Consider the following 254,945-nt stretch of genomic DNA (forward strand, 5'->3'; position numbering starts at 1 on the left):
CCTTCTCAAGGCAATAATTCATGTTATGAGCAACTGCTGCATTTTCTACAGTTTGCTTAGATACTGAGCAAATATAACCCCAAAACATCACCTCTCCTGAACCTCTGTACCCCCTTTTGCAACCATTAAAGTTGGTCTTCCAGAAAGTGAAGTGGGATTCTGTGGCTGCATGGCATATCCTATTTGACATTAGATTAGATTAGATTGGATTAGTTTCAACTTTATTGTCATCGTCAGAGTGCAACACAGAGACAACGAAATGCAGTTTAGCATCTAACCAGAAGTGCAAATAGTCATAATATGCAAAAATATAAATACATGCAAGTAGTGCAAGTGGCATGAGGTAGTATGAGGTAGGTGCAGGCAGTGCAAGTAATTTCTATGAAACCATAAAACATGTGCAACACTGTATGTAAACAAGTGACTTGTGGAACAGGTAGTAAGTGGCAGTGCAGTAAAAAGTAAAAAAAAAAAAAAAAAAAAGTATAAGTGAACAGATGAGGCATACAGTGTATATAAAAAATAAAGTTATATGTGCAGTCTGTGTAGTATATGTGCAGTATGTGCAGTATGACATGGGCTGAGTTGTAATGTTCATCTTGTTGTAGTCTCTTGGGGTGGAGGAAGGAGTGACAATGTCAATGGGAGGGTGGTGGGGGGTTGGAGGGGGGACCACGAGGTGGTAACAGGGTGTGTCAGTGTCAAGACACCTTCAACCTCAGCCCCGTCGATGTGAACAGGGGTGTGACTGCAGCGTTTGGTTCTCCTGTAGTCCATGATGAGCTCCTTGGTCTTCTTGGTGTATCATCTGTCTGAAATCGGCGACATTCAAAGGGGCACAGGCGACAAAAAGAGCCAACTCTGAGGTTGACAGGTGTGAGAGGAGGTCCTTTATACAAATAATTGTATATGATATGATATGATATGAACAATTGTAATAAAATGTCAACAAACACGTCACAGCTCTTTAGCTTAGAGCTTTCAGAAGAGTTTCATTTCCAAAGTCGTTAATACCACAAGAGAGAAGCGCTCATATCGACTGAATGTGGTAAAAACGAGTCCATTTGAAGGTGTCAATTATCCCAGCATTGGAGATCCAATCCCCGGTCTGAAATGACATCACAATGAGGTATAACTGCCAAAGACTCCTCACATTCTTGAAGTTATTTTCATTATGTTAAATGAATGAATTGACCATTGTTTAAGAACACAGAGAGGGTGATTCCCGGTCATGCTATATTGACTGTGCTTTCCATTGAAGATGATTAAGTGGTTTTGGTTGGAAACCCAGCTGCCTATCTTGCCGTTGTTGTTGCAGCAGCAACTCCTAAGAGTTGGCTGGGATGCTTAGAGGATGTATGACCTGACGGGTAGGGCATTACGCCTCCCCATGAAGCTCCTTGCTGATGGATGACAAGTAGCAGCTTGTGACTCCATGTGTCACAGAGGAAACTCACTGCTGTCTATACTTAGCAGTGCAGAGTTGACCATTCCCAATGACAAGACAAAATGAGGGGGAAAAAAATCTACAAAATTATTCAAAATGATTTAAAAGTTCTGCATTTTTTTGCAGCATAGACAATAAAAAATCACATCTGAATATTTTATGCCACTTTAAACAAACCAGGCTCATTATTGAAACTACTTGTGCTAAAAGTCAAGCCTTCAAAGTTTGCTAAGGTAAAACACTGCCTGACTTTGCTGCGTGGCAATGCAATAAATCTCACAAAACTGTTATAAACTTTTACAGTTCATCTAATAATCTAGGCTAAGAACAAATGCCAGGATTCAGTTTATCCACTACAGGAAGTAGTGTGTCCTTTATATAGTGAGGTGAAAGGTAAAGGTGTGGAGGCAGGGATGGTGGATGGGAGTGTAGCACATCAGAGTTTGATGCAGGAGTAAACATCCTGCATGTTTACGTCACCCTGATCTTTACCGAGGCTCGGTCAAGTGGTTTAGCTGCTGTTCCGAATGGCAGCCTGCACGCCATCTCCTCTGTGGTTGTGCACACTGTCACCACCCACTGTGCACATACTAAGCCCTCAGAAAGAGCGGTACACTGTTAAGGTATTTAACAAAGGGGCTGCATGGTGTATTGCAACTGGTGTCACACCCTGGTGGGAAAAGCACTTTCCCCATACACAATTACTCCAAAAGGAGTGGCTATGAAATGATGAATACATTTTCTTGAACATCACAAACATGTATTCATCAATATTTGATGAATCTGTGCACCAGCCACAGCTATAGAATCACCACAGTTTGTGGGCACATGTGGGTTTGCAGAGTGTGGTATGAGAACCTGCTGTCAGTCATGTGCAGATATTGTAAAAACTAATTTGATTTAAAAAAAAAAAAAAAAAAATGTAGTCTGTAGCCCTATTTGTGGGGGCTGGTATTACCAGGCAACCTCATGTGTTGCTGACTTTATCCCCCGGATATGATGTCAAGGCTTTGTGTATCATCAGTGTTTCAGAAGCCGAGCGCCTGTTCTTCAGCAGCCACATTAATAATGTAGTTGAGAGTTATCTTGCCCACTTTCTGCGTGTGTTACAATCATGAATGGGGCAGCTGTGGCTCAGGAGGAAGAGCGGTCATCCACCAATAAGGAGTTGGGTGGTTCGATCCCCGGCCTCGGCAGTCCACATGCAGAAGTGTGCTTGGGCAAGATACTGAACCCCAAAACTGCCCCCGATGCTGTGCCATCAGTGTGTGAATTCATATGTTCATCGCTTTGGATAAAAGCATCTGCCAAATGACTAATTGTAATAAATGCACATTTTCAGTTCATTTAGATCAAGTAACAGATGCTTTGTGTCCACACTTGAGAACCTTTTGTTTTCTGTCATTTTAAACTCATTGCAAAGGACACTGCACAGCTGTTAACCGCTCTTCAAAGTATTATGAGTACAATTTTAGTTGCTCAGTTGTTTGACAACAGAAAAAACAGCTGTAAATCTCTAATATGCCAATTTGAATGGGAATAATATTACTTCTGTGTTTGGCGAAATGTGGAAGGTCATAAAATTACATACATGGCTGATTCACACAGGATTAGGATCACAGATGATCTCTGAAGTTATTACAAATTACTAGAAGAAGAATCGAAGAAGAATCGGGGGGAGACATTCCCCTTTATTGTCACACACACACATGCAGCACGGCACACGGAGGTGAAATTTGATTTCCGCCTTTGACCCATCCTGGTCGTCCCTCCTCCGCGGCAGACCAGGAGCGGTGGGCAGCCAGACCGGCGCCCGGGGACCCATTCTTCTACGTCACCATTGGTCAGGTGGTGATCTTCTTGCATGTTTTTAGTGGGGGTATATTTTAGTGGGGGTATATTTTTTACGGAGGATACCCCAGGTGAACACGGGGAGAACATGCAAACTCCACACAGAAAGGCCCTCCTCGAGCAGCAGGCACCGAAGCATGGTGGAGGACACACCCGGTGCCCGCAGCGAGATTCGAACCTGGGACCTTCTTGCTGTGAGGCGACAGTGTTGCCACTGTGCCACCGTGCCACTCTAGAGGTCCCAAGTAATACTGATCCCATGAGAAGAGGGATAATGAGCAGAAACGTCTATCTTGTATCACACATCCTCATGTAATGCTCTTGTGTGATGTTATGGTGGTACCTACCACTGAGAAAACGTGTTGATATGTTGAGGCATGGTTATGGAAATTTGCTCGACCTCCTGGTGAGCCACATTTATCACAGTGAAATGGTCTGCAGGAATATTTTCATTCCTAAACAGCACAGAAAGTTGACACAATTCATCAGTCAATGCCTCATTGATGTTAGTCATGTCTGACATGACCAAACAGTAATCTCCTTACAGAATCTTAAAGTCTTGATCGAGCTTTGGCCTTATGACCTGCAGGACTTACTGTACTATCTGCACACATCTACAGGGGTGCTTGTTAAACAATTATGCTGCCTTTGCAATATGTTTAAATATCCACAACAATTAACATGTTTTTACATCTCTCTGATAGTGCAGTATGTGACTATGATTGTGCCGTTAAGATAAGATAAAACTTTAATGATCAATGACAGCAGTAATAGCAAAAATAAATAGGGGATGTAGAACAAACAGACAATAAAAAGGGATGCAAAATAAAATCAACTATATATATGTACATTATATACAAAAGAGTAATAAAGCAAGAGTTAATGGTGTTATGTAGTTTTTCTGGTGGATCTTCACAGACCCAAACATTTCCTTCGTTTTGAATATGTGTCATTATTGCCAGCAAACAAAAACACTCAAAATCTATCTATCTATCTATCTATCTGTCTGCCTGTCTGTCTGTCTGTCTGTCTGTCTGTCTGTCTGTCTGTCTGTCTATTAACCAGCCCAGCTTTACCAGGTACACTCACATGCACTCTGAAATCCTATTAAGAAATTGTTAGTTGAACCCAAAGTAAATGGATACTGAGCTAATCAAATTATAGGTTTGAGTTAGAGGCTTCCTTTAATGGTGTTTAGGTCATAAACACATTTTGTTCAGTTAACAGTGCTTCATTCAATTTAAACTGTATACACACAGATTCTCTAAAGGGAATCTCTCAAGTATTTGTGTTGGACCTGGTCATGACAAGAAATGCTGTGCTGGTTCTTGAGTGCAGTGCAGGAAGGAAGGAAGGAAGGAAGGAAGGAAGGAAGGAAGGAAGGAAGGAAGGAAAATGTTGAAAAAAATTGTACAGTGACCTTTGGGAGTCATACACCCCTGTTCTGTCGGATAACAAGTGATTAAACTCCAACAGATAATGCGCTGAATTCTCATGCAGATCCTCTTTGCTCATCTTCTTGATCCACCCTGAGTCTGCCCCTGGGGGGCTATATAACTGTATCACATGCAACAGGTTAAAGAGCAGACCCTTGGCTGCACTGACAGTGATCTGACCTTATTCTACTCTGCCAATCCAAATCTTAATTTGCAAAGATGGAGAACGGCACAGAGGGAAGGAACTTCTACATCCCAATGAACAACAGGACCGGGCTTGTGAGGAGTCCTTTTGAATACACGCAGTATTATTTGGCAGATCCATGGATGTTCAAACTGCTGGCAGTCTACATGTTCTTCCTGATCTGCACTGGCTTCCCCATTAACTTTCTCACACTGTTGGTCACAGCTCAGAACAAGAAGCTCCGACAACCACTCAACTTCATCTTGGTCAACCTGGCTGTAGCTGGACTGATCATGGTCTGCTTTGGATTCACTGTCACCTTTTATACGTCCCTGATGGGCTATTTCTCCTTAGGACACTTGGGCTGTGCTATTGAAGGATTCATGGCTACCATTGGAGGTAACATTAAGGAAAATGGATGCTTACTTGAATTTATCACATATATTGGATGTTCTTCCATTTTATCATGACTGGTCCCATGAATATTGTTCTGTCTGTAAGATGGAGCTCTAAGCTGGTACAACAGATGGCAGGATTTGAAGGTTCTCATCACAACTTCTGTTGTTTTGTTTTAATCAACAGGTCAAGTGTCTCTGTGGTCTCTTGTGGTTCTGGCTATTGAGAGATACATTGTGGTCTGCAAACCCATGGGTAGTTTCAAATTTACAGCCACACACGCCGGAGCAGGTTGTGCGTTTACCTGGATCATGGCTTGCTCCTGTGCTGTCCCTCCTCTCGTTGGATGGTCAAGGTAAAAAGTCACTTCCCTAAAATGGATCAGATGACCCTGCCCTGTCCATCAGCAGTGGCACAATGTCCTTAATTGGAGCACCACACCACTCTTTCTTATCAACATGGCTGTTATTTTTGCCAACTTGTCCATTCTTCCTATTTGGTCTGCAAACATTTTATTCATCAAACCAATTACTCAGCTGTTGCTACGTGCTGAAGTTTATTGATTAGGTCCACTAAGGACACAGCAGAAGGAGGGTTAGGGTCACATGATGACACAGGCTATAAACAAACACACAGGTCAGCCTTATTTACTGCAAACACCAATTAGACATTGCAGAGCTGCTTCCTGCTTCAAATTTGGCCAAAAATACTCCTAAAGTTCTCTACAGTGCATGACTATAACACTGTTTGTGAGTGTTATCTCTCATTTTTTTAATCAAAAGGTTTAAGATGATCAATGTGAGCTCAAGGTCTGTCTGGTCATGTGACTGTCTCATGTTGTCCTGCTGGACTTTCTTCTAGTGAGGTAATTGAATCAAGAAAAGAAAAGAAAAGAAAAGAAAAGAAGTCTTTTTTTTTTTTTTTGTAAAGGAAGTCAGGACCTTGGCTTCACACTAGCACAGCTCCAAGAAACATCTAGTTTCACCCATTTAATCAAAAACATTGCAAATGTAAATTAAATCTTCTTCTTCTTCTGATTCTTCTTCTAAATATTCTTCTAATATATAATGTATTGGGGGAAAAGTGTTATAACTGTTGTTCAAAACACCGATTAAACGAACAATTTCTTAAAAGTTTGTATGTTCTGACAATGGGTGTGGTCATGTTAAGTTTGATTTTTCTTATATCCCTTTTAGCCATTCATGACCGCACTAATGAAGCCACCCACTGATGCCTGAAGTCATGTGAATAATCTTGAATGATCTTGACTTTTGTAGTTTCATATTTGACAAACAAATTCATCTTTTCTTGAGATGTGCTTCAAGTTCCATTGTACAGCTATACCCACACCAGAGGGAAAATTCTTCTGCATGCACTTCTGCATATCATAACATGTGACCATAATACATTAATATTTCTATGTAATCTTGCAGCATGCAGTTAGCTGAAAGTAGAATATAATGACATGTTATCATCTACACATACCTGACAGCAAGTAACCATTGCCTGGTAGCACACATAAGATGGTACGTGTCTCAGACAGCTGAGTCTCCAGGATGTGACTTGTGCCCTACTTTTGGTGCCTCTGCTATTATGCTTTAAATTATCTGATGCTCACATGACAATTCTTCACAAAATCTTAATATTTCCTCTCTACAATGGCCTTTGATATGACATGTTGTACAGCACCAGTCCCATTTTAAACTGATGTGTGTGATTGTCATAATCTTCTCTCAATGGTCATAATATATAATGTTAACGTTAATATTACACATTTTATGTCCTGTATTTCCAGGTACATTCCTGAGGGAATTCAGGTTTCCTGCGGACCCGACTACTACACTCTGGCTCCAGGCTACAACAACGAATCATTCGTCATGTACATGTTCAGCTGCCACTTCTGCGTTCCCGTGTTCACCATCTTTTTCACTTATGGAAACTTAGTGTGCACCGTGAAGGCGGTAAGAGACATTTGCTTTAATCCAATTAGACTGCTTTTTTCATATGTGATTGTGGATTTTCAAGCATATACATATAACACTGGAGAATATTTTCAACATATAGTACATTCAAGAACATCAGCTGTTGTTCGGTTCCTATAATGATACTGACAGTGGAGCTGTGTGTAATTGGGATGAGCAGTTAAGTTAAACACCAACCAGAGCTAATTGTGATCATCCCTTAGGACAAGCAGCTTCTAATCAACGTGGAAGTGTTCAACAAGATTATGACAAGAGGCCATTTGTCATCCTGTGCAGTGTCTCGTCTCAAGAAAGCTTTGTACTAGCAAAACGTAGTGTAGCCACAAGTGTCAGACAGTAACTGATGTTGAACTTATTTTTAGGCTGCAGCCCAGCAGCAGGACTCCGCGTCCACCCAAAAGGCTGAGAAAGAAGTGACACGTATGTGCATCTTGATGGTACTGGGCTTCCTCCTGGCCTGGACTCCATATGCCAGCTTTGCTGCATGGATTTTCTTTAACAAAGGAGCTGCATTCTCAGCCACGGCCATGGCTGTCCCTGCCTTCTTCTCAAAGAGCTCAGCCTTGTTCAACCCTATTATCTACGTATTGATGAACAAACAGGTATGGCACAACTGATCTGATAACACTTCAACGCTTTAAAGCCCATATTGTGTTTAGAAGCAGTAACTGTGTTTTAGCTCTAAGCGGTAGGGATATTTATATGTGTTTATTGGTATTATAACTTTTCCTAGAACAGCAAACCACATAGTGTAACATACAGTATAACACAGGCATGATCATATTTAATTAGAAACCTTAGCAGTGCATTACAAATATATTAATGCATAATATGCACAAATCATGACTCTTACTAGTTTTCTGAGACTCTCAGCCTTATCTTGTGTCCAGCTTAACAATAGTGCAAAGATGTATTTCTAAATAAATATGTATCCCATTATAAATCTAATTATAGCACTTTACAAACAAAGTCAATCCAATAAACATATTTCATATTCATATCAAGTGTGCAGGCATATTTTAAGGCATTACAGCTGTTTTAGGTTATAATGTGAATTATTCATTGTCTGTTTATACACATTGTTTGAAGGAGTGTTTTATAAGAGGAATTATTATTATATTTGTATTTTATATTTAAACATCAATAACCAAGAAGTGGTTTATCCACCATATGCAACTGTATTTCTTATATTTTTAAATGCTAAAGGAGCATTATTGTTAGAATGTGTTTTGTTTTTGTCCGATGTTTAATGATTCCTCACTTTCTAATCATACACTGTGCTGTGTTTTTAGTTCCGTAACTGCATGCTTACCACTGTTGGAATGGGCGGGATGGTGGAGGATGAAACCTCAGTATCAACCAGCAAGACAGAAGTGTCCTCTGTTTCCTAAACACAGAAGAATCTCAACAACTCTAATGGATTTTTCACATGGACTATCATTTGGTTTCATTCAGTAGAGTCTCTGAGAAATACTGCAGGTTCCAAGTCAACCAAAGATAAAAATCCTTCAAATACTGTAAGACCCACAGTATGTGGAGCTTGCACCACATGCAGAGCACCAGTTTTCCAGCTACCAGGGATCAGGAAGTCCTGCTGTTATGATAAAGGAAACATCATAACCACGAAACAGAATGTGCTTTGTTATTTCTAACATCATCATCTGTAAACAAACTGTACTTGCATTTAATGTTCTGCTCTATTAAAACTTTATTCATTTATTTATTTGAGGGCCAGAATTTATTTTCTTGGCCAATTGTAAATATTTTCTAAATACTTATGACATTGAAAATGTAGGTTAATAAATGAATGCATCCAAATGTGTCTGCTTATTTGTACTTGTTATAAATTGCAGTAACTTAAACTGTGACTGATAGCATCTTCAGTCCTTTTGGGTCCACACATGATTATGAATGGGCGGCAGATCCATGAACTGTATAAAACATGGACATCATCTCCATGATGTCACCCATGGGTTTCTGAAGAGCCATTGTGAAGCTCAGTGACAGTGGGCTGTTGCCATCTTGGCAGTGCTTGATTCTGCCAGCCAAATGATCTTCAAGCCTTAATATAATCTAACTGAGTGATTTATATGAAAATTCACCCCTGTGTGGTTGTCATGAATGGGGAAATTAGCTATGAATACCAAAACTGTTTAAATAGCAGGTTGTAAACATGTATATTTCTGCTGTAAAGTTGGGCATTTTAAAATGGGAGTCTAAGGGGGATTGACTCACTTTTGGAACCATCCTCAAGCAGCCGTTTGAAGAACTGAAGTTTTTCTGCGTTGGCTTCATTTTTCAGACCTGGAGGATCCCACAGTCCAAAGACATGCAGCTCAGGTTAACTGGTGACTAAGCTGCCCCATAGTGTGTGACCCTGGGCATACCTCCTGATGCCCAATGCGAGCTGAATTAGGCTTCAGCCTGATATCCTGAGGCATAGATGGACAGATGGATGAGTGCAATGTGCACTGACCAGTTAAATCATTGTAAGAATCTTTCATATATAAAGGGTTTGACAAAAGCAGAAGAAGGAAAGAGCAGACACACTATCAATGAATACATTTGCAAAGAGGATGGAAGCAAAACAGTCCAAACAAATAAAATAAGGTTAAAAGATATTCACTGCAATTTGTGTTTAGTTCAACTGTGTAACGTTCAAGGATTGTGTGATCTTCCTACATTTGAGTCAGTTTACTCTGGTTTTGCCCAGTAAGGTCACAGCATTGGTTTTGTTTATCAGTGCCTTCCGAAAAGACCCACACACCCACAGCTTAGCCGGCTTGGTTTATATTCAGGAATGATCATGGTTAAAGTTTCCATCGACAGTCCAAACATGCCACGGACAAACAAGTCAGATGGGCAGGGGAGGGTATTTGTATATATGCCAATGTCTGCACATCTACAAATACCTTGTAAAGCACAAGGACACAAGCGTTTCTCGCCACCCATCAAATGCAGATTTGAACAGACTCCAGTCCACTTGTACTCTGAATAAGAACAATCAGACAGAATATTAAAAAGTGAAAGAAGGAATAACACTCAACACACACACACAAACACACAAAAGCCTTAAATGCATTAAGACCCGCATTTGCTCAGCCACCATTTGGTGTTTTAAGCTGTGTGTGTACAAGTTGTGGTGATTAAGGTGAGAATATTCTGGAACTGAAAGGAAGTGGATGGGCTTACTGTCTGTCCCCTTGCTTAGCACTGACTGGTAATGGCAGCATCACATATAATTCATATTCATATTATTCACTTCAACCCAGCATTTTACTGTTTTTGATGACACAGAAGATAAAGTTTACAAAAAGGAGTGATTATGAGCTAGATTCATTGTACTGTAATGTTGTTTAAAACAAATAATATATTTCATGTGATGAAGAAATTCATCCACCTGGATAATTACAGTTCACACACCAGAGACACATTTTTAAAAGGGCGAATAAACTAATTTCAACAACAGTGCATACACAGTATAGTATTGTTTTATGTCCTTTAACAGTATATATTGTCTACCTGAATGTAAAGCATAAAACAAGCATGTAAAAAGAACAAAAAGATTTCATCTTCTCTCTTCAGTCATACAACTGATGACTGAAAAATGAAAGATGATGGGATAAAAAGAGAAAAGTATTAAAGCAATAGAGTAATGTAAAACAAAAAAAGAGAGAGAAATATATAAGCCAAAATACTGAATGTCTTACAGAAATAGGAGAGAAAACAAGCTGCTGTGAGAATTCAATGACAAGTTAAACTTTAAAATATATTCACAATATTAACAAACAACTCGAAACTTTCATACACCTTAATATGTTCCTGTGTTAAGATGAATTAGGCTTTTCAGGATTACAGGAAAGACTTATTTTCAATCCCCTTGTAATCCACCCATTGACCAGTATAAAACGACCTCTCATCAGCAGAGAGGTTGGGCAAAGTTGGTCATCTGATTCGAAGAAGACTTTTGGATTCTTCACAAGAAGACGCTCGACAGAAAAACAGACTGGTGAAGATGGCTTGGGAAGGAGGAATGGAACCCAATGGCACGGAGGGCAAGAACTTCTACATCCCCATGTCCAACAGGACTGGGATTGTGAGGAGTCCTTTTGAATATCCACAGTACTACCTGGGAGACCCAATCCAGTTCAAACTGCTGGCTTTCTACATGTTCTTCCTGATCTGCACCGGTTTCCCCATCAACTTTCTCACACTGGTGGTAACGGCTCAGAACAAGAAACTCCGGCAACCTCTCAACTACATCCTGGTCAACTTGGCTGTGGCTGGACTGATCATGGTCTGCTTTGGGTTCACCATTACCATCACATCTGCAATCAATGGTTACTTTGTTTTCGGACCGATGGGTTGTGCCATTGAGGGATTTATGGCTACTCTGGGAGGTATGATATAGGAACTTTTGTGACTTTGCTACTGCATATTTCTGCTTTTGTTTTCCATATTTTAAAACGCTGCCTGAAGTATCCACTGCAAGTATCTCTAATAACACAACTACAATCATAACCAGATGTTGCCGTTCCTTTCTTCTCTCACAGGTCAGGTTGCCCTCTGGTCATTGGTCGTCCTGGCTGTTGAGAGATACATTGTTGTCTGCAAACCCATGGGAAGCTTCAAGTTCACTGGAGCTCATGCAGGAGCTGGAGTTGTTTTTACCTGGATCATGGCTCTGGCTTGCGCTGCCCCTCCACTGGGTGGCTGGTCCAGGTAATTTGCATATCTAACATATTTAGCAACACTAAGACAGAAACATTCAGAGGAACTAAACATCAAAGGAAACTTCAGCCCCTGTGTTCAATGAATCTTTGTTCACTGTGATAGTTAAGCATGGACAGCGGGAACAATTAGAGCAACCAAAAGCTATTACAAGTAGTTACAGTGTTATTGAGATGTGAACCTATCCTTTAATTTGGGTCATATCTGAGGCAGCTTTATGCCACAAAAAGAACCAGAATGTCAAAATTATCAGAACTTTTGACATACAATTTCAACATCATAATTTAGGACCTGATATAGGACTGGAGGAAAACATGAATGTGACATCACCCTTTGGTCTCTGACAGATTGATTTAAAGCCTTTTTAATTGGGTCTGAGTGAACAGACAAGTAAGTTAAACACCCACCACAGCTAATTGTAATGATCCATTGGGGCAGCAGCCCCTAACCCCCATGGAGCTAAGACGTAACTCCCCAATAAGATTAAAACAAGAGGCCATTTGACACACTGTACAGTGTCTGAAGAAAGCTTTGCACTGGCAAGACTTAGTGTAGCCACAAACTAGTAACATTAAAAGTTAGAACACTGAAAGTAGCCATCAAAATAGCTGTTTAAATAACACTAAGTATCTACCCAGTGAAAAGACCACTTCAGAAATGAAGTCAAGAAACCAATCAGTCTTTTTGTATTTTCATTGGGAACATGGAGGGGGAGGCCTCCCTCAGTGCTAATCACCACAGTGCTGCAATAATTATTCTGATCCTTTATTTAAGTAAAAGTCTAAAAATACCCCATAGCATAGCAGGAGGCATATACAGTATTTCCCTCTGAAAGCTAGTTAAGCAGAAGTGTACAGTGTCCTAAAAAGTGCTGTAGCTCAAAACTGTACTTAAATACAGAACTTGCATGCAGAATATGTACTTAGTTAAGTTCTAGCACTGCACTGCCCTGTCTGTATGCAAATATACAGGTTACAGCTAACAGTGTGCACAGTACAGTAAGTACAGTGTTGTCTTAAGCAGTAAGTAAGCAGTAAGCCGTACAGCAGGATGACATGGTCATTAAAACAACAGCAGTCAACAACGATTTCAGCTGAAGCAGTCTGACACAAAGAAAGAAAAGCTGCTTGTGCGGTCTGAAAGGGATTTTCCTACAGAGAACAAAGAAGTGAGACCTCATCCAAACTGCCTGCAGTGGCTTCTTTCATTATACTACAGCTGATGAAATGGGCATACCAGCTATTGTGACTAAAACAGATCCAGTAAAAGTCAGAAAAGTGCAGCTTACTTTTACATGTATAAATCACGTTTTAAAAGCTGATTATGTGCAGTGGTGTTGAAAAATGATGCAGTTGCAACATGTTTCCCTCATTTTTTTAGCGACTTCCTCTGCTGTGTTCTCACACAGGTACATTCCTGAGGGTCTGCAGTGCTCTTGTGGCCCTGACTACTACACCCTGGCCCCAGGCTTCAACAATGAATCTTACGTCATGTACATGTTTATCTGCCACTTCTGTGTCCCAGTTTTCATCATCTTCTTCACCTATGGAAGCCTTGTGCTGACAGTCAAAGCTGTAAGTCTTATTTGTTGTACTGGACTGTTCTATAAACAGCACCATGTGGGTTTGACTGACTGAGTCGTCCCTCCCTCCACCATCCAGCATTTAAGTCACGTGTACTTTAATACCTACATCATTATCATTTTAATAGTTTTTTTTGGCCCTTTTTGTGTAGTACTGTCTTTGACTACACTGGAGAGCTCTATGTAAGACTCATTTAGTAATATTACTACTTTATAATATTACTGTCAGTGTTAGTTGTTAACACTGATGCAGGTCCCTTTGTCACAGAGTAAAACATGAAATATTCTAGTATTTGCAGAGCTTTAAAGTGCACTTTTCACATTACTAAAATGCCAAAAAGTAAATCCAAACTGAATAATTTCGTGCTAAAAAGAACTGATCTGCATTTTTCTGGGGACCAATATACTTTTTTTAACCCACTACGTTAAACCCATGATCTGTTTCACAGCTGCAACCAAAAATTTTGCCCTAAAAGAAGATCGCAAATCAAAAACTAGTAATAACATACGGTTCAAGATCCAAATAAATGTTCTGTTTATTGACTGACTGATCAATCCAGTGATTCATATCAAATGTGTTTTAAAGCAACACAACGTAGGAAGGACTTTGTGATTGACTGAACAGAACTGTGCTTCACATTGTACTGAGGCTTGTATGTCTAATCTGTTCAACACATTTCAGGCTGCAGCTCAGCAGCAGGAGTCAGAGTCCACCCAGAAAGCTGAAAGGGAAGTGACACGCATGTGCATCCTGATGGTGTTAGGATTCTTGGTGGCCTGGACTCCATATGCCAGCTTTGCTGCATGGATCTTCTTCAATAAGGGAGCTGCGTTCTCGGCCACAGCCATGGCCATCCCTGCCTTCTTCTCAAAGAGCTCATCCTTGTTCAATCCTATTATCTACGTATTGATGAACAAACAGGTCAGCTTAGTGTAACTCTGCCTCACAGCCACACCAAAGATAGACCCAACATACCCCATTATTGCTATGTTGAAACTAATGGCTTTACTAATGGTTATTAATAAAGCACACCTTGGACATTAATAAACCACTATACGCTAATATAATATAACATAATCATGTCATTATAGCTGCTTGCAACTATGTTATAGTGTAGTTATAAGCACCACTTGCTTTGTGCAATGTTTATAAATGCTAGATAGGCAAAGTGTTACCACAATAATTCGATATTGTTGATTTGCTCAATGAGATTTAAAGGGAAATGTTGTTATGCTGAAGTCCTGTTTAATTTATCAAGTATACCATGCTTTTTGGTCAGTTGTTTTTTATCACAACAGGACCAAATGAGGGTTTGCACAACCGTGTTTGATATCTTACCACTGTGTGTTTTCTCCTTTTCAGTTCCGTAACTGCATGCTCTCTACAGTTGGAATGGGCGGCATGGTTGAAGATGAGACCTCAGTATCCACCAGCAAGACAGAAGTCTCCTCTGTCTCTCAAGGATAATAACGGCACAACTCCGGACATCCTCTTCCCTGATGTCTTCCTGATTCTGAACAGCTGTCTTGAAATGAAAATAAGCAAATGGATATGGTTGTTTCTGCGGCAAGCTGACAGTAATGTCAGAATGCATGCCTTTGGCAGCATTTCACTGTGCACATTCTTCGTTTGTGTGCACCTGTGATAAAAACTGGACTCCAACATCACATGAACCACAGCTAGAAGAGAATCAAGCAAAACATCTCTGAAACACAGTGTGAAGTGTTTTCTTGCAATAACGATGATGCTCTGTTTGGATGTGCGAGTGAGTGAAAATCATCTGTGTATGCTTATGACGCGAGAGGTTAGCATATTTGTTGGCTTCTGTCATAATATTCTGTATATATTTTATAAACAAAAATGTAGAAAAAGTTATTAAATGCATGCATTAAAAGATGTCTTGGTTCTTTTCTTTTTTCTTAACATTTAAACAATTCAAGTATTTCTTGATTCTCATGTTCTTTTGATTCCACTTATCCTGTAGACTACAGAGCTGCATGTACCACTGATTTGTATTTGGTAATGAGTAACTGGTTACTTGTATTTTTAAATAGGTGACAAAGAAAAATCAACATTCTCTCTTGGATGTAATGAGTCCAACATCACATGTAACTGTGTAGCTTACATGTTCAAACCTGAGGGGAGACGTGCCGTATCGCACCATATTTCATAACAGGAACTTAACAAGTACAATAACTTCAATAAGCAGGAGCACTTTACAAAGCTGGATGTGCAGCACACACTTTATTCAGTGACATGACATTTCTGAAAAAATGTGTCTTCTTTTAAGAGTAAACTCTAGTAGTCCGGAAAGTCTGAAAATCCGAACCTTGATCCAGTTGCGGTCACCAAAATATTCCAAGTCAGTGCATGCATCTAATGTTACTCACCAGTGGAAGAGGTCCAGTCCGTCTGGAGAGCGATGGTCTTGCCAACACCTGGTAATGAGCCAAAAAGTCCATATTTCATAGTTCACTCGCTCTACAAATATTCACAGAGAATGACACAGCTTGTTTTTGTTAGCCAGCTGTTGAGTCTCAAACTGAGCAGTTTTTTTGCTTTCTGGGATCCTGATGGTGAGTTGTTTTTTTTTTAAGATAAGGACTCATTTATTAGTAGTTGAACTGTGGGTTTTGCATTGAAAAAAGTACATTATTCGTAGTTCACCCATTCTACAGAAACTGACAGTCGCGGAGAATCACTAAACTTGTCTATTAGACTCAAGCTTCACTTGGGTTTATTTTCATTGGCTGAGTGTTGCAGTAAGTCCCAGAAGGTGAAGACTCATTCATTGGTATTTAAACTGTGGGTTTTGTATAGAGCACTGAGGTCTTTTCTAGTTCAGTATCGAGTTATCATTATGGATTTTCCATGTTTTTTAGGAGTCTTTTCACACTGATATAGGCTCCTAATAATACTGTTAATTTTGCAAGAACGTGAAATTATTTGATTATTATTCGTTGAGGACCCTGCCACACTTTGTGTTATGAATAGGCTACAATACGTTTGGTGTAACACTTTCGATATTGAAATGAATTTACTATGGTGACAGTGAATATACAGTGTAGCACGAGATCATTCACAGCGGTCGCCAGATGAGTGTAGTTTTAACGTGGCTTATTTCCGTATGGTTGACATTGCTGTCATGGTGACATTAACTGCTCGAGAGAGTGTTGTGTGTTGTTGTTACGTCAGAGAATTTGCCATCAGTTCCTAAATTGCAGATACAGACTGTGTCTCCTTCTCTCTAGTACACAGGGCTGGACTGGGACCAAAAAATGTTCCTGGCATTTTTGGCCATGGCAGCCCACCATGATTATTTATACGATATGTGGAGGCACACGACATACCAGAGATATGTCAAAAATTAGAAAATTAATTAATTGTTTAATTGTTTCAAAAATTAAAATAAAGCACAGTAGCCTACATGGAAGAGACTAACCATGCTAAAAAAAAAAATTATATGTTCTTTCACTACTCACAAAGACTTTCATCGTGGGAGAGATACCACAAATCCCATCTTGAAGTGAAAGTGGTTGTCAAAGAAACGCTGTGATGTTTTTAGACTTGTGTTTAATGAAATTTACTGTTTACAAATACAAATAAGACAATTAGGCCTACAGTAAGATCATACATCCATGTAAAATAAAGAGCTCCTCAAAGCGGCACCTTTAAGTATGAAACACAGACACACACACACACACACACACACACACACACACACACACACACACACGCACACACACACACAAACAAACAGCCCTCCGCCCTCCCTACATGAAAAGTCCCTCTTCATTCTGCTTATATTTCAGCTACTTCTTACTGGGCATTTCTGACCTCCTCAATCTGTCCCTGCTGGGTTGTGTCTCTCTTCTCCTCCTCCTCCTCCTCCTCCTCCTCCTCCTCTTCCGAATCAACCTGAACAGCTATTTCTCCTTCCTCTGTTTTGTCACAAAATCCTACACACTGATCCTTTAAATCCTTCATCAATTAGTTATATAGTGGTATAGAAGAATAATTGTTAATGCATCTAAAAACCAGACAGAAATGTTTTTTAGGTAATTTAGTAAATCAAATATGTGACAAATAAAAGCACTGGAAAAACTGATGACAGTAGACAAATGTATAGCCCTTCACAGTATATATAATTATATCCCCTTATTCATGAGGTACAGGCCAGGAAAAGTGTATTATTTGGTGCTTTGTCCTCAGTAACAAACTCAAATTGACAGTGTCACAATGGCAGTGAATGCATGTGGTTCAGAAACCCGTACACTGGCAATTGTGAAAGTGGATGTCAAAAGATGAGTCACTACACAGCTGATGACTCAATAATTGTACAAGTGATACTGTCAAGCCAGGTTTTGGTCAACAACATAAGATCAAGATAATGAGCAGTTACAAAGTTGTTAATTAAAAATGATTTGTAGGCAACATTGAGTAGTGCAAGCTTCAGTACCTTCTTAGGAAGCTGTAACAGACTGTGAGTGACAGGAGATAAGAATCTGGTTAGATGGGTTAACAGAGCAAGCACAGTGGACTTTTCTCTCTCTCTCACTCAGTCCGCAGTCCTCTTGCCAATAAAAAAGATCCAGCACAGCAAAGTGGTTTGGCTTAATGATTATATTTCTCTGAGCACCGTTAGCTCCTGTCCCTATCCTGTCATATCCTGTTTTACTTGCCAATGTACTGAAGACCAACAAGACACTCTGGTGGTCTTATCGCAGGGATTTTACTTGTAAATTGGATTTACCCAGTCTAGCTTTGGCAAACTCCTTTTTTGTCTTGGTGCCTTCATGATCAAGTGCCTCCTGTTGGTGCTGACCCCCTCTAGAGGCAGGATATAGAGGCACATCTAAGGCCAGGTTAAGATTTTAAATAGGGAACATTTGCTCAGTTGGCTAAGCTGTGTATGGGGAAAAACACAAGCCTCCCTGTGAGTTCCATTGAACCTCATTAGGTCCTGATAAATACAACAGTTCAAAATATGTTGCATAGATTGAACTGTTGAGGTTCTGTTCATATAGTATTGTCAGCCAGTTATGGCCTGTTGCTTGAAATGAACTCAGTACGACAACACATTTTTTTATGCATGCATTTATTCATCTATGTTATTTTTTTTTTTTTATATATATATACAGTGTTTACAATTCATGATGACCAACTCAGAAAGTGACAAAAATAGAGTTTTACAATGTATATAGTTGCTCATTTTGAAAATAGAGGACAAAATGTGCTCCCACTGATGTAAGAGGAAAAAAAAGAAACTATAGTGGCATTTACACCACATGTTCTTTAAGGATGTTGTGTAGATTCAATGGCGCCAGCTGAAGCATTTCAGGGGCCACTGTGCCTCTGGCAGCAAGGGGAGTCAAAGTGAGCATCCATATACATATGTTCACAGATCTTATCATTATTTGCAATGATTTTGAATTCACATCGACATGACAAACAATTTCCAGCATTCTTTCAAAAAAAAGATGAGAAAATGCTCTTCATGAGTTTCTCCTGCAGCCGTTCATCACTGGTCAAGTAGTTCAGACGTCCCTGAACTTCGCTCAGTCCACATGAAGGATTATTCCAGATCAAAGAGATAAGAGAAAGGAAAATGTCCATGTGTAAGAAAATGTCTCTATATTTAAGAGACAGAAGACACTTCTGTCTTGCTGGTAGAAACTGAGGTCTCATCCTCCACCATGCCACCCATTCCAATAGTGCTCAGCATGCAGTTACGGAACTGAAAAAGACAGCGAAAAGGACATATGGAGCATGTTAACGTCTATAATGGTATATTTAAACACTCTTAAACAAAGGTAAGATCATTTTCATATAAACCTACCTGCTTGTTCATCAGCACATAGATGACAGGGTTATACAGAGCAGAGCTCTTTGCAAAGAAGGCAGGGAGAGCTGCTGTCAGAGCTGTGAAGGCAGCCCCCTTGTTCATGAAGATCCAACCAGCGAAAGAAGCATATGGTACCCAAGCCACCAGGAAGCCACAGACCATCAGGACGCACATACGTGTCACTTCCCTCTCAGCCTTCTGGGTGGACTCTGACTCCTGCTGTTGGGCTGCAGCCTAACAAGTTTGACAAAATAAAAGATAGTCACCATCTCGAAAGTTCTACCATGAACAGTGAGGCAAACTGTGGTGAGTTAGTTTATCTTAGCCTGAAAGCTTCACTTACTGCTTTGACTGTCAGCACAAGGCTTCCGTAAGTGAAGAAAATGATGAAGACGGGAACGAAGAAGTGGACAACAAACATGTAAATGACGTATGACTCATTGTTGAAGCCTGGAGCCAGAGTGTAGTAGTCGGGTCCACAGGAGCACTGCATTCCCTCAGGAATGTACCTGTGTGAGGTTTAAGAGGAGCAAATCATGCATTTAGTCTCTGGATCTGCATCTACGTGAAGAATGTTTGAGTGGTTCCTGTTTTAAACATTAATGTTAACATTAACATTTGCATTAAGCTCACATTTAAGATTTAAAAGAATGTATGAAGTACCTGGACCAGCCAAAAAGAGGGGGAGCAGCACAAGCCATAGCCATGATCCAGGTGAAAATGACTCCAGCTGCAGCATGAGTTCCAGTGAACTTGAAGCTTCCCATGGGTTTGCAGACGACAATGTATCTCTCAACAGCCAGGACGACCAGTGACCAGAGGGCAACTTCACCTGAAATGTAAGAGAAGCTATTAATTCACATTGTTCTTCTAAACACACTGACCTAAAGAAAGAGCTTCATGCTTCTCCTTTCTAACCTCCAAGTGTGGCCATGAATCCCTCAATAGCGCAGAAGGTGGGTCCGAGAATGAAGTAGCCATTCATTGCAGATGTGATGGTGATGGTGAATCCGAAGGCACACATGATCAGACCAGCCACAGCCAGGTTGACCAGGATGTAGTTGAGAGGTTGCCGGAGCTTCTTGTTCTGAGCCGTTACCACCAATGTCAGACCGTTGATGGGAGTTCCAGTGCAGATCAGGAAGAACATGTAGAAAGCTAGAAGCTTGTAAATCATGGGATCCACCATATAATACTGCGGGTATTCATAGGGACTTCTGACAATCCCAGTCCTGTTGGACATGGGGATGTAGAAGTTCTTGCCCTCTGTGCCATTGGGCTCGATTCCTCCTTCCCAAACCATCTTCAGTAGTTTGTTGTTCTGCACTGCTTCTTTCCTTCTTCGCTGAGAAAACTCAGTAGCACTGATGCACACTGGAGATGTGGAGTGTGGTTTTATACCTCACCACTAACCCTATCAGTAAAAGGACAAAATTGGATTACAGCACTCTTAGGTAGTACACATGTTAAAAGAGGTCAGTAATTAATCTTAACACCAGCTAGAGAGACTAGCACCAACAGTAAATTGCTCCAATTTCTGGGACCGGAGGAATTGTCTTAATCCTGATTAAATAGTAATTACGTTCAGTCAACAGCCTTTAGGACGTTATCAACTGTAAACTTATTTTAAACAAACAAACCTGGAATCTTGTGGATTATGCGGGTTATGTCTTTTTACGTTTGAAGTGTATCAGCCTATTTCTTGAGAACATTGATGTATGCACTTGATCTGTTTGTTTTCAATATGGAGAGAAGGTTACAGACAGAGCAGATAATGCAGTTCTGAATGGTATACTTCAAATAGAAGCAAGAACACATGCATGTGTGTTTGCACATGTCCTATGAGTGTCTCGAGACAAGGAGAAAACTCTTCTCTGTCACTATTCTCATGAACAGCTCTTTTCTGGCCACAATTTCAATATTATGCTACTGTCTGTCCATTTTCTTTCTTTGATTGCTCAAATCCACGGTGTTGCATGTTCTTGTGTTTATTTTCCTCAGATCCAGATCAGCAATCTTACATTTTAACAATTAGTAATGTCTCCATATGGAGGAACTGTAGGTGTCATTATCCTAATTGGATTAACCTGTGTCTCCCCTTGTGTGACCCAGCCTGAATGTAGCAAAAGCTTACTGCCACTGCTTGGAACCAAAATGTGTGCTAGACTTACCTAATTTGCTCTCTTCCTTAAGCCAGAACAACACTGTTTGTGGCCAGTTTCAAATTGTATCCTGTGTTTACTTAAAGAGAGCCCATTCTTAAATAGTTGAGGAAAGTCAAAGAAGGTCAACAGATAATGACTGAACCAACTGGCACATTTGGCCACATCGGTTGCAGAAGACTGTAGATGCAAAGAAAGTCCTCAGTCCACTTTTAACCATTGAACAGCAACTGCTGCTGTATATGCACTATAAACCATAAACAGTGTTTTTTGCTTATTTAACATGGTTCATCAGTGTTTAATGTCATTAAATGTTCCTTAAAATCTAATTCATTATGTTATTATATAAGTTAAAGAGAGACTCATATCTGGTACTTCTGAGTGACATAGATGCATGCTATGACGGACTGCAATATAAAACTAAGCACAATTTCCAATAAAGTACATTTAGTTTGAATTAGAAATGTACAGCACATCTGTATTACATGTATGTATATGTTAACATGACCACATACGAGGAATCCATTTACTTAGCTGATGATGAGCTACTTTGGATTCAAAATCTCTGTCAAGCCAACTAAACTTCCTGTGCAATTCAGGGATTCACAGCACCACACATGGAGGTAAGGAAGAGCTCGGAAATATTCTCTGCATATTTGCAGCTTCTTATGAATGTGTTTATCCCTTCTGCTGCCAGGAAGCAGATATGGTCACATAAATATCTTAAAAAGCAGCAGAAATAAACATGTTAAAAGTCAGGTACAGATGAAGTTTGGGGCTTCAAACCTAATTTCCATTTCCACTGCATGACTGCATATATAACTCGCTCCTTTAAATCACATTAAGGCCTGAGGCGATGTGCAGGTATGGGCATGACCACTTGGAGTGTCAGAGAGCCGCTAGTTTTCAGTAACCAGACATCGTTCGGCTCCCCTCTGCTGCACTCATGCTCTACTTCTTTGCCCAATCAGCCGCGAGTTTGGTGGAGTCTGGCAATGCCAAGATGGCGACGGAGCCACTGTCACTGAGCTCTGTCTCACTGACTCTTCAGAAACTTATGGGTGATGTCACAGAGACTACGTCTTGTTTTATACAGTCTGTGGATAAATTACATAAGTATCCTACAAATAATGTGAAACCTTCTATGCATACGTATAAACTAACTTTACAAGGTTGTTTCTTTTAAAAGTGACGTATTAGAAAACAGGAATAGAGCTTATCTTCTTCCATTTCTCTAACAATCTAAGTATACAAAACAGATCTCAGATATGGGTTGATATTCTCCTTTGCCCTCTATTCAAGATGAGAATCATTGTCAGTGCTGCCTGCTGTCAGATACTACAGTACATTGTTGTCTGCAAACTTGTTTAAGAAGCTTCAGGTTCACTTCAGACTATGCAGGAACTGGTGCAGTCATCACCTGTATTATGGCTCAAATTCATGTAACCTCCACCTTTTAGTGTAATGCAAGCATTAGACATGTTGTTCTGACTGTCAAATATAAGTTCATTTATTCAATTTGGATTTGGTATCAGATATATATATTGTGTATTTATGTAACCATTTATCACAAGCATGTTTCAAGAGTCTTTACAGTGAGCGTGGATCAGCTTCAACAGTCAGTTTCAGAAGTAAAACATTATTGCAAAAAGCAAAGGAAGTAAACTGAGGTACCTGTGAAGAGGCAGTGAGGAGGACCAAAGTGCAGTTAGAGGCAGGAGAGTGAATTCATTATCTTGGCAAAACAAAAACAACAGTGATTGGCGTCTATAAGGCACTTTGGCAGAGGCAGTTGTGAAATCTTAATTAAATCAGAACTACAGCCACTTCCAGCAAAAGTTACAGAGACAGTGTTAAGTTATATCTTATCACAAAGCGGTCTTCAAAATCACAGACTAATGTTTCAACTGCGATAGTATCGGTGGAGAGTACACATTGTCTAAGATAAATGGTAGACAAAAAGTACTTTAAAAGAGTGTTTGTATCTGTTTACCGTATGTTAAAGGAAACAATAGTGCAATATGGTCCTCAAACTACATTGTGATTGTGACAGTGATGAACTATGTTACTTATATTGTCATGTTATTGTGGATTTTATACATAGTATACAGTATATTAGTGTGGGGCTTATGTTCATGTACATCAGGTCCTTCTCAGGCTGCATACATTGCTCTGAACATCACTTTAAAACTCTTTCTTTCTAGTTGCCTGGACTCCATGACTCCTGCAGGTTGTATCGTGGAGTACAAGGGAGCTGCTTTCAGTGCCTCTACAGCAGCAATCATCTGTTTGCTTCTGTGCAACGTGCTGAGCTCCGTAGCATAATCCTGTTATTCATTAGGTGCTGTTGTACAAACAGGCTGCTTCCTGGCTTTACTGATTTTTAATCCATGAAGCTCCATCAAACCACAACTATTTGCTACATGTGCATATTTTCTGATGCTGTTAATGTTTAAATCAAATGTATATAATCCTTTTGTGATGCTTTGCAATAGGCTGAATTCAAATGAGGTGTGAGTCCTGTGTTGACCGTCCAGGCAGACTATCTTTGAAGGGATTGTCAGACTCCAGCCACGACCTTAACCCTCATGTTAAGCATCCGTAAAACCAGAGAATTAAGAAGAAGCCTGGGATTTATGGTCAGAAGGATTTAATCCAGAATATCATTCACTTATATCAGAGTGAGGGGAGACACTACAGGTGATAACATTGTTCTTTAATGCAGCGGTCAATTTGGACTAGTAACAAATCATTTAATTGAATTAATTTAATTTAATTTATTTAAACATGCACTTTCAGAAACAAGTTTTTCTCATACTCTGAGCCAGAAACCTCCATTTATTCCAGCACTTACATACATCAAACTTTTATTCCTCTCTATAATCTGAGTTTTTTACAGAGCTGTTTGTTCATGTATCATTCACAGCCTGATTTATGAAGGCAACATATTTTGTATACTGTATAATTATTTACAGTTTCCTCTGACCTTTGCAGACATTTATAATGGTGATCAGGACCAGGCAACAGATACATGACACACTTGTAGTTTCTATCATTGGACATCACTTTACTCTGCTGTTTGAGCTAAAAAGGTATAATTACACTGGTGCGCAAAGCTCATTTACTGAGTGCGTAACATGGTTACAGTATTACTGTAAGCCAGTGGTGGAAAGTAACTAAGTCCATTTACTCAATTACATATTTGAAGTACTTGTTCTTAACTTCAGTGTGTCTATTTTTAGCTTTTACTCCACTGCAACTTATGTGACAGCTTTAGTTACTTAGTAGGTTAATAGGTTAACAATAGCAATGCTTAAGATAAGATAGACTTTATTTATCCCACAACGGGGGGAAATTCACATTTTACAGCAGCATTAAAGATGAATGGAAAATGAAATAATAATAATAATAATATATACTTAACAATGTAATACCATGAAAAGGGACATTGAGTGATTTTATTTTCAGATTTTCAGCATTTCAGCTTTGGCTTCTCCAAGGGGTCACACGATAAATCTGATGGGTCGCAAGATTATTAATGTCAGAGGAAAGACAAAAAAGATCTGACACACAAATCTGTTTTCATATCTTTCTTTAATATTTGCTTTTTTGTAAAATAAATAAATCAAATTTTAAAAAAAGTGGGAAAAAATCTCATTGGTGGAACTGCTGACAGCTCTTACACATCTGAAACGTGCCAAGAGGCTCAAACTACACACTGATCTTAGTAAGGGCTCACAAGGAAAATAATTTGTATTTTACAAGATTTAATCTAAAATGGACAAACTAAAGATGTCAAATTATTGCAGGTAATAATTGAAGTACAGCATGTAGTAGAGGTATACTGTATTGTTAAAATGCAAACAGGCACCTCAAAATTGTAAGCCTATGCAAGTACAGTACTTGAGTAAATGTACCAAGTTACATCCAGGCACACACAGGAGAAGGTGCTCTCTGCTGCTGAAGGCGCGCACTGAGCGCTGTTCGCTGTGGAGCCGCTCGGCTCGATGCGGCAGAAAAACAAAACTAGGTCGTCCTCTGCACTTCAGAATGAAGTCGGCGTCACATCTGACCAACACTGAACCACCAACGAAGCGATCCATGATGTGAGCGTTAATCATGGCAGCGCGGGGAGCCGTACGCAGCCTGGAGCTAATCCACGAAATAAACTGTGCGCTTTGGTCTCACGGCTGAACCGCACTGCCACCAAAGCATCATCACATGCTCGGTTACAGTTCAGTGCTGCAGCTGAAATGACTCGAAGCTCTCTCACCTCAACACCTACTGAAATGATCTAAGTGTTGCCCAACAAGTGAGGAACTCTCTCTCTCTCTCTCTCTCTCTCTCTCTCTCTCTCTCTCTCACACACACACACACACACACACACACACACACATACTGAGGCGAGTTTCTCTAATTCATTTCCATTTGATAAGCCGTAATTACCCGATTTCTTACAATGTAATAAATTACCAGCATTTCACAATAATTAACAGTATTATTTTACAGTAACTTGTTGTAATTAAGGTCCCCTGTAATATCCCAATGAATACCTGTAAAGACTACAGTATCCTTGGATTTTACAGCATTAAACTGTTATTTTACACTAAAATCCTGCAATCAAAAAACCCCTGAATGGAGAAGGTGAGCTGCATGCATAACCTCTGTTTGCAGTACACCCATGTTATTTTAAATGATAATAATATTTACTTTGAAATGGTTTATTGCATGACACAGTTCATATTTTGTTAGCGATTGCCCGAAACTGTTGCTAATAGTGATGGCTAGCTTAGTTAGCTACTGGAGATGTGACAAGGCCTCAAGTATTGTATGTAGGAGTAATTGGTGAACAGTAGCTACCTAGCGAAAGGCTGCCAGTAACACCATTACCAAATATTAGCACTATTAGCTAACTAGCTAATGTTAGCTAGCTGTAGCGTTTGCCCATGTGGTCTGATACAGGCGTTTGCTATTTACCACAGCCTGGATCAGACAAACCTGGTTAAAAATGGCTAAAAATAATTTTATGGTGAGAGGAAGATCCAATTGTACAATGATTGTAAATTCACAGCAAATGGAAACTTCATCTGGCCAATTATTGCATGACTTCCACAGTATACATTGTAAATTCATTGCATTACTTTCACAGTACACACTGTGAATGTACAGGGCCTTGTTGTAATGATGTGCACCAAAAGGTTGTAATTCCCCAGTAATGCACTGTAATACCACAGTAATTGCTTTGTCATTGACGCTGTGAACTTACAGTATACAGTTGTGCTTTTACAACAATGCATTGTAATATCAAGATGTGAAATTACAGTAAATTGCTGTAAGCACATTTCACAGTATATAGCTGTAATCCTTACTGTGAAGGTCATGCAAAACTTATCCAATAATTTATTGTGAATTCACAGTGAAAAATTTTGCAGTGCAGCATCTGTGGTGGTCCATTCAGCAGACTATTCTGATCTCCAGAGCTAGACAAAATATACATTCTGACTCCCTGAACATAACAATGTAAAAGTGATAGCAGTACGATGAGCAGAAAAGCAGAAAACGTCCGCGAGATGTCAAGTTGCCAGCGGTCAAAAGCAGCGAGAGGCTTCCCAGCAGAGTGCGAGTGTGTCAGTGGTGGATGTAGACTGACGCAGCATACACCCGCTGCACGCACATACACAGCACTGCGTGTGTATCACTTTCAGTCATCATCATTCTTCAAGAAGAAAAAAATGAAATCCCGAACTCTTTCTTTCCTGTAGTACTCAAATAAATAGCAGCCTAGTTATTTATTCCTAGTTATTTCAAATCTTAGAGAGACATTCAGTTTTAAACATGCAAAAAGACCAATAATTTCTACCAAAATAACAAAAACTAAGGGCATTTTCTATATAACACTATGAGAATTGAAACACCTCGCCCCTCATATAAGAAAGTAGTATATATTGTAATGCAACATTTGACCCCTTTTCTCCCTAACATGTAGAAACTGTGACGATTTAAGCATGTGACCCAGGTCACAGCCCCTCGCCTCCTCAAAGTCAATTATCCATCTGACATTAGCTGTCCGTGTCCTCACAATCCTCTGATAATCTAATTTTGCCAGTTTGAGGATAATGTCAAGAAGGTATAAAACCGCACCCAGTTCAACAGAAGATGCCTGTGTGGGGTTAGTTAACACTGCAGGTGACTACTGGGTGATTTCACACACCATCAGCATTGTCCATCGATTGAAGCTTCAGCGAAGTCGGTAACAGAAGATGGTTTGGGACGGAGGAATCGAGCCCAATGGCACAGAGGGCAAGAACTTCTACATCCCCATGTCCAACAGGACTGGGATTGTCAGAAGTCCCTTTGAATATCCACAGTATTATATGGTGGATCCCATGATTTACAAGCTTCTAGCTTTCTACATGTTCTTCCTGATCTGCACTGGAACTCCCATCAACGGTCTGACATTGGTGGTAACGGCTCAGAACAAGAAGCTCCGGCAACCTCTCAACTACATCCTGGTCAACCTGGCTGTGGCTGGTCTGATCATGTGCGCCTTCGGATTCACCATCACCATCACATCTGCAATCAATGGCTACTTCATTCTCGGACCCAACTTCTGCGCTATGGAGGGATTCATGGCCACACTTGGAGGTTAGAAAGGAGAAGCATGAAGCTCTTTCTTCAGGTCAGTGTGTTTAGAAGAACAATGTGAATTAATAGCTTCTCTTACATTTCAGGTGAAGTTGCCCTCTGGTCACTGGTCGTCCTGGCTGTTGAGAGATACATTGTCGTCTGCAAACCCATGGGAAGCTTCAAGTTCACTGGAACTCATGCTGCAGCTGGAGTCATTTTCACCTGGATCATGGCTCTGGCTTGTGCTGCTCCCCCTCTTTTTGGCTGGTCCAGGTACTTCACACATTCTTTTAAATCTTAAATTTTAGCTTAATGCAAATTTATGTTTTAAACAGGTCTGATGAGATTTCTATATTTCTAAACCACTCAGACATTCTTCCAGTAGATGCAGATCCAGAGACTAAACCATGATTTGCTCCTCTTAAACCTCACACAGGTACCTTCCTGAGGGAATGCAGTGCTCCTGCGGACCCGACTACTACACTCTGGCTCCAGGCTACAACAATGAATCATACGTCATTTACATGTTTGTTGTCCACTTCTTCGTTCCCGTCTTCGTCATTTTCTTCACTTATGGAAGCCTTGTGCTGACAGTCAAAGCAGTAAGTGAAGCTTTATAAACTAACTCACCACAGTTTGCCTCACTGTTCATGGTAGAACTTCTGAGATGGTGACTATCTTTTATTTTATCAAACTTGTTAGGCTGCAGCCCAACAGCAGGAGTCAGAGTCCACCCAGAAGGCTGAGAAGGAAGTGACACGTATGTGCGTCCTGATGGTCGGTGGCTACCTGGTTGCTTGGGTACCATATGCTTCTTTCGCTGGTTGGATCTTTTTGAACAAGGGGGCTGCCTTCTCAGCTCTGACAGCAGCTCTCCCTGCCTTCTTTGCAAAGAGCTCTGCTCTGTATAACCCTGTCATCTATGTGCTGATGAACAAGCAGGTTGGTTTATATGTTTTTTTAGCTTCTGGTATTTGCCTTTTCTCAAATCAATTCGACTCTCAAACTGAACCATGCACTCGTTTCTGAATTTGCTGTCTTTGCCTTCTTTTTCAGTTCCGTAACTGCATGCTGAGCACTATTGGAATGGGTGGCATGGTGGAGGATGAGACCTCAGTTTCTACCAGCAAGACAGAAGTGTCTTCTGTGTCTTAATCAGGATAGCATCCTCAGATCTGTGGACATTTTCCCTCCTGATTGCTTCCAGATTTTAAAAAATATCCAGAGGAAAAAGAAAGTCTTGAACTTTTGCCAAATGGATTTATGGATTTGACGAACGGACCCTGGTCCAAACACAATGAGGAATTCTCTCTCACCTGTTAATATGTATATGTAATTGCATTTGCTGTGGAGATGATCTTGTGCAGCATTTGTGTGTTTGTGTGCTTGCAAGAGCATATGAGTGAGTGAGTGTGTGTGAATGAACTGTGACTCACTGTACAGCATCTGACAACGCGAAAAACACCTCAACTCTTAAGTCAGACTAGACCTGCTGAAATGTGACAACACTTTATGCTATGAAGTGTTATCATACATGGGGTATTTTCATGTAATTATGTGGGGGTGCATATGTTTTACTGGTCTACCACTGTTGTCATTTTCATGTATTTTATGAAAAAGAAAAAACAATATATGTTTGAGTAGATAATAAATGCATGCATGAAAACAAATGTACTGGTTTGTTGATTTCATTCTGCACTACACATGCTGGTATGATCACCAGCTGTCTCAACCAAAGTAGGCCTTGAAAATTCACAGATTTGCAATACACAACATTTTTAAGGTTAATTAGCAGCCTTCGTTTTTTTTGTTTGTTTGTTTGTTTTAAACCAAAAGATAAGAGATATTATACAAGTGTTTTTGTCAACCGGTTGAGCAGTCTTAATAATCAAGTCAAAGTCAAAACAAGTGAGTTTTAAATATGCTTGTCCTTGATCCTTGAACAAGAAAAGACTAAAACCAAAAACTCTTTCAAGGAGCAAAAAAGGAAGAACAACACCAGAGGGATCCCCTTTCTTCTGCTGTGGTCATATTACCTTTTGAATGAAAATACTGCATACTCAAAGTCGTTACTCACTACGCTCTCCTCAAGTCACCCTCAAGGTCCTCAGTGTGACTGTGTGAAAGTTGAAACGTGCTTGTCCACACATGGACATGTAATCCCATGTTATAATCCTGTGTGTGTCCCTTAAACTGCATAAGATCATTGGTCATTCTAGGAACGGTCGCTAAGCCAATTAGTTGTATTATATACACAGCAATTGCTTTACTGTAATTGGCACTTTACCACTGTAGTGATAAACAAAAGCTTAACATGACAGAGAATTCCTGAGATATGAAAATGAGCAAGACGGCTTCCTTACTCTGAATGTGAAACCTTAGTACTTGATCTAAAACTGAACTCAAGCAGAAAACAAAAACTAAATAAGGATGCATTTCTTAAGAGGTTGCAAATCAATCTCATTGTCATTTTAAAGAGCCACCAGACACTGAATTAGCTGTGAGTACAATAACTAATTTCAAGTACAGTATCTAAGTACATTACAGTTATTATAAAATCTTTTGTAAAGGTGTGGTTTTACATTTATAGGTTCCCAAAGTTCCCTTTGAAAACAGGACAAATTTCAGTCAGAGAGAGGTGTAGAAACTAACTCTGAAAACAAGTATCTCTCAGTTTAAGAACAAGTGAAGAAGGGAAACTCATGTGGTGACAGTTTAATGGAAAAACACTTGTGCTGTCCACATGCAGCACTATTTACCATGTTGCACCTGCTGAGGGAGCCCTGCAGACTATAGACACACTCGTGCATGCTGAATTTCTGATGTGATGCTCTACCTCCCCCTTGAGGCCGATGTTATTACAGTATATCCCCACTGCAGCATGCCGGACTATGAGGTTTCTGACAATTTAAGAAACATTTTGAAAGTCTAAAGCTACACATCATTTCTGCTCCCGTGGAATAAACTATGGCACATCTGTCAAGTGAAGAGCCCAAAAGCTGAACAAGATTAGACTTCTAAAGAGTTTTATTCAAGCTGGACCCTCAGGTGTCGAGCTTTCAGGTGATAAGACAGGCAAATGATGCCCCCTGCAGGTGTCTACGTGGCAGTGAAAAATGTCTTTGCGCCATTCAATTGCATAGTGCTCTATTTGCAAATAAAACTTCCTCATGTCGTGTAGGTGGAAAATAGAGACATGGCCAAAGAAAATGTTACACACCATTGTATAACATGCAACAGCTCACAGGGGATTAATTACATATAAATACACCCTTCTCCCATACCCGACAGGCCATCTATCTGATGATGTAGCCCTTTATTTCCTGCTGATAACCTGACCCTAATTGTCATGCCCGGGGCACATACGCTGTAATTTTCTTCAAAGAGCCTGCTCTGGACACCTGCATGTGCTTAGTGTCTCTGTCAGGGGGCCGGCAGAGACAAGCGTCGCCTCTCTTTGTTCTAATTGCTTGGATCAGATAGGAGGAGCTGCATACAGAGGTCTTAATAACAAACTTGGGGGTGCACTGCATATATTTCCAGGCTAATGTTACTGTTCAGGGGCCTGGAAGACGACATCAGCTCTGCTCGCTGAGGCAAGCAAAGATGAGCCTTACTGATGAGATAATGTGGACAAATATGGTTTAGATATTTAGTTATTATTGTCAGTGTTGTTGTTTTGATTGTTGGGGACACAATGGCTACAATCATTGGCTTTTGGGACATTTGTGAAAAACATCAGGCACCACAATGGATCCTTGACTTTTTCTTAGATGTGTGTCATTTGATCTCTTAAAATCAAATTAATGAATAAAATATTAAGAAACACAAATCGTAATAGTGCTAGGGATTACATTTGAAGCATCGCTGAAAAATAAACAAAGGAAGAGTAAAAAAGAAAACCAGTCTGATAATTATAGATAAAGAAAAATACCTAGTCTGTACCCTTTTTCTTCCATTTATTCCTTATTAAAGATTTTTTCCTTGTCCAAATCAAGGGTCTAAGGGTAGGGGGTATCATATACTGTACAGATTTTAAAGCCCCTAGAGGCACATTTGTGATACTGGGCTGTATAATTAAAACTGGCTTCACTTGACAGCACACCTGTCTGACATCTTCTTGCTACAGAGAGCTTCTAAACAGCAGGAGCTGCAGTCACATATAGTGAAAGAAGTGGCAAAGTTTGGCGAATTAGTCCAAACTTGGTGACAACTGTGTCCTTGTGTGTTGCTGTATTATTTTTGATCTATTTATTTATAGTTACTTGCATCATCAGGTTTATTCTAAAGTACTGTTTTTTGACAGGCTGTGCAGTCCTACACATGACCAGTAAATGCGCAAAACTGTTAGAGTTTCCCTTTAAATCAAAAGCAGACATTAAGTTTATTGATGATCTTCATAAGACAGTTTCTATTTGATGAAAGTGGTTGGCTTTGCTTGACTTGGTCCTTATTTCCCATGTAATAAATTATTGAATTTAAAATCAGTAAATGTCACTGAGTAAACAGCCCTGATTTCTCCAGTCAGCTGTTTTCCATTAACCGATTTCAGACTCTGCAGGTTGTGTGATGGCTGGAGTGGAAGTAAGTGGTTTGGGGTATTAGTCTTATGTTAACTGTCTTACGGAGGATAAAACCAACACCCTGAGGGATTATCGCTCAGGCCTTTGCAGTTGAGCTAATCCTGACACACAGTGTGAAACACACTTTCATGTCTACACTGGTCAATATTCATTACTGACTCCCTGTACTGGTTTTTCACATATCTTTCTCAGTATTTCCTCACTTTCTGTCTTCTCTGCTCCCTTTTGGAAATGCAAACAGCTCTCAAGAAAAACCATGGTAACAACAGCTCCGCAGTGGCTACGCTCACTGTGATAAGACTGAAAACCAGAGTATCACTGGAGACGTCTGCGGAGCAACACTTCAGACACACTTCAAGTGAAACAGCAAACTAAATTTAATACCCGGCATGAACTCAATATCACACAACGCACACAGTCACGCCACTGCGCACATTTTGAACTGTGTTTTATAAATTATATACAAGTTATCTTCCTTTGTGTGATTGTAGTTTTAATGACAGTGTCGTGCTGAGGACTGTGACAATAAAGGTAGAAGACTGAGATGAATCATACGCAACATGAACATTTCAGCATATTCCACATCTAAATTATGCATCTTAGTTTGCTCACTATATTCTTCTAAAAGAGAAATCTTCAGCTTTGACACAGATATAATACAATGTGGAAACATTTACACACAAAATAGTTTTAAAATAAAAACACATTCAAAGTTCCACTGAAACAAGATTAATTATCATTTTTCATTAAAAAAAAAAAAAAAAGAAAGGGCTAGCAGAGACACTGGAGTGCCACATTGACTATGATATCAGAAAATACATCAGTATTGATAAAGGGAATAAATTATACAATCAAACATTCAAAATTTATAGCAAGTACTCCAGCACATCGGTTATATACAGTATATTTCTGATCTGATACTACACGTTTTAAATCATACCCATATGCCAACATGCTGTACAGGGCAAGATGTGTACTGTAATGTATGCTGCACATTACAGTAACTTCAAAAATTGGTTTCAGTTTAGGTAAAAACATGATAAATCAGGAGAAATTAGTTCAATGAGGGGACCACAGATATTCCACCACCTTATTATTTTGTGTTATTTTTCAAGGTTTTAATTGAATTCATGACGCAGTTTGACTGTTGAGTGATTTTTGAGACAAAGCAAAGCAAAAAGTCCACAGCCATATCTCCATATCTATCAACTGCCAAAGGTCACGTCAGCTTGCAAAATAAATAAAACCAAGCAAAACAAAGTGCAGATTAATACAGTAACGACTTCAAATTTCTTCATTTCAAACTACAACAAGCGCACATCAGTTTATTCATGACCATCAGTGTTTTCATTTTATCTGAAGTTAATAATCATGTATTCATAGGGTGAAAATGTTTATCAAACAAGGGCAAAATCACATCTCATTGACAAAAATCATTGGCCCTTGAGAAGCCACTTTATTCTCCCTGTTGTAAGAGACCGGTTGGCCAAGATATGCGTGTGGTAAGCTCAAGCTTACTTGCGATTGGTTGAAGCTACTTTGCTTGTGGACCTGCTGACCAAAATCCCCTTTTGACTGATTGAAACTGTCCTGTCTGGAGGGCTGTGGACCAAAACTCTCCTCTGGCTGGTCAAAGCTGCTCTCACTGTAGAGCCGCTGTCGCATTTCACTGGCACGTTTCCCAGATACACTCCTGGTTGGATATCTCTGACCTGTCTTGTACCAGCCCGTCTCTTTGAAGACAAACCAGATATTTCCAACCCAGAGGACAACATTTACAAAACCAAAAACCTGGAGATAGAAGAAGAGGCAGGAGTAAATGGCTTGTATCATCCAGTTCTGTGTCTCTGTGCTTCATTTGCCGACTGGATACCTACCACAGACGTATTCAGACGTGACCAGAGAGTCTCTTGGGTGACTGTGCATTTGTTCTCCTGAGCTCTGCAGGCTGAGATCAGCAGAAGCACCTGCGTTGGGTTTGTAGCCGTCTTGATATCACAAAGAGTTTTAGCCCAACAACAACTGCTAACCAGCCACATGAGAGAGAAGATGATGGTAACAAGAAAATCCTGCTCAGGACAAAAGAGAAGGAAGGAAACATGAAGGAAGGAAGTGCCATATAAAATAGTTAAGTTGATGTGTCACACAAACATAATTCATGTTAAGACATGAGGAGGTGAAGGTATAAACTCACTGACCACAAGCGGGCCTCTGTTGTTCTTCAGGTACTTGTTCTGGTAGAAAACATAGACAATGGTTGCCAGCAGAGAGTACAAGAAGGCAAAAACACCCACAGTGAGGAAAAACTGAGCAGCTGTGGAAAAGTCGCCATCCAGGAAAATAACCTCTTCCCTCTTCGTGTCACACAAGGGAGCCTTGAAATGCACTTCTTGTAATCTACAAGACAGAAAGAGAAATTATTCACTGGCACTCTGAGAGCGCTTTCATTAGCTGGCTCAAAAAAAAAAAAGAAGGTTGAAGCTTCAAAAAACATACTGGATACACAGCTGAGAAACCTTGTGGTGCTTTATTGGAAATAAGTCTGTGTTTTCTTTCCCGTGAGACTTCTGTGAATGTGGTGTTGCGCACAGAGGGACAGATTCTACAAGATGAAGAAAGAAGCTGCCGATGAAAAAACTTGAGCAGATGTGCAACTTGGCTCGTCTATGTGACAAAAGAAGCAGCATCTGGAATTTGAAACAGTTTCTCATCTCACTCTCAGATTGTGACAAAGAGAGAAAATGTCACTATGAGGGAAGCAATGTCATTTTTTTCCTACACACGCCTTGAGGGTTAATCATGACCTTCAATGGCAGGGTTTTCCTGACCATTTTATCAACACTGTTTCATATGAATCACTAGCTCTGTGGGAACATGGTGCATGGGACCATATAAATATTTTGTTCCAGCCTTATATTTCCAACATGCTGTATGACCTGAGGCAGTACAATTACTGTGCCACTCTGACACTGACTTAATTATAGGTACGGGAAAGGTTTGGTCACCACATGTGACAGTGGGACACAGTTTTTATCTTATGGTATTTGCATGCTTACCAGCTAATTCAGTTGTCGAGCACACTGTGGGAAAGGATATTATTTTGCTGGGAGTTAAGCAACGATTTGAATATGCTTCTTTGATTTCAGTTATTAGTCATTGTCTCATTTTGTTATCAATCAATGTGCAAAATGCACACACACACACACACACACACACACACACACACACATACACACACACACACACACACAGAGTCCATCTGTTTCCATCCCTTTTACGGACATTACAAAGACTTACATTCACTTCCTGGAGACCCTAACCATAACCATAACCACTACCTAACCCCAACTCATAACCTGACCTTAACCCAAGTCTTAACCCAAAACAATGTCCCCACAATGTGACTGTGTAAAAAGACTTATGTCCCCACAATGTCATTAACATAGGTCCCCACACACAGATACACACATATACACGTACACAGTTGTGTTTCCGTCACTTCAGAGGACATTACTTAGATGGCTTACGTTCATTTGGAGATGTACCCTGACCTAGTCAAGTCTAAAAAAAAAAAAAAAAAAGCTAAAATTTAATGATTATTGGTACAAAGTGTCCCCATAAGGAAGGTGAGTCCCCACAACGTGACTGTGTAAACAGCATGAGTCCATACACACACACACACACACACACACACACACACCTTTGTTGTTGTTCATGTTTGACTCAAAACATGAAAGCTCCATTTAAAATGTCGATCATATTACTACATAATGTACAACATTTCAAAAGAACTGAAAAATACAAAAATTCTGTTGGGTTCATGTGCTATTTATACACGACTAGAGAGGGTCCCGCTGAACTAACACGCAGGCACACAGACAGTGTCAAGTCTGCTGAACTGTTAATTAGACACATCTTGGCCATCACTGACACTGACTCTGAAGCGAGTTTTGGGGTGCTCAGCCACACTGACACACTGCTGCACCACAACCACAGACACAGACACAGACACACACACACACACACACACACACAAACCATTCAGTATCCAGATGAAATGTAAATGGACACCAGTGAAACAAGAAAACTATTTAGTTTTGCATCATCTGTAAAAATACTCTTTTGTCTATTATAATCCATCCTAACATTCACCCTGAAATCTTAATGATGTTTTATTATAACTCTGCACACTTTCTTTCTTCACTCAAAATAGCAACAAGGCTGACAAACAGTCCCTCTTTTCTCATCCTCCAAATATCTCAGGACAAATCCTAGACAGTCCCAAATACATTGAGGTCTGCAGGAGTCAAAATCAAACAGGGGCAAAAAAAAAAAAAAAAAAAAGAAAGAAATACCATTTCCTGTTGCTCATCATCTCATCAGTTACATCAAGTTGCAGCAGGTACATGCTGCAAAGAAAAATGTTGCGATGAAGAGCTGTAACTTCACAAGACACCACCTGAGGTTAAGCCTGACTGGACTCGAGGTTCAGTTTTGTCTAATGATGCAGTGACTCTTACATTAGGCTGGCTTTCTTCTTCTTAGCTTCCTGTTCCTGAAAAGGAAAACGGCCTCTCTCTACTGAGCCTGACACCATGATGAAGCGGAGCTCTGCAGCTTTTGGATCTTTTTTTTTTTTTTTTTTTTTTTATGTCTGACCAGTTTCCTGAAATATGCAGAGACAGTCCCTATACACATGTCTGATTAGCCTGTTAAGTCTGATTTGAAAATTCCATAAATTGCAAAGATTATGTTACATGCCAAAGATTAAATCAAATGTCATAAAAAATGAAATTTTATAACAATTAAGATTTGTTCTTTAGGTATTCATATGATTACCTATTGAGATCAAGGGTCAAAAGTAAAAATGATATGGGGAATTAATATATATCACGCAACTTTTCAGTGAATTTCCTCTGTTTCCGATGTTTGGCATGTGAAACACATGGTGGATGCTTGCAAAAGGAAGCACAAATAACTACTTTACCTGAAAGGATAGCCAAAATTAATGCTGATGCTGAGGTTACTCTGCCTCCTGTCTGCACAGTCCACTTTAACCTGGAGATGACCATAGTATCCTCCACATGTTGCAAAAGCACAGATGGCAAAAATCTATGAAAACAACAAATAGTCATAAAAGGACCATAATACTGCATAATCTATACACATCAATAAATTACAGGACTGATTACCAGGACTTATAATTGGCTTGAAAACAAAACCTGAATAATTCAAAGGTAGGAAGACAACTAACAGAGCTGCTCACTGTGCGCTGGAGGTGGCCACAGCAGTGCAGGGAGATTCAATTTGAAGATGTAACACAAAGTAGGAAGTCTCTCGCGCATTTTGTCTTTATAGCTCAAATGCAGGATATTCGTACAAAGAATGAGAGATTCGCTCTGTGTTGCTACCTTGAATAGATTTGTCTTTACTTTGGCACAAACTGCTCTGACGCTCAACCAGCAGGCAGACATTTCATCAAGTCATTTTTCACTCAGCAGACCATAAATGGATCAAAAACAGCGAGATCACATGAGATACTGTAATTCATGTGATGCCTTATGTCCTAGAAGTGGAAAGAAGCAGAAATCATTGTATCCAAAATGAACGGATAATTGAAGACTGACAAGACAAGTGAAATTACACTTACCGGGGCGAATATAACCATACACATTTAAAAATCACGGATCTCAAGTCCAACTCCGCAAAGCGACGACAGCTTTTGTCATCAGGTTGAAATGCCACTGATGTCGACAGGAACAAGAGACAGACTCTCTCCAGCAGAGGGGAGGGCTGACAGGAGACATCTTCCCCAGGGAGGAGTCTGAGATTTCCTGTACCTCGTCATTTTTTCAACAAACTGTAAATACGTGCAATAATTGTGTGAATGTGTTCGAATAAGTTGTTGTAAGGCCATAAGGATGCTGCTCTCAAAAGATTTTTTTTCTACATGAGCTGCATCAGAAACACGCAACACATCACCATAATCGGAAACAGAAATTTTGACTTTTAAGATAAACTGGCGGATTAGATGTTCCTTTGCGGGGACTGGGAAATTCCTCATATTCAATAAGTTAGACAAACTGTTAAAAAATGCATTGGATTGTCTGAAAAATGCACAGACAGAAGGCTGAAAACAGGCCTGTTGTTGATATGATGTTTTGGAGAAACATGGCTTCCACTGGACGATTTCAGCATATTAACTGTTTTCCTGGATGTGGACTTCAGCAGTGGCTTAACAGAGTTGATCTTAACCTTTCAGCTTGTGGTACAGCGCCAGACTGTACAATTTAAAAGCGATGAGATTTTGTACATTTCGATTTTTCATCACAGTTCACATAAGTAATGGAAGTAATAAGAAAAACAAATGGTGTTCCTTATGACTGCAGTTTTTCAGCTTTCCTGAGTTGCTGATTTGTTATGGAAATGCAGAAAAGCCAGTGAGAAAGTAATAAAGGAAAATAATACAGAAAATAAACAATTTGATTCCCTGAGTTTCTTGTCATTCCTGAATTCTGTGTGATTTTGTGGGTAATTTGTTGACTTAAATACATCAGACCAACCTATTTCCAGCATTTACACGTGAGGGTAAATGCTAAAAACTTCAAGAAAATTAGAATAATACTGTAAAACTCATAACTATCTGGCAGCTCAAAGACGTGCTCTTATTCATCAGCTGCATCAAAAAAAACATGCTTGAGACATATTTATCATACTAAGGTTTGATGAATAATCAGACTAAAGTGTTTGAAGTGTTCCAAACTTTCCCCAGCTGACATTGGCCTCTAATCAGGGACATGGTTTTGGGATCAGACAACAGGATATCTCCAAAACCACATTTATTAGTGTCATTGAAATAGCAATTAATCAATGCTAAATGTGCATCTGCATTGTAATCATTGAGATACTTCAATTACATTTTATTTTCTAATGAGCCACTGACGATGAGGCTGTTTGCGTCACTATTAAAAGGATTCTGCTGACCTCTTTTGGTGACAAACCTGCACTGCAGATATATTTTTAACCAAGGATCAAAGTGACGCTCACACTCCTTTAAAATACTGTAATTACAGTACTTTCATAAACAGCGTAGAGAGACCGAGCAAAGCACGTGCTCATATCAAGACATAATGGGTGCAGTAATATAGAATAAAAGCAGCAATGAAAATACAGGATTTACAGTAAAATAACCAGAGAAATTGATGAATTAAAAAAGTAAAACAATATAGGTGAGAAAAAGAAAGTAAGTTAAAAATAGGCCAGGAATATATGGAGAGTATCACATCATATTATGCCTAAATAAATGTCTAAAACACTGGTTAATTGAACTTCTTTGTCTATACAATATAAGAACTGCTGGATGAAAACTCATTATTGCTGTTTGTCTTCTGGCCCTATTTCATGTACTCTCCTGAACTAAAAATAAAAACAATTTATCCATCCCGGTTAAAGCAGAGTGTGATGTCAAGCTGCTGTATGTTTAACACTCATGAAAGTTAGAAATATCTTAATTTACTTTCTGAATGATTTGAGTATAAATAGAAGTAAATGGGCCACTGGAAACTAGAAGCAGCCAATTTAAGATTAAAAACATGAAACTCAGTGGCTCAAAAAAAGTCATTAGAAGTGTGTCTTGGGAAGTTATTTTAAAAAAAAAAAAGAAAGTGACTTGGATTGATTCATTCCCCCCGGCAGGCTTTTTCATGGCAAAATGACTGATCACATTTTCGGTCTTCACTGGAAAACAAACAGAAGAACTCTGAGCCAAGAGGTCACTGGCTGCTTTTTGGCTGATATGAGGTGAAAGGATTTGAAAGGTAGCAAGATGCCAGACTCAACACAGCGTTTAGTAATCTCTTGACATCAGTTCTGGATGTGAGAAACCCGGTGCTGGAAAGGAGTCTGACAGGAACATTAAAAATAGAAGTTGATGCAGTCGTCTAGATGAGAACAGATGAGGACATGGAGGCCGTCTGTCCAATTTGGTCAACGATAAGAAAAGCTTGAATTTTTTTGTAATCCACAGCTGAAAGAAACGATAATCCTAAAGTAAGTTTTGAAGCACAAATCCAATTTCATTTTTTTGGATAAGGCTGGGGAGATGCATGTATGTTGACTTGTATGTAGACATTCAGTTACTGTTTTGTTGTATCATGATTAACAACAAAAAAAAGGGGGCAGGTCCTATTAAGAGGTGATTTTGTGGCCATGACTTGTAGAGCAGCCCCTTGTGCTCACGTAGTACATGCTACACAAGGTATTTCAGCAAACTGGTTCTATTGTTCATGTAATCACATGTTCAGACACATTAGTATTAAGAATTTCTTAGGATTGAGAACCCTAGAACACAGTGATTAACACACAAAAATAAAATAAAAATTGCCATATAACCATCAAGTAAGCCTTTCAAAATTAGGGGGAAAAAAAGTAATGTTTGAACTAAAAAATGCAGAATATGTAAGCTTGCAAGTTTTTCTCATCTGCTTCCAACTGACATTATAATATCACTGATGTAGTCAAATTCACGTAGTTTATAGTCTTTTTTTTTTAAGACAGCAGAAAAGATATCTTAAACTGGTCATTGATTATTCAGCCAGCAGGGTGCAGTACTGAGCTGTTCTGATGGAGAGGAAAATCTCTGAAGTAATGAGCTTTTCCTACTTTTTTCAGTGCATTTGATCGTTCTTCTTTCTCCAAAATCCAGTTGACGGTTGTGTCTCCTGTATGTGCGATAAACTCAACGCATCTTAACTCACTGACTGCTGTGTGCACTGGTTGGATAAATCGTATATTCCAGCTGATGAGAAGATTGTGCTGGTCCAACAGCCGTAGGGATTTTTTTTCGTCATGTTAAAGTGGTGAGGCTCCAGCCTCTCGCTGCATTATTAATGAATCTTTTTCTGGCATCATCTCCCCTCTCTACCCTGAAAACTGTGGGAGGAAGAGACAAGCATAAATCTGGTGGTTTTCATGAGGCCTCCTCTTATCCTGAGCAGAGACACTTTCAGTGCTCACTAAAGAAATGGACTGTCCAACGAGATGATGTAGTGTTTTTTTCTTGCAGAGGACCACCTTTGGCCTGGGGCAAATCTGGGCCCTGCAAAGATACGAGCCCCATAATCAAGGTTGAGTGTGTGCAATATATGTTTGTTGAGAAAAATCATTCCAGTGTAGCGTGAAACCATAAAAAGGAAGCTGAAAAATGTGCAAATAATCTATAAATCCTTCTATCCACTGTGTGCCCATCTGTATTTTGGCTGTTAAGTAAAGAAAAGGGAAAATATTATGTAAGTGAATATGAAACAATGTATTTCTACATAAAGGATGTCAAGAGAAATGAAAAACAAATGAAACAAAAGACTAAATTGGTTCTTCTGGACCTGCTGGGATCCCACATTAAGATTAATGTCAAAGAGGGAACATGAAAATGTCAGAATTTCATTTCCTATTTTTGTGCTTGGAAAAAAAAGCACACTAGAGACTGTGTTATATAAAAGGATTTGTACAAATTGGTAATTTCTTCAAAATGGGCTGCTCCTTACTCCTTAAAAGCCAATTATCTCCATTTTATACTGTCAAGCATTTCACTCCCCTGCAATCCATATATAGCCAGTCAATTTCACATATGAAAAAAAAAACATACGTTACAGTGCATACCTTCTTCAGGATGTCGACATGTTTCTGGTGGAAATGTTGAGCGTCATCATACAGTATTTGCTGGGTGTGAAGCCCTCTCTGAGACGGCTATAGTAGCTGCAGTGCTGACACTGACCTTATTCCATCAATCTCACATTAAAAACGCTCCCAGCATTTAAATATTTCAAAGAGCTCCTCAGCTAACACCAGAGAGGCTCAAAGCCTCAGTTTGTGTGTGTGTGTGTGTGTGTGTGTGTGTGTGTGTGTGTGTGTGTGTGTGTGTGCGTGCGCGCGCATTTACTGTTTTTAAAATGAACCTAGAGCTCATGATTGGTGACTAAACATCAAGATAATGCCTAAAACAAATACAGATGTGAATAATACAAACTTAATTGCACGAGACGAATCTGTTTCTGCATAAATAATCACATATTGCACAGCTCTCTCTCTGCCCGTCACTCTTTAACAACATAGACTGAACAAAATAAACAAGCTCTGTATATATGTAGAACTGCAGGAACGATAAAGAGAACTGAGGCAGAGATGTTGTGAATATATTATCATGCAGTTATTCTGTGATGTTTCAGCTGTGTGCTTTACATACTGCCTATGTCAACTCTCCAAAGGCACCCACATGGCAGAAGACGCAGGCAGGAAGACATTAAAGCACAAAGCTCCAGTGTGCTTTCATTGGTTCTATTTGTGTGGTTCCTATGATTTCACTTTTTCTATTAACCCTTGCATTCTTCAGCGTTTCAAAGAGCTTGGAGACAGATTTAATGGGCTAAGATGATGCTCAGACAGGCATCAGGTGAGATGATAAAGTGAGGCAGGTCCCTGTAGAGCATGGCTATGATTAATAATGAATTTCTAGGGTAGGGTCAAAAGAAGTTCAAAAGATTCATTTCATCTCTGCTGTCGAGTGCGTATGGTAGATCTCAGTGAGGAGTCATTTTATTTTCTCCATGTTGAACTGATTTAACAGGAAATTTGTGAAAGAGTAAAGTCAAGTAGTGCTCATATGGCTAAATATAATATGGCCTTTTATTATTTACCTTAAATTTGATTAACAGCAAAAGGAAAGAGGAAAAAAACACCTGATGCAAAACTAAAAGAATGAATGATGAAACTTTCAGTAGGTGTGAACATTCAGATGACACATTATATCAACTTAATAAGTCAGTGTTGTATCCATAACTTGTTTCTAGCAGGTGGAAACCTTTGGTGCTGAAAAATGAAGCCAACACCAAAGTGCAGTTCCTTGACTGGCCACTCGAGGCTGGCTCCAAAAGTGAGTCATTCCCCATGGACCCCCATATTAAAATGTCCAACTTTACAGCAGAATTAAACATGTTTACAGCCTGGAGCAAAAAACTGCTTTAGTTAACATCCAATCTGTAAATGCAGGTTCAAGGACCTCTCACCCGCATTCGCTTCACACCTAAGTACAAAGTTCATGCTTGGCCATCTTTTTAGCAGCTGTTCTGGAGCTTTTAAATATATCACATGGCCTTCTTCATCAGGACTGAACTTTGAACATCAACTGGGTGAAATCCATCTGCTGATGAAGATTGTGTGATACGATCAAAAGCTCTGGAACAGCTGTTCACTGGATGTTGTGAGTAGAGTGTTTTCTGTACCTCATCAACATTCATGTGACAATGGAAATTTACCACAAATGTAGGTATAGAAGTTCATCTTAAGACCAAAACAAACACAATTTCAGCTGCTGTTGCCGAACAAAACCTGTTTTTTTTTTTCCACACTGGCCTTTGAGGCCTGACGAACATCAACATTTAATGTGTACACACTCTGGTTGAAGTAGAGGAGCAGGGCAGAGAACATCAGTCAATTATTAATGTTTAAAAGGTTTGGAGAGTTGCATTGCTGAGGTTATTGCCAGACCAAAGGATCTGAAGAGTGTGCAGTCACAGAAAACTGAGGGGTGTCACTCTACTGACTGCCTCACCCATTAGGAACAGGCAGTGGTCTGTTACGAACCCAACAAGCTGAGCACAATGGGGAAAACCTCATGCAGGGACCCCACAAGGGCAAGCTGTGTGAGTCAAAACTACAGAGGGGCTATTAAATGCCAAATCAGGGCGACAGGAGACCCACTAGAGCAAAATTGGGGATGAGCAGTCCTTGAAAGCATGGTTACCTGCAGGGAATTTGCTGGTCAGATGCGTATGGAACATGTGGAGCAGCAGCTAGTCAGTCCAGCTGTCAGATTCAATTTCATCTAAGAGGTGAAGTAGGTAGGCCTGCTCATCCTCTGTGCATGCTGAGTTCACAGTATAAAGGCTGACATGGGTGTGCTGGCACTGTAAGCACCATGATGGTCGGGGAGGCGAACATAATGCAGGGGCAGGAGGGTGATGTGACCGATAAGAAAACATGAGTTTGGAGGGAAAATAATATAATAAATTATAATAAATCTGAAATGATTTCCACCAGAATGAATTGTAAAAGAAGATATTTTTAAAGGTGTTGGGCCCAATGTCTAGTTTTCAGACATGAATATTGTAGTTTAAATTGTGCTCACATGATGCGTATCCCTACATTAATCTATGTTTAATTAAATGACTTCGAGCTAATGTAAATGAAAGACATGGGGCAGGTTGTATGATTCTGGTTGGTCTCTGGGTTTATGCCTGTATGGTCTGCTGTGTGCATTGGATTTAACAGGAACTATCCCACCTATCACCCTATGTAATAGGTGTGTGTGTGTGGGAGGGCCCTATAACAGATTCAAATCCATCCATGCAATAAGCCATGACAGTGTGGTAGTGAAACCAAAGCAGCAAAATGGAAGTCATCCATCATTTATTTTATTATTTACTCATTTGCTTTTCCATCTTGGATCGTGTTACCATGTTGAGATGGACCACTGCCAGTTGGTGACTAATTGATCTCACTTGTGTGTATAATTGCAGGCAGGTCAGTAGGTAAAGTGACAATAAAGCAGTGGTTCCCAAACACAAGACACATCGTGAGATGATTGACAGGAGAGAAAATAAGTTACCTCTTTACCTCTCTTTTTTTTTTTTTTTTTTTTTTTTTTTTTTTTGTTGAGCAGCTCCCAGATAGCAGACATTCCCTATTTCCAACAGGTCATTAGCCAAAAGAAGAAGAAAAACCACAATAGAAGCAAATGGAAGGAGATACCAGAGTTAAGATTATCCTGTCAGGAGCACGCGGTCAGACTAGCTCCACAAGATCACAGTGCAAGAAATGTCATCAGCAGGGGGACGTTTAATTATCAGCTCAACCCCAATATGTTGAGTCTGCTTCATTTTTATAATGTGTTGTTATGTTGAGCATTTGGTTTTCAAGGTGATACAGTTAGTGACATTTTCTAACATGTATGGTCTTGTAATAATAATAAACATGTGCCCTTCAATCATGTGTTCTGCCTCACTGAGTTCATCAGTCAATTAGGTCTGTAGGGTCTCTGGTTAGGGGTCAGGGGGTAGATGTGACCCACAGCCACTGCTGTCCTATTGTGCCATACAATTTTTTTTTTTTTCTACATAGAGCTGCCATCTTTGACTCAACAAATCAAAGTCTTCTTTGCGTTTACATTTTCTCTTGAAGGCTGGTGAATACCTGCTTATAACCCCTGTAGCTTTATTTTGTTAAGGCCAAAGCAAATTATTGATGTAATCAGGAATATTTAATGATTGTTTTCAAGCTTTAAAGATTGTGTAATGTGATAAAAGCAGAGTCAAAAATGGTGCCAATGGTTGTCCCGACAAGCAAATACACAAAACGCGTATTGCAAACCACGTATCATGTATATGTGGTCCAGTTTGCACTTGTTAGTATTGCAGTGTTTGATTTTGAGGGACCTTTTATTTGTAGGCTGCAATAGAAGGATGTGAAAGGTCACGTGGCCTTGTGATTACACAGTGGAAAGCAAATCCTTAACACTGTCATTTAACATCATATTTTAATATGATATACCGTAATTCATATTAGTGTGTGTGTCAACATTTGCATTTGAACACCTGACTCTTTCTATTCAGACTGATTAATACATTTGTATTTAGTAGATGTAAAGCTTGTGTGGCTGCAGCACCGTGCAACTTCCCGACAGAGATACCAGCACATGGTGCAACAATCAATTTCCCGACCAGAAGCCAACAGACAGAGAGCGAGCAGCTGAGTGTTTATGGCTACCCCACCCTTCACCGACGCACGGCACGGGGCGGCTCAGGGGCCGCTCTTAAGACATGTTGCAGCGACAGATCTGCATCCTGTGCGCTGCCCATAGACTGAATAATGTTCCCCATTTCAGTGACAATATCAGAGAAATGCTGTGGCAGCCATCTTAGGTGTAGCACCGCAGAACGTTAGGATGGGAGACAGGACGAGTGAAGGCGCATCCTTCGCTCTTTGGTCTTATTCTCTGTTCAGGACCACGGCCAGCTCCGCGCGCCTGCGTCCCCCGCCTGGCAGGCAGGGAGAGGCCATCGCCCGATTTCACCGAGAGTGAGAGAAAAAAAAAGGAAAAGAAAGCCACTCTCCTTCCTCTCATCTGTACACTACACTCCCCCTGCCCCTCCCCTCTGCTCCCTTCTCACCTCCCCCTCTCACATCCGCAGCGGTGACTGGCCAATAAAATACAGAAAATACGTAGGCATCGACGAGCGCTCGGCGCAGGCGGAGAAAGCTCAGTGGGAAGCAGACTAAAACCTCCTCCAGCATCACTCGTACTGCTGACATCTCTCAGCGAGCGAGTACCAATCAGGGCCTATCCCTGTTTGACTTCGGGCATATTCTACATGAAATCAAGCCACGGATAAGACAACGGCGCAGCCATCATTGGGAGCTACATCAAAAACCTCCTTGAGTAGGTTAGGCTATCTGTAGGGACGCATCACCTCTAGAGCAAGATGTTAGACCCGTCGTCCAGCGAGGAAGAATCTGATGGGATAGTGGAGGAGGAGAGCAAAGAGGCGATGGCACCTCAGGCCGGATCCCGCATCTCTCCAAGCAGAACCAGCGAGAGCTCGGGTGGACTAGCGCCCAGCAGCAGCCGCAGCAGTGCCCGTCCGACCAGCCCGAGCCCGTCAGCCGCCAGCGAGGAGAAAGAGGACCTGGAGAAGCTGCAGAGGGACGAAGAAGAGCGCAAAAAGAAGCTGCAGTTGTATGTTTTTGTGATGCGATGCGTCGCTTACCCATTCAATGCAAAACAGCCCACAGATATGGCAAGGCGACAGCAGAAGGTAAGGGCCCTCGGTTGCAAAGGCATAATTAATAACCACGCGCTGACGAAATGCCTCCTTTCACATCGCAGATGTTGTCATTGATGACCTACATAAGGTAGCTAGAACACAGAGGGGTTTTGGCCACTAGGCCTATCCGATAGCGCACGGCTCCAGCACGGTCCCGGTGAAACCACTGTTTGTCTTTTTGACGCAAAATGTTGAAATCCTCGGAGCATGACAGTGAGCACATAAAAACGCTTCGAGCTCCGGATGGTGAGAGGACACATGGTACTGCAGAGCTGCAGACTGAGCGCAGCCCATGTTCCTCCGTACACACGCTCACAAGTGAGATCAATCCCGGCAAGCCCATTCCTTGAAAGGGCGTTCAAGCGATGGTGGATGGCGATTAAAAACGGGACGGCGTCGTTGTCCTTGTTGAGCTGCATCTCGCAGATGTCCCGCTTTCTGTCACACATGCAGCTGTATGTGGCTCCATGTCCTGGCGGATACCCAGTTCCAACCCGCTTGCGCCATCACTTATCCCGTCAATTTGGCCTCCCAAGGTGACTTTTAGGCACAGACCTCTTGAGGAGGGTTGCTTAATAGCCTTTCTCCTCTGCAGGCGAGCGCGGCTCCTCCCGACGGGTTACAGTAAATTAATTTCATTAGAATTTTTCAGTGTCCACACATTCAGATTGTTGCACTATTTGCTATAGGAGGTCCATATTATGAGATTTATGTCATTTACTGTAGGGACAAGGCCCTCATCCTGGTTTCACGTTGCTGCTGTGATGCTCCATTGATGTTGAAGCCAGTTTTGGGTCATGGTGTCCTTACTGTCAAAGTCACCATGCACAGGCCTTACTGTACTAATGGAAGGTTGAAATGATTGTTGCCCAGTTTATTGTCCTTTCGTGCATTTGACTGTCACACTAGAAATAGTTCATCTACAGTTTGTACTCCCAGGCTGTAACGTCACTTTTCTGTCATAGATGAAGAAATGCAGCTATAGATGCAATTGATCAACACATTTTGTGTAGGTTTACCTTTGTACTGTAACAAAACGATCACCAGCAAGACTGTTGGAGCAGTTTGTCGTGGCTCTCCTCACAAGGCATGAAGTTGCATTCAGTGTGCACCTGCTGAACGTTCATTCAGCTCAGTTAATCGACGGCCGATCATGTATCACTCAAGCGAGGAAACGCATAAACAACAATATGGATGTTGCTCTTGTGAGTGTTGTTTTTGTTTAACCTGCAGACAATTTGTATTCTGCTGGACACAGTTGAGGCCATATGGTCTGAATTTTCTGCTGACTCATGCACAAGTGCATGTGGGTGGCATAAACCACAGTGTTTCCATGTATTTGTTTGTTTGTAGTCCCGTTCAGCGTAGGTTACTGATTGTCTAATGCATGCTTACTAATGCAATTTCTTATCTGGTAGCTCAGGCAGCCACAATCCTCTGCTGTGGGTGAGTGAAAATCTGGACAAGCAATCCGATGCTTGCTGTCAGACCAGGAAATCAAAGTGTGTCTGCCTGCCTACAGTCTGCCGCTAGGCTTTGATTTGGTCCAAATTTGCATTCTTTGCCTTAAACCAGTCACTTCAGAGGACTTACACACCTTGTGCAAAATTTAATGACAACAATGTAGTGTTAAAATTTAACTGGTTTGATTTGAATGAAAGATGACAATCAATTACAGAGTAACATTTCACAAGACAGAGCACTTAAATGTAAGTTGATTACTTTCTGGCACTTATGTGCCATTAAAGTGTCATGACATTTCACTATCATTTAATCATATTTCTGTCCTTTGTGGTATTAAAGAAATTATTTACACTTAACTAAAGAGAGAATATTCATCACTGGTCCAGTGTTTTCTCTGTAGATTTCCCCTTTTAATGTGGGCTCCTCAGACATCCATAAACAATGATTTATTCCTCCCAGCGATGGCTACGCAATCTAATATGTAACCTATTAGAATTTTGGCTATTATAGATTAGTCACAGAAATATGAGGAAGCATTTTTTGTAATGAAAAGACTTAAAGGCCTCAGTGAAACATGTGTAGCAGCTCCATGATAATCCTTTATTAGAAGCTCTGGCACACAAACAGCAGTGATGGGCTATCACAGAGAAACAGGCAAGGCTGCAGAGTATGCAAGCTCCACTGCTGCTTCTTGAAAATGTATTGCTATAACCTTGTGAACGGGTAACACAATAAGGCAGTTCCTTCCTTCATTCAGGGGCGAGGGAAATGTTTACTCTTTCAGTGCGAAAGATGCCTTGACAAGCGGCGGTTTGGTTGGTTGAGTGTATGTTAATATTTAAATGGTGGCATGTGTGTTTGCATTCGAGGCTAATTGGCTGCCCCACCCCCTCTGTAAATGTGTTGTAAGTAAGTTATTGAGGCTATTGGCAGGTATAGATTTTATTGGGGTAATTTATGGAATTATCTTCTGGATGTTGTGGATTGTCCTAGAGGGCAAAATCATCCTGGATTTAATGGTAATAAGATGCCTAAACTGTGTGCACAGAGGAATTAAAAATAAAGGCAAGGACATGATGGCAATAAACTATTTTTTTTTTTTTTTTTTTTGGAGGGGGGGGGGATTTTTTATGGGTGCTTTTATGTGTCCTGTAATAATAAATTTATAAATTTAGAAAGACATTTTATGCTATTTTTCTATTGATGGCGATGTCAGTCAGATCACCACTTCAGCCCAGACTGAACTATCTCAACATATAGTTTGATGGATTGCCATGAAATTTTGTAGAAACATTCATGGTCCCCAGAGGATGAAGCCTTTTGACTTTGGTGAACCCCTGACTTCATCTAATGGCACCAATTCAAAGTTTTCTCTTATCAAGTGAAATATCTCAACATCTTGTTGATGGGTTGGCATAAAACTTTGCACAGACGTTTATAGTTCCCAGATGGATCCTAATGACTTTGGGGATCCTCTTGTTTTTCCTGTAGTGCTATTATGAGGTTCACATTTGTGGTTTTGAGTGAAATCTCTCAGCTACTATTTGATGGATTGTCATGCAATTTGGTAGAGACATTCATGGCTCCCTCAGGATGATTTCACTTCACTCTGACTTTTCATCTAGGGCATCATTAGATCCAAAGTTTAGTTTGTCAGATGGTTGCTAATACCTCAAAACTACAGCCTCAGCTGTAGCTTTTGTCTAGTGCTAATTTGCAAATGTTAGCATGCTAACATGCTAAACTAAGAAGGTGAACATTACACCTGCTAAACATCAGCATGTTAACATGGTCACTCAGAGTTAGCATGCTAATGTAAATATTAGCTCAGCCACAAGAAGTTTCACTATGGCTGTAGACTCTTAGTCTTATGAGGCAATAAGCACGACTGAAAAATGCTCTGTTGTACTTCCAATCATTAGCAGTCAGTCTGATAAAGATTAAATCTGATTAATCAAACTCAAATGCTTCTTGTCGCTCACAGTGAGTGTGTATTTCAGAACTGAATAATCTCCTGGGTTTAGTCTTTTTTCAATTAGAAACTGCGATCCCCCGAAGATAATCTGACCCAATCAACTCATCTGCCAGCAGGCTAACTTAATAGAGTGCCTCTTGGCTCAGCATTTTAATCCCATACAGTATGCTGTTGATACTGTGAGGGAGTGGAGCTGTGAATTGTGCAGCGAGGCTCTGCGATGTGAATGTGAAGTAGACTAAAATGCAAATCAGTGATACTTGAATGTAGTTTCTTACTTTGATGTTTCTTGCTGCTGAGCCTGGCAGAGGACTCTGGGTGTCCCATCGTGAACTGTTTTTTTCATGGACTGGGTTTCCTGTCATGTTCCAGATTTTAAACCGTAATAATTGTCTTGTAATGAATGCAAAAACTGTGGTGCCTAATGACGACTTGCTGTATTTGGAGCAGACCTGTCTATACCAAATGAGGGTAATGTTTGTGATGCCGTCTAGTGTCAGCTCTGCTAATTTGCCATTTGTGTTGGTAAAAGCAAGAAGAACGAAACAATGGCTTGCCAGAACAAATGGTGCTCAGAGTAGCAGACAAGCAAAATTTAAATGTGAATAAAAGTTAACAGTGAGGTTAAAGCTGTGGAGGAGGATTGTGCATCAATTTAAACACCAGGAAAAGAGATAAATGTTAAAAAAAAAAAAAAAAAAAAAAAAGCTCCCTGGTGGAGCTGAGCAGGATGTTTGCATAGACAATCACAGTATGGCACTATAGTCATGCATGGACATAATTATGTAATCTTTCAGGACCTGATGACTGACTATGCATTTATTCAGTGGATGAACATGATAATATAATACATGACAGTGATTTAAGTAACTGTGGCATTTGGGCTCATAGATAACACAGTGACATGAGGATGGAAACTAGAAGAAGGAGCTGAAGGAGAGAGGAAGAAGACATCAGTGGAGGAGACATGAGTAAAATTAGTAACGCTGAAAAATTAATAAGAATACACTATAACGGGTGTACATGCAGTGAGGATTTTCATTATCAGCTGACACTTTTCTGCACTGCATGGGCTTAAAAATAATGTCTATACACTCTGTCTCTTATGTCACTGGATTGTGTAATGTCATTGCCTCCTACTTCTCGTGTCTTCCTCGAACAAAATCAGAAGTCATTTAGCGAGATTATATGTGAGCATTGAACACGTAGATACACAGATAACTGAGGTAAAACTGCCCGAGCTCACTGTGTTCATGAAAAGAGAGCAGCAGTTAATGCAGAGTGCAAGTGTGACATTGAAATCATTTGCATTATTATGTAAGATCTTTAAATGGTGTTCTGCCTGAAAAGAGACATCCATGATAATAAAAGAAGCTCTGCAGTCAGAGTGAAAGTCAAGCTTTGAGTTGACTATAAAACATGTCAATCAGCATTTGAAAGCTGCTGCTGAGGAATGTTAGTCTGATGTTTTAGCATGTTTTAGCAACACTAGTGTTGAACATTAAAGGAGTTCATCAGCGGTATGGATATGAAAGTGGATTCCAAAGGGGCGGCAGCTGAAAAGCAGCAGGTGAAATACCCCCTCACCTACAATCTGTGCAGCCGCCTGTAACAAATCACAGCTTCGCAAATTAAATGTCCCCTCCGTCTGCCTATAACCAGGAGGGAAGGCGATGATCTGACGCGGTAGAATGAAAACGTCTTTTCCTAAAGGTTTGACTTCTTTGAAGGCAGCAATCAGAGTCAGGATCAAATTGACTCAGATTTTCCTTGTGCATTTAAACAACCCAGTCGTGTGAGCTGACATTTATACGCAGGGCAATCATGCACTGACAAAAACAGCTGCAGAAATGAATACTTTACACCACAGAGTGTTTATATGTGAATGTACTATATTCTGTGTTTCAAGGTGGCATCATTTGTGGGATTATTCCTCATACGAGGTGTATCTGGGCTCTGTCGTGAAAGCAATACCGCACATAGTGTTGTTTCTCTCCTCCGACTCTCTCTCAGAATACAGTATGTACTTGTTAATTATAGTAGGACCTATGTGTCCTCACAGAGCCCATGTAATCTTGTGTGCCAACCAAAGCCACATCTTACTGTGGGTAGACAAATGTTCTGTTTCTACTGTTAATATTTGCTCAACCTTAATCCTGGTGCTACACCAGAAAAATACCCATTTTCTGAAGGACACAATCCCTAGACATGAGGCTGAATTGCCTGTTTGAGGACAGTTAATGTGTCCTCATGCTGTATGCATGGATTGAGACAGATTAATCTGCAGGGTTCCTGTCATTTGTTTTTCTTTTTTTTTATTGCTGTATAAGATTTAATCCCTGCTCCCAATACTGCGCATGAGTCATACTCATAAAGAAAAGCAGAAAATGAAAGCTGGTTTGTTGAGAATGGACATTAGACATTAGCGCTGGTTGGCAGTGCAACTGGAAACCAGATTAGTGTGTTTACAACATATATTGAATCCTCCTCTAGCAAGCTAAATGTATGACTCATTCTTAAAGCAACAACAACGTATGCTCCATTTATTATCACTTTTATTAAAATTCTGATTAACCTTATAAAAAATGAATATTTTCTTAATCAAGCATTTAATTGTTGTCAGTAAAAAGCAGCAGAATGGGAAACATCAGCATGTTAAAGGCGACGTCTTCACATCCGAAATCCAAAAATATAGATTGTTTTGTAGTTTTTGCTTGAAAAATATTTTAAAAATGTTGGCAATTAATTTTCTATCAATCAAATAATTGATTAGTCATCGTAGCTTCACCTCTAATCGAAGGCTGTTGGTAATTACAGACCACTTTATCAGAATTGTGTTGGGATGAAATAGCTGGGGTCCACGTTTCCCTCCTACGTTAACACTGCAGCAGTGTGCTTTGTGTGTTTGTGCTCGAACAAGGCCAGCGCCCAAAGACGCCTGTGCATCTTGACATGCTAATCATAACGCCATTTACAGTACTCGGTCAGGACAATCCCTCTCCTTGTGTCAAACTAAGCGGAGAAAAACCAAAGCAGATCAGAAAGAAATCAGTTGTGTCATCATGTTTCTGTCCTCTCAAGCTGTTATAATCACATACTTTTTTTTCTTACACTGTAATTGTAATTTGTTTCTCATAATTATGAGATAGTTTTCTTGTAATTATGAGATTCTAAGTCATGATTAGGTGTGGAAGTTATAATCACTGTAGAAGAAAAGCTCAGAATTTTCTTTGATGAACACACTGTTCACCGTCACACTTTTAGAAATCTTTTTTGAGTCTTGCATCCAAATCAAGTTTAGGACACAATAATGTGTTGGTGCAGATGTGTGCGGTTATATTGAACCATATGAAGCACCGCTTTAAAGGGAAAATCACGAGGGCATGACTGGAATAAGACAAAGAGGAGAGAGAGAGAGACATTATTGGTGATTTTCCACATTAAAGAGAGAAGACGGAGGTAAGAGCCACAGCAGGATCATTACCGCGCTCCTCTGCTGAACCTCTCGTTCCCTCTCTCTCTGTCGACTCTCACAGATGCATAAAGAACACAAACAGAAGCCACTGTTTTGGTCCAAACATATGCAAATTGTCCCATTGATTTTATCCTCACATGACCACACCATTTATGTTATATTACATTGAGGGCTTATTTTCTGCTCAGTAACCAAATGAGCATAATGAGGAACCAGCTCAGCTGGACGGCTGCTGCCAGTGAGTTGGTGGTGTGATAATGGATGACTGTTACAAGAAGGGGCTTTGCTGGTTGTGAACACAGTGTTCTGCTGTATATATCAGCCATGTCACAGCTCCTGAATATGACAACAGTGTGGAGACTGGTTATACAGAGCCAGAGCTCCCTGTTTTATCCCTGTTTGCCATGCGTCAGCCTCTGTCTGCAGAGTATACACCTGGCTGTTTACTAACCCAGTGGAGTGGTATTTACTCGTACAACGCTGTGTGTGTGCCTTCAGAACAAATCTATGTGAGCAAGTCTGGTTAGGGATAATAGCGTCTGCATCTGTCTTTGTATAATTGTAGTTTTGTGACCACAGTCACTACATGATGCTGGTGTTTTGTGTTTGATGAGGCCCATTGCCGGCAGATTTTGTGCAGCTGTCATGCAGCGCTCGCTCCCGTTCTGGTGTTTGCTGTTTACTCAGATGTGAGCCGGTGGTGTCATCTGCAGCATGACTGAAATATGCTTTGTCTGGCGAGAGGATTTGACGATGCTCTGTTTGTTGAAGACCAACAGCAGCATTGGTGGGAGCTCTTTCCTGAGCAAACAGATCTATAAACAATAAGAACACTTAGTTTGCATGATATCCTCTCATCATTACTCTGCATATTTGATCTAATGCAAGTTTGCCCTTCTCTTTTGGTAATAATGTTTAGTCTCTACATTATATACAAAGTTGCACATTTTAGCCTAATTGCCCAATCAACTGTGAGTGTATATACCACTAAAAACTGCATATATACTGTATTTTGTAGCGATTTGATTGCAGAAAACACCGTAATTGAACTTTTCAATGTTACGCAACTTCTGCTGAAGTGTGAGTCAGCACAGCAGAGACTGAGCTACCCAAGCTACAGTATATACTGCATTCAATTAGCTAATTACTCCACTCATCACAGCACTGCAAGGACAGCTGATATGCTGTATACCTCACAAGCCAAGTTGATTAAAAACTTCAAAGAGAGATTATAACAAGTATGAATAGATTCTTAATCATTATATATGATTATTGTGTATTACAGGTGTTATGTAACCTGCTGTTGTTCAGGCTTGGTCTTTCTCTCTTTTCAAACACACAGAGATATACAACAAATGCATACTATTCATGCACACACAGAGAAAGCTGCTCTTCTAAAGCCTCTTTATGGCTTGCAGTATTTGAGCATGACCTGTATTCATCTTTCGCTCACTCCACTGGAAAGAGAGAAAGATGAGCAGACAAAGAAGACCAATGACCAACTGATGAGAAGATAAAATATTTCTAATTATTAGAATTTATAACTTAGAATTTAGATTAAAGATTATAAACTGTATGTATATTTTACAGCAGCTATAGACAATACATTCAGCTCTGTCACCCATGCTAGAGTTTTGATCCTGACAGTGTGTAAAGCTTTGAAGCAACCTTCATGTTGGACTCAGTGACCTCAGTATTGTTCACAATAGTGGCTATTCAGCCACTCTGAACAGTCTCCATAATTTACAGATACTTTATGTAACAATCCCCCTATTACACTGTAGGAAGTGAATGAGAGCTGGGAACAATTGAGCTTTCCTTCAAAATAGGAAGTCATTTCTCCTGTTTCTGATGCCGCAGATTTCATTTACACAGCATTTTTGTCCCGAATGTGAATGAGTTTCTCCTGCACTCCAGTGAAAAAAAAAAAATGTGACAAAAGTGCACCAAACACATATTGACAAAGCAGCATGTAGAAAGAATCTTTTTTGGTTCACTGAAGATTCACTAAAGGCAGCTTTCATTTTACAAGGCATGTGCCTGCGGGGGCTTTAAACCCTGAACCTGTGGTAGGGGCTCAATAGGCTTTAAGATGCAGAACATATATATTTTGAAGTGACGTTGAGTTGAAGCTAACAGACTCTTCCTCCATGTTAATTAAACGCTGTTTATTAGGCAGTAATAGATGGAAAATGGCCATTTCAAGTAGTTCTATGAAGTTTAAGGGACCTAAACTACAAAAAATATTTACAGTTCATCATAAAACCAGCTTTTTAATTAAAGATTCATAGGTCATTCATTGTTTCACAGTGACTCTAATATTGTATCAGCCACGTGGTGGAAACTAAACTCAAATCCATAATCATTTTGAACTGTAATGAAGTTACTGTAAATGAGGCCAATGCAATGTGCATATCCCCTCTATTGATATGTGAAGGGTGATTAATGTCACTGCCCACTTCATTGCAAGCCAATGAATCACCGTGTAACACTGCAATCTTGATAAGAGCCACAGAGAGAGAATCAATAAGACCAAAGCACGAAAGTATGTCTTGGGAGTCTGATGAAAATGGAGGCATTTTCTCTCATCCATCAACTTGGTTACTAATCAGCGCAGTTTTCCAATCAGCGATGAAATAAAGAGCATGCAGAACTGAAAGGCATAAATACTTTATGCAGCTGAACTCTTTTCCATCCTGTTCTTTGCCTGGTTTACTGCTGTGTGCTTCAGTGTCAGCTCTCCAAATAAACACACGCACAGAGTTAGCAGCTTGCTGTGTTGTCACATAAAGTCAGATCGGCCGAGAGAGACTGTCAGCAGAAGCAAAAGTATTATTAGCTTTGACCTTTGGTGGAAAAATCTTCAGGTTAAACATAAATGTGCTCTGCCAGTGTTTGGATGACTGCCAATACCTCATCTCCTAGAGTTTATTGTAATATCTTTGTGACTCTTCCACAGCTATATGTGAAGACAGAGTTAATATGTGAGGTTAATAGAGGCCACTCTGTCCTTGGCCACATGGATTACAGCCAGGAATGCAACTATTACGACTACGTTCATTGTGGATTAATCTGCCCATTATTTTCTCCATTTTGTCCATTTGTGTCAGAAAATTGTGAAAAAATTGGACGATATTTTCCCAGATCTCATGATGATGTCTTCAAAATGCTTGTTTTATTCATCAAAACCCAAACTTATTTAGTTTAATCCATGAAATCTTCACATTGGAGAGGTTGGAAGCTGATCAGAGCTCTGTTTTGCCTTGTTTCTTTGGACATTGAGCTGTAAAACCATTGCTGTGTACCAGTGGTAGGTTGTACTCAAGAAAGCTGCAGTATGTGTGACCTCAGGTCTAGTTGCTTAAGTGCTATCTTTGATCTAAAACATTTCAGTCAGCTTGGTTCAAGTCTGTTTGTGTACCTTTTCTCAAAAGCCCAACAGCCCTTCAGCAGAAAGCATCTCAGTCCATATCCTGCCTCAGTATATATTACGCATTACTCATACTGCTCTCTTGGTTTTGCTCTCCCTGTTGGTGAATTGATTGCGGCTCATCACTCAGCACGCCGACACTTCAGCCTGAGCATTTATTCCTTTTAATTAAAATGTTTACATAAGGCTCCTGCTTAGAAAACAGTACTTTCAGAATTTAATTAGAAACGTGTTCTCGTGAGAAAAAGGAATGAAGTCTCATAAATTAATGTTAGTCTGTGCATTATAACAGTACTACATTAATATTTACATAATGAGGAAAGACAAAGTGAAAACTGTGTGGCGTACTTAACCTCACCCTCTCACTTTCTGAAATGGACAAGAAAGCAAGGACAAGTATGCCGCCTTCAACCTCTGAGTGTCTCCATAGACGGGGCTGATTTGCATACTGGTGTTAATATTAACGTTTCTTGCCTCAGGATGTTCCTTGAACACCGTGGTCTATTAAAACATAGCAGGGGTGGTCCACATATCTCTTTACTCTCACATCTATGAAGCTATTGTAAAGATGAAAAACCTGAAACCTTGAAACAGAAACACAAGTATTGATTTTTGATGCTGTCGATGTGCTGTGCTCTGTCTTTTTTAGTAAGAGGATATTTCATGTTTTGACATGAAGTGGTGTATCATCTTCAGATTCACTCTTCTGCCACAGTCTTGAATTGGAGGAAGTAGGAGTGGCCTTTATGATGAAATTTGATTTATATTTAGATGCACCATTGTGAATCTGTCTTATCAGACCAAACTCCTGCATTTTGGCTATGATAAAGAAAGTTTATGTTACATGATCCTCATTTTCTGACCATTACTGACACTGGGTTGGAGTCGTATGATGGACATGCAGATGATGTTAAGATTGCCTCAAAGGCGCATGATATGTGGTACTTTTCCATCTCACATGATATGTGGTACTTTTCCATCTTACTCCTACACCAAAGTCTGTCACTTGTAATGTGGGGCTGAAGGCATGCAGACACACACGTTTCCAGCAGGTTCTTGTGCTTGTTTGATATACACAAGATCTTGAACTGTAGATTGAAAGCAGTTGTCACAGGGAGGATGTCAGTCTATTGACAGTTAGGTCATTGATTCAATCCAAGGACACCGAGACCAGAGTGACGATTGAAAGGGAAACAAAGGGAGAGATGGAGAGAATATCACAAATGTGCAGCCCCCGCTACTGGCTTAATCTTTTCATGAAAGACAGGTTGTTGGTTGCTAATGAAAAATATGCTAAACATTCAGATCCCTTTCAGGACTTCAAAAGCATAGAAAAAATTCCAAGAATTTCATTTGACAAGATTTTGCTGTGGCAGACCAATTACCAAAATCATGGCCGATCGTGAATGACAATCGGTCGTCTGTACTCTTGTAGTGTGTTGTTTTAAACGACCCGACGCAAAGACTAGCATGTCAGAATTTTTTTGTCTTGGTTGGTCTAGTATGACATCTCCCACAACCTGTTCCTGAGCATTGACCAATCAAGTGCTCTCTCCAGAGCGCAGCCAGGTAACCACGGTGAGAAGGAGGGATGCTGAGGTTGCTGCTGTCAGGTGGGACAATGAAGAGGAAAATGTTTGTTGAGCTGTGGCAGCAGTACCCCTGCCTGTTTGACGTTTCCTCAAGGGAGAAAGGCCAAGTCAAAAAAGACAGATGTTGGCAAGAAAGAGTGGAAGCACTTCATCAGTCCAGTGAGTAGCTGCTGTGCTGTCATAACATTATCCCCCATCCTAACTGTAGGAATATACTTATTATTATTGTTATTATTACTAATTACAGATCTAAGACAAGAAAATGGTGCAGTCTGAGCCAGGCCTTACTGTATATCAGAATCATTTTGTCTCTTGTATAACAGTGATACCCTGAACAACACTGAAAGTCTAAGAGTCTACAGCAATGCTAGCAGCTCTGTGAAGCTGCAAAATGCTAACATTGGCAGGCTAACACTCTTGCGATGTTTGGCAGATTTGATATCATGTCTACCATCTTGGTTTATGTGTTATTGTGCACTAAACAAAGTATAGCTGAAACAGCCAAAGCATTGGACAAATTGAAAAATTTGACCTGATGATGGCACTCGCTGAAAAGACAGGAGATCACAGAGTTTTTACTGTTGGCCTGAGGGAGACATTCATTGCAGTCCATCCAAATTGTCAAGACGTTTCAATTTAAACCACAAATTAGGGGCTCGTGGTGGCACCAGAGGAACAACCAGGAGATTATCAAAGCCAGTAGGATTCATCCTCCTGACACCATGAATGTTTGTATGAAATTTGGTGTCAATCCATCAATTAGATGTTGAGAAACTTTGCTGGACACTTTGAGCTGCTGGTGGTGCTAGGGGAAATGTTGGGATATCACTTAAGTAATTCAGATTCATCCTATGTCGACCATGAGACCATATCTGTCCATGTCATGTCAAGCCACCCAACAGTTGCTGAAATATATTGGTCTTGATGGACCCAACAGACCAATCAACAGACCAACATTGCCTTCCCTGGAGCCACATTTGTAGCATGGCTATAAAGAAGTGTGATGTTGAACATATTTACTCTCTAGTCTTTTCTGTCTTATGGCTGCTATAAAGCATTTTGTCCTTGTACACTCAAAGCATTACTGCGCATCTGGATGTTTATTTTTTGACACAGAAATTTGACAGGGGGGTGCCTCTGCTGTTTGTGATATTCATGCACAGAATATCAAAGCTCAGCTGAGGCCTGGAGTTTACCCTGTTGGGTGATATTAGGGTGCCATCTCTTCTATTTGCAGATGATGCTGTCCTTTAGCTTCATTTGACCATGACCCACAATGTCCACTGGAACAGTTTGCAGCTTCGTGTGATGCAGCCAGATTGGTGGATTGCTCAGTTCAGGTTAGGAGGAAAAGTATCCAAGTGGAAGAATTCAGGTACCTTGGGCTTTTATTCATGAACAGTGGGGAAAAGGACTGTAAGACTGACCGCGCATTAGGGCCACTGGTTGAAGTACTCCAGGCTTTGTGTCGGACTATAAGTAAAGACAGAGCCGAGCTATAAAGTGCAGCTCTCAATCTCAGTTCCCACTCTCACCTGCAGTCACAATCTCTGGGTAGTGACTGAAAGACTGAGTTTGTGAATAGAATCAACTGAGATTAGGTTCCTGGTTTTACTTGATGTGATAGTGTGGGGATCAGAGAAATCTGGCAGGTCCTTATTATTGAGCTGATGCTAGTTGATGTGGTTTGGGCACATATGCTTCCTGGCTGCCAACCTTTAGAGGTATTCAGAACATGACTGTCTAAAAGGGGATACAAGTGTAGACTTAGGAAACACTACAGGGATTACATCTCTCAACTGGCCAGGAAGTGCTTAGCCTTCCCCCAGAAGGAGCTTGAAGTATCTGGGGGAAATGTCTTTGGGCTGCTCTGCTCGCCCTGTGCCCAATAGGTGTATAGTATTGTTGTTTGAGCTAATATCTGCTTATTTTGACACATTTTGCAGTCCTGGCTTTAACACTGTTTGACCTTGTTTTCACAGATAACCAAGCAGCAGCTTCAGCAGACCAAGGATCGGTTCCAGGCTTTCCTCAATGGAGACACACAAATTGTGGCTGATGAGGCATTCATCAATGCTGTGCAGAGCTACAATGAGGTACCGACACATCATAACCATGGCAGCACAGTCGCAGTCAGAACCATTTTGTTATTCAAGCGCAGGGACTCAGATTTGCTTTTTTTTTTAATCAGACAAATTACTGAATGTGTTGTGCTATTGTTACATACTTCATTCATATCAGAAATGTAAAAATGTAGCAAAATATTCTTTATATGTTAATATCTGTAGTTTAGTGACATGTGATCTACAGTATTTGTTACTGTAAATGCACCGTATCTCTGGATCACCTTCGTAACAGATTTGAAACCAGAATGAGCACTGTTCAGTCTCCCAAGTCAAAAAAGCGCTACACAGTCCTCTTGTTAATTCCATGTCAAAATGCTTGTATTCAGATGGCTGAGTGGTAAAATGGTGGCTGAAGCTTTTCACTGCGCAGATTATGAGTCAGAGCATGTGGCTGACACAGCCATCTTTCCCAACCTCACTGTTCAATCCGCAGATTTTATGCATAGTAACAATGCATATATTACAAAAAGCTGGGTAGATAGTGGGACATGTTAAAGGCCAAATCCATGATGGACAAACAAGCATAGCCATCATGAAAAAAGAGGCTGGAACCATCCGGAAGTTAATTACGGATGACCTCTCCAGTACGTGATAGCAACTTTATTTGGTGGTATTTAATGTTAATGTGAAATCTACTTCAATTTGAAGTTGGGATGGTGATGGAAATGATAAGAACTATACCCCAAAGTCTTTTCAGGATTAACAGTTCAAAGTTTTAAAATAAGTATCCAGTCTTGTGTGATTCTCTCACACGTACTGCAAAGACAAATGTCTTATCCAACCATCATCAGTGTCTTTGTCTTTCTCTTCTCTCTATATGCATGGGTCATGTCACTTTCTACAAATAACAGTACAAATGGCAATAATTAGAATATAGTAGGTATTATGAAGTATAAAGTATAGATCTTTACAGATTTTTTAAAGATATGCTAGGATATAATAATATCTGTTTTGCAGTCCTACACTGTGTATTTGCAACTGTTGAGACAAGTATGTCTTGATGTATAGTTGTAATTATATTTATTATGGTACTTGTGACTAAGAGCTTGAGTATGATACCAGAGCACTACAGCATCCTGGAAAATGTTCTGAGTTACAACCTAATTGCAAAACACTTAAAATCAATATGGCTCCCACTTTGTTTTTAGAAGTGTCTTTGTTAGACTTTGGTCAGGCACTGATTGTGGATGATAGAAAGCTTTTCTCTGGCAAGTTTTAACTTCAACACTTTTGCACTATGTAAACATAATGTGTAACTGCAGTATAAAAGTACACGTTTTTTCCTCTTGGGTTATTCAGCACCTTGTCTGCAGTCTGTAGATCTGTTTTTTCACTTTATCGCAAAGAATAATAGTCAACAAAAAAGCGGCATGTTTATAGAAACAGTGAGGGCCGCTATTATTAGCTAAATAATGGATGATCACAGGTTGCTTTGTGTACTGCCTTTGGCGAAAATGTGCCCTAAATGGTGCAGTCTGCCGATCTCCAAATAAGAAACCAAAAATTGACTTAACGTCTTATTAATTTCACCCTGCAAACTTTTATTTTGCACTGACATCAAATGACAAAGGATATCGCAAAGTTAGAGTACAATAGTCACTGCTTTTCAGCCATAATGATTTTAAGAATAAAATGTGACAGCAGTCAGCTCTGGTGGTTGCTTTGCTTGATGCTGTGACAATAAAGCCTCACCTGTCCCTGCTCATCTTAGTCTGTCACTAGCAGGAGACAGAATGCAGCCTTAGCCGTGTTGAGTCACAGTCTTATATATAGTGTGCCTTGATTTTTCAATTCAAAATCAAAACAGAAACAGTTTAATGGTTTACTGTTTGAGACAGAATGTGACAGAAAAGCTTTCCATTCTCTTCTATGGATATGTGTCTGCTTGGAGGCCTTGAGCTACAAACTAATCATTTGAAATAAATGCTCCTTTTTTATGGATCTCTGTCTCTTACATAATTGCAACTGGTCTCTCACAATGTAGGTGTTCCTAAAGAGTGACCGCGTGGCTAAAATGGTCCAGAGTGGCGGCTTCTCGGCCAGTGATTTCAGGGAAGTGTTCAAGAGGCACATCGAAAAGCGCGTGCGCAGCCTTCCAGAGATCGACGGCCTGAGCAAGGAGACGGTGCTCAGCTCCTGGATGGCCAAGTTTGACACCATCTACCGCGGTGACGAGGATCCACGCAAGGCACAGCAACGCATGACTGCCAGCGCGGCCTCTGAGCTGATCCTCAGCAAGGACCAGCTGTACGAGATGTTCCAGAATATCCTCGGCATCAAAAAGTTTGAGCACCAGCTGCTCTATCAAGCCTGTCAGGTAAGATCTCAAGCCTACCCATGATGCGTCTCAGAAGGTTTTCACACTTGGCCCAAATACTTCAGTGCTGGTGCAGTATAGTACAGTTTTTATAACGTTTGGTTGATGGAGACACCATTATAAGCTTATTTTCACACATAAGATCACTGTAAACTACAGATCAATTACAGTAGTAATGAAAATCAAATTTTCTAAATATTGTGAATATTATTTTTATATAGTTACACTTTGTGTTGATTTTCTATTCACTTAGTTGTCCAACAGATTATTAAAAAGCCATAGTTTTGAAAATCTGTATCAGTATGTACAGTGAGTTGTTTAATCAAGCAAAAAAATGCTAAATATTGGCTGGTTCAAGCTCCTCTGGAGTGAGGATTTACTGTTTTTCTTGTTTTATATCATTGTAAAGTTGAATATTTTTGAGTTTTGGCTGTTGCTCAGGAAAAAGCAAGGCATTTGAAAGTGTCTCTGTGGGCTTTCAGTCTTGGCATTAGGCCAGACCAGTCTTTGAGGTGGACCTGATTTTTTCACCAGTTGCAGATTTGACAGCACCTTTCACAATTCACCAGATGTATTAGATCCTCTCAAAAAAGCTGGTAATGGTCTGGAAAAACACAATATTCTTGTCTATATGATAAGACAACTGTGTGACATTAGGATAATGTGACAACATGTCCAAATAATCCATGAAATATGATGTTTAATCAGACAAAGGCTAAAAAAATAAAAATCACCTTTTTATCATTTAATCTAGTTTAATCACTTTTGATACTTAATGATTGTTGTTTATGGCATTGAATAGACATATTTTAAGTAAATATCTCTCCTCAAGATATATCTCCTGATACCGGGGCTGCAATACTTCATCGTAGGGGAGATATGTTGAGATTGCAGCTGGATGATAGCGGAGGCCGGGGTGCTTGTGTCAGACATAACTCTCCTTCCCTTGCTGTCTTTACTGCTTTACTGCTCTCCGTGGGAATGCTGAAAGCAGCATTAATGTATTCTTTCTTCAGGAGCTTGATTAAAAGTCTTATCACGACAGGACTTGGAGGAGGGCTCCAACACATTTACACCGGCTCATCATTTAATGCATGAAAAACATCTTCATTTCATTCAGACACACCTCTTGGACGCCAATGAATTTTAAAATGCATGAATTTCTTTCCCCCCATGCCATCCTTCTTTCAACAGTTGTTAACATGTAACTCTGCACAGATGGCATGAGGTGCTGTTAAACAAATTAGATTGTTCAGTCTTGTTCTAATGTCTCAGGTGGCAAAGATCAATATAAGCTCTGTTCTGCAGATTGTTCATTTGTTGGGTGCTTCGAACGCTGAGGTGCAATACATCGCCATAGCCTCCAAATCCAGTGTTCATTTTTCCTCCAAAGCCTTTGAAGATCCTTAGCCTAGTCTTTTTTTTTAACATGCTGGCAGCCGGGCTGTTAGTATAGGGTCAGGAATTGGTATGCAGAACACAATACCATTTCCCTGAACAGATCCCACTCTGAGCAGTGCAGAGCTACAGAAGAACATTCAACAATACACCATCATAAAGGCACATTTGCTGCAGAAATGTGTGTGTACTGTGGTGTTATACTGATTTTTAACAATTATAGGTAGGTGCAAAGGGACAGATTTGTTTTAAGTTGATAATTTATAGACCTACAGGTGAGCGAATAATAAAAAATCTGCATAAGAGAATTCACATTTCTGTTTCCGTTTGCACTCCAGCTGCTTCTCGTGGAGTCCTCTCTCTCCCCCCTTGCCTTTGCTGTTATAATGAATGTATCAGCCTGCACTTATGTTGACTTTGAGCATCGCCCTCTACTAAATGATAAAATCCTTACTAAAAAGGAGACATGGCAATCCAGTCAGCATGGCTCAAGGCTGCTGGGATTTGATGAAAGGTTTTCATGGATTGGCTGGGATTCAGACACCATCATATTTTTTTTTTCTTTTACTCTTTGCACTGGGGATTTCCATTTTTTGCAGTTACATCCAAATAGTAGAAAGAAAGCATTGGTCTATTTCTGTCTCCTGCTGAACTAAGAGCAGCCCCTGGAAATGACTAACAGACTGATTAGACCGGTACGGCCAGCGGCTGCACCAGCCAGACTCCGAGCACACTCCACTTCCTGATGGCTGCGCGTCATTTAGCTGTGGTGACACCAAGCATGACAAAACAACTGTAAGAACATCTGTTTGGTGTCTACATTGCAAAGCAGCTTTTCTAAAACATAACTGCTGAACTATATTAATAGATCTCTGTCCACTTTTAATGTTGCCTATAAGAACATTGGATAAAAAAGGTTCAAGAGCACGGCTGTGGTTTGCATTTTATTTTTAGCTTAAGTAAAGCAGCTGCGACAGAAATCTGTCATATAGCTGCAGAGAGTAAAACAACCAGCACATGAAAAGACATTCTGCTCTCAAACAGCAATGACTTTGGTATTCACACACATTCTGAACAGTGCATGACATTTAACAGGTTCTTGTTAAACTTTGTCAAAGGATTTATGATCCTTATCATGATAATAGTTTCTAGCTAGGAAGAATCTCAAACAGCAACTCCAATATCTGTGTTTTCAAAATTATTTTGTTGATGTTTTCGGGGGAAAATATTTTTTATTATTATTATTTTGTAGAAGTTTCATTTGCATTTTAGATAAAATGGGTGCTTCACATCATGTCCTTGTTTTAATTAAGTCTGTTTTAGAGCACAGGAAGGAGACATTTACACAGACCTGCATTATTTCAGCATTAATTATAAAGAAATTTAAGTGTTTATACTTTCATATTATTTGACATCAACAACAATATGTTTACTGCACCGTTTGTAGTTTGGAGTACTACTGCTACACCCTCATTTCTGCATTAATCAGTGTTTGACCACTAGGGCTCAATAGAGCTCCAAAATAAGCTGATAGATATAAATCCATTACCATGTCATCGGCTTGTTAGGGGTGTTGTTAGCCCACTGTCACATCCAGCAACATTTACATTAATTTAGCGTCTTGCTCCTGGCTATCTGACGAATGTAAATCTATTAGTTACTCTGCTTTTGGCTCCATTTTGGTCTCCGCCTCTTTTGTGACATCACCGTACGTTACATAAGTTACGTCTTCTATCTGCCCACAATCATTAAATGTTTGCGGTCGGCGAAAACAACGTTTCGTCAAGGTGAGCCGCTTCGCTCTCCTCCTCCTCTTCGCTGGAAATGTTCGGGCTCAAACTTTGAACCAGGCAGACTGTGAGCATCTCTGATATCACAAAACTATTGCGACGACATCTTAAGGCGTTTTTATTTTTCCGTTGGGAACGTTCTGTACGTACGGAGTGACGGCGTAACAACTGCCGTTAGCTCCTTTGCAGTTCCAGTTCCATGTTAGCTAGCTGCTAACTTTGCTTGCCGGTTAGTGGTTTTATTAGCTTGTTGCTGTTGAGCTTCTCTCATGGTAACAACACAGTAAGCAGAACCAAACACCAGCTAGCCAAAAGACGTTCAAAAGCTGCGTAAAGATGCAGATATGTTGCTGTTTATCTGTTTTATTTTTCTAATTTGTGAGCTAGCTTTGAACTTTGCAGTTATTTGTTCAGTGTTAATGTCAAACATTGATTTATACAGGTTTTAAATGTAACTAACCTAACCTGACTAAAATAGAAGAGATTTGGTATAAAGTTATTGTGACAGCTATAATCAGTACTTCAATTAAATTATGTTAATGATCAAATAATTTGAATAATTTATGAGTTCTATTCTTGATTAGTATGAATGAATCATTTTTCTTATAAAATCTATTAAAAACAACGAAAATTTCCCACTGTCTAAGATGATGTGTTATTATATTGTATTCCCAAAACCAATTATATTTATCTCATTTTCAGACGTATCAAAGAAAAGCAGCAGATCATCACAAACCACCAAGGCATTCGACGCTTGTCTTGAAACTGATTATGAAAGTAGTTGACTAATCGCTTCAGCTGTGGTGTAGTTAACACTGCTGAACTGTTTTAATCATTAATATTTACTCACATCACTGGGCTCTCATTAGCAAAAAATTATGCCTAATCTCAAGTGGCTGATGAAATTACAGAAGCCTGGGAGTCAAAGTAAGACCCAGGCACATCAGAATGAGACTTTCCCCCCAACAGAGCCCCCCAAACTGACAGACCACACTCAAATCAGCTTTCCCTCTCACAGGCTCTGAAGGAGACCCCTCCTTTAATTTGTCTTGTCAGCAACTGTTAGTCGGGAAATGAGGCCTAAGCTCTTCCTGGTTTTAGCCTGTAGCTGATATAATTGCGTAATTGAGCCTCTTCAGTGCACACGGGATTGGGAGAGGATGAAAGCATTTGCTATGCCTGCCCAGCCACCTCTAAGCTGAAAAAGCAATGGTGCTGAAACGCAGGGTGAAGCTTGACTGCACCAGCGTGGTTTGAAGCCTAGTAAGACAGTGTAAAATAAAAAATGTAAAATAAAAAGGGCAAGTTTGTCCTTGATAGAAATGTCATAGCTTAACTTCACTACAAAATTTTTCCAAGTCCCTATGGTTCTGTTATATTGTTATTTTGAGCCTGTCTAATGTCTAACCTTAAAAATCAACGTAATCAAATCTTTCTTTAAGCCAGTAGTAATTGATATTTGGTCAGGTGGTGGCAGTGCTACAGGCTGTTAACATATACCACCTTATAAGCTAAACAATTGCCTGTTCGTATAGACAGCGCACACAGAGCAACATTAACATTTATAAGCAGTTGTTTTTTAGGGGAACTGGCAAGTTTCAGTCCAATATTCACCCTCCTTTCAGCTCTGTGTGGTTTCTGAAGGAAATATCTGGCTCTTTTGCTACTAAATGCTCTAATATGTTCACCAGCTAGTTGCTAACATTGTCTCTCTGTTGTGGTACCCTGCATGTAGCATACAGTGGGTTTATCAGAGCCTTCTCTCTGAAAACAGCTGCCTGCTGTGAAGCTGGTGAGGGTGAGTAAAAACAGTAAAGTTGTAGGGCTGTAAAACTCAAACCATGAACTGAAAGACACTTAAATGCTCTACAGAGCAGGAGTAAACTGTGGAGTCAGGTGATAATTTTCCCCTGAGTGACCCTGTTGCATTACACATAGTAACCCAATATAAAATAACTGATTAGGGCAGCGTTAAAGTAGATCAGAGGACAAAATAAACAAAATCTCCACACCAGACTAAAGAAACACTTTCCTTGTTTTACTGTGAGTTGATTAAGTCGTTAGAAGTTGAGATGTTTCTTTTGCCACAGACACTCATGAGCAGATTTCCCAATTAGCATCCCTTGCATGTTGCTACACTCACACGAGAGGCTTTCTCTCACAGTGTACACTTTTTTAACACACACAAATAAAACACACAGTCACACACACATCAAATCTAAATATAGACCAGCTGCTTCGACTCCTCCAGGTGCCATCCAGCTCCAATCTAACCCTGCCCGCCCAGTCTTTGTTCTCTACATGAAACTGCCGCTGGCCGGGTGTGCTGTCTGCTGCCAATGTCCCAGCATCCACCTGGGAATCTGTCATCAGCTGTGCTGTTAACTACCCGCCTACTTCTGCACCAGCACCTTTAACCTGCTGTCAGCTCGGCTAACACTGAGGCGTTGTCACCTTTGCTTAGCTGCAGAGCTGCTGTCAGCTTCAGTAACGTAGCCAGTATTATTTTATATGAGATTGCCTGTCCACCTATATCGCGCCTTGTGGGCCATTGACAACCGTGACCTTTCAGTGGTTTTCGGCCTGGTAAGATTGGGATGCTGTGGGGCTCAGTAGGGGGTGGCTCTTAGTTCACACAGACTCTGACCCCCAGCTTCTACCTCCGCCCACAGCCAGGACCGTCTTTTCATTTCTGCAAAGAGAGATGGAAGTAATAGAAGAAACTGGCCCCATCCCCCTTCACATTACATGCTTCAGAGTCTCTCCTCTCATGCTAGCCATTTTGCAGATGAGCTGCAATCTGCACATAGTCACAGTGACCAATATTATCTGCTGCTGCAGTGTTCAGTGCTGAAGTATTGCTGATGATTTTGCAGTCTTCAGAATTTGCCTTGGACGGATTTAGGTTGTTGTGTTTTGTGGAAGGGGGCGGCACTCAGACGAGACAGTAAAAATGCAGTGTCAGACACCGGCAGGCCAAGATGCTGGATTTCCAGGCATGGCAGTGACAGTTCTTTTGGGATTTCACGAGTCAGATGTCACTGGCACCGCAGTCCAATAGTGCCCAGAGTGAGTAGTTTTGACAGGCAGCACAGGATCGCCAGTAGCAGGGGGAAAGGAGTGGTTGAAGCACAGTTCAGGCAGGAGTGCAATCAGTAACAGGCACAGTTATGGTACTGCATGAATCTGGTTTTCTGCTATTGGACATGACAATGAAAAAAAAAAACCTCCTTGTGAGACTTCCTACCACAGGATGCTCACTACTGTTTAAGTGTCACTGTGTGGCAGAACAGTACTGAGTACTACTGTGCTGCAAGTGCAGACGTTCTGCTGCAGCTGGTGGCAAAGTCTGATTATGTGCTCTACTAAACAGGAACTCTGGGTTATGTAGCAGGGTGGCTGTTCAGTGGCCAGCGCTGGTAACGCACTAGACCCCCTCTATTTAAGATGCCATCTGGCTGACATCATTTCATAATGTGCACATCAGTGAACAGAGTGAATTACAGAAATAGGTAACGATGGGAAAATCCATATCAACAGAATATCTAGATTTAAGAAAGCAAAGATTCCAAAAGTAAAAATGATAATGCACTGCTTGCTTCACCAAAATGCCCATAATTCCTATAAGAATACTGATTTTAAGTGTATTTCAGTCAGGCCATGCTGTCAGGATCAATCTTTCCTTCATCCATGTCTTGTTACTTGATCCCAGTCCGAGTTGTGCAACGCCTCTTATTTGCGCCCCCCCCTCCCCTCCTGTGAAGGCCTGCACTGTGACTTCAGCTCATTGTCTCTTTAAAAGGATTGCTGGAAGGGCTAGAGAATCAATATAGTGAAGCCTGAAAGACAAGGCCTGTTAATGTAATAGGAGTGGGTGAAATACCATAAAGCAAAGAGAGGTCAGCTCTGGCAAGTGTCCCAGCAGCAGGAGACTGGAGGAGTTCAGAGCACTGTATCATGAAGAGATCCCAGTGCTCAGTCAGAGAGACCATGCAGCTGTGCAGAGATGACTCTCATGTTAGTGATAAGATCAGAGTTTAAACATGTTATGCTTTATTTAACAAACATGTTTGGCTGATATCTCAGGTTGTTTCTAGGTTCTTTGTCTACAATCATTTGATCAGTTGACTTACAGATCACCCTCGATACTAAAAAAAAAACAAAAAAAAAAAACATTACTGTCATTTTAAAAAAGTAGTTTTTGAACAATGTTTGTTCCCAGTGGATACAGAAATTTACTAGAGAAATATAAAAAAAATCATTAAAACCTAGTGTACACTACTGTGCCCAACCTTTTGCTGAAAAAAGAGGATTCAACTTTTTTGTTTAACCTCATTGCAGTGATTGCTTGAGATGAAAGATTGGAAGTCGCACTGGTCTTCACCTCGTCATGTGTGCAAAGTTAGTAAGTGTTAAAATCTAATCAGAAAAAACTCACAAATTATAAAAAGTGAGTGGCTTTCAGAAACTAAGTTGTAAAATAAAAAAAGGGTTTTACTGCCTCAGTCTTGTTGCCAACAAATTCCATGAAAAATATGGCATTGTATTGCCCTCAGTTTTAAAACACAGCACAGCGCGTGTTAAACTCACTTGGGTGAAACACGGGCAATTTGTTTTTTTCCCTTTTTTCACAACACAGCTATGTGGAAAGGTTAGTGACTCCCCAGGTACAACTGTAATGCAGATATGTCTCAATTAGTCTTCCGTCCTCATGGAGGAAATGGTGGTGACTGGTGACTCACAACATCACATTTGACAGAGAATGAGCCGTTTTGGCTGAGAGAACATCTGAAGAAGTGAAGCAGACAGCAAGAGACAGACATCAGCCCTCTCTTCTGTTTCCTTGCGTCAGCTAATATAAAACTCTCATTCATTATTGATGTGAGGCAGCCATGAATTTCTCTGCTTTTCATTACTCTGAGGCGAAAAATAGGCTAACAGATGTCAGGCATCTTTGCCCTGGAGCTGATACTGTCCTATGCAGGCAGTTTTCAAACATTTTAAAGAAATGACATTATTACTAGGGATGTGCCATATCATACTGTTCATGATAATACTCGCACATTTTTTTAACGTGATAAAAAAAGATTCCTGTCGTGATAATGGCAATGCTCTGTCCTGCTGACTTAATGACATCATTCTGTTATGCACAGCAACAACGAGTGGAGCGGCTTCAGTAGTGTGGAAGTGGTTTGGTTACAAAAGATCAGAGGTACAATAAACCACAGAAATATGTAATATTATACGCAATGCCACAAACTACATTGGCCCAGCAAGGCATTGCCAAACCTCTGGTGAGGCTAACTGTTACGCTTACAGTGACAAATAAATCCAGTGTCGCAGTGTTCCAAAGCCGTTTGGAACGGCTCCTTCAAGTTAAAGATTTTCTATATGACTGAATGTATTTCAGGGCCATAATCTGCGGATGTGAGCTTTATTTTTACTGCCCCCTTCTCGGAAAGCTGAATTTTCATTCTGCTGATTGAAACCAACAAGAAAAGGAAGAAATCCAAACACTCGACACTTTCAAAAAGACCTCTCCACAAAAAGTGGTCCATTCACGGTCTCTATGGTGATGGCAGCGTGGTTCCTATGAGGGAGTGATGAATTTCCTTTTGATTTTCATCTATTCATGTGTGCTGCCACACCATGCTGCTATGCCTGTTAAAACAAACTGGAGCACTAATTTGCCTTTTTTTGCCATTCGTCATCACTACCAATCTGCCTGGGCATCTTTGGATTGCATGCCACATTTGCTTACTAATGTGGTCTAGCTTGGATATCTGTCATGTAAGTCCTGATATACCTCACAGTTAGCATTAAAGGGAACCTTTAATTGTAAGTCTGTTCACAGGTCTAGGGTAGAGTACCACTGCATACTGTGTGTGGTAAAATCCAAAGTCTTTCGTGGCTCCAGAGGGAGCTGTGCAAACTCTGGTAAATTAGTGATGCCACTTGAGGCTGAAGTCTACAAGTTTGAAGAAGGAGAAAATAATGTTCTGCGTGTAGACGTGTGGAGTTAGAAATAATCAAGCTCTCAGTCCGCTGTTGCAAACTTCTCATATCTGTGTGAGGCTTATGGTTAGAAGCTGTGATAGCCACCGCTAGCATAGTACACCCAAATCCCACACTGAACTATTGGCAGTCGAGTAGCATTGTGGGTAATGTAGAAGAATACACAGAATTAACAATGTTATTGATCTTGCTTTTTTACTGTGTGTCCTTGAGGACTAACAAACATGTCAAATGCATTTTCATCCCCATTTCTTACAGCCATCGACACTTAATCAGTGGAATAGTGTGAAACTGAGAGCGGAGTGTGTATGGTGTCACCAGCATGCCTGTCGTCTGCAATACCAACAAAATGGACACTTATTCTTAAAAATCTAGCTCTATAGCACTACTACATTCAGAACCTTCACAGGATGCTTTTGAATTCACCAATGAACGCAGCACAGTGTTTTCAGACAAAACAAACAAATGTATCATAATGTGTCATCTATGTGCTATGAGAATGTGCTTGGATTTCTCATCTTGGTGAGGTAGATGATGCTGGGAGATTGAGTTGACCTTTGTTACTGACCCCTCATTGGGTTAAAGTATTGTTGGGCTCTTAATGTGACCTCATTGACCTGTTCCTCTGTTTTTATCAATAGCTGGACAACCTGGATGAGCAGGCTGCGCAGATCAGAAGAGAGCTGGATGGTCGTCTTCAGATGGCGGACCAGATTGCCAGAGTGAGTCAGACTCGGCAGGAGACTCAGATTGTTTTTAATATGCTTTGTTATATAGTTAATATGTCACTAATATGGTGTAACTTGTGTAAACATCATAGTAGGAGCTTCTACCCACAGTTGAAAAGATTTTACCATTTCAAAGTAGGTATTCATCATCTAAAGAGAGGCACCCACACTAATCTTGCTGTTCTGTTTATAGCCTCTTTGAAATGCTTTTGTCCTCAAGATTGTTTGCTGAGTCTTGAGTGTTTTGTCAACAGGGTGGCAAGTTCCCCAAATTTGTGTCTAAAGAGATGGAAGCCATGTACATCGAGGAGCTCAAGTCCTCAGTGAATCAGCTGATGGCCAATCTGGAGAGCATGCCCGTGTCCAAGGGAGGGGAGTTCAAACTCCAGAAGCTGAAACGGGGACACAACACCTCCATCATCGACATGGGCCAGGAGGACGAGAACACGCTGTCCAAGTCTGATGTGGTCCTGTCCTTCACTTTGGAGGTACGGCGCATTAGGAATGAAGCGGGATATGAATGTAAAATCAAATGCATGTGAAAACCGGTATGAAATTTGGATATTTTTGACAGATGGAGCGACTATTATGCCATTAGAATATCTAAACTCAATGCAAAAGTACATCTGCCTAAACCAGTCTGAGCTGTCAACTACTTGTCTGCTTGAGACTAAGTATAGAAACACACAGCAGACTCGTTCAGGGGGTTGAACAGACGCTATGTGAAGAACAGACTGATACACACACACGCACACATAAAACCCTTTTACCTGCTCCTTAATGGGGGAATGTGACTCATCTTGTTATCAGCTTGTCTGAGATGAGCTATCACCACTGAAGAGGGAGCAATCTCACCTCATTCCTTATGATGCAGTGCCATTTCAGAATCACAACGTACATAATGTGCAAAAGAATGTTTTTTCTGTTTGATCACACAGAAGTCGGCACGCCTTTATGGAATTTGTATGCTAAATTTATTTGCACAATAGCAGCAATTAGCTGTTTGTGTGAGGTGGTAATTCCAGAGTGTTTTGGTAAAGCCTCAGTTTTAAGTTGACTTTCCAAGCATTTGACTGCAACAGCTGCCAGGAATCCCTCAGCAACAAACCAGGAAAATCTCGCTGGAATCCGCTGGAATATGTAACAAGTCCTTTAGCATTTTTGATCCCTGTGGATAACAACATGGCGATATTAGCATGATGATGTTCAGAGGTACTTACAAGCCTACATGAGTTTTGTAGTCTGTAGTTTACAATCCTTTAGAAGGCAATTTTAGTGTTGTAATTGCAGCAGTTTATTGTAGCTATCAGCTATAAATGGATATTGATTATTTTGAATATTTAGAATCTCCTTTAAGGACAGGATGACAGGGCTGAGATAATGATATGTAAACAGTCAAATGAACTCTACTGGCACTGGGAAGACATCAGTGGATCTGGTGGATGCTTTCACTCAATGTTGATGCATTATCCTGACAGCACGTACTTCTGCCTGTGGTTGTGCCACAAGGAATTTACAGCTACAATATAATAGTTACCCCTGGCATACAGTACAAGCAGTTTCAATGATAGAGAGTTGTACTTTAGAGGAAAGATGGCTGTCATTTTTATGGGTTTTTCTAGTAGAAAATCAGCTAAAATCCACATTTTAATAACGCTCGGGCAGGGCCCATTCAAAGCGGGCCTGTTCAGAGTGGGCCGATAGCTTGGCCTACGGTGTTGCTGCTGGCAGCTTTCTTGAGAACCACTCATTCTAACAACTTCACACTCAACACTGCACTTCTTTGGGTCCTGAGCAATACAGTACAATACAACAATAGTTGCGCCCCCTAGCAATGCTAGTATACGCATCATTTGGTTGCCAAAGCTCACAGGAACATTTTATGGCCTCGGTGAATCCAAAGCCCCATTCATTGTTTATATATTTATAGATTGGCATTTGGCATGGTTTATGGATGGGTATTTCCAGCAAAAATAAAGCTTAACTTAATAGCGAACATGAGATAATTAGCTGTACCCAGCCTGCTGTTTGGCAATGCAACAGTTAGTAGGGGTCCCCTTCAGTTCATGACACAGTGTGTACTTCTGGTGGCACCAATGCACTACTAATAAATATGTCCCGTAGGTTTCAAGAACTCTACACTGCACTTCCTTTGGCTCCCAGCAATACACCCACCATGTGTGAAGTCGATTGCTTGTCTCAGAAAATAAGGACATGCATACATACATATACATAAATACAGGCAGAGACCTCTTCCATTTTACTTAGATGAGGGCAGTAGCTACAAGTGGAAAGAGTGACTGCGGCTGGCATAGTGTTTCTAAAATAACTATCAAACTGGAAGGATTTGCCGCCTGCGCAACTGCTCTCGACTTTTTGCTCTGTGACCTCTTTGAAGGGATGAATCACTCCTCGTCTCCAACAAATCACTGAGGTGTCTGTGCTTCCTAGGTGGTGATCATGGAAGTGCAGGGGTTGAAGTCTCTGGCTCCCAACAGGATTGTCTACTGCACCATGGAGGTGGAGGGAGGCGAGAAGCTCCAGACCGACCAAGCAGAAGCATCCAAGCCAACGTAAGAGTCTGAGAGCACACATTCATGCACATTTGTGTTTCACATGTGTTTATATGATTGTAAACTTTTGTCCACACCGTATTGTTAGGAGAATTCACAATCTACCACTGTTCAACTAAACCCAGCTTCAGTCTTTTCGTAAGACTAGAACAAAAACCTCTGGTGGAGGTTCAGGACATTAAACATGACTGTGCATGCATACGCAAAGCAGCAGAAAGTATGTAATTACTCATTTTAGCTATTTGTTTCTTATTTCTTACAAAACCATCAAAATCAGCCTACGAAAAAGTCCCCCTAAATTTATCCATTTTTGTTTGATGATGATAATGGCCACTTTGGCAGCCATGGCTAAACTCATTAGCCAGTTTTGAAAAGGCCTTCAGTTCAGGCTTCGTTGGTGATACAAATCTGACTTTTAAAACATTATTAGCAGGTATTACTAGCAGCCCCCACTTCAGCTTAGTATCTGGTATCAGGTGTGAGGTATTCAGAGATGTGTGAAGTGAATGTAAACTGGTTTGCACTCAGAGTTAAAAAAAAAAAAAAAAAGTCTTTAGAAGGTCACATCTGATGCATCTTTATTCTTTTGTAATGCGGAAGAGAAGCAAGTGCAAATGTTTTGGCTGATGCTTTCCTCCATGTTCAGGCAGGGCCTGTTTGACCTTGAGGGTGTCAGAATATATTTGAGACATTTTCTTACATCCTCTACATAATGTCATTTCATCCACAGTCAGTGATTCCACTACTTGCAGCAACCTCCGGGCTCTATAGACAGAGAAGATTTTTATAATCATTTTTCACTATCCACTAACACTTTATATTAAGGCACACATTTCACCTTAACTAGTTGCTTATTAGCGTGCCTATTGGCTTGTTATTAGTCATTATAAAGCACTTATTAATGGCTTTTTCCTCAAAACCATATTTTACAGCGACTAGACCATTTTCGCTCAATAATAATGACTAATAAAGAGCCAGTATGCTACTAATATGCATACTATTAACAACTAGTTAGTGGTCAGTGTTTGTGCCTTAATATACAGTGGGACCATCTTTCAAGTAATTCTGCACCGTTCATATTAAACTTGTACTGTTGAGATTCAAGCCCATACATTTATTGATCTTTAGTGCTTCCTGTGAATTGCTTCAGATGCACTGAGTAAAACCCACTTGCAGGAAAATACAGTAAACATACGTTCTCAAACCCTCCTGCCTCTCAGTGGGTTCCGGTGCTCTTGTTTCTGATGTATCGTCCTCTCTTGAAGACACTTTGCTTGCGAGGCACTGCATTCAAAAAGAAACAGGACGGTGCAGTTGAGCAAAAACTTCTTCTTTTCTTTGAAATGTCTTAGTGTTGTTGGTTATTTGAGCAGCAGAATCTGCTCTTGAAGTCAGAATACACCTTCACCTGAACCTGCACTTAATGAAATCTAGCTTTAATGAACATTTGGTGTTTGTATTGTGATGATCCTTAACAGCAAACGCCCCTAAACTAAAGCTGCTTGAGTCATTCATGATTCACAGCTGAACTCAAAAACCTTTTTGACTGGGTGATTTCTGACTCAGCCATTCAAGGTGTGAAAATTCATTTTGTAATCCCACAGTGTGTCAAGTCTGTAATGAAACGCTGCAGTTTGTAAATTTCCGTCCTTCCTTTGACGGTCCCAACAGTTTGCGCGTGTCCTATACTTTGCCTCCTTGCTGCTTGTTATGCTAGACCACGGTGGTGTCCTTGTGAAGGCAAATATATCTTCTACTAAATATATCCATGTTTATTTTCTTATCTGATTAACCAGTACTGCACAGCGCAAGCTACAAGAGAAAATGTCCATGAAACATTCATGCAAATATGAGCTATTTTAAGGCCCAAATGTCTTCCTCTGATCTCCTTAATTCAAGAGCCATTTTATGAAGAGAGTATGAGAGAGATGGAGGGACATGAATGAGAGACTGGATTAGAGGAGAACAAGGCGAGGGTAGTGTGTGTGTGTGTGTGTGTGTGTGTGTGTGTGTGTGTGTGTGTGTTTGGGGGGGGGGGGGTACATGTACACACAGAAAAAACACATAGAAACATATGGGAAATTCATGTTAATGCACATACTACAGCAGGCTATTTGCATTTGGTAATTGCATGTATTCAGTAACTATTGCCATTTTACACTTTGATAAATTGATTCAGGGGTTTATATATTAAACAAGAACTGTTTTCTGTTATCTTCTCATAATTCTGCTGTTTATTTTGTCATTTGACCCACGTGAGCACGCGCTGGGTTTCATATATTTCGCAGAAGAGCTGTCGGAGCACAGCACTGTCACATCCATTAATAGACCTTAGATTGATCCACAAGGTCACCTTCTTGCCAGCTCAATGCTTCCCCCCTGAAATCAACACAGCTCACCGCTCTCTCCTCACCGTCACTCAGCAGCCTCTCTGCTCTGCGCCTGGTGGAGCTGCAGCATCTTTGTGTACATTAAGTAGCAATTAATTATGAATGTTAGAGATGCTCACAAAGAGCACAGCTTTCCCAGGCTGGAAATCAACACCATGTCCTGCATACCTCACCACAGAGAGAGAAATTAAGGCATTTATATTTTGCCACACAAGGCAGCATAGCATGTTGGCAGCCCCAGATGGCAGCATGAAATGACAAAAGCCCATGTACGCTGTTTACCATGATTACAGTAAATTACATACTCCTGTGTTTCTTTAAATCCTTCAGGCTCGTGGAGGCGTAGCAGGTGATGAGGTTTAGTCAGTATTAGGTTAGGTTCACATTTTCTGGAGTCTATCTTAGAACAATACTCACATGCCCATATGTACAGAGAAAGCACCATTGGTGGCTGTAATCCTTCCTCCTGTCCATACTGGCCACAAAGTGATTCACTGGAAGAGATTGGGCACACAGTCAGTCCTATCTCTGAACACAAATTAAAGTTAATCTAAAGGTTATATAAGGCTTCAGCAACATGAGTTACACATCAAGCGTGTATCTTCCAAAGTTATGTTTTTTTTAGTGAAAGCCTAAAGTCTCATATTCGCCTTTGCTGACCTTGAGAAGTCATTTTTACTCTGAATGAAGACTTTGGATGTTGTCACCATCGCTTACATTGAAATCACTTGGTGTGTCAGTTGAAGCAGACTTGACAAAATGTGAGCATGTCCTTTAAGCTTTGACAGCCGCAGTCTCCTTTCTGCAGTGTAATAACAACTGTCAGCTACAGTTCAGGTCCCGCCATGTTTGTCTGTGTTTCCTCTGTGTGCTTCTGCCTCTGAGTGTGACTACGGGCTGGAATGCCTTCCCTGTTACACTAAATTTAATTTCTTTGTCTTTTAGTCTCTAATCTGTTCTTGTGTGTTATTACACTTTATTCTAAATTGATCAATTTTCAATGTTTTTATGCTCGAGCACTTTGACTCACCTCAGTGTTTGAAAGATGCTACAAATGATATGCCCTGTCAGTCGACAGCCGAGGCTAATTTTAGCCGCTCTGTAGCATTTCTCCACCGCTCTCTGTCGCAGACCCACCAAGTAATTTTGGCTGATAAGACGGATGTTTTGTTATATAAAGATCTTGCAGAGTGCAGCTTTAAAGATGTCTGGTATATAAATAGCAGGAGTGCATTTAGAACAAGTGACAGGGAGACAGAAGAATGAAGTGTGAGTATGTGTGTGTGTGCTTGAGAGAGAGATGTGGTTTTATTCTGTCTTTGACATCAGTGTGATTCTGCAGTGTTTCTTCTTTTATAAAAGACAGTCAGTCCCCCCATCTTCTTTCTTCTGTGATGAAACGACAAAGTGGGTGCGCGAGCGCGTGTGTGTGTGTGTGTGTGTGTGTGTGTGTGTGTGTGTGTGTGTGTGTGTGTGTGTACAAACAATGTATTTTCTCCCCTCCCCCTGCTGAAGACGTTAAGTATGTCAAAGCAGAGATTTTATTTATTTGATTGCTGTATAATTTGTCTGTTGGATGCTGTTTGCTGACTTTCTTCTCTGTGATTTCAGTGACAAAATGCTGAGAGGGAGGTGAAATCTCTCCTCCAGACTTCAGCGTGTCTTTTATTGACAAGCAAAAAGAGATGAAGTCGTTGTGCTGTGCTATCACGCTGTCGTGGAAGCTAACCTCCGGAGTGTCTTTTGTTGTGTCTTTCAGCTGGGGGACCCAGGGGGACTTCACCACCACACACCCTCTGCCTGCTGTCAAGGTGAAACTGTTTACAGAGAGCACAGGGGTGCTGGCACTGGAGGACAAAGAACTGGGCAGGGTAACACTTCTCTTTGTTTTATTTTTTCCAGCACAGAAATCCTCTCTTCTCATACACAGCCATGAGAAAACTGTCATCAGGACTCACGAGTCACATAAATGATAATAAAATGAACATAGAAATACACACAGTCAGTCTCACAAGCAATTGTTTTGTGTCTAAAAGACGCTGATTTTACCATCATGTGAATGTGATTGAGACTACATTTAGATTTTTTGCCGGTTAAACATCAGACAGAGGTTGTCAAAATGAGGAAATCTTTTGCACAGCCAAAAAAAAACGCAGCTCTTCTTCTGCTGAATTTTTAGTTTTATTTGAGAGATTTTGCAAGCACTGGAAGAGGGAAAAACACATTTTGTCTGCCCTTGTGCTTCCAGCAAACACTTTCCTTACACATTATGCTTGTGTTTGACCGGCAGCCGAATGAATTACCTTGCTGCTCGTAAGATAGTAGGCTGACAAATACATTTTTTAACTACGCATTTTTTCCAACATGAAGTAAATCTGGAGCCTCTCCAGCTCAAATATGGAGAAGCGCTGATCAGTTCTCCACCCTGCCCTCTCCTGAGGTGTAAGGTTACTGTGATAGATGGCTGAGGAAGGTGGTGTTGCTGGTTTGCGTTCGGGCAGCGGCGCCTCAGACGTCCCTGTAGTGGCAGTGACCTTGGCTTGTGACAAGGCTCTTTGATCTCCCACTGCAGCAGCGTTGGCAGGAAGGCAGGCTTCCTCAAAGCTCTTTAACTCAGCAAAGAGAGATTAGGCCTCCTCTTCGGGGAGGCAGAGCAAAGCACTGCTCTGTTTCTCTACCCTGACTCACTTTAGTCTTTCACTTTTGGAAAAAAAAAAAAAAAAAAAGCAAGACACAAACACACATAATCACCAGCCCTTGCAAACACACCGATTGGTGTTGCCGACTGTTGCACAGGATGAGATCAAAGACTCACCTCCTGGATATAAACACAGATAATTTATGGATTCTTGCTTGGCGCTGTCTTTTTTCTGTCGGAGTGCAGGTTGTTCTCCACCCGACTCCTAACAGCCCCAAGCAGTCAGAACTCCATAAGATGACTGTGACCAAGGCATGCCCCGACCAAGATCTGAAGATCAAACTGGCCATACGTATGGACAAACCACAGAACATGAAACACTGCGGGTAAGAGACGCGCTGCCAAGCAAGTCATGTTGTGACGTTCCTGTGTGCCTTTCATTTTCCATGTCTTTCTTATAGAACTCCAGCCCTCTCAGCTCCTTGGCCTCATTTCTAGTCACGTACCATGGAAAAATACTGTGAAGTGCACTACTCCCCCTGGTGGATGCCAGTGTGTACTTTAGTGTGTGTACTACTGAAATAAACATTGATCACTTTTCATTTATTTGACTTTCATTCTATTTGTCTAAACATTTTGCTTCAGCTTTTCTCATTTCTACAACAAAACCCGTTTTTATATCAAATATAATGAACTGTTTCTGTGCTGTAGGTACCAATCAGTGGTTGTTTCAGTTATGACATGTGCACTGGGTTTTTGTCTGTGTGTGTGTGTGTATGTGTGTGTGTGTGTGTGTGTGTGTGTGTGTGAAAACTGTTTTGACAGGTATCTTTGGGCTTTTGGGAAGAATGTTTGGAAGCGCTGGAAGAAGCGTTTCTTTGTCCTTGTGCAGGTGGGTCATCGTGAAAAAAGTAAAACAGCGTTCAGCCAAACTGAAGCAGGGATGACCCTCTTAGTTGAGGTTGTTTCTGAAGAGGTTTTTAGTCCATTAGTGATTTTAGAGTGAGTGAGTCACGACATTGAGAGCATCTCCAGGATAAAAGTAATATTTGTGTGTAATGGTGTTGTTGATATTACACCGATGTGCAGGAAGGGAGGCATTTGTTGATAAAGTGTTAAGTCTTTATTTTGCCATTTAAGTATCTTACTGTAAATTTCATTAATCAGACAGAATTCAAGAACTGAGCTTTTTCTGGCTGCTTGAAGTCATCGCCAATCCTTTGTATTGTAGGTGAGTCAGTATACGTTCGCCATGTGCAGCTACAGAGAGAAAAAGTCAGAACCGCAGGAGCTTCTCCAGCTGGACGGGTATACTGTGGACTACAGCGACCCCCAACCAGGTGAGAGGGCACACCTTTACATGGCAGAACTACAGGTACGCACACACTGCGATCACTGACTGTTCGCTCTTTAACATCCTGGTTCTCAGGCTTGGATGGTGGCAGGGCTTTCTTCAATGCAGTGAAGGAAGGCGACACTGTGATGTTCGCCAGCGACGATGAGCAGGACCGCATCCTGTGGGTCCAGGCTATGTATCGTGCCACTGGCCAGTCCCACAAGCCTGTCCCACCCACTCAGGTCCAGAAACTTAACTCCAAAGGGGGTGCCTCAGCCCAAATGGATGCTCCCATTTCTCAGTTCTGTAAGTAGCCAGGAACACAACACGGCCACTTAAGCAGAAAGCAGTTTTCATCCACAAAGCAGTGAAAGCTCTAACCCATAAATGTCTCACGCCATGCGCTCCACACTGCAGTCACAAAACGTGCTGGTAGAACTAACACACAAGCACGCACACACATGCCTTGATCTCTCACAGATCCCTCCAGCATCTGATGGACTTCCACTCATTGTCACCACTCCCACAGTGTTTAAAGGTGCAATTCCATGCTATTCCATCAGTGTGTTCACAAGGAACAACCAACCCGAAAAAGACTTTTATCATACAGCAGCAGGACATGGCGTGCAAACTTTGTAAGAAACTAAATAGGTCACCACACATAAGATTTGAACATTCAAGCCTGCTGGGGTTGAATTCAGACTGACAGTGCCAGGGTGTGCTGCTCCTGTCCTAACCATTAGGCCTGTTTAAATCCAGTCGTAGCTCTAGAGGGCAGCCGTGAAGGCAGCCGTGGTTCTGAGGCAGCTTCCCACATGGTTCCCTTGTCACCGAATGGTGGCCAAGCCAGACAACATGCCTAAAGTTTTAACCAATCTATCACTGTACTTGCACCTCTAAGCAGCCCACAGGTCAGGTAGCAAAGTGAAGGTAAGACTGTCTACAGTAGTGTGGCATCCGTACCAACTTCTGTTGTAACCGTCTCTTGTGTCTCCCCTCATTTAGGAAGGGAATAAAAGTATCACCATAAATTCTGCCAGCATTTTTTTCTTCACACAGTCTGTATATACTCAAGTTGGTTTTGATCCGTCGTTTTCTTATTTGAGAGAAATTAATACCTTTAGTATTAGTATCTTTGCCCATGACAACACTAACATAGACCTTCTGACCTACTGAACTTAACGTCACATACTTACCAATCCACAATAATAGATCCTGCTATTCAGAAAAAAACATGACTTTTTGTGTGCATCTTTTGACTCCATAGGATGATTTCTTTTCCGACTCTAACGAACAAGATCTTTATTTTTTGTCAGATGAATTGTATAGAAAAATAATTGGCATTATTTATTTATACTAAAACATGGACACCCAGGGTTACTGTAGTAATAATAGTAGCATGCTAATAATACCAATTTTAAAAAGCCCCAAGTTTATTTCACTCTCTGTTAATCATATCATTGGCGTAAAACTATAAAGACATGAATTGGATCAGTTACTCAGAATCCTATCACATAAATTCTATGTTGTTTCTCCATTGGTTTCTTTGTCCAGTATGTGATCGTTCTTGTGGTTAGTTGACTCCTCTGATGCCAGCTGTTGCCATTCAAAGCCTCCTCACAGTGGCACAGACTTCCTACCCCCTCCCTGAAACATTGTGGCACACCACGCGTACATGTTTCACCCCCTGGTGGTCTTGAATGGCACTGGGACCATAACATACACAGCCCTCCTGACTCTGCTGCAGTGGACTGAACAAGAGTCCTATGAAGGTTCTGAGCGATCGGCACACATTTTAAATTGCTTCTTCTTGGCCAGTCTACCAGTTTCCTACTCAAGAGTGATTTAGTGCACATCACATATGCAAGTGTTCTACCACCCAGGTTTGTTGTGTTGGAATTTCTGTATAACAGACAGAAAATAAAACAAATTAACATGATATGTGAGGATATCTTAAGGATCAACATCTTCAAAGACAGCTGAAAGGGGTACTCCAGCTGTTCACTGTTGCCTTCTTTAAAGTTAGGGCACTTTTGAGAGAGAGGTTAAAGAAAAAAAGTCCTCAGTACTTAAGGTAAGATATCCAGACCTTTAGTCCAGAGTGTGGGTCCAAAATGAAAACACTGCATCCTGCATGTCCCATAATGCAACTCAGTAGTGGCTCTTCATTAAAACACCTGGTAAACACCTACATATTTAAACTCCACACCTCCAGCTAATAATGCAGTTAGAATTATGATAACAGGAGCAGGTGGGAAATAAAATATTCATTGTGTGCCTCTGTAATTTAAATGATTGTTCCTGCATTTTTAACCAACTGCAATTTCCAGGATATGCTCTGTAGAAGGCATGCACCGTCTGCAGGACAAAGCCAAAAGCCTCCTCAAGGGGCTGCAGAGGAATCAAAGAGGAGGTGAGGAGGGAGAGATGTGAGGCAAAAACGCTGCGTGAGGTGAATTTGAATCAAAAATCGTGCTCATATCTCTGTGGAATCTTAACACACATAAAACACATATTGATACCATTCAGCTCGAGTTGCGCTGCATCGTTATCTCCAATGTTCATCACGAAGACGCGTCCGTTGAGAAAACAGACACAGCAGAAGTTAGCTGAGAATCATCACAATTAAGCTTTTCCATCTGTACTTTTCAAACAAGAACTTCTTGTGGCTAATTCAGCATATTTTTAATGATGCCAACAAATACAGGCTGAAAAAGCAAACTCAAAAGAGAATGCCAGCATCTACCCGGAGCTGACGTTACAACTTTTTCTGTCATCACACTGGCTCCCAAATAGGGCTATTAATTGGTGTTTTCATCATTGTTTTCACTCAAAATTCAAATTTCACACTGAACTGATTAAAGAAAAGAAGGTGGAGGAACAAGCAGCTCTTCACATAGAGTAAACTCAGAGATCCACGTAAAAATAAAAGAGCGTTGCTTCCTTATGGGATTTAAATCACAGGAGGACGAGCGAGTTGGCTGAACAACAGTCGGTCATTGAGGCTGTAATTATTCCCGGGGTCACGAGTGGAAAAAATACGACATGTGATCTCTGGACGGGACTTAAATCACTGACCAGCACGTTAAAATCAATAAAATGAAATTTGACTTGTAGAGTGATCCTAAGAATAGTCAGCGGAGTACTCCTTTAAAGCCTGTTTAAATGAAACACAGCCGTTAGCGCCACTTGATTTCTTGCAACCTTTCCAGGACCTTCATAGTCTCTTTCCTTTTAAAAAAGACACAGGCATCTTTTACACATAAAACTGACTGGGAGGGTTTGCTTCATCGGGTAGGTGTATGTGTTTGCCAATGTCCCTTTTAAAAGCAAGCCTTCTGTTTGATCTGCAGTCATACGGTGACAGTACTTAACGTGTAGCTCTCGACTCCTTAAGTACTTGTCCAGAATCCAGAATAAATAAACTGCAGTGGAGTGATGAGGATCGTAAATTCTCTCTTCCTCCCTCTGTCTCTGTCTCTCTCTCTCTCTTTTCCCGTCTCCCTCTTTTTCTCTCTAATATGCCTCAACATCTGTTGTCAAGTTCACATATCCTCACATGTACTCACACACCACCGCCCACAAACTCTCATGTTGGTATAGGTTGTTGTTTTTGAGTTGTGTTTTCTTCTTCATGCTTTGCCTGTACCCTTCTTGAGTAATGCAGCTGCTAGGTCAGGGTCTCTCGTGATTGCTCTCCTCCAGCCTTGTTGCTAGTCTTTATGTTATTCTGGTTTGTCCCTTCTTACCCTGCTGTCTTCTAGCTGGACTCAAGGGTAAGTGCTTCCCTGTAGCCGGCACAGCTCAGATAATCCCCGCTGATTATCTGACAAATGCAACGTTCTTTCTCTCTTCTTTCCCTCTTCTCCTTTTTCACGTCTCGCCTCATGTCTTAGATATTAGTTGATAACTTTTTTTGTTTCTGATGACCTCAACTTGGGGATCTAAGTATAAGCATCCATTCGTGCCAGTATAGGATGCATGTATTTTATTCTAAGAACTTATTATTTGACTCAGTAATGGTTAAAGTTGATATTATAGTTGTTACTGCATAATTGCCTTCTCTCTTTATTCATATTGGTGACTGGATCCCTCAGAGTAAAGCAATATGATGATAAAATGGGACTATTAGAAAAGCAAGTGCAAATTTCTCAGGAAGAAGATTTAACGTTCATGTAAATTTCCAGAGCTGAAAACAAAGTGATGCTTATTTTAAAGCGGTTAGACGAAACCCAGGAAATATCCGATGTTTACATTAATTTATTCCAAGACAAAAGTGTCGATGAAGTGTGAATGATGGTGGCAGCCTGTGAAAGCTATTTGTGAAAACATACTTCCTGTATGAGTGAAATTTTATTTTGACACTTCCCAAGTGTTGATCATGCTTTACTTCAGAGGGCTCAAACGCTTTTAGTTCTTTTTCTTTGAGCTTTTCTTGACGAGAGTTGGCAAATATGTATGCGGAGTATTCTGAATGCCAAAGACAAGGAGTAGCTAATGCCGCCCCTTCTTACGATAAAATACTCCGGACCCTCCCCCCCTCCCCCTCCCTCTTACAATAGATGGGCCTGTAGATAGAGGCTAGACCGGTGTTACACCTCCAGCAAGGAGAGATCTCATTTTGATTTCTTTTGACTGCCCTTTGTTTGCCTGAATAGGAGAACACCTGTGTCATGTGTCCATACTTTTGTACAAATACAGGAGTTTTCATTCATTTCCCCCATCTCCCAGAGAATGATACAGTTTTGCCTCTGTCGGCTTCATGCTATTTACCCATGTACTTGCACCAAATTGTATTGCTACCCTATTAGAGTTCTCCGGTAGTGGTATGCCTGTTAGTGTGCTCTGTAGAGATCATGAATACACTGCAACATATTCAAGTATTGTCAACTTGCAAATGCGTAGAGAAAAAAACAATAATAAAGGGAATGCAAAAAATAAAAAATAAAACTAAAAAAAATGCAAATTTGAAAATGGGTCTGCAGATGTGCATGACATTTAAAAGCTCAATGAAAAGTCACACTGTTTTCCAGCATGTGATCATTTATATATGGATGCAGAAGTACTCGCCTACTCACTTTGGGAATTTGCTAATTTTATTTATGGTTGAAGTCATTATCATTATTGTAAGTTCTGATAATGTTACTGTTGAATTGAGTGTATACTGGACTTGAACTCCATTTCCTCATTTAATCCAATCAAAGGAGATGTAGCCCACTCACTATGTGTCATAGCCCAACCCCAGGCACTCTCTGTTCACTCTATGGATGTTTTCTCACTATCTCAACACTGATCCGACAATATCACTTCCTCTGTAACTTGGTCCTGAGCGACTCTTCCTCTCGTGGTCATCACTTTCGCCCGGCACTCGTCTGACCACTCTCTTATCGTCCCATACAAAGGTTCTCTTTTACCACCAAATCCTCTTTCATCCTGCCACTGTCTTCTCATCCAGCACTGGGTTCACCTCTGATGCCACTGACTGTCTTCTCTCGGTGTTTCTAGACCTCAGGTGTTAACTGTCCTCCTCTTTTCCATTATGACTTCTTTTACCTGTCTTGTCCCTCCTCGAACAATCTCTTATTTTGATCGTCCACATTTTACTTGTCGTCTCACAGGTTTTCCTTCTCAGATTGGAGTAAAACTAAGCTAATTTTCTGAGGTTAAATCCTCTGTAGGTTCCCTTTTTTTGAGCACATTTCAGTGAATGTTTAGCACCAGTATTGCACCTCTTTCCCCTTCCCTCTCACTGACCTGGAGGTTGACAGATGTCAGTTGTGCTCTATTCGGTACCCCGGCTTTGCCCAGCCAAGATCAGGCCACCACCTCCCACCCCCACTCCCGAATCATCATCACTCATGTCAGTGTCTCATGGACATGACGCCTGTCACTCACACTGAGGACATGACTGCATCTCTTTTATCTATTTTGAATCATCCTCGTTCCCATCGTTTCGTCTCTGACAGCTGTATTATTTACCCAGCAAAAGACATTATGGTCAGCTAAGTTAGCGTAGTTCCTGGTTTTGAGAAGTAAAAAAAAATAATAAAAGATTATTCCACTGATGACATGACATCACCCATGTTTGCTGAGTTTTATTATAACATCATTACTTTTTCTTTTTCTTTTCTTTGTTTTTTTTTTTTTTTAACAGAAGTTGATGTTACCAATGTTCTTCCTTCATTGAATTTCACAGAGCAGGTTTAGTTTTTTTTTTTTTTTTAAGTCCTCTTGATTCAGAGAAGGTTAATGGCAAAAGTTATGAAGCAAGACAAACAATAACAATCAGAAAGAGTTTGACTTTCTAGGATCCAGTCCATAACTTTTTGACCACATAACGTTTTTCTTAAATTAGCACTTTATGCTCTATCTCTGCAGTGTTTTCAGATTAATTATTCTTTCGCCATATTTCTGTCTTTTTTTAGTAGCACACGTCCCAATATTTGTCAGGACCTGAGTGACATTCAACAATCGCGAATGGCAGAATCTATTGAATACATTAAGGAGAATGCATCTTATTCTATCCAACCAGCACTTTTTCGAACACGTTTTGGATATTTAGCGATTTGTTTCCCCTGCAAAGCATCAGGGAATGTGACATACTAAGATGCATGCATGCACATACAATAGAAGATTGATAGAATCTCATCCACCAATACATCAAATCTCTTTACGCTGTCTGACACAATGCAAGTTGACAATGTAAGCTGTAAGTGTTTATTATTTGCCCTTAGAAGTAGTAAAAAACAAATCCCTGGTGTTTCTGTGTTGTGGCGAAGACGTGCTGTTTGCCTGTGCCTCACTGATGTCCTCTCCTCTGAAACGTGTTCTTTCCCCTGTGCCGTTGGCTGGATAGATGCTGACAGAGCTCAGAAACATGGCATGGATGAGTTTATCTCCGCTAACCCCTGTAGCTTTGACCACGCCTCGCTTTTTGAGATGGTGCAGCGACTCACGTTGGACCACAGGCTCAATGACACCTTCTGCTGCTTGGTGAGTGACCCTGATACATTTATGGCAGTGGGCTGTTTCTCTCGGATGATATGCGGCAACTTAATCCCCATGTGTGTTTGCGTTATGCAGGGATGGTTTAGCCCGGGCCAGGTGTTTGTCTTGGATGAGTACTGTGCCAGGAATGGAGTTCGAGGTTGTCACAGACATCTGTGTTACCTGCGTGATCTACTGGAAAGAGCAGAAAGTGGGGCTATTATTGACCCCACTCTCCTTCACTACAGCTTCGCTTTTTGTGCCTCCCATGTCCATGGGAACAGGTGTGCCCTAATCCCTTCTTTTAATATGGTTATGCTTTGTAAGTGACATTGTTTAACAGGATTTGAAAGCACTTTGAGATCACAACTCCTCTGAAACAAATACAGTAAATTGTATGAGTAGCTGGGCGCTATAAATACCGGACAAGAACAGAATAGAAAAGTCACCCTCATCTAAAGAATCATAGGCTTTTTTTTTTTTTTGTCTCCCATCTGTGTAATTTTGCCATATTTATGTTTATGTATTTTTATGTTCTGTTATGTTCAATTTCTTTGCAGCGTTTTCTGTTATGTTGTTAATCACTTGCATATCTCTACACATTTCCTTGTTTTCTACCATTTTTCTTTGTTTTCTTTTCTCTCTGTCCTTTGTTGCCATAGTCTCTTACTGTCCATATTATTCATCCTCCCATGCGTCCGTTAAAGTCAGAGAGGGCAGCAATTACTGGGGGCCGCTGGGCTATGAGGCCCTAACGTCCCCAAAGAGCTCCCAAAGCCCAGATCCTCGCACTGCCTCTAAACGAGCACGCATATTCAAGTTTAGAAAGAGAAAGGATTCCAAAATACCGCTCTTTCAAGGACAGAAAAGGTGAGATGTTGTCATTTTTTTTTGTATGTGTAACACAAAGGGAACTTAAAAAAAAAAATATCTCACAAAATTTTCAGTTCGTTCCTTGGGAGCTCGGAGCTTTCAGCCAGTTTTCATGTATTTGTTTCTGCTCCCGTCGGACTCAGATGAGAGGTTGCATAACTTGGACCTCTGCAGGGTTTCAGCAGGGTTAAAGTGTGTGGGTGTGATCCTCATAGGCCAGATGGGCTGAGCACAGTGAAAGTGGACGAGAAGGAGCGCTTTGAAGAGATCAAGGAGCGGTTGCGTGTGATATTGGAAAACCATATTGTAAATTTCAGGTAACGACCAGCTCACAAACAGAACATTAATTCAAGAGACAAAATATAATGCTTATTGTTGTTCTCCACTGATACCACATTTAATGTCTTCCCTTGTAGATATTGTTTCCCCTTCGGTCGTCCAGAGGGAGCACTGAAGGCCACTTTATCTTTGCTGGAGAGGGTTTGTAAAGATTAAAAAAAAAAATAAAAAAGCCTTTTCCACCCCATGAAACAACAACTGTGATGCAATGAAAACAGGTTACATAATTCCTCTGTAATGTGGCCTGCAGGTCCTGATGAAGGACATTGTGACCCCAGTTCCACCAGAAGAAGTCAAAGGAGTGATCCGCAAATGTTTGGAGCAGGCCGCCCAGCTCAACTACCAGCGGATTAAAGAATATGCTAAAATCGAAGGTAACGGAAACACACGGCTCAACATGACATAATGAGGGCTGGAGTGAATGTGTCAGTGATGTAATGGTGGTGATCATACTGGTCATTAAAATGTCAGCAATGCAGTCATTCTGTATGCTTTCAGATTGAAATGCTCAGTCAGCAGTTGTGTGTGGAATAATCCAGGAAAAGCCTTTTTAAAGGACCACACGTAAATTCCCAGACTTCCTTTTTCTGACTCCAGTATGAGATTTTACTTGTCGCTGTTATTTATTTATTTATTTATTCACGTGGTGAATTCACTTGGTTTTTGGTAAATTTGTGTCCATATCCCAAATGATTTGTGACAGTTTGTCGGTCACTTTCTGTCTCTCAGTGCAATAACTCTCTCCTTTGTTTCAGGCCTGCTTTAGCTCTGTGCTGTTCTGTAGGTCAAGTTGGCTTTTGTGTAGAGGTGTGTGAGTAAAAATGCATTCAAATCCAAAGCCCTGAAATCTGTTGATGTGCTGATCTCTCATTGTGCCTTGAGTATTCAAGCTGTGCAGTATCCCGGCCTCTGACATTTTGATGATTGGACTGTGAGTTCAGCTTAACTGAATGTCCTCTCTGACTCCCAGCTCCCAGTCGATGCACCCCCCCACCCCTCCACTACTATGTAGCTCCTACCTCTCTGACTCCTCCAGCTGACTCTGCCCGTCCCCCTTTACACCCCTGCCTTGAACTACCAGCAGCTCTCCTGTCACCTCTGTCTTATGTTCTTGCTGAAGACCACTATCTTCCGTCCCCTGTCCCTCACTGTCTGCAATGCTTTTTTGTTTAATCTCCTCTCCCACAGTTGTGGGCTTTGCCACAGTTCTCACTTTATTTGACCTCTTGACTTGTGCTGTGATAAGTGGCTTTTAACCAAAGGAATGCTGGGATTGAACGCCTACAAACCAGCATCAGCCACCTGCATGTGCTTTGAGACATAACAACATGGCCTTTCTTTATTGGCATGGATTACATATCAAAAATTACATCAATGACAAGACATTTCACAATGTCTTATTCTCTCTTTCTGTGTCGTTGCATATTCACATGGAAAACTGATGTTGTTTATGCCTTGAAAGAAATCCCTCAGGGTGCTAAAGATACTAAGGATTCAAACCTTACTATCTTGCCATGCTGTGTGAATTTCTGTCCTTGTGAGGTGCCTGGTTCAAAATAAACCAAACATTTGGCTTTGCTAACGGGCCTCCTGCCCAGGAGAATGTCGTTTTCACCTGGACAGCCCTCTTCCCATCAGCCTCTGACCTCTAGCCTTCCCGCCTCTGACCCCAGCCTCTTGCATGCCCCGATCCTTTTTTATAGGGAAAAAGAGGGAAATGTATGAGCACCCTGTCTTCTGCTTGGCGTCTCAAGTGATGGATTTAACCATCCGTGAGTACCTTCATCGTCCTCTCCCCACCCTCTCTCTCCCTCTCCTCCTTCTTTTAAGCACTCTGTCACCTCCATCCCCCCCAGCCTTTGCCACGTTGCTGCCGCCATGCTTGTTTTTTATCTGTGCCTTTTGTCTGTCAGAGTGAGTGGGGAGCGTGCTAGTCGAGAGATCTGAGCGGTGCCACACTGAATCAGTCGGGGGTCCTTTTTTTTAAAACCATCTGTTTGTGATGGACATGAATGAGCAGTCTGGTCTGTAAGCTTCTTTCTTTTGGTTGGATGCCTATTCCTTTGACTTGAATGCATTTTTACATTGCTTACATGGTTATCTCCTCCAGTCATGTGGTCTGATCATGTGTCAGTAGTGTGCTGTGCTGAACAGGTAGGCTTTTTCTTTCACCGTGACACCGGAGATAGTGAAGGAGCATCTGTCGACAGAGCTATTGTATGGGGAGGACAGGAGAAGGTTAGGGTGTACGGGTTTAACAGCTTCTGTTTGTGTATTAAATTGATTCAAGTCAACTCAAGTCACTCAGTGTGTCCTGTCTACGATCCTGGCAGCTGTTTGTGTGTCTTCCCTGTGCACGACAGTCTAAGCTTTGTCTGTTTGTTAACAAACATCTTATCACTATTTTAATTTTCCAATTTTCCACAGGCTAATATATCAGCGTTTCTGTTTTTTATTGTGTGTTTGTGACGTTTGTCTGTTGCCTAGAAACCTCACTCACCGGAGCTGAGATCGTCCCAGCAGATTCTCTGATACGCTCACATGGTGATGAATAACAACTCTGAGCTCCCCCCCCCTCCCTGTAACGTGAAAATAACCCCAGAAACCTGCTAATTCTAAACATCTCCTCTTTATCTTTTCTCTCCCTTTTTCTCGCTGAAGTTGAGAAAGGTCAAAAGGATCAAAAGGATCCAGGTGAACCCATTTAGCTTGTGGTTTAGCCACAGTGCACATAAACATGTACACACACACACACACAGGCCTGTCCCCTTCACACACATGTACTTGATTAGATGCAGAACACATGCATGCATGCATAGAATTTACCTTCCATACAGTATGTTAGACACACATATAAGTTCTCAAATGTCTTGGCATGTTTTAAGCATCTCTTTTTATAAAGTAAATACTCAGAGATTGTATTACTTTATATCACTCCAGATGTTGAACCACATCTGGAGTGATGGTTGTTTGTTCTGGAAGTTTTCTGTCCATGTACTTCAGCTTCAGTGCAGTGTTCTTTGCATTATTGGGTCAGGGGGTTGTATGTGGCTGAAAAATGTATTTAAACAACATTTTTGCATAAGAAATTGTAGAGCAATACAATCTCTTACAAAAAAGAAGAAGTCACATATTTGCCTACATGTCAGAGTAAAAAAAGGGACATAAGCAACATTTTAACGTAACGCTCATCATCGAATGGACACATAATAACATACATTTCAACTGAAGATCATGCTGTCCATAACAGGATTGCATATGTACAGGAGTGTCATATATTACCTGATACAATCATATATTTAAATCAAATTTTAGATACTTAAAGGATCAATTTAAGAGTATTAGAAGAAAAACGACGGTGTGTAGTCATGCAGATAGTTCTCGTTTTGAAACTTAACTGTTGTTTTGCACTTGTCTCGCAGTCAGATAAAACATGGAGCACTCACAGATGTACAGAAAACATAATAAAATGCATAATCCATATAATAAAGGTAGATAAAATCAAAAGGTAAAGCCCACCACACATGCCCATTTAAAACAGCTTACATCACGCGACAGCAGAACATAAAACCTGGAGTGCATCCAGCCGTCTTCACCCAACGCGACTAACAGCCATCTGAAGCTATGACTACCACCATGAGTATGTGAAAAAATTGCCTTATTTCTCTTGTGATTTTGGTCAGCTTGCCCTTTAAAGCTCCACAGTAGTCAGATGCGTTGGATATTGGTGTTCTGTGTTTGAACAAAGCAATCTATCATTTTAAATGCCCTCACAGATACACTGCAGACAAACTGTGTATCTTCTGATCGTAACGTGTTCATGGCTTTTATGAAGCCACAGAGGCCCACTTGGCTTTTCCTCTAGATCAAACCATACAAACCTTTTTCAGATCTGCTCCCAGCGCTCCCCTTCTCATGGCATTATGACCGCAGAATATACAGTTACTGTAATACAAATCCACGTGATCCATCCATTAGTGTCGATTAAATGTCCCTGAAGACGGTGACTCCAGTATTATATTGGCTCTTTAAATATCTCAGATTACCCCTAATGACAAACTCAACATGAGAATTGAAAGTGTAACCTAAATCAGGGTGTTTTTGTTCTATTTTTCAACCAGGACCCCAAAATAGATTTCGTTTCCATTTGGCTTGAGCAGAAATAGCTGAGAAAAAATGCTCCTACTTAGTAAAATATAAGAGTGGAAGCAACAAAAGACCCCCAGTCAGTTGTTTTATGTAGAGTTGCGTATATATGTGCTTTTGATTTCAGATTTGTGTAGCCATTCAGTTCCATGTTCAGATGACACGCCTGTCATTCCACGTAGTCGTACTGTTTGAATAATCCCATTTCATGACATGTAACTGTCCTATCAGATCATTCTGTCAGCAAAGGTACAAGCAAGCGATTTGGAGCTTTTGCAAATTTGTAGACCAACGTTGATTAGTGAAAGAGGGCTTTTAGTGCACAATACTTTTGCCCATGGCACTGTAAAAATATTCATTAGAACACACCTGAAGCCATTCAAATGAGCAATAACTTCTTTCTTAATTCATGAGGTGATAACAAAGCATCTAATCAACCAAACACATTATGCATTTTACTGTTTTGAGTGTCTTTACCCACAAAATCTGTGACCTGCTTCAAAAAAGTAGTTTAGTGTAGTGTTGTCCAGACATTACATAAAAAGTTGAAAATCATTTGGAAATGCACGAATAATATCTATGAAATTCTCTTTAAATTATTAGTTTTTTAGAAGGCTTTAAATGGCATTTGAATATTTTATACATTTTTTGAATATCTGCACAGATACTTTTACCAATTTCACTCTATAGGCTTGTTAGAAGTCAGTAAAAAGGAGTAAAAATTTTTATCATAGTCAATAGTAGAGTATCAGACGACTGTATATTTGGATATGAACTGAAAATCTTAGTTAACTTTAATGGGAAAACTCGACACAATGAATTATTTTTACAGTGTGCGCTCACTGAGTGTGTTTCTTCTACCGCGCCATGCGACAGCTCCTTATACAGATGGCTTATTCAGTACCGCTTCACACTATGCATGTTTTTGATGCACCTCCATCTCAACGCCACTATTCTTGTGCCTGATACTCCTCTAGCATCAGTCTGACTATCCCACAAACACATCAGCTCTGTTGCTTTATGTCATGCAACCCAAAATGCATACAAATGAGAACACGCTTTACTTGTTAAGGGGGTATGGTAGGTAAATATCACAGTGTAAGTGCTGTGTTTATACTTTTCTTAAACAGTCAAAAATATAGACAGGAAAAAAAATCTTCTGAATAGTCATAAAAATCCCCCTGGAATCCTTCTCTGTGCTTGACTAACCACTCATCCCTCACCCTCATCCTTTTGTCTCAGAGAACGTAGGCCGCTTAGTCACGCCTGCCAAAAAGCTGGAGGAAACAATTCGCCTGGCGGAGTTAGTCATAGAGGTCCTCCAGCAGAACCAGGAACACCATGCGGAGGTGAGTGAGAACCCTCTCCTCCTCAAAACACTTTCCCTCTATACTCTCACTCTTATCTCACTCCGCCCCACAACAGGGAGTTAGTCTTATTATCGGTCTTCTATAAATAAAGCTGCTTTCATCTCTGGGTAACTAAAAAAAACAAAAAAAAACAAAAAAAAAACTTTTAAAAGATGAATTTAATTTAGGAAAGCTCTAATTGGTGTTCGACAGACCATGGCTGCATGGAATCAGTGCGCTGTGTGTGAGCAGAGGCTGTAAATTAGACAGAAAATGATATAATGTGCACAGTTCATAGTTCAGTGTTGCAATGTTACAAAAGCAACTGACAGCGTTGAGAAATGTCACGCAGGCCGACTCGTCACTCGCAGCTCCTGCGTGCTCTTAATATGTAAAGTTTGAAGACAAAAATAGACAGTGGTGGAAGGAGTTCTCGGGTCTTTTCCTGAAGTAGAAGCACAGGAGGATTATCAGCTAAATATACTTGAAGCATCAGAAGTAAGTAAGTGCTCCACAGAGAATGTCCCCTCTGTGTGTGATATCATTAGGTATTTCACTGTTAGATTAATATTGATGCATCAGTGAGAGAGATGCTAACGTGAGATGATTAATGGGGTCGTAAGGAAGAAAAGACAAGGGTCTGCTACACAAATCTATCTTCCTTTATTGGATTAGGATATTTATATTTATCTTTTTGGCTCTTTTGGTGAAATATTGGATAATCGTGCCTCTTCACCTCCTCATACAGTCATTCAAAGGAAACTATCTTATGTCACATTTGACACATTATGAGGGTTGACGAGCAAAAACTATAACACAAATAACAATGCATCGTGTTTCATAAGCTTATGATGTGTTTTTCTATGTAAAATATTAATCTGAAAAGTAACTTGTGACTTTTGCAGTCAGATCAGTGAAGTGTAGTAAAAAGTACAATATTCCCCTCTGAAACACTGTGGGATAGAAGCAGAAAGTAGCACGAAATGAATATACTCAAGTTAAGTAGCTCAAAATTGAACTCGAGTGCACTACTGAATAAATGGTTCTTTCCACCACTGAAAACAGTGTCATTATTGCACCCTGTTTGCTGCTATAAACACTGAGCTGAGAGGAAAGCATGATGGGAATGTGCAGTTGTGTAGCTCTGAAGGTCATCCAATGTGATCTTAGTATATACAGATAAAGCAGATTTATTGTATCTCTCTGAATATGCTTGACAGGCGGCAGTCACAAGTTCTGGAGATCAATCGGTACAGTATTTTTATTTCTTTTTCCTCTTCAGTCCCCATCACGACCCCCCTGTATGGCATGTGCGCCACTATGGCAACAGGCACCTTTCTAGACAGAATGAGCTCATAGACACTGTAGCAATGGGTGGGCTTGTAGGCTTAGAAGTGACGGCAGACTTGTTTAAAAGTGAAAAGGCACTGTAGCTTGCACACAACATAATTGTGATCATAAAGCATGTTCATCGGGCCATAAAGAGGTTTCCTTTCTCTCCAAGCATGCTGAACCAGTAAATTTCCCAAAGTATGCTCCATGTGAACCTTTGAAGTTTGATCCACCATAAACATTTGTTTCCCCTCCATCCAGCGATTAATTTCACAGTCCGCACTTGTTCAAGCATTACTTCCCCAGCTTCTCCTCTTCCATCCCTCTCTGCTGTCTATTTGTAGCTTTAAAAACCCTTCAAGAGAAATGCCTCAAAAATACATTATTGCTCTGTACATCTTCCTGTGTTCTCACTGTCATATGATTGGTGACTGTCCAAACAGGGAAAAGAGGTATGTAGTAAAGTTGAATGAGAAACTCCCATAATGCACTCTGCATGTCCAGTAGATGATGTCCCTCCCTGCTCAGAACCAGTACACCCTCCCTCAGGATTGGTCCCTTGACACGGCTGCATTGATACGGCACTGTAGTCTTGTCTGGCTGAACACTGGGTCTGCCCTAGATCTCTCAGGGTCCTGTATGTGTCCCTTAACCCCCTTCAAAGGTTGGAAGCTGCTCCGCCTGCCGACCTTTGAGCCTTTTCCCCTCCCTCACCTGCTGGAACCTTTAAACCTCCCCTTTAAACCCCCCCCACCCCCCACCCTGTCCGCACTAAGAGTATCTCTCCTTGAATGTGATAGAGAAGAGCTTTGTTTGCTGCCTGTGTCTCTAACACTAGAACTTGTCAAGCTTGTTAAATATTGGGCGTGGGCAGGTAAGTAGACAGGTAAGTACAGGTTCGACTGCCACTGCGCTGGTCGAGCCAAATGGGAAAGCCGCTGTAAAATTGGCAAACAAAGCATGCAGTGTAATTTAGAAAGATCAAGCTTCAGTTATTGAACTTGGCAACACGTTAGTCTGAATGATACGCAAATAAGCCAAGACTGCCAGCAAAGCAACTACTGCACTTCTGCTGTCAAAGGGTGAGAAGTCCTGACTGTGCTAGAAAACGGTCAGCTGAATCTCAGAGGCTTACTTAACTAATTGGAACAGACGCACTCCAACACTAGAGATGCTGTGTGCTGCAGTCTTTGGTGTGGCTAGTCGAAGATGTGCATGAGTCACATTCGCATCTAGCGGGCTATGGGTTTTGTCGGTGATGTGAATGGTGGAGCCCCTCATCTCTTAGCTTGAGAGAAAAGCATGCAGGGAGCTCCACGTTTGCATGAGAAAAGCACCTTTCCCTTTAAATCTATAGATGCTGTCATGAATATAACAAGGCACGAACATGCAACCCTACTGTGTGATTCTTTTGCTCTGTGTAAACTTGACTTACAGTTAATCCCACCTTTAAGTCCTAATCAATGAGAGCAGTGGATTCAGTGTCAGAGTATGTGACGGGAAACACAAACACACAATACACAAACGATCCAGACAGGTGTGTCCCTTCCTGTCTGTGAAAAGCACGTTTGAAAGGAAATACCCAGCAATTTTCCACATGCAGGGTGAGACAAAAATGGATACTGACATGAATAAATACCTCCTAAAGCTACACAACGCAGGGCATTTAATGCATACTTAAGGAAAAGTTTAACATTTTGGGAATTGCACACTTTTGCTTTCTTGCCAAGAAGATGGATACCGCTTTCACATCTGTCACTTAAATAAGAAGCTATAGCCAGCAACCGATTAGACTTGAAGCAAGAGGAAACCACTCTCCTAATTACGAAGTTCTATCTTGTTTAATGTTAGCATGCAGGAGTGTACGATTTCTCGACGGGGCGCAGTGACTTCCTGTACATCCTGGCACAGTTTTGGTTTTATGCAGATTTAGCAAACAAGGTAAAACATGTTGATTAGTGAGTTCTAGAGGTGCTGGCGAGTGGATTTTTTTGACAAAGCCCAGCTGGCTGTTTCCCTGTTTCCAGTCTTTATGCTAAAGCTAAGCTAACCGGTTGCTGGATGTAGCGTGTCGAGAAGGTGAGTAAGCATGTTTCCCAAAATGTTGAACTATTCCATACACTAGCGTACATACATCATACACAAGGCCAGTGGTATTTCCTTTGAAGACCTGTCGCTCCCTCCTTCCTTCCTTGTCTTTCTTCTTTGTGTCATCTCATCTCGTAACTGGGGCCCTTGCTCACCTGTTTGCGTTCCCTCGTGCTGTGTCTCTAGGCGTTTGCATGGTGGACAGACCTCATGGTGGAGCACGCAGAAAACTTCCTGGCCCTTTATGCCATTGACATGGACGCCGCTCTGGAGATCCAGTCCCCTGAAAGCTGGGATAGCTTCCCCCTCTTCCAGCTGCTCAACGACTTCCTCCGGACAGACTGTGAGCTCCTGTCCCTCCTTTCTTTCTTGGCCGCTTTAGGTATTTTTATGCTTAAACAAAGACGCTAATATCTTTCTGTCTGCCTTCTCACAGATCACCTGTGCAATGGAAAGTTCCACAAACACCTTCAGGATCTGTATGCTCCTCTGGTGGTTAGATATGTGGATCTGATGGAGTCCTCCATCGCACAGTCAATTCACAAGGGCTTTGAGCGAGAGTCCTGGGAGCCTGTAAAGTAAGGAGCCTCCGTCTTTGTAGCTAGGCTGTAGGAATGGTTGGATGCGAGGCTTTTATATTCAGATGACGGCCTGACCGCGTGGAGGCTGAGAAATCTGGGAGAGCAGCTGTAATGTTCACCCAGGCTTCCTGTAGGTTCACTTTTAATGAATGAGCCAAGAGTGGGCTGAATAACCTATTTTTTTCTGAGCGAGAAATAGGTTATTTGTTCTGAAAATAGTCTTTGACTAATGTATGTGTCTCACCAATTTTCTCTCCGACACATTGGGGTCAGGGCAACACCTAATATTTCTGTTGTTTTGTTTTGTGAACTAACCTTCATAATGTGTGCTTTGACATGTTGCCAGAAACAAAAGGCCTCCAGTCTGTTACGTTGCTGTCTCTGATTCATTTATTGTGGCTTTCACACTTTTGCATTTGCTTTTTTTTTTTTTTAATTGCAAAGATTCTATTTAAGATTTATTAAGGCAAAAGGTTTTTTTCTTGGTCTTTATTTCTTTTTATTCTTTCCAGTATTACGTTGCTTCTCCCTCTCGCTGCATTTAATACAATATATGTGTGCGTCCTGAGTCCAGCCCTCTTTACTCTGTAGGTCTTCGTACGATGTGCGTCTTTGACTATTACTGTCCTGTTCATGTGTGTTACTGTACGTTCCTGTCTTCACCTGATTTCAGACTTTCCGTTACCTTTATGATGAGTGTTACATGGCTTTCTGCAGCTCCCACACCACTGTTATGGATTCTTTTTTCTTTTTGTCTGTCTTTTCTGCAGGAGTTTAACAAGTAATCTGCCCAATGTGAATCTACCAAATGTGAACCTCCAAATTCCCAAAGTACCAAATCTGCCAGTGCCAGTAGCAGGACTATCAGTTAACCTTCCACAAATGCCTAGCTTTTCTACCCCGTCATGGATGGCTGCTATATATGACTCTGAGTGTGTATTCAACTAGTTTACTTTAGAAATATTAAGCAAGCAGAGACTGCCTTGGTATGAAGATGCCCTCAGCCAAAGATAATTCAGAAACCTTAAAAAAGCACAGCAAAATTTCTTCTTTATGACTCCAGCTGGAGATTAAATATTACACAGAATCTGATCGCACAAAGATCCGTTCCAGTATGTGCGCATACTCCACGATTGTGTCCATGTTCATGCCAAGAGCGCTCTGAGAGGTGTTAGAGTAGATGGGGTTCTGCTTTCTAAAATGAGAGGCTGAAACGCTCTCATTTGTCTCAACATGCATGCTGTTGAGCCGAGGTGTGGAGATACAGGCCAAAACGACAACAACAACAACCCAAAAAACACATAGATTGATATTTTGCTCTGAGGCTATTTGTGGATTTACTGTGCATGAAAAAAAAAAAAAACAGTATGTTTCCATTTGAAAACATTTGCAAGTCAAGATCTCTGTTCTACGAGAGATGTATCTCCCCAGAGCTGTTGTCCACAAACATTTGCTTTAGTGATTTTTTTAGCGTGCTGTAGATCATTCATAGCCTCAGGCTCATCTCTGACCTTGACCACATGCTAGTAGTCTGATTGGGAGAGAAGATATCGGGTTGGATTTGAGGTGATGGCACAGAGAGGCTGGGCAGATGGCGTTCAGACCTCTCCCTCTCTGTTTTATCACCTCCTCTCCCGACTCTTTCCTGCAGCACTTTCCCCAATGAGCTCTACTCAGGCTGCCCTGAAAGGTGTGCATGGTTTGTCTGGTAATTCTTCCAGGGGCCCCACCAGCCTGGGGACATGGACGTTGAGAGAGGGCCTGTGATGGAGGGGAGTCAATTTGGAGATTTTTTTTATTTTTTATTTTTTCTTTGATGAAATAGACTCAGACTATAAATGCTTTTTTTTCCCACAAGCCCTCCCTCACTTCTCCATTCCCTCCACTCCTTTGTCTTGACACAGTGTGATTAGCTGCTGTATCTGCAGTGACTTAACCTGCATGTGGCCACTTCACATCCCGGTCAATAATCATACTGTGCAGCATGGTTATTGATTTGTTACAGTAAACCCTGCCCGCTCCTTTTCACCCATACACTGACTGTCCACAAACACCTGAACAAACAGGAACTGAGACAGACATTTGGACGGACCGGTCAGTGTATGGTCAGAGTAAAATCTGACTGTGTTCAGGTGTGGAGGAACAGCATCCTCCTCTGCACCTGCCACAACAACCTCCCGTCCACCTCCTCCCACCCCTTCTCTCCATCAGAGTGACCTTTGTCTTCTGACCTGTGTGTGTGTGTGTGTGTGCGTTTGTGCGTGTGTGTCTGGGTCGATGGCAGTAATGGCTCCGGGACGTCGGAGGACCTCTTCTGGAAGCTGGACGCCCTCCAGACTTTCATCAGGGACCTGCACTGGCCTGAGGAGGAGTTTGCCAAACACCTGGAGAGTCGCATCAAGCTCATGTCGAGCAACATGATCGAGAACTGCGTCAAGCGGTGTGTGTGTGTGTGTGTGTGTGTGTGCGCGCGCACAAGGACAAGACAGACTGACAGAAACAGAAATACTTGAGAATGAACACTGGCTACTTTTACTGAATATTTTATATTATAGCGCGTATAAATATTTCACTTGCATTGCAGCACTAGGATGGCATTTGAGTCCAAGCTGACAAAGAGCAGCAAGTCCACAGATTTCCGCATTTCTCCAACATTATGCACCATGTTCAACGTGATGGTGGATGCCAAGGACCAGTCAGCTAAACTGTGCGCCATGGAGATGGGCCAGGAGGTAAGAAGTTCACCCGGGACAGTCTCTGCATTAAGAAAATCACAAGGTGTTTGTTTTATGTTTGCAAGAAGCCAAATTGATGTTTTCTTCAAACCTCTCCCTGTTTGTGCAGAAGCAGTTCCACTCCCAAATAGACGAGCTGATTGAGGAAAGTGTGAAAGACATGATCCAGCTTCTGGTTGCAAAGGTGCGACTGTGCGTCATTATTAACCGTGCTAGCGGCATAGCTCCGTGGATAAGAGTGTCGGACTGTCTGCGGGTCGGTCAGCCACTTTGATTCACACTGAAACATCCCAACAGCTGTTCGACAGATTGGCAGTAAAAATTTGCGCTGACATTCATGATCATCAAAGGTTGAAATCCCACTGACTTTGTCGACCCTCTGACTCTTCCTGTAGCGCCACCATGAGGCTCATATTTGCTTAACATCCGCATGTTAGCATACCAGTGCTGCTAGCATGCCTGTAGACTCCTGGTTTTTTGTGAAAATGTAGATTTATGGTGTTCTTCTTGTCCTCGTTTCTCAGTTTGTTGCCATCCTGGAGGGTGTGTTGGCCAAGATTTCCAGATATGATGAAGGAACTCTCTTCTCCTCATTCCTTTCATTCACGGTAAGACGAAGCTTCAGTAGAGTTCAGTAATATTAATGTAGAGCTGATTTCAGAACCTCTTTGGGTGTGGAGTCACTAGAGTACTGTCATATCTAAAGCTGGCTTTAAATGCCTCTTCAGATTTGTACTGTTCTTCACTTATTTCCCATCTTTCTTTTTTTTTAAGACTATATTAAAAAATTAGTAGCAGTGAATTTAAAAAGATGCCCATCCCTAATGATACTGTTGATGGTTGAAGTTGTCTTCGTGTAAACTCAGCCTGTGTTTGACAGCACTGTTCTGGTTTCAGGTGAAAGCTGCCTCTAAATATGTGGATGTACCTGTAAGTGCAATGACACCCTACACCTCCGTGTGCTCATGAGCTTGTGTGTGTGTTTCCAGATACAGCTGAACAAAATGCTTCGTTTTAATCATCAACAGTGTTTCTTTTGTGCCTTTATTCATTACAGTCATTTCCAGTGTTTGCTCCTCCGCCTCCCGAGCCCTGACCCTGTTCTGTCTCTGCTTTACAGAAACCTGGAATGGACGTGGCCGACGGCTATGTGACCTTTGTGCGCCACTCTCAGGATATGCTTCGTGATAAGGTCAATGAGGAGGTGTATATAGAAAGGTTATTTGATGTAAGTAAGATGCCGTCTCCTCCTCACAAGAAGGGAGGGGCCTTCCAAAATGTGGCAAAACAACAGGGCAGAGAGGGATAAGTCCCATTTTGAGACCAGGAAACGTATTTCAACCTGGCAGAAGAGGCCGTTCTGATCCTCTACCCCTCTTGACTTTTCTCTCTCTTTCTGTCTCTCTTCTCTCTGAACCTTAGCTGCTGCCCTCTGCATTCTGGTGTACATTGCCACAGTGCTTTTGGGCCTTTGTGTATTAAAAAAAAGGAAACTTTTATTTACAAAGAGTCCATAAAAGCATCCTCAGAAAAGGATTATCTGAAGCAGTGCTCTCTGGAAAGAACAGAACTGTCCATAGTGATCGCAGTGCCAGCACTCCGACGTGTATTTCTTAGCCACTCACCACTGTACTCCGTGCTTTCAGATACTTTCCACGTTTAGCATGTCAGCCTCCTGAATAAACACACTCAGCCTCGTTGGCCTCAGTCCACAGTGGAGCACCCACACAGTTTCTCTGAAGTGAAACTGCTGGGTGAAGGATGCACAGCTGGATGGGCCAGGGTGACATAAAGATGTCACTCTCGGAGGCTGACATGGACCCTCCGCCTGCTAGAGCAGTGGTTCCCAACCTGGGGGGAGGCAAGACCCCACTGAGAGCTCCCAAGATGAATATCACAAGATGATTTAGAGACTAGGAAAGAGGAAGGAAACCATTACTGCTATGCAAAAAAAAAAAAAAAAAAAGAGTCTGTTCTTAGATGTTTCCTTGTGAAAAACTTTCTGCAGCCTGTTGCACCAGTTTGAATGTAAACTCAGCAGCAGCAGCTTCGTACTAAACTCACACAACTCTGTATAATTCGACCATCTGACATTAGAATACCAAAGCAGAGCGAGTACACATGCGTGGGAGAGAAAGCCAGAAATTAAGAGACAACAGGAGAAAATAAGGTCTGTTATCACGTGTGAAGTAACGTAAGGTGTTTCTCTGCACCTCATTAACAGCACAGCAGTCAGTTATTGATGGGTTCTGTTGAATTTTGATGTTTTTTGAGGATGACGCTGCCATACATAAATGACCAAAGCAAGTAGCCATAAATAAGAATGAGATAAACAAAAATCTCTTCCAAACAAAAGACAAATATTTTAGTCTGGCTCTTCTATAATTAGTGTCTTTAGTTAGTAAGGAGGGATTCACACCTGCTCAGTGAAGGTGTGACTTTTTGTAATGTTCTGTTTTTAGAGCTGAAACAATTAGTTGATGAAGGGGAAAAAAAAGAAAAAAGGCAACTCTTTTGACTAACAATTAATCAGCGTGTGAAAAATGCCACCTTCTCTGCTGTGACAGTTCGCCGCTGCTCCTCGTCTGGTCTACTGAACGTTATTCAAACATTCGTTTAGGTGCGCGCCGACACTGAACTAATCAGTGACTGATGAACGCAGCTGGCGCTAGCGTCCGCTGACCGAGTGAGCGAAGCAAAAAGGAGAATTTGAATGATGACTTGTCAGCGCCTGTTATGAGGAATAATGACTGGAATAATGTTATCAGAGAAGTGGAGTTACTGGATAACTAACCTGAACTTCTGGACTTAATGTTGAACCAAACAAGCAGCAGGTTTTGGGAAATGTTTTCACATTTCTCTAAAATGATATAGACATGATTGTTAAATGTGAAAATAATCAGTCATCAGTGGCAGGGCTATCCACCTTAACTCTATGTAGCGTAACTAACATGGTGCAAACGTACCGTAACTCCTCCACCACGTTCAAAGTGACTTACACTCAGCTGGTGCAACAGCCTGCAGGACTCTAATGTGACGATCAAAGTCAGGCTATAAAAGGCCAAAAGAAAAGGTTGGGAACCAGTGTGTGTGTGAGAGGGTGAAGAGAGCACTGTCTTACAAAACCATAATCCTAAACGGGATACATTGGCAGTAATGTGTCCTCCATGTGTGATTTGAACGACACATAATGCTGTGATGTGTGTGCTTCATGTCATTCAGAGACTTATTTGTTCAGACCCGTGTCTCTACGACAGCAGCGTGACGGCTTTGTGTGCTTGACAGATTCTCAGTTCTGTGAGGCAGTGACGTCAAGTTTTCGTGTCTGAGAGATGCTCAGAAGTCTCCCTTTGGTTTTAGATTTTTGTGTTGGCTGTAGACGCGGGAGTCTTGTGCCGGATAAATATGATTTTTTTTTTTTTTTTTTCTTTTCCTTGTTTATTTTGGAGTGAGGAGTGATGCTGTTGTGAAGTGTGGGTCTGCTTCTGTCTTTGAGGTCCACACTGGCTCCCCGTGTCTCCGTCTTTGTTGTCAGTTTTTCTACTGTGGAGTTTTTCCCCCCTGTGTCCTCTGTGTGGCCCCCGAGTGCACCGGAAACCTCCCCGGCTCTGTCCTGTTGAACTCCTCTGAAGACTTCTCAAGCTGTGAATGTTTCACCTTTAACCTTTTAAGCTATTCTTTACCTGAAGGATGTCAATGTTTTTCTCTTTCATTTGAATGCATTTCCATCCATCCATCCATCCATCCATCCATCCATTTGCATGATGTGAAAAAAAAAAAAGCGTTCCTAGATGTTGCATAGGCTCTACTTTATCTCTCTTTCTTTCACTAATTAATTTCAATCCTTTTTATCTCCTCTTTTCTGATTAACACCATTCCTGCTGCCTCCTCTCTTCAAAAAGTGGCACTTATCTCTAGTGTTGCGTTGCGTTGTTTTATCACATTATGTTGGTTGGCATGATTTTAGAGTCAAATAATCTTCCTGTGTACATCTTCTAGCATGACCCTCCTCCTCAGAGTTCTGCCTCATTTGCACATACAGCAGTCTTCCTTAGCACGTCCTCTGCCACCCACCCACCTGCGAGGTCTGCATGCACTGCACGCTCAACTCGACTGTGAAGTGGACAGGCATCTGCATATCCGGCCTCAAGTTCAAAACCTTTCAACCATCCACCTAATCCTGATCGAAATAAACCTCGAAAAGCTCAAACGAATGAAAAATCCTCACACTTCTAATTCCGGCCTGAGAAACCTTTTCTGCGTTCCTGCCTACTCACATGTTTAAAGTTGACTTCTTTTCTTGAAATCTGGGGGTATGACAACTGTTTCTATTAGACTCGGGTGCTGTTCTCTTGTAACTCGAAACGTACTCAGTGTGGGAAACTACCACTCAATGCAAAAGTGGAGAAAAGGTACAAGAAAATAGCACCGCTGCTCCCTGCCTGCTAACCATTTACTCACTCTCATTCTGTTTTTCTTTTGCTAATGATCTCGTGTCAAAACTATAATTTCAGTTCCCCATAGAGAGGTAGTTTTCCATCCTCGGCGTAGGGTATTTAAATGCAGCACGGCATTTCTACGAGAATAAATTATAAATAAAGGCTAAGTAATTGCCTTCAATAATTGATGGGCCATGCATCGTTTACAAAATATTGACTTGGAGAACATTTTTTTCAGTATTTCAAAGGGTAATTACAGTTTGAGGAAGATAAATCTGTCAATGCTTTATGACTTCCCTCTGTTTTATTATTTTCTTCAAGTAGCAGTAGCATCAGTGCTCCGACTATTACCTCTAAAATTGCTCTTTTCAGCTCTTCAGGGTGCTACAGTATAAATGCCGTTTGTGTGTCTCGACTCGTGGTGTGTGTGTGTGTGTGTGTGTGTGTGTGTGTGTGTGTTGGGAACATTTACTGAAGCAAACAGTAAGGCCCAAATTCAGGTTTCAGCTTATTTCAGGAGCTGTAATTTAGACTGAATTTGTCATGAGGGAAAAATTTTGAGGTTTAAGCTTCAGTATCTCAGGGAGTTAAGTAATGCATGAGTTCAGGCAGCTGAGCCTCAGTGTTTGATGAGTTTAAAGGCCCTGAAAACCTGTTTTCTTAATCGGTAACAGTTTGATGTTTTGAGAAATTCACAGGCCAGCTTTTTCCTCCGTTTTCCAGTCTGTATGCTAAGCTAAGCTAAGCTAAGCAGCTGCTGGCGGTGGCTTTAAGTTTAGCTGACAGACGTGGGAGCGGCGAGAAAAGTGAATAAGCTTTGTTTCCCAAAATGACAAACTCATTCCTGTCTGCTCTTCTCACCTGTTTTAAGGGGGCGGGGCTCAGTTGGACAAGGGTGACGTCACACTTCGGTGCACCAATCAGGATTTAGAAACAGTGAAATCAAAGCGTGATGACAGGTGTGGAGTTGTTGCTTCTGTTGCCAGGTCAGACCTGTTCAAACCTCAGTCCAGATGAAGCAACTTAACTCACTTTTTCAATGTTCAATTCTTCTTAAAAATACCTGAGCATGTGTTCTTTCCCCCAGAGAGAAATCTCTAAGATGTGGAACCAAGTTTTCAGGGGCTTTAAAAGCGCTAGATGAAGACAGACGAGTTGTTATTGTCTTAAATCTGAACTGCATGATATAAAGAAACAGTTGAAACGAGCGCTCCACTCAGTAGCTTGTAGATCTTTGTAGCCGATAAGATTTATTTTGAACATTCTTACATTAAAGCAGCCCGTGAACTTGCATTGTTCACCAATCCTGACTCACCAAATGCAAGAATGTCTGTCTTGTGAAGTGGGATTCGCCATTAATCCTCACTAACTGGTGTAAATACCGTCCACACGGGTCAAATGAAATGCAGCCTCACGAACGTAAGCAGCCGGGAGGTTTTATTGAAGCGATGCTTGAATGCACACACGGGGGTGCTGGAGTGTTAATGTTATTGTCATACACTGTGTGTGTTTCGCTGTTGGTCTTTAAGGTTAGTTTGATGTCATGATGTCTTGAGTATGTGTGTGAGTGTGTGTTTTGCTGGAGAGTGTTGTGTTTATGTGTTTCAGCAATGGTACACTGCCACCATGAACCTGCTGGGGACCTGGCTCACTGAACGCATGGATCAGCAGCTGCACGTCTACCAGCTTAAGATCCTCATCAGGATCACAAAGGTAGGCCAGGGCATGCCTGTCGGATGTCTTTAGACACGGCCTCGTGTCCACACGCTGTGCTGACGTCTCTCCGTCCTCCTGTAGAAAAAGTACCGGGACTTTCGCCTGCAGGGCGTCCTCGACTCCACCCTCAACAGTAAGATGTACGACACGGTGCGCAACAGGCTGACCGTGGAGGAGGCCACTGCTTCAGTGAGGGAAGGAGGCATGCAGGGCATCTCCATGAAGGACAGCGATGAGGAGGACGAAGAGGACGACTAGAGCCCGTACACTGACACTCCACCCTTCCCCTGAACCCCCCTCACCCTGACCCCCTTTCACACTTTTGACTTTAGCCTGGTTACCGATGCATGTACCAACTCAGATAGCCACTCTAGGACCTCTTTGTCAGCTCGAAATGCCTATGAAGGAACTATTAACTATAAAAATAGTACTTATACTGAGGAAAATCAAAATAAAAATGTTAAAAAATAACCATGATTGGCAGTTTAGCTGTGTCATGATAAAGATAGCACCTATCTTTGATTCATTCATTTCTAAATTCATTTCTATGTGTTACTAAGCAATATGGAGAACCATTTGTTTGACAATGTTGAGTGAGATTAATAGGTGTGTCCCTGTCCAATGCAAACCTATATGGCGCTTCTTTGTCGTATTCTACATTCATTAATGGTACATTGTCGTGATGATGAGTGTGTGGACCCTTTTCTTTGTCTTGTCCGTTTTTAAGTGAATGCCAACTGCTTCAAACTGAAAGTAAACCTCTGTATTTGTTTACGGCTGTTACAGATACACTGTCGTCTACTCACTGTTCTTAACATCAACAGTAAGTCTAGACCTGCATTTTTATCATGTGTCAATGCTATGTGATCTTATCTCAATTACTAATTAGACGTGATTCAACAGGAATCTCGAACTTCAACGAGTGGGTATTCTAGAGATGCAATATTCTCATAGCTCCATTTTGATAACTTGGGAGATTCTATTTTTATTTCAACATTAAAAGGCCTTGAAACAGGTTCTATTTTAATTGAGTTGCACTTTTACAGAGAAAAGAGCAAAAATAATTTTTTTTATTGAAAAAAAAAGTTGGTCTGTCTTTGTTCTGTAATTGTGTAGAATGAGATGTCTGGCATTTGTTTGGGTCTCACTGTTGTTTTGTATATATTATATAAATATATATATAAATATAAAATGCTGTACATTGCATTCTGAGCCATCGCTGCATGCTTGTGGGTTCCCACCCTCCCCAAACGCTTTCTGTTTTCTGTGTGAATTAGCTGGTGGATTCATTCTTGCTTTTGCCTTATGAAAGCCAACAGTTGTAATATGCAAGAGCTGTGGCCTCGAAATAAAAATTACTGTACATGTGCATCCTCTGTCATGTTTACTGTAACTGAGACACAATTAGAAACAGGCTGAGCAGGACACACAGCGTTTGTTTGGCGGTGGTAGAGGGTAACTAGTTCAGTGTGAGCGACACACCCTGAGGAGACAGTTACAAACGTCCATAAAGCTGCTGAATTAACGCTCCTCATAACTGCAGAACGTCAGAGGGGTACTTGTATTTAAACTCTTGATACTTCTACTACACTACACTTCTTTAATAAAGCTAGATTAAGTTCTAGTTAGCGTACAGATTAAGATATTACACATGCAATCTGTGATCATTGTCTAAATTATGATGCATTGTGATATCCAACATTAACATCCTTCAAACTAAAGCATCAGTAATAATAATGCAATGAGCCACTCTGCATCATGAGTACCTTTAAAGTGCCTTTAGATGCAGGAGCTTCTATAAATAAGTTACATTTGGCATGCAGGACTTATACATGTAACTGAGTATTTCCAGTGTGGCACTGTTTTAGTAAAGGATCCAGATACTTCCTCTACCGGGCTTGTTTGGTGACGGACTGACAGCAGGGGGCGACAGCATCAACGTGGCGCTTATTTGCTTTTCATTGCATCAGTGTGAGTCAACACTCGTCCATCAGTGGTTTCATGTAACACAAGGATGCTGTGCACCCAAACCCAAACTTTATTTAATGTATAGCAATACAGTTCACCTATTAAATAACACTATTACACTACAATATGGTATATGACAGCATCATAGAAATATATGGCTATGATACTATCATATAAACATGTGATATGATGGACAAAACCATTTTATTATTTATTTAAGTTACAAAATAGACTTAACTACCAACCTGGCTGAAATGCACTGAGGCTCACATACTGGATCCCTGGACCGTTGAGCAAATGTCAGGAAAATGTGGTTAAACATCAGCATGGACCTCAGAGGGGCAGGTGGGGTTCTGCTGTGGAGATTTGGATAATACATTTCCCACAAAAGTACAATCTGTTACAGGGCCACTATACAAACCAAATCTTTGTATGAAAATATAAACTTCTATGATCACAAAGATTACATTAAAGTCAAAGATATTTTGTTTTTGAAGTGAGCGTGTTCGGCCACAGCACTGAGCGCAGACACATCAAACAGGAAGGACGCTGGCATTCACTCACGAAAGAAAGGAGAAGAAAAAAAGCTGCTGCAAAGAAAAGCTTCTGCTGCAGAGCGAAGTGATCAAAAAAAATCTGGACTTTTCTCCAAATGTTGGAGAGTTTTCACTGAATTTAGCAAACTCCCCTTTGTCAGAGAAGTTGGTGTTCACAGAAAATAAACATTTCATCATAGAGTACATGATAGAGTATGAGGATACACAGAAATCAGTCAAGAGAGGGATGTTCAGGGTTGAAAGGGGCGTATAATTAACAGCCACAAAAGTGTGTGGAGACAGAATATCAGCCAAAATCAAATATATTTTACAGTCTGATTTTGAAATCTCATCGTCTAATGTGAGGGGCGCTTCACGGACTCCGATTATCGCGTGTAATCCTGAGAACAGAAGCAGAAATTCACACCACCGACACGAGCAATCTCAACAGATTAACAGATTTGACTTGAAATTCTAGCAGATTAAATAGATCTCAGGACAAAACCACATACAGGTCGCAAACTGGAACCACATCTTTGGTTACAAATAAAGCATCACCCCACCCCCACCCCCACCCCCCAGAAAGATAAAAGGAAAAAAAAAAAAAAAAACAGTGTCTATAGAAAGTATTCACCCCCTTTGGATTTTTTTCATGTTTTACTCACAAGTGGATGGAACCAAGGTTTTATTTTCCCCTCAATGGTTCTTTATCATTCATCAGCTGTTGAAGTTGAGCTGTGTGCAATCAAGGTGTGACAAGTTATTTTAGGTTAAATACACCTGGATGTAAGTCCAGTGGCTGTTTCCCAGCAAAAACTGCATCATGAAAACAATGAATCTGTGGCATTTGTTTGGGAAGTACTAATCAGGGGGAGGATGTAAGAACAGTCTGAAGGCACTGACATATCCCTCATCCGATTCTCAGAGCGTGTTGAGCAGAGGGGCCATTCGTGAGACCACAAAGAGGCCAGAGGGGCCGAGGAAGCTGCAGGGTTTCATGGCTCAGATAGGAGACATCGTCCAGGGGGTTAACCAGCCGCAGCTTTATGGAAAAATGTCAAAGAACTCACATGGAAGCGTGTGGGAGACTGCGTGACAAAGGTTTTATGGGCCGATGCTACCAGATGCTCTGTGGAGTGTAAGGCAAACACAGCACGTCTGCAGAGACACCGCGTCCTCATGATGAGGACGCGGTGTCTCTGCAGCAGGCTTGTGAGGGTAGAGCGGAAAACGAAGGCAGCTAAATATAAAGAAATCCTGGAAGATTTGCGTGAGAGAGCCGTGACATGATTTATTTTTCATCAGAGCAATGACGAAATACAAAGCCACAGCTACAAAGCAACATCTTTTATTCAGCATCTTATTTTACATTAATTTTCTCTCCCTGTTTCTATGTTCGTCCTTTTCTTTGATGTGAGAAGCACTCGAACTGCATGCTGTACAAGTAAACTTTATTATTTTTATTATTGAAAAGAACAACATTAATGCGTACTCCTGGAGGCTAGACCAATCAAAGCCCAGAGTTCAGAGGCAGGACGGGACATTTGTCTCTCACAAAGTCCTCATGAAAGGAGACAAACCTGTCCACACAGGCTGTTTTTAGTAAATATCATCCTGAAGGGGCTGAAAACTTCAATCAATTTTGGGTTTTGTGTTTGTAATTAATTCCGATCAATTTGTAGGCCTCTGTTTCTTCTATTGATCAGCAGCAACAACAACTCCTAATTACATCCACTGTGATTTCATGTTGTAGAACAATAAAACATGGAAAGTTTGAGTGGGGGGGGGGGTGGATAGTTTCTGCAGACACTGTACTGCATCCATACGGATGCCCATTACATTAGTTAACTGTTGAGCTTTGACAGTTGAGGTTAGAGAAGCTGGAAAAAAAAAATAAACATTGGAGCTTTGTAGATAATTCATGACAAGCTAGAGAATTAACAAGAAAAAAAAAAAAAAACTACATCAAGGCAAGTGGACAAATAGGCAAAAGGCTGGCTATTAAGGATATTATATATATATACATATAGATATATATATATATAAACAAAACAATGTAACAATATAAATCCCTGTAAAAAGCAATAAATGTTCACATTAGATGTTGAAACACATTTTAACAAAATAAGCCACAAGTACATTATACAAGACAGCAGTGAGATATTTGGACCAGTATATGAATATTAGGCAGGTAATAGTCTCTTAACGTGTGACAACGAGCTTCTTCACCGTGTGGAGCGGAGACTCAGTTAGTTTGATCGAAGTGGCAAAGTGACATAATGCATGCTGGGCAGCGCTGTGACGCCATGATTTGTTTTGACACATTATATTAGAGGTGGATCGCCGTAACTCATCCTGGCCTTCATGCTTCAGGCTGCGTCTCAAAGCGGTCCAAAGATCCCAGTTGTGTCGTGGTGCCAGGATTTCACTGTGAAACTTTTTCACTCACTGGATTTAGGCAGTAACACTGATAGTATAGTGCAAACTGGACAGAGCTGCTTTTTCCTCACGTCAACTTAAACAGGTGCAAACGCTCAGCAGGATAACATTTAAGACAAGAAATAAAGGACAAAAACATAAATATCAAAAAACTTTTATCAGTATAAAAAGTAATAAGGTTATTCATTTAATCAATAGTCTGGCAAAAAAGGCCTCAGAAAAGTTCGCGAGTTTTTACAAACTAAGTGCCTGGAGGAATGTCCTCAGACGAGCGACTCCATGCTCTCTGCAGGGTCCGACTCGTCCGCGATCACCACCACCCCATTAGTGTCCATGTGCATGGGGCTCAGGCCACACTCTGTGTTACCGACCAGGCTGAGCATGGCTTTGTAAAGGTACTGGTACTGCTCCTGTGCACACAGACACAAACGCACATCAGGTTAACGTTACAGATCCTGTCACGTGCTGCTGATCTGGTTTCACGCCGCTCAAAATTACAGACAGAGCTGAATTTGGACTTAGGACTCCAGAGGAATGCTAATGTGGCTTGTCTGCCAACATGTCAGCCATAACGACGTGAGCCGGTGATGGTGGCTGCTGTGTGTGTCTGTCAGCTGATGTTTTTCTGCCTCCTTGTGGCAAAACAATGCAGCTTTAAATGAAATGTTAAATAAATGGATTTACTGGCCTCCACACTAAACACAGCACTAACATATTATCCCCTGATGAAACTGATGTGGCAGACGTGTCTATTTACACATGCAGGAGATACAGAGCAACATTAGCATTCATTTGGAGTTGTGCTTGTGTCCACCTGACAGATGTAAACACAATATTCACTCTTCTTTTAGCTCGATTTTGGTCTCCACCAACTCTAGAGTGACATGTCGCTTAAAAAAAAAAAAAAAAAAAGCTAAAAGGCTCCGTAGAGCTGTGGGGAGCTGTGGTTGGCATAAAGGTGAACTTACTATATCAGTGAAGACGCCCGGCCTCATGAGATTGATCATCTTAGCCACCTGGTAGATGTCCACCACCCCCTCATTCTCCAGTTGCTGGGACAGCGTGGTGAGGGCGCACAGCATGCCTGCTGACACTGCTCCATACCTGTGAGGAGATTTAAAATCAGCTCCGCTCGGCCGTCTGAAGTCCTGTTCAGGTGTTCATAAACAACGTCTCGCCTCCTCAGTCTCTAGGGCTGTTTCTGGTTTTAATGCTCTTATCAGACAGAAGTTATTAATATGCGTGCACTCCAACAAGCAGCTGTCAAAAATAAAACCCACTGCAGCAAATGAAAGGACAAAATGTGTGATGCAAGCAGCTCCCTCCATATGGATTCTGGCTGTTAGCGATTAGCATCCCATCACATTAAGTGGGTGGTGAGACAGACTGGTTTGTTATTTAGTCTGTGCAAACTTCAGATGCAGCTTTAAGTTAATGAGAGGTCAAGTGTGATTGAGAGTCAGGACCATCAGTGATGAAGACTACTCAATTAGCCGATGTTTTCGCAAATAGCAGCTGAGGTGCTGGAGGCACAGAGGTCTATAGGAAAGCCTGGGAACAACTGTGGTTATGGTTGTTATGCTTGAATGGCTACTGAGAGACTTTTGAGAGGTGCTTTTGTTCATCATGCTAGCTGCCTGTAGATGCTCAGCGCTGGCATACACTAAAGGACTTTCAAACCGCAAGCGATGAAAAGGCTCTCCACATCCCATCCCGGCGCACTCGTGCAAACACTCACCGTTCAACAAGAACAAATCAAAGGTAATTAAACATCTCAGGATTCTTTTGCCACTTCTGAACCATGATAAAAATCAAATGTATCTACGTGGTCCTGGACTAGATTTGAAAGGACCTCAGGGGAATAAACTGAACCCATGACGACTCTACGATCCCCAACTTGAAAACGCCGGACGCCTTTGACGTTCCCTGACGACAGAGGACAACACACAGCTAAGACGAACGTACTCATCATGCACGATGGTGGGACCGTCTCGAGTCATGGCCTCTTCCTTGATCACGCTGATGAGCTCGAAGGTGCTGCTGAGAGGAGCGTCAGGGTTGGGCCATTTAGGGCACTGAAAATGTCTCACCTCCAGAACGTAGTCATCCTGTCACACACAGGAGAGGAGCGTCACACCTCCAAGCAAAGCATGCACACACACGACGTGACATGAATAATGTAAGGCGCGTCGCAGCGCTCTCCTGTGCTGCTTCATGCGACAATAGTCAAACATTAAGCGCGCTGAGCTCCAGGTACCTGTGTGGCCTCTAGGATGAAGTCGTGGATGATGATCTGCTCCTCATTGGAGAGGCACAGTCTGTCCTTACTGATGAGCGTGACAGTGAAGGCGATGCAGTTCATGGCCTCTTCCCGACTCGGCCAGTAAACAAATTCATCCTCAGCCTGCAGAGAAACAACAGCGAGTCAAAGAGGGGAAGCTGCAGTCACATTTCTTACCAAAGTCCATCGCCAGTTTTTCCTTTTGTTCATTATGTGCCTCATGCTTTCTGCCAGAATGTCATCTGGAAGTCATATTTTCCTTATATTAAACATTTCTACTCTAGAGGACAAATAACAGAGAAAAAATGATCAGAAAACAAACATTTTTTTTTTCAGTTTCAGGGTTACTCACCAGGCCCTGGTTGTCAGGCAACATGACGATAATTTGAGCATTATGGTCCCAAATCATTCTCCAGAAGTCTGTGGTGGTGTGGGGCAAAGGATGCTGGGTAATGATGAACTCATTACTCCTGAAGTAACCCTGAGGTGACAAAAGGTGGGCCGTTAGCCTCGCTGAAGCTCACACCACTCACGCTGATGGATGATTATGAAAGCTGACAGACTACTGATCATTTCCGAGGAAACTGTCACCACGCACTGTCAGAGCTGTCAATAAAGTTCTTCAAATTACACAGCGAGCCAGACTATCACACTGTACCATTATGTAGGATGCGTTAATGTAATCTGTTCCTTTCATTCCAGGCAGAGTGGTGAGTCCGACCCTTGCTCGCTCCGCTGTGGAGAGGCAGAGAGGGAAAAAAAAAAAAAAAAAAAACACATTAAATCTCAAACCCGGGCCTCAATAATATCACACTGGCTGATAACGCACGCATTCATTACCAGGCCTCCTTGTTGCTATAGCAACATGGACCTCCTTCTCCCCCCCGTCAGGCAGCCGAGAACGCATAGAAAGATTAACTTATAGGATTATGGAAATAGATTCTAATTTTGGAATATGAATTGTCTTTAATAATGTAGCGACTGAAAAACAGGAAAATGGAGAACACTGCTTTAGGAAATGCTGCGAGTCTCACTCTTATTTTCTTCTGTTTCAAGAAAGGACCAACACAGAGCAGATTTCACATACAGAAAATGCTGCTTAATAGCGCACAAATGTAATTTTAGCCTTCAAATTGAAACACTGTGCTGCTGTCTGACTGCTTTCCCGACAGCCACCCTGACGACCGTCTGTGTAAACCCACTGTAACAGGCCTCTCGATGCCCCCGAATGCAGACTGCAGCTGCTTTACATGTCCGACATGACCTTGCTTCCCCGAGACCTCAGCCCCCCTGCGAGCGTGCTGTGGTAAAACAGATAAGATACTCACAGGGAACCACTGAGGAGTTGCGGTTCTTCTCCTTGTTGCTGTCTTTGTGGGCACTGAAGCACTCCACAAAGCGTGTGTTGCACTGACTCAGAAGCTGGTGAAAGAGGAGGCAAAGACTTTAGCCACTTGGAGTCACTGTAAATTAAAAACCAAACACGACAAACAAAAGATATAATGTTGTTTAACACCTAAGCCGAAGAGCAACACTTTGAGATTAATAACGAGCATGTGACGCTCAGGAGGAAGTGACATTATGTGTGAGCAATTAGCTTCTCTCTCCCGATGTTCGGTGAGCAGGAGCTTGATGAACAGGAGCTTGATGAAACATTCATGGAGCTTTGCGTGAGGCAGCGGGGGTGACAGACATGACATTATTATAGCCAACATCAGAGACACTCTCAGTCTATTCCCGTCTCGATCTGGAAAGTCACGGCGCTCGTTGCTAACAAGCTCCTGATCCAAACAGCCCCTCGATTCCAGCTGCTGGTGCAAAGCGCACGCGTTGACAGCTCCTCCAACCGGACCAGTCCGGCTCCCGGATGGTTTACTCACCCTGAACTGCTTCTCCAGCTGTGTGCGGCCTGTCGAGTTGGGCGTGAGGATGCTGTTGACGTAGCTGTGCAGCTGCCAGGCGGGGACCTCTGTCTCTCTGCTCAGGATGCTCTCCATCAGAGCATCGTGGATGAAAACATACTGCTCCTGAGGGGTGACAGAGGGTGTGTGTGTGTGTGTGTGTGTGTGTGTGTGTGTGTGTATATATATATATAAAAAGAAGATATTATGAGCAAAACAATCTTGTGAATAAATACAGAGAAAATGAAAAACATAACCCTGAGACAATGTGAAATAATGCAGCAGTTTGGAGCAGGGCAGAGGCAGTTGTGTGATGGGATGTTAATTTATTCAGATAGAAGCAAAGGTCAATCACAGCCAGTCAGCCGGCTTCTCTTTGACTGACAGACTGAGGCTGATGACAAGCCACATTAGAACATAAAATGCTCGTTGGGAAAAAATCGTAAGGGAGGGAGAAATATTCAGAAGTTGATGTTGCAACGGCATCGTGTAGAAATACTAATACATCAAGTACTGGAATCAAAATATACTTGAAGTACCAAATGGAAGTAGTCATTATGCAGAATGGCCCATTTCAGAGTCATGTATATTTCATGACTGGATTATAACCATGGATGCATTAATATGTAACACTTTAATGTTGAGGCTGTTGAGGACCTAATTACCTCATCATTTATTAGTTTATTAATAATTTGAATTTGCTGTTGCTAGTAACTAAAACTGTCACCTAAATGTAGGAGAGTAACACGTACGAAATCTGAAGTATAAAGTAGCATAAAATAGAAGTACTCAAGTAAAGTGGAAGTGCTCAAAATTGTATTTATCTAGAGAACTTTTCTGCACTGCCTGTGATATTCAGCCAGATGAAATAACTTCAAAATAATAATAAGAGCAATGAGATCAGTTTTTATTGGATTCAGTTTCATAGGATTACTTTACAGTTTAATAATTACATTAAATATTTCATCTGTATGTGTTCATGTGATGTTGTACTTCATGACTTATTTCAATATCTTATATATTTGCTTAATTTTGATCACAATGAACACAAAGGAAACGGCTAAGAGACAGAAAGCGAGAAAAAATCCTAATAAAAACAGAGAGGTTTGCAGAAAGACACCCAGAACATCAGGTCAAACACTTTGTCTTATTTATGTAAGTACTCCAATCATAGATGCCCTTTTTAACGTAAGAGAGGGAGTCCGGTTTCACAGCCTAAGGGATGATTTCAGGTTTCTCACCTCAGTTTGAACTAGGTAGTTGCGTTGTGTGCGGATATGTTTGAGAAAGTCCAGGACGCTGACTGTGCTTTTGTCCTTGATCTGTTGCAGCATGCTGTCGATGACGATATACGTTCCTGTCCGCCCGACCCCTGCACTGAAGAGGAGCACAGCACAAAGCAACGTGAGCATAATGGCAGGCCCACAGGGGGAGCTGTTAAGCAAATCAGCAAATATGCAAACAGAGCACTGGGAAGAAAGCTTCTCTTAGCCCAGGAGCTCAGCGGTGAGTACCGTACCTGCAGTGCACCAGGACGGGGCCCATGTCTGCAGCGCGAGCCGCTGACGAGCGGTTGATGAAGGTGAGCACGGGGAGGGTGTATTCTGGCACGCCCATGTCAGGCCACTGAGTGTAGTGATACTGCACCACAATGCGCTCGTTCAGCTTCCCTTTTGGGTTCCCCTTCTGACCCTAGAGCGTGAGAGCAGACAGGTGAGCCAGGTGAGAACGCGACGCAGACTTTATCGTACGTGCAGGACATGATCGTGGGCGCGGTGCATCGGCCGGTTTGAGCGCAGACTTAATACTTGAATAAGTAGAGATTTAATGCAACACTTAATTTAAAAGGGCTGCACCAGCCAGACTTATTCTCACGCTGTAAATATGGAACTGTTCCATGGCTAAGTGAACCAGAGCATGTGAGCGGAGCAGAAGGAATTTGGATGGAGTGGTTTTTTTTTTTTTTGAAGTTGGATTGTCGCCTTATCTCCTGCTCAGATAGCACTGTTAGCTCTCACACCATGAGCTCAAAGCGCATAAAGGCCTCTGACTCTTCATGGTGATGCTGCTGCTGCACTCTCTGGTCGCTTTGTTCGATCATGTGAGCCGTTTGTTTTCCAGCCGGACCTGTGTGATTTACAGGTAATGTTTTATTGACTCCTTCATTTTTATATATTTTTGTGCAGTTTGTTGGAGAGTCTGAGAGTGAGAGACGTCTGAAAGAGACACGAGAGAGAGGGGGGGGGGGGGGGGGGAGAGAGAGAGAGAGAGAGAGAGAGAGAGAGAGAGAGAGAGAAGGAGAGGGAGAGAGCCTTGCTTGATTTGATTGGACAGTATTACTGATGTTTCCTAGCAAACGCTTTACGAATGACTCCAGCCTCCACCAGCAAACACATGTCTTCAATTTCAACTCCACAAACCCCAGTTGGACACTTGCTTGACTCAGGTTTAGAGTCAAACCTCATTCAAAGAAAACAGTTCTGAGGAGGATTTGATGCTTCGTTACCTTTTTCACTTTAGTGTTCCTGATAAGGAAACGGCGCAGTGTGTAGCAGGCGTGCACTTTGGTGCTTTTCAGCGTCACCACGATGTTCCCATACTGCTCGCTGTTCTCTGTCGGCCAGTACTGGTCACATTTCCTCTGAGGGGACGCAACAGACACAATGAAAGAGACATCGGGATTTGATTTATGTTTGCACTCGTGTGGATGACTGAAAATGAACCTACTCTGCCCTTTTCCACCAAGTTGGTGATCATGATGATGATTCCGGTGTTCTGCTCCCAAACCATCCTCCAAAAGTCCTCGAATGTGGACTTAAGAGGACCCTGAGCAGCTATATAAGCTCTGGGTCGGTTGTAGCCCTGAAACAGGAGAGTGGTGGAATACATTTACTGTTCAGATGCAACCAATACTGTATAAATTACAGACACCCCCTGATATAGCTGATACGACTTGTTTACTGACACAACACATAGGTAGGATATGAAATTCGCTCCTTCAGCTGAATCAAATTGTAAATATTTATACAAGAATCAATATTTTTTCAAACAAATATTCAAGTTTTTTTGCTCTGTCAGAAGTCTGCACAGCATTTAGCACTATGAATAATTCCTTTGTTTCATTCGACACAGGGCCACGCAGGTGACCTTCACAGCCTTTCAATCACAAAGAAGAAGAGCAAGCCAGGACCTGCATGACCGAAAAAAAAAAAAAATACATCAAGAGGTCCGTTAAACTCACATCAACATAGTTGGCATTGATGTAATCCGAGTGTTTGGCATCTTTCCCCGCCAGAGCTCGTAATTTCACCCTGCTGTGGTCATCTAGGGAAGGCATTGACATGTTTGTGTCAATTACTAACAGGATGAAAACACGTTAGAAAAACATTATTGGATTCCGCAGCAGTCGACATCATAATCAGATTTTATAGATGACTCACAGGCCACGATGTTGATGTATCTGTTCTTGTGCTTGTTGTCAGGATGATTTGAATGTTCTGCTGTGATTTTCAGGTCCGCTGTGGAGCGCTGGACCTCCTGGAGAGAGAGAAAACAGACGGATGGATTGTTGTTTGACGAGGAGAGGAGATGAAACAGAATTACCCCCTCGGAGGAAGTTATATTTACCTAAACTGTGACTGCTTTTGTAGATTTCATTTTTATGATACTATTTTTCTTTGAAAGGGTTTTTTTTTTTTTTTTTTTCCCAAACTTGTCCCCCTCCACAAGGAGCTGTGAGCTCAGGACAGACTGCAAAGCAGAGGACTGAGCATGGACTCAGCATCTCAGTCAAGGACACTTCTGCAGACCAGATGCTTTCTGCCACTAGGGCTCGAACTCAGGCCTCCAGAAGGAAAAGCTTTCTTTTTCTTCTTCTTCTTCTTCTTCTTCACTTCGCCACATCGCACCTACCCACCGCCTGCAATACAACAATCATTTCCAACGCGGCTTCTTTGCGCCGCATTTGAACATGATGCACACTAGCTTCACATGGAATGACCCCAATTAGAGGGACTCCTCCAGGGGTGAAGCTTTTGCCTCATTTCTTAACCTGGTTACACAGAGAATGTGTTCCCATCCAGCAAACCAGCAGACAGACCTTCTCTAATTAACCTCCGTCTCTCTTGATCTTTCTCTCTGTCTTCCTCACAACCATCTGCTCAAAATTAGCAACCCTGCGCGCAAATACGAGGAGCAGAAAATAATCTCGGAGCACTGTTCTGACCCGAGCCCACCGACAGACATGTGCGCAGTATGAACTGAAAAGGCTATCAGCACTCACTAAGCTCCAGAGGAGTGTGCTCTTATGGATTCTGCCGTCACAGAGTGCTTTCACACTTTTCACACTTCGAACTCGTTCAGTTCAGTTTAAACAAACTCCTGTAGATTTATTATAGTTTCCTTCTGTAGGCTGGTGTGAAAACTGTAATTAGAACCTGGTGCGGACCAAACAACCAGACCAGCACTGCTTTTAGTCTCTCTTCACTGGTTACTGATCACACGTAAATCACTTTAATCACTTCAGTCTCAGCTACACTGCTGAACTGCTGTTCCCCTGTGAGGCAGATGGCAGCTTCAGATGTGCAGGCAGGGCCCTGCTGGCTGCTCCCAAGTCCTGGCTCAAGACTAAAGGTGACCAGGCTTTTGCCCCTAAGCTCTGGAGCTCCTTGCCCGAGAATCTGAGGCTAGCTTGCTTTTAAAAAAAAGCCTTTTATTAATTATAGCACACCGTTTTATTTCTAGCATGCCTTATCAGTTTTATTCGAATTTTTTCTTTTTATCTGTGTTTTTGGGAATTTTATTCCATTTTATCTTGGTATTATTTTAGTTGTCTGATTTTCTTTGCCTCAGTCCTGATTTCTTTTTTAAATCCAGGTTCAATCATGTAAAGCACTTTGTAACTTTGACTGGTTATTACATTATTTTATTATTAAAAAGCAGAGTCTGGGTTTGCCTCCAGGCAGACTGTGGCGAGGTTTGCAGTGTGACAGCAGAGCAGAACAGAACTGGATTTTATGTGATAGTAGCTTTTGATTGTAGACAGTAATTTTACATCATTCAACAGCTACACTACTAATAAATCCATTTTTGATTGTGAAAAAAGTCCCATTTCTACCTCTTCATCACTATTCATGACAACACTCCTTATCAATTACTTCCTTATGAACTCAACCTAAATGAATATATAGGCTCCTGCGGTCTGTCGCCAGGGTTTCATTTCCACGTGTGGGTCCATGCAGCGCTAACGATGCAGCATGACCGCCGCCAAAACTGTCCACGCACCGACTTATCTGACTTAATTCTCACTCTTCTTGGTTAGCGACAAGTAAATGGGAACACCGCATAACTAAAAAGCAGAAATCCAGTCTAATGTAAGAGCACCATTTGTTCAAAATGAATCATCATTAAGTGGAGTAGAGAGTGCACCTCGAACTCCTCGGAGAAACCTTGCAGGTTGTTCTTGTAGAGCTCCATGATGTGTTTAACAAAGTGCTTAACAGGGATGGCCTCCATGTCATCTGCAGGAGAAACACAGAGCAATTAGCAAAAGTGTCCACTGATGTGTGTGTGGTTCACAGTTCAATATCAGGGTTTGTCTCTCACCCCCATGAGAATGTGTGTACATGCGTGAGTGTGTTTGCAAAACACACGTGTATTATTCAAATGTCATGAATAGTTTTCTGACATAAAATCAGTCACTGAGTCTATTTCTTAATGAAGAAAGGCGTAAAAAAAAACAGAAAAGATTAGAAAATAAAAGCCAATTCTGGACTGTTTCGACAGACTAACCTCTATCACAAATGTCTAGATTTGGTATTTTGAGCATTTATAGGCGGGGAGCATCTGTCTCATCTGAGCTAAAATGACTCCAAATCACACATGAGGGATCTTAGATAAGGCTGGTCACCATCACAGTGGGACAATAGTGCAGGGGACCCAGCTGTCATTGCTGCTGATACCGGCCAATGTCTTAACTTATGCGCCCTTGCAGCTGGGGCCTTTAGGGCTCTTACTTGCCTCAGTGATTACAGCGTAAAGGTGAATGCTGGTCTGGTAATATGTTCATTTATCAAAATGTCTTTCCTCCCCTGTATTAGAGACTTATCAGTCTAATCAGTTCATCATAATGGTTCGGAGTGAAATGTAGCTTTAGGAGCTGGAAATTGAAATGAAGTCAAACTGATTAGGTCCAATTCTTCGTGACAGGATGTGAAAGTGTTCACATGTCCAATACGCTTCATGTCCCACAGCACAATGTGCAATATCAACACCTTCGCAGCCATCTCATTCAAAAAACAGTGTTATCTTCTTTTGTGTACAAATAATAATGCAAATTCAGAGCCCATAAAGTGACTGTTCTATGAATTTCATTTCCTTGAACATTTTCAACTTAAATCAAGTAGATGTTCAGTCATTCAGGATATATGGGCTGTGAGGAAGTTTCCAAGAGAGTAAAAGAAAAAGAAAAGACAGACAGAAAGTAGGAGGAAGAACGGGATGAAAGAAAGAAAAAGACAAGCAATAAAAACCTAATGAATGTGGAGTCGATGCTGGTATCCCCTGTGCTCTTTAACTATGATATCACAGCCTTGAAACGTCCCCAAGCTTTAAGCGGCTGTGAAAGTAAAGTCTGATATTGACTAGCTGCCACTGCTCTGCTGCCTTGGACATTAAAGGCTACAAAGAGCCAGTCACACAAGTCCTACAGAGGTGCTCCCCGAGTCGTTTCACATGCAAATCAACCGAAACTGTGCAAAAGCAAACATTAAGGTAAGAGAGAAAACCATTGGAGAACACGTAATGATGGCTTGTGGATGTGTCCTGAACCAGTATCAGTGTCAGCATCTCTTCAAGTCAGTCCAGATTCCTTTGTCCCTTTTGTGATTTTCTGGTTCCCCATTTTAGCCTTAAAACCACATGTTTCTTTCAGCAAAGCACTTCAGCTGCTTATCCATTAATATTAGCTACATCACCATTTAGCCATTTCTGTAAGATAACCGTTTTAAGTTTTTCCATTAATTTCACTGCTGATGTGATTTATTTTTTCATTGCTTTGAGCTAACTATTTGAACTTTTTATGCATTGCTATCCACAACTGTTTCAACATCGTTGCTTGCTCGTTAACTAGTTTTCACACACTGAAAATGCTGTGTTATGGTGTTATAAATATATATTTTTTTAATACAAACTGCAGTTTCTTGAGCTACTCCACAATCTTTCCATGTACGTCAGAACAACTGCAAAATACCTCCTGAGGTGCACAAGTTACCATTTGGCACAGTACTTGGTTGGGAGTCAGTGATCTAGCAAACTGGAACAAATAGTGAATGCTTAGTATACTCGCACATCACAAGGAAAGAAATATGGCTTACCTGGTATGGGGATGACTGGTATATTCTCATTGGCCACCACTCGTGGAGAGCTGCTCTCCTCCACATAGAAGTGAGCTGTCTGGAAAAATCTCCTACGGGGACACACACAGAAGCACAGTGAGATGCCACAGTAAAGTCTATTAGGGAGTCGTTATCCCATTGTTCTCAGATCCGGTCTGTCAACATCAGCATCTAAAAGTTGCATAAAATGACAAGGTAACGACAGAACACTGCTAATGAAAACCCCAGAGTAGTTGAGACACAGCTGATCGCATACAGAGCGTGCGGCTCCTGGAAACACAGTCTGAGCTGACTACAGGGAACAGGTAAACAACTCACAGTGACACACAGCGCACAGCCAAATTTAGCTCTTTGCTCCAACTGAAGACAACTAATCCAAACACATATTCTCTCTTCAGGGCAACACACACCGCTTTCAAGAGGTCCCGGTCCGCTTTGAGGACAACAAAATCAACTTAAAAGGTGCACTTTCTGGAGAAAATGTGTGATTGCTGCCAGCGGCTGCAGCTCAAAGCAGATGTTTATCTGAAAACTTGTACCGACAAAGCTGCGAAGAGATGAAACTTTTGACGTTTGTGACTTTTCCATTGGCAATTCCTGCTGTTTTGAAAGCAAAAAATTTTTCCACCCCCCTTCTTGTACAATCCCTCCCAAATTTTACACAGTTCACGATCCAAAAGCTGAATTGCACAATTGTTTTAGGCCAAAATTTTCCAAACTGAACATATCTTTCCCTGTAATTAGCACAATTCTTACTACGTCTTTTAAATAGAATAAATTAAAAAAACCTAATTCCTTACCTTTTAATAAGCTGTTAAAAAAAACAGACTGTCTGTGAGTGAGGAATCTTTAAGGTCCTGAACACCTTGCACATCCTCTCCAGCTACCACCCCCTCGTCACAGACACACAATGTGTATACTAATGAATGCATATAAAAGACCCATGTTTCACCCCGGCGCCAGCATTTCCCAGGCTTAATCCTACCTGTACTTGATGCAGAGGAGGGAACAGATGCTTGTCATTCTTTAACAGAGATAGAGCAAACATATAAAAGGCTTCACTGCATTTAAAAGACACATGGAGAGAGAGAGAGAGAGAGAGAGAGAGAGAGAGAGAGAGAGAGGAGAGAGAAAGAGAGAGAGAGAGAGAGAGAGAGAGAGGAGGGTGAAGACAAAAAGGGAGGAGAGCTCCCCCCTGGCTTGCGTCACAGCCTCCCAATCTAATGGCTCCCTGTGGGTGCAGATGTGGCGCGGCTAACTAACCGGCATAGTTAACACCTCCTCCTTGATTCTCTCCCATGGCCTCAGAAAAATAGTTTGCTTTGGGGGAACAGAAACTGGGATGAAATAGGCTTTCTGAATGGATGTCAGTTGTTGTTTTAAAAAAAAAAAAAAAAAAAAAAAACCTGGAAAGAGGTATCCCATTTAACACCGGCATCAGCAGCACTGAGTCGCTCACACGAAATGAGATTTTCTTCTCAGTTGAACATCTGTGAGTTTTAAACACCTCGAGCCTCCGAAGCTTCCATATGTGTACTGTAACACCAGCAATTAATTCCACCGTAGACTGACTCAACCTCTGATTAAAAGCAAAAATGGCCAAGATAAAAATTAGACAAGACTTCAAAAGACGGTCCACTGATCACATTGCTCTAAATGAACACAATCAATTCAATGGATTGCTATATTAAGTTGTTAATGACCAAAACATCTGTGAGCAGAGACACTCTCTGGCTGTAATAGCTGCACTGTCACCAAGAGAGACTACACAGAGCAGGAAGAGTAAAGAGAGCGTGAATGGGTTGATTTCATCTTCCATCATGGTCCTTTCCCCAGGGGAAGCAGCCATTGTCTGTGAACTGTCAGAGTTGTCACAACAACAGCTGTGATGGCCATTTCTAATCTCAAAGCTGCCCCTGCTCTTCTACTCAAATACCTCAACTCTCAGCAATCCATCCACCAACTGAATCCGCTGCAGTCATCTTGTTTTCAGCTATCCGTTTTCTGAACACCTTTGGCTGATAACCAGGCTGTTTTTCATACTGTTATGCAGTAACAGTAAATTATCTGACACCACAGACTGTCAAAGCAAGGTATTGTTGGCCCCATAAAAATGTGCTGCAGTGATCTTACACTTAAAAGACATCCTTGAAAAAATAATAAAATGCATTTAACATATTTTAAATATTACCAAAAAAATGTCCCATTTAAACAAACAAATTGCGACCCAGGTAGAAGCAGGCAGTAAGCATACACGGGACCAGCCGAGGAAATGGTCCATAGTGCTATTTGTAACTCATTAACCATCCCACATGTGCTAGTGGCCTGGCCCGTGTAATTACCAGGGCCCCAAAAGCATGGCTGGAAATTAGCCCAGCAGATGAAGACACAGCTGGGACCCCTGCCGGCACAGCAGGGCCTTCAGGTCTCCTGACCCTCACCCAGGTGGGTGATGGGCCTGATGTACGGCGTGCAGGCCAGTCTCACCACCAGGCTGTTTAAGAGTGATGCGCACGCACACACATGCACACGTGTGCTTAAAATAAACAGAGAGAGGAGAGAGGAAAAAAAAAAACGTATGGATGGGGTGAGTGTGGGTGAGGGGTGAGGGGTGAGGGGTGGTATCAGTGATACCCTGAACAAGACAAGGCATTAGCAGTAAAATAGCTGCAGTGAGGTTCAGTGTGCTGAACTCACCTCCAGTAGACCATCACAATCAGCAGCATTATGAGGCAGAGCAGAGTGAGAGCCGACACCACCACCAAAGGGACGATCCACACCATCTTTGCCATCCCCCCGTGTGGGGTTCGGGTCACGTTGGACAACACGGTCCTGTCTGGAGCACGACATGATTACATAAGCACATTCCTAAAATATTCTATCAACTTAAACCAACACATCTGTCTAAAGTGCAGATGTGCAGGATTTCTAAAATATATATGATAAAATTAACCAATCCCAGTGAAAATCGGTGCTGTCTATGTGTTGCTTGTAGCGCTTTATTCTGTTTCTGCAGGTCACATCCGTGAGGAGGGGGGAGGGGTGTGTTAGTATGCAGTGCTGTCTGCCAAACCATCGTTTCTGATGCAACCACTGGGAGTCGCCAAAGTCAGAAATGCTCTAATTCTCCACACAGGAGCTTTAACCTTCACCGTTATATTTCTTATGCCGAACCCTTCTCCATATTTACTCTGTCATGCTCATAAACACAAGTGACCGTTCTGCCCTTGACAGACTAAAACCCAGACGGGTCCATCCTGAGCCTGGCCTAAGCTCAATATCTAGTTTAATAAATATAATAGATCTATGGGCCTATCACGATTAAACACATACATTTACCTTTCCATGAAACACATATAAATTGAGACTGATCAAGCTAAAACCTAATGGCAACAGAAAATGGTAAAAAATCTGGCAAAAAAAATGCTCTGAATCACTCTCGTGAAGCAAACTCAGGAGGAATTCCTCGAGGCAGAACCCCTATGGCAGACGGCTCACTTCTGCCTTCAGGCCTCTGTGTAGTGACACAAAAGCCTGGAGATTTATCTTTGTCTGAGATGGTAACCAGTGTAGTTACTGTCTTAAATCAAGTTATTTGTTACGCTAAATTGGCCGCCATAACTGTTGGTAGTGTTGACAGAATTCTGCTTTGGAGAGAAGCCTGGTCTTGGATGATAGCTGACGGCAGGAGAACAAACCTTTCTGAGAATTCAAATGGGATGACTGTTTGGGAAGGATGTTTAAACGGGAAGGCAAAAAAAAACAAAACAAAACAATATTGTGTCATATCTGTGTGGGAGAGATCTGCTCACCAGTGTGTACGGAGAAAGGCCAGAGACTCTTCCCGTCAATGATCTTTGGAGACAGCGTGGAGCTCTGGGGAATCTGCATCTCTGCACTGTCATTACGCGGCTCCTGAGTGGAGACCGCGTTCACGTCTGTGGGGTTCGGCTCTACGTCGGCCACCAGGTCATCGCCAGTGCTCCCAGGTACTGTGGTGCCTTTGACTGTCGGCTTCCCTTCTCCTTTCTCTTTGGCTGTGGATGTGGGGGTGGGGATTAAAGGCTCTTTGGCCACGGTGCTGTTCGCTTGCTTTTCCTCATTATCAGGTGCAGTCTTGTTCTTTGTCTTTTTCTCATTCTCTTCCTCCTCCTGCTCTCCTTCTCCCTCCCCCTCCTCCTCTTCCTCCTTGGCTTCACCTGCAGCCTGTTTATTGTCAGACGAGGTGTCTGCGTCAGAGCCCGCCGCCACCTTCTCAGTGCTGGACTTTGTAGGCGGGACGGATGCGCGGGTGGGGTTCTGCGTGGTTTGGGGTGCCTGTGTGGGCCCAACAGAACTTGGCAAAGAAGAGATAACCCCGCCACCTACGCCTAGGCCTGCCAACAAGGTGCTCGTCACCACTGATGCCACTGTGGCCTGGCTGCCACTCGACGAGGGGCCCATCCCTGTTGCCATGGAGACAATGGAGAAGTGGATGCCAGAGGACGTCCAAGTGGAGGAACCAGAGCTGATGGGAGCCATGTCTGCTGAGGACGCTGGAGAAATCGTGGGCTGAGGGAGACAGACAGAAACAAAGCCATTATCCAACAGAGCCACATGAACGTAACTCACATCCAAAAAGACATTTGCAGCGCCATCTTCTGGTCAACTCACCATCCCGGTCTTCACAATACGAGACCCTTCAAATATTCTTGTTGTATTCGCTGAAAAACAAAATCGCAAGAGAGTATTTACTAAAAAAAATCTATTTCATGTGTCTGACATGCAAAATGAGCGTGGGAGGGTTCTGACCAGGTACCTCTGAACAGCAGCGTTTGACTGAAATCACTGCGCAGGTCATGCTGACATACTGCCTGCACTCTAAACAGGTACAGGACATCAGGGGACACATTGGTGATGACTGCTTTCTGCAAGAGAACAGATGCACACACGAACAAGCTTAAGACCACCTGCAAACACGCTGCACATAATGTCTGAATGTGTGGATGAAAATACATTTAAATCTGCAGATTCTGCTCATTCATACTGCCTAAAATGAAAATATACTACCCTAAGCCACCGTTCTGGTCAACAGTCTATGACCCACAGGTTCAATGCAGTTTAAAACCCTCCATTCCAGTGTAATTTAATTGTGTTGTGCCGTTTGCAAATGTCTTCACTTGTATTAAAATGGCCCTCACACTTGATGGGTGATTGCCTCTGGTATTGAAGAGCTAGTATTTCTCTAAAATAATTCTGATAAAAAGGTATTCAGAAATAGAAACTGAAAATTGAAATGGAAATGAAGTGGGCAAAATAAGAAAGACTGACAGCAGAGAGAGAGGTGAAGAGAATACTGTCAGTAAAGTGACTGATGGACTCCATTAATGGAGTGTAACTACACGGAGCAGCGTGTGGACACATTCAGCGTTCTTTCAGTCAGCCCCTTGCAATACAACAGCATGGGGATAACAGAAAATGCTCTACCTTCCTGTGTCTTGTTTCGAGAGCACAGAACATATAAAGGGAAGACTAGGCTGTAGAGATATGGCGGCTCTGCCAGATGACCTCGGGGAGCGGTGTGGCTGATAGGGAGTTAAAAGGTCAGTAAAGGAGGCTGGGGGATGCTAAAAGTAGCAGGCAAGCAGTGCAGGGAGACCGAAATTGTGGTGAGATGCTTTCTATGTTTAACATCAGACAGATGTGTTTGTGAACACACTGCAGGTGAGACGTGGAGCTAAACGAGCTACAATAATCTAAGATGAATAATCTACGGGAGACGAAATGACTGTTTTTCATATTTAGCTGAGGACAGTTTAATCTGTGAGGCAGTGCTTGACTGCAAGAAGCCTGATTGCATATTCATTTCAACCTGCTTATCTAGTCTGCAACCTTCAGTAACTAGTTTGTAAGCTGAAGATCCCCTCCAGGCTTTTTTTAATACACAAAGATAAGCCCGCATGGAATAATAATTTGTGTCTAATATGTTTTTCCCCCCAAAATAATTCAATTACCTGCAAAAAAAAGTTCTAAAATTCAATCTATGCTCAAATATTGTTCATTTCAGAAGTTTAATAGCTTAACATGCTCATTCGCTGAAAGGCGAAGTGTTCGTGCGCTGGAGGCTTCGAGTTCTCACATCACACCAAGTTGCATTGTGGACCGTGATTTGCTTCTAAACTAGCTGCGATGTCGCAAAATAATCTTGCGGATCGTGAATAGAACAATTTGAAAACAGCTTTTTACTCTCAAATCCTGCACATACATTTGTCTGCACAGTGAAGGTTAAACATTCCAGTGAAGAAGAAACACATTACTGGGGGCCATTAGCTAATGCATTAGCTGGCCTCTAAGCATTAGAAGGAAGGGAGGATGCAATATGTGTGAAGGTTTACGCCATTCCCTTCAGATCCCATCCCCTCTGTGCAGTTGCTCCATTAAACCAGTAGAAGCATCTCATGCAGGAACATGCATGATCCCTCACCAGCTTCCCACCCATGACAATGACAACTGTGCTTAGTGGAACGCATGACCGAGCTGGAGGTGCCGCTGCCACCGGGGACCTGATCCCAGGTCTCTGAACTGTTGGGTGTGTGTTTTGCCCCTGAACTGTTTATATCTAAAGAGGCAGTCATGCAGACTGTCAAGACAGCTGGGGGTTGGTGGGCTTTAAAGAGATGCACAGCTGGGTGTTGGATTCCCACAAACGGAAGGATATGTGACCAGGGAGAAGAATATATAGTGTGAAAAAGAACAGGCCTGTGGGTGTAATCTCCTGCAGGGGGAGGATATATTTCTGTGGAGACAGTGAATGCTCTGTTTGAGAGACACAGTGAAACTGAAGTGGTAACTCAATGCTTTAGGCGCACGGGCAGAGTTGTATGATCACTGGTGTCAAAAACTTCACTGAGATCTAAAGGACTACACTTGCACAGTTGCCTGCACTGGTTACTAAAAGCAGACAGTTTGTGTTCAAAGAGCTGCCTCAGTGCCTGAAAACAGACTGGGGTTTTTTTTTTGGTTAGTTTTTTTAAATTGTTCAAATAAAAAAAAAATGTCATTTGGTCTATATTGCTTTTCTGAATGGCTTTTTTTTGCTATAAATTACTGTCTGCTGCCTCGGTGAGCCTATAATATACCGACTAGTAGAAATAAACAGAAAAGACCACAGGTGCACTTGTCAACACATTATGTATGTATCAGTTAGACTCGTCAGTGTGTGTGACAGTTCTGTGTGTCTATTCTTAGACAGGTGAGTGACAGGGGAGTGTCCGGGTCCTCATATCAACCAGCAACCATACGCACAGTTCATCACAGCCTGTCACCTCCTCCATACACTGTCACTGATCCTGCCAGATACGGAGGCTCTGCAAACTGTTTAACCCACATTCATGTTGAAACAGGCATTTAGGAAAAGAAGGAAAAAGAAAAGAAACGTGAACTGCTCTGGCCTGGTGCGAGCTGCTGTTAGCGTCAGCTGATGATAACACTCACCATGCTCTGGTCCCCAGTCTTGGTGAAGGTCTTTTCGTCAGCCACGTCACGTTTCACCCAGCTGTAGGAGACCATGTAACTGGTGATGGGCGGGTGGTAGACGGTCAGGGGGCGTTCCCAGCTCACCATCAACGCTGTCTGGTTCAGCGGCTGGATCTTCATGCTCACTGGGGCACTACTACACACTGAAAGACCAGAAAGAAGAGCAGGTTAGACAAAGGAGCAGCATGGAAAGAAAAACGACTGCTGAGAGCTCGATTCTAAAAAAGCCGAGACGCTGTGGAAACAAATAAAAACAGAATGCAATCAAATGCAAATGAGCTGTGTTCACTGACAAAGCGTTCCTGAGCCCATGTATTAATACACAAAGTGGTGAAGCTCGCTCCATCCTCGCTTGTGAACGACTGAGCCTTTCCAGGATGCCCCTTTCAGACCCAACCTTGATACTATCACCTGTTACCAATGAACCTGTTTACCTGTGGAATGTTCCAAACAGGTGTTTTTGGAGCATTCCACATCTCTCCCAGTCGTTTGTTACTCCTGTCCCAACTTGTTTGAAATGTGCTGCTGGCATTAAATTCAGAATAAGCAGATATTTACAAAAATCAACGAATGGGGTACAACGTTCAATATATCATCTTCATGTTGTTTTCAGTTGAGTATATGTCAAAAAGGAACGAGGAAGTTATCACATTGTGATTTATCTATGACTCACACAGCGTCCCAACTTTTTTGGGAATCATTGTAAGAAACGGTGTCACTCTTTCACTGTCTGCATGCTGCTGGGTGAAAATGAAATGAAAGGCTGTGGTTGGGAGACTGCTTGACCACATGTATTTGTGTCTGTTGATGTGTGTGGGCAGAAGGCAGGTTGCCTTTTAAAAAGCCTATTATTACTACTGTCTGCTGCTGACTTGACTCAAAGCCATTTCCACTTGAGAGACTTCTAAAGGTGCAAGATAATACGGTAACTCAATAACAAAATCCCTCCTGGAGGCTTGACTGGGGTCAGGGACAACGCCTCAGGTGTCCGTGCAGATTGTCAATCTGGACGCTTGTGTCTTATTCACGCTGCAACACTGCAGGAGAGGCAGAATACCAAACAACTGGGGGTAGTGCTAAACATGTGGGACAGATGATACTGCAGCTTCCTGCCCATACGTAATCTGCAAGTTCCTGTCTGTGCCACATAGAACAGGGTGCATGGGGAGGATGAAAGGAAAATTCCGCGTCGACCTCAAGGTGGCAGTGTAGGCTGCAGCATGGATATTTACACAGGGATCTGTCAGTGAGAGTAAGGCACAATCTGGACATGCTTCTCAACACATCAGGGCAACAGCAATCAGGAACTGATTATGTGCACACAGGGTTTCTGTCAAATTGAAATTGTCACCACAGTTTTCTCCATTTACACAGTGAAGCAATGGTGCAAATTAAGCACCATGATATGTGAAAAGGAGACAGGGTTGGAAGCAAATCATTCAGAGGGGCACGGGGGAGAAAAAAACAATAGCAGAATATCTTGGGGGTGTTGATGAGGTGTGACAGGTGTGAAATGTATTATAAGCCGTCAGATGTCCGTTGTCAACCTCAGTAGCTCAGCAGCAGTCATTTAACAGCTGCTGAAGACATCATCGTGGTTTCACTGTATGCATCACTCCTGACATGACAGCCGTCCTTCTCACCACCAACACCGGTGCACTAGCAACACCAAGCTCAACAGCAGGTGGAGATCTACGAGATATCTATCTTATCAACACATGTTTTGCACCTTGCGATACAACAGTGCTGTGATTCTTAGATTTTCTCTGTATTAATGAGAAACTCCATTGATCCAAGGCAGTCGTTCATTTTATGAAAACATTTTAACATAATGGCAGATAAGCAGGAAAATTAATTAGTGCTCCTCTAAATCTGTTCACAATTTGAATGCAAAAGACATTTTCTTACTTCAACTCAGGTTCAATTCAAAAGTAAAATCCTCAGCGGAGAATGAACACAAGGGTGAATAGAACCTAATGTTTCATCACTGGCAGTATTACTTAACATGCTAGTGACTCTCTAGAAAATCCTATTATTTTTCTGTGAATACGTACACTGTAACCTCCCAAAATAAGCCTCATAGTGGTTTCACCTCAGTCTGCAATACCACTCAGAGCAGAACATGAATCTTTCTCCTGGCAGTTTCTACCATAAAGGGGATGAATTGACTGTTGTCAACAAACAGCAGTTCCACTGCTTCACTCCTCTCAAGGCTGTACAATATGTTTGAAAGAGGCTGTGTGCAGACATTGGAATGATGGGGAAAAACAACAATTTAATTGAAAACACAAAGATTGACTGATTTTAACATTGATATCTGCCAGGAAATTCAAGCTATGCACGCCATCCGAAGGATAAATGCCACCATACTAAGTTATTGTGTGATATTACTGCATGGATGTCTTGTGCTTCTTCTTACAGCTCCCACCTCAGTCTGAACACCGCTTAACAGCATCAGAATGTCTGACTCCTTTCATAATGTCGCCTGCATTTGAGTAATCGACTGAGAGTTTAAGTTATTTTTCCAGTAAAAATGGCAAACATTGGTTGGTTTCAGGTTCTGCTACGTGAGGATTTGCAAGGTTCTCTGTTTCATAACACTGTATATTCAAAAGATTTTAGTTTTGTACCGTAAGGTGGAAAAAACAAACATGTTCAAGGCATCTACTTGAGCTCTGGAAACTGTGAAGCGCATTTCTCACTATTTTGTAACAATGAACTAATCAAGGAAAACTAATCAACAGAGTAATTAATAGCACAAATAAAAGTGAGTTGCAGCTCTATGGAGGATATCATCATGAACCAGTCAAATTCCAAACAAAGGTATGCTAAATCTGGTCTCCACTTGAGAAAAAGAATTGCATACACAGGGTGAAACAGCTTTTTTTTTTTTTTTTTTAACACATGCAGATATGTATCATCTATATCTAGTGTGAGCATAAACACAAACTGCCCTATATATCTTGGCATCATTACTGGACAAATAATAAATCTGCACTGCACAAACAAATCTGCAACCTGTGTTGTGCATCAGAAAAGGTTAGTTATGCATCTCACTGATGGAATATTTAGTCAAGGTTTGGCTCTGGCTCTCACAACATTTACACGCAAAGCCACCATTTACAGCGCACAGGTAAAATATCCCTGCCTCACACAACCTTGACAGATGTCACCCTGGAAGATAGGACTGACACCCCCAGTGCCTCCCATTAAGTATGGATTCTTAGATTTTAACACAGTGAAACAGAAAAATGAGAGACACCAAGAGAAAACAAGCATGAGGGAGGGGAAGGTGGAAAAAAAATTGAGACACTGGTCCATATTCATTCTGCCTACTGACATTTCACAAAAGCAATTTCACAACTTAATTTGTATGGGTCTATTTTAGCTGTGCCACATATTAATGATGATTGCTGATCGGCCTTGTTAGAGTGCTCCAACTTCATCACAAGCATTCCCAATCAATTCTCCCTGCCAGACACCAACAACACCACTTTAAGGCACAGCAGCCTTTCTCATTAGTCTCCATAGTTCCTGTACTGCTCTGTTAAAGCAAGCGATGCAAGATGCACACATAAAAGAAAGGCAAACAAAAATACTCTAATCAAGGCCTGCATGAGGTCTATGCTTTGTATTAATGTTCTTTGATATAAGATGAGTTGTAACAATGAGACAAGGACATGTGCTCTATAACTTTATCCAAAAATCTCCTGAAATTTTAATCAGTGCCTATTATTCAGATTGTGCTCTGTCAGTAATTTTGCTCTACTAGAAAGAAAAGAATTACCTTCTTTGGTCCTATTATGTTTACTGACCCACTGATTTAAGCTGGGTCCTATGAATGGGTCTCCATGCAGAGCGACCAGATGAGCTTCCAGAAGGAAAACAGATGTGATCAGAACTTACACATCGTGGACATCGCAGATTCACATAGGGCTATGAGCACACTTAATACTGTCTATGTGCGATTAGGACTTGTAGAATATTTTAGGATACTTGGAGGTCTTGTGGGAACACTAAGCCCATTTAAATACAACAGAATACAACACGATATTTCCAACAGTGTGGTCATCTCAGGATGGGGGCCAATGTGGAACCCAACAGAGCATTCTGCTAAACTTTCCCCTGAACAGTGATTGTCCAATTATAGCTGAGGCCGCCGCCTGTCACACTTTCTTGTTTTCTCCACATGCTGAAGTGGTGTCCATGGGAATCTAGTAAGAGTCATACTTGGCACTTAAAGAGTCTGAACGGTGATGTCTGTTTTCAGCCTGTCCAAAACCAAAAACAAAACATAAACAGAAGTTTGAGGAATGGATAAAAAGTGTGCGGATCTGCAGTAATGTAAGATGCAATCACATGTATGTCCTGCTAACTAGCTCAGTGCCTACAGTAGTAACCTAGCGTTACTTCAAAAGCTATCATTTTTTTCCTCATCATACTACACTAGGACTACTAGCTCTATGCCGTTTCTTTATTTCAATGTCTTATACACGGGTCATCAACTAAGCAGGGTGTAGGTGAGGATGTGCATGGCCATCAAGTGCATATGTAAGACCCCATTAAGGGTTCTCTTTATTTGTATAGCATATTTCATAAAAGAATTGCAGCTGAAAGAGCTTTACAAGAAAGAAATAACATGCACCAACTGAGTGCTTTACATAGAAAAGATGAAATGGACATAAAAGCAGCTAAAAAATGAATGGAAAATAAGATTGAGAATATAACCCACTCTGTAATGATAATAAGGATGGGAATAAAAATAAAGATAAAAGCACAAAATAAAATGATAAAATCTGTGATCGGCTGGCGACCGGTTCAGGGTGTACCCCGCCTCTCGCCCATTGCTAGAGGGGATAGGCTCCAGCCCCCTGCAACCCCTAAATGGGATGCGCGGGTAAAGAAGATGAATGAATGAATGAAAATGATAAAATGAAGGTAGAAATAGAGTAGAATGAGGATGAGAAACAAATAAGGATAAAGCATCAAATCACAGCAAAAAATAATAAAATCCAGGTAAAAAATAGATTACATAGAATGCATAAAATCAAGAAAAGTACAGTTTGAAAGAAATGCAGCAGTGTAAGCGCGAGGCAAAGATTTCAGACCTGTATCAGGAAGTCAGAGCTAGTTATTTAAATGCTAAAGTGAAGAGATTAGTGGGTTGTGTGTTCCAGAGCTTTGGGGCATGATGGACAAAGGCTGCATCCCCAATATTCTTTCAACTGCTGTGACAAACCTCAAGTAGACCAGCAGCAGATGATCACAGTGTTTTTGAAGACAAATAACAAATGAGGCGGTCTGCGATGTAGCTTGGTCCTATCATTTCTGAATGTTACAGGAAGCCGGTGCAGAGCAGTTTAAACTGGACTGATGTGCTCTCTCCTCTTGATTCTGGTTAATAGCCGAGCCGCAGAGTGTTCAATGAGCTGAAGTCTCTGTGTTTTTTTTGGGGGGGATGCAGGTAAATAATGCATTACAGTAATCGAGTCGGCATGAATCTGTTTTTCAGCATCTTTTTGATTTCGAGATGGTCGAACTTTAGCTGTTTCTGAGGTGGAAAAATGAAGTTTTAGTCACCTTGTTGATGCAGGGCTTGAGGCTCAGATCTAGGATAACACCAAGACTTGTAAGCCCACTTTTGTCCGCCTTTATCTGAAATCATGGACCCACTGGTTAAAATAACTACTAAGAATTTTAAGTGGTAAAACTGCCTCTGTACCGAAAAATCTGAGGCTTCATTCATGATGTTGACATTGAATTTGTAAAGCAACATTTAGATGCATATCGCAGGGCTTTGCAGAGTGCAGTGTGGGGAGGACCGGGTGGAACGGAGGGACAGTCGCCGGCAGACAGCTGCTGAGAGGCAGGGAGCTCTGTAGGGGAGAGCCGAGGGCAGAGCGGAGCTTCTGGAAGAATAAACACCCGGAGTCACACCGGATTCTGCTCTGAACCGAAGCTGTTTACCGGCGGGAGGAGAGCTCAGAGTTTATTTTTTTTTACTTTTGGGATTAAAAAGTGGATTTATCTTTACTTCAGCCTGTCTGCCGCAGCGAGCCGCGGATGTGCCGACCTGTACTGTAATTAGTCTCTCTTCGTTGACTGCTTACTGGAGGGGAAATGTACTTTACTTCATGAATGTACAGAGAGGAGAGAGGGAAAAAAAAAGACTGGAAAGAACTGAGAAAAACAGAGTCTGGTGAGTGCTGAGTTCAGTCAGAGGCTGAACTGAAAACAAACACACACAGACAAACACCCTTGCTGCCTGCCATTGCGTGCTAGCTTACGGCTCATGTCCAGTATTCCGGCTGTTTGGGGAGAACAAACATAAATGATCCCGCAGTTAAATTCACATGCGAAACATGAAAATTCATTTTTGTTTCTTTTGGGGAGGGTGTGTGTGTGTGTGTGTGTGGGTGGGGGGGGGGATGATAAAATATGACATCAGCAGCTTCGGTCAAAAACCTTAATAGATGCTTTGCGAGTAAAAAACTGACATTCAGCACAGACCTTGCAAACTGAATATGTGCCGGCGAGAACAGCTTGACAGGCAGAACAGTGACTAAGGGGTCGGGGTTTTGTTAACATTCAGACAAATATTGAAGGTTTGTACAAGGAAACTTGCAGAAAATAATCGGGTAGACATGGCTTGTGTCCCAGCCTTGGGTAAGATTTTGGGATGTGACACTTGCTGATCCCTGATGTAACCTTGGCCTACACACAGTGTACATTATGTAATACTAATCCACACTTAACTGTAATATCAGTGACCGTGTGCCAAGTTTAGAGCAGACTCTGACTATTCCAAGTAATTCAGGCATCAATTCAGAGGAACTGATAATATAGTGAGTAATGATTGTAAGTACATGACTGTAATTAGAGGAGATCTTTGGGTTAAACTAGTGGTGCTGTAGTGAGTGTGACACAACGCAGAAAAGAAATCTCACCTCTGGAAGCCTCTGTGCCATGAGGGCTTCCCATGATTTCAGTTAAATCTTTCTGCCACGCGTCTTTCACAGCCGACTTAAAGACTTTCCTGTTGTCCAGGTCCTGCAGGGGCCGGAAGTTGTTCCTCAGGTACTCGACAGACTTGACATGGTCCTGTTGCTCTGTTGTAAAGATGGAGTAAAAGGCCTCCAGCTGCATGGAAAGAAAGAGAGAATAGCCACTGAAGCAAATTTAAGTGCTTTTGTTACTATGTGTGCGTGTTTGAATATGTGTGGGCTGAATATATCATGCAGGACTGCATTCGTAGCCACTTGCCAGCAGCTGACTGTTCACAAACGGAGCACAGTATTTGCAAGAAACGTTCACACCACAGGTACCAGCAGGCACGGACCTCAATCATCATCCTGGCTACCTACCGGGCTGTAACTTCTCAATGGGGCAAATTTGTGGCCATTGATTGCCATGAATGATCTCCTGCCGCGTGCTGTAATGACTACACATTACAGATACTGTGGAATCAATGTGTCCTGTGCGTGCTTGGAGAAATGAATTACAGGTTCATAAAAGACTATCTGTGAGTGTCACAAACATTGTGGCCGTGGTCAATATTCTTGCGGCAAAAGTCGTCTCTGAACAAAAGATTTGTACTCCTGAAAGTTGATAGAAATTCCACTGAGCCCTGCAAATTTCTACAGCGCAGAACGCTCCAGGGCATATGCAGCTGGGTAACCCAAGAATTGTATGTATAAAAGATGCAGCAAAGGACTGTGTATGGGATCAGCAGAAAGCACGGGGCATGATTTGGCATACATTACCTCTCAAAATCATAAACGGCGAAAACAGTTGGAGGTAAGCTGTTGTAAAGCTCATAGGTGGGTGCTTTAAAATGCACTTTCCATTAAACTTGCTAAACCGTTACTGCAATAATTTATATTAATGGACATTTAAATTAATGAACATTTCTGCACTTGAATACCTTCAACATTATGATAACCAGTTTTCATGTGCAGCAGCATTCTATTTAAGACCCTAAAGTCACCGTCTCAGACAAACATGACGATATATGCATAGGAGCTGTCTAACGCGGCCGTTCAAGATGCTAGTAATTGGCTTCCCCTTCCTGCTTAATCATCCACTATATAGGCAGTTATGGTTTCATATGCAGGGGAGTTGGGGAGGAACGAAGGAAAAGGGAAGAGAGAGCAGAGGTAGATGAGGGGAAAAATTGCTTGTGCCTCGACACCGTGGGGCAGCAAGTGATCCACTGACTGTGTGCAAATGGGATCTGACTGTGTGTGGAGAATATAGCTGTCTGGGCGTGTGTGTGTGCGCGTGTGTGCGAGTGGACTTAACGCACCTGTGAGTGGGACAGATACACAGGCCTGGAGAAGATGATCCACTCCACTACCTTGCTGCAGGGTGGCGTGGTCAGAGAGCCGGTGTATCGGTAATAACTGTCCACCGACGATGGCAGCAGGTCCCTCAGGATGAACGACCTGAGGTTGGTCTCCTTTTCTGGGTAAAGCACGGGATCAATACTTGTCAATACACGGAAAGGAAAAGCAGGAGCGTCAAGTACAGGCACAAAAATATCATATCTTTCACCCTTCAATGCTCTGCTAAAAACCCTGCATATCTTGAGTCACATTTACACCAACATTTACAAGGTTGTTTCATTTCACTGTCCCTGTGGCATTTTTACTGCTTCCCTGAAACCTCTACTCGCGGAATGATGGTGACAGCAGTTAAAAGCCTCAGCACTTGTTATCACTCTGGCCAGATCTCTGTACTCAGATGGGCTGAGAGAGGACCAAAGGGAGAGGAGTCAGATAAAATGGCCTGCTCTGACAGCTGATCTGTGGCTAGGTGGTAGCCCGCTCTGCTCGGTGTAACAACTGTGGCATGGGCCGCGGGGATTAAGGCAGATCAAAATGATAACCAGATCTGTTCTACCCTGCGTGATCAGAACCAGGCAAGGCCGTGTATCAAAAAAAAAAAAAAAACCCCAACAAAACAAACAAACAAACATGCAGGAATCAGTTTGTGATCCAGAGGAAGATCCCTTTATCTCCTGCAAATACGCTGTGTGGGCTATGCAGCGGGGCTGTTTTTTTTCCTTGAATTATGACGTGAAAAACCCAAATAAAGCTGAATTTATGTCAAATCCAATCTCTCACAGCTCATGACCTTATCTAAAAATAAAAAAAACAGAGGTTTGGGGTGATAGGACTGATAGGACTACTGAGGCACTGGAAGCCTCGCCCCCATGCCTCATCAGTACTCAGAGTCAAATTCAGTATTCACAGCCTTTCTTCTCCCCGTCTTCAGACAGCGTACGTGCCCTATCGCTCATGGGCCGCCGAGATGCTGATGGATGGATGACTGTGGGATAACGAGCTAGTGGAAAACCAACCACCCTAACGGGGAAGGAGGCGAGAAGCATTTAGCAGCCAGCAGGAAGAGAGTCCAAAAACCACCACACCCACACAGAGCTCTCTTTCAACTGGGAGATGAGAGATACTGTGGTGTTAGCACGAACATCTGTGTCGCTGCACAGCACGTAGTTCAGCCACTTTCGGAGACTGATGGAGATTTGGAAAATAATCTAGTATAACCAAAGGTTTTTCTGCAACATGCCGTTATTAAGGTTACATAACAAAAGAAAAGTGGAGCGTAAATACCTCTGCGAAATGAGAACCACAAGTAAAATGGCCTCCCAGCTGAAAACCAACACCCCAAAAAAACAGGCTATTTTCTTTATTGCAATTACTTCAATGAAATTTCAAGTGTAGAAATTTCACAGAACAAAGTGACCCATTTTCTGATTCTGAGGCCAATTCACACGAATCTCTTGAGGTCTGTAACTGAGCGTTTTCCCCTGCGTGTATTTTCCCGACAAGTCAGAAAGTTGCTTAACTTTCTCTTTCCTCCTCAAAACTCAACACAAACAGTCACAACCTCACCGGTGCACGTTGCACAAAATCAAACATCCATCTCCATTAAGTACAGGGAGCGAAATTACAATTAGTAACGACCCAATGAAGCCAAGCACCAGGAAACCAGCATGGGTGCAGCGCAATTCACCGTGCTTCTATACCTCCTCATCCATTTACATGTCCTTGTCAGTATATGCTTATGCTCACATAAAGACTGTCAGCGGCAGGTTGTAAAACAAGCCATACGTGCCTGTGTAAACAGAGCAGCTGTGTCCCCAGATGCAATACAGGATTATACAGTCATGCTAAAACATCTGCTTATGGCCTGCGTTAGTCATGCATGCAGTTAAGCCAGCGCATCGGTATTCATTTAAGACAATATGCCATGACGAACTGTGCCATGGCATACAACAACGAGACATTAACAATTTAACTGTGAGTATGAGCCTTTGCAGAGAGCCGCAATCCCCACGAGCCTATACATGTATGTCTGAGTTGGAATAAAACAAGAGTGTTGTCTAATTGAGGCTCAGATGTAATTAATAGCTCTTTCTCCGTGCGCGGAGGTCCTTGGAGGTATAGTGGAGTTACACTACCAAAGGAGAGGCGGTATCTTGCAAATTTTGCCTCCTTTTGAAGTTAAACTCTGCTCATATCTTGTGTTTAGACTCTAATTTGGGGTTTAAAAAAAAAAAAAAAACGAAGCCCAGTGCTTAAGCAACTGCGAGCAAGAACATCAATCTTTGTTCTGTGGAGGTTGGGAGGAGCACAGTGACTGCACCATCGTGAGAGCTTTACCTCCAGGACCAACCAAAACATGAACAACAGCAATGCCGGAGAGATTTTGTAAGGGATAATTGCTTTTTGGATATCCCACGCGAACTTAATTCCCACAGTGGTGCTTTATGTCGTGGAGATTTTGAACAAAGAACTCAGCACATACATAATACAAGATTGTTCAGAATGAAGCAGAGTTTGTAATGGGGTTACTTCCCTATTACTTACCATGATGCACGACTCCTTTCAATCCCTGGATGATGGGGTCCACAGCAGGATTGTCTTTTTGCCCCAGCTGCAGGAAATGTCCAGAGACAAAGGATTACAAAAGGATTACAAGACTGGAATTATAATCTAACTTAATGACTAAGGAAGATCAATGGGAATGAAATACAGGGGGTGGACACAATCAGGGCAACATCTCTACGGTACAATATATTCTGTCAGCGTTTAATACCATCTGTTACTATTGTGAAGTTTGTGGCTTTTCATTTTTGGTGAGATTTTGTAGACTGTAGAGGTTATTGTAAAAAACTTGGTAAAGCCGCTGTCGGTAAACACATTTCATTTGTTTGTTTCTGCTTTTCTTTCCGTTTTAAGCAACATCACAGCTTTTTTTTTTTTTTTTTTTTTCCCCTTTGGAATTGAGGTTGAAGATGACAATATAGCAAATGGTTACATGTACTATCATAAGATGCATTTCCCTTTCAAATTAATACATTTGACATAAAATCAACTTGAAATTTCAATACTTTTATGAGCTCTGTATCCTTCTGCTGTTGGCTGTATCCAGTAACTCTATGAGGCCATTTAGCCATTAGACTGACTCCAGAGGACAAAAGTGTTGACTCCCTCCTCATCTATTAGGCCTACTGTTAATTCTTTGCAATGACTGACGACTGGCAAATATTGTTAAGGTCCACATTCTGCAATATTCCCAATGTCCTACTTAAGAGACAAGATTGGACAAAACAGTGTTGGGATGCGGGGACCAGTCTTCCCTTGCTCAACATTAATTCAGGTCAGTCAGTGGAGAATAATTGTGTGGAACTGAATGCTGAATGTGGATAATATGCACACCTTAGAGGCCATTAATAGGCCTTTGGGGAGCACAGGAGGAACTCTTCTTATTGATTAGAAATGGTAAATCTGAGCCAATGTGTGTGCGCCCACTTAAGAAACCCTCACACTGTAAACTGCTATTCAGCGGATTGTGTACGGTGGTGCTAATTGCAGTAAGCAATAGGGCTGTCAGGACCCAGCGGAGGCATTTAGGTCCTCGTACACACACGGTTTCATCACTGTCTGAGAGTAGACCTACATTACAAACACCTGTGTCCCCATTCCAGACTCCCTCTTCCTAAGAGCTGACCCCTCTCTATATACTATTAAGCTGAATGTTAGCCCGCATTGATCACCTGCCATCAATCGGCAAGATGCTGCTAATAGAAATTAAGAGTGTAACGTGGAGAGGGGCCGTGTAGTTGTCAGTGCTGTTTCTGTGTGCCTTTTCATGGTTCATAAATCTCTGAGGCGCTTTTGCAGTGAACAGAAATTAGGACCATTCTTGTCCATTAAGAGCTTAGGTACGCAGACCTTCAGGGGGACAATTTGTAGTATCTCAGTAAGCAATCAGCAATGTGCCACGGAGCAGAAAAATAATCAGCTGCTAGGTGAAGAGAAAGTCGCCCATCACAATGCAAGCGCCAAAGATCATCTCTAATAAATATCTATCATTTACTGACCTCAAAAAAGGTATTTACAGCTTCATCCTTGTCAAAATGGGACTAATTCTATAATTAGCCATAATTGCCTCACCCTTTTACAATATCTTTCATCCATCCAGTTTGACTGATACCATTTTATTAGTGTGATTTCCCATTTTCTGCAAAGTTTCTTTTTATCCACACGATCTATTTATTCATTTATTTCCTTGGTTGTGCAAACTATTTGGTTTTAAAGTGGGTGATAAACAATATTTATGTGCACAGAATGTTTGAAAAAGACCATAGCTGGCTAATGTCGGCATGCTAGCATGCTCACTATGACAATGCTTACATTCTGATGTTAGGTAGATTATTATGTTTGACATGTTTGCCATCCGAGTTTAGCATTTTAGCATGCTACTATTTACTAATTTGCATTGCACACCGTGTACAGCTGAGGCTGATGGGAATGTTATTAGTTTTGCAGGTTTTTGGTCAGCAGCCAAGCTTTGGGCAAGTTGAAATGTTTCCCCTGTTCCTACATGAAATGTCAGGGGATCATCAAAGTGATTACAATTCATCCTGAGGGGGATTTGACTGTCTGCACCAAATTTCATGGTAATCCATCCGTCCGATAGTTGTTGAGACATATCAATCTGACCAAAGTGGTGCACCGATGCTAGCATGGATAAAATAAATTGTCTATGTTCTGTAAGGGCATTCCTGTGGTCTTGGTTTCCTTCAGATTATATTTCTCTTGACCTTCAGCTCTGGTGATACTTTACCTCAAAAAAGACGGCCATGGCAGAAATGATGCGTCTTTCCTTGATAGCAGCGCCGAGGCTGTCAAAGTCATCCGAATTGTAAAGGTAGATCTGCATCTGGGATGGGAAACAGAGCATAAACAGCTTGAGGAGTGGACAAGGAGTCCTGCCATCAATCACTTGGACACACTGCTGAGGAGCTGATGAAAAGCTGTTTTGAGGGGCATAAAAGGGGGTGTATTTATCACTCTCATAAATCTCCCATAATCTGTGTCATTCCTTTTTGTGTTCTGCCACTCCTGGAGGATGCGAGAGAAATACAGCATCCCATTCCTCAGGGCGACCGTCCTCACAGAGACAGTCACGAGCTGAGAGGAAGAAGTGGAGGACTGTGCTCTTTTCCCGTGGTGAGATCTGACAGAATGCTGGGCTTTTAATCATTCCTCCCAATTACCTTAAATCACCCACAACATTTCTTCTGATTTCACAACATACAGCAGCTTGGGATGTGTGGCACGTAATGTGAAAACCATCATACACAGAATACATCATATACCTGTCATGGCTCTGGTTTCCTCTAAAAGAAAGAATATCATTCCTTTCATTTCAAAGCAGACATATTATGGTAGTGCTGATCAAAATCATCAAGTGATTCTAAAAGTAGCAATTGGAGCTGTCCATCATCTCACTGTCTCGAGCCTCTTTTAAATGAAAAACCCTTTCATGTCACTGAACCAAGTTAATTGGCAATAAGAAAAGGGTCCTAGATGTTGATTTAATTAAAGGGTGTGCTGCTTTTTTTCTTTTTCCAAAGAAAATAACGAGAAAACCCCCAGCTGCAAATGGCTCTGCCGACAACAGATTCAAAAAGCAAAAATAAATCTAGTAGAAATAAGATTAAATCCATTAAAGTGAACCGCAGGCCTAAACCAGGTACAAAGTGACTCAATGCAGATAATTTAAGAGAATTCAAGTGATCAGTTTCCTTCAGAGTTACTTTAACGGAAGCCTTTAATTGAACTAATTTGTTGTCTGGGAACTCAGCAAGAAAGAGCTGTGGCCATTCATCACCCTTCAGATGTTATTAACTACATCACCCAATTAAGCTGGCCCCCTTAGGCTTCATTCACTCACTGACATTAGCTCATGTGACCTGCTCTTGTTTAACAGCGCGCTGGAAAACGTGATATTCAATTATCAAACACTTTCATAGCAGCCAATAAAAATAAATGTTGCCAAAAGCGATCTGAATCACTTGATTGCACGCTTGGTTTCACTGCACATTTGCGAGCACTGACACAAAACTCCCCGTTGCAGTAGACTTGGTTCACATGCAGGGATATCACTGCAAGTTGTTGATTTTAAGTAGGACAGACAGGTGGTCTGACCAACCTTGAAGCTCTCTTAAGACACTGAGACACATTCATACATGTTTGTTTTTGTCGGTACAAAACACACCACCCTGTTGCAGAGAGGAATATGGAAAATGGTGAGCACCAATAACCAACAACAGCTTGTGAGAGACCAGAGGTAACAGGAGGCAACCGAAAGACAACAAAACATTATTTGAGCTTTATAATTTACCTCCAGCTTTCTCCGGAGAGCAGACAGCCCATGCTGTCCACATCTCCTGAGCCCCTCTTTAGTCTGAATTCATTCTATAGCCCTGAATTTTTTTGTTTTTCCCTTTCTGGCACAAGATGAGTGCAAACACAAATGCTGAACGCTGCTCTGCATTCCCAAGTTCCATTTAAGCACAAACAGGTGAAAAACAGTCATGTTTGGCATGATTTCCCAAGACAGCAAGATATTGAGGCAAGAGAAGAAAACTTAAATAAATCAGTTTGTGCAAGGAGAGATCTTACACTCATCACAGCAGCACAAATTTATTCTTCTTTCCTTACTTTATTTCTTTTTTTTTTGCAACAATTGTGCTACTGCAGCTTTTTGTTGTTAACAGGTAAACGTGTCTTTTTTAAAACAGTATGATTCTCTCACTCCAATCACACTTAAATATCTTACGTTATCCTCTCACCTAGGCACCTACAAGTGCTAGAGCACTCATTTTCAAGAAGAATAAAGTGTCACAGAGTTTGTGCAGTAGGTGTTGTTGAACAATCATGTGAAAGTCGGTGTTTCGGTTTACTGACGGAACTTCAGAGACAATGAAAAAAGGACAGCACCAGACAATAAGATGAGTGCATTATGTGTCAGCAAACACTGATATAATGTATTTATTATCCACGTACTTTCAAAATGACAACAACACAGCTGAATGCTGGCTACACAGTCTCCATTTACTTGAATTTCCATGAATACAGCTGAGTGGAACTAAGCAAACACCTGATAAATACACATTACAACTGGCCCCAATGCAACAGTCACAGGTGCTACTTAACATCAATGCAAAAAGCCTGGTGTCTGTCTCCTGCCATACACCTCGTTACGAAAACATATTCACCACGCCGGTGATGTGTCATTGTTGCAATCGAACACAACGTCAGACCCTCAGTGCACTGCAGCATGCGGACAAAACACGAGCAGATAAAGAAAACATATTCGCCGTTTCTAATTGCATGATTCAGTGTTCGCCTCTCCAGCCACCCACTTCATCGTTCTCTCTTTTCTCCAACCCCGCTGATGGGCGGCTGGATTCCCTTGCTGTGTGTTTCATGACTTTTCTGTTTTCTCCGATGTGTTTCGCTATCAGCGTGTGCTCTCTGTGCTACTGGGGCTCTCATTCTGAAACGCACTCCACTGTGCACCCATCCTAACACTTCATACATCCGCGGTAATGGGTGCAAACACCAAATACCCTTCCCAAGGTGTGATTTGTAATCCATGTATAATTAATCTAACCTTGGTGACACCCTAATATATTATTAGAAAAGATCTCCCTATGGTACCCCGAGGCAGAAAAAAAAATCCACTGTTTCATTTTTCATTGTGCTGTTTGAGCGAACAGGTGGTCCATCTATCGATTTCCCCACTTCACTCCCACGAAAAAGGCCGTGGTTAGATTAATGTCAAGCTCAGGAGCCACGAGCCGAGCAGCCCATAGGTTCTGTCTTTTTCTTTTTTCTTTTTTTTTTTTTTTTACACGACCATGCTACAAAGGCAGAGCAGCTCCATAATACAGCTCATTGCATTTGTCTTTCCACCCCCCGTACCTATGTGTGAACTATATTTGTCTGTGTTTTCAAGCTTCTGGGCAGGTGGGATAAACACTTTGGAGGGTTTTTTTTCCCCCCACTGTAAGAGTAAATGCTTTATGCAGTGTGTTACCAGAGACTCAGGGCGGAATGTGACTCATTTTGAGTGGAGAGATAATTAGACAGCAGATTGGAAAACAGTCTCTGTTTAGCAGAGACAAATAAGCCCTGAAGCTCAACCTCCAAGGTCATGCTGCTTCAGCTCTCGAAGAACAAAACATACATGCAGCAAAACAAAAGCTAACCTCCGCTACGAAAGATCACTGGGTTTATCAAGCACAAACATTTAGAAAAGGCAGAATCGTGCTGCACACACAGTGTCAGATGTAATATAATCTCAGATACATCAAATTCTGCCACGGCATAAATATGAAATATGAAAATGCCACATCTCACAGGATGACGCGCTTAAATGGCCAAAGGCTAGATCCTGCATATTTCCCTTCAACTATTCATCATGTGATTTCACTCATTCATCGTCTGGCTCTGGGTTGTGTGAAATAATACATCAGGTTTGATACATGCAGGCTGACTTATTGATAAAGAGATTTAAAATAAAAACGCAGACCTCCCACTCTGTGTTGTTTCTGCTTATATGGTGCACCATGCAGTACATAAGAGGAGGAAACATCTTTTGCAGATGGATGGATGGGATATTCCTTTTTTCCTTCCTGTAATCATGAGCAGCCATTAGAATTTGACTATCAGCTTGTCACCTCTGGCTGTCTTTTACTGGCTGTATTCTCTCTAATTTGGCCATTTCTTTGCACCTCTTTCCACTTCTGAAATCTCAATCCCATCGTATGTCAAATCAGTTCTAAAGAGGCTGCATGTTCTTGACACGTATGTTAACAGCATTAATGGCACATGAAGAGGGTCACGGCTTCTTTGAAATTTGCAAAATATACAAGACTTTTTTTTTTTTGCATCCAAATGGAAGAGCCTCATTCACGACTGCTGCTATGAATTCAGGACATAAGCACCGAATCTGAATGTCTGATGCAGCCCTTCACTGAGACCACCGGTCGTGTTTTTTTTTTATCTTTTAATCTTGGCAAATGTGTTCCTTTAAATCGATTCCAAACTGAAGGCTATTTAAGCCCGTTCCTTCATAAATATGGATAGGGTTATCATACTTTTTCATACTGTACACGACACAATAATCCTGTAACTGTCAATGTTTAGGTTTGGACTCTTTCTCCTATATTTCAGCAGGCTTGGTCAATGTTTGCATTCGCTCTGTATTATTTCTCCATTACTTTTAGGCATCTATGTCAGCTTTTCAACTTGCTTGCCAGCTAGTTTTTATGCACTCTTTGCAACAATTGCAGCACACAGTGTTTAGACTGCATGTGTTTCTTGTGAAGCCTTATCAATAAATATACAACAAATCAGCATCAAAACAATTTGTAATTCCTGTTTGATCCACTTCATAATCTTTCCACGTACCCCCGAGTAGGTATGTCTTATTATGTCCCTAAAAAGAGTCGCCTTTTAAATTTCAAGCACATTACCTTCGAATCTTTGACACCTTTAATTCTTTGACAGACAGGTCAATGAAAAGTCTTGGTCTACACACAAAGACATGCTAAGCTACAAATCTATATTTTACATCTATAACTGATGTATCCGGAGGGCATAATTTCCTTGTTCTCGCTCAGCTTCTTTTCAAACAGCTGCTCAAATTGGTCATTAAAGTGAATTCCATCGTCTTATTTAGAAGCACACCATCAAAGCAGCCATATGTACAACAGCTTTATAATGGCTGTATATAATCCGGTGCCCTTTAACACTACGCTGAACAGAAAATGATGTGGCGAAAATAAATCTAATTACTCAGCCATACAGCATCAAAAGCCGTGCCTGCAGAGAGGGCTCCAAAGAACAGGGCCAAGAAACAAACACAGGAGGACTCGAGCTGCATGTTTGGAGATAGGACAGAGAGGCGGCACACTAACAGCAATTTCCTGTTTTTACACAGTTATATTTACACTAATTATTAACCATTTGACAATAGAGAGAGAGGTAAAAAACATTTTTCTATAACCCCACAAAATGTAAGAGTATGACACATTTGCACATTCATTCTAGATAATGAATGAAAATGGCGTTGTAAATGATAAAAAAATTGAAAGGCACTAATAACTCATTCTCCACGCCATATAAAAAGAGTGGGATTTCTGCTTTAATCCAGGAGGAAGAATAAATAATACTAAAAGGTTTTGGACTTAATACCCTTTATATCTGCACTACAAGAGTTTTTTCTGCTTTCCTTTATTACTTGCGGTCTGTTCTCCCTTTGTTTCCTTTGTCTGCTCTTTGTCTTTTGGCATTAATGCGAAGAAATCTGTTTTGACCTTGGGTAAAAATCGTTTTAAGAGCTGGAAAAGTATGAACTTTTACTTCAATTCATTTGAACTGTACAACAAACTTTATTTTTCTCCAAAGCTTTTTCACTCTGCTTTCATTGATGTTACATCCTTGACACTGAAGTAAAGGTTCTATATATATTGTATGTTGTATTTTATATTGTACGTGACCATTAAAGTCGAAAAGGATTTTGTAGTGTCTAATGTTTTCGACGATATTTCCTTCATGGAACCGAGAGGAATTTGAAGCCTTTTACTGTTCTGCGAAAAGTCAGAATTGAGGCGGCAGAGGCTGAGATATCCTCACTATTATTTCCTACAGCATTGTGGGTTAAGTTCCAAAAATGCTGGATCATACACTTCCCATAAAGCCACATCTCTTCGTTAGACCCTCCCTGCTTGGTAAATGCCCACATCTGTCAAACTCCTCAAACCAGCCCCCAGTTTGTAACGCACACTTTCTGTTAGAAATGTGTGGTCTCCAAACACAAACTGAGAGAGAGTTCTTTTCTCACTTATTTCTGCTTCGGTGTTATTTTCTAGCACACTGACTTTTATGTACAAAAGCTTTGGAGTTACCCTTTATAACCAAGAGTTTGGATCCAAGTTTAAAATCCTCTCATCTAAGTACAAGCAATGCCACGTTTGAACGCAGTGACCGTACTCTCTTTCTGACACATTTTTACGAGAAGAGTTTATTCTTATTGGGGAAGCTGCTATTTTTGTTGAATTAGACTTTTAAGTTCTTTGAAAGCCACAGCTTCCCTAAAAATAGCGTCTGACCACAGTGAAATTAGTTTTCTCCAAAGGTCTGAACGACCCGTGGCCCTTCTTGGAGATGAGATGAACTGGATTTCTGAAGCATCGATGCGCCACCTCTACACCGACTCTGTGCTGCTATTGAGCTTGTGATCCCCGCACAATGTTTCAATAACAATTGAATCCATGCCACAGAGAATCAAGTCTGATCTACAAGCAAAAGCACGTGTTATCTTTCCCTTTGCTGTTCGCAGCATTCCCAAACAGTTTCCGAACAGGTTTTTGGTCTCTATAAAAACCTCATATATCTAAACACAACAGTAACTTGCCAGGTTCCAACATTCAGCGCTGACCCTCAAGGCCCCTTGTTGCTCATTTATCAAAGTGTACTGACGGGACAGGATGCTTTACCTCCACAGGGAACCTTCTGCCATTTATGCTGTGTTCTGAGCCTGCTGATCCATTACTCTGGCCCCAGTGAAACTCCATCTTCTCAGCCTTAAAACGCCCAGGCAATCCAGCACCTCTTACAAAGTAGTCATCCTTCAGGAGAACAGCAACTGGAGAAAAGGAGGGGTAAAGGAAACAGATAAAGAATGAAAATTAAGTATACCCATACAAAGGCGGCTAAAAGGAGATTATTAGTCAAAGGACTGGTTCTACAAAAGCTCATCTATTATCTCAAGATCACAATTAATTCTCATTATCTAAATTTTCATCTGTGCTTTTGTAATGACAGCTCAAATAATCTCGTGATTTCAAAGTAACACATTCAAATTCGGTGGTGTTTATTATTCAAGCTTCTGATCCTGAGATGATGCACTTTGTTTTGTCAACATATCAAACATAATCTGACTGATTTCCATTATAAAATGACACATCACATGACGCATCACAAACTGATTCATTTACTTATCAGTCATTGTCTCTGCCTGCAATGCTGAACGTAAAACCTTGGATAGACTCGTGAGGAAGAACAATGGGGCAATCAAAGCCTGAGCTTTGATTCGTTTTAAGCTCTAATACATATGTGAACTATGCAAACTTTTCCTTTTCTACGCCAACCTCCATCAATGGAAAATGCACGTTAAATAAGCTGCACTGAACACATACCAGGGTTTATTCTGAAATCATCACACACAGATATTTTCATTATGACTGGTCAATGTGCTTTTATCCGCTCATTAGAGGCTGTTTAAAGGGCAAACCGGCTGTAAAATCTCACATAAACTAGACTCAGAGGGACATGAGAGCAGCAAGAGGAACATTCTGCTACCTGGCAACCCGCAGCCACATAGTGTGTTTCCTTGAGACCCTCTACGTGAGGTATCATTTCATCGCTAGCTACAAAGTCAGAGGTGGGCACATTCACAATGATGCCACTGATGTCCTCTTCAAACAGAACGCACACCGGCCTCTTCCAGTGGCCTTGACCTTGCCTTCCTCCATCCTTCTGACGATGCCACTTGCTCTTGAGGTTGTCACTCTGTTTTGGAGAAAGACATTCACATGCTGTGTGATCTTCTTCCACCTGCTTACTTAATGCACGGCAGCAATGTCGTTGCTGCTGCTGCAGAGGACCAGGCCGTTTTAAAACTTTCTCTCGCACACCAACTTTTGCATTGCTTGTGGCTTGGTTGGTCAGTGACATTTTGGTCCACAAGATCTTGAAATTTAGTTTTAAAAGTTTTTTTTTTTTTGCATCATTTTTTCAGGCAGACCCACAATTATTTATGGAAATGAATGTTCCCTGAATACGCACAAGAATATGAGTTTACGTGCAAATGTACTACTGTAACTGTGAACGTCAATATTTTAAACCAGTTTTAGGCCCTTTGGGTTTCCAAAATAGGCTGCGATGTAAATATAACATTGTTTCGTGCAATTTCACAGAAAATGTTCAACATGTCAAATTTATACTCCACTTATAGTGGGCGGCATATCACCAGAGTATCCACTAACCGTAGCTGATTTTCGTAGTTCGGAGCATTGGGGGATTGCTGGTGTTGTTTACACCAAATGCTGGCAGGGAGCGGCGCCAGAATGGGCTCCAGAGCCGGAGCCTGGTGAGCAGGCGACGGAACCGGGCTGAGCAGCCTCCCAGAGAATACAGCCAGACCGGGACTGAGCACAGCCTCCAGCAGAGGCCAATTTGACAACAGGTAATACAGAGGTGATTCACAGTGGCTCCAATCACGACTCTGACTCCAGGGACAACAAAAATATGGTGAGTTCATGAGCGGCGTGAAGTGGGAGAGGAGCGAGATGGAGATCGGACACCATTCAGTACTAGGCATTCATATTTTTCCACAGAGTAAGACTTTTCCAATCCTGGGGACAGAGGGACGCTCTCCCATGAATCCTCATATTTCAAAGATCAAGAAGAAATATACCTAAACCCATGGGTTCCCAACCTGAATGCTTTAGTGTATTATTTGATGGTATTAATAATTATTAAGGCAAAAGAATGCCATTTATGATCATCAACTTTAGAAAGAACATAATATATACTTTGCATGCATCTTGAAGTGCGGTATAGCTGTGAGGAATATGAAAGTTCATTTTTTGTGATCTGTCTGCTGAGAACAGCCCCTTGGAAGTGACATTTGACAATTTTTCATTGTGTAATGAAATGAAATTCGCCAAAAGCATGTAATTCGCCATTTTCAATGTCATTCTATTAAGCTGAGACGGATTCCATGTTCTTTTAGCGTTGGTGCAAGCCAAGCAACGTTTCGTAGAGTAATAATGTCAATGATGACTCAAAGTTAAAAAGCAAAGCTCTCAAAAAAGCTCACATTGACTTGGTGTTAGATTTCGAAAGGATTCTTCTGGAGATTGTGGCTGTCCTTCTTCAGTGCTGCACTGAGATATAGCAGTAGATATCTCTGCAACATCACACATAGACATCTTTGACATCCCGTCAAAGCTGTTACTGCTTCACATTCTGTTGATAATCTTAGTTAATTTTTGAATGTTTTAAAATAAAATCGTACGTATTGCACCTTTAATGTTAGATGTGTTTTCTGACAAGCACTTACTTAGATAGCCCGAGGTTTCTATCACTGTAAATTTGCTGTGGGGATTTACATTTCTGTTAGCATTTCTTCTGAATATTGATAGTCACACATTTGGTCTCAAATCTAAAGTAAAACTGTGAAACCTAAAAATATTGTGAATCACAAAATGATTTCTCTTGCTCAGTGGAATGGTCATTTTCCTTGTGAGCTTGCTATTTCTATTAAGTTATTCAGTTGGATGTAGTTAGATTCTCAGGGGTATTAAATTCATATCTTTTTATCCAATATTCTCTTGCAGAGGAGGCCTGAGATTCAGGAAGCGAAGCGGTACAAAAACATGTGAGAGTGTGGGAAATACTTCTGCAAAATTTAACTACACAGCCACAGATTAACCTCAATGCCCTCAGAAATGACGGCATTTTGCTTTAAGAGTTGACCATATTAAACATTATCACAGCGGGGACGACACCAGAGCTTTGCATGTCGTTGCCATTTGCCAGAAATGGTCCAATATCTCTAAAATGTCTAATTTCACTAGAAAAAAATATCTTTTGAAATCCTGCACTGAGAGGCTTTTTTAAGGGTCGTAAAATGTTCCACAATTTATAGTGGACCATGTAATCCTCCTCCTGAAGTCAAAACACAGACACAGAGGTTTTTACATGACAGCAGCAATTTGGCTTCACCTTAAAGGCTCAGCCTGTCTGCTTTCATGGAAACCAACACTGGGAAATTTATTCAGAGGTGTCATGTAAGGGTGAGTTCTCCAGTTTTCAATGGCATCTTGAAACACCATCATAACAAGGCAGATTATCATCCTTCGTCTGTCCTGGCTGTGGCTACATGTTAATGTATAACCCTTTACCACGTCTACATTTGACATCATTAGCCAGATTACAGCCAGTGCTCTGTCGGCTGATCCCTCCCGTTACAGGGGGATTTAGTTACTCTCTCTGGATAAGGACAGCCCACTTTTAATCAGCAAACCAAGAGGATGAGCATTTGGACAAGCAAACACAGATTGTCAGCAAACACAGATGACATGCTGAACAAGCTGTGCAGAGAGCAGACGAAACCAAGGTGAGTAAAATGTATCACCATGCGATGATTACCAGCAGGTACAAAAACGAGTGTGAGATCCAAAGAGAATGAGGGAAGAGACAAGGAGATCTGAGGAGAGGAGAACCTTGTGTGATGAGGGATGAGCTGAGCGCCTGTCGTGAGGCAAGAAAGAATCTGCCAGCAGTATTAACGTGCCAGTGCTGCTTAAGCTGATGGCCCACAGTATGAAGGATAGGGATGCAGAAGATTTCCAAGACTGAAAGCATCAGGTCAAAGTGAAAATCAATATGAATAAGAATGAAGTACCTATCACAGGATCACGTTTGTGCAACTCATTTGCAAACATACATTTACAGGAATGGTAATAAAATCTGTTAGTGGTTGAAGTGGTGTAATCCTGACTACAGCACAAGGAAAGTCAAGGAAAGGGGATGCTGGTTGGCCCTGGGAGTTTCATTAGAAATGCGGCTCTGGGTGTGTTTGAACCCTCCAACAGTAGAGCAGGAATTAGAAGCTAAGCCAAAAAGACCTTGAATCACAGCCAGTGAAAGAAGGGGAGTGCGTGTGAAAGTAAATCCTTGATCAATGCAAATGTCCCTGGGGTCTTCCGATTCCTCATGAATTTGGTCGAGAGTTGTTTGAAATTTTACTGAGAAATGTTTTGTTGAAGAAGACCGCTTGAATGGCGGCCAATGAGCCCGATCTCAAAGTGGATCAAGGCACGAGGGAACGTTCTGAAATCAATCTCAATGAACTTTTAAGATCTATTCACTCGGTTCTTAATTACAACACTGACTTTTAAATAGTATGAAGGCTACTGAAGCCCCTCTGAGCAGGATTTGAACAATTGGACATTAGCACCCCCTAGTGGCAGCATCAAAATAGACACCGTGGGAGACAGCAATGCACACTGTTTAATACTCCCAACGATCACTGACTAAAATGCTTAAAATTGTCATCCGTCAAAATCTTGTCTTCAACAGTAACGTCAAGTACACTACACATTAAAGCAGCTATAATGGATATTTTATATGTAGCGATGTGAAAGGGGTCGCTCGTATTAGGTGAGAATTATCAACTGAATCTGCAGCTGAGTTTCAGCTCATTACTTAGCTTTCCAGCCACAACTTCACTGTTTAGGTTCCCTCTCACTGCTCTCATCACATTGTCTCAACAAAAAAGTTCGAAAAGCCCACCGGATAATACCAGTTTAGCACCAAATGGCACACAGACACTGTTGGCGACTATTTAATGAACAAGAAGGAGCATTTACCACAAGGATGTAACAAGTGGTGGTGTGGAAAAAAGAAAAGAAAAATAAGATGGCTCCGAAGGCCGACGATTCATTACTTGAAGAACAACACATCGTATTCAAAACTTCACAACTATTTTTTTTTATTCATACTAAGAATGTGAAGGACGAGTTTCTGTGAGGATCAATAACTGACATCATGTTAAAAAATGCAGGCCATGAACACATTCATCAACATTTCACACAAGTGATGAAACTGGTCAAATGCAGCCTTGAAGATTTAGGTGGAGGGAAGTTTACCCACCGCTTTTGACTTTTTTCTAAACTTTGGTTTCTATGCTTCGGTGGCAGTGAGCATCCGCTTACCAGCTAATGCTCCACAGAGCTGACGAGCCGTAGCACGGTCGATGCATCCATTCATCATCACTGAAGTGCCACATATTTATCATCTTTAAATGTTGTTAAAGATTCAGAAACAGTTTGTTCTGAAGTACATTTCATCTGGGTTGTATAGTATTTTATTTACTATTCAATCAGTAAATAAGTCAATTCGTCTAATGATTAAAAAAACTAAATATCAAGGGAAAAGGAAATACAGTTACACCTATTTTTTTTAATAAACAGAAATACACACCTTCTGAATTGAAGTTTATCTCTTTCACCGCACCAAGACGAGCTTCACTTTCTGATTAATTAATCATAAAACACAATTCAAACTCGACAGAAACAAAATAGAACTCACCGAAACAGTCTCTCTCAGTCCAACAATCACCAGCTCTGTTTGCTTGAAATAAACCCTTAATTCACAGACTTGGATGTAAAAATATTCTGGCTCTACACACTGTTTTTCCCAACTGCCTCTCTTTGCGATTGCTGGCCTCTCTGTGCTACTGGGCTCGCGGAGGCACACTATTAATTGCCCCCCCAAAAAAACACAACCAGAGATGGACTCAGCCAATCGCTGATAGACGATTTATTCGTCCAGTCAACCCTAATGAGCAGTTAAATCTGCCATGTCATGGTGATTCCAAAACGGTAGCAGTAATGGGAAACTATACCCCCCCTACTAAGTTGACCTCCTCTAAATAGTGTTTGCATAATAATATTTTGCAGTAATATTGTTCCATTTTCCTGGTTTTCACAGTGCTTAGCCATTCCCTCTGTACTGTTTGTGCCCAAAATTACAGAGAGCCGTGTTATTTCCATCTTTGTAAATAAGCATCCCGCGGCATCGCTCGGCTGTCCCAGTGGCCTTGGTTGTCATGGAGGCTAACAACTCTCATTATGATCAAACGCAGAAGATGAAACTGCTCTCTGAGAGAAACAGTGCCAAAAGCAGAGATCAATTAAGGTCAGGGTTTTCACGCCAATGGTCCGCGGATTAGCTGATTGAGAAAAAAAAAAAAAGTGGCAATGGTTTGAAGTAGCAGTTAATCAAGTAAGCGTCATAATGTTGCTGTAAAAAGACATGCAGGCTGATACAAAGAGGATGGTGAGAGGCAGAAGAGAGCATGGGGCAGTACAATGAAGGCGATAATAGAGGAATTACTAACACAAGGGATAGACTAACAAGAATCGCACCAGGCCGATACGGTCATGTGTGATTGTAATCTGCCTCACTCAATCATTAGAGCCTGCGTTTGAAATCTGCTGTTGGAAATGCTTAAAGTGGGCGCGTTTAAAACTTCTATGTGGGAAGTACTACACAATACAAGAGGAGGCTGATTTAAAGATTCACAATTAACTCTCTTTCTAAATTCAGTGTATTACACTGGGAGTGGGCGATAATGGATGACATCTTTTATCGTTGAATATCTCTAGATTATGTTGTCAGTATCTATTGTGGGATGGCAAACTTTATTGAAATTCAAATCATATATATTCAATCTGTTTATCGATAAAATGGCCACATTGAATGTGAATTAGATACTTGGAAAACTAAGGTACATCATAACATTGATGCAAAAATCCTGTAAGTCAAATACTGCCATCAGGCTTTCCTGCTGAATAATTTGCAAAACTGCCTGCACTGTTGTAATAAAATCAGAAATAAACAGCATAAAAAGGACAGCCAGCTCAAGTTAAATAACATGTCCATAACTCTTCCCAGCTCGACACACCTGGGATCATCAGAAATTTGCCATAGTGAAAAATCATTACAGTACAGAGAAATGTGAATACTGTATTTTGATATCACCATGTTAGTGTGTTTAATGTGATTTAAGGACTAAACTAGCCCACAACAGATTCTGTGCTACAGACCTGTCTTTCCTGTGTTTTTCATCGTGGTCTGGTTGGAGGACTCAGTGTTGAACTTCTCAAGCACCAGCTCCTGGAACTCCTCCGAAACCAAAGCTTGTTCATCTGCAATGTCCACAGGTGATTGGTTGTTTGCAGCACATTCTGGGTATGAGGCAGCCCAGCCTCGAGGTCCATGGCTTCCTGCAGAAACAGAGGAAACAAGCGCTTTTGAAAAATGCAGACAAGTCCCCAGAAATCCCCTTTGTCTAAATATTGTGGCAACAATACACACAAAATTAGAAACGCTGTGAACATATTAGCCAGGTTTCAATTTGCCCTTAACAGAAATTGAGAGAAAGAGGACAGTGATTCTTTCATATTCATTCAGCTGCAGTGCCCTCCAAAACCCTCCAAACAGCTGGGAAAACATGTAAAGACAATGAAAATTCATCATCTGGCTACAGGCAATTCCAGCGTTAATTGTCCATATACGATATAAATATCCAAATGAGGCATATTGCTTCAGTGCTACACTTAGTGAAACTGAGCCTCGAATGGGTGCAGAGTTAATGCGGTTGTATGCCTCGGATAGGTTTAAAAAACAAAGAAAGATTACACCAAATGGGCTTTTCAATAGGAAATACTCCACTTTAACAATTCATGTGCAGTGTATGCTGCAAACGAACTTCCTGTAGAATCCCCATCCACTGTCTGCTCTTTTAATCCTCTATCCCCTACAGTGGCGCTTCTACAAAAGAATAATCCACTACCGACAGGGGTCTCCTTGATCTCCTCTCGGGTACAATGGGCCAATGCAACAACAAAAGCTGAGGGATCAGGGGAACAAGGAAGCATGCATGGATTCCAACTTTTCTGGGTTAACACAATATTCATGATCCCATTCCCTACAGATATAGGGCAACTTTGCTACTGGCTCATGAAAATGATATGAGAACTCCTCTTTACTAAAACACCCTGGATCAAGGGTGGCTTTATGTCTTGCTATGAATAAACACCTTGCAGCAAATGACATCGTGGCTGTAGTCCCTCGAAGAGACAGCACGTTTGAGGATTAATTTGAAATATCCAACGTTTTAGCACATCAACCAGAGAACGACCATAAACATACACCACGGGGTGTGCAGGCACATAAACAGGAAGCCTTTCCTTCAGCTCCAATGAATACTGTGTCACTAGGTTAGGAAAAGAGTGCACTACACACTGTTAAGCCATTGACAATGGCTCAGGTTTGTCCAGTGACTTAAATAAAATCAATCGTCTTCCAAACACCACCTGCAAGATTACGGACTAGTGAGCTCTGGATTGCAAGGAAATGTTGGAATGGATTTGAGCTGCATTTCTAATTAATGACTGCATTAGCAAGCAGGATTAAATTTGTCAGTCAAGGCTTTAGACTTACTGATATGTCTGTACCAGTGCAGCTCCAATATTTCATACCCTGGAACAGAGCCCATTGTGAATACACTACTATTACTTTAAGGCAAGAGAAAGCTGCTTGCCAATCATAAACACAAAGAAGGGCTTTAAATAAATGGAGTGATTATTTACCATACTCAAATGAAAAGTGGTCCGTGTATAAAATTTTCTGGTAAGCTTTTAAGTCGAAAAATATTTATTTATCTATTATGGCCAATTCCATTTGATTTGTGCTTGCTGACAATCTAGCCATAACACTGCCATCGATGTGAAAACAGTCTGAGGCTCAATTAAAATCAATTAGCTCGATTAAACAATATTGTAATTAAAAAGGTTAAAGCTCTGCGAAGCAATATTTCATACACTGGAGTGAATGACTCCATGTAATGTCGCTACCAAGGCCAATCTCGCTGAGAATCAACAACCCAGTGAATATGAGAGAGATGAAGAAAAAAAAAGTCTGACATCTACTGAGCCACAGAGGCAATATTAGCCTTAAGAAATGATATAACAAACCCGAGCAAAACCCACACCATGCTGCTCCGTTAATCATGTCCATTTAATGTGAAATACTAACAATTCTTTGCCATTTAACTTAAAGGTCCAGTATGCAGGTTTTAAGACATCTGTTGGCAGAATATTCATAAGTATATTTTCATTAGTGTACAATCACCTGAAAATAAAAATCAGTGTTTTTATTACCTTAGAACGAGCTCTTAAAATCTGAAGAGGAAGCGGGTATGCTTCCCCAGAGTCTACCAAGTTTCTACGGTAGCCCTGAGTGGACAAACTAAACACTGGCTCTGACAGGGGCCTTTTGTATTTTCTGCAAGTTTGGTGGCCAAAATCCTACACACTGGTCCTTTAAAGTCAAGACAAAATTGACCCATTTTGGTTTTGTTGCTCTGATCTTGGCCAAAGCTAAAAAAGACAAAAAAAAAAAAAAGGATATGGAATGCGTATAAATATTGGTTATTGTTGCTGTTTATTGATGAAAATTGATCACTGGCCAACATATCATTATCACATTTTTTAAACCCTCAAACATCAATATCAGTACCAGCCTCAAAAATTGGTCCGTATCAGTCAGTATGTATTAACAAACCTGATGGCGGTTGTGACAAAAGCTTTATTAATTCACTTGTCCACCCACACAGTTTTATTCATTTTCAAACTGTGTCTCTCAGTGTTTCCAGGACAAACACTGGAGCTCAGACTGAAACTGTGTAGAGTTAGCTGTATATTTATACAGTTTGGGGAAATATTGTTGATAAAGTAGTGCACACTTGAGGCAGTTGTACAATTGGTTAGGACTTACTCCCATCCCATTTGTGTTTGAAGAAAATATATATTCTCTTTGGCAGAGCTGTCTGAAGTACAATGCCTCCAGTTGCTTTGAACATTCACCATTCCCCTGACCGACAAAGTGCGCTACGTGGGCTACCAACAATGAAAAACACTGACAACTATTCTGGTTCTCCAGTGAGCAATTTTCACCCTGTATTTTCTTGCTTTTCTTCTTTCTCCTCTTGAGTGAATTGTGGCAAACTAACAAAAATCCTTTTTCAGATGTTTCTGAGATATACACTGTAGGGCCTCACAAACGTGACTGACATCAACAACAAAGTCCATAGGTCAACCGTGTGGAGACAGATTAGATTTTGACTCAGAACATGAAAGGCAGCTCGAGAAGAAACAACCCTCGATTCATTGTTGACTGGCATATGCAAACAGAGCTAAGATATAAATATGGTCGCAATGCAGAGAAGTGAATAATTGGGAATTTAACACCCAATTCTCCACGTTATGATCACCTGTAGCAACACTGCACGACCAGGCTGGATGTTTTTCACGGCTGAACAAACTGTAAACATGTGCATCATGTTTACATTCTAAGTTAGACTACGTCTTGAGTGTCGGTGAGGATGGCTGAGCATGAGCTAAGATAATGAGAGTACATTCATCCGTTTGTGTTAATTATGGATCATTTCAAGTAGGCCGTGTAGCAAGGAGTCGCACTGTGAGAAAAAATAAACTACATGCAGAAGTAAAATATTTTGATGCATAAAGACGCGTCAGTAATAGTTTCATAATCGCATCGTAGACCCCTGAATCGGAACAGAGAGGTGCTTCGAGATCCCCACTCCTAACGAATACAAACACATCGTTTATCACATCAGAAACACATGATGCAATAAGCAAAGTGTACTGAAGCCACTTAAATGTTTCACAGGTCTGTTATTGAAAGTGTAACTAGAGGAAAGTGTAATCTTTTGCTAATTTTCCTTTAAAACACACATTACATCCCATTTACTACTGGAGAGATAATTCTGCCTTTCAAGAAGAGAAAGGGAGGAGCAGCGCTAAAATCAGATAAGTGATGGTTGCACAGCAGTCGATTAATCTGTCTCATCGCCATCCATCAGAATGACTATAATCCTAGTGGTTAAGCCTTTCCCACTGCAGCCGTGCCAGTCTATCAGGCGGAGGTGAACAAATTAAAAATAAGTGCATGTTTTAAAATGTTGTCGATTGATTTATCTAAAACATTACACGCCACATTTGCAGCTACATCCAGCATATGGCTCAGAGAGAACAGCTCACACACACTGGGCTGCACGACACATTTATTCTCATGAAAATCTTTATAGGTGCTATCAGGTAATTCACGCAGTATACTGACTGTTTTATATACTTCTGATGGACAAAGATGGGTGAGTTACCCTGATGATTCAGCTCACCTTGCAGGAATATAACAATATCTCACAGAATTTATCCGTTAGCAATGTTGCAGGGGAAACTCAGCTCCTCCACAGCAGTTATCTGGCCTGGTTCAACGTCTCTGAATCACTGCACACATCTCTGATTTATTCATCAATTCAAAAAGACTGAAAATACGTTTATCAGGCTGGTACAGTCGCTAGCTGTAGTCTTGATTACAATAGGTTTGTTTGAATTTCAAGACCAGCAGTAGGTTGGAAAAAATAAAGAGAAACTTTCTCCAATTCCACAAATATTTAAGTCTAAGCAATGCAATTGATGCCCGGCTGCTCACTTCTATATACCCAGAGGTAGCAGACAGTAACTGTACACAGCAGCTGTATGATATAGTATGTTAGCATATTGCTAAGAGTGTTAACATATTCTCAATTATAAATAAGCAATAGGACCTGAATGTTAGTCATTATCCTGAGTTAATGAGCTGATCCAATGATCCCTCTTGCATCATCTCTCACATTGTCTTTGACACTTGAATCCTACAACACAAAACAATACAATAGCTCTGCAGCAAATCCTACCTCTGTGAAGTTTGTGTTGTTCTATATCTGCAGCTGAAGCTGTGAAAGTAAGGTGTGATTACTTTGTTTTTCTGTCTTTAGCGCATCATGTTCCTTCTGTTATTTGTTTGTCTTATTTTTTCTAATCCCTGTATAAGATACAGCTACTTTGAAATCAATTTAACTTGCGTCATCATCTGAATCCCAAGTGTATTTGTACACGCGACACACATGGAAAAATGATGGGACTCTGATGGACAGTAGTGCCTATAATAAACACCATCAACCTAAACAGCTGTTTATAGTAGCAAGTGACACTTTCTAATGCAAGAGATGAATCCAGTGTGGCTCATTTGTGTACTGTGATGTCCTTGAAGGATTCACACAATGCGTCATTTGCACTGTGTGTATACAATAACTGTTTACTGTACATACTAAATCAGCAAATGTGACGGCAGCACAACAAGCAGGCAGCCATGTGAATCAAACATATCAGTGCAAAACATATGGATTGTACTTTTACCCTTCAAGGTGTTTTTGATCAGTGACAGCACAGATTTAGTCACAAAACATCCCATCGACATCACGATTTTGAGGAAATCAATAATGCCTCCATTTCATAATTTATGATTGATGGTAGAAGTAACACGAGTGATACTTATAATGTGTGTATTGTTGGTTAATACGACCTGTTCTGGGCGCACGCCTGTGTGATGTGACACCACTCTCTGCCATCTACTTGTTTTAAGTAAAACAGGCACATGTTTCTCTCAATCTGGCACTTTCAGTTCCAGGCGTCATCCCATTAACCTTGGGATAAACAGCCGTGCCTGTGCTACCATGGCAATGCTGACAGAATGGCGATTGCCTTGTCATTTCCGTTTTGTCCCTCGGAGAGAAAGCATCCATGCTGCATGCCTCCTGGCAGACCTCCCAGAATTGGCACACTAGCACTTGCAAAAAAATCAACGCTGATCAGTCCATATGTATGAGTAGCACTGACTGAAAAACATGGCCAGCAGAAAGAAGGCACAGTGTCAGGAGCACTGAGAAGGGTCACGGCAGTTGTCTAGATGCAGCAGTGGTAAGCGAGACCGAGCCTTGTGTATGCTGCACAATCCCTTCAGTGAATACAGGAGCATCGGATAACATTTTGAACAACATTCCCGGTGTCGGTTTCAATATGCTGATAACACTCCAGATGGTGGAGACGCAGGCACTGCAGCACTGGGGAGTATCAAATGCCCAGGTTAGACAACTGATGTGCTCGGGGCTTGTACAATGCAGGGAGAGGCCAGAATAGTCATCTATCAGTCCACTGATGATTGGCTAATGACCTTTTGTCTTACATCAGCCAGTCACACTTAGGATGGTCACTGACATTATTTCAATCGCAGACTAAATGATCTGAGCACATCAACACCACTGAATATAGGTCCAATGTGGTAATAAATAGAAGTGGTCAGATTGCAGCACAGGTTCAAAATAATAATAAAAAAATTGACCTCCCTGTGCAAGGAAAGATTATTAGCAACAATACTGGTGTGCCCAATTTTGGCTTTACCTTGAAGTTAAATGGCAGCTAACGTGGCCACAGTGCCGATGATGACACGCTGATGTTAAGCAGGTATGCTGTTTACCATGCTACAAATTTACTTCAGTAATCCTTAGGTACCGTGAATGTCTGAACCAAATATCACAAGAATCCATCCAGTAGTTGAGATATTTCAGTCTGGACCAACGTGGTGGACTGACTGACTGATTGAAACTGCCTTTCACAGTCATGCCAGCACATTTCTTTATCCTGGTTTCTCAGATAAGCAAGAAAGACATAATAGCATATATAAGCGACTGCAGGTACATATTACGCAGTATAGGCTAATCTAAAATGGATTTTGCACATTGTATGGATTTTATTTACTGTTTATGTAGAGAGCATTTGTGGCTTCGATACTCAGAATGAATTCTGAGGCATGGTGAGCAATGCTACACATGGTCACAACACAAGCATATTTCAGTCCTATCCACTGTAAACTGCAACACCAGAGTACACACAAAACAAACCAACAGACTTTGTCCCTTCCTCCAGCATCACTTAGTTCCACTGTCTCCGTGTCCTACAGATCTCTTTACATGCTTCCTGGCAGCTCTGTGACCTAATGGCTTGGATGTGATAAGGGAGAGGGGGGGGTGCTCAGTGCACAGCTGAATCAATGTGAGAAGGAGGGAGCAGACTCCCTGAACGGTGCCAATTGTGAGCAATGAACAATAAAAAATACAGTCTCCCTACTGCATTAAGTCTAACAAGCAATGAGGGATGGATATGATTTGCAAATTTCAGTCACTAACCCATAGTTTCAGAATTTCTTGGATTCACTAATACCTAAAGTGGGGCTCAGTCTAACAGTGTAACTGCATGCAACTACAAAGTGAGGAAAATCATCCTGGCAAAATTGGGGCAGCCAATTTTGGTGACTGACTGTTCCTGAGTCTAAATGAGGTCATGCTGCCAAACCAAAAATGCTACACCAGAGTGAAATGTGCGACTAAATAACAGTTCAACCAAGGACAGGGTCTTTTTTTTTGCTATCATTACTGTACAGTTCAACAAGTGAAATGTATTTTATTTCTAAAATTGTCACTGAGGAGTTTCAACATACCCAGAAAAGTCTGAGACAGAGGAAGCGTTCAGGCCAATGAAAAGATGTTTATGAAAATGAATCATCAATTGCAACAATTAGCCTTATATCTGTGTGTGTGTGTGTGTGTGTGTGTGAGAGAGATTTTGTATTCATAGGGAACTGTACTTTCAAAGGAATTTCTTGTCAGATTCTTTTACTGGCCGGTCTGCACAAGACGCCTCAATTATCAGCGAACCATGAAGGTAAAAACCATAATGCCCTCAGTGGGCGTCAGCAGGCTTCAAAGACAAGTCAGGGAATATGCAATGAAGAACAGTGAATTATTTTTACCCAGGAATTATAAAACGAGGAAATAATTGCAAAGTCTGTCTCACTGCTTTTAAAAGGCTTTTCTCAACATTGTCCAACATTCAGTTCTCCGAGGAGATCTAAAGGAACGGGGACTCGATATATCAGCGCAGTTTGCAAGAATGAAAAAAGGCATCTGGGGTCACCGTGGGGGACACAGAGGGTGATGCATGAGTGAGTCTTCAGTTACACTTCACCAAATTAAAGGTGCATTTATTTGACCTTGTCAGTTCTGTCGTGAACAAAGAGGAAGAAGAAGAAGAAGAAGTGAGCGCACCAAAAATAATCTCTTTGTATTCCTTCGCTTTATTGGAGAGACACTGGGGCAACAGTGAGAATTAAGCTTGAGAAAGTTAATAAAAATGACAATATTTGCTCAGCTGAGAGTGGGATGAGAAAATTCAGCCCCAACAAGTAGACACCCATGTTTCTTGAGGATAGATTCTAATCAAATGTCATGGAAACAATTCATTTAACTTTCCCTAAAGGATACCTCGCTACAAGGTATCGTTTTCATTGAACATGGAGAGAATTTAATTCGGTGCGGCCTTTGCTGGAAAGCATGTAACGTAATAAAATACTGATGAGTCAAATGACTAAAATCATTGCATTAACGCGGTGCAGTTAATTATTTAACAGCAAAAAATGCAATCAATAAATGATCCCGGGATTCACGTGCAAAGACGAAGGGCGGCATGAAGAGCAGGGTTCAGCTATGTGTGCACTAGATCATTAACTGACAATGTTTTACAGACGCTTTTGACGTGCGTGACATTGGGATGTGAGAAGTGTTTTTTTACAATGTGCCAAACAATTCATAGCTGCTATATTCAATGGGGGAGTGTCGAAGGGTGTTAAAGGTGCAATGTGACACAGCCAGGTATGAAAATAACAAAGAGCAAATCAAAATCAACTCAAATGATGTCACAATTCAAATCTGTTTGCAAATCTGTTGCATCGCAACCTTTCAACACGGAGTCACATTATGATGTTTTGCTCAGTATAAAACCCGAAAATTGGTTACAATACAGGCAACGCGGGTCAGCTTTTACATGTTGGAACCAGACGAGTGGGGCTACAGCTAAAACAGGTTCCATTAAAAGCCTTAACATTATCCTGTGAAAGTGGTGTCTGTTGAATGAAGAACTACCATGAGGCTTCAGGGGAAGCTTTGCATGAGTCAGTGTGGGAAATAGAGCTGCAATGATTAACTGATCAGCTGATCAAAAGAAAATGAATCAGCAACTCTTTTGAAAATCAAATTGTTGAAGTCAATTTTTGAGCAAAAATAAAAACATTTCATGGTTTCAAGATCTCAATTGTGAGACTTGTCTGCTTTTCCTGGTTTTATGTTATAAAAAATTAAATATTGTGGGGTTTTAGACTGTAGGTCAGATAAAAACAAGACATATGCTGATGTCTCATGTGATTTTCACTGTTCACTGATGTTTACTGAATTGAGAAAATAATCAGCAGATTATCCTCTAATGAAAATAACGATTAATTGCAAATAATTAATTGAGATCTGAAGTAGAAGACAGGCAGGATTAGTAATGGCAAGTTTGGCAAGAGATATACAGCAGATACATTTCACCCTCTGGTCCATCTAAAATTTCGATGATTATTTTCAATAAGTCAAATATAAATTCAGCTTGTTAGCTTGTTTTTCAAGGTCTATACAAGTTGGAGGTTTATACCTGTACATAAGATACTGTTTATTTATTTTACTACCTGCTACTACCCTTTGTAAACATCACAGGATATGTCTTCATATGCATACCAATCCCGTTTACATTATATGTACATTATTTGCCTCCGTGTGTGTTTGTATGAGCATATTTCTATATATATGCAACCAGGGATGGCATACACTGAGAGGCATGACCAAGTGGGTAGTATAGTGTACAGGAACATCTGTGCCAAGTATGGATTAGAAGTTCCCAAGTCCCAATGGGACACACCAAGGAAACAGACCTAAGATCCTGTGGGACTTCAAGTTCCAGACTGACAAGCAGCTGCTGGCTAACCACCCAGGCATCATGGTGGCTGACAAGAAGCAGAAGAGGGCAGTTGTTGTAGATGTGGCAATCCCAGCTGACAGTAACATCAGAAAGGAGGAGCACGAGAAGAGCGAGAAGCACCAAGAAACAACTGAAACGGGGGTGTTATCGGCCTCCAAATGGGGGGAAAATTAAAATTGTTGAATGAATACATTTAAGTAGTATTTTGATTAAAAAAAACAGCATCACAGTACATTATAAAGGAATTAAAATGTCTTTCCACTGTACGCCCAACTGTTTTCCTACAGTACATGAATCTTTCAATCAGTCAGGGGGGAATGTAAGAAGCTGTGGGACAGAACAGGCTGTTGCAGCATAGCTGCTTCCACACCTGGACCAACATATTTGCCTCCACACATTATTGCTCAAGTTGCAGAAACTGCATGCACGTTTGTTAATGACTAATTAACAAAAGTGTACCACACATCAAATTGAGCTATTCAGTTGTTCTTATCCACAAAACATGTGAAAAGTAATTTAACTGCACTTGTCCCATATTCCCTTGGTGAAGCTGATCATGTTTTGTTTAAGATTTTGATTAGAAAAAATAAAATAAAAAAGAATAAGCTGTATTAAAGGCCACATTGTGTACTTCTGTGCCATTTCTTTCCAGAACTTATCATTCTATCTGTGTCCAACTCTCAACTTCCCTCCTAACCTTTCACAACACAGTAACATTTGATAAATATAATAAATACAAGCTCCATAATTATAAACTGCTATCATTTCATCCAGAGCCACTACAGTATCAGCGTCCTTGGAGTTACTGCAGACACCAACTGTGACAGGTGATTAAAGGTCTAGCTGTTCTGGGAGATAGCTGGCAGGAGGTTTAGATAAGATAACTACTTCCACCCCAAGTGTAATGCCAAAGCCAAAGTGACAGGAAAAGAAGAGAAGATCCGATGAATCATCAGATCCAATGGATCATCAATAATCCTCCACTATCTCAACCATCAAAATGAAACTCTGCAAGAGTCATTTTGAATTTGAACTCCCTTTTGCTGATGCTGCGGGTCACACACCGACCCATGCTACAGGAGTTCAAATTGTTTTTTCATATAACAGGGAGCAAGTTATGTTCTTTAGATTTTGGTGATGACTGATATGATAAGACACGAGTTTGGTTAAATGATTCTGAACTTATGAGCCAGATTTCCAAGCCTCAGACTGCTTCTCCATGTGGTCTGAAGTGCTACTTCACTGAGATATTAATCTTGCTTTATTACCCTGGAAGATCTGCATTCATCTATCATCTCCTACAACTATAACCCAAGCCACTACTACGCATCCAGCAGACTCATCCAAAAGCTGTACTGTGCTGCTGCTGCCTGCCTGCCATGGAGGTTGTAGTCCAAATTAATTTCTTGTACAGTAACAATCTTCAAGTGCAAATGCTTTTTTTCTGCCACTACATTAGACATAGAGCGCTTTGGATTTAACTCAACTTTTCTCAGAAGCTTTGCTCTCCACAAAACAGCCTGCACTTCAGACAAGCTCCCATGACTCAAACAAAAAGGATCAGGCACAGCGGTCATCTCAGCAGAGCCGACAGAGCGAACCAGCATCGAGAAAATAATCTTTTCTACTTCTAGCAGTTTCTCTCAAGCATTTCATCGCAATCTAATGACCAATTAGCAGGACTGAAGCCAAATGTTCTAAAGAGAGGAGTTGAGGTTAAACGTCTTATCTCCAGAGAAGTTAATAATCACAACCTCAAATGTGATGAGGCCATAATATGGAGTTATGGTGGGAAGAGGCTCAGTGAATGTCTGTTCATTCAGAACCTTGCCTAAAGTGACACAGAGATTTAAAAACAGGGGTTTGACCCTTATTACCCTGACTTACACTACCATGCTTCCTTCAGTAATTAACAAAAAAAAACATGAATAAAAGAAGAAAATTTTAATGCCAAAGCCTGTCTAAAACAAGACGTCAATGTCTAAATGCCATTGATGTCTTCATGGCAACACACTCACGACTACAAGAGGACAAAAGATGACAAAAAAGTAAAGTCAAGATACAACCCAGCTCGACAGATACTTTGAATTCTGCTTTCTTGTACACTACAACGATCCTCCTTTGATATGTTAGATGAACTTACACTTACTGACAGGCACCAGCGGGCTCACAACCACCACCAGACACTGGCATCTCTTTTGGGTTTTTTTTAAACCTTGAAGTGAGCAGCTTTCGGGTTGCCAGTTTGCAGTGAGAAGATCGTGTGGTGTGTGACTGTGTTAAACAATGTAATCCTAAGATTGTGCCTGTCTGTCAAACAAAAGGAGAAGTTAGTGTTGATTTAATTTGGTTTCCTTGAGGGTCGGTGAAATTACAGGAGTTTCATAAAGGATTTAACAAAATGCAAGCAATGTCTTGATTCGACTGTCATGATTCTATGATGTAGGCTCTGCGATGCAGTTTCGTTCCGTCCTGGAGACGGCTTCATACCCCAATAGGAGGGTTTCAGATGTGGAGTGTTTTTCTTGCCCTATTTTATTGATTTGGTCTTTTTTTTTTCTTGATGTTTGTGCTTCTACCATTTGGTGGAAATGTAGTTGAATGGTTTCTCTTTTTTTGTCGGTTTTTACGACCCAGAGTCTGAACAGAATGTTTTATTTTGAAAATTGACCAAATTCTCGACGCTGTTACTTTGTCTGACTTCTGGCTCTGCCCAGTTTGATGTGGCTTCGGTCAAAAATAAAACTAAGCTGGTATTTTAAGCAGAGCAGAGCAGAGAGCCATTTCTGGGACGCTTCTGAAATGTGGTGCAGTGTGCCTGGTGGAACCCAAAGTATTGTCTAAAATGGCCGCAATCAGCTCTGGCCGAGCCGCCTTGCCTGATGGAATCAAACCGTAAGGAGCCTTCAAATACGGTAGACACCTGAGAATTTGCTGTCATAGCAAATAATTCCCACTACCTGAAAAGACCACAGCTGAGCTGACTTTTCTTAATCCAACCAAGCAGAGTCTTCATTAGCATTAGCATTAGATTTGTTAAAATAACCTTAAACGAAGACATAATATTTTCATATTTGGTTGCAAATCTTCCTGCATTCAATCAACATCTGAAATCTACAATCTGTACACATCAGCAGACACTTGATATCCTCCCTGCCAATGCTCTGCCAGACCTGTACTACAGCCATCTTCATTACTTGTTTCAGTGGCTTTTTGCCTTCAGTCTGGCCATCCGCAAGTGCATTGCTTGGTCATTTGGACTGAGGTCAAAAGACTTGGCCAGTCAAGAGCACTCCACTGTTTGCCCATTCAAAAACTGGTGGTGGGTCTGTTCATTTAGGACCATTGTTCTGCTCTACTGTCCTTAAAATGGCAGACTATTTGCAGAACATGGATACCCAACATGGAAAGCCTCAAACATCCTTAAAGCCAAAAAGTTAGCACGCAAAACTAATAGTAACTGTTGGATTTCAAATCCAATGTGCTGAAGAACACAGCCAAAACAATTCGGAACACATCACTGTCCTAATACAGTCTGACTGCACTGTAGATTTTAATCAAATTTAAGTCTGTTCCGTTTTTTGGTTATATAATGGTTTCTTTGAGGCGTTATCTTAACCCAGACATCTTTCATTATGCAATTAGCAGTGTGACCTCATACCCCTCACTCCACCCAGCCATTCAAGATCCAGGCTTCACTTCCAGCCCATGTCCACAGGAGAGGGTGGAGGAAAAGACAAACAATCCATCTGTCTCTCAGCATATACAATGTGTCTCAGTAGATCCTTTAAAAGACGAAGGGCCCTTAATACTTAGCAACTGACTTCAAATCCGTCAATGTACTGTGCATTTCCCAGTTGATTATTCAAGAAATTTGAATTAGAATTTAATGTGTTGGCTAGCCTTTACAAATCTGTACTGGCAAGCAATAACTCTTTTATATTTTAAACATAATTATGCATCAAGCATTGCAATGAGATCAAATACTGAGCTGCTGGTGAGGCACCTATATGAGAAAAATTGTGCATTCAAAAGTAAAAGCAGCATCAGAATCATTGACATCATATTGATGTAATTTTCACAAGACTGACAACAATTAAACTGACTAAACATGCTCACTGTCTCTGAGTATTTTAGAGTGGCAAACCACACAACCATTGATTTCAGGTGGCCTCGCTGAGTTCTGAAAAGTAGGCATCTGATAAGAATGGCGCCAGTGCCTTCTCAGAACCCGAGCTCAATCTTTAATCAGAGGTCATTGTGTTCCACACAGCAGCCCCAAACACATAAAAGCAGGTAGAGGAAGTGGTAAATCATACAGGCATTGGGGTCTAATTGGCCACCAGAAAGAGCCGCAGCCAAAATATTGTTTTCCCTTGGCGCTATCTGCTTCCATCTCGTGGACTTTCATAGAAACTGTGGCTTCCTGTTCTTGGGTGTTGGCCGCTGTGCAAGTACAACATCCCCTCGTCTGTAAAAATAATCTCCAGGACCTTGTGTAAAGAAAAAAAAGGGACAGAAATACATTCCGTCCCATGAGGAAGAGCTTCCTCTACAATTCAAAAACTTTAACAGTTTCCCCTTCAACATGGCAAGGGGCCAACATGTCTACAAATGTTTGAGAAGCTTCACATCTAAAAGGATCTCTGGATGGTCAGCACACAATATATCTGACAGAAATGTTACCATTAACTTGTATTACATGAGTAGTTACTGTGCTACTTCATGACAAAATCAATATATTTCATAGGCCTACCCATGGCCAGATTAAGTCAAATACATTCAGGCTCATTCTGGGCTGTAGTCTTGAATAAAATTGGTGTTTAAAAACTTATTTAGCATTCTGGAGAAAGACGAGATGGGTGTAGTTTGTGGGCCATCACTCTCTATGTGTCCCTGTTTGTTCTGCCTCACAGCACAGCTGCTGTTCTGCGACAGGCAAGGCAGGTGATTGGTGAAGAAGCAGCAGGTGGACAGCCTGCTCTGTCAGATCAAACAGCTATAGACTGTATTATCTTTCTGCACTTGTGTCCACAAAATAATTAGCTTACCTCCGATATCAACTTTTCAAAGCAAAGACAAACAGGTGTGACCTCAGTGATTACAGTCCCCTGCGTGTGTCTTGACGCTCAATGTGCGACAGTTAACAGCCCTGTGCAGACATGTTTATTTTGTTAACTCCACTTTTAACATCATATGGGTTGTAAAGCTAAAAATACTGCTGTGTGATATCTTTGCTTAGCAGCACATAACTCACTCTTTAACAAAAAAAAATCTAATTACATGACAGTGAGAAAAACAATAGCAATACTTAGGGACTGAGAAATCGAACATCCACACCTCCTACTTTAAAGGCAAAAAACTGTGGCATCTCCTAGCTCTTCAGCAGCCCATTTTATTCTTCTGCATGATAATGCTCATAAAGAATGTTTTAGGCTTTAAAGGTGCGATATGTAAGAACTGACAATGTGTCAAATTCATACTTGAAACAAATCACCAGAGTAACAACTAACTGCTGATAACTGTAGCTGCCCTTAGCTAGTTGGCTCTATTAGCCGTGCAGCTAGCGGTCTTTTTAATGCTAACTGATTCTGCTCTGGAGCTCAGTGTACCCTAGTGTTGCCGTTCACACCACTAGTACAGTGAATACAGTACAGATGAGGCTCCAATCAGGATTCTGACATGGAGGACGATGAAGACATGGCAGGCCCAGGTGGAGACAGGAAAAGTGTGAAGAGGGACAAGTACAAGAGGGGGGTCGGGCACCAGTCAGCACCCAGCCGCTCCTTGAGCTGTACTATTGGATTATTGCCTCAAGGTTCACGGTGGCATTACGAGACAGGACGGGCAGGGCGAGCTGTTTAGCATGCTAACTTCATCAGATATCTCTGCAATACAATACACAGACGTCTTTGACATAATGTCCAAACTGTTATTTCTTCACATTCTGTTGATAATTTTAGTTAATTTCTGAATGTTTGAAGATAACATCTATGCATAGCACATCAAGTGCTGCGTCTGTTTCTGTCAGTGCAGAGTTATTAGGTTTAATCTTTTGTATTCAATTTGGCCGTTTATTGAACAGTAACAGGATGAAATGGTGAGCGATGACAATATTTAATTCATGATTCAAATAATTATCTTGTGTTTATTTAATTTGTGATTTCAATGTAGTTTCATTGTGTTGGAAAAACAGTCAGCGTAAACAGTTAAATGAAACTTCAAGGCTTCGAGAGGTGACAAAAACTGATCAGTCAGCCTTTGTTAGAATTAATTCTTTGAAGTCAACCCGGTGCATCAGGGCTTTTAGTTGTGGATTAAATCTGATCAATGTTTGAATTGAGAGTGCTGGATAATTTGGGCGTTTGTTACTACAATTGTAGTCTTTTAAGTAGACAAATTTGTTCATTATATTTGTGCATTCACTGTATCACATGATGACCTCCACACAAATAAGCTCAACATCTCCAAAGCAAACAAAGCTTAGAACAAAGATTCATTTATGTAATCAAATTACCAAACTGTAGTACTCATCTAACTGACCAGTAATTGCATTTGGGCCGAAAATAAGCTGCCTAAATGTTGCATGCCTTGTGGAGAACTACACTGGAAACAGCAATTACATTTTTTAGCTCAAGGGTAAATTTAAACATCTAGTTACGCAATTTAAGTGTGCATGATGCTGTAATGTAATGCTATCCAAAAGTATGCAACAGAGATCTCAGGATGCCTGAGTTTACGTCCGGATGAACCCTGCAGTTAGTTCTTTTATCTTAAAATGTAACTCATAATAATAACTTTGATTAGAATGAAGTGGCCCATTTCTTAAATAATTTCAATCTGTTTGAACAACTGATGACAATCTGTGGGGTTAACAAACAAATCCCAGTTAAACTCTTGTGTTTCCAAAGCAGGTGCTATTGCAACTATAACTGTACCCATGTTCATGATTTCTACCTTCCCTGTAAGAGCTGTTTCACTAACACAGCTTCTTAGGCAATCTTTGCTTTGTCTGACAAATCATTATGGAGGTCTTTATTTAGATGTAATTCAAATGAGGTTGGTCCCTGAAAGAACTATATTTGATGTAGAAGATGGTTTGTAACGCACTTCCCTCTAATTTGCTTCATTTAGTTTAGGATCACAAACCTTACGTTCATCTGGCTAATGACTAAGTTTTGCATAACCGAAGCAAAAACATCCAGCAAATAAAAGCATAGCTGCTTTTGCACACATTTAAAAGTTGTTATTCCACATACTATAAAAATAAGCACATTTAAGAGCACATGTTTTCTCTCAGGTTATTCCCTCTCTGTGTATCAATGCACATTGACACCAATCCAATACTGCATCAGTGTAAGGAAACCTCTTGCTAATTGTAAACAGGAGAGAGAGAGGTGAGCACTCTGTCGAGCGGAACACAGACCTCCTCTGTAGAGCCGCAAAGTGAAACACTGATTAGTGATGCTACATTACTCTGCTTTGTCCAAGGGCAACTGTTTCATATTAGCTAACTGTCGGAAACACAGACGCTAACCTCAGTGCTTAGAAATGTCCTGCAGCTGGTCGTCTGATTGACGTTTAAATATCAGAAATGGCTATTGTATTCAAATCACAGTCAATATCATATTAAGGAATAATTAGTGAGTATTTCAGTAGTTATTCAAATCAGAGGACCTTTACAATGGAGATGAAGCACTGAGGCTGAAGTAGATAAGACACTGTAATTGCGAGGACATCTGCACAATATGCATTTATGTTTGTATTGTTTCCTCAGAGGAAATGGCACATAATCTGGTTCTCTAAATTGAACCAATCAGGGCGCTGCACACTTAGACCACGCAAAAACACACACACACACACACACACACACACACACACACACCAAAAATATAACAGAGTCCATCTCCAATTTGTCACATCACCATTTCCATCTACTCCTATTGTTACGCTTCTTTTCAGCAAGCACCTTATCTCACTCTAAGCCATCACCTCTCTCTGAACTCTCATACCATCATATTCCATTTATGCAGCTTCATCCATTAGTTTAATTATCTCTTCTTTGGCTCTTGGAACTTCCACTAAGCTCAAACTTCCGCACCTTACTGTTAGAGAGGGCATGCCGTCACCGCTGACTCGTCTCATGAGTGACAGTGCAGAACTTTAACGATGATAATGCCGGCTCGTCACTCTAAATCACTTTGGTCCAATCGGGTATATGGGAGGTGCAGATGCAGGTGTTTGGTCATCTAAATCAATCTAAATTTTGACCTGATAATGGCAAAAGATGAAAAATGAAGTCTGTTCCAAATTTCATGGCAAGCCATCCTAAAGTTGAGACGTTTCACTCAAAACCACAAATATGAACTTCATGGGGGCTTTCGAGGGAAAGCCAAGGGCTCACCATTAGGATTCATCCTCTGGAAACCATGTGCCAATTCATCAGGTATATATGGAGATATTTCACAAGTTAAAACTTGAATCTGTTGGTGGCACTAAAGGAAACGTCAAGTGATCACCAAAGTCAACAGGATTCATCCTCTGGGCACCGTGGACATCTGCACAATACTTAACAGCAATCCATCCAAGCAAAATTTCAGTCTGGACCAAAGTGGTGGAACAACAGACAGTCAGACATTGGTATGCCTAAAGCCACGCAGCCCGCATGGCTGAAAATGCCAAACACATCCCAAAGATTACTGAACCAATTGTGTCACCAGTCTCGCATAAAGCAGCTGGCCGTCAGATGGGAGGGGAGAGCGAGCGGCGGTAGATGCCTGCCAGAGGGCCATCGTCCCCTTGACTCGGGGAAACAACGGCAGGAGGATGAGTTGACTGCGGGTCACTGCAGAGCGATAAAACCAGGACAGGCATAAGGAGACAGGCAGCCTGCTGTCTCCCTGGGGACAGAGGTTGTGAGACACACAGAAGCCTCTCACTTACCTGCCTGTCATGGCGTCAGGATGACCCCGCAGCATGAGGTCAACACTAAGCAGACCATTAGCCACAGTCAGCAGGTAGAGGTGAAAGATCTCCGCCCACACAGTGAACCCTCAGATGACATGTTATCTGGTATTTTGTTTCGCCTACTTGTACATACTATTTTGCGAGAGCTGCTATTTCAGGTATAAGGTCCAATAATGCCAGTTTTATACTGTGAAAACTGGAAGACATCTCAATAATGCTCCCTAAATCATCCGTTATATAAAAGCTTATCTCCTCTCAAAATGTCTAAAATGTGACATGGTCTTCTTTACAGTATGTGCAGGGGACACGACTTGTATCTAATATTGATCGCAACTTTCAATATTACATTGTGAATGAAGTCGGGGGGAAAGTATACAGATCAGATTTTCATCTTTCATCACAACGTGGAGATCAGCTCTGGCACATCACATGAACAGAAGCTGTCTGGGACTGATACAGAGATCCATGCACCGTCCTGACATCGTAATTATCTTCCAAAGGCTTATGAGCTATTCTGTTTCTCTATTAGTCAAAAAAATACACTCTCAGGCACACACTCGGACAGAAATGATGTAAAAACAATTAAAAGAGCCAACATTGAAATGTTAACTTCTCCGAGAAGTACGAGTAGCAGTGGTTGCAGTGGAAGTACTAGTTGTGTGTAATATCTTCACTCACTGAGATGTTTAGATTGATATGCATAACAGCAAAAGGCATTCACATACATATGAAAGGCAAAGCCAAAACATGAACCCAATTAACGGAGTGAAAACCTCCACCAAGCCCTATTAATCTCCTGAGTTAACCACCGCTTTCAAATTCAACAGTGTCTTGGGAGTAGGAACGGCTGTGTACAGCCAAAGTTTGGTTGACAGCGATTGTATGAGAAAGGTCATGGAGTCTCCAGACTTAATAGGTACCTTCCTGTTTGCTGCCTGAACTCTCTGAAGAGATCGCAGCTGAACACAACGAAGCACAAGTCAATCCAGCCATTAGTGAGAGAAACGTTGGTAACAGGCTAAAACAGACGGCCAGAGGCCATCTTAGCATAACCTTCTTGGCGGAGGTGAGCATCGACTTCAGCCAAATTCCTATCTGTAACTTCTGCAGCTGTGCACTCTGACCTGAGCTAAACAGACAAGCATTTATTTATTCCGGCAGATGATGAAAAGCTGGCTGCATGGCCAAGCCTCTGTCTGCACAGCTCTACCCTTCTGTCTGCTGCTTATTCTGCCATCCTTTGCTTGTATTTTTACAGCTTCAGAGTAGGAGAGTGTGTGCATATGTGGGGACATGTGCCAGCTAGCAGACAGGGAGAGAGAGAGAGCGGAGGAAATTAAAACTGAGAGAGGGGAACTGTGTGAGTTCTTTGCCTTGCGTACCCCAAAACCACAAATTAGGCCACAAATCACAAGATAGCGCATGACCACTTCCCCAGATGAGTGTTGAGCTAAGCACAGCAAGCAGCCATTTTAAATCCAGCCCTAATCCAGTCTGTGTCTCACCCTCCTCACTATCCCCATAGCATCCACACGCAAACCCCCTGCTCAGAGTTGAGATGCAGCCAGCATTAGAAAAGACAGATGAGGAGCAAAAGGAAGGGATGGAAGGGAGGAGGGAGCTGACATAGAGGAAAAGAACATTAATCCCGCTGGAAACGTGAATGCTGGTGAAGATCGCTTAAATTCTTTTCATCATTAAAGTTGCTGTGGGCAGGTCTCCACCATAGCTATAGACATAAGAATACAAAGGAAAGTTCTCGGCTCTCCCTTTGTTGCACCTTTACTGTGCCTTCCTCCTACAGACACATGCACTGAGAAATCAGTCCGGCTTACTGTAAACGGCGATGAAATGAAAGTATGAGCTTGGCAATGTTACCAAAGCAGCTAATGACGCGAAAGCAGGGGTGGTGGTGTGCACACAGATGACTGACAAAGTGGCCCTTTGCCCTCAAGCTTTAAAGTTTCCCTCTGCTGCTTGAGGCTTAAAATGCTTGTAAGAAAATAACAGGGCCATGGCAGAAACCGGACACACTCACTTTCATTTTCAAACACATTATTTTTGCTCAATTCAATCGGAGGTCCATTTATGAATCCTGAATGATAAGTCTTCTCATCTTTCACCTTTAAAACAGGAAAATGCAGACAGGAAATCAGTGAGGGTGTTTGCTTATGGCGCATAAGGTTTCGACGATGACACATTTTAGAAAGCAAAGGAACAGCTTCCACCCCAATAATTTCATGATACATCTAAATTATTTATTATCCCTTGCAGGTATATGAGCTCCCACTTAAATGAGTAATGAGACTCTACAAGACAAAGAATGACAGGCCTGAGTGATCTTCCCTCTGCCTGCTACTGTGAGAATATGAAGCCGGATCGCCCTAAATTAACATAAATGTCTTTGGCTTTGCAGAAAGATAATAGTGCAGGTTGTTTCAGATTTCATGGTAGCAATGTATGGGTTATATTCAGAGTTTTTAACTTACTCCATGCTTTAAGCTAGCCAGCGGTAAGTGTGATTGATAAACCCAATTACAGACTCAATTACAAAAATCTAATCCATGTATTTTAAGTCTTGTTTTGTTTTTTAAACCAAACAATATCAGCCACCCCACAGGCACCACTAGCTCAAAAAACACACAGCACAAAAAAAAAAAAAAAAGCGTGAACCACTCTGAGCTATTGCCCTCTCTGAGCTCGGCTCACCCCCTCAGCAGCCATTACTCTTCTATGTTGCAGTCGTTCTGCAAGCTAAGCAGGGACAACAATGGCTACATGTTTACACAGCAAGAGTCCTTATAATTTAGAATCTAGACAGGAATCAATAGTTAGCCGTGTAATTCAGTAAAGTAGAGATAGTAGCACAGGATTAATGATATAACAAGCATGAGATTGCCCGAGATGTAGAAGTGACGCAGTACTAAATGTCATCAATTGCCTCTGTTCTATTCACTTTCCACTCACTGGCTTGCAGGTTTAAGTGCAGCTTTATGCTAACATATCTCACAGCATTTGCACATGTGTCAATCAAACAGCGTTTTAGAAATCAAGCAAATCATTGCACATCTCCCAACATTTTGCTCTTACGCCACAATTAAGGCCGTGCCCCCTACAGTTAACTCCTCACCTCTGGGGGGATATGTACTCATTACAAAGTAAGCCATCATGATTATGTGTTTAAAAATTTGCTGAGCTGCTAGCTAGCTCATTCCAGCTCATCAGCATAACCACATTAGAGAGCAAACCTGTGGGCTGGCAACCTCACACTTCCTCAATATTGCAATCCCAGCAGGCCGAGAATGTCCACATCCATTATGTTGGACCTGAGCCGCCAACTAGGCCTAATATGCTGCCATAAGGCACACCAACACCATGTGACACCTGAAATCAAATTAATTAGGTTTGCCCAACAAACCTGTCGGTCTAATACATCAATCTGCCCTAAACAGGGAAAAACAGAAAATTTGGCAGTATTTATTATAGTTGCTGTGCACTGGGCCTTCGCTTTATGTGTCCTGTTGGCAAAGGCCCAGGATACTGTTCTGTGGACATGCCACTGTGACAATACAAGCAATCAACTCCAACAAAAACTCACCGATTTAGCTCAGGGTGTGGGAATCCCTAATTTATTTCCATCCTTAATATATTTACCTCATCTAGAGAAAGGAAACAGATTGTCAGAAGCAGTGGGAAGTAAGATGATTTGGAGCTCAATTCTGCTAAATTGGTTGCTGCCAGTGTGATACATCATGGAGAATTAAGTTGCCTCTCCCCTAGCACAGAACTTCGGCAGCCATATTGGCACATCTGTCAAGGGCCCACCCCTGACAGAGACAAATGGACCAATTCTGGCACACGAAGGCTGATCCAAACTGCTAGCAATAACCAAGATGAATAATGAGTCAGCTTGGGCCCTGGAAAATTCATTTTTAATAATTAGTGTTCGTGCACCTCTCATTTTCTCAGAAAATGAGAGCAGGTACAACTACAGGTTGATACAACACATCAGCAAGACTGGAGGAATATAGATGATGTTGTGTTAAGCTTCCATCATCACAGAGAATGGCTGTGACTACAAATGCAGGGGTGTAAGACAGATGAATCTCCCTCTGTTCTCCCAGGAGGAGGAAATTAATCAAGTCCAGAAAGCGGTGTGGCTACGAGAGGCAGTGGAAGAATGTTGCAAGACGAGCACAACAAAGTTCAGGAGATCGTAAGAGTTTGACTCTACTGTAAATGAACACTGTTCCGACGCTCACACTACAGGGAAAAGGGGAGACAACTCTGCATGTGCCACCTGTGGCAGTCAGGGTACAGCAGCCAGGATGTGCCAAACGGGGGGACTGACTGCACTGTCCCTGTTTGTGTCAGAAACATTAATGTGTTGACAATTCTTGATCATATAAATGTATAGGCAACTCACATTCAAGCACATCTGACATGCATACCTAGCCCACGGCTGCATTTCAGTCACATTCGGCTCAGTGTTACAGCACATAATAACGCAAAAAAAAACCAAACAAACAAAAAAAAAGTGAAGCAACGCCAGCCTCAAGTGGCCAATCGAGGAACTGCAAGTTTCTGGCACTTCAGCGAAGGCTTCATTTTTCAGCCCCAGAGTTTCCCGCTTGGCTCTAACAGGTCAATTTAAAATGGCTAAATGGTACAACGGCTGCATTCATATAGCGCCTTTATCCAATCTGTCTAACACTCACTCATTCCCACGCTTCTGGCAGGGAGCTACCGTGCAATTTGGGGTTCAGTGTGTGTTGGAAACTTTAACAGGAGGAGAAAGGTATCAAACCGCCAATCTTATGATCCCTGATAACTCGCTCTACCTCCTGCCTCTCCTTGTTTTAGTATATTACAGCATTCAGTTAAATAGCAATTTAAAATGTCTTGTGAGTTACTATTGTGTTTGGCAGAAAATCCTTACAACAACACAAAATTGGCTTCCAAACGGCGACTTTAGCAACACGACACCAATTTGTAGCCACTAATAAAATGAATTTGTTTCATATGAATTTACTATTAATGTCATTTTGGGGGGACACGTCGTAACAACACAGGAAAACCAACTAGGTTTTAGTCAGTGGAGGTTGGGGGTCCAGAGACTGGGTGCATCAGTTAGTGAAGCAAGAATCAATGCAAGGTTTGGTCATTTGAATAGACTTTGACTCTTATAGGACAGATATGAATAAAGCGTGATTTCATCCTCCCTTAATTAATATGTAGATTGCGCTTAATCTGGAAAATGCAAAAGATATTGCGAGAGCTGAAACACCACCCATATTACGCAGAGTCACTTTGTTTGGTAAATCACAGCACACATTATTTAGATGATGGTAACGTCACTGGACTGCGCCGACATTAAATTCAACTGTGACTCTCAGCTGCCATTTTAAGTATTTCACTCTGGCAGAAATCTGATTTTACCAATTGCTCTGTCGTGTTCATTTGGACAACAAAAACTGTGCATCGTGATTCATGATACCAAACAAATCCCACAAAGGCTTTAATATCCATGATTTGATTGTCTCAAAACAATCAGGAGCAAAACGTCATTATTTACAATAAACCAGATTTCATCAATGGGAGCCGGAGCTCTTATGAAAATTGCCTGCCTCTTTCTAGTCGGACAAACATGCAGGAAAACATACATTGAGGCTGGTATTTTTATCTTCATCCCTGAGGAGTGTGTCGCTGTATAGAATTCTCCATACCTGACCCTCCAAGCAGCCCCCCTGTATGGCCGTATAGTCGGGGAGCTTTGCTTTAAAGTCAAGTGCTTCTCCTAGATGGGGGTCTACCGGGAGCAATCCTCCTCTCGATTCATTACCTCCAGGAGGCAGAGCTCCTTCTGTCGGGCACCATGACAACATGGCACTGCTCTTTTCCCTCCAGCCTTTGTAGGGGGGTGTCAAGCCACGAGAGACAAAGTGCACTGCCTTCACAAGCATCCAGACAATATACGGTTCTAAGAATCATATGGTGTAACACGTCGAAACCGACTAACCAATCTGAGAGGCGCAGTCACATTTTAAAATCAGCCCAAAAACTCCTGCAGCGGGCATGTTCAAACAAACTGTGTGTCTCTATTAACGAGATCAGTACAGTGCGGAACGATGCATGATTGACATGGGTGCCTTAAAAGCTGGGTGCACCTGATCAGTACAGTTTTTAGCTGCACATTTTCTACCATCAAAATGAACAGAATAATGTCACATATGTGAGGAACTATAAGTATAAGCCGCTCGAGAACGTGCATCGAGCAGGAGAACTGAGGGTGAATTCAAAGCCTAAACAAACAGCCCTGGCAATCAGGAACAGTGAGTTACCTAATCTTGTTTTGTATCCTCTAAAGTACTAATTAAGTTGGATCAACATAGCAATTGATTGAAAATGACACTTCATTCACTTCATTATGTGAGACATGAGTGGAAAGATTGCTAATGATCACGGGCAACCTCGATGAAGTGGAATAAAACAGTCGGGCTGCGGGGAAATATAATCCACACGTATCAGACAATCGCAGGCTCTTTTAGTGGCTACAACAGCTTGTCGGGGTGGCTTCCATCCAAACAGCCACAACCGCTGGATGGAACCAGGCAGCGGGAGCTCTATCAGTGCAGAGCTTGGAGTAAGATATAAATGTGAAAAATCACTGAGGTGTAGCACCGTAATGGCGATATTATTCATTTGTGGAGGTAAGACTATCATTATATCATCTAAACGATTTGGGCTACAGTAGCATGTGCTCCTGACTGCATTTTTAATTTCTCCAACTACAATCAGTTATCTTTTTTTTTTCTCTCTAAGCCAAATCATAAATTCTCACAGTGAGCACAGCAAGAACATAAATCTTTTATTAGGCCTAATTACTTCATATCAGTCTGGAATGACATGAGAGTTAATTCAGGGACTTTGTGAAATTTCATAACGCTGTGAAAAGAAAAAAAAAAAAAATATTTTCAGGGTGTTAATCTATATTTTTCTACATCGAATGCCAATATTTCTTTGCTCAGTTTTCCTTTTTTGTTTTTCATTCTACACACTGTTAGAGGGGATCAAGCATAATGCCTCTGCAAATGCACATTAAGGTACTCCAACTGTTGTGCTGTAATTAAACTAGAACAATAAATCAACAAGAGTGCAATCAAAAGCAAACTACTGCCTATATTGGCCAAAACGTAAAAGTACTGATAAAGGCAGCCTGAGAAGCTAACAGAGAAGATGTGAAAACCTGCAGAGATATAAAAAGGGGAAAATGATGCATAGCCCTGTTCCTGTGGGAGTCTTATAGGGAGTATGATATCATCCCTCTTATGAAAAATGCCTCCACGCGCGCACACACCCATGCATGCACACGCGCACACACACATACACACACACACGGACAGCACGCCTTAAATAACTTTTAATCAAATTTCAGGGTGTAGGTTTCAAGACTACTTACATTGAGGTTCATAACCAAAGCACACAGGAAGGTGACGTGCCATGGGCTGATAAGAGCTGTCGTTACACCGTGTGGCTCTTTCCTCAACGCACCGGACTAAAGTGTAACATTTAAGGGCTTAGCAATCAGTCTCATCATGAATTACGCAATATAGTTTGATAGTCACGACGGCGATATCATTACATTAAGTAAAACCAATATTAACAAAATTTTTAAATGGCTATATAAATGTAGAAATCAGTGTGGCCAATGTTTAGATTATTACAACACATACTTCCTAAAAAACTTTCTGAATTGTTACTGCTCCAGTTTCTGAGACTGCCATTGTTCCATATACGTCAACCAGCTCTGTACACTGTCTGACACACAGTGAGGGGAGTGGAAAGTAAGTGTGAAACAACGGTTGATGTGCTCACCTACATATTATGCACGCTACATGCATCGAGCTGGCTGAGCTGAAGTATCTTTTGCAGCAGTACCTTTTAGCTTCAGGCTAACCCTACTGTGAGCATTTCTTTTACACTCGCTCACACAGAGCAAAATGCCCTTAATAACCATTTAGCTGCTAAGGCACGCCTGTCTGTCCCCCATTCACAGCCTTAGCCACTAATCACCTTTCCAAAGCAATGGACATTTCTGTGTTCCCTCAATGCTTCCTTTTTTCTCAACACAATCAGCCAGCTGCCTTCACCGGGAGGAATTAGTGCTGTGCACGGGCCTGAAATGAATGTCCAAAATCAACCCATCAGCCAGTTCTCTGACCAGATGATTTTTTTGTCCACCTACCCCATTTAAAAAAAAAAAAAAAAAATCCTTCTCCCAGTTACCAGCCTGCCTCTTCCTAAGCCTGCCTGCAATGCTGCACACAAACACGACAGAGTACATAACACTCAATAATCAGTCAAATAAAAGACATATGGCCCTGAAATTGAATTGACCAAAGAAATGCAAAAAGTCAGAATCAAGCCCGATGTACACACCTACACACATGCAGGTTTTTTTCTTCCAACAGCACTGCCAAAGGTAAAATATTCCATCAGTATAATAATTTGCAGGGCTGCGATTCACTCCACGACTGGAGGAACCAAGTTAGTTATTTGCTAGGTGATGTTTTTGGACCCTGGCACCTGTAAATATAATTTTACTGACTGCTCCTCACTTTCTGAGCTCTTCCAATGAGGTGCCCTCGATCAAAGCACATAACCTCCATTTCCCACCGGTGCTGCTCAATGGCCAGCATAGGGCTGTGTTTGCACTTGGTGTGAATGTGTATGGCTGAATGTGAAGCAGTGCTGTAAAAGAACATTGATGTGTGCTTATCAGAACAGCTCTCAGCCAAATAACACACCTCCTGGTCTGCATACACCTGCCTAAACATTTAAAAAAAAGCACCAAACTATGACACATAAAGGAAATTGTAATGCAGACGGAGCGTTTTTCTCATTGATTTCCATTTAATGAGCAACAATATTTTATTCATATGTGAGTGGATGCAAAACTAGTTTACTGTATGAATACTGCAAAATACTGCATGTTGGTACCCTCTGGAGTGCTGGTGTGTAAAGTTAAAAAAAAAAGATCATTTCTGCATACACAAAATGCCTTTCACAGTTAAAAAAAAAAAAAAAAAAAAAACTGTTGACATACATATTAACAAAATATTATCTGTTTTGCTAAATTTGTGTTTTGCTTCAGTGAACAGAGTTTGTGCATCAATTTGCCACTTTCTCTTAAAAAACACACCCCGACTGCACCGCCCAAATACACACAGAAACACATACTACTGAGAATATTTACAGGCATAAAAGTCCATGTAATGAATCATCCATTAGAGTGCACATCTGACGGTTCACTGTGGGCTGCCATGTCCATCCATCTTTCCAGTTTGTTAAGGTAGATGGCTCAGAGATTAGAGGAGGAGGCAAAGCTAAAGTCCCAGAAGCACTTACTTTGGCATTAAAAGCATGCATATTAATAACAGAGGCAGGAAGGGAGAAAAAAAAACTGAAGTAGCTAGCTTTTAACTGCCATGCCTACTGTATTTCTGATACAATATACTTCAATGCAGATGGAGGTCGGTTGAAAAACTGCACAGCTAAATATGACATTTTACTTGGGCAGGCCATCCAGGTATATTAACAGCCACAAACGTATATTTAGAAACCAATTTTAGCCTTTTTTATTTTTATCTATTTATTTAGAACAACACCATCCTTGATCAGTAAACTAGCGGATGAAAAATCCAAAATGCGAGCTGTATTCTCTGGGCTCTTTGGGGCTTCATGAAACACACTGCTGACAAAGAAAGTCAACAGAGAAGACAAATACAGGGAGGTGTGTGTGTGTGTGTGTATGTGTGGTGAGGGGGGGAAGAACTGAAGGGAAAAGCAAGGTGAGCTAACATAAAGTGGAGAATTAAGCCAAATTAAAATGGTGAAATAAGAAATAATAATAATGGAAATCTGATGTTTTCTGTGGGAAACGCTGCATCACTTGTTGAAAAGGAGCAGGGTTCAAAACTAGTACAAGGCTTTTATTCAGTTGCATACACATTAATTGATCCTAATGCATTTCAGTGCAGTCAGTGCTTGAATGCCTGATCCAAACCCGAGAATACAAAAATAAAAACATTTTAATCGAGTCCACTTTTCGTGTAGTTACTCGCAGTTGGCGACAACATAATCTGAACACAAACTCGCTGTGTCGTATGTCAGTGTTTTCTTCTCTCCCGTGCATTAGTTTAATTAGAGTTATTAAGGGAATGAAAACATACAGTAGAGGTATACTATTATATGAATACTAAATGCCTAATTCAGCCCATCTGGCTGCTGCAGTGAGGAGGAAAATGGTAGGCAGAAAGAGGAAAATGATAGATGCCAGAGAGAGTAAGGGTGAGGAAGTCACAGAAATACTGTACATTTTCCCCTCCTACTGCGAGCTGTGGCCAGCACACAAATGAGAGCTCACCTGAATAGGACCAATAGGGGTCACCAACTGCCCTCCTCTCCCTCATTTCGCCCACGCTCCCATGGCGCCCATCTCCAGCATGTTGAGGTTGGCCACCCGATGCAACTGTGGGAGACAGAGATGACGTAAGAAAACCCACGGGGAGAATAAAAGTTTCATTTACTGCCCGAACAAATGACAAATATCAACAATGCTGCGGGAGAACGTGTCTGAGAAAATGGAAGCGGCATGTCCGCAACATGGTGAGAGATTTGTAAAGAAAATAATAATGAAAACATTCGATTCAATTTTTGTTTAATGAGCACAAAGCTCAGTCTCCCTCTGGATTCAATTCCTGTTGACACACAAGATTTATGGCAAAAAAAAATAAAAAGGCACCAAATTGAACATTAGCATTGAAATTTTAAACACAACATCATGGAACAAAATCCAGGGTTTTTCCAAATCATCCAACATCAATGTTGTAAATACATCAAGTGGGTTGTAAATACAATGCAAATACAATTTAAAGGTATTTCAGAAGCCCCCCCCCCCCCCCCCCCCCCCCCAGAATGCATTGCCAGGGCAACCAGTCAGGAGGGAAAATCAATGCAAGCCTCTTTATTTGTTTCCTATTTACAGAGCAAACGCTGTGTACGAACACAGATTCTTTTCTCGGTGCACACACACACAACGGAGACCCGTTCTTGGGTGAATTTGACAAAAAATGTTCTGTATTAGAATCGTTGGCTGCACCTTTAAAAAAAAAAAAAAACTATACAAGCACAAAATTGTAGATTACAGCTAAAGTACCTCGACACTTCAGCTTAATAGAAACATTCAGTCATATTGCCTTAATTCTTCTCCCAAATTGCAGCTGTTGCAGCTCCTCTGAGGAGGACGATAAGTCCCAGAGGTGGCTATAACTCCGGGTCTCTCCACCCACCTGGCTATTCTGCCAAATTTCATGAACTTCGCATCCTCACAAACTGAACCAGTGAAAATAGAACGAGTAGTAATGGTTGTGACTGTGTGTGTACCAAAAAAAAAACCCTTGCTTTCAGCCCAGGTGCCATCATTTGACACAGTGCCTTAATGGGTGGTAATGATTATAACCATCAGGGAAGTGCACAAAACAAGAGGAGCTTCTCCTGCAGCCCCTGTGATGCTTCTTGCTCTTTTACAACAACAATCAATCAAATTCTTTACTTCAGCAACTGGTCTGGGAAAGAGAAAAAGACAAGATGCTTGCAATATATGTATGGATTTGACAGTGCACCAGCAGCTTCCAGTCCAAGCTCCTATGTGAAGACTTAATTTAGTAAAATGCAGACAGCCTATTGTTACCAGGAGTGCAGACAATCAGTCCCATGTCTTCTGGGCACAAATGTCTCTTTAGCTTCTTGGGGCGAATTGCCCGAAAGAAAATCAAACACTGTCAACAGAATTACAGCGAATGCTAGAGGCACAAATTGTCCTTAAGCAGACACACTCTCTAGAGCATGCATAGTCCCAGACTCGCAATAATCAAACTCATTGGGGAAAATATGCCCTCGTAACGGATGCAGCCTGTGCCTGCAGAGAAGAAAATGTTGAGCTGAAGCCATTGTCAATCAGGTGCATGAGCAAAACAAGAGAGTTTTGTGTTGCTTTAAGCAGTCAAAACCCACGGTGGCATTCAAAACCTGGAGATGTATTGGCTAATATTGGTTCCCTGTTGCTGGAAGGATGCAAACAATTGGGTACGCAGATTGTTTCTGTGTAAAAGGGAATGGCAGGAAAAACTAAAACAAAAGCCGAGATGACAATCTGCAGCACTAAAAATGGAGGCACAAATGACTGCTCCTTGCTGCAATCCAGTTTTGGAATCTGTTTAGACACACTGGAGTTTTTCTGCACAGCGGGTTACACGTCGAACTCACGCAGATGCTTTTACGAACATGCAGCATGGCACAACAGTTAATATCATAGGTAAAACCACCAGGGTAGTCTGCTCATGAGTGTCTCATTCTAACACAACATAAGCAAAAGAACCCCAACACTTCAGCACCGAGGACACAACGACCTAAACACGCCAACAACAGCTTGCAGTACATAAAACTACAAATATTTATACACACAACATAGGATTATCCACCAATATAGACACAGATTAGGCTTGCTTTATGGATTTAAGTTTTAAAAGCCCCATTTTATTATTGTACACATGCGATGCTGCATCATGACACAGTAACTGTGACAACTACTGCATATAAATCTTAGTAGTAGTCTCATAAGGTTAAAGGCAACTTGGGAACAACGGCAGAACTCCCTGGACCTGCTGCAGCCGAACCACCTTTATACAGTGAGATGTATTGGCTTGATCAGCATCTGCACACATCAAATACAAATACACACACACAGAAAACACACACACACACACATCTCCAGCCACTTAAGGCGAGCTCAGCTCTTACTAATAGTTGCATCATTACCGGGGATTAATTAAACTAAGCACTACATCAAGCCAAGTCTTTCCTTGCACTTAAAGTCAGTACATTGCTGTCTCCAAAAAATGGTCTCCAGAATAGTGTGAGCCACTTACACAGTGTTTTTCAAATCAAATGCATTGCTTTGAGGGAGGTCACAGAGGCGACATGGGTGAAGTGATAAATAGCTGCTTTGTTATTGTCACATGTATCAATTCACTGTGGGAAACACGGGATAACATAAAGCGTGAAGACAGAGAGTGAGGGAGTCTCTTTGGCAGAGACTTGGAGCGTATTTGGAGGCAGGTTGCGAAACAGGAGGGCTACACCGTCTTTGATCAGAGAGCATAGGAGACAGCACCATGTCAACAGTTTACACTCATCCATGTCAGCCATCCCCCGTGGGCAAAGGATTAAAGCCACAGCATCTCTGATAGAGCAAAGCAGACAACACAGTCTGTGCCGGGCCTGAAGGAGGAGGCTGAGGAGAGTCGTGCTGCAATCCAACGTTCACAAATCTTAAATCTGGTAAACACAAGTGAATAGGCATTATGTAGGTTAACCGGTAATTTAAAGATGAGATGAGATGTTCTATACGGACAGTTTGGCCTAAAACCTATTTTCACATTACAGCATTGTGGAATTTTGCCTAATTTTCCACATCTGAGTGTGCTTTTAGGAAGCTGAGAGGAAATAAAAGGCTTCAGAAAACACCTACAGAACAACACCTTGTACAATATCTCGGCATACAAAATCATTTTCTCTTTCTTCATTGCCCCGAGGGCAGCTAAATCATCTACACCAACACTAAGCCCTGCCATTTGTTCCATAATATCACACTCAACAACAAGCCTAGAACCCCTGAGAGCCCTTGAAAAACAGCAGCCTAACAACAACCACAGGAGCGTTTAACTTGCATTAGTCATGGGGGGCCGGAGTTAAAATATCAATCTCATCGCCAAGGTAAGCATCAGGTATGTGACGGGCCGCCAGGCTGGCACGTCTATGTCACTTGGAGGAATGCTTAAGGATGGATTAAGGCATCAAATGCACCCTGAGTTACAGTGTCCATGTAATTTAGGTAAACAAAGAGCTGCAGAGTGATGGAGTACGTGATGACATGAACTCCGTTATCTCTAAGTGAAATACACATCGAAATTCTACCCGATGCGCTGTTGCTGAGGTGCTTAAGATCACAATGGAGGGATCTCGATTTGTCTTTTGTCATTTCTTTCTACAGACTGCATAATCACTTAATAGTATATTCGATTCCAGATTCATTCAGCATGAAATGGGACCAAAACACATCACATAAAATAAACGGATAGCAATAATTTCAGATTGCTGCGCTAATTATCTGCTGCCACTTGATGGAAGAAAATGTGCGCACAATAATGCAAATTCAACACCTGCATTCTTTCCATCAAAACAGTGTAAGTGCTTGGCCTAATCTCAATATACAGAAAAACTGTGGTAACACTTTGAATTCACAAATGTGACTCGTGCAAAAACGACCCAACTCTCACTGCACAGAAAAAGTACATCACATGGCATAAGGTGGCTAATGGCTAATGAAAGGCAGAAAATGGAAAATGGAACACCACGAATAAAACACTTGGCCTAAAAATAGAACAATAGGCCTGTGTTGTTCATGCTATCTAGTTAAATAACTCGCAAAGCCACAGAGGACAGTCAGATGTGTAGAACTGACGCTCTTGTGCTGCCTGTGAGTTCACCACCACCTTCAGCTCCCCACAGATGGCAATACTGCCAAACTGCTCCTTCACTTACGTAATAACTGCTAAGAAAAAAATGAAAAGCACTAATTAGGCTCATCAATATATCTGCTATCTTTAACAATCCTCAGCCAGCATTTGGCTTTAAAGGATAAAGCTGCTGATACTCTCTATTTTGTTATCATCAACCAAATCCCATGAAAAGACCATGATTTCATCTCAGTGCTTTCAGACTTTCCCTACTGAAGACAAGTGTTTAAAAACAGGTCTCTAACACATACTTTCATTTTAAATATGCCTAAATAATTCCCTAAAACACAGCTGGCCGCTGTCGGTTTTAGCAAACATTGCTCATTAACAGGCATAAACAGTGCTGGGGACCATCTTCAGCCACGAGCATTAGTGTGTAATCACTGCAGCAGCATAGAGTCTGTGGCATTGACTCAGTACAAAGCCCACATTAATGCTAATAAAGTGACATGTCATGAACAAGAGTGTGGTTCATTGAAGTGTCTTTTTTTTGTTTTGTTTTTATGCTTTTGGCCAAAATTTGACATCTGTGATAGAGACCAATTCATTGTTGGTTTTGGCGTTGTCATGGGATTTATTGAAAATACAGAATGTCAGCAGACCTATCCATTAAGGGCAACGGTATAATCATAGTATTCTGCTGTGTTTCATACACACCTTCACAACCTCTTTAACCAGGAACGACACATGACAGCGGAACAGCTAAAATCCCAATTAGCTACGCAGCATCGGTGTTACTTTGTGTTGATAAAAGCCATTATCGACAAGAAAAGTTCAGTTTATTAAAACATAATTATCAAAGGAAAGACGAGCTAACTTAGCTTACTTGCACCCATATTATATGTCCTGAAATTCCTTCACGAGTCAACCTGACGCTCAGAAAAAACCTCCCACAAACATGAACAATAACACAGCAACACTGACTCCCTCAAAGAGTGTGTACTTAAACAACGCGATTCGCCACATCACTTACGTATGCCTAATGAGGGCGATATGGCAGAACGTGTGTTTGAATAAAGTGAATACTTTTCCCACACGTCAGTCAGCATTTTTATCTTTCACATTCTCCTCCAGCATCGGCCTGCTTTACATTCAGGCGGCTACATATGCAGACGCTCCCACAGTAGTTATTGAGGGAGAGGGACGCTCGACGCGTTCGCTTCACCCATCCCCGTTCTTTCAGCTTGTCCTTTAATTAGAGGGAGAGAGACGGCATATCATTAAATGTACTAATTAGACAAACTACAGTCTAAACAACTTATACATTACTCCGCTGTACTAAACAGAAGTGAGCTGGGTTTTTCACAGCCATCATGGGTGAATAAAGGGCGGACTCTTGATGGAAAATTGCTATGCATATAAGGAACAAATGTGCATTCTGAGGGAAACAGCAGCTGTGTATACAATCTCATCTGCAGTGCATGGAGTCAACTGTCAAATGTAAGGACATCTGCTAAGCTTTCTGTTTGGGTGGATTGCTAACACGTGTGAATCCCGCTTTCAAATGTGCTCGCTTTATTTCAAAATGCCAAACACCTGACTCAGTCTGCACTGCATGGCTCTTTACATGGTTACCAGTACAGAGGGAGAGACGGGGTCCTTCTGTGAGTCAGAGCAGCATAGAAAGGGGGTAAGAGGAGCTTGATCTTGAGGGCGTATGTGTTTCTCATTCCTCAGGAAGTGGGCGATGTTGCCAGATATCCTCGGAAGTGTTCGAGTCACACCAAGCGCCTCGGGAAGATGAGAACTGCCAAGATCAGCCAAAGATACAGCACGGAGGGAGCCCGGGCTAAAACATCAAGCTCAAAAATAATAAAACAACAACTCAAATCCCAATGCAGATATTTAGGCCTACACAGCTAAAAGCAAACAAGCTGTTTCAGCGAATAGGGCATCAGCACCCATGGGTCAAAGAAATGTAGCCATATTACAGTAGAATTAAGCCCATTAGTCCAGAGTTAACATCCTTCCATGACTGACTACATGAAAAATAGAAGTGAAAGAAAAGATTCCAATAACTAATATAAAAATTTCCCTCGACAACTTCTCGCGTGCGTGAGCATGCCGGCGTGCGTGTCGAGACCTGCCTGTTTTTCTGTTCATCATGTTAATTGACAGGAAGTGCTGCTGCACATTCAACGCTGCCGAGATGTTTTTGTCGATGCCATACGGGGCGCTGAAAGCCTAAAATACCACTTCACAGTGAGATATAGAGACAAGTAGAAATACTGAAGTGACAGAAACTCAAAACCAACTTTTACACAAGTCAGAAATTCTGCCAAAAACACACACACACACACACACACTTGTAGGCATTGCGTGCAATGTGGCCTTGGACCTCCTCGAAAACAGAAAACATTTTTGTTTGTGTTTCATTAGAGAACTTGAACAACAAAGCAAGCAGAATAGGAGGAAGGGCAAAGGAGGCACACTCGACTTGCTCATTATGCAACACTTGCTCTGCAGTCTTTTCTCAAAACTTATCTGGTGAAAAGTGGATACGGCCATCTCATTATAATCAAATCCAAATGTGTCACCGACTCCCAACCCACTCTAAGTTCACACATCTGCATTTCCTTCAGTTCTCCTGCTCTTAAGAAAAGTATACTGCGAGGAGTCACATCATCTGTGCTATAATATTACAGGAGTCAGGAGGTGATGAGGCCTGAGCAGTGCAATGCGTCATGTGTTACACTGTTCAACCTTTTACTACAAGGAATAAGTGAGAAACACAGTACATCAAATGTCAGACTTTGATAGAGCATGTGGGCGAAAAGTCTAGATGAAAGTCTCCAGTGTATTCAGTCTTCCTTGAATAGAGAAAAGAAAGAAAAGAAAAAAAAATACACATCCTGCCATTTATTCTCTATTCATAAGGAGCCGGTAAAGAACTATTGTTCTATTGTCTGGCTAAAACTGGGCCTTTAATGAATTAAAATGGCATGACTTCCTGCGGAGAAGTCAATGTTTAGCCACTCACATACGGGCTGAACCTACACAACAGTGCTCCTCCTCAAAAATGGAGAAACTGTACAGTAAATTTGAATTGTTGAATCTGCTGTCGAGTGTGCTTCTAGGGTAACGCCCGTGCAGTGAATTAAGTGCGTCAAATAGCTGCCTCGTTCACTGATTGAGTACATCAAGGGCTCTGATGAAAACCATTAACAAGATTAAACAAACTCAGGGCTGGTGACCTCTTTACCAGACCAGCTATAGCTTGTCCTCTTCACAGACGACAATAAACAATCCTCAAATGTCCCTCCGCACACAGCAGCAGGACTCAGCTCAGACAGTGTCAGGAAAATTTACTGTGTAAAGTGAGGGTTTCAATTTTCAATATGTGGCAATTGGATCGCTTAAGTGCCAAGAGCTTATGAGGTCATTCCTTAGGACACGGTGTGCAGCCACGCATGAATTGTCTAGTTATTGATTCTGAAATAAATTCCGCTGCCTCTGGTGGATACATTACACTCCTCACACATTACTGGTGTTCATGAATGGTGATGGTCGATTACTGGCAGTGTAAATGGGTGCATCTAACTCAACAGGTAGAGCGTGACACTGATACCGCCAGGGCAGTGATTTGATCACAGCTCGGGACGAACGGGCCAAAAATGCATATCGTCGCAGCTACAGTGCGGCGATTTAGAGAACAGAGTCTACAAAAATGGCAGCTTCAAAATACCACAATAACAAAGCTGCAAATTCATGAGAATATGCGGAGTGAAATACCTTTGGAAATGTGATTTAGTGGAAAACATCTGCCTAGTGCTGATGAAAACTACTTAACCAGCAGCTCACTGGCCAAATGACTCAATGTTATCCATAAATAATACCACTGCACTAGGACTTAGTATGCATCACTTCCAAACAGGCTCTTCATGCCTGCCTGGAGCCATACAAGCAGTCAGTCCTCCTCCCTTCCTCTTTAAATGCTTTTTGATGTTGGACTCTAATCAATACTTGAAGGCTGAATTTAGAAACGATAAATAAAACCATGAAGAGCAATGCACTTGATGCCTCTGTAACAGCCTCTCTCGCAGCCTCACTAGCCTGTACAGTTTAGCGTAAACAGTTCATTATATGATTCTCAAGAACTTTGCAAGGAACAACATGGAAATGCAATTTTGCTCAAGTTATGTGACATTGAGAAGCTGTACCACACTGATCTGCTGGACCAGAGGAGGTTCAGCATATATTTTTACACTGCACCGCCAGTGCAAGACCTGCAAAAACAATATCATCAGAGCTTCAAAAGCTATGACGAAATTAATGGAAAAGCAGACACTGTTTCATGTCACTGCTACAACATGAACTGGATATTAGCGGTATTCTTACTGCATGCCGGGTCCACGCTTCCCTTGAATATCACAGATTCTTTTTCCCTTTACTTTACAATTCAAATGAAAAGTAAATTGCTTTTGCACAGTAAGTTGATATTTTTCTAGTGGACGTCATGAAACTCTAAGTATTCTTAGCATTCGTGATGAATTCATTACCTACTGTCAGCTTTTAATATCATTATATTGCCCCAATGCAGCATGCCAAAACGTAATTGTGACTTGAAGAAAATGAAATAATTTCTTTTCCACACCAAGATACTGTCAGTATCCTGCAGCTCCTCTCGTCTCCACTGTTAGAAAAACTGAAGTTACAGTATTTATTTCCAACTGTTCAAACTGATTAATTTTGCTCCGGACTGAATAATTTTTAACATTTTCTAAGACAAGTAAAAAAAAAACAACCTAATAATAATCGCAGCAATTCAGACATGTTTAAGGGTCTCACATTTAGTTTCCTCAAAATCTAATAAAATCCAAGCTGTGCACAAGTCAACTGTGTGTACAAAGTTGTTCAGAGGCAAAGAAATGTCCCATTTAAAATGACAGCTAGGTACAAAGTTTTAATAGCTGTGGTCCAATCCAGGAGCCCGTGCTCCTGCTGACTGACTTCTGAGGTATTGTGACGCAAGAAATCCATTGGCATGTCACAACAAGATGGCCGCTAATTAGCCAAAAGGGATTACAAGGCTATTACAGTGCCCATCATCTATGCCAACATATAACGCATGACAAATGAGGACATCTGCTCAGACCACGGCTCCTCCGCACTCACACTCTGTTTGGCCTTGCACACACATACTGCCTGGTGGTTTGCTGTTCAGATGTGAAAGTGCATCCCATTCCGGTCAATCAACAGCAGACTGTATCAACAGACAACCACAGAATTTCACATCAGAACTTATTGAAGCCACCTTGGCACCGATTTCATCACCTACATGTAGTCAAACTTGCAGCAAAACAAATCCAAGGCTAATAAACATGAGATCTAATGCACGGAGGAGCAGGAGAAAACGAAGCCTGAAAAACAGCATCCAATTGAGCAGTGCTTGGCTGTGACTCAAGGTAATGATTCTAATCAAGCGGCAACAACACAGCTGAGTGGTGAAGCCGGCGTGCAAGTGCATTCAGCCGCAGTTCTTATGGCCCAGCACATGCTGGAAAATACGGGACTGTATTTGTACCAAGTTCTAAAAGGAAAAATCCACTGTTTAAGGCATTTAAATGGAAAAAATGCCAAACACTCTCTGATTCTGGCATCTCAAATATGAAGATTTGTTGCTTTTATATCAATGTTACCTTAACCCAATTCAACTGGGACATTTTTCATTATTTTTGGCAGATTATACGCTAAATACTCAACTTAATCACGTAGTCCATAATGAAAATAATCATTGCTGGCAACACTGCAGCAAAGTCAAACATAAATACAATGGTTTCCTACAGTCTATGACTCTAAAGCAAAGCAATTTCTTATTTCAATATCATATATTCAGTTGACTTTGAGATTCCTGAGCCATCTTCTTTATCTTAGAAAAACTCAACTTTTCACCTTCAGTATGAAGAAAAATATTAGCAGCAGGAGTTGTTTTATCAGGTTTTAAACTATCAGAGAGAGAGATTCACACGGCGCCCTCAACTAACTTTTCAATTGAAAGGCGCATTTTTTTTAATTTTCCACCAAATGCTTAGCTATGCTTCACCATTAGCAGCAACTGTAAGGAACATACTGCTATTTGCCATCTGCAGTAATCTTTTGATCTACATTAGTTCAACTCTGGGCCATGAAAACGAACGCAGCTCTCAAGCACAGAACACACATTAACACTGAAACACTTGCAACTCATGGACCTAGGCTGGTTCCAGTCACGAGTGAAATGCTTTTTCCATCTTTTCATACTGTAGTTCACGTGGCTCTGACCAGATTGAAGGTTAATTGAGTTAAGTGATCATAACAGAGTAATGATGAGGCTATTATAACACTCCTCAAATGGCAGACACTGCAAAAGGCCTTTGAATCCTGACCTTTCAAACAGGAACAAGCCCCCTGTATATTTCTGAATTTCCTATAATCACAAGTCCAGGGCTGCATCCAACGCTTTTCTCGATTACTCGCCTTGTCAACAAAATCTGGGACAGCTCTAGGTGATGTCTTCAAATGTAGATTTGCAAACCAACAGATTAAAAGCCAAAAGAGACTCAGTTTATTACTGTGTATTTTACAGCAAGCCTATTCTGAGGGAACGCTCTTTTTGATTAAAAAAACCTAAAGCGGTTATTCGACTATCAAAACAATTGGCAATTAATTTTCCGTCAATCAACTAAATGCTTAATCGACAAATGGTTTCTGCTCCACTCAAACCAGCTGCATCTTCTGTCGTCTTCAGACGTAGAAATAACAGCTCACAGCGAAGTGGTGAGTCCTGTCAGTGCAAAGATCAATGCTCTCGGATCCTTTTTGCCGAATTGAAAAAAAAATACTTGCATCTCTCTATTGATGGGGCAATCAAAGCGTCCATAGGTTTGAATACAAGATAAACCTTTTTTCTTCTCCATCTCAGAGTGACGACTTCCATTTTATGGCACTCTGTAATATCATTTGCCTCACTATGCCTATTCAGAGCATTTGATTCCAAACATTACAGGAAGACAGATGATTGTCTTGAGAACTGTGAGGCTGCTGAGTGGCTGCTAACTCCCACCTGCCTCACGCTGGCTGTTAAGTGTGGGAACAGATGATCTCTGGAATCCCTGAGTGATTACTCGTTACCTGGGAATGGGTCTCCTCTGCTGTGGTAAACACTTGTGTTGTGAGGTTCAGATTAGCAGTGACAATAACACACAGCAGCTGTCACACCTTCCGCTCACACTGGAGTATGACGGATGAGCAGAAATTTGTAATGGCAGCGCAGATAGAATCAACGGGAAAGGTGTTTGAGTTTTTTTTTTTTTCTTAAACGTTCGACAAACTCATCTGTTGACTGCGCCGTCGTGAATTTCTTTTCACTGTCTAATAAACACAAGTTGTCTCTTTTGAGGAAGCCTAAAACAACGTCTTTCTGAAATATGAAAATGTCAAAAGGAAAAGGCCGTGGTATTCAAATCTCTTGTTAATTAGGGTTCTACTACCAGGAGGGTTTGAATGTTGGTGTTGAAGAACAGAAACATTTGCATCTCCTTAAGGGGAGAGTGTCAACAGGATCGATAGGGTAGTCTCCAAACTCCTGTTCTGCCTCCAAAAAACCATCGAACTCAGCACATCTTCTCCCTTGGAACTGTCTGAAATTAACAAAGACCAAATTTTCACACGAGCCACCTCTGTCGTTTTTACCACCGACTCCTCTAAAGCACCCAACATTAACCTTCAGATATTAAGCACCTGGAAAAGGCCGAGCACCACCCGAAATGCCTCGGAACATGGTTAAAATAGCAATGATCCCCCAACCCCCACCCCCCCATTCCGCCTTCCATTGTTGTTTTAGAGCCTTCTCTCGAAATAGAGAAAGCTCCCAGAGAGACAGTCGAAGTGTGTGAGAGAAACAAACAGAACATCAATCTCATTCCAAACCCAAAGGAAAGAGCCCGGGGAATGATCTCTCAGGGTGTTAGCTTAGGCAGGGGGAAAAAACGCATTCGACAAGGAATTAATGAAATGGGTTTAGCACTGGAGTGGAAAAGTGGATATCAAGTCAGTGTTGAACTCATAGCCTGTCAAATTGTATTTGATTACAACTAATCTTCTTTATTTACCACTTAATGTCAGATGTTCATAATGAATGACCTGCCATCATCAGGTCTGCGGGTAGCATAATTCTAGTCTGCCACACGCTTAGTGTTTATCCTATAATAAGCAATATAACATCAAACTAATGTAAAGCAACCTGCTTATCATACTTCCTTGATAAATTAACATTTAAATTCCAGGTTCCCAAACTTGCCAATGCTTCAGTCTATTGATTTTTTTCCGCCTTTAACTACCTCACTTACTGCATGCCGTTTAATTTTGGTGACTGGAAGCTTCTAAATCACCGCCAAGTGTAATACCCATTTGGAAAGAAGGCAACATTTTAAGAAATCTTCTGGGCATTAGGCTGTTGATGGTGACAGCCATTTTCTCTTCTTAGCAAAGGACCTTTTCAGACTTCCTACAGCCAAAACTTTGAGAAGTTAGAGGTTGATTATACAGCAGTCTAATCTGAAAAGTGAGCTAAATTGGTTCTGTAAAGCGATCGGAGCAGCCAGACTGGAAACTATATAGCCGACACTTGTGATTATAACTGCAGCTTGGCCGAGGAATAACTTATTTCAAGCAGACTCCTCGAATCACAGCTGTCTTTATGTGTGAATTCAGCTCAGACAGACAGATGTAAATGCACAATGACCCTAACTAACCCAGAGCCCAAGAATAATGGCATTTAGAAATAATCGATAGTGTTGATGTTTGTTGGTTGGGATGGTATATGAAAAACAGTGTTATAATTAACTGAGGTACACTCAGAAAATAAAGTAATTCTGTATACCATGACACTGTAAAACCATCATATTTACTTCCAAGAATAAAGCCCATATTAGGTTATCACAGATATATCGGTGCTGGCACACATCGGCTTATGGACCAAGAAACTGGAGAACGGACACTGCAAAGACATGTTCTCAACGTCAAAACCAAGCTGCTATCACACAGCGAGCTCTTTCAAGTTTGTTTTTCTTTAAACTGTAAAACGTTCCATATCTTTGTCACGAGACGAGCTATCGGCCGATATGTTTTCATCACATCTCTCTGCCGATATCGGCATGAACAATCGAACATCTGTCAGATGACACGAAACAAAAAAAGCCACATAAAGCCATAAGGAATTAAAGTCAAAATAAACCTTTTCCACAAATTTAAATAATCAATACATTTAAAGGCAGCCCACCAAAAAGGAACAGCGCTGTTAAAGCTCCAGTTACATAACACATAAAACCCCCGGGTGCTTTTCTGTTTCTTATTGTTTTTTTAAAAAAAACCTCGCAATTCAACGATCTGAGGACTGTCAGGTTCACATGGCATCGTTTCAATTTCATTTAAGGATTCTGTTGCTGTTCCACTCCAACACTTGTCTGACAGTGATAGCTACTATACACAGTGACTACCACTGTAGAGTTTCAAGAGCTGGGTAAAGACTACATTTTTCAAAGATTGCAGTGACTGCATTTTGAACCAAAGGTGACCTAAATGCACAGTTACAAAAGTACAATATCGCTTCCATATGCTCGGGCACAGGCTTTTTCTGCAGCTGCTCAAAATAACAAGAATATAATTTATGCAAATGTTAAAATTCAATTCATCACATGCAACTCGACTCCTATTCAACAAGCTTATTTTGCATTCTGCAGAGCACCTTGAGCTTGATAAAACATACACAGCCTAATCCTATATCTTCAGTGATTGTCGTCATAATTCACGACGGGGAAAATGAGCCCTGTGGATGGGATAGCCTACTTTTGAATTTATTTTTCCTCGCCTCTGAAAAAGACAATCTTGAATGTAGCCTGCCAAAAGAAGAAAAAAAACAATGAGCACAAAGCAAACACATGCTCTGTTGACCCACAATAGCACAATGCAGGAAAAAGGAGCCTGAAGGTCCCATTGTGTCCACTCTCCACAGGGCAGCGTTGACTGACAGTTCAGCTGTAAGCAAAGCCGACACTGTATCACATCGCGGCAAGATTGTTTAAGGGGAAAGAGGACGTGAAGGACATAGGACATTTATTGATATGGCCAAGTCCTTGAGTGCAGCAGTATACGTCCTTCAGTGACAGTGCCTTATTGCCTGGACATTAATCACTATTGTCATGAAGCACGGGAAATAAGTGCACTAGCTTCCCCAACAGCATTTTTCCTCCCTTGTTTCAACCAGCCTGGTCACATTCAGTTTGCGTGTGTCTGTGTGTATGCGTGTGTGTGTGTGTGTGTGTGTGTGTGTGTGTGTGTGTTTTGGGCTGGATGTTGCGAGGACAGATGAAATGATTTGGAGTGAAGTGGCTGTGAGTCATTCTAAATGATTAAAATGCTACTGTGACCAGCTTGGACTATCTTGGCTGAAAGACCGAGTGAACTCAACCATACACACGAAGTAATGAAGTGATGACTGATTTCCTTGATTAACATAAGTTATACAAATAAACTGTTTAATCAAAATTAATGTCAAATTACTCTAATTATCTCATGAAATAAAGCCCCGTTCTTGTAATGTTCAGTTCATGTCATCTGAAATGGCGCACTTCAATATTAATGCCTGCGTCTCCAGACAGGACAACCTCGCCCGCAATGTCCGCTGGTTGTTCCAGTTCAGCTGCGGCCCCTGGAAACAGCACTGTGCCAGGGCGCCCCTGTGCACCAGATGTGTGAGCAGACCATCTCAGTGACATTTAGAATGTATTGACAATTTGTTTGTTATTGACTGATTCTTTATGTGCATATAGCAAACCTTTTTTTTTCTTGTTTGTTTATATCTCCTATAACTAGCAGGTAGGACAACATCTGCTGCAGTTGACTTTATGCTAATGTGCACTATTCAGGATTAGGGCTGTCAACGAATATTCAAATTTTGATTATATAATGGAACTGCAAAAAAAAAAAAAAAAAGACATTAGGATGTGAAAATTAACATTGTTATTGCAGCCCGTTTCATGGCTGCATTAACTTTATATCTACAGAGGGAGATGGTCCTCCACCACGGAGTCCATCATGTTGCACCACCATGTTCACACAGTAGCCCAGAATGGACAAACCAAACATTGGCTCTGGAGAGTGCCGTTTGCATTTTTTGCAAGTTTTGCTGCCACCGTAGCTTCTCCTACACGCTTGAAAGTGGAGGGGTGAGATGAAGGATATTCTGCTGAATGCAACCTGCCTCCCCACTGCTAGATGCTACTAAATCATACACACTGGGTCTTTAAGACTCTCTTCTGAAACGCTATTTCAATCACAAGGAAGGCGTGACAGAGCCATTGCACAACTAGAAATCGATGCAGCTGCATCCAGTGGGCATGAAGGGTCAACCGTGTCACTTTTCAATGTCCGGCTGATGATTACAGATTTAACAAAATGCTCAAAATAACAGGTATCAACTATCTTGTAACTGAACACAGCAGAAGCACAGGGAGAAACAGGGTATATGTGATGGATCATATTTACACATCTTCATGCTTTTTTCACCCTGCTGGGGGTCAGTCTTCAGTCAGTCTTAACTACTTTGATCCAGCAGGTGTTAAAGGTACCCTGTTGAGTTTCTGACCACTAGGAGCTCCGTGAATCAATGCTTTATCCAGGGGGTCCTTGTTTTGTTTGTATCACGTACATGCATGAGGATACACATACGCATGCTCGCGGGTGATCCTGACACATCCTGCCATTGATTTCAAGCTATTCCACTGATCCACAGCAAAGCGCCGACAAGGATGGGAAATAAGAAGACTGAGAGCCGGTGTCCAGAGGTAGATTTTAAATATGACAAGAAAGAAAATGTATTCAGCGCATTTGTTGGACCTCAAAGACACACACATTGGGCTTTGGTAAAAATGACTGAACGCAAACATTCAGTTTGTTTGTTTCTTTGTGTTAAAGAGCAGAACAGTCTCTAGGGGTCGCAAATGCATACATACATACCAAGGAGTGCATATAAAAGATGGACGACATGACAGCTCCAACGAAGTGAAACCAAAAAATCTTGATCGTCCCCTGGTGTCTGACTGAAGCATTTGTCAGAAACCCCTCCCCCTCCATGTTAGCAGATGTGACAAAGAAAAAAAAAATCAAAGTACATGGTGGTTTCTATCATTTTAGGCAGCTCTTATCATGCTGATGTATCTTCATTGGTTAATTTTTCTTATATGTTTGGTTTTAATTAGTTCCTTGATGCTATAAAAAGGGGGTGTAGCATCATGATTGACAGCTAGCCCTAACCCAGTGAGTCAGAGGGCGTATGGGTAGGACCTCAATAAGAGCGGCTCCATCCCCTCATCACTACGACACAGGCTACCGGCTGCAAATGACATGACAGCCTAAGGTGGGATATTATGGCTTCCTTTTTGCACAGCGAAAGCAAGTGGAGACATGTCCTCTATCTTTATTTAAAGTCATTGATACAGTCCCTACAGCAGTGCTTCTATCACAGTTTGATGCACGTTCGCAATGGAAAAATGATAAAGTATACTTTAAACATATTACTAAAAGATATTGCATTTGCTCTAACGTGGTTTACGTGGGTACCACTGATGTACATTGCGATTCAGGAAAGTGGAGGAGCCACTAACAGCTCAAATCACACTTTATATCTCACTGTTAGCAGTGCTGCGATTGCTCCAAATACAGGCAAAGAAACACAAAACACATGAATCCACTCAAAAACATTTTTGCAATATGTGAAGTTGTCTAGTTTGATAAGAGCAGTTGAGTTCGATTCACATCCTCTGTCACACCCTTTTCTTTCATACTACCACAAAACAGTGAAGTACTTTCATTTCTTGCACAGTAACTGCCAACATACTGCACTTTCATCATTTTCAAGCCTTATTTCATGTAACGAAAATATACACAGTGTCTCTTTAGTCGATTTCTTAGGGCTTATGATGACTCTTTGGTGTCAGACACACAGCTAGATACATCTAGTATGGAAAGACAGAGCAAATATCTCTTTTAAAAAAGCTTAACACATGACCGCACATTTTCAAATGAATGGCCTCAGGGCCAAAGATCAGACATAGAATATGTTTTGAAAAGAGACCTACTGAATGAATCAGAATTTGGAAAAAGCAACTCAAGGTTGCAAATGTTTACCTACACTTACCTTGGCTACACCAGGGAAATTATGAACAAAATCTAAAAATGGCATTTTTCCATCAGTCGGGACATTTGGTAACATTTGGAGACAAAAGAAAAATAGTCTGCAATCGACAAGAAATCATTTTGAACCTTAAATGATTCCTCAAGTGTTTGTGAAAATTACTCTAATTTTCCAGACTGCCTTCTCCGCCCTAAAGAATGCTGCTTTTATTTAGGGTTACTTCAAATGTCCTGTATTTAACACAATTATCTATTCATTTAAAGCCGTGCCACACATAAAAATTAACTTCATTTAATCAGCAACTCGAATTTATGGAAGAAACTGTGGGATAATAAAAACTCAGCTCATTTCACAGGCTATTTTCACAGACTTCTTCACAGCTGATCAGTGTGAAGAAAGCATGCTGGGGTGCTTTTCCCAAACCACAACAATGGTCACAGCTTAACCACCATAAAATAATATGAGCAACATGACTAAGTCACAACTATTCTCCAAAACCAGACTGCTGTCTCAAAGCCGACCCCATCACACTTCAAACAATGCCATTAATAACAAAATCGCATTGTTGTTTTAAAGTTTATCCAATGCAATTAGACAGATAGATAAGCTGGTCATTAAATTTGAAAGCAATAAGCAAAGGATGAGCATCACTAGCAAAATGGATAAACAGCAAATTATCTGCACGAGCGAAAAGTGATTACAGTTGCAATGCTTCCCCATCGGACCATTTAGTGGGTGGCACAGGCAGCTGGTGGAGAGACAACAGATAACAGTGTGCCGAGCCCGTCCATGATCAAGACTGAGCATATGTTGCTGATGCTATTTTTAAAACTACGAGAAAGTTAGTTTTGAGATGTTCTGTCAGTACTGTACATGTTGAACCAATTATCCTGAGAAGGTAGAGGAGGGCCTTGAAGATAATGATGCTGTTGCCAACATCAGTGATGTCCGGACAGCTGGCATCCTGCTGGCATGGCAGTACATCAGGACCTCATTAATAACATTAACGACATGTTTGCTCACTAATATTCTATTTGCAGTGGACAGTGATGGTGTTATTTGAAACGGAGAGGCGAAAATGGTCATTATGCTTGTCAAAAAGTAGTAACTTTTTCATTTAAATTCCCCAAGATCCACATTCATTGAGGTCCGATTGTCAATGCCACCAATTATTCCCCTGCTGAATCACACAGCTTTATGCCTTTGTCATTTTTTTTGTACAGCCATACTCGCATAACATGCAATAATTTCCTCATTACTAAAGTGATGCAATCAGGACAATTTCTATTATTAATGATAAGCTATGCTTCAAACGATGGCTGCAGAGCTGCAGTTCTGTCTACACAACTTTAAACAAGCGTGGTTGTATATATCAGTCTGAACCATTTCCACCACACCACAACTCCTCATATTCTTCTTACTGACTGTTTAATCTCCATACTGTCGTAGGTAGTGGATGCTTGCACTCGTGAGAGAAGACACGCAAGGCTGCTTTTACAAATAGGACAATTTCAGGAAAATCAGGGCAATTTCATCGACAGCTATGCCTTTAAATCTGACATTAAATTTAATGTGAGACTATTTCAAATACCCCCCCCCCCCCCGAAATCTTTTATTTTTACATTAACTTAAGCACAGAGTCAAGTAATGCTGTCTCTGACGTAAACTAAAACGGTAGATGAATACGGTTACGTGACAGTGTACAAGTAGTTAAATTGGATTTATCCTCCACCACCACTTTCTAGCTGGTCTACCAGTCAGCCTGGATTGCCTTTCCGCTGTGTGTCAGAGGTCTGGTGAGACATGCCATGTAAGAAAACTCATCTGCATTGGGGGCTTGGAAGGCTACTAGTCATTAAAGCTGCAAACTAAGGACGTGGAAGCGTGGAACTGGGGGATTTTTGGGGCAGAGGGGGGTGACTCAGAGAGGAACCATTCTCCTGTGTTACATCACTGCTGCTTCACTATAGGGGATGATTGGTGCCACAGGGTAATATTTGATATACTTGGGATGTACACCAAAGGTGTTAAAGCACAGCATAAAACATACAGTTTTAGCTGATTACACAGCATAGATGTATTGCACAGCATAGATGTAACAACTGTTTTAGCTAATTCTTCAAATGCTTCGAATGGTATGAGAACAGAACCAGGCTGATAAATTGGTGGGTAATTATTATCAGCCAATAATAACTCATCACAGATGTGTAGTCATTCGAATTTTCAGGGGTAAAAATGCAAATTGTGTTTGCGGTACTATAGAAGCACACTTTGTCCACCAGAGAGCGCAAACAAGTTTGTTTTTTTTTTGAAGAGTAAAATTTTTCGCTCAATGCACATCTTTTGCACAATCCTTTGATGACCAAATATAAGGGATCCTTAGCAGAAATGTTACGTTTATATTCAAGTTTCATTTGGTCGTGTCATATTGTTTAATATATGATTAGCAGATTTTTTTGACTCTTACGTGTCAATAGGGCTGTCAGTCTCGAAAAGCAACGATTGGTCAGACTGTATATTTAAATAATCAAAATGAGAGCTTTTGGAATTGAGCAAAGGAAACAGTATCAAGACAAAAATTTGGTCAACGTCAAAGAATGCAAGATCCAGGAACACTGAAAAAGTTGGTTGTTTCCATGCAATGTGTGAGGATGTATTTGACTGTACAGTCACGGAGGTCACCATTTTATTTCCGTGCAGTTGTTTTGGGAATGCGTTATTCTGAGTTCTTGTTAAAAGGTGTCTGTCTTGTATTGTCCTTTATTGCCATCAGAACTATTCTGGGTACCGCATACATACAGTATTCTGCTTTTTATCGTTTTTTACTCATTAAAAGCAGTACCGGTGTGTCAAAGTGTGCTTCCCCACTGATTTTTGTGCCATCCTACCTAAAACTGGGTCTAACCTCAAACCTGATCCCGAACTTTCATATCACTGATGCTTATCCTCAACCCAACCTTAGCCATTGCTCCATCCAGTTTGGCTAACCCGAATCAGGCCCTATCCCAAACCCCCAGAGAGATTTGGGAAACACTATCCAAAAGGGGCACTGACACAAGAACAATGTTTCACCATGTTTTGTGACCTGTCTTGAAATTTTAGCTATATTTCCGCAGCAAAAGATTTCACCACGGTCCCATATTGTGCCATCATAGCTGATGGTGATGGTAACACTCATGATCTTATCTTAAAAACTCCAGAAATTGTCAAATGGTAGCTATGATGTGGTGTCCAGTAGTGGTAGGTTTTTGACTTAACACTAACAGTTCGCATCCTAATATTCAAATCAACCCATCAATGATCTTGAACTGTTAAATCACTGGGGGGCACACAATGTGACCTGTCACAAATTCAGCCAAAACAGGTAGCTGATGGTCCAGGATTTGAGCTCCGGTGGCACTAATCGCCCCTCATACAGGCTCAACCATCCCCGAGCCAACAGCGCTAACTATCGCCCTCATCCTCGTTCCTACCTACGCACATGACAGCAAGCAGACACACAGATTATACCTCTACATACACCGAGACCACAACTACAATAAGCCTATAATCAAACCCGGGACACCTCATAAACACCACAACAAAACTACAGGCTGAACGGACACAGAATTCCAGGTTATTCCACAGCAGACCAAGTCCTCCAACTCAACGAATTCCACTAACCTTCAGCGAGCCTGTGAACGTTACAGCGGCGGCATTTTCAGGGAATGGTGGAGTCAGGAGACACCGTGTCGTGCGTGTGAATAACCGGTGTTGTGGTTAAGTTAACGTGTAGGGGTCAAACAGGAGTTGTAGGAGCTGAACCAGGACTAAATGTTCAGCTTGACGTTACAGCGAGGGGGGGGCGACTGGGAGGGGGAGGTGGGGTAGTTTGCGCCATAGTCCCGCTGCCTAATCAATAACATGCACATAAATCAGTGAGGCTAAACGTCTCAGCGTCAACCAAACCGTTAGACCTTAAACTCGGCTCGGCCCTGAAGCCGTTAGTGGAACCCGGGCTAAAACCCCGAAAAACCTATTAATCCCACACCCCAAAACTCGCTTTTATCCTTTATTATAAAAGACCAATTCAACACCGTGGACGCTCAGTAGTTCGGCTACAAAAACGATAGCTAACCGTGTTGTGGTGGGACTTACCGGGATGACAGTCTTTGTGTTTGGGCAAGGTTAAAAACATGAAGGATAAAATCCACCAGTAACTCGGTCCCCGTATTCTCCGCATGTTAGACTACTCATCCAGAGTCACAAGAAGGCAACGGGTGACAAAGTTTTTGAGTCTTTCCTCTTCTTTAAGAAAGAAAAATCACATACACACGACCGGAGCTGGAAGCGAAGTTGGCACAGCGGCCACGAAGGCAGAGCATCAAAGTCCTGGTTGGCGGTTCGGCGACAGAGTCACTGCTTTTTAAAAAGACTCATTTCTTCGCCTCCGGTCCGAGCAGGAGCTGCTTTCAGCTTCGAGGAATAAAACGCTACGCACGCCACAGCTGTGCAGAAACAGTTGGAAATCTGTTGGACTCCGCCGTGCCTGTAGCGGGCTTCCAGATAGCGACATTCCCGAAGTGTGGAGGGGTCAATCGGCGATCAATCGCTGTCTTTAACTACAGGAAAAAGTGGTCGAATATTATTGATCGCACGTGTTCATTATGAAGTGGTTATCCGCGACGACGGCGTAACGAAGGGCGATGCACGACGCGAAGAAAAGTGCCGCTGGAAATGTCCCATTCTTCCATCCAGGAAGTAGACTAGCGGTCAGGCATGCACGGATATCTGGCTGCTGGTTCCATCCTACCGGACAGGCTGCGTGTGAGAGGGAGCCAGCGCGGGGCGGGAGCAGCGGAGGGAGGGGAGGCGTCTCGTGGATTCGCTGAATGCAAAATGACTCAGAAAGGACCCAGAGGCTGGTTTCTGTATACGGTGCTATGATAAGGAAGACTCCAGAAATCAGTGGCTCATGTCAGATTGTCAAGTCACCAAGTCCAGACTGGATTCTGCTGCCTCTTTTCAAATGTTGCATCAAGCATGTTGCATCAAATGATGAAACACTGTTTGAATGTTATCTAGCTGAGGCCATTTCAGGCTATGGATTGAAGCCTGCTTCAAAAAGAGAAAACAGTCTCTCTGCTAAATCCACTGATTCCAGCCCCCCCGTCCTGTCATCTCACTGTTTTGTTGCTTCCTCCCAGGCCCCATTATTAAAATGACCCTCCTGTGGCCACACAGTGATGTCCCTTTGCCTCCTGCTGGCAGAACTGTGAATGGAATACTTTAGCAGTAATCATCACCTGGAATATCATCATGTATGAGAGTGTACTGATTGGAGAATTATGCATCCACCGGTGACACTCCCCTAGGTAAATGTGTAGTCAGTGGTGTTCTTGCAGAACTATCCAGCTGGACATTTAATTTGAGGAATCTGATTAAATTTCTCATTTAATTACCCAGTTCTCTGCAGGGCCATTGAAGACAGTCACAAGGGCCCTTTGCTTTTAATGTGGGCCATCTGCTTCCTCTCCAAAATGCCTACCTTTTCAAAGCCCCCACAGCCTCGTGGGCATCCTCGCATGATCCTCCAGGCTGCACTACTTCCATACACACTGCAAAACATTACTGTGTTTGACAATGCTCCAGACCGTACTGTTTTCTGACTGATCAAGTGCAATTAACCTCAACAGAAGTTTCTGAATTCTTTCCAGTTGGGGTTTCTGTCTTGGTATGTCAGGTGACACAACAGGAAGGCCCTTTAAATGAACGATGCAGACATTCTGCAATAGACCCAGCGCACTGACCGTCATGTGCACCAAACCACTGCTGGAACATCACAATGTAAGTAAGCAAGTAAAGTTCACTCATGTTGGTTCCCATGCTGCAATAAATATATGCAATTGTAAATGATGCATGAATAAATGCTGTTTCATTTTGACATTATCATCTCAAGCTCAAGCTCAGTTTAATACATCGTATACAGCTGACACGATTAGTTGATTAGTCGGACAGACTGAAAATCTGTTTCGATCATCAGTTAGTTGCCGTTTCTGGAGTGAACATGCCGAATTTGTCTATCTTTTCTGTGAGAATTTGCTGATTTTCTTTGTCTCCCATGACAGTTAAATGAATATCTTTTGCTCTGATTTAAAGGCATCACCTCGTTTCTCCTGATGACCATTTACACTATTTTCTGGCATTTTGAGGACCAAACAGTGGGTTGATTAATTAAGAAAATAACAGACAGGTTGACCACTCATGAAAATAACTGCAAGTCCTCAGGTTATGATTAAAACATTAACCTATCTCTGCATTATTCTCTCTCCCTCTACCGTTTCAGTAAATTACTTTTCATGTAGAACATGCAGCCTCTAAGTCAGAGAAATAGCGCACAAACAGCAATCAGTGAAGTGAAGTAATGGACAGTCTAAAATTAAAAGGCCATGGTGACATTTGTGGCCATGATTTAAGCGATAAGCCACAAGGCTCCTCAAAGCCAAGGCTGTGATGTGCTTTGAGTGTTTGGCAAAACATCGCCTCCCAGCTGTTTTGAAATCAACCAGGACATGATACAGGCATGTACATAGCATTAATAATAATAATTAAAAAAAAACAATATAAGTGCTCCACTGTGTTTTATTTTATTTCCAATAACGCTCGAATAGCAATTTAGCAAAACAGAGGGGTGATGTGCTCTTCATGACAAATCTTAACTTGAGAATATTAAAAGCTAAAATGCAAATGAGGAGTTCTACATCAGATGAGTGTTGTAGATTAATTTGGTGGTTGCATCTCAGCCCCTGTTGAATCTCAATTTTCTCATGAACACTAACACTTATTAGCCTCCTTGCATGCCGTGCACTGGGGTTTTCTCAAACATGTGAAATCAAGGGAACAGTATGATTAATTATACAGCAATAAGCCTGAAAAATGCACCCAGGTGATACTGCATTCATTTGGTCAAAGTCATGCCTTCTTATGTAGAGCCACTGTTCTTCCCTCAACAGTGGGGGCAAACCATCAACTATATATAAAAGCATCTTTATACACAGTCTGGTGCAAATACATAGAAGCAGGCAGCCACACGTAGTGTAAAATGAGTCATGACCATTATTTTGCTTTTGTCTTAGAAGCTTCACGCAGAGCTTCACGCCAAGACTTTGAAAAATCGAGGAAGGCCAAAACTAACCTCCATTCGCCGCAGTGCTTTTCTGCATTTTCTAGCAGTTTCATGAGGCATTTGTAATGTGTCCTTTGACATCTGACATTCTAGTCTTTTTCACCCTGTGGGAGCTGACACCCCAAAGGCATCCTAACACTTTATCTGACAGTGAAAATGTGCTTCAGATTAAAAAAAGAAAAGGAAAACTGAGATATACATGATTCATTCGAGTCCAGCCATGACACCAGCATTGTCCCACAGGCATCTCCTTCCTCTTCGCCCTTAAGTGGTTTGAGAATCACACTTGTATTATTTTTTCAACCACATTTCACATGTTGACAGTTGGTACATAATGTACGACTGTGTGCATCAATTATGTAATGCAATTCAGGCTATAACCATATATAATTTATTTGATTCTCAATCTCGTACATTATTTAATCAAAAGCTATTTTTACCATTATTACTCTCTCCAAATAGTTTTATCTTTTGTTGGTCGGTCCTCTAGTTTTTCACATCAATGTGTCATGTTCATACGCTGAATCTACTCTGCATTAATGCTTCAGGACAGTGTCATGAGTGTCTGTCAGCCAGAGTGGGAAGACCTTAAAAAAGGGTAACACTCTGAAAACTGCAAAGACAGGTTCAAAAGGGAGCCTCTATACCAGTTTTGGCTTTTCTTTTAAAAAAAAATCCACTTTGAAACTAAACCGTCAAAGGAGTGGGATGCACTCCAGTTGCACAATGTGATTTCTGTTTTGATTAATGGTGAACAATTGCCAACTTAATGCATAAGAAAAATGTAGGTTATGCTATATTTGCATTAGAACTACATAATGAAAAATAATGCTCAACCTTTTGAGGCGGAAATATTTTTGAAGCCAATTTCAGAGCCGATAAAAGGCTCTGAATATGAGATGGCGCTCTGGCTGTGATTAAATCAAATCTATGGCAACTACTGAGTTTTGATCCAGAGATTAAAGGGCTATACCGGTGTTTTGTATGTTTTAGCAGTCTTAATTGAATTACAAGAATTTGCAATAGATGTCATTTTTAGCTTTTGATGCCTCCTCGGCAATCAAGTTCTTCATGGTATGACAGACAACTTAATGTATCACAAAGAACATCTGAATGCATTTTTGTCTGAGCTGTGTTGTAATGCATGGGCGGATTTGACAAGCGTGCCTGTGTGATGCATTCATGTGCGCTGGGAAGTTGGTTGCCGAACAGGATTGCATTCACCATGCTGATAGAAAGGTGTGAAGGCAGTTGATAAGCAAACAGGTGAACTCTGCAAAGTGAAATGTGAATTTTGTAGCAGCCAGCTCAGTCTCGAGGATGTCGGGTTTGAGCTGAAACAAAGATGCCCCTGAGAAGAGCAGATGGGAACCATTGCAGTTCCTGTGGAAACAGACGGATACAACTCCTGAGGGGCAACTGCTATCCCCTGTATCAACTATTGATGATATTCTATTTGTCATCTGTCTCCCTCAGTGTGAAAACTTACACTAGCAGTAAGAGATAAAGCAAACAGAAAAATTTGTCGCTTCTTGTACCCTAAGTGTTGACTAGACCGCTCCGTTTCCTGTTTTTACAGTGAGCTTTTAAACCATTACAAGATCATACAGTTGTTTCATATGTGCAAATTCCTTCATTCATCAAAGTAATACTGTACTCTCAAATTCAGAGAAGCTTTGCCATGACTTAATATGTTGGTGCAGTTGACCTAATTTTGGAGGATGGAGAGTCATTTTCTGTAATGCGGAGATAATGAGAGAAACATGGAAAGTTTTAGATTTGGCTGGTCAGCGTTGGATAAAGGAGATGCGAGCATGAGGGGGAAAAAAATGAGTTTAGCCGAGTGAGAAGAAGAGAGTTATGACTTGAGTGATTTGAGGCTGTAGTAGTTACTATTTGAAGCCAGTAGAGGGTGTCTGCAAAATTCATGTTTCCATTAATCACTGAAAAACCACCTAGGACCATCAGTGAAGCTCCTGAAGAATATAATGGGTTCATTTGTCACAGAAGGGCAACGAATCCCAGCAAAGAACTTGGATGGATGATTTAATAGCCAAGAAATCCAGAATATAGAGTCAGCGTGTCAGCGTGTTTAATATGGTATATTGAAGCCACATTAATTTACTAGATGTCAGTGTATAGAGGCCTCACACAGTGTGTTTGTGTCGCTGTCTTCACTGGCAACCACTCTCCAAAGAAGACAGCCGCTATATATTCAGTGTAAAAGCAAGCAAAACATAAGAAAAGCACAATGTTTCTTTTCCTGTGGATCTTATCGAGCTGTGAGACACCAGTTTATTACATTTGTTTGTGTTTACCCTTAACACATAGCAACCGTTGTTCCGTACAACTGCTGCCTCTTCCAACATGGAGGAAAAATAATCCCAGAATATTCTTTTATAAGCCCCCATTTGTGTCCCCATGAAGTAAAACATGTGAAGTGTTTTTTCTTTTCTTTTCTGTTCACAGATAATTTGTACCAGGATCAGCAAAGCTCAGGAATCAATTTTCATTTCACTTCCAACAACTTGTGCTAATTTGCAAGTCACAGAGGACTGTTGAAAGTTATCACCATTTATCAAATGATGCAAAAGCTGCTGGAGAACAAATGAGAAAGGGGATGACGGAACGTTTCTTGAATTGCTGAAAGAATTTGCATACATGGATCATCTTCAGGCGGATCAGTTCAAATGTTATCTCGGATGGATACAGTATGAATATATCGGATATAGAGATACAGAGGAGAATAGTAAGATTCTGGTTAAAAACTACAAACATTTCATCATTACACGCCATGTCATTTGATGGCTGTAGCAGTAATGCGCTCTGGCTGCTCATCCACCACAATCAACACGGTCTTGTGTCTCATCATTAAACCTGGTTTCTGTTGCTGTGGGATCTCTGCTGCTGCTAAACTACATTAGAAGCTGGCTCATTGTTAAATTAGTGGATGCTTTTATGTCCTTGCTCTGTTTGAAAAGAGCAATGACAATCCTCAAATTCCCCTCATGTCCTAAGTCATTAAAATTAAGATACCTCTGACTTCCGTCAATAATTCAGAAGTTGCTGCATTTATCTCCCTCCTGGCACGAGCTGGCGTCTTTTTAGGCACAGAGCGACTGCTCGAGCTGGCAGATGCGCAGACACATGGGCACACAGCGCTCTACAAAATAAGCTGTCAGAGTAATGCGTCCTGAAAAAGGAAAATTAGCTTGTCAGCATCACGGCAGAGGACTTCATCCGTTGTGTTGTACACAACATCCATGACATGATTATAGAAGATCCTCAGAGTTTTCTTGTTTAACTTTGTATCATGTGCTTCAGTTGATCCGCAGCCTCCCACAAACATCAGATATCCCAGGGTCTTCTTGCCACAGCTAATCATTTCAGTGAGTCTCAGCTCACCTGCATAATTACCAATATAAAACACCAAATACATTGCGTTGAACTTGTATGCGGTTTATTCCGTTAAAGCTGCTGAGGTGGCGAAACTCGGCCTGATGCAAACATTTTTTGTCATAAAGAAGGACAAAATTTTTCATCTTCAAAGTAGGGCAGCAGTGATACTTATTCCATTTCTTTCCATTTTTCTTTCCATTCTTCCTGTTCGATTGAATTAAATTCAGCATCCTCAAAACAGATGCTTTTACTTTGAGTGGACTTCCATTAACTGCAGAGGACAGAGGAGGTCTGGAAAGACACACTTCTGCTCCTCATTCAACTGTTGCTCAGTTTGGTGACATCATGAGTGACTCCTGTTGGCTTCATCCGCCTTTGCCTGCCTTTAATCAATGCGTGTTATTCACTTCTTGGGCCCATTAATGATGTTCACTGGGACAAATTGACCCTGAGCATAACTGCCCTTTTTAAATCAATAAAGAAAAAATAATAATAAAAAAAAACTTTCTTGGAAATACTTTACAGCAGACGTTTTATTCATATTTATAGTAAACATAATAAATAATGAAAAAGTTGAGTTTTCTGGAACATACCTACCAAATAGAGCATAAATCATTTTTGTCAATGTTTGGATGCGAGGTGTTCCCGGTGTCCTGCCGAACTCCTCCTGAAAGAGCCCCCTCCTCTGGATGTTTCTATTGTGCCTGCCTGGATTTGTTAGCATCCAGATCACAAAAGCATGGCACGCCAAAACATAGCAGGGGAGCTCGATTTTCACATCAAAGTCTGTTTACAGGTCTTGAGGAGTACTACTACATATGTGAAAAAAGTTGTTTAAAGCATTTTGTGGCTCCAGAGGGTTTGAAACTGAAATGAGTCTTGGGTTGTGGAGTTAGAAAGAAGTGAGTTTACCAGACCTCTGCAGGCCGCTCCTCATCCCCGCTTGAGGCTAACAGCTCCAGGCTACATTAGCCGCCGGGTTTTGACAAGGAAGAAGAATGCGTAGAATAAAAAAGACGACATCTCTGGTTCTGCTGCTTTTTCAAACTGTCCATCACGAGTCCAACAATGTTTTTGGAGTTCAATTCTAAGTAATCAGACCTTTTACTAAAGTGTAAAAACACACTGTTACAAGTAAAAGTCCTGCGATCAAAATCGTACTTAAGTAAAAGCACAAAAATATCCAAATATTGGCTACTTAAAGCACCAAAAGTAAGTTAGAGAGAATGACCCATTTCAGAAATCACACCATTAGAATTAGTGATGCATTAATGTGTACATCACTTTAAATCTGCAGTGCAGGACTTCTACCTATGAATCAAAGTGTGTTCATTCAGGCCCACGCCAAACGAGCTCACACAATGCTGATTAAGCCGCCAGGTAGATCTCTCTGTATTTTGCAGTATACCAGAGGTTTTAAATCTGGAGTCACTGGCACACCCGTAGTGATGTCAGCCAGCAAGGATCAGTTTGCCAGAGCTGAAGGGGAAAGCAACCGTAGCGATGGAGCAGGCAGCAGCAACAAGGAGTATAGTGCAGCTAAGTGTGTCGACAGTATTTGAGTAATTACTCTCGCTGCTTTTTTTTTTTTTTTTTTTTTAAATCTTATATGCTTGTGGGTATCTTAACATATAAGAATTTAGTTAGTTAGTTCATTAGTTGATTTAGATTTTGCATTCCTAGTGAAAATCTGCACAGTAACTAAAGCTGTCAAATAAATGTCGTGGAGTTCAGTGAAGTACTCCTGTAAGATTATGAGAAGTTCTTGTCCCGGAACACCAGATCAACACCAGATGAAGGGCATGTATTTGTGGGAGACGATATGTACTCTGAGAAAGTATGTTGATTTACATGTTCTCCCTAGAAAATAAGCCATGGCGTTTCGTAATGAAGAAGCAAGTATATGAAAAATTAGACACAACTCACCCAGGAGAGACTACGAGCACCGTACGGAATTTAAAGTCAATTACACAGTCACAGATGAAAGTAACATTAATATCTGTAAAAGTATGCAACTGTATGCACAACTGATAATGAGATGTAATTTATGCGAAACTGAGGGATAAATATTTTACTAGCCCGCTTTTTTTTTTTCTATCTCCAATGCAAGTGTGAAAAATCACCAGCCAGAGCCTGAATGCAGCATATGGGAGAGTGCCAAATATTGCTGCTGGGCAGGTGCCTGGAGTTCCATTTGAGCAATGCAATTATGAAAATTGGAGTTATGCAGATGAACAAAAGGATTGCTATTGGGAAATGTGTCACTGTCCTCTATTCTTGTCATGCACAGAAAAAAAAAATAACAGAACATATTTGGTAGAAACTCCAACTCTGTATTTATGAGAACAGGCTTAACTTGAACATATCTTATGTGTCCATGGTTTTATTGACCCAATCGAGTTAAAATAAAAGGAAAATAGATTCCAGGTTGTAGCCATGCTCGGCGGTGCTCGGCACTACAAACAGCCGAGCAGCAAGGTCAGACTGCTTACAGCACTTTATTAGTTTCAATTAGGTTTCTTTACTTTTATAATGGAACAATGCATCTTTTCTCTGCCTGATGTTTTAAATGAAAGTAAACTGTTAAATGTTGGAACTCTAAATTGCTTTTATATTGTCTGTATTCATTTTCATTTGGACATTTAACTCACAGGTAGGACAGACAGTGTATATCTAACATTACAGACTACTGGCTTTTTTGTTTCAGTTCAGCTGGCACATGCATATGGATTTTATTTGCAAAAAAAATCTGAATTTTGCTATTTTGATGACAGGATATGTCTAATTTTTGAGTAGTAAATTCCACATTTTACTGTTGGCTCAGAGCACAGACTACATTCTACTTATTCTTCTTGCTTGTGCTACTACCACTTCAATCCAGATCCATTTGTAAAGGAGACCTGACTAAGACATCCTTCACCCATTTAGAAGAAAAATGTGATGTGTTGCTGCTATTATTGCCATGTTTATATTGCCTTCCATTGCTCTGTTTCAGAGTTATTTCATTTTTATTTCAGTCGTGACGGTAGAGGGATGCTTCATGAAAGCTCTCTATACAATATATACAAATATTTTTATCATTGGATTGACAAGAAAATGAAAGAACAGAAACAAATCATAGCTCAACAACCTATTGCACTGTTGAGCTGGAGATGCTTTTAATGTCTCCTTGGCCTGTGAGTTAGGATTCTATTTTGAAGTGAAATTTATGCCTGGACCTGGCTTTGTTATTCTTTCTTGTTTTCTATCATATTCTTCCAAACGCATGATCACCAGTGAAGCAATCTTCATGTGCTCTCTGTGCAATATGTCACCTGGATTCAAGGCGTCCTGCAGGCGTTTTACTGTACGTATAGACGAAGGATAACATGATAAAACCGTGCAGTCAAGTGTGAGATTACTGACATATTGTGGTATTTCTGTGTATAGGAGATGTGATATCACATGGAGATGGAAGGACAAAAATCAATTTCACCGTCAATGCACCCTCACAAGTCTTCTTTATGTGCCTTTAAAGGTCTTATACTGTTGTTTTTCTGAGGGAGTCTGGGTGTAATAATGAAATCTAATTAAAATCTATATGTGTGACCTTTATGGGATACATAATTCATCCCTGAAGTATTCCACCTATAGCAATGTTTATTATATTTGAAATGTGTTTGAAATACATAAACCTAAAGCCTAAAGCCTCTTTTAGCATGAGCAGGTATCCCTCCATTGTTATGCATATAGCAACTATCCAGACACCTTAATTTGTTTGTTTTGCAGTGAGAGCTTTGCAGACGAGCTCCATTCAGTCTCCCCACCTGAATCATTGCTGGATTGATGCATGCTGAAGATCATTTTCTGAGCTACTCGTCTGTGTAGTGGCTCACATCCAGCACATGCTTTGTTTTAGGTCCCAGAGAAAAAGATGGATCCAAATCCAAGAGTAGATAAATAGAAGCGCTCCCTACCTGGATGCCAGGATTCTGCCTTCAATCAGATTATACTACATTATCGAATGCACAGAGCAGAGTAGACTGAAAATAAATCAAGCTTTATTGTGTGCAGGAGATGGATACATGTCCCATGGGAGAACAGACAGCTCAAAACATGCACAAGAATTTTAAATGAAAAGAAGTACGTTTAAGTGCTGCAGTTTTCAATAGCAATAAATGAAGCATGTTTCTCTAAATGATGTTGTCCAGATGTCTCAGATTTGTAAACTCCTCAGCTGAAGTAGAAATATATTTGTGCTAAGGAAGGCAGAAATTTGATCTTGTCTTTAAGTCCGTTTCAGAACAGAAATCATGCATTGAATTTCTCATCCGCACTTCTGCAACAACAGTGGCTTATTCTGCAGATATATGATACAGGCCTGCATACAAAGCATAGATTCAGTATAAATGTGTGATGGCAGGGCTGACGGTTTAAAAAACAATACACTCCTGACACTCCCCAAGCCTTTGTTTTATCGACCAACCTCATTGTGGAGTCTATAATAAAAATGCATCAGACGCATCTCCCTGTCCTCAGCAGAACGTCACTCAGGGGACGGTATGTAGACCTTTATGAGAGCTAATGACCCACGGCTCTTAGAGTGCCACAACCATCAGCATAATTAGGTTCAACGTGTGCGTTCAACCTTTCGTTTATGTGCCCTTGAAAGCAAAAATGGCAAGTGATATTGACAAATGAACAGAGGGATCGGACTCAGGTGGAAGGATTGTATATTTTCGAGTGATGTTGCCAAAGACGATCCATCCACCCTGAAAGAAAGACTTCAGTTCCTGTATTCACAACAGTTGCATTTCGAGCAACACTTGACACCCACTATTTAGCATATGATGCATGCATGGACACTTCATAAATTGTTGTAAGCAGATGGGAGGACATTTTTAAGTGTTTATTGGTGTATTTGCCAACATTTCTAGCTTCACATATTAAGCGCCCATATGCATGAACAGTTAATGAATGATTGATAAGACAGTATAACATAGCTAGAATGATATTCAATGATAAATCATACACATATGAACAAATCCCTAGTGTGTTTAAAAAATATATAAAGTTATAAATATGATATGAACATGACTTACAGTTATTGATACATCCATCATGAAACACTCATATATGATATACTGCCTATAAATACTGGGTTAAAATAAAGCATTAACAAATAACCCAGTACTGCATAATGCTTGTTGCAGCATTACTGGAAGCTAAAGTTATAAAGTTTTGCCTTTTGGGGGGATTTTTCTACATGTAAGAAGAATTAATTGAGGTGGTTGTGGTTGTAAATATACTTAAATATACTTCTAATGAAGTGAAATTAAGACACTCTTTCATTAAGCATGCCAGCAGCATATGACAAAGGACTTGAAATTAAGTATACTTTTCACAAGTATACTTTATTACTATTAAAACTATTTGTAATTGAGTACACTTTTTAAAAGTACACTTCATTACAATTTATAATGCACTTACAATGAAGTACACTTATAAGTACTTTGAAATACCACTTTAAGTATTGCAGAATTAGAATATTCATTTTTAATACATTTAAGTAGAACTTAATGACATCCATTTAGAAGTACACTTTTTAAAACTATATATCAAACATAAATGAAGCACAAAAAGTAAAAGTGTACTTTGTGATGATTGTGATGACTTCTCCATACTTAAATCATATTTGTAACACACTAAAGTATACTTCTTTTTGACCTGGGTGACACTGTATTTGCAAATGTATTTTAATGCAAAAGCTGTTAGTCTACCATGTTCTTAAAGGTGTTTCTTCCCTCCTTGTGATTTAAATTTATAGGCAAAATAATGAATTATGGATGTGATCCCTCGTGACTGGTTATATCTCCCCCGAACAAGATGCATATGTAACAACAATTAGCACCTCATACTAATGTGGGAGTTACAAATTGTTTGGAAATACAACAATCTGTAATGATTATGGTCTCATTTGTTTCTCTTATTTCTCCTTTTCATTTGACGCTTTGCCCAAAAAGTGTTGTGTAATTAAAAAGCTGCAACTGCTTCCAAAAGTTTCCAGCGAAGCAGTGAGGTTAAGTATTGTTTATGATATTATTTAGCATTTTTTCTTAGTTTAGTCAAAAGCTATACCTTTAGGGTGAGTTAATGCCTCTTTTCAGTTCAGTTTAGTTTGTTTTGTGATTTTAGTCAAGTACAAATGATTCTTATTGTCTTGAAAGTGGTGAGTTTTCAGCTTGTTTCAAGATATTGACCCTTGCTTAGTGCGGTGCAAACAATTGGACCTTTTCCTCTATGAGCATTCTTCATTTATTCGAGAGGCGTATAGAGCTTTTTTGTATGCAAATGAGACCAAATTACTTAAGGTCCACACTTTTGCACTCTTGAAATTGTAACTCACACAATTCCACGTAGTTTGACCTTCTAAAATAAAGTCATTTAGATGAACACTACTGCAGATATGCAATGAAAAGCAATCATCCCAACAGCAACGAATGGAGATTGCTGATTGTATGTACAGTAATTTCTGTTCTACTTCCAAACATCTTCTCATTAGCTTTGAATTGCGAAGATAAATGTTTTCACCACAGTCAAGCTTATGTTCCCTCCATTCAGCACTGTCAAATTAATTCAGCGAGACTATGTGAGGTGACATCATTTCAGCAGTTTGCAGTGAATTTAAAGCCGGACTCAGAGTCTGACAGAAAGTCATAGTAATGGAGCCAAAACTGAGCAGAACTCACTGCCCAAACAGTAATGAGAATAATGCTTGGATGGGTTCGTTTAAAAAGGGCAAATACTGTAAACAAGTTTTAGGCCTGAAGCTATAACTTCACATTTTCAGCATTTTAGTGGTTTTATAGTTCACTTTCATTTCACGTCAGATCAGTATTCTGTGAATCGTCATGGCAATCACACTTGCATTCAGTCATAATGATATGCATTGTTAAGTAACCCTGACACCCCCTTTTTAGTGATTATCCTGCCGTGGGGGTTGACATAAATGGAGCTGAAAACAATCACTACCTTTGCTGGAGGCAGGAGTGAAACAAGGAGGTTTTGGTCTCCTCTCTAAATACAGCTAAATGGTTGTCTGGCTGATTACTGCACCTGTGTCAGACAGCGTATTCAAAGGAGAATTCCAGTTTATTTCAACCATCTTTCCCATAAATGTGGCTATTGTGGCTCTACTGGTTGTTCTAACTTTGCACTCGCCACCTCCATTGTAGAGACTCAGGGAAATGAGGACGAGCCTCCTACGGCTTTCCAAATAAAGATGGTTTTTACATGAATCATTTCAAACACTGAGCCTTACTGAGAGTAAATGCAGAAAGTAGCGACTTGGAATGGCCATTGCCGCTAAATGCATATGGATGTTAAGTGGTAGGCTGTGATCATTAGGCTGCAGTATCACTTTCCTTCTTCCTTTCTGTTGCTGCTCCACCGCGGTATCTGGCAGTTGTAAGGCTGCTACAAGGACATCAACAATTTAAGCCTTTTTTTAGCTGTGGATGGCTCTACATGATAGTACTGAGTCACTGAGAGCAGTGGGTCTTTCTTAAGTTTACACAACTCACTGCATCCAGAACCATTTTGACAAAATCCACATTAACATTAAAAATAGCCATCCTTGCTCATAAACAGTTGACACAAAGCCGCCACCAAACATCAACTCATCTAACCATGGTAGCACATAAGCTACAAAAACTCAAGAAGAAGCCACAGGCAGCAGTAAAACCACAATATAACTGAAAATACTCCATAGAGTAGAGTGTTTTCAGTTTTCAGAGAGAGAAAACGCACCTCCACAAAATATACACCACCGCCAGCAGGCTAACATTAGCTGACACAGCTAGGCGTCAATCACAAAAATGCTACTATAGCTGCTACTCAAGCAACACCATCATAAGCATTAGCAAATGCTACTTCACTGCCTCAGCAGTCGGCTACATACTGGCAGCGTATACATACAGGCATCTGCTTTACTGACAGTCAATACAGCATGGCTAATCCACACTCTGAATACATATAAAAAACCCCTTTGATTCTCTGATGGTGCTGAATAAACTCCATCTACATCCCTGTAAGTGATACTGGTATGTCACTAGCTACAGTAACACAAAGCAAAAATTCCAAAGCTAAAGCTGTTAGCATCATGGGAAAATAAATAAATCCCAGAGGAGCCCCCAGTAAAGTTACAAGAATGTGTGGGAATCAGCTCTTTATTCATTTGAGGTTACAGTCGCTCTCTAACATGAAGGGTGTGTATGTTTGTGTGAAAGAAAATGAGTAAAGGAAAGAAACTGATGGCTAGCTGGAAGCATGTCGTTCCAGCTCCCCTCATTAGCGGCTAGTTCAAGCAGATGCCCCACGAGCCTGCAGCCCAAATTATCTTTGTTTGAAAAAATATATGTTCATCAAAGATGTTCTTTTCAAGTTTTGTTGTTGGTTCAAAAAGAAAACAAATACAATTAAACTATAAAATACATAATTTGTCCATGCCCTCTACAATGACAGCACTTTATGATCTTCGCCACCATCGCTACAACAGTTAACATGAGGCTAAGGTTATGGAACAATCCATCTACACTGATCCTCTGTATGCTTTACTGCCTCTGTAGTTACTACAGCTGTTTGAGGGCTTTGTCACTTGAAGGTGATGCTGGCGTTCTTCTTGTGAGGACAGTCTCAATCTGGAGGTAGTCTGCTTAACGGTCATCAGCAAAAGACAAGCAGGCCAACAGGCTCACTCTCAGTCGTTGAACTAATGACCCACCAATATTGCTTTGCATGAGCACTTAATACCCATATGGAAGCAATAATGTGAGCCTAATAATTACTACTGAGCCTGACATCCCACAAGTAATGACACTGAACAGATCCGGTAAGGCCTGTGGCCCTCTTTCTGTTGCACAAGTTGCTGTGGAATCTTTTCACTCATCAGCTCACACTTTTCCCCCAAGTATCTCATTCCCAGGATGTTTCTGCAGCTGAGAGCAAGAATGATGCAAAGGTTACTGGACTTTCATCTTGCGTGACGTGACGGGACTGCACTGAGCCACCCACTGAAGATCTAAGAAGGTCAAATGGTACCCTCGCATCGTACCACGGGTCCCAACGTGTTGGCAGCTCTAACTCATTGTCCTCTTTCTTGCACTAGTTGTAAGAAGCTGGAAGTTTGGAAAAGGATGTCGGTATTTTGAAGTTTTGCAAAAATTGTTGCCAGTGTCTCGTTAATCACGTTCCCTTCTCCAAATTTGTCATCCAACCCTCCTCTTTCTTTCTTTTCCAGCTCAAATAAATGCACCCACAGGAATCTCCTCTTGCTTCTCAAGCTCCATTCTTGCACAATGGTGACACCGTTAGTTCCCTCAAACAAATCCAATTGAAATGTCTGCGATCACAATGCATGACTATATTAAGGTTAAGAATAAGACATAATTACTGTTTGGTATAGAAATGCTCTAAATAAATGTGTTCCCAATCGTGTTACCATGTGTTGATCACAGTAAGACTCAAATCCTAATGAGCAGAGTTAATGCTTGCCACAGTCATTGTGACTGAGGCTATTACCGTCTCTAATGAAGCTGATTTTTTTCTTTTTCCTGGATTCCACAATATTCCAAGCTGATATTCTTTCTATGGGAAACCGTACAGTTTTGCAAGCAATAATGCTTGTTACATGTGATCTAGAGCGCTGCAGTCCTCCTGCGTGCGTGCTAAAGTGTCTGAAAGCTATTCCACTGTTGACTATCCCCCAGTGAGAGCTGGCAATACTGAAAGGCAGAGAATTTGCAATAGAATCCCATTAGATTGATGGTCCCTTCTTTTTGGTTCATGTTTCATTTCCCTGTTGTTTGCCAGCAACAGCAAGGCTACACCTCGGTGTAATTTCCCTGTGTATTGGAAGTTTTGCAAGTCTAATTTCTGCCCTTGAATTGAATTACAAAAAGCATCCACAGCCATACAGTGTATTAGCATCTGGATCATTTAATATTTCACTGTCAAGGGTCGTTAATCTTGCTCTTGTTTCATGTACAAATTGTGCATCAATAATGTTGAGGAACAGGAACAAGGGGACATAAATCACGGATATTTTCAATTAATCACACATCCAATTTTTTAATCAATGAGAGAAACAGAAAAATTAACGACAGATTCATCTTTGTTTCGTGCTCCTGTTTAATACAAACTATGCGGTAAAAATCTGTGGCAGGTTGGTTCAAACGGCAGACACAAACACTTTAATTTGATATTCTGTGCTTTAGATAATCACACACTGTGCAAAAATGACAGTAGCATAACAGCAGCCTTACATTTAGACCCTTTAGCCAGCTCATTTAGCACCGCACAACACCCACAGCTTAATTAGCTCTGTCAGTATCATCTGCAATTCTGAATGTTTTCACAGCATCTTTTTGATGCTTTGCTGAAAGACACATTTTCTCTGTAATTTAGTCAGCTACCCATCTAATCAGTCCTATATCTTGGGAGTGTTTTCTCACTTTTGCGGGCAGTTAGCTGTGATCTGATGGCCTACATTAAAGCATATGCTGTGACTGCACAACACTAACTGTGTGACATGTGTGAGGCACTAATTGTGGTGATGATTAATGAGCGAGGTCACATGATTTCTTTCTTTATCGTGATCCTGTGGAAATCATTTCAGCAGCTTTGTTGTTATGATAATCAGGACTCATCAGGGAGAGCGTACTAATTCCTATTCGGTCAATATCTTCCAGTTTTATTCCAGTTTTTTACAACTTGGATTTCACTTTTGAAGGTTTGGCCATCATTTTGATTGGCTAGGATAACACTGTACTTGCCAAGTTAATAGCTTGGATCTGGCAAACCGGTGACATCTCGAAGAGACATCCTGTAGGGCAAGAAACACAACTGATTAGACAGTCATGTAAGTTTTTTTTTTTTTTTTTTTTTAAAAACCCACAGGTCAGCCTAATTTATTGGAAGAGAAAATGGAGATTAATGGCAAAGTGTCTGGGAAAAACATCGATCACAGATTCAACTTTTAGTTTTGATCCACCATGCTGCTGTTTTCCTGTGTGATGTGGGATTATTAGCTACACTTTGAGTCACTTTTACCTGCAAATAAAGTCATTTAGATTATTTGCATCGATACCTGGCATGCTTGTCGGCCAAATGTCGTAGATCCATATCAAATACACCTTTCTGTTCTGGTTTCATCACTCCTAACCTTTTTCAACAATTGGGTATTGGAATTGGTATCAGAGCTTGTTGGATCGCTAGTTTGGGCAACAGCAAACAGTTACAATGCTTTGACTTTCTCATGTCATGGCTAAATTATTAAACTTCATTACAACCTGACTGATCGTGCCTGCTTGTGTTTCTTACCTCACCTGACTTCTTTTGAGCAACATTACCACATTCTTTGATGTCTGCAGTTTACACTGTTATTTTGACCTATATAAATGATTGTGAGTTATGGAAAAAAGATTAAGTTGTAACAAAGTTGACTAATTTGCTCTCTCATTTGCTCTTCCTGTGAACCTTGTCAATTGGGCTATGTAAGAAACAGGGACTACATCAGTAAACAAATACCCACTGAAGTGAATGCCAACTTATTCTAAGTGCGTGAGCTGTTTTCTTTTAGCTTTATTAAGAAAATGATGATAAACATCAACGAAGAGCACACATGTGTTGTTAGTGTTTATGTGCCTAGGTAAATCCTGTATAATCTTTGCAATTCTGTCACAGTCTACCTGTTCCTTTGTACCCACAGTGGCGGATTTGTTTTAGTATTTGTTTGTTATATGCTAATAATGTATTGTATCTTCCTTTGCATTTGATTATGCACACTGGAAACATTCCCAGGCTCATTAGCTGGTTGAGATAAATCTACCCGACCATATTTTGGTATTAATGTGATTCTCAATTGCTTTATCTCACATCAAAGCTGAGGAATTGGCCTGATGATAAAAGGTTTTTCCAAAGAAACTTATTCTATTGACTTTTAAGTGTCTCACTGGAAAATTAAACATGATTATTAAACATGAATGAGCCTATTGTTCAAGCCAACAACAGAGACAAGGTTAAGGTTTGTGTCCATGAACTGAAAAGAACAAATGTCTGAATCGGCCCAAACGGCCTTAGAAAGTAAGAAAACGTGCTCATTATCAAACTCCAAATTGTCTCCTCAATTGTGAAAAGTTGAAATTTAAAACTGGATTGCTTCACAAAGTTTTTATGATACTTGACATGTGGAACAACCCCAATATAGGCATGAACATTGTAAGCATTTTAATTTTCTTTACTTAAAAAAGTCTCTTGGTACACATGCTATTCTGTTTGCCAGATGACATTGAACTACATTTGCAGTAGATATGTATGTGCTTAGATCTCCACATTTGAACAGATGCTGCACAGCTATTGTAAAAACTTGATCAACACATAAAATCATTATAGACTGAACTCTGTGGTGTTCTCTTTATAGCATGATGTCTCTCCTTTTGTAATTATGAAGAAGTAGTTGAATGAAGTTTTCTTAACTGAAAGCTATAATTCCTGCATAAAGTGATATAATGGCTGTCTGGACTATATGGTAATTTGCCATTTATCTGCTTGTATATCGTTGTTGCAAAGAAATAGTTTGATATTTTGGGGAAATCTGCTATTTGCTTTTGCAGATAGATGAGATTTAAGATGAGGACTATTTCTTTGCCAGGACATTTGCCAAGGCAAAATAGTCCAGCACACAACCAACCCCCAGTGAAGGGTAATGTCATGCACTTGTGCTTTTGTATGGATTCTACAAACCTCGTTAGTTAGCTTCAGAGATGGTGGCGGGCGGATTTTGTTTCCCTTGGACAGAGTCAGGCTAGGTGTTTTGCTCTGTTTCTAGTGTGGATGCTATGCTAGGCTAACCAGCTGCTGGCTCCAGCTACATATTTACCGTACAGACATGACAGTGTTGTCAATCTTCTCATCTAACTTTCAGCAAGATGTGAATAAATGTATTTCCCAAAATGTTTGCTTTAAAGGACCAGTGTGTAGGATTTAGTGGCATCTAGTGGTGTGGCTGCAGATTGCAACCAACTGAATACCCCTCACCCCTCCCTTTTCAAACATATAGGAGAATCTACAGTAGCCACAAAACTTGCGGAAAATGTAAAAGGTTTGTTTGGTCTGTTCCGGGCTACTGTAGAAAAATGGTGGTGTAATGTGACGGACTCTGTGGAAGTGCACACGAAACCTGTGTAAATATAAAGAAGTCATTCTAAGATAACAAAAAACACATTTTCAGGTGATTGCACACTAATGAAAACATACTTATGAATATTAGATTCAATTTCTGCTATATTCTGCTAATAGACACCCCTAAAATCTTACGCACTAAGGTAAATATATTTGTTTTCTTTTTTTTTAAATTTCAAAATAAAGCTTTTCATGTCTAATTTCTTCTTCTTCTTCTTCTTCTTCTTCTTCTTCTTCTTCTTCTTCTTCTTCTTCCATTCACTCACACATTCATACACTAATGGCAGAGGTTACCATGCAAGGTGCCACCTGCTCATCAGGAGTGATAACTATTCACACACACACTCACACCCTAGTGGCACAGCTATCAGGAGTAATTTGGGGTTCAGTATCTTGTCCAAAGACACTCAGACATATAAACTGCAGGGGCCGGGGATCAAACCACCAACCCTTTGATCAGTGGACGATTTCACCAAATGTATTTCTCATTTTACTGGACATAAAGCAAGTCATAATCGCAGACATGTTTGCTTTAGATTAAAAGTTTGTATGACATGCCATCCATTATTTTCATCTTGGGTGCAAAAGTTTCCAACTAGCGAATCAAAACTTATTTTTCCTCTCATGTTTCTTGGATCTGTCATCTGACTGAAGAAGGAATCCCCTAATTGGCACCAATTTAGCCAAAAAGACATAGCAGAAATCACCTGAGACAGATTCCTGTCACAAGTAAAGTACCAGAGGCCCCGCTGCGGTCCTGTCGGCTCCCCTTTAAGATACACTGAAAAGACCATTTCTATGCCAGGGTTCAAATGACAGACACAAACACTTTGATTTGTTGGTTTGCTCCTCTGTGCTTCAAATATAATTACATATACTGTACTGTATAAGGCAAAGCAGAAACAAAACAGCAGCCTTATATTTAGGCCCTTTGGACACCTCTTCTAGCACCTCACAACACCCACAGCTTAATTAGCTCTGTCAGCATTATCTTTGCGTTTTCACTCCATCCTTGAGTAAAAGACACATTTTCTCTGTAATTTAGTCAGTTACATATCTAAGCATTGCTACAGGCCTGGATGTTCGTATCTTCAGTCTGCAACTCACTTTCTAACACAGATCCATGATGTCCACTGCAGGCCAGGGGGATGTGGAGTCGTCATTGTAACTGTGGACAAAATGTGTGTTGTGAAAAAGGTCTATATAAATGTGATTTATTGGAGAACAATAGAGAAACTGGAGGGCTCTGATGCTAGGTGAAGATTCAGGTTAGCAAGATTTATTCAGAAAGCAGTGACATATGATTAACAAGATGGACTTGTGTCTTTTGTCGGAGTGTTTGGTCATCACTGTCATAGTTTAGGCTCGTAGGCAGCTGCTTACAGTGAAAAAGCACAGATAAATCATATGATGAACCCGCTGATCGCTAGGCCTCCATGCTCAGCATCAAACAGCAGAGTTATCGACTGGCTGGTGAACACGGTGGAGCATTTAGCTGCTAAAAAGGAATTACCTCAGGAGTTGCTGAAGACCAAAAACAGCACAAACAGAGTGAATATTGGACTCAGATTTGCCTGGTGGCAACATGACTCCAAATAAACGATAATGTAACCGCAGAAATGGTCCAACAAAAAAAAAAAAAAGAAAGAAAAAAAAGTCAGTAATTGCAGGTTTACTTGCAGTTTTCAGTTGCACAACATAACGTGAAATGTGGAGATAAAAACATGTGGTTCCTGATCTTAAAAATATCACTTCAGTAAAATTTCACCTAGCTCCCGCTGCTAACGCTGCTTCCCCATATTTCCTGATGTTGTTTGATAAAAATGCAATCACTTCACGCATTTAACTTCAAAAGAGGGCCATGAAAAGCATACGGGGGGGCATTTGTAGCTATATTTTGATAAATCACGGATCTTACAGAGAATTTGGAGAGACAGTGAAGAAAAGGCGTACACTGCTGTTTGATAAGTTGGACATTTTGCTGCTTTTTTTCCCACCATGAAAAAGCTGGTGCCTTCCAGAGGCCTTTAAAATCAGTGTGAATTCAAGCTGACCACAGCAGCCATTTGGTCACTGAGCAAACTAAAAGACCCTGAGAGGAAATCGTTTTTCTTCTATTGGGAAAAATGTAAATTGGATGATGTATTTCAGGCAGTAAATTCTGAATGATATGAGAAAAATTAATCTTTGTGTAAAAAATTAAAAAGACTTGAAAAATATAAAGAGGACATGCTGTCGGTGTCTGCACAGGTAGCTGCTTATTGAACTGGAGTCCTGATTCAATTTCTCCCGAAGAAGGTTTAGAGCGGAATTAGAAAAAAAAACATTTATTTTGCCACAGACGGCTTCCACTTGTTCCAGTGCTTCAGCACGTTCATATTGAAGGAAAATGAAAAAACATTTTTAATTGCTCCACCATTACATCAAATAGAACATCACAGATACTTCACGCCTCGTTTTACTCAAACTTAAAATTCTGCACATTTGGAACCTGAGGATCTACACAATTAAAGGTTCTTAGAGTGAGAAAAACATCAGTGACCTGGTCACTTCTAAGCTATGTATAAACTATGTGTGCGCCATTTGCTGTACATAAACCTGTATTTATGACAGAGGAATGCGGTGAGAATGTGAACACCTCATGTGTACTTCATACCAGGTGTACTGAAGGTTTTTCATAACCAGCTGTCGGTGAAATGTTGAGGTGGAGGTGAAATATAAAGGGAGAGATAGAATCTGGTGCATTTTATCATTTCATTTATTTACATTCCAGCCATCTTTCCCCTCTTTTAATTCTCTTTTCATTCTATCTCCAACCATGAGGCACTTTGCAAAGTCTTTTTCTATATGAGTGCTAGTAGTTATCCGTAGATCATCTTCCTAGCATTTGATAGTGGTGATTGAGATGTTCCCGCTGATAATGGTTTGGGTGCATGTGATACATTAAAGGTTCAGGCACTATAAATAGGCAGAAGTGTGTGATGGTTGCACATACTGACAGCTGCTCTGGCACTGTTGAGATCCACGCCGTTGCGAAACAGTCAGTGAAATTGCACTTCTTAATTGTTCTTTTCACTGACGGGTCTCTGTAGTGGTGGGGAAGGCAGAACTATCAATATGTAAACTGCTGGTTAGGGTTGTTTTTACATCCATTTATGGCCGACTGGACTGGGAATTGGGCGTGGAAATCAGCCTTACGCATGGGCGTCCAGTTCCACAATGAGTGGGATTTATCAAGCAGAACTAGATGTACACACAGCTTTATACATCTGCCATTAAGGATGCATGATCATGTGTTTCTGTGTCTACACACAGTTTAGTCATGACTCTACGGAGCAGTATGTCCATTCTTGTGTTGAAGTCCACCTCCCATTGATTTGTGTTTCACCTTACCTTAACCTGAAACTAAACATACCTCTAACCAGTTGTTTCCTGCAACGCTTAACTGCAAGCCAACCTTACTGTCAACCTCAGTGTCTAACCAGAACTAAGCCCTGACCCCAACCACAATTCAGTGATCCAGGAATTGCCCTTTTGGGGGTTAGGGTTAGGGGTTAAGAGGTTAAGGGGAGGGATACACTATTCATGGGAGAAACACACTTCGACACAAGGACATGCTTGCTTGAGCTAGCAGAAAACACTGGACTTAGGTGACCTCTCAACTCGCCTGGTCGATTTCTATCTTAAAAATCCAGCCACACTGGACAGATGCATTTGCACCTGGCTGAGATCTGATCACAATACAAGCCAGATCACCTCCAGACATGTTTCATTCTGATCCACTCACAATACTTTCTGTGTGCACTTACACCTTGCATCAACATGCACCTGTCCCTATCCATGCTCAGTGTGAATGGGCTGTAAGGTTTGCTTTGGGAGGCAAACTAAATGCAGCAGTGGATGCTGTACTAAGGTTGATCAGTGTCCTACAGAATCCAAAGCAGTAGTGTCACTGAAGAGATAGAATCAATATATTCACAATGATGGATATTTAGATCTCTCCACGATCAGGTAGAACCATCGCTGTATTATACGAACTGGATACCAGACTCAGAGATGGTGCCCATTCATTTAAATGAAAATTGCTTGCTGAGCACATTGGCCAAAATAATTTTCTAGCTTTATATTGGAAAGAGGTTCCACATGGGGTTGAAATGGTTTGAAGTGAAAGATAAAATATAAGTTTTACAAATATAAAAACTCAATAGTTTCAAAAACTATCATACAAAGAGTAATAATTTCTGCTCATGTTTCTAAAAACTGCTCGGAATCCATTAAACAGCATCTGACGCTCGAAGAAGCCTTTTTATTTTCGCCTCAGCGAGGGTTGATAAACTAATTGCTGACATCACTTGATGTGATTTGCAGTGATGTGATACAGTAGGCAGAATGAACTTGAAAAGCTGTTGCTACGCTCTGGCTGTTTTCCACAGAATGCTGATAGATGCCCAGATAACATTTTTTAATGGCATAATGTTTGCAGTGTCATTAGAGGTAAAAGTGATTTGGGGTTGTAAATAGCTTTCGTACATGGTAATAATGTCAAACTGTCCTCATGTGCCTCTATCAGTTCTCACTGGCACGCTCACTAAGTGCTAATAGTATAACCCTATACTTTATTCTGTGTCCATGGGAACACAACAGGAGGAAATGGGACAAAGTTTGTTGCTAATAAAATCTAGATGACAAGTTATTTTCTGTAAAGGTCACAATCACCTAAAATCACAGTAGCATGAACGAGTAGAGCCATTTTCCTTGGTAAACTTGATGTAGGCCATTACATTTAGCAGAGGCAAAAGAAAGCTAATTTATAATACTTTGCAAGCAGCAAGTCTGTCTAACACTAACAGGTGTGTGAGTTAGACGTGTTGAGCTGAAAACAGCTTGTGTTCGTCTCTTCAAGCAGCAGATGGAGAGTGGTTTTCTCGGAGAGTGCCGGGTCATATGCAAGCATGATTATCCAGACGACAGTGAGGGAGCGGAGGATTGGTGGAACCTGTTTTGAGCCCGTTTTATATAAACATGTCAGTATTTATTGGCTGGTTTCAACATTAAAATCTGGTCACGAATGCAAAGAGTCATAGAGAAGAAGCTCTAAGTGCAGCTGGCCAGATTTAGATCATTACTTTAAGTTATGGCATGATGCTGTAGTGGTAATTGCAGTATAATGGGCCATCAATGTAAATGAGGATGTTGGTAATTGTAGCTCTCTGGCAGAAATTACACAACAAGAAAGTAAGTTAATTTTCTATTACGGGTAATAAAAATATTTCTTCAGTTTCCTTTCTCCACTGGTTGACATTCTGTAACTTTGCACTTTTTAAAAAAAAAAAATTACAATTAATTGTTCCGGTTTATTCCACTTATTGTGCCAACAAGGAGAAGAGTTGAGGTGAGAGGAATTTAATAAGGTCAGAAAATCACGGCGACTGCTTTTCAAGGTGCTACGATACGTTTGATTGTGAGTTTGGGATTCATTACGACAGGTCACTGTTTTTAGCCCAGTGTAATCAAGAGAAAAATAGCAGGTACTGCTTGTCTCAATTAAAGAGCCAAACAGTCAATTTACATGAGCATCAACACAACCAGTATGAGAAATAATTTAATACTGCAAGTAATGTTCTGCTTGAGTGAAAGGGCACCGCAGGCCCTCCATTACGATCTGATTGGTATGCATAAAATAAGATATGGGCCTGCCACTATCCTCTTCTTCACCTTAGCATTAATTGTTAGCCACAGTAATGACTTTGACCTTGACTCGTGAGTTGTTTAAGTATATTATGTGTACTTCTCCTTCATCCGTGCTGCAGCAGGCACTGCTTGTCATTGGCGTACTTAAGAATATAAACACCACCGTGCCCTGATTGTTAACTTTTTAAACTATCTTCAAACTTGCAAAGGAGGGTATTCAACCTTGGAATGCCAACATTGGTCAAAAACCCTGAATTATGTTTAGTGAAAATCTTACATTTTTTCCTACATCTGAATTTTAATTTTTTAATTTTTTGTACATTATATGTGCATGGAAACTATGGTATGCTAAGGTGAGGCAAAGACTTATGGCAAATAAACTTAGGGTATGGACATGATTCCGAGTGAATGGGCTGTGTTAGCATTGAATATTAAAAACTGTAAACTACTGAAAGCTGGCCCTGTGTGCTTGCTCAGATTTAGCCATTTTCAGACTGTATTTTGTCTAGCCAAAGTTGCAGTGCAGCTGCTTTTGTGTGGATGAGATTTAACACACCGTATGACAAGACTGACTTCTTTCGCCAAATGAAAAGAAGTTCTTGCAGAAAAACATCTTTGCATTACTCACAGTACAGGCGCTTTGGGTGAGCGAGCGCTTGCTGTCACTATGAATACTAATTGTGTCAAATTGCTTGCCATTTCCTCTATTTTAAACTACAACCCACCATTTGGCTACGTGCTGAAGAGTAGGTGGATAGCAGCAACTGTTCAGATCAGATGAGATGTAGCTAGCAGCAGCAGCAGCAGCAGCAGCAGTGGAACAGCATCCTGCTGGTGGAGGAAACCGCTCCTGGAAGATGTGAGAGATGGATCATCTTTACTGCAAACAGCCAGGATGCAATCACATCTGGATCTGAATAAAGCTGAGGTCAATACGAAGACAAAGACAGCAGAGTATATTTTCAAGTATACCCCGCTTCGTTCTCATGCTTTTTTGATGTTTGTTTTCTCCTTTTCTTTTGCAAAATATCTTAAATTGTTCCAAAATGAGGAACAGATGGCAGATTCTGCTCACTCTATGAGAGCACCTTACGACATTGAAAAGTTTTGTTTTGGTGCTGAAGCTCAGGTGTACTCTGTAGTACTGAACAGTAATAGCGGTGCACAGTCTTGTAGGTAAGCTGGTGGGTGGCTGATTAGATGTTAACCGACCCCCTTGCTTCATTATGACAGAGATGGAAGCCTCTCACCATTGTTCCCTTGAGCAGGACATGCAACCCCAACACGCTGAGGTGAAATTAAACAGTTCCACATCAGTGTGTACACTGTATGTTTGCCGGGTACAGAATAAGCCAAATGACAATCCATTGTTAGACACACGCACACACACACACACACACACACACACACGATAAGCATCTAATATATTCTCTTTTGTTTTGAAATGCTAATTGGTAAACATTTACTCGATATGCGTGTGTATGTCTGTGTGAGGGGGAAATGGAGAGTGTATGAATAACATCAGCAAGTTATTTGGTTTGTTGCACAGGTGTCTGGTTTTGAATAAAAATGCATCATGAATTTGCAAACATAATTCAGTGTGAGATACAGGAAGGGGTTTATCGAAGTTATATAACTCTTTAGTGAATAAGCCAGTCTGGATCAGCAGGATTTTCTATGACAAATCTCTTATTCACCAAATCATCACATAAACAGCTTTGCCTGATACTCTGTATGACCATTCAATGAGAAAATACCAAGTTGCCATCAATGTTTTTCACCCTTGGCTGCATTATCAATCCTCTTAGCAGGATGTGAGATTGGGCTTTCTGTCACGGTGCATTCATAGGTGCAGCAGCACAGCGACGGGGGTAGTGCGTCTCCACAGATAACAATCATCAGCTATCACAACTCATTCAGGCCCTGCACCAATGTCAGAAGCAGCCTTTTCAAGATGTTAGCGATTAGCATGGGTTGGCCTCTTCGCTAATGACATTTCAGAGCGTACCCCAATGACAATGCTCATATAGCGCACTCATTAGCATTCCAGCCACGCCGGGCCGGGTCAGAGGTGGCAGGCAGGCAGGCAAGCAGGATGTCTGACAGCATGCCAAAAGCAGCACAGCTGCCCACTTTCCTGAGGACTGCAAATGCCCCCTCAGTCATCCAGAGTCGTGGCGCAGTCTCACCCTTAGATACGTAGGTTGCTGCTGCTGACTCACCCACTGCGTATAGTGGCCACAAACAGACTGTGATGAATGATGAGCAAGTCGGCTGGCAGGTCCCTTCTTCCATCTGAGTTATTTCCTCTGCGGATACAGAAACAGAATATGTGACAGGAGGAAAGAAGAGACATAAGTGGAAGGTGCGCCATAGACAGTGGGAAGATGGAGAAAAGCAGTATAATGTAGCTCTTAAAAGCACTTTTTCATGCTCCAAATGCTCTTTGAGGAACTATACATGAATGCAACATGAGAGGGAAGCTGGTCACAGAGTCCAGTACAGTCCAAGACAAATGGAGCGTTTCCTTTGATGTAAAAACACAACAGGAGTACAGACAGAAAAATAGTCAGCGAATGACACATTTAAAGAATGCTAGCCAGACTGTTTCTCTTGATCTCCCAGTCATACCGTACTGTAAAATGTTTTCTTTAAAATATTTTTTCACTTTCGTGTCCTGGAAATAATGCCACGATAATAACTGCCGAACAGTCACAGTAACAGATGCTGACAGGTAAGCTGACAGATGGCTTTTTAAAGTCCACTGAGCTCAGTGAAAACATGAAAAATAAATTAATAATAGCAAATAGCGCATCATGTCAGAGATTAGATGCTACTGTTTTCATCACCATAACTGTGAGCAGAACCATTAGCATTTATTTTAAGCAGCACTAAATGGAAATCCACGCTGGCTACATGCCCGTCAGCTTGGCATTTAACCCCAAACAGGTGCCAGTGATGTTGGGTACTGAGACAGAAACATGAGCTCAGTTACACAGCTACTGTACGGCTTTGCTCTGTTCTCTTTTAAAAATCAAAACAGCAAACCTGTCCTTTAAAAGTGACCTTCAGCGCTTGTGTATGTGTGTGTGTGCGTGTGTGTGTGTGTGTGTGTGTGTAGGGGGGTTTGTGTGGGTGGGGTGGTGGGTGGATGATTGAACGGGGGGCTGATACTCAAAATGGTAATCACATATCTCATTGCATGTATAATGAATCACTGAGAGTGAAATGGCCAATTTAAACAGCAGTCACATTTTAATTTTTACAGCTTACATGTATGTGGACAACCCCCCCACATGATTGTCTGTTTACACTTGCACGTCTATCTATCTATCTATCTATCTATCTATCTATCTATCTATCTATCTATCTATCTATCTATCTATCCAGATATGTCGGATACAACAAAGTAAAGCATCAAATCCCCACGTCTGAGAAGCTGGAACCAGCAAATATTTGGCATTTTTGCTGGAAAAATGACAGGAAAGATTAATCCATCATCAAAATATCCACTGATTAATTTGCTGCGGGTTGATAAATCATTTTAGCTTCAGCAGATCGTGCAAGTGTAATGTGAGACTGGCTCCTCCAAACCAAGCAATGAACCATTCATATTGGTTAGAATTGCATATTAGTAGCTTAAATTATGCAAGATGATGAACTTAACAATTTTCAAGGTTCATACGCATATAACTTGACCTCTCATCCACATGCACAGCCATACATGGCCCGTATGACTAATATGCACATTCAGGGCACAGTCCACAGCAGCAGCAGCAGCAGTAGTAGTAGTAGTAGTAAGTGTAGAAACAAACCCCCAATTTTTTAAGTTTAAGGTACCACTTGCACTGGGACTACATTACTTTTTGTAAATATTCTTTTTTGCCAAAGGCATCCCTGAGGGCAGGAATTCAGACGAGGCATAGTGGGGGTGAGAGTTGGCCTTTCAAATAACTCTGTGCTTTGTTTCCACATCTGATAGTGAACAAGTCCCTGGCTGACTTTGTTATTTCAGTGCTTTTACCGACTGTGTAACCACTCTAGATTTTTGTGCTTAAACCAAGGTGGCAATTCCAAAATTGTAGAGTGTATCTAAAATGAAGCTCTTAATAACACAAGTTCAAGCAGAAAGACAATTAGCATTATAAATCGCAGTCACTCTGGAGCACCACCTCTCTGTGATTTCACTGGGATTTGTCCACATGACTTCCTGCTGGCCAGTGTCACTGCAGCGTTTCTCAGGGCCCTCAGCCGCCCCACTGCCACCAGTGTCTTGGCTCAGTCTCCCAGTCTCCAGCTGGCCGCTATGCTGGACACCACAGTCTTGTTGCTGCATAAAGCTTCTGCATTATTGGCCACTTGTAATGACTTTCCTGTTTTGCAAACAGCATCACAACTGGATAATCTTTCTAAAGTGAGTTCATACAAGTGAATAACTCAGACAAGTGAAAAATGGCTCATCACTTGTTTCAAGACCACTCATTCTTCTGCTCGCAGTTAATAAAAGTAATTACATTAAACCCCCGAGCGTCAGCAGACGCCTAAAGCCTGAACCAAACATAAAACTCCACTGCTGCGTGAGCGTGGCTGTCTGACAAACCTACAAATATAATTTCCCCGTAATCAACAGGCTGACCCGCTGGCACAACGGCTTACATAAGCTACAGCTGAAAGAGTTCACACATACACAGGAATAATATCTTGCCACAGTTATCAACACAATAACGCCGGCTCACCAACCGCCGCCAACACCTTACTGGAAGACTGGGTACTGCATGCCCTGTCATCCCTGTCAGTGGTCTCCTCCTGAACAAAAGCTCCACAACAAACTCAGCAACACAGGAATAAAGCTTTACATATAAATGCAGACACACAGGCTTGCCGCCATCATTACAAAATCCACGCTGAAGGAAAGGTGCATTATTCAGCTCCTCTGGCAGAGCTGGATATCACTCTAGTAATAACTTTAAGAGATAAGACTACAATGACTCTCCACATACGACATGACTTCACGCCAACCTTTGAATTCATTTTGGTTTTTCACTGCATAAAGACATCCACCACTTTTCACCTTTTCAGGCCTTTTTCTAAGTAAGAGAGCTTGCTAATGAGCTTGTCAAGGTAGAACGTAATTGGAGGAGATTTTTTTTTTCCCCCCACTCAAATTGATTTCAATTAAATTAGTGCTGGACAACAAAGTCCTGGTCAGGAAGGGGTCTCTAGCTGGATAATCAAATTATGTTTGATTATGTTCCTGTTGTTTTCTGTGTCCCATTGTTTTCTTGGTTTCCCTTGTTCTCTCCAGAGAAGCTACAATTGTGATGTGGTTTTCATTTGTTTTGTTTTTTTTGCTTTTTATTTTCATAGGGGGGCCCTTAGAGGCTGTAACCACAATTAATGGATACAAATGAAATGACTTGATGCAAAAGCCTGTTTGCTCTTAATCGTGTGACAAAGGCTTTCGAAGCCTTCGCTCATCTAGGAAAGCAGTTTTTCCCTCTGAGGGTCAAAGTGTTTTTTGTTTTTTCGACATGTGCTGCGTATTTTTGAACATTTGCTTGTTACTTGACACGAGGCTCATTATGGAGAGCTACTCTATCTAACGTGAAGAGATGCTTTAGAGTGTTTCTTTATTTTTGTCTTTGGCTCGTGTGGGAAAAAAGTCCTTAAGACTTGTTGGAAAAAGCCCTTCAGCCATGAGATTGCTATATGCAGTGGAATGCTTAAATGATTAATTTTTATTTCATACTGAATACTGATTAACATATGCATTATTAAGTAGTGGGTGCAATACGGTCTTAAAAAAGAACTCGCATGTTTTTCCTTACTGCTGATTTTGATCTTTAACTGTCAAATACTTTAAAATTTCATTTCTTGCGGGACCTTATCCAACCATTTGATATGCAGTGCTTTCTTTGTTTTGTAAATGCTCATTAAAGCATCGCCTCAGGTTAAGTACACAGGTACATGGTCTACAGATGTGGCTCATCACATGGTGCGTGCATCGGGACACTTTGCATAAAGACTCTGCACGACAAAATCCGACAAACATTTCCATCCACTGGGTCTTTGATGCAAGAATCTACAACTATGGTAATATCAAGAGGGTGAAGGGATTAATTAGAATAGCTGAAAATTAGACATTAGATAAAATGAGATACAGCAATATAGAAAATTCATTTCACTTTACTTCTGCTATGTTTTTATGTCTTAGTGCAGGTCTAAAATTGACTAGCGGAGGAAAAAAAAAAAAAACCGCATCATTGATAGCATTGATTTGAACCTCGCCTGCAGGAGAAAGGACTGTATGTGGTGTGCATACGTGTGGTTCAAAACGGCAGGGTTAAAGTGGGTTAAAGTTTAAAGTCAACCCAGCCATTCCTTTAAAGTGATTAATAAAAATCTCTGAATGACCAAATTGATTCACCATTCACAGTGTATACATGTCAATGCAGACGCCATAGAAATCAACCTCTAATGAAAATTTCAATCATGTCCATTCTGGCATAAAGGTACTCTGCTGCTCTCTTCATCTGAAGGACACAATTATAATTTAGTGCTTTGGGAGATGTCAGTCTTTTGTTCCAACTCCCTCTTTAATGGCTTTTTCATGCATGTAGCTGCAAATTGTTATATGAGCAATCACACCAGGGTCACGAACAAAACCTGTTTTAATGAGGTATTCTGCTTAAGGTATTCTTTGGTATCTTCTTAGGTATTCCAGACAACCTAGAGTCTTTCCTATTAAAGGCTGCAGCTAAAATTATTGCTAAGCCTATAGCATACATCTTTAATTGCAGTCTGCAGACAAATCCTAAAATTATGAAAGGCAGCCCGTGTGCGCCCCTTATTAAAGGGTGGAGATCCTTCAGATCTTAACAATTACTACCCAATTTCCGAGCTCTTTATTCTCGCTAAAATGTTGGAAGCTCGAGTAAACCTTCAACTGAAGCAATTTCTGCTAGATAACAACATTCAAACAGAAATACAGTCAGGTTTTAGAGCCAGCCGCAGCACTGTTCCAGCAACTACACTGGAATTAATGGATATTGTCAAAGCCCTGGACGAAAAGAAATACTGCACTGCATTATTTGTTGGTCTGTCAGAAATGTTTCACTCTGTAGACCCTGAGCTACTGCTAAATAGATTAAGAGATATTGGAATAGGATACTCACAGCTACAAAATGGTCCAGGAATTATCTCTCAGATCGCACACAATGTGTTTTTACAGATGGTTTGAATCAGACTTTTTAGAGATTTCCAATAATTCAGCTCCTATTTTATTTTCTATATCTAGAAATAACACTGGGAAGGAATTGCAAACGGCTAAATTGCACCTTTAACACGAGCGACACAGTGGCGTACTCAGTTGGCCCTTCTCTGAGCCAGGCCATTAATGAGCTTCAGATAGCATTTCAACATCTTCAAGTCTCACTACGTGGGCTCAAGTTAGCTCTTAATGCCACGAAAACCAAATTCACTGCTTTTTCTGGGGCTCGTTCTCAATCCCCAGGTGACACAAATGTCCGCACTCGAAATGGCCACTCAGCTGTGTCATCGTATATGTATTTGGTTATTTGGTTTGATGAGCAGCTTTCTTTCAAAGTCCAAACTGAGCAAATGTGAAGAAGCTGAAACTAAGAGTAGGTTTTTATTTTTGAAATAAGGCTTGTTTTAACAGGAAAAAACTTCAACAGGCTACTTTTTCAAGTGCTTTGGACTGTGGTGATGCTGTCTACATGCTTGCTGTCTCTTGTACGCTGATTTATAACCAATTCTTGTTCCCATACTCATCATTGTATGCTTCATGATTTGGTCCACTGACTGTCACTAAGCCCAAGTAGATACTTCACTTGTATATTTTTGTGAACAAGGCCATGCTGGGTAAACTCCCCTCATGTATTTGTACTCTGTCTGCCTTCAGCTTCGTTCCACCAGGTGACTTTCTTACCAGGCTCAGATGGTCTGTTTTGCTCCCTGGACCCTGAATCTGCAGAGCATTCTTCATCTTCATAATCTAGTCTCTTCCTCGTGTGTTTGATGTCTGCATTCCCTGTGTGTTGTGTTTAATTTCTATTTAACCGTGTGCTGTGTTGGCCAGGTGTCCCTTGGAAAAGAGATTTCAATCTCAAGGGACTTCCTGGTTAAATAAAGGTTAAATAAAATAATAATAATAATAATAACAATAAAATTGAGTCTCCGCAGGGGTTGACAAAAGACTTGGTATTCCTGCAAATAACTTGGCAAAACAACTGAAACTGTCATAACAGTAATTAGCCAAAGAGTCTCGCTCTCCAGGAAACCAATCTGACAAATGTTGAGCAAAAATATAATTGATTGAAAAAGAAGCTCTATAGTAAACAGAACTGATTAATTTTGCTACAAGGGTGTATCAAAATACTGGCGAGTCAGACAAGTTCTTCTGCCAAGTCACGTGGAGTGTATGCACAGAGCTGATATTTGACATGAGAGCTCTGCCTTCATCCCCCTTGTGCAAACATATGGCCAGCACAACACAGCAGAGACTGAAGACTGATGGCAAAAACACATTATCAAATGCTGCATTTACTAACATTTTATGTGAGAGGAAAATGGGTAGTGCAACCATTGGCCTCACATCAGAATAGTGAGGAAATATGGTGTCCAGTGAGGCCCCTCCTGTGCTGTGTGGGCACCAGATGCCGTGTGGACCTTCCCCTGCAGAGCACCTGATGTGTAGGAGCATGCTAACACAACAACCTAGAACAAGACTAATTACTGACATAAACTGCTCTAAATGACATCTTTCAGGCTATATTGTTCTGTATCCTGGGAGATAACAGTGAGAAACCTTTGGACCGAACTGTCAACCAGGCAATGACAACTGACAAATTAGAACTAATTAATTTGATAGAGAGCGATAAAGTGCAGCAATTACTGTTGCTATCACTGTCATTTCCACTTCTCTTTCAGCTGAATTGTTACGTGTCGGTTGTATTTTAATGCATCCGTCTACTACAGCCATGCTGCACATGGCTTTGAGCTAAATGCTAACTTCGCCATGCTAATGTGCATTGAATGACAATGCTGATGACATGTTTAACAGGTATAATGTGTGTTTGTTTGGTGTGTTAGCATGCTAGTTTGCTAATTAACATAAATTATTAATTAGCTTTGCAGGTATTTGGTCATAAACTAAGGTACCAGACAAGGTATAATTTTGAGCCTGATGATGAAGAGTACTCACCTATATGCTCTATATCCCTCTGTAGCTCCTTCTCAAAAAAAAAAGAAAAAAAAAAGAGAAAAGCGGTCATTTAGGCACTTTCATACTACTCATATATATGACTTCATGCACCTGCAACCCTTGTGCCACTTTTTTGTGTCAGGCGGAACGAGGAACTGAGGGTTGAGGCACTTACTCACAAAGACTTCTCCTTGATCTATTCTGGCTTGGACTGCACCTCATTTGCACGTCGCTTTGCACAAAAGCGTCAGCCAAATGAATAAATGTAAATGTAAAATGTAATGAATAATAGAGGAAAAGTCCGGGATCACCAAAGTCATGGGATGTGATTAAACCATGAATGTCTGTACAACATTTTTCATCCACAAGAGCATCAGCAGCCTCACTGTGCATCATACTGAGAAGTGTTTCATTGATAAATGAGATGTGAATTACCATAAATTACCTATCTCAAGGAATTTCAATCAGCAGTGCCTTTGAAGTTTAGCATAACTTTCAAAATTGTGGTTCAGTGTTTCTCCAACTGGCTTCAGTAAAAAGTGCTGTGATTTACAGTATTTGCACCCAAACTTAATTCTTAGAATACATTTTCTTTTATTATTCAGTGCATTGTTTTTGCAGAAACTCAATTTTATGGTGACAACAGATTTATGAGTTGGGGGAACTATGCAGTTGTTAAATTGAAAGAAAAAACACCCACAGTGCAGGTTTTTTTTTTTTTTTTTTTAAATCATTTTCCATTGCAGTTTGATTCCTGAGATGTCTGCGGGACTGAGAGGCAGCACGAGGGGATACAGCTCATTTGTTCGATGCTAATGTGATGGAAAAAAGATGAGGTCAGCAAGGCATCGGAGTCACCAAAGTGGGATTGATTCCAGATCAGATCTCACTTACATGAGAAACATGGGTGTAAACGTATTGATTATGAGTGCTCAGAAATCCTCAGTGCCTCTGGCTGGATTAAAGCTGCTGGAGCCAGAATCAGCAGTGTCCTTCTCCTCTGCCCCGTCCTTCTCTGACAAGATCATGATTATCAGGGATCCAACCCTGTCAGCTCTTCCCACCATTGGCTTCATGGCATTAACAACTGGCCAGCATAACTTTACTGGAAAACACGCTGGCTGAAGGTGTTTAATTAATAGCTACAAATTCCATTTGCAGGACTATTCCCCTGGCATTAAATTCACAACACAGAAATGCAAATAACCCAAAAAATTAAGCTGCATTTTTGTCTGTGAGTTATATGATAAGAGAGCGATGAAAATCTTAACTCTTGACACACAGCAGCAAAGTCTATAGGGCTACTACCAGATTTCTCCTTCACATATCTCTCTTTTTTTTTTTTTGAAGCCTTGCCCTTGTATTTTTTACTTAATGTAGTAGAAATTCAATGCCACAAGAGAAAAACTGCTTCTGTGCAAATATCTAATCATTCACAAGGTGACACTTGTAGACCTCAGAGGCGGCCCTCCTTCACAAGTCTCAATAATAATCTGCACTTACTTACATCACTGATTATGTCTGTGGAAGAAAAAGTCCACCGGGCATTCAATCCCGCTATTGCACAGAGACATAGAAACACGAAACAAACAAGATTAATAATAGCCTGCGGTGCTCATCCCTGGGGCCAAGCAGCTAACAACTCTTGACAAAACAGGGTTTAGAACGGCAGATGGATTGTCTGTAGAAATGAAGGGAATGTGCAATGGGAGTGTAATGAAGAGAGAGAGAGAGAGAGAGAGAGAGAGCGGGGTGCAGGCTTCTCCCAGAGTCCCTTTGAATGAGCCTATGGAAATTATATCAGCCTGTGACAGTTCCCATCGACTGATTCCACCTGGGGACAGTGACCACAGATATGAACATACACTAATCAGCCTTTGTTTTATCAGAGGAAAAGAACGGTTTTAATAATCACAAACAATGCTCATGCGGTTCAATAAAGAAGACAGCCAGTCCTTGGGAGAGTACACGGCTAAGAAACTGAACAACATCTTTGCTGGCTGTGACGAGGAACGTGAGATGCATCTTTTTTTTTTTTTTACAAAAATGATAAAACCAGTCGAGCATGTTTGGTAGCGAAAATTGAACATTTTTGATCATGTTCAACATCAAAGCTTACAAGCACCTTGATGTTAATTAAGACTCTTGCTTCTCTGTGCTGCAGATCCTGGATATGACTTGGATGAAACTAGAGGCTCTGAGGACAGCTATGTGACATTTTATCACTGTATTGCAGTAAAACTGTTCATACGAGAGGATGTTAAAGAGTCGTTCAGATTATTGCAACTTGGGCTTTTTGTAGTTTCTGTCCATCAGTAATAACACTGTTACCTGCTGAGATCTTGGATCCTATCAGCATCATTAAAAAGTCAGTCAACCATGAACAGTCAAACAATTGTTCAGGTTCCAAAGAAAACTCCAGACTCCTTTCATTTATTTTTGATTAAATTTTTAATAAGGTGAGCTGTGAAGTGAGTACCCATACTACTGTCTTTTTTAAACATCCATCTTAGTTTACAGTCTAACCTCTTGGTTGCAAGATTTTCTCTACAATGAAGGATGATTGCCAACATTTCAGGTGTGCTGACTTTCTGCTGGACCTCCAAAAAAAAAAGAAAAAAAAGAAAAAAAAAAGAAGGTTCTTGGATAATCCATGACTGGATTAAGCTGCAAGGGCTCCTGGGCCCTTGTTATCCCCCCATTTCCTCCTGCTGTCCATGCAATGTTTACAGTTTCTCTCAACCCCATCACCAGACAAGATCTGTAAGATTCTGTAAAAACCTGCATTTTGTTCAGCGACAACCATCTTTTATGTCCAGTGCCAGCATTTTTAAAATTCTTGCTTTCTATAAGATCTTGTGATAACTACTATAGCATGATTAAGGTTAGGGAGAGATCATGGTTACAGATGATGGTGAAAACTAATTTGACGAGATGTGAACTCTGCTGTCTCGGGTGAAAGACTGCACATGTCTATCCTCCAGCTCAACCCCCACATCCTTACAATCCACCTCGCTAAAGCCACATTTCTTCCTGCCTTCGCACTGAATGTTGGCACTGGACTTTCAATTTGAATGTAATTTTTCGAATACCTTTTCTACTCTGGAGCTGGAACACTGGAGCACGAAGCATTTTACCATTTTTCAACTCACTGTATAGATTTTCCAACCAGCAACTCACGCTTCACTCTCATAGAATCATTTTTGGCGGCAGCAGGCAGCTGTTTTTAGCAAAAAAGCTCTAAAAACCCACTGAAAACTCCCTCTAGCCGAAACACCCATCCACACTCTGAAAAATACACCTGGGCTTGTTGAATGAAACAGTGATCGATAGCTTTAATCATAAGGTGTAACTGCTAATGTTGTGCTCATGTCTAGGCAAAAAACAGGGATCAGAGATCAAATCCAGAAGCTGTCAGGAAACTACACCCATCGGAAGCCCTCAGGCAGCTGACATCACAAACCAACTACTACCTGACACATTTAATCATGTGAGAGGGTCCACATTTAGACAGGCACGGTCCACAGGGAATGTGCCGAAGGTCCTCACAGTAAAAGGAAGAGAAAGGGAGAAAAAGACCATCTTGTCTGGCTGATTCGTTCAGCCCTTGATTGAAATTCGTCCAATGCCATTTAAACACGTGACTGGAAAGAGGGATTCAGTTTCAGTATTTTAAAACCAGGGTGGGTTAAGTATTTCTGAGGCATTGTTGAAATTCTTTTTACATTCTGACAGCAATCAATAAATCAAATGCTCGAATATTGAAAAAAAAGAAAAACTAATCTGGCATCTGGCTGTTGCAGGCCTATAATAAGCCCATCCAGTCATTTCATTTGGCCTGAATGAAATGATTTGATGGCCTGCCTGCCTATCTCCTGACATACCCGCCTACCTATGCACACTCTGCTTGTGCACTCATTGCACATGAGCAGAATCCTCCACAAGGCTAAGCAGATATATTGCTAAAGATAAAGCAAGCTCGTCGCACAAGAATAACAGGGAAAATGTGGCTGAACTTTCCAGTTCAACCTCTAATGAGCTAACACCTCAACATCGGTGTGGCTTTTCAACGATGGTGAGATCTGATGGAGGTGAACAGCCTGAAGAGTGACGCCATGATTGCTGTATTTCTGTTGGACGGGTAATTATCTGGTTTGTTTTGTCTTGGGGGGAATTTACCATGTTCATGATTCACACACATACTGATAATGTTAGCTGTTTTCTCACATGTGAAAGAGACGTGGTGATGCCGCGTGAGCTGAACGCTCTCTCATGGACTCGTCCTCCAGCAGCAGTCAGGCAGCGTGCAGGAGGGAGAGGAGGGGATTGTTTTGTTTGGATGCTTTCAAAATCAGGCATCCTCTTGCTAGTTTCTTCAGTGTTACCAGACCCAGTACAAGCCAAAATGTAAGAAAGAGAGTTCATTTTGTCATTTTTCCAAAGCTGCAGTTTCTTGATTATTATTAATCAGGAAACCGCAACGAAAATGATTGTTTGAACTGCACAATGATTGATTTTTTATTCTTTCAGTAACCTGGAAATCAAGACATCAGCAATCTTTTTTTATTCATGTCTTTGAACATGAAACATTATTCTGTAAAATCTCAGTCAGCGCTGGTACATATGTGTGCTTTTATCTCTGAGTCAAGAGGAAAAACAGCGTGTCCTTATAGTCTAATGTGTGCCATACATGTCGGGTTGTAAAGATCTGAGTTTGAGCAGTGCAGAGAATACTAAAAGACTTATAATCCTGCTGCATCTGCCAGTTGATTGCCATGTCTCTGACACTGAAAAGGCTGCAGATTAATGCCATCTACAAGTCACAACCCCTTTCCATGGAACATTTTCATTTTCTACAAGTTTTCTGAATATTTTCAAAGAACGACATCAAATAGATCTAAATGCTCTGCTGTTTTTAGGTACATGTTAGCCTTCAATGAATTAGCAATAGCATATTTCAAGGACTTGCATCACTGCAGACCTAAAACGGGATAAGCTGTTTTTATTTAATTTGATTTGAATATCTAGGACTGTGATTTAGAATTTACTTTAGTCCTCAGAGGTTGCATGTAGTGTGTTGAATGCAATATCAGCTAAAGGCGCAACATAATGAAGATGTGTCAACGTGAACTGGCTGCTGTATTTAGGCTGCATTTTATCTAGAGATGACACCATAGATAGATAGATAGATAGATAGATAGATAGATAGATAGATAGATAGATAGATACCCTAAGGGAAATTGCAGTGTTGCAGCAGCAGTTCACATGTCACCAAACAAAGATAACTTACACTGAGCTGACATGTGGTACGTAAGTAATTAATTGGTATCAATCTACTGGCCACTATGAAAGTGACATTGTGCCCTCTGCTGCTGAAATTCAATAAAATCCTGAACCTGAGAGAAGATGCACAAAATCTGTTATGCTGTGCACATGAAAAGCAACAGCACCTGCACAACAGATGGCAGATAGAAGATGTGGAATATGAGGAGAATGTAAGGGAGGAGCCACACAGGTTTACTAACACCTTGACCTGCTGAACAGAGTCAATCAAACAGTGTTTGGCTGATGCGCTATCTCCTCTTGGAAGACATACCGAAAATACTCCCTTACTCAACCTTTTTTTTTTTTCTGGTCATGACAGTGTTACCACCAAGATCTACAACTGTGGCTGCTCCATTGGTCGAGAGAGTTGTGGGGATATTGCCGCAAGATGAATGATCCCAATTTGATGCTGAACTGCAGGTCAAAATACTGTCAGGTGGTTAATACAGAGACTGACAGAGACTTTTAACAAATACTAAGAAAACACTGGCTAGTTGAGGCAGAGCGCTGAAGTTGTGCTCATGTTTCCTGATCGACATCAGCTGTTTTCAGTGTGTGTCACAATCATTGGCTCACTCTCAAGCTGTGTGGCTAATCCAATCATTTTAACGCATACAGTAGGACTCAGGGTGGGGGCCGCCCCCGTGTTTGAAAAGACACAGTAAAAGTGCCCTCTTGACTGCCCCTCTGGTAGATAAAACATAATAAAGTGCTCTCTACGGTGGCCCACCGTGATGAAGAGCCCTCTGGGGTGCCTCTCCAGTGGAGAAAATGTGATGCAGTGCTATATATGCTGCCCTACATGCGAGAAAATTAGTTGGCCTCTGCAGGCCTCTAAATGGTAAAACAGCAAATAGTTCCATGTGTGTTTTTATCAAAGAGGTGTAGCAGTTATACTTTAAATCCAAGTCACGTAATAAAACAAATGTTATCTCAACCAGGGTTTGTTACTGTTTCACCATAAATGCATCACAACACCCTGCGGCCCGGTGCCCCACCACACGCAGCTGGTGTACAGCGTGGACATTTTCACCTGAGACTTATCAATGTCACCCTGCTGCAGCTCTCTCCTTCACCCCAACTTCCTCCTTCTGTGGTGTCTTGTGTCCCTGATTTAACTAAGATTTATATTCATGTATGTGCTTATTAAGGGGATTTAGCTTCCTCAGCAGAATCCCGGTAGCTGCTCGTATTCTGTGAGAGCTCCCTCAAAGAGAAGAGGCTTTTCCCACCAAATAGAGCTTCATGCCTTTACTATAACTGACGTCAGCGTCTCTGACTGAACTGGTTTGGTTCATTCCTCTGTTTGTACCGTCCAGGGGAAAAAAACAGCTTTCTCCACAAAGTTCAGTATTACTACATCCATGTGAGTTTGGTTTGTGCTGTTTAGTGATTCGGTCACTTTTTAACATCTCATTGACAAAATAAACCCTTGATGCTGTATATCAGCAGGAAATTAGGTACAGCAGGGTAGTCACAATACTGTGTGGCCATTAGTTGAGTCGTACCCTCCATAGCTAACGATGCTCATTCATCTTTGATGGGGACCACTGCGGTGGCTTGTTGCACGGCAAGCAGCTGCTGGTGTCTCGCATCTTATTGCTTTACATAGAGGAAGGTTTTGCCCAGGTTTTGCACATGGCGGTGGCAGATTTTTCCTCCTGCTCTGTGGGGCGTCGGGGAGTCGGTCACTGGCTGGATGAGTCCCCAGCATGTTGTTTAGTGGGGTTATGTGGCAGCAGGGTGCTGTTTCAGGCATCATGTGTGACTGGAGGGCGATTAGCGACTCGAATGAGCGGATTGCACAGCTTTAAGTGGGTGAATTAACAGCTGAGTAAACAGTGCTTACATATACCAGTTGTAATGTTCTCTGTTTTGTTACAGTGAGGCTGGGTCCACACACACATGGACACACACACACACACACACACACACACACACACACACAAACACAACGCAGGCAATGAACTGATTTATTTTATTAGGCTTTTTAATAAAGATCTCTGTAGGTCTGTGTGCTGGTTGTACTTCTTGTCCTAAAAAAAAAAACACAGTAGAGACAGACTATGATTAATTGTTTAAACCAGAGTCAAATTGCTGTATGTGCACACACACTGAAGCTGAGTCTAATTCTGATTCTGAATAATACATACTTGAAATGCTTTCATACAACACAAATGTAAAATAAAGCTTCTATGCAAATAAATTACTACCTTTTTCTGCACCACAGCAGTATATAGAAATCTGTTGTTTTAGCTAACACACACACACACACACACACACATTCACACACACACACACACACACACGTCACATTTATTCCCTGTTGTTTTACGAGTGTTTTTCAGTAAGTCATTTGAGAAATATATATTCTGTTACCCCGAGGGTGAAGCTTCATAAATTAAAGTGAGAGTAGCGTCTTTCTCAACCTTATCAGGTCATGTTCATTATTCAAACAAACAGACGTTGGCACAGTTTTCTCCCAAGTTCTATAGTTTCCCTGAAATCAGTCATAAAAGTTGCATCAAGAAAAAAATAGACCACACAGTAATGAGACTAAGCCAAAAGTTAATCATGTTTCGTTTATACGTTGTGTAACTGGAGGAGGGCAGCACATGCCATACAGACAGCACGAGTGGAATATCAATTGCTTGTGAGCGTAACGATGGCGTGGACTTTAAATTGAGTTTTCTCCATTTTTGTGAGAAGTTTCTAATCTATAACTTCAGTCAGTTGATGAATAGGCATATAATAGCATATAACAGGCATAAAATGTAAGTCTAAATGTACTTTCCATATCATGTCTTGACCTCTATACCACATTATCTAAATGGAACGTCCACGTCTTACTCTTAACACAGTATCAACCCCACTGAGAGTGCTGTGTGCCCGTGCTCGTGTTGTAATGAGGCACTGACAACATTCACCGGCGATGGAGTCTTCATCACTCAAGCGACTGCATAATGCTTGAACGCATTTAGCTGATGTCTCAGACCGACTCAGGGAATGTGACAAGTGTGCAGTCCACGCATGAGATTTTACATAAAACAAGAGTCATTTATTCAAACTCAAGTCAAACCGAAAGACAGTGATGCAGGGTGGATGTCAGCTTTAAGGAGGGGGAGGCAGAGTGAACACATAGGCCTGCTTTTATAGCCTATGGGCCCAGGTGAGCATAATCAGGCGATGACCCTCACATGTCAAGCCGATTGCCTGCTGAGGTTGCCTGGATAGCCTCTAGGACAGTGTGAGGGCATCGCACTGAACATATGCAGAGTGCCGACAAGGTCTCTTCAGTGGTTTTTAACGGAGACAGCTCATCCACCAATCCAACACAAATGAGATCAGCAGTCGAAATGAATCAAGCCAAGGGAATCTGCATTAAAACGTACTTTGCTATAAACACTACTTGCTGATGAATCACTGCTGAGAGTCTTTGCAGTAAATTGCTCTCTGAATTTATAGCTTTAAAGTTAGAGAAAACGGTCTCATTTCTGCAGAGAAAGAAGGTTAAATGATTTTTTTAAAAGCACTTTATCCATGTATGTCATTGTAATATCTTGTTAAGAGGAGTGCTGCGTTTTTCCACAAACAAGTCTCTTATTAACTATCATTTTTCATTAGCAGAAGTCATCCCACAGAATTGATAATACATAACTCACCTTGCCACAGTGTTGGCTTTCAATTATTTATTTGTAGCCTTTTGTTCCTTGCTTGTCTGTCCATTGTGTTTTAATGAACACGACCTGGAGGCATCGATGATGAGTTCACCCTCTGCGCTGACCTCGGCTCAGTAGGTTCGA

General features: G+C 41.2%; 7 protein-coding genes across 25 annotated transcripts; 4 read left to right on the top strand and 3 right to left on the bottom strand.

The window, feature by feature from the left end:
* Positions 1-4,953: 4,953 nt before the first annotated feature.
* On the top strand, positions 4,954-8,830 carry LOC143338648 (green-sensitive opsin). Its single transcript, XM_076759207.1, has 5 exons — positions 4,954-5,317; positions 5,501-5,669; positions 7,110-7,275; positions 7,659-7,898; positions 8,589-8,830. The coding sequence occupies exons 1-5, from the start codon at positions 4,954-4,956 to the stop codon at positions 8,685-8,687; spliced, it is 1,038 nt and encodes a 345-aa protein (XP_076615322.1). The 3' UTR covers positions 8,688-8,830.
* Positions 8,831-11,224: 2,394 nt separating this feature from the next.
* On the top strand, positions 11,225-15,506 carry LOC143338654 (green-sensitive opsin-like). The gene is made up of 5 exons (XM_076759221.1): positions 11,225-11,696; positions 11,850-12,018; positions 13,436-13,601; positions 14,292-14,531; positions 14,973-15,506. Exons 1-5 carry the CDS (start codon positions 11,312-11,314, stop codon positions 15,075-15,077), a joined length of 1,065 nt encoding a protein of 354 aa, XP_076615336.1. The 5' UTR covers positions 11,225-11,311; the 3' UTR covers positions 15,078-15,506.
* Positions 15,507-19,082: 3,576 nt separating this feature from the next.
* LOC143338663 (green-sensitive opsin-like) lies at positions 19,083-20,836 on the bottom strand. Its single transcript, XM_076759233.1, has 5 exons — positions 20,374-20,836; positions 20,119-20,287; positions 19,799-19,964; positions 19,450-19,689; positions 19,083-19,347 (listed from the first exon to the last, which is right to left on the bottom strand). The coding sequence occupies exons 1-5, from the start codon at positions 20,756-20,758 to the stop codon at positions 19,249-19,251; spliced, it is 1,059 nt and encodes a 352-aa protein (XP_076615348.1). The 5' UTR covers positions 20,759-20,836; the 3' UTR covers positions 19,083-19,248.
* A 7,026-nt stretch (positions 20,837-27,862) lies between these two features.
* Positions 27,863-29,422, top strand: LOC143338670 (green-sensitive opsin-like). Its single transcript, XM_076759246.1, has 5 exons — positions 27,863-28,262; positions 28,349-28,517; positions 28,681-28,846; positions 28,947-29,186; positions 29,301-29,422. The coding sequence occupies exons 1-5, from the start codon at positions 27,878-27,880 to the stop codon at positions 29,397-29,399; spliced, it is 1,059 nt and encodes a 352-aa protein (XP_076615361.1). The 5' UTR covers positions 27,863-27,877; the 3' UTR covers positions 29,400-29,422.
* A 3,879-nt stretch (positions 29,423-33,301) lies between these two features.
* On the bottom strand, positions 33,302-38,603 carry synprb (synaptoporin b). The gene is made up of 5 exons (XM_076743563.1): positions 38,478-38,603; positions 37,815-37,939; positions 35,026-35,224; positions 34,705-34,896; positions 33,302-34,618 (listed from the first exon to the last, which is right to left on the bottom strand). The coding sequence occupies exons 1-5, from the start codon at positions 38,499-38,501 to the stop codon at positions 34,241-34,243; spliced, it is 918 nt and encodes a 305-aa protein (XP_076599678.1). The 5' UTR covers positions 38,502-38,603; the 3' UTR covers positions 33,302-34,240.
* Positions 38,604-46,986: 8,383 nt separating this feature from the next.
* On the top strand, positions 46,987-110,906 carry cadpsb (Ca2+-dependent activator protein for secretion b). Of its 18 annotated transcripts, none has more exons than XM_076759288.1 (31): positions 46,987-47,694; positions 61,622-61,735; positions 63,750-64,082; positions 73,927-74,007; positions 74,268-74,501; positions 76,465-76,586; positions 80,736-80,847; positions 81,861-82,000; positions 82,440-82,506; positions 82,846-82,954; positions 83,044-83,256; positions 86,715-86,726; positions 89,807-89,943; positions 90,034-90,221; positions 91,026-91,127; positions 91,227-91,290; positions 91,400-91,523; positions 92,853-92,921; positions 96,538-96,644; positions 97,865-97,894; positions 100,251-100,407; positions 100,501-100,642; positions 101,416-101,577; positions 102,930-103,085; positions 103,230-103,377; positions 103,490-103,564; positions 103,905-103,988; positions 104,278-104,310; positions 104,501-104,608; positions 109,428-109,532; positions 109,617-110,906. In XM_076759288.1, the coding sequence occupies exons 1-31, from the start codon at positions 47,362-47,364 to the stop codon at positions 109,791-109,793; spliced, it is 4,038 nt and encodes a 1,345-aa protein (XP_076615403.1). In that variant the 5' UTR covers positions 46,987-47,361; the 3' UTR covers positions 109,794-110,906. The 18 variants fall into 18 exon arrangements, with proteins under 18 accessions (XP_076615403.1, XP_076615426.1, XP_076615490.1 ...); XM_076759311.1 differs by lacking the exon at positions 92,853-92,921 and adding an exon at positions 93,811-93,843; XM_076759375.1 differs by lacking the exon at positions 101,416-101,577.
* Positions 110,907-111,550: 644 nt separating this feature from the next.
* On the bottom strand, positions 111,551-212,032 carry ca16b (carbonic anhydrase XVI b). Of its 2 annotated transcripts, none has more exons than XM_076759451.1 (29): positions 211,256-212,032; positions 189,735-189,839; positions 160,637-160,816; positions 153,452-153,600; positions 146,722-146,817; positions 144,459-144,525; positions 141,875-142,032; positions 140,517-140,709; positions 133,528-133,712; positions 130,853-130,961; positions 130,708-130,757; positions 129,867-130,605; positions 128,752-128,890; positions 126,034-126,125; positions 124,088-124,179; positions 122,101-122,197; positions 121,902-121,984; positions 121,388-121,522; positions 121,167-121,301; positions 120,180-120,352; positions 119,902-120,037; positions 118,640-118,786; positions 118,088-118,181; positions 117,418-117,494; positions 117,112-117,240; positions 116,736-116,882; positions 116,444-116,586; positions 115,447-115,582; positions 111,551-114,888 (listed from the first exon to the last, which is right to left on the bottom strand). In XM_076759451.1, the coding sequence occupies exons 1-29, from the start codon at positions 211,338-211,340 to the stop codon at positions 114,742-114,744; spliced, it is 4,218 nt and encodes a 1,405-aa protein (XP_076615566.1). In that variant the 5' UTR covers positions 211,341-212,032; the 3' UTR covers positions 111,551-114,741. The 2 variants fall into 2 exon arrangements, with proteins under 2 accessions (XP_076615566.1, XP_076615575.1); XM_076759460.1 differs by lacking the exon at positions 211,256-212,032 and adding an exon at positions 210,782-210,929.
* Between the last annotated feature and the right edge of the window lie 42,913 nt (positions 212,033-254,945).

Source organism: Chaetodon auriga, chromosome 2 (genome assembly GCF_051107435.1).
Source record: "Chaetodon auriga isolate fChaAug3 chromosome 2, fChaAug3.hap1, whole genome shotgun sequence".
NCBI lineage: Eukaryota > Metazoa > Chordata > Actinopteri > Chaetodontiformes > Chaetodontidae > Chaetodon > Chaetodon auriga.

Coding starts and splice junctions, on each gene's coding strand:
- synprb (XM_076743563.1), bottom strand. CDS start 38,501: ATGTGTATGGTTATATTCGCCCCG. Junction 35,225..37,814: donor AATTTTGGCTATCCTTTCAG/GTAAAGTAGTTA, acceptor TCTGTCTTGTAG/ATTACAAGAAGTGCATTTCA. Junction 34,619..34,704: donor CACGTCTGAATACGTCTGTG/GTAGGTATCCAG, acceptor TTCTATCTCCAG/GTTTTTGGTTTTGTAAATGT.
- LOC143338670 (XM_076759246.1), top strand. CDS start 27,878: ATGGTTTGGGACGGAGGAATCGAGCCCAATGGCACAGAGGGCAAGAAC. Junction 28,847..28,946: donor TTGTGCTGACAGTCAAAGCA/GTAAGTGAAGCT, acceptor CAAACTTGTTAG/GCTGCAGCCCAACAGCAGGA. Junction 29,187..29,300: donor ATGTGCTGATGAACAAGCAG/GTTGGTTTATAT, acceptor CTTCTTTTTCAG/TTCCGTAACTGCATGCTGAG.
- LOC143338654 (XM_076759221.1), top strand. CDS start 11,312: ATGGCTTGGGAAGGAGGAATGGAACCCAATGGCACGGAGGGCAAGAAC. Junction 12,019..13,435: donor CCACTGGGTGGCTGGTCCAG/GTAATTTGCATA, acceptor GTTCTCACACAG/GTACATTCCTGAGGGTCTGC. Junction 14,532..14,972: donor ACGTATTGATGAACAAACAG/GTCAGCTTAGTG, acceptor TCTCCTTTTCAG/TTCCGTAACTGCATGCTCTC.
- ca16b (XM_076759451.1), bottom strand. CDS start 211,340: ATGCGGAGAATACGGGGACCGAGTTACTGGTGGATTTTATCCTTCATG. Junction 133,713..140,516: donor TGGCACAGAGGCTTCCAGAG/GTGAGATTTCTT, acceptor CTGGTCTTTCAG/TGTGTAGTAGTGCCCCAGTG. Junction 115,583..116,443: donor CCCACCATCGTGCATGATGA/GTACGTTCGTCT, acceptor ATCTCCTCACAG/GTATGGAGCAGTGTCAGCAG.
- cadpsb (XM_076759288.1), top strand. CDS start 47,362: ATGTTAGACCCGTCGTCCAGCGAGGAAGAATCTGATGGGATAGTGGAG. Junction 89,944..90,033: donor ATGACACCTTCTGCTGCTTG/GTGAGTGACCCT, acceptor TGCGTTATGCAG/GGATGGTTTAGCCCGGGCCA. Junction 92,922..96,537: donor AGTGATGGATTTAACCATCC/GTGAGTACCTTC, acceptor CTTTTGTCTCAG/AGAACGTAGGCCGCTTAGTC.
- LOC143338648 (XM_076759207.1), top strand. CDS start 4,954: ATGGAGAACGGCACAGAGGGAAGGAACTTCTACATCCCAATGAACAAC. Junction 5,670..7,109: donor CCTCTCGTTGGATGGTCAAG/GTAAAAAGTCAC, acceptor CTGTATTTCCAG/GTACATTCCTGAGGGAATTC. Junction 7,899..8,588: donor ACGTATTGATGAACAAACAG/GTATGGCACAAC, acceptor CTGTGTTTTTAG/TTCCGTAACTGCATGCTTAC.
- LOC143338663 (XM_076759233.1), bottom strand. CDS start 20,758: ATGGTTTGGGAAGGAGGAATCGAGCCCAATGGCACAGAGGGCAAGAAC. Junction 20,288..20,373: donor ATTCATGGCCACACTTGGAG/GTTAGAAAGGAG, acceptor CTTACATTTCAG/GTGAAGTTGCCCTCTGGTCA. Junction 19,965..20,118: donor CCTCTTTTTGGCTGGTCCAG/GTACTTCATACA, acceptor AACCTCACACAG/GTACATTCCTGAGGGAATGC.